Source organism: Condylostylus longicornis, unplaced genomic scaffold (genome assembly GCF_029603195.1).
Source record: "Condylostylus longicornis isolate FDR11 unplaced genomic scaffold, ASM2960319v2 ptg000019l, whole genome shotgun sequence".
Classification (NCBI taxonomy): domain Eukaryota; kingdom Metazoa; phylum Arthropoda; class Insecta; order Diptera; family Dolichopodidae; genus Condylostylus; species Condylostylus longicornis.
The window spans coordinates 1311100-1599457 of NW_026577988.1; the positions used below are offsets into that span (position 1 = coordinate 1311100).

The 288358-nt window shown below is 25.8% G+C and overlaps 15 protein-coding genes across 22 annotated transcripts; 8 read left to right on the forward strand and 7 right to left on the reverse strand.

Moving 5' to 3' along the window:
• Positions 1-17259: 17259 nt before the first annotated feature.
• LOC129606608 (uncharacterized) lies at positions 17260-28877 on the reverse strand. Its single transcript, XM_055517003.1, has 6 exons — positions 28706-28877; positions 28043-28601; positions 26933-27075; positions 26668-26862; positions 17845-18011; positions 17260-17633 (listed from the first exon to the last, which is right to left on the reverse strand). Exons 1-6 carry the CDS (start codon positions 28773-28775, stop codon positions 17403-17405), a joined length of 1365 nt encoding a protein of 454 aa, XP_055372978.1. The 5' UTR covers positions 28776-28877; the 3' UTR covers positions 17260-17402.
• Positions 28878-35445: 6568 nt separating this feature from the next.
• On the reverse strand, positions 35446-37337 carry LOC129606598 (calpain-A-like). Its single transcript, XM_055516991.1, has 2 exons — positions 37268-37337; positions 35446-36991 (listed from the first exon to the last, which is right to left on the reverse strand). Exons 1-2 carry the CDS (start codon positions 37335-37337, stop codon positions 35454-35456), a joined length of 1608 nt encoding a protein of 535 aa, XP_055372966.1. The 3' UTR covers positions 35446-35453.
• Positions 37338-44938: 7601 nt separating this feature from the next.
• On the forward strand, positions 44939-50290 carry LOC129606579 (protein SERAC1). The gene is made up of 5 exons (XM_055516961.1): positions 44939-45710; positions 47431-47599; positions 47698-48343; positions 48424-49093; positions 49170-50290. Exons 1-5 carry the CDS (start codon positions 45643-45645, stop codon positions 49987-49989), a joined length of 2373 nt encoding a protein of 790 aa, XP_055372936.1. The 5' UTR covers positions 44939-45642; the 3' UTR covers positions 49990-50290.
• A 30291-nt stretch (positions 50291-80581) lies between these two features.
• Positions 80582-84859, forward strand: LOC129606604 (uncharacterized). The gene is made up of 6 exons (XM_055516998.1): positions 80582-81238; positions 81473-81681; positions 82173-82716; positions 82776-83383; positions 83967-84113; positions 84182-84859. The coding sequence occupies exons 1-6, from the start codon at positions 80664-80666 to the stop codon at positions 84298-84300; spliced, it is 2202 nt and encodes a 733-aa protein (XP_055372973.1). The 5' UTR covers positions 80582-80663; the 3' UTR covers positions 84301-84859.
• Positions 84860-85245: 386 nt separating this feature from the next.
• On the reverse strand, positions 85246-87995 carry LOC129606607 (probable polyketide synthase 32). The gene is made up of 2 exons (XM_055517001.1): positions 87428-87995; positions 85246-86036 (listed from the first exon to the last, which is right to left on the reverse strand). Exons 1-2 carry the CDS (start codon positions 87660-87662, stop codon positions 85279-85281), a joined length of 993 nt encoding a protein of 330 aa, XP_055372976.1. The 5' UTR covers positions 87663-87995; the 3' UTR covers positions 85246-85278.
• A 3226-nt stretch (positions 87996-91221) lies between these two features.
• Positions 91222-120675, reverse strand: LOC129606599 (uncharacterized). Its single transcript, XM_055516992.1, has 9 exons — positions 120438-120675; positions 119209-120353; positions 119076-119100; positions 118382-118541; positions 113444-113610; positions 113263-113378; positions 112622-112996; positions 92452-92629; positions 91222-92389 (listed from the first exon to the last, which is right to left on the reverse strand). The coding sequence occupies exons 1-9, from the start codon at positions 120586-120588 to the stop codon at positions 91254-91256; spliced, it is 3453 nt and encodes a 1150-aa protein (XP_055372967.1). The 5' UTR covers positions 120589-120675; the 3' UTR covers positions 91222-91253.
• Positions 116589-119107, forward strand: LOC129606571 (uncharacterized). The gene is made up of 2 exons (XM_055516948.1): positions 116589-116802; positions 117960-119107. The coding sequence occupies exons 1-2, from the start codon at positions 116646-116648 to the stop codon at positions 118766-118768; spliced, it is 966 nt and encodes a 321-aa protein (XP_055372923.1). The 5' UTR covers positions 116589-116645; the 3' UTR covers positions 118769-119107.
• Positions 120676-142919: 22244 nt separating the features above from the next.
• LOC129606586 (uncharacterized protein DDB_G0283357) lies at positions 142920-187413 on the forward strand. Of its 3 annotated transcripts, XM_055516973.1 has the most exons (14): positions 142921-143727; positions 159319-164962; positions 178034-178185; positions 178256-178390; positions 178475-178732; positions 178804-179143; positions 179446-179532; positions 179626-179776; positions 179873-180038; positions 180118-180261; positions 180772-180871; positions 183703-183723; positions 185743-185886; positions 186582-187413. In XM_055516973.1, the coding sequence occupies exons 2-14, from the start codon at positions 159696-159698 to the stop codon at positions 187003-187005; spliced, it is 7389 nt and encodes a 2462-aa protein (XP_055372948.1). In that variant the 5' UTR covers positions 142921-143727; positions 159319-159695; the 3' UTR covers positions 187006-187413. The 3 variants fall into 3 exon arrangements, with proteins under 3 accessions (XP_055372950.1, XP_055372948.1, XP_055372949.1); XM_055516974.1 differs by lacking the exon at positions 183703-183723; XM_055516975.1 differs by lacking the exons at positions 179446-179532; positions 179626-179776; positions 179873-180038; ... (2 more) ...; positions 183703-183723; positions 185743-185886 and having other exon boundaries at positions 142920-143727.
• A 792-nt stretch (positions 187414-188205) lies between these two features.
• LOC129606587 (aldo-keto reductase family 1 member B1-like) lies at positions 188206-193516 on the reverse strand. Of its 3 annotated transcripts, XM_055516978.1 has the most exons (7): positions 193403-193516; positions 193234-193332; positions 190784-190926; positions 190009-190492; positions 189742-189950; positions 189093-189139; positions 188206-188473 (listed from the first exon to the last, which is right to left on the reverse strand). In XM_055516978.1, the coding sequence occupies exons 2-6, from the start codon at positions 193306-193308 to the stop codon at positions 189097-189099; spliced, it is 954 nt and encodes a 317-aa protein (XP_055372953.1). In that variant the 5' UTR covers positions 193309-193332; positions 193403-193516; the 3' UTR covers positions 188206-188473; positions 189093-189096. The 3 variants fall into 3 exon arrangements, with proteins under 3 accessions (XP_055372953.1, XP_055372951.1, XP_055372952.1); XM_055516976.1 differs by lacking the exon at positions 189093-189139 and having other exon boundaries at positions 188207-188473; XM_055516977.1 differs by lacking the exons at positions 188206-188473; positions 189093-189139 and adding an exon at positions 189528-189662.
• Positions 193517-194231: 715 nt separating this feature from the next.
• LOC129606590 (distal membrane-arm assembly complex protein 2) lies at positions 194232-195201 on the forward strand. Its single transcript, XM_055516980.1, has one exon. The coding sequence runs from the start codon at positions 194314-194316 to the stop codon at positions 195130-195132; it is 819 nt and encodes a 272-aa protein (XP_055372955.1). The 5' UTR covers positions 194232-194313; the 3' UTR covers positions 195133-195201.
• On the reverse strand, positions 195135-195592 carry LOC129606591 (coiled-coil-helix-coiled-coil-helix domain-containing protein 7). The gene is made up of 3 exons (XM_055516982.1): positions 195521-195592; positions 195367-195465; positions 195135-195309 (listed from the first exon to the last, which is right to left on the reverse strand). The coding sequence occupies exons 1-3, from the start codon at positions 195563-195565 to the stop codon at positions 195199-195201; spliced, it is 255 nt and encodes an 84-aa protein (XP_055372957.1). The 5' UTR covers positions 195566-195592; the 3' UTR covers positions 195135-195198.
• A 731-nt stretch (positions 195593-196323) lies between these two features.
• LOC129606589 (clavesin-1-like) lies at positions 196324-198144 on the forward strand. Its single transcript, XM_055516979.1, has 2 exons — positions 196324-197155; positions 197255-198144. The coding sequence occupies exons 1-2, from the start codon at positions 196544-196546 to the stop codon at positions 197579-197581; spliced, it is 939 nt and encodes a 312-aa protein (XP_055372954.1). The 5' UTR covers positions 196324-196543; the 3' UTR covers positions 197582-198144.
• An 835-nt stretch (positions 198145-198979) lies between these two features.
• Positions 198980-205525, reverse strand: LOC129606580 (serine/threonine-protein kinase PITSLRE). 4 transcript variants are annotated; one of them, XM_055516965.1, is made up of 4 exons: positions 205267-205525; positions 204645-204941; positions 200581-202427; positions 198981-200522 (listed from the first exon to the last, which is right to left on the reverse strand). In XM_055516965.1, exons 3-4 carry the CDS (start codon positions 202352-202354, stop codon positions 199252-199254), a joined length of 3045 nt encoding a protein of 1014 aa, XP_055372940.1. In that variant the 5' UTR covers positions 202355-202427; positions 204645-204941; positions 205267-205525; the 3' UTR covers positions 198981-199251. The 4 variants fall into 4 exon arrangements, with proteins under 4 accessions (XP_055372938.1, XP_055372937.1, XP_055372940.1 ...); XM_055516964.1 differs by having other exon boundaries at positions 200581-202430; XM_055516963.1 differs by lacking the exon at positions 204645-204941 and having other exon boundaries at positions 198980-200522.
• A 2973-nt stretch (positions 205526-208498) lies between these two features.
• Positions 208499-209895, forward strand: LOC129606603 (vacuolar protein sorting-associated protein 26C). Its single transcript, XM_055516997.1, has 4 exons — positions 208499-208646; positions 208726-209343; positions 209404-209626; positions 209694-209895. The coding sequence occupies exons 1-4, from the start codon at positions 208587-208589 to the stop codon at positions 209813-209815; spliced, it is 1023 nt and encodes a 340-aa protein (XP_055372972.1). The 5' UTR covers positions 208499-208586; the 3' UTR covers positions 209816-209895.
• A 39138-nt stretch (positions 209896-249033) lies between these two features.
• On the forward strand, positions 249034-250500 carry LOC129606600 (craniofacial development protein 2-like). Its single transcript, XM_055516993.1, has 2 exons — positions 249034-250094; positions 250233-250500. The coding sequence occupies exons 1-2, from the start codon at positions 249034-249036 to the stop codon at positions 250498-250500; spliced, it is 1329 nt and encodes a 442-aa protein (XP_055372968.1).
• The last annotated feature ends 37858 nt before the right edge of the window (positions 250501-288358 follow it).

Here is a 288358-nt window from a genome sequence, read left to right on the forward strand (position 1 = left end):
AAGAACAGACTTGTATTAATCAATCAAAAATGTGTTCACGGGTCACAGTTCACAGATTCTTTTTAATGATGTTGAAAAGGGACGGACTTTCAAATAATGAGCGTTGTATTTGCTAAACGGTATATAGAAGAACAACTGTACGACAAATTTTGGTCATAAACAGAAAAGAAGCAGTTCGGAGGCGACTTTAGCGGAAGAATTGCAAATACAATTGGATAGAAATATGAATATCCGAACATGATTTTGACCCGAATGTAAACATGGTGACATCAACTTTTACAATCACGCAAATTTAATCTGGTCATAGATATTTTCTTAGTCCTCTACATAAGATTAAAAAATTGAGGACCACTGGGGTGTGAAGTCCTGTCGGAGGCTGTTGCAGTAACTGCAGCATCAAAAAGAACGTCAAGGAAATATTGCTAGATTACGAGTGCAAAGTGATGGAGTGAATTGAGAGACTAGTACGCAGCAAATGAAGACTTTAATATAAAGACGATGTAAAAGAGAAGAAAGTAGAAGAAAGAAGAAGAAAGACAGGCAAAGGTCGATCTTAAGTAATGAATTAATGCTAACAACAGCTACCGTGTTGGGTTCGGCGTGCTATGGTGGATGCGTCAACGGATAAACATCTGAAGTTATTGAAGGGAATCTCGCAGTACTAAACTATAATGATCCATTTCAACTTCCATCAGAGATTTAACTCACTCATTCACCTCCGAATATGCTTGCAGCTACAAAGATTCAGTATAAAAAATATATAAATAATATTAAACAAAATATGAAAGAAGTGAGAGAAATGTAATGGCTGCCACTGTAATGAAAAATATGTGCAAACCGGGAAAATTTTATATAGTTATGGTTTTTGAATTTGTTGTGATTTTTTTTTTTTTTGTTACAAAAAGTTTTAGCGATAAAAATGTTTTGTAAGCGTGTGTTTTTTTTGTAGTTCGCCAAAAATTAAATCTGCTGTTTTTTGCTCTTTAATTTACTAGATGTAAAATCGAAAACAACTCACTCAACAATTTACTTGCTCGTTCATTGTGTGTGATTCACAAAAGTTGAAAATTAAAAAAATAAAGAGCCAAAATATTTTTGTGCTAAATTTATTTTTCAGTAATCAGCAAAAAAATGAAATGAAAATATCATTAAAAATTAATAAAAGAATATGTGAAAATTACTCTAAAATATTTTTGTGAACTCACCATTATAAGTAAGTAGAACTTTTATTAAGCACAACACGATCTCAATAGCTTGTTCTGTAGAATGAACAAAAACAAAGATTCAAGAATAATGAAAGGTGAAAAAAGAAAAAAATCTTTAAATTGACGATTTATTTCGCACCTTATTTTGAAGTTTACATAATAAATTTACGAATGAAGGTAATAATAATGTTTAAATGAAATTTTTGTTAATGTAAAATAAAATATATTTCATTATTTTTAATAGTTTTTTAATTTTAATTCAATATTTTACTTAGAATTCACTGTCAGTCAGTTTTGCAACTTATCAAAAAAAAACGTAAGTGCTCAAAATATTTGCACGTAAACGCAGTGTTTTCTTTATGTACACCATAATGTATTTATATAAGACACTACTATTGTTTACCAAGTCATTAAAAAAATATTATTGTGCATTAACAAATGATAATATAATGATGAGTAAAACTTGAAGAATTCCAGCCGGAATTGACATTTATATGAACATAAATATATTCATGCAAGAACTTTGACTATAGAAGAATGTCTATATCAATTCTTGTGCCTATGCACTTATGCATAATTGATGTCAATAATATTCCTTTAAATTCTATATATTTTATATTTTGTTTTTGTAAAATAATTTATATGTAAATAAAAATTTAATTGTAATAAATGTAAATAATTTTGTGATTGTGAATAAAGTATTTTAAGTGATTTATACGATTTTAATGCGTTAAAGAGCTACAGAGTGCTTAATAAACTACTGAGTACTGAAATTTGCTTGTGAATGGCATTTTACAATACCATGATGGGAAGCAGCTGAAATCAGAATATTCCTCTTCTTAAAAAATTAACTAATTTGTATCGATAAATATGGACAATGGCCCATAAAAGGCTTCTCCTTCCACAAAATTGAGTGAAAAGCTGCAAATCGTGGATCAAAATGTGGACTCAAAATGCGGCTAGTCTTTATACAGAAAAAATACTAACAATAGCAATTAATTCAATTTATCCGGAAGAAGCCTCTTTCGGTACTCCTTTATAATAATTTCCCGTTTTTCGTAAAGAAGTTTGGTAGGAAGGGATGTTTTTTCTACCCCTTTAATATAATATTATTAAGTTTCGAATTTACTACTTGTAAGTTTGTACAATTTGTAGACCCACAGGTTAATGAATTCTAGTTAGAACTACTAGTGAAATTCGAACTACTAGTGAAAGTATTGACTAGCTGAGATGAAATTGTCAAAATATCTTGTTGGAATTTCTTCTAGACGCTTTTGGTGGTATACGAAAAATCGAGTTTGAACGAAGCAACATTTCTGGAAAAATTATGAAGTGACACTAATGTTTAGTTAATCATTAAACATTTCTATACAAAAAAAAGAAATTCAAGATGTAAAAATTTGACAGATCAATTGTTATTATCTAATTTTAAATGTCAAAATGACATTTTAATCATTTATTTTCTTTTTAAAGAAGTAATTGAATTCTTTCTGATCTATTCAAGTATGTTATTAAAGGGAAATTATATTAGTTCATGTGCACGTGAGTCATTATTTTAATAAAAAGAAATTTTTAAAATCTAAGGTGAGAAAAATACACAAAAAATGTGAAAGTAAAATTTTTCCCCCTAATTTTCTTAAGTTTAAATTATATATTTCCCCTTTTATATATGTATGTACACAAAATAGAATCCGTGGATGTCCTTAATTTTTCCGAATTTGCTTAAATATTTTACTTCTTGTGTCTCTTTTTTTGGTGATACATTACATACCAGTTATAAATTCATTAATCATTTTTATTAGTTTTTATAATCCAGTATCCTGCTATAGAATCTTCAATCTCTTGATACGTGTAAGAAAGGGTGCTTCTATACACAGTATAGAAGCACCCTTTTTTCTTCTTAGAGGCCATTATAATGCTGTACAGCAAGAGATACTGTTGATGTACTATTAATTAACACGTTTTAATGATGCGAAGTTTAAATATAAAAAAAAAAAATTTCAATACTCGAAAATTCGAACAAATTTTATTCGGCACCATTACACATTGTATTTGGTGAAAGAGTGGTATTTACAAAGAAAAACATTTTTTTTTTGTTTGTGGTAAAAATAATTAATCATTTTAAATTATTTTAAACGAATTCTTTGCATAACATTCATATGCGTGTGTCATCATAGTTTCGCATAGGATTTTATGAAAGGGAAGGGTTCTAAAATACATTATTAAGTACCGCAGTATCTTGTTATATTAAAAAATTTGGACATTTTAAAGAAAATAGTTCTCGAGGTTAATAGTGGTGTGTTAGATTTATAGTTTGCTGATTGAAATTCAAAGTGCTTTGCCTGTGTTGTTGTTTGGATTTAGTAGTAAACTTTATTCAATTGCAATTTAATACTAAATAATCAATGCAGTTGAAATGAACCTCATTAATACCTCTTTAAGTACCCCAAGATATTTGAAAATAAAAAAATTAATTAAAATTTTTACCATATTGCTATGCAACTGAAGGCATTCCAAACAGTTTTCGAATAGTCCAAGGTATACCGATTAATTTTCTTCAGAAATTTTTGCAAAATCTTATTTTGTGCTAAAAATTCCAACCAATTTTCATTCGAATCTACCCTTGTACTAGTATATTGGGCGATTTGAACAAAAGGTACCAATTTTATACGAAAAAAAAAACCACTTCTATAAGAAAAATCAAACGTTCTTCATGGTAGATATGGTCCAACAAAATTGCAGACTTTTATTATCAAACAAAAATTTTAAATAAATTGAACGTAATATAGAATTAGAATTAATCCGGGGTCTTCATAAACACTTGACTAATTAGTTATTAAATTATTTTTTTTTTTTAAAAACCAAGTTTCAACCAGCGTCATTTGTTTTTATTTAATGAAAATATAAAAAATATCTTTTATAAATTAGAATATTATTATTCTCTTGTACAGGAATGAATACGTGTTATATGTGGACATGTGGGTAGTTAACAAGAACTTCCATAATTTTTTTTCTGTAAACAAATTAATCTTTTCTATAATTAGTTTCAAGTAAATCAACCTACCAAACGTGTCTTTTTAAAGTAATACCAGAATTATTTATTAAAATAATTATATGAACATAAGTACGTACGTAATTACTAGTAAATAAGGAAATTTTTTTATAACCTAAAGGTAAAATTAAGATAATTTAATTAACAATAACAATGTATTATTAAAATATTAATTTATTATTGTTGAAAACAAATTAGGAATTTTTATGATAATATTTATACATTTTATGTGATCGCATTGCATACAATAAGAGAGGTATTGCGAATAAACTAGATTGCTAAATGAGGAGATTTTCGACAGCAAGTTGCTTTTATATTATCTCTCGTGTCAGATAAGCGGCTAAGCTATGACTGAACCGATTTTTATTAAAATCTTTATATTTAACGTATAAGTTTGTTTTATGGATGTGTCACGGAAGCTCAATTTTACTTCTTGTTTTGAACTAATTGCTGCTAAATTTATTAACTAAATTAAGTTTACATCATAAAGGAATTCTCCTCAAGTTATGCTACTCTCTTTTAAACAAAACAGTACGTCATGTGCTCCTCAATCGCTTATGCAAAATTTTAATTTTATAATATCTCAGTAATTTAGTTTATAACTTAATTCTTAAATTTGTTAAGAAATATAAATAGAGTATCAACAATAATCAGCAATAATTAGGATTTTATGGTTCGATTAAATTCCAACGTTGCCATAAATTAAATTGATAACCTAAAATTTAAAGAGATTTTAAGATTAAAGAGAAAAATATTTATAAATACTAATTTAACAAGTTACTTATTCTCATAACTATTTGACACTTTGAATTAATCAATATGCATACATGTATGTGTTTGTGTCAATTATTATCAAAATTTTTATTCTCAAACTTGATATAGCCGAGTCAATGTCAAGAGCACCTTAATATATGAATCATAATTTTTTTTTTTGGATTTCAAATTACATTAAATTTTGCGTCTCAGAAAATACAAATAGCTGTTTTTATAAAATAAATCTTGTGATTGTAAACAAGTGTTCTAATGATATTTAGAAGCCGGCCTTTAATTATAAATTAGCATTTATTTAATATTCATATATTGAGTATACATTATGTATTACTGTTCTATACATCAGTTATACATATCTGGATGTTAAAAGTTTTCCAATACCTGTACATTAACTACCTACTTATATTATAGCACCTACTAGAATAATAATAGTACACGGCATGTAATATATTATAAAATATAATAGAAAATTTTGAAAACAACTTTAATTTTTATTAATATACATGCAACAAAAATTATGTAATGGGTGATTTTTTTTAACATTTACCCTTCGACCGGCGCAGCCAGCCACACCTTGTCATAGCCCTCCTATTTTCCAAGTAAATGCTGGGGATATTGCTCAAGAATTTGGACGTGAGCTCCCCAATATTTGAAAAACACCGCCGAAACCATTTAATTGCCACGCAATCTCACGGCCAGAGCAGAACAATCACAATATCATTTACTTTTTAAACATTTAAATCAAAGGGTTTAACGATAATCGATGCCAAATGGCCGCTATAAACTAAAAATTTCACGCACTCCCAAAGAAAATAATTTAAAGACAGTTCCTTTATGGGGAAAGGGATGTAAACTAATTTATAATTAACAATATTAGAATGAATTACGGCTCTTTTAGAGTTGCTATGAAGAAAAATGTGAAAAATTTTCCTGTAGTTTTTGAAATTTTTTTAATCTATAAAAAAAAATTCCGCTGTTGATAACCCAAAATTTCAAAAAATAAATTAAAACTTAATTAGCGTATTTATCGCTCAGCGTAATTAGATTTTGCCATATAAGTTGAAGAAATCAAGTATAACAATGCGAAAAGTGGGCAGCATTTATGTTGTTTGCGACAATTTTGAATACATACTTAATTGTGAATGATTAGAAAATATTGATTTCCAATAATATTATTACATACATTTCATTTATTATTATTTATACATTTCATACAACATTGAATAATATTATAATTTTATTATTGCATAATTTATTATAAATTTTGAATTCATTGCAATTGTAGCGATGAATTAAGTGTCATGATTAAATTTCTTTCTAAATAGCTTATTGTGACATGGTATAAGTAAATATATAAGTATATAAATTCATAAATATATACATACCGTATATATATTTACAATTAAATATTGAATAGAATTTGAATATAATGAAAATTTATTCGCCACTATATTTTTATTTATACACGGTGTTTTTCTTTATTTTTAATTTTATTTTATTTAAAAAAAAAATGGTGTGTTGAAAATGTTTTTGTTTTGATTGTAATTGCGTGCTATGTTTTCAGAAATTGACATTTTAAATAAATAAAATTCAAATACTAAATATTTTTCGTCAATGAACAGCAATAAATTATTTTCTTACTTTGATTCATTTTTTGTCAGTTCTACAGCAAATTAGAACATTGGATCTAAATTAATGTCAATGTTTTTTAAATAATATGCAAATGAATATTAAATTCTAGAAAAAAAATTATTTATTGTGCTAAAAGACAATAAATTATTATTACAGCATTCATTCCAATTTAGTTGATAATAAAGCCACCATTAATTCCAAATAGCTAATTTTAATAAATATTTAAAAATTGCTAGTGTCTTCCGAAGATATGTTGCATATTGAAAGGTTATACCAAAATTATATCATATATAGTTCTCACGCCTATAATAAACATAAGGACAGGTAATTTCAACGATTTTTATTTCAAATAGCAGTATAGCTTCAATAAATTTCAGAGATATAGCCTAATAATTTTTGAAGTTGTATTGCAGCTATGTAAATCACTGCTTCAGTTACATCCAATTTAAAGGAAATTCTGGCATTTATTAAAAGAAATGAGAAATATTTTTGAAAATTTAGTAAAAAGTACTCATTTAGTTAAGAACTGAGGGATAGGCAGACAAACATGGCTAAATCAACTAAGAATTCGACGCTACTTGCGTATATATCTGAGATTGTACCCTTCGACAATATGTTTGTACAAATATAAAAAGTCAAAATTAATTTCAAAATGTGAAAATTTCAAGAAAAAACAAAGAAATTCGAAATCCATACATTAATCTGGCGCTTGTTTATAAATTGTTAAGTTTTTGTTTCGAATCACAATTTCCGAACATTATTTATAATTCTATGGTATACATGTATGTTAATATATTCAATACAAGCTTTTTTAATATACTTATTATAATATTAAAATTCAGTTAATATTTAAATAAAAAATAATAAAAAAATCAGAAAAAAAAACCAAAATTTTCAATCACTTTTTAATTTTCAATAATTTTTTTTTATGCCGGTAAGTTTAATGACAAACTCTTAAAAGAAAACAATCAAACCGATTTAACAATTTTTACCCCACAGATTCTTTGTACCTATATATTCAAAATTATATGCATTATCACATTTCAAACCCAACCAATTAATTATGAAAACATAAGAATAACAAAAAAAAAATACTCTAAGAAAATCTCATTTTTATAATCCCAAACGTGAAAAACAAAAAAACAAAAACAATAATTGTAATTACAACAAGAATAAAAATAAGAAATCTTATAGATAAAAAGTAAAAAATAATAAAAAAAAAAGTTATCGCTATACAACGCTTTCAATAAATGGAAAAAAAAAATCTTTGAATAGCTATAATGTTATGTAGACGTCCATGAAAAGAACGCGAATCGACCTTCAGGTAATTTACTTCATTGAGCATATTAATTGCATTTTACATAATAAAATTTATATACACACATACACAGATATATGTGGGTATATATATGAATGGATTTTATCGATACCTACTTATAAATATTTTTATGTAATAATGTATAAAATAAGAAAATTATGTTATATTATATATGAAATATACAATTATGTGTATATGTACATAGCGCACATAAATTTAAAGCTACTTGGAATAACAACCACATATGGGCATTTTTTTTCTACCATAAAGTTATTAGAAAATAATTTTCAAAATTACAATAATTACATGTTAAAGTTTTACATATTCACGTTATACCCATAGTGTGTTTAGTATTACAATATGAATGTACAATATTATACAAAATTTAATTTATAAATAGATTTACATTACATACATACGAGTATACACGGAGAATGGAAATATAATATGTACATACAGTTATATATTAATATTTGTAGCTATATTTAGTGACCATTATATAAGTTTCATTTTAAAATTAAATCATAATTGAATTTCATTCATAAATTAAAACGAAAAAAAAAAAGTGAAACGGCATAACTCTAAAAAGTCTAAGTTTCGAGTAAATTGATTTTAAAATCCCAAACCGATGTGTGTAAGAAACTTTCCTGCTTTCTTATTAAATAATATGTACAGTCGCTTAATTAATTGGGGAAATATTGGGAACAGTTTTATTATTTTTATTTCTTTTTTATAGCAATTTGCGTAAATTACATGTTTATTTTATATTTGCACGAAATTCAGGGAAAAAAATTTGTTTATTGATTTCACCCTGTCTGTCTGTCCACTAAAACTCCTAAGATATACTAAACTACTACATAAAATTAATTTTAGAGATACATAAACCTATTTCTTTATTAGTCTTAGCCTCTTCAAGTTGCAGAACAGAAAAACGTTTTTTTTAGCCAAGATTATTAATTTCCATGAAATGAACATATTCGTTCTTATAATGAAAGTGAGATGCTTGCCAATTCAACTCAATTTTATTGATTAAAACCAGAATTCAGTTGAAGAAAATTAAAGAGGCTTCCAAAAAATCAACTAAACTGTTACAAGTTTCTTCATAATTCTGTAAGTAATTACTGATATATTGGGGTCCAAAACCGCACTGTCACCTCCTAGTGGTGGGCCCCGGTAATGGCGGAGGATAAAGGGGTGATTGAAACGATCAAAGTTACGTTCGTGTCGTGGCCATGTCTCGCGGCGAGCCTCTTACTTTGTGAGTTTCAGCCCTATATTTATACGTCAGCTGACGACAGGCGTCCCAAGTCAAGGTGAAACAGCATATGCCGATGACTGCGTGGCTAAAGGGGAGCTTAGATACCAGGTGCCCTGGAACTTAAACGAGCCTTCCCATGGTATGCCGGGCTCTGCCATGGGCGACTTTACTTTCCCGCGCTATTCGTGGGGCCAAAAATGGAAAACATAAACAAAAACAGCAAAAACAGCAACAGCAACTGCAACAAGAACAACAACAACAACAATAACAACAGTGACAATTACAACAACAACAACAATACTAAGGAAAACATAAACCCTGTTAGTGCTCAAGGGTCTTCGGAAACAGAGCTTCTCTCGGCATCCAGAGGAAAGGCTATCCGAAGTTCAGATGGGGAAAATCAAAGTAGCTATCATGGATGAAATGGATAAAGTTGTGGACTCTCATCCATAATTCATTGCAGCGTTGCAAAGGGACGGATGGATATCCGTAACATGCAACAATCAAAACACCAGGGAGTGGATAACCAGTGTCTGTAGGAAGATAAAGCCTTGGGACGGTTGCGACGTCGTGGTACTGGATGGCGACGACATGCCCAAACAGCATGTCTGCGTAACCTACGTACCAAAGGACAACCGTCAGTCTTTCCAGGGACAAATTTCTAAGTAGGATAGGGAAGCAAAATCCCGGCCTCAAGATAAGTTCCTGGAGGGTGCTGAGAATGGATAAGGAAAAGGACGGGGGCTGCTCCATCACCTTTTCCGTGGATGATTCCGGATTGGAAGATCTACGGAAAGCGGAGTTCCGACTTTTCCTGAATTTTTTCCGTGTTACCGTTCGGGTTAAAGGAAGAAAATCCTCTCAAGGTGCTGGCGGTAGGGCAGGACAAAATAAAAAACCAATGCCCACCGCGACAACGACGAGCACTTCAAGCCAACCAAAAGAGCCAAAACTCATTGGAAAGTCTGAAGTCGCTCCGAAAATGGCGGCAAGGGAAACGAAAGGACCATCGACCAGCACGCCAAATACAAGCGTCCCGGGTGTTCCAAAAGGGCTCAAGCCCATTGGGAAGCCCGGAACTGCTTCGGTATTTGCTGTTGGAGGGGCTAGCTTGGCACCTGGAACGGCAAAAGAGGCTGTGGCAGGGCAGGCGCCCACCAAGATGTGTAAAAAGGCGGCAATGGGAGGTAAGGCTCATGTAAAGCCTTTGTCTAAAGGGCCAAAGCCCATAGACAAGAGCCGGAGGAAATGATATGGCTGTGAGGTGCATCCAAATAAATCTACAGCTTGCTAGGGTATCTACTGATGTTCTAGCTCATAGATTTATGAAGGATCACCTCGATATTGCCCTTGTCCAAGAGCCTTACATAGTGAAGGATCAGGTTAAGGGCCTAACAGGTGAGCTATTGTATGATAATACAATTGGGGGCAGGCCTAGGGCTTGCATTTTGTTTAGTAAAAGGCTAACGTATTTTCCCATTAAAGATCACTGTTCTAAGGATCAAGTAGCTGCGTTGGTGAGGTCCTTGACATCACCCTTTGCACTGAATTTATCGGCAGTAGTGTTGGTGGATGGCATGTCTCAAATGAGACATCCATGTCCGATCGTAGGCAGATTAGGTTTGATATCATGGTCTCCGGGGGCCTGGCAGAAGAAATATATCGGGTACCCCAATCCACAGATTGGAGTCAATTCGAAACGCTCCTCATGGATGGGATTGAATCTGTTCCTGCTTCTGTCAGAACGGTGATGGATATCGAACTGGCCAGCGAGGCCCTGACGGCGGCTATTACTAATTCCTACCACGGGAGCTGCCGCGCTAAGCCGACCACAGGTACAGGGTTCTGTTTCCCGATCGATGGACGTGGGATCGAGGTGGTCCGGTACCTAGGTCGGGTTCGAGCGTGTGGTATGCGGACGGGTTCAAAACGGATTCGGGCGTGGGTTCGGGCGTATACGGTGCCCGGACACGCGTGTATATGAAACCCTTGACCCGTATTGCACAGTGTTCCAGGCCGAAATACATGCAATAGAGATCTGTCTGAGAATCAATTTGGAAAGGGGGTATAGAAACCGCACCATCTATGTGTTCTCAGACAGCAGGGCTGCACTGCTGGCGCTTCGTTCAGCTCAGGTTACATCCAAGCTGGTCTGGAGCTGCCTTGCTGCACTTATGGAATTGGCATCGGAGAACAGAGTGACGCTCATTTGGGTGCCGGGCCATAGTGGCCATGCGGGCAACGAAGTTGCCGATGAGCTGGCGCGGAGGGGATCTGGGCTGACTTTGTGCAGCCGCTGCCTTTCTGCGATCTGCCTTCTTCCGCCGTGGGGGCCAGGCTTGCCTGCCTGCTCGCGGCGGAATGCGGCCGTCACTGGCGGGACACGAAAAGGTGCCGTCATGCGAAAGTGTTTCTTTCGGCGTGCTCCAGCGGATTCACCGCAGAGTTGCTGGGGATGAGCAGGAGCCGGGTTCGCACTATTGCGCATTTCTTCATGGGGCACTGCCCAGTGAAGTACCACCTGCATAGGCTGGGGAAGTCGGATTCCCCCCTGTGCAGATTTTGTGGGGGTGGCGATGAGACCGCCGTGCACATTCTCTGCGACTGTCCGGTACTGGCTGTTCGGCGCCGCAATTGTCTTGGACATGGGTCCCTAAGTGTTCGGGAACTGTTGTCCAACTCCCTTAGGGATATCTCCGGCTTTGTGATTGGGACGGGGATATTATAGACGGGAGAGTGGGGGGGCTACAATAAGTCAAAAATGGCTGCTGTGGCTTGGGGGGTTACTCCTGTCCCACACGGTTCCCTTAGAATCTACGAATCTACTGATATATTGAAATGCTAGAATGAGAATATAGTAATGGTCACCAAAAAAGCGAACTGGTTTAATATTCTGAAATATTTTCTATTTATCATTCACTCCTTATACTAGTTTACGATATTTTTTAATTTCTCTTATATATCACATATTTTAGAAAGCTTTTCAGTAAATACAAAGTACTGAGATTTTCATTTTAGAATTTATGTTGGAAGTAAATATAATACATATATATATATATATATATATATATAAATATAGATGTATGTACAAATGGGAATATATGGATTTATGTACATTAATTTCTAAAAGTAGGTACCTACTATATGAATTTGTATTTAAAATCCCAACTCAGGTAAAAATTCAATTAAATATAACAGTATAAGAATTGACTTAGTTAAATAACTTTGAAAAAACTGATAAAAGGCATACATTTCATGTACATATGTATATGGAGTTGTACATTTTTATCATATCATTTGGTATTACCATTAATGCAAACAATTTATAAGAACATAAGTACGGTTAATATATAAAAATTTTTTTGTTAAAACAACGGTAACAAGAATGCATTTACTAACTGATATACATTTTGTATATATATTTATCATATAACATTATCCCATTATGATAATTATCCGGTTGCTTACCTGAACTTTTAATTTTATAATAATATTTTTATATTCTTACTTCTACATCCACACATGCTTATACATTCCTTTTCAATCGGCGCTGTTGATTTATAAAGTTTAAAAAATTTTTAAATGCATGAAAATAATAATTAGAGTAACCGCACATATAAATAGCTTGCTCTAGCTGATATATGTATTATAGAGAAATCAAAATTCTATACGAGTTTATAGAGCAACTTAAAAGTTACCTTTGTATACACACTTATCACATATTTATACATATTCACTTTTCATTATTTATTTTTAACATTACTGTAAATATTTTATTTGAATGCGGCATGGGTTTGGTTTTTGATTTAGTTTCTATGGGGATTTTAAATTCTTTATATAGGTACACTTACATTTTTATTGTTGTTTACTTGCTTACACATTTGATTTTAGGTTCGCAGGTAATAACTAGTATAATATAAGGCTGAAAAAAATAAGAGTATCAAAAAATTATAACAACAATTTATGTAAAATATCAAATATCAGTATGGAAATATCTTCATTGTATTGTTGTTGTTGCCTCTAGAAATCCATAATGCACATATACATATAGACATATAGAACGTACACGTTGATGAGAACATGAATTAGAATTTACTAGAATCTGATATACGAAGAGTTGTGATTAGTCTTTTTTACCTACAAGAGCTGTCCTGTACCTGCTTTTGGAAGGAAGAATCGGGCAGATTTAAAAAATCTTGTTTGTATATAAGAACATGGAAATATATATACATTATAGTTTCACTGAAGATTATTTCATTTAAATATAGGCCTAAATATAATGGCTCAAGGGTAGCTTATATTTAATCTGACCGATGTAGTTCGTATACAACTTAAACCTCTTAGCCTTCATGACATTCAACCTTAAGTTTATTATAGTTGGCTTTTAACGAAAACTTAAACAGTCATAATTCCTTAAGGCGAGATTGTTAAATAATGTTAAGTACATTAATATTATTAGTTTCGAAGATAATCACATCTGACACACAAAACAGAATTTGTACTTCTATTTCGTATTTTCGCCAGCCGAACTAATTAAGGTGAGTGGAATTTTCGATAAGAAGCAGATCCTTCTTGGCTGCTGTTGCAAAAGTTTTCCACATTCGAGGTATCTTAAAAGTCTTGGCCGAAAATACACTTATCTTTCTTTGGAAGGATTTCTTACTTTTGAAATAGTTTGCCTTAAATGAAAAATAAAATTTATAATGGAGTATACCAATTATAATCACATACATAATTGTATATGAGTTTCTAATATGAAATCATGTGAATATTGTTAAGAATATTATAATATAGACTACGAGTATACGGTATTTTTTTCTAAAAATCTAAAATTAGCCTATATGAAAGTACGTGTTTGTACATATGTATGTACGTACATAATTTATTTATAAATTAACTAGCTTTATCCTACAAGCTTAACTTTATCTTCATTGTGATCTGTACTTTTTTTTTCTCTCTCTCCTTTTCTTTTTATAGAATAAAATATTTTTTTTACTCTTATTTTTATCAAATGCATTTTACATACATATATACAAATAATTTACTTAAATTACAACACACATTGATGTAGAAATATTTTGGGTTTGGTATGCAATGTATAATATTTCAGTTCAAGCTACCCACTCATATGAATATGTACAATGTACAATGTACGTAATATTGTGCACATGAAAATATTGAATAAAAGCTAAAATGCAAGCTGATTAAAGTATAAAATAAGAACCAGTACTGCAGTACTGCACTCTTTTAACATTTTATTTTTACTCTCCAGCTCTACACACAGATTTTTTTTTCTTTTTCGTATAATTTAATCGTGAGCAAATGTGTGAAAGGAATGAATGAAAACTTGACTTGTCTCTGATTTTAATTCTGATTTTATTATTATTACTTTTTTTTTGTAAAGTTTAGTCGTGTCTTATGGCATATACTAGAATAGATTTAAATTGATTGGTATGGTATGGCATGGCAGGCATATTAAATGGTTGGTATATGGTTATTAAAAATGCATTTAGAAAAGAATGAGGTAACGATAACGGAACTTCAATTACTAACATTCTTTAGATGTTATTTTTATTGTCTTCGTTACTATTATTCTTGTTATTATTCTTATATTTTTTTTATTTTTAAATAATTTATTTATTGTCTTGTTTTATATTTATTTAATAAAAAAAAAATGAAAAACAAGAAAACATGATTATGAGAAAAGCTCTGAAGGTGGTTTAGTTTTGTACTAAAGCGGATTTATATATACACTTTATTGAAAATTATGTTCCGTACTTTATTGTTATTGTTATAATGTACTAATAAAAATTAAGATTTTTACATTCCGTCATTTAAAATGATATTAAGTGAGTTTTAAATTCATTTAATTTTGATGTTCATTAAACATTATTATTTGTGCATAATCATATATACATAAAATAATTAATTACATAATATTTATTTCCTTGGTTTATGAGAGGTTTATGAATAGTACATACTAGTAAAGTAGCTTCCGGGACATTAATTGTCACATGAGTTCACGAATATAGTATTATAGTAATATTAAAGTGTAAATAGCACTAAATATGAAATACGTTTATAATTTATGATATATTGCGTATCGTGCGTGATGTTACAAACTGACGTATACTCGTATATGAATATGAAATGTTTTTTGCAGTTCTATTTAGATTTTATAATAAAATAAAAGGGTAACAAAAAATTTTTTAATAATTTTTATGAAAAGTTTTAAAATTTATATTATGGTAAAAAAAATAAACATTTTTTGGCGTTTTTAGAACTGCAACCTACGTCTCAGTTTTTAACGCCTTTATTGCTGCCTGACTGTCTGTTTGAAAATGCTGATACACCTGAATGATATCACATTGCCCGATAGCCATTTCAAAATCTTGTTTATTACGATCCCACTAAGTTTGCCTCGATTATACCAAATTGGTAGAATCCTGCTTGATTGTGTGACAGAATCCTCTGTGACGTGCCCCGAAGGCCCACTGCAATTCAGGCCAATTGTTTACAATTAACAAAAATTTTCTTTCATTTCTTAGAAAATAATTTGAATATGGAACCACAGAACTTCCTTGCAGAGCACGATACACATAATATTGCATTTTTAAAATTGGTCTCATGCATATTCATTTTGCACATTAATTTTTACAAATCTGAAGGTTTTATGTTAAAAGGCACAAAATATGGTTTTCTTTAATTAGTTAATTTGACATGAACAAACAAATTTTAAAAAGAAATTTAGAATTTCAGTAACCTTTAACATTAGAATTTTAATACTTTAAAAGATTAGTAAGAAACTCACTTACCTTCTTCTAATTTCTATTAATTTTGTATTAAATTATTTTTTTACAGATAAAATTACAGATTATCAAAAATCTTTAATGAAGAACATTTTTCACTTTCTTTTTCAATTATTTACACTTAAATTACAGTGATATTAGAGATGTTTTAATTATTTTATTGTCTTAATAATTACTTAATAATATTTTTCAAATTTGTCATGTGAATTGAAAAAGTGTGGCATTAATATCGAAAGGTAGTAGATTTGTTATTAATTAAATAATTGTATAATAAGAGTCTTTAATTTTTCAATTAATTAAAATATACGAAATAACTAATAAAATAAATAAAATCTAATATTAATGTTAGAATTAAAGCTATTTTCTTGCATTTTTCTTACTAAGGTATGAAATTTTCTTACTGTTTCCTTAAATTCACAAGAGTTCAGGAGACTGTTTCAACGGAAATGAACTAAACTAAATTTTTTAATGTACTTACATTCGTTTATTTTAAATTTTGACATTTCTGTTTGTATGCAGAATTATTTGAGTAGATTCAACGCAACCAGTGAATTAAAATTGAAAAATTTAAGTGAGAACTCTGAAATATTCAATTACTTTCACCTTTATTTTTAAATCAAATATAGTCCAAGATTTTTTTATTTTTTTTTTTTAATAAATTATGCAATTTTAAATGAAACTTGTATAGGCTCAGCGAAAATTATTAATTCGCTATAATAGATATTTTTTATTTAACTGTTAATTAACTTTGATTTAGCTTAAATTTTTTTTTCTTAAAATAATTTTGTTATTTCGCGTTTATTACATAGCATAGATAGTCCCTCTAGTAGTGGTGTGCTCTATGTACTTGCATTATGTTATGACATCACGTTCATTTGGGTTCGCGTCCTTGATGTAAACAAAAAAAAAGATATAAGCAATAAAACAGAAACATAAAATTTGTTTTCAACTGTCTTATAAACTGGCATAATTGACTTTGATTTTGAATAATTTTTAATAAATTAATATTTTTCAACATTTAACTATCAAAATAAAACCATAAATATAGTATTTATGAATTATTTTGACTCTTGAAGAACAAAAAAAAAATAATGTCAACATTGTAAAAAATTTGTATACAATTTTATGGCTTTTGAATTTTGTTAAGTTTATCTTTGAAGCAAAGCAAATAAGTTGGTGTGCAACATAAATGTGTCACACTTTTTGAATAGATTAAATTTATATACACTTCAATTGTATGTACATACGCCTGTATACATTATGTAAAAAATAATATATAAAATTATTTTTAATACCTTTTTTTCTTTTGAATTTTATTAATATTTTGTTTCTCTTTTTTTTTCTTCAATAATTTTAATCAATAATAATTATTATTTTTTATATCAAATTTTGTTAAATTATTATTCGCATATGTGAAAGCTTTATGTGAATTTGCATAAATTGCGATATCAATTAGATTTGTGCTAGAAAAGAAATCAAGAGTAACCACATTTGCTGTTAAACTCCAAGGTCCACCAATGAAATTTAATATGTTTGAATTTAGTTCACTTGCACGATTACGAGCTGATTTGATAGTTTTTTGTGAATTCTATAATATAAAAATATAAAGAAAAAGAAAGAGTTAGATAAAAAGAGAGAGAGAGAAATAAATAACAAAAAACGATTAGCAATAATTATTGAAATTTTATCACGTATACATAAAATTTGTTATTCATATTAAAATAATGATTAATTATCATTTTATGTTTTTAATTTTTTTTTCATAATCTATTAGAAATTACAATAATATAAAAATTTACCAAAGTTTCTTCAATTGTAGTAATCGCTTCAAATATCCAACCTTTATTTTTTGTCAATTCCAACTCATCTTTTTGTGTAAACAAGACTCTCATAAAATCTAATGCTTTTGTTAAATTTTGATTTCTGATTGAGAATTTTTTCCACGAAGGCCATATTAAATCGCATTCTAAAATGAAATTAATTTTACATAATTTAAAATTTAGTTTTTGTTTAATTTTATTTCTTATTTCATTGTGGAAATTTTGACATCAAAATTAATTTTTCAAATTTTGTATGTACATATTAAAAATTTTGTTTTAAAATAAATTAGTGCAACTTTAATTTTCTGTACAATTTTAGTTTTAATGAAAGACTATAGATAATTTGCATGGACAATTTAAATTTTAAAGTTCATATCAAATGTTGAATTATTCACAATAAGTTTATTCAACCCCAAATTGTAATCATTTATGTTTAATTACAAAACCGATTTCGATTTACCGCTTGGTTGTCGAATTTGATTTTCACAATTCAAAAAAAATTGTTTATTTTAATGACATCTCTAAAATGTTACAAACATTGTCATTCATAATGTTCATTTACTTAATACATACTATTTATATGAGTTTTTTATATATATTCTTATTATTAAATTAAATGTATTATTTTACATTAATATAAATCTATAAAATAAATCAATTTACCTTCACGAATCATTGCATTTAACGATTTTAAACGACCTTTATTGACTTATACATATTATGTGATATTGAATTCTTTAATTAAAATATGATTTATTGAAAATTTATTATATTTATTTAAGTTGTCATATTTTATAAAATAAATTTTATTATAATAATATGTAAAATATAGAAATTTAAAAAAAAGCAAATCCATTTCTAAATATGCATACATTTTCGTCAACAGAGGGCACAATGTAAATAATATTGTGAATGACGTTTACTTACGTATTAAAATATTTGTAAAATGAAACGTAGTTGTATAAAATACTTTAAGAATTTTATTGTTATTTTAAATATTTTGTAATAAATAATAATATGATTAAGTTATTCAAAATATTAAATAATTTAAATTTACATTGATATTACAGATATTTGGAATTGAAAGAAATTTTATGGAAAATACTCGTATATGTATGTAAGTTGTTGTTATTGAATAATGTACATATGTACGTTTTAATTTACTGAAATTATAATATTCAAAATTTTAGGTACAGGCAAGGACTTATTTATGCATAAACATATTGAAAACAATTCCGTAACATTATATATATATACATTTCAAATTCAAATTATACAAAAAATCATCTTAATAAAATTTTATCAATGATGGAATCTTGCATGTTAATGCGATATCCCTTTCAAAATCTTTCGGATAATTATAATATTTAATTAAAGAATGTTAAATTTATTTAACATATAACATATAATATAATATATAATTTATGTATATTTATATAATATTTTATATAGTTTATTAAAATTTCAAATTTATTATTATGCAATTTCCGCATTTATAATTATACCACAAAATATTCATTGTACATATATATACATACATATATAATATTGTTGCATGCAAGGTAAAATTGGTTTTATATTAAAATAATTGTTCTTTTGTTAAAATTACTATATTACAAAATAATTAATTATAATTTATACTGAATATACATACATATAGAATCTTTAATATTATATAATATATTTCTCCATGCATAAGAATTAGTATATATATACATACATACTTAAATGTCTACAAAACAATGACTTTCTTTTAATTGTTTGAATATTGTACCCTTTTATTATACTTATGTATATTATATTATGTATATTATCTTTAATATAAATTATTTATTAGCTCCATATGTATGCACATTTGTACTAGGTAAAATATACCTTATGTAACGTATTATAATTTTCTTGTAATCTATAATGAAAAATCTCAATTTTTTATATATTTATATAGATTATCCTTACGCACGTATAATTTTAAAAATATTATATTTTGTATACATTTATGAATATATATGTATATATATATAAAATTTTATAATAGTATGTAATAAACGCATGTGACATATGGAAGTGACTTCTTTGTATAATGAATATATCGCTGAAATAATTTAAGGTTGCGTAAACTAACATATAGCGTCTATGAACTATAATCAGGACATGAAATATTCAATATATTTAAAATTGTATAGTAGTTTTCTATTATGTAATTTAAGAAAAAGAAAATGTCCTTTTCCTTCATTTATAATTTTAAAGAATAAGAAAATATGTTTAATTCTTTAAAAGCACGCATTTTAACCCCTTTTTCTTATGATATTTTGTAGATTGCGTTTAGTTTTTGATATGTCTTTTTTTTTATAAATAAAATATAATTTTATTCAGAAAACGCGTATAAAAGGGTTCTTTATATTATAGAAGAGGAGCCATAAATTATATGAAACATGCAAAATTTTTGTATTATATTTAAATATTGATTGCACATTTTCTATTTCATTTAAAAAAAATTTATAATAATTTTGCAATTTTACTCTGAATAAATACATAGTTTCTAGTTTCTAGCCTCTATTTATCTTTATACTTTTTAATGGAAAACAAAATAATCATTTTTTTTTATAAATAAAATAAATAATACTTCAATTGTTTTCTTTTATATTATACTTTCATTTTATAATAATTGTAGCCTTCTATAAATGCAATTTAACTACAAGTAAGAGCTATTAAAATAACAAAAAAAAACGAAAACCTATTAAGAATATTGTAAATAGCTTATATTTTCAATATCAATGATTGTATGTTTGTTTTAAAAAAAGAAATAAATGTATAACAAATAATAATTTAAATTGAATAATAGAAAAAAAAAATTTAAATTGAATGGAAATATTTCATGTCTATCTGTCATTTAGGAAATCTTTGAAATATTGAAGTTTTAGAAATGTTGTTGTTTTTAAAATTATTTACTTTAAAAATTAAATAGTTTACAAAAGCAAAAAAAAAAACACACATAATTGTTGTATATAATGGGGAAAGTAAGATAACAATAATTTGTTCACATACATGCATATACATAAAATATTTATGCTAAATTTTAATTGAAATAATTCATGTATGCATTCATAAATGTAATATATTGGATTGCGAATTGGAAGGTGAGCTCTTATATAGTATAATTTATAATTTTAATGCTTATTCATATAAAGAACTATAGAAAGTATTGAGATTATTATCAAATAATCTTAAAATTTTTTGAAATAGAACTTATATCTAAAACATCGGATTTGATTAGTTCTTCTTTAATTCATTCTTGATTAACTTATTCTTAAATTGAATTACATTGCAATTACAATTAATTTTAAATGAGCAATTTTATTATACATATTTACAAGAAAATATAAATAACAAAAGAATTTCATTAATTTCATAAAATATATTTTTAAATTGACGTAGGTGTTATTTTTCTCCAATATTACAATGGTGGATTAATTGAATTTAATATAAAATTTGGAAAACCCATTTAATAATCGCAATTCTATTTAATTAATTACTTTTTATATTATCATTTAACAATAATTTTATTTTGCAGAAATTCTTGAAAGCCAAATTGCATTTTTTCAATTTTGCAATTTCAAAAAAAATCCAAGCTTTTGAATTAATTTCACGACATTTTATATTCTAAGAAATTCAGGCTTAAAAACAATACATTTGAAAAAAAGTAAAGAATTGTTGTAATTATTGCCCTTGTAATAGATAATCAACTGTAAATCAAAGGTTGCTGTACTATTAATAATATTGCTATAATAACTGTGAATTCGATAAGGGTTGTAAATTTTAATGGGTGTTTATTTGTATAGTTAATATCCAAGTTATCTAAAATAATTAGTTAATTATCGTATTATAAATATCGGCAATTGTTATTTCAAGTATTTGTGTTGTAATTCAAGAATTAATTAATGTCACTCAAACACTTACATTTAAATAATATTTTTTCGTAAACAATTCATATAACTATGATATAACTAAAACTATTTTCTATTAATAAAAAATTGTAACAAAATAATACAATATATGTATATTTAGAATATCTACATGAATTTTTCTGTTATTAAATGATTCAAACAATTGATACTTAATAAATGATAAAAAAATAAATTTTATAATTTCAGAAATCAATAAAATTGACGACAAGATGTCACACGACTATATTTTAGAGAATTTTTCAGTTAATTGAATTTTCGGAAGAAATTTTTTCTAGTAATGTGAAGAAAGAGTTGTTAAACAGAGATATCGCTGAATTGAAAATGATTGGAAAAAAGGATAGATGATATGTTAAAGTCATCTATAAAAAAATTACGTTGGATTTTATTATTTTCTATATAATGCCGGGGACTTCAGAATACCGTTATATAGAAGGGAGAGAACGGAGTCCGGTATTCAACGGTGCGAAATTATTCAATGAATTACCAACTAATATTGAAAATGAAAACAAAAACAAACGCATTGCAAATCTATGCGCATTTGAGTATTTGTGCGATTTAGAGCGTTTCAGCAAGAAACAGACATGCACAAATAGCTGAATTCGCTTAGAATTCGATTCTGACCAAGAACATATTTTATACTTAACGGGCATTTCCAATCTCCTTTTTTCGGTGTTACATACTTCTAAAATTTAATAGAGGTAAGCAAATCAGTGTTACATAAAAATTTTCTATTATTTGGTATTACATAATTTACATAATATTTTTTTTAATTAGAATAACATTAAAAATTTAGTTTTGAGAACCTCAGTCCATATTTTATAATTTAATTTGTTAAGGTAATCTTATCTAAACAACTGACATTTTCAATTCTCAAATTGCTAGTATAGAAATTTTGTAAAAAAACAATAATGTATTAGTTCTTCAGTACATTCTTAAGAGTTACAATGCCTAAATATCTTACACAATATAAATCACTTCAACTAACTTATGAAATCTAATCAAAAAAAAATTTTAATTTTTTTTTCTTTTGTCTTCATATGTTTTTAATTTGCTATTTCTTAAAGTGATTTCATTATATCTATACATACATACATGTTTTGTTCTATTCATTCTATCTAAAACAGTTCATGTTATCAATAAGGATTTCGATAATAAATAATTAATGGCCAAACATATCATTTTGTTATAATGAGAAATACGAGGGCAAATCCAGCGAAATTATGCAACTTTGTTGTCTATCCTAAAAGTATGCAATTTTTTGTATAAAAAATGAAAAGTCTGTTAGCAAGATTTTTTATTACACTTACACAATAGCTATCAAGTTTCTTTTAATTTCATATTTTATAATAATTAAGGAAGTATTTAAATACCGAACTTATTATAATGAGAGGCAATTACTGAAGAGAATAATAGTAAATATCCGACGCGGGCCTATTAAAAGATGTTTTAATTTGTTAATTGATGAATTAATCAAGAATGTTATATGAAATGGAAGTGATTTGAGAAATGCCTTTAATAAGGAATGTTATAAAAGATATTTATATTTTCAGGGTGGAACTTTAAGGATTCCGTCCAATTGTCCAGAGTTTCAGAAACAGCAGCTTTCGTAGTCCCAACCGTAATTGCAATTACCTTTTTCAAAAATGTTTAATAGCATTTGTACTTGTTTACGAAAATCGTATTAGCAATGATTGAAAATCAAGTACATTGCATAACGTTTCACTTGTAGGCGCTTTGTCAGAGCCTTAAATTTTATTTTATATCATACAATTAGAACTTATATAACTTTGCGCAACATATATAAAATAATAAAATTTTTTTTTTTAATATTTTCGTAAAATCTGACAACTTTTTTACCGACCGCATTGCATACAATAAGGAAGGTTATGTTATGGAACCGAATTTCGGATGTCGAGTGTTTGGTAGCAAATTTTTATATGTAAGTTTATTTCGTGATAAATCAGGATTCGGGAATTGGTTTTTTTCGGGGCCGACTTAACATTTTTGTGCATATAAAGAGAAATAATCAATCAATTTTCTTAAAATTTAATATTTAAATTCGGGGTATTAAAACAATAAACCTATAAATTTTTTTGGAAAGATCAAGGCTCGGAAACCGAACTAGGGGCCGATTTTTGTCTTCTTTACCATATCTGCCATATCTTTATAACTATAATTGATGGATTTTTTTTGCAATTTTATATTTGAGTTCTGGTTATTAACGAAACTAACTGGTAAACCTTTCAATTAATTCGGGTAGCACAAAGCGAAATCCTACTAAAAACCAAATTGACATTTTTCGATGAATGTTAACTAAAAGCTTACCAGTATCTTTAAAATTGTAATCACTAAACTAGACAATACACATTGCGGCCGGTTATGTGCTGACCATATCGAATTCTTTTATTAAAATTTTAAAGCTTGAGCCATAAAATTGAGCTTATGATACTTTAAATTTATAATATACCTGTCCGATACAATAAATTGTGTTATAAAATCTAAAATAAACTTTAAATCTAATTTGAAAATAAATTTTTTTTTTCTTGATTAATTTAAGTGCACTTAAAAAGCAATATAAATGTTTTTTATCATATTATATTATGCGAATGTATGTATGTATATGTTTATGATCACATCTAAACACATAATTGTATTAAAATACAAATATAAGCATTAATGCGCAATTTGAACTGATAACATTAATTTCATATAGTCTGGAGTAAACTAGTTAGTAAACGCGGGTGAGGATGTTACCTTAAATGTATTGATAACAGAATTTGTTATCTTTTATAGTATTAATGTTACACACCCACCCACAATTATTTTTTTTATTAAAAAGATATCCTCTGGGCAAATATCGTTTAAATTTATAAAAAAATATATGAATGACGTTCAATCATCACACCGGTTTTGGTAGCATAATCGATTTACGTAACTTGTACGTCTAATATCTATAACCGTATCGACACGTGTTTTGGCTAAGACCACAAAAAAAAAAATTTTGAAAAATTTAATTTTAATTAAAAAATTAAAAAAATTAATTTGGATTGGACACATAAGATTATTATTATCATATCGGTATTATTTCTATTTTTGAAAAATTAGTCGCAATTAGGAGGCAATTATTTTCCATTGGTCTCTTAAATATTTTGAGTACTTAATAATGCATCAATCTGATATAGAACCATGGTTGATCAAGTTGTACTATAATATTTATAAAGGCAACCGTCGGGCACCTGCTTTGTTTTATGGAAGATGTCGGATTGGTTTTAAGGAGCGTAATGTGTTGCAGAGTTTTGCCTATGTGCCTTGGTAGTCTTTTGCTGGGCGTTTGCGTAAGGCAACGTCCCCTCTCGTACCACTACTACTACTACTACTACTGTACTATTAGCACTAAAGTTATGCTTATTTCTTGAAGAATAAAAAGTAAAAATTCTGAAAATTTCCTACTCCTGAGAATAGAATTTTACAGATCCTTTCCTATTTATTAAAATTTTTAACAATGCGTTCACATTGTGATTATTAATTTATTTTTTTTATAATAATTTCTTTAATTTCTTATATTAGGATTAAAATTCCACGTGATGATCTAAAAACAAATTTTTTTTCTTGAGTACAAAAGTATTTTGGGACAATTGAATTGCGTTTAAAAAACTAAAAATGGAATTTTAATGCTCTCTCGCATTTTTAAATTAAACTATTTTGAATAATTTATTTTGATATTCTTAATTTGTATGTATGTTTTTGTATATGATTATTTATTGTTGTTTACCGGCGTCTCTGTTTCTTTTTTGGAAATCTAATTTTAGGACAACGCTTATAAATACTTCAAATTGAATAAGCATCCACTTTACTTTTATGTGTACATATATTATATAAGTTTTATACATAATCAAAATATTATTATAATCAGCTACATGTGGCTGTAGTTTAAATTCTATTATTATTAAATTGTGAATTTAATATTATTGTTTACTTTTTAGTTTATAAAGTTTGATATATGTATAATTTTGTATAAATATCTACACTAAATATCTATATTATGTACTATTTTAGATAACAGTTCGGACATTTTCACATGTGGTATAATAATTATTTGGTAACGTTCCGAATATTAATTTGAAGCCAAACAGAATCTATAACAATGAATAACTGACGATAGTTTATTCTCGTTTAGAAAATTATATTGAGGTACACTGCAGGTCAATCAATGAAACACTGTCAAAATACGATGTGTAAACGAATGGAAGGAATATAAATGTCGTTAAAGTACGTAAAATTTAATGTTTTTCCAGCAAGAAGCGAGATTCAAATATTTCCATATGATATGAAAATTTCATTCGGGCAAGTACAGAATCGTTAAATTCAAGCACTGGTCGTGCTTTCTCTTTACATAGAGATGTAGTTTATATAGCAACTCTAGATAATTTAATATAATAGTAAGAAATATTTGTTCTGGCCAATTAATATCTTAAATTCTAATAATTGCACCGAAACTTGTACACTATGTTAAAAATTATTTGTTATTGTACTTCAAAAATATCCTATTGTTGAATTTATATTCAATTATAACAGTGCTCTTATCTTACGCGAAATAAATCACCTAAATTTTTAATGAACAATAATAAAATTCTAGGAAAAATGATTAGATAATATGATTTTTAGATATAGATACTCCAATGAAATAATAAATGCCGTATTGATAACAAATATCTAACATAAATTAATTTAATTTATAATTCTATATACATTGATATACACCTTATATATATATATAGGGAATACGTGCACAATTGTTAGTACTTTATCCTATATATGAAAGTATATATACACTTACCGCGTTCACCTGACGCCAATTTCTCTAATCTATAAGTAATTATAATATTTTTGTTTTCCTTTCTCATATCATTCATAGTTAAATCATATGAATTTATTGCATCAATACTATCGGAACGCCGAAATGCAACTTCTTTTAATTCTCTTAATAAATATTTTAAAAGCATTGAATGTCGTTCAGGTTGCTTATGAAAACCTTAAAATACCCATATTTGGAAAAAAAAAAATTTTTAAATTTTGAAAATTCGGAAAATTATTTTTCTTACCAATTGGAAATGATGTAAAATCTACGATAACAATTTCACCTGAAACTTTAACAAAATGTTTAACATCATCTAAAACTGGTTGAAGTGGTGTTATCATCATATTTTCATTAACAATCCAAAAATCATTTGTTTCTTCTCGATATCTATAAAATGTTTCAATGAAAAAAATTATTAATTTTGGATTTTAAGAAAATCCTTTAAATTTTCATTTCTATTTTTCGATTTTTATAGGTTATTATAAATAGTATGCGCCATTAAATATGCAATATAGCTATTTGTAAAATAAAGTTTTAGTGACAAAAGAGCTCCTCTTACTTAAACTTACATAATGTCGCATTTAATAGCATCACAATAGTGTAATTGCAGTGGCAGAATTATTACAATTGAAGAATGTGCTAAACGACAATTTACAATTTTTACAAAAAATGAAAATAAATTTTTGCTTATATTCTAAATTTTCTTGTAGATTTGAAAGAACAATAAAAATTTCAAGTATGTGAAGTGTTACTGCAAGTCGCTGAAATGTTGATGCAAGTTAGTTATGAATGAACCTGCTCATGATTGAAAATCAGCATGCTAACGCAGAATATTGCCCCCAGAAGCAGATCTAATATGAAACTCAAAACCCGAATATTTATAAAAATGATATTTTGTGAAAAGTTTAATTTTTCAACTTTATCCACATAAGGTTTCTGTTCAACTTGGTAATATTTTAAAGAGTTATTCACAATCTATTAATTTTTAGTTTATGTTGAAATATTTTATTGTTTCGAAATTCATAAGAAATCAAATTTATTGAGTTCTTTGCGGGTGGTTGTTTATTATTATTTAAAAAAAAATAGGACAATGGGGTTAAAATTTGTAAACAAACAATGTTATCTCCTTAATTTCTAAAGTATAAAATTCATAAAAGTGATAACACCGCGATAATTTATGAAAAAAAAAAATAAAATTGTTTTAGTAATAATTGAATTAAGGCAGCTATACAAGTTTCTCAATTATTGAAAGCTTTCTTTAAAAAAAGAAAAATTTTAAAATTATTAGAAAAAAAATTATAAAATTCCATTTAACTTCAACTTCATGCAATTCACTTTTAAATTTTAATCATACCCAATTTTTAAATCCAAATATCTTATTCCAAATACTAATTGTGACCAAATATCCAAATTTTGTGAGCAACCAAATGTTTGTACCAAAATTGAATGATTTTTATAATTATAATTATTATAAGCACCAGATGAATGTGTACCCGGTATAAAAAGATTTTTTAATGGTACTTTACCAATATTTTGATCAGATAAACGCATCCAATTTGGTTGTATTTTTAAACATTCAACACGTATTAAATCATCATTATAGGCAAAACTAGCAACATAAAATGGTAAACATTTACCTTTTGCATAACTAACTAATTGTAATTGATCATCATCACGTTCCCAACCACCAGGAAAATATAATTTTCCTAAATTAACTTTTGTTACATATTTACCATATAACGTTGTTATATTACGTATACAATCTTTAGCTGGTTTAGTTGATATTGCTGGATCTTCTTGAAATATACCAATCCATTCTGGTTTATCAATACAATTTGGTCCCCAATTTATTTCAATACGTGATTCTTCACTTAATATTGAATCCAATGATATTGTTAAATAAATTGGACAGCCTAGAATAAATTGTAATTATAGAAATATTGTCATTCTTTTAATTTTAAAATTTTCTTTTCATATTTAAAAAATTTTTAATTTTTGATAATTTTATTGTAATTACTTTGAATATTTGTAATTAAAAGAGCATTTACAAATAGAATATGCAAAATATTCTTTGAATTAGATTTCATTATTATTTTGTATTCTGCTCTTTTATTCTTAAATTTCCTCACTGGCTTAGTCACTAAATTTTTTATTCTCTTTATATTATTTTAATATTTAGACTGATGATCTTTATATAGATCTGTAACTGAAGAATTCAAAACATTTACTAACAAATAAATATTTTCATCTTATGGTTTATGTAATTCCATACAAATCTAAAGATGTGTTAATATTTCGGTAGCTGAAAATTCTCGCAAAAATTATTATTGTATTAAAAAAAAAGACAGGGTTCAGAAATATAATGATAGGTTCAAATCAAGAGTCACATTTTGGGGTTTATTAGGAAAATATGAACTGAAGAATATTATAAATGGTCGAAATCAATTTCATAAAGAATCCTTACAATTTTAAATTTTTAAATTAAACATGTACAAATTTTTGATGGGCTACATACCGCATTTAAAATCATTAAAATTTCTTGGTACAATGAACTTTGTGATATGAAAATGTCTAACAAAAAAAAAAACAATCATCAAAACTATTTATCTATTTTCCTATTTAATTATTTTTGTATTCTTAGGGCGCTCACCATCTCCTTTTCATTGAGTATTGCATTCTTGTGCCTGTTGAGCAATTGTTTTCGGTTGACGCCTCAAATCCAAGCCCATCTTCTTTTTCTTTATATGGACAATCTTTTTTTTCATAGCTGATAGCAACTCTGCATATACGTTTGGGGCCAGTACATTTTGTAGATGGCCCATGTTTACCTGTTTACAAAATCCTGTAGTTTCTTTTTTGTCTTTCTGTACAAACATTTTACACAGGTGTCGAATATTATAAACTTCGTCTTCATTGATATATGAGAAGACCTCCAGATCAGCCATATAGTTTAGAAAACGCCATTTTAATAAGTTTCAACTCATGTTTTTTAAATTTTCTTTGGCGCCTAATTCTTTGCTTATTATGATGCTGACAAGATAATTGAAACTTGAAGAAATGAAAATGGAGGAGATTTACCAATTTTGTTTTTGATTAATTTTTAATTTTACTCTCTAAGTTAAATTTTAATTTTAAGTTAAGGAAGTCGTGTTCCGAATGTCATTTATTTGTTCCATAAGATGGAATTCACAAATAACAGAGAGGTCTAGAATAAAAAAAGGTTCTGTAACTGAAAGCAAATACGAGTATTAATTTAAAAATTTTGTTATGTTTTGGTTTACGTATACTTGAATTAATTTCGAGTAACCTTACTCTACATTCAACCGTTCAATTCAACTCAAACTATATTCAATCGTATTTTTTGCTCCTTTAAGTGGGAATAACTCTTAACCTTATGTTAGACGCACCCTGTATTCTACTTTATATCTATGCAGATGATCTTAAAAATTTAATCCAGATTCTTTGTTTTTTTTTTGTTGTGGTTTTCTTTTTATTATCTTCGCAATTATTCAATTAGAATAGCCATTCATCAAAAACACACATTTGGTTGAATATTATAATGAACTTTTTTTTTTAATTCAATCCTCCTCATCCCCACATATTATGTGCATTAGAATAGAACATAATGTACATAAATATTTACCCTCATATACACATTAAGAATATAATTTATGTTATAATATGATGTAGGTATACTAAATAGTACATTGCTACATTTGATTCCGGCAAGATTGTACATAAATAATATTTAGAGGTAATTCTTTCTATATACTTGAACTTGGCTTGAACCAAATTCATCATTAATATCGTCATCATCATTATCATTATTGTCTTGTTTTTTTTTTGTATTCGCCGTTAATGTGGATTAAGTAATTTTCCAACGCATTTATATACTTAAATAAAAGAAAGTTTATTTGAAACAAGAATTACATGATAATGATTTTTTTTTATATACAAATAAAGTGCATAATTTTATTATAGATGACATTTTTTGCTTTATTGTTATTGTTATTATAATTTAAATTGGATGAAACGAGAATAATTTGAACACGAGTACAACTATAAAAATTATTTTATATTATTGTTAATCAGTGAGATTTTGTAGCGCCTTAATCAAAAATAATTTTCACACCGAAAATTATCAATAAAAAAAATAATAAGGAAAAAAACATTGTTGTTGGGATACAGTAGATCAATTTTTGTTCACAATGGACAAATATTTTGTATTATGTAAGTGGAAAAATTGCAAAAAAAAATAAAGCAATAAAATCAATATGAAGGAAAATTTCTGATTAAGGTGTGGAAGCAAGAATATATTTTATGAATTATTTGCATATATATGACAGTTGACTATGTTATGCTATGTGACAGTTTTTGGTTATATGACGTTTGGCATTTATAGAGTCGTCACATATCAATTTCAGCTCCATAAGTTGTATGACAATTCATTTTAGTAGGTTATGTGTTATGTGCTACGTCGAAAAATTTAAAATATCTATTTCTTACTTAAACAATTTCTAATCTCTCTCTTCTCTCTTTGATGGCACTCTCATTTTTTAAATATTTTTGATTTCTTTGAAGAGATTTATTGCAAATACTAAATACATATACTAAATACGAACTTTATCGTTTGTTTTTATCAAGTTATTATCACTCTTGCATTTCAAAAATAACGGGAACAAGTTTAAAAAACAAAGTAATTTAAATTTTCTTAAAATATTTTTCTTTACCTTTATTTCTTTTTTTTGGGTTTGAAGCCTTGTTCTGTGAAGTATTTTATCTTAGAACTTAAAGTACCTTAAATTTTATGGTAAAAAAAATAATATTGTGAATTTGATAAATTTTATAATGTGGTTTTTGCTTTTGTTGTGTAGCACGTATATCGTTTTTATGGTTTGTGTCTGAAATATAGAAATACGGATAAATTTAGGATAAAAGTTCTAACTTGACTGTCAAAACAAATTTTGATTAAAAGTATTTTTAAATTCACAATAATTTTTTTTACCGCAGTTTACAATAGTGTATGCGAAATAGTCAATGATAACCCTTGCACAGCAAAAAACGTAATGCAATGAAAAAAAGAGTTTTTCAATGTTGTATGATGAGATTAGATTTATTCTTACTTAATTTTTTGATATTTCATGCAAAAATGCTGAAAAATATATTGTGAATTGGTATAAGAATTCACAATATTGTGAATTGAGTTATAATTAACGAAATAAATAGATTATTTCAAAATATTTCCTTACATTATGGTACCTGCGCCATTTAAATTGGTTAGGTTTTCCTATTTTACCATTGATATTTTTTTTGCTCAATAACGGCTAACATGCTATAAAAAGTTTGTTGCAGATTTCATTTATTCAGGGTTATATTGAATAATTTATCGGTTCCAAATTCAAATTTCAACATTTTTTTTTCATCCAACCACAAGTACAATCACTTATGTTTGATTATGTTTTAAGGTAAACTTGTTCAACATCTTTTTCACCTCGTTTCATAATTCCGTTTGGCAATGGAATCAGATTTTTTAACCCAATTCGCTTGATTTGATTAATGGTTAGTATTAGTTTCACAAATTGTAACCTAATATTATAAAATAGAAGACGCAGTAGATTGAAACAAATTTATTTATATCGAAATGCGTAATATATTTATTATAAAATAATTTACTTATTTATTTTTATATATTATATTTAAATTGTATAATTAATTTTGTAAACATTGTTTTTTTGTATAAATTACATCAAAAGCATTTTTTTTAAAAATTGTTTTCAAATAGCAATTATATTATATATACGTAGTTGGTTTGAAGTTATTTTAATAATGGAACATTTTTTTTAAATTGGTAAAGTTATATTAAAATATATGTATACATATGTACATATCTCTATTACAATATAACTTTTTTTAATTTTATATTTTCTATAAAATTGGTTTTTTCTGTGAAAATTCAATAAAAACTTCATACATTCTAGGAATTTTCATCAAATTCCTTAAATTTTGATTTTTCAAACTTTTTAAATTCATATACGATAATAATATTTATATTTTCATTTGTTGAATCTCTGTATAGCGAATACTCTAAATACAAAGCTCATAATACAAAACCCTTATTCTATAGCGAGCGCACAATATTCAAAAAATAAATGATATTGCAAAATAAATTACTGTTCGCTTCGCAAGAACTTTTAATATAAAGAGAGTTCGACATTTAGAGATTCGATTGTACAAAAATATATCCAAATTCCGGTTGGTTATACTATACTTACATACATATCTTATGATTTACAACTAAAGTTGTCCAAGCAAAATGCATTTTCTTTGAACTTTTGTAATTTGTTTTTGCAGACACTCTTCAATACATAATATTTGTGATACAGACGAACACGGTTATTTTCAACACACATATGAATCAAAAATCCGTTATATGCTTTGTATTTTTTGCCCACATGTGATATAAGAAAACAAATTGGAATAACACATATAAGCGTCTTCGGCTATACCAGAAAAGTATTACATAAAATAATATTTGAAAACCCTAGAATATTTATAATATTTTTAATTACTAAATTTATTAAAATCGAAAAGCTATAATTTTAATATAAAAAATTTTTGGCAGATAAATTCACTTATAATAAATTGTCGAAGTTAATTTCTTATTATAAAAATATTGTTATACATATAATAAAAGTAATTTTTATACGAGTTTATGTAGGTATACTTAAAAAATATGCAATAAAAATTTAAATACAAAAATTTATATTAAACACCATCCTCTTCTTATTTATTGTAGGTTGAAAATGATATTTCCTAAGGAAGCGCTTTATAAAAACTTTTATTTGTTTATTGATTCAATACGATTCAAGTGAAAGAAACGGGGGTCTTCTTTTAAAATTAAAATGCCTTAATATAAAAAAAATACTCACTAAATATTGTAAAAAAATCATCATAAAGCTATCGACGACTTTGACAGGAGATGCTTCCAAAAATTATGTTATATATCTAGCTAGCTTTCTAAATTTATCACAGTTCCATTATACGTCAAATTCAATTACAATATATAAGAATGGATGGTGTAACGCAAATGTTCTATATTAAAATATAAATTTTACTTTTAGTTTAAATATTTACTAATATTTTTTTGTATGTATTAAAATTATTTAAAATTTATTATATATATAAATACTCGTATATATATATATATATATATATATATCATATATATAAATACTATATATATATATACATATATATTATATATATAAATACTCTTATATATGTATATATATATATATATATATATACGAGTTTTTATATATAATATATATATATATATATATATATATATATATACATATATTATATATAATATATACATATAATACATATATATATATATATTATATATATATATATATAAACATATATATATATATATATATATATTAATATATATATATATACATATAATATATATATATAAATACTCTTATATATGTATATATATATATATATATATATATATACGAGTATTTATATATAATATATATATATATATATATATATATATATATATATACATATATTATATATAATATATACATATAATATATATATATATATATATTATATATATATATATATATACATATATATATATATACATATATATAATATATATATATACATATAATATATATATATATATATATATATAATATATATATATATAATAATATATACATATATTATATATATATATATATATATATATATAATATATATATACATATATATATATATATATAATATATATATATATACATATAATATGTATATACATAATATATATATATATATATTAAATTTTGTAAATTATAAAATTAATAAAATACTATAGGAGAAAAATTAATTAAATTATTTCAACATTTTTTTATAATTTTAATTTTTGGTTCTTTTATAAATGCATGGAATTCTTAAACACCACGTAAATGGTTTTGTTAAAGCAATTTTATATTATTTTAGTATATTTAGATTAATAAATAATATAGATTCCAGTTGTACATATTTATAGTGTATATTTATTTTACATATTATAGTGTAGAAGTAGAATATTTAAAAATTTGTATGAGGAAGTAAAATAATTGTACTTATCCAAAAGTGTTTGACAATTTATGTACACAGTAGTTTATGATAGTTCAGTTTTATCTTGGTTGTATATAATATATAGTTGTACACATTTTATATAATTATATTACATACAGGCACATGGAAATTCAGTTTTGTATTGAATATACATGCATATACACACTTAATTCTATATACATATAAAATTTGTTATATATAAACATATATGAAAGAATATTTGTTTTTTAATGATAACCTATTGTTTATGAAAACTGGAAGAGTAAATTTCGTTTTGATGTACATTTAGGTAATTATTGTGAATTACTGTGCTAATGTATTAAATAACAATCACAATAGTATTTAAAAAATATGGTAATTAATTCACATTTAAAAATATTTTTCATTCGAATTCTAGCAATAATTTTTGTATTAATTTGTGTTTATAGTGTGGTCAATGAAATTATTCTTATTTATAATAATTTAATTATTCAATTACAATAATATGTAATGAAATTTAATTAAATATTCAAAATTTAAATAGGTTTAATTAGTTATTTTAAAATTTTGAAAATATTTTTATAAAATAATTGAAAAATAATTGTTTCGCCTTGCATTTTTAAAATTTTAATAAATTTTTAACATTTATTCATAATATTTTTCTTTTCAGTATAAACTCGTATTAAAAATTCAGCTTCTTCATTTGGATCATATGTTGATGGTACAATTAAATAATCGCCAGGTAATAACTTAAAACGACCTGTAACTTCTCTTAAATTAACAAAAGATGAACGGCATATTGAAGCTTTATATTTAAAAAATTCTAATGGTTGTTTTCTAAAAGCTAAATCAGCTTCATCCAATGAATATATTGAAAAACCAATTGTTAAAAATTGTACACCAAGATGTTTTTGTGCACGTCTATTCTTTTGCATTAAAGCTATTAAAACAGAACATGTATCATCATCATCTTCATCATCTGGATCGACTAATGTAACTTTAAATTGTGGATTTCTCCAAAATGTTTTCAAAAAATTTCTACAACCACCAGCTGTTACATTTTGTATCCATTTACCTTCAGCTAATGATGTCTCCCAAATAAATCTATCAACATCATCTTCATCATCATCACCATCATTTGGTTCTTCAATTAACCAATCTGGTGTTAAATGACATATATCAAGTAAATCAAAATTATGATAAAAATCTTGTAATGACATCCAAAATTCACCATCATGATCAAAATTTAAACCAATTTCTTTTTTAACATTTTCGGGTATAAATTGCCATTCTGGTGATTGATCACTCCATTGTCCATGCCATTCAACATCATTACCCCATGGATTACGTAAACGTATCATTGGTATTTTTCCAGTTTTATTTGGTGTTTGAATATCGATAAGAGCAACTTTTGTTATTGAATATGCATGACCACGTATTAAACCATCTTCAGTTTCACTTTCCAATTGTGAATCATCATCAACAATAATACTACAACACATCATTGATTTTTTTTCATAAGCTTTTAACATTATCTTAAAATGTGCCATCATATTTGCATTATCTCTTAAATCATACCATTCAGTTATACCACCAGTAAAATCTTGCATTGCTTCACATGCACTACCACCTCTTAAATTTTCATAGGAATCATGTAATTTTGCAAAAGCTTTCTCCAATAATGCACTCCAAAATTCATTTTTATTTGATGAATGCATATAAATTAAATGACCATTTTTTGTTGGTAAACGATCATCAACAACAATATCAACCCATTTACCAAATCTCCAAAATGAAAAACGAAATACACCAGCATAATTATTTTTAAAACTTTGATCAGATGGTACAACTTTTCTAAAAAGATCTTCATGTAAAGTTAAATTAGCAACAGCTGCCAATAACCAACAATCACCAAGTTCACCTTGTTTACAATCAAAACGATCATGTCCATCAACTATAAATTCAGGATCATCACATATTTCATGTGGTCTTAACCATTTTATTTTTGCATCAACATCACCAGAATGTTTTAATGATTTTTCTGTTGCCGGAAATTGTTTATCTTTGAAAAGTTTTCCTTTCTTAGTAACCTTTTCCAATATCTTATTATAATCATCGTGTTCATCCTCTTTATGTGATGATTTCTTTCCAAATAATCGAAAACATTTTGTTATTTCTGAAATATCAGTTTTAATAATAATTTCATTTTCAATTATTTCATCATCAATACAATCAATATCTTCATAATTATAATCTTGTATTTCAGCATCAATAAATTCTAGTTCTGAATAATTTTCTAATATTTGTGCCGAATTTATTAAACGAGTTTCTAATAAATTTTTTTCATTATTATTTGGTGTATCAATAAAATGAATTTCCGTATCATTAAGAGTAGTTGCTGTTGGTTGTGCTCTAATTATTTCATTCTCTTGTGTATTCACTGTTGGCTCACTGCATCTTAATTCATTTATCCTTTTCTCTACAGAACAAAAGAAATTTCGAATTCTTGTAAACCATTCCATATTTTTATAAAGTAACAAGATTATCCATTTAATGTTTGAAAATTAACTAGTATGTTTATACATATATGCCCCAATATGTATACATGTATGTATGTATATGAATATAAGTGATTCCCAGTGATAATATAAAAAAAAAAGAATTTTCACTATAACACACCCTGTTTTAAAATGTTTATATAGTATGCCCGCCCTCCTCCGAAGGGAATACTTAGAAACCGTGAATTTTCAAATGTAATTTTTTTAAAATAATTTTATTTTTGTTTAAAATCATTATGTTTTTATTAATTGATACAATTATGTTTTTTATTGTCATAATTAAAAATCAAATGCTTTAAAAATTTTAATCTAAATTTAATTCTTGTATAAAATGGCAAAATTCTAAACCGAGAAAAAAAAAATAAAACAATAAAAACTGAAAAAGCGAAAAAAAAAATTCAGGACGCACAGACTAACGGCGACAGTCTATAAACTGTTTAGAAAACTTATTCCGATGGGAAGATGACACAAACTGATTCTAACAATATTCTATACAAAACTGAATTGATGAAAGGATATTTTAATAAATTTTTACATTATAATTTCGCAAATATAATATACACATGCTTTTACGCATACTTATATACCTATATTTTTATAACAGTTTTTGTATATAAATAAATTTCCATAATATATACGAAAATAAATGAAATTTCCCATTATTTGGGACATAATTTTTGTGATTGTATTTTTTATTTTTGTTTGTTTACAAAAATATTTTATCAGGATTTTCTGATTATCCTTATCAGGAAAAGCACACATATGATTATACATCAAGTTCAATTACATTATACTTTTATTGTTGAAACAGTAAAATTATCAAATGTGCAACTTTAGTGGAAATTCAATGTAAAAGTTATAAATTAACGGTAACATAACCAAGTCTATGCGAGGTTAATTAAAGTCTATGCGAGGTTAATTATTCTTAAAATACTTTCAATTTCATTAAATTGGGAAAAAGATAAGTGAAATTAATTAACTAAATTAACTTTATTATAGAATTCCAAATTCCATTTGATAGTAATTGCATTTAATTGTAATTAATTCTAAATTATGCATTATGTTAGCATTGTTAATGAATATGCAAATAAATTCAAATATTTTTCAGTATTGGATCCAACATTGGTATAGGAATAATAACTACTTATGTATAAATTTTAAATTATAGAAAGAAATAAGTACAAACATATACAAAATTTATTTAATGGGAAAATTTTTTGGGACATTCAAAACAGCTGTTTTCTATAATAACAAATTGTGCGTTTGTATAAGCTCCACAAGAAAGAATATACGCTGTTAAAATGCGGATTGATTTCTATTGGGTAATTACAGAATATAAGATTAAATGTATAGGATTAATTTTAAAGAATTTTAAAAATTATCTTATCAGAAACTATATAGTGTTACGACTGCTGAAAATATCTTTTGCTACTGACAATTAGACAGTATACATATAAGATAGCATATCCATCAATATAAAATTTTAATAATATTTTAAAAAATGGTCCAGTTTTTTTTTTTTGTAAATTAAAGTATTTTTAATAGATTTAAGAAATTTTAGAGTCTCGCAGAACTATGTCGTTCCCATATTAAGATTCACAATTTAAATCACAGCACAAATACCAAAAAATCCCTAAATTAATAAGTCATATTTGAAATCAGTCATTTTTTATGTTTGACAAATAAAGCATTTGACATATTAATTAATAATAATATTTTTTAATAAAAATTTTATTAAATAACTCACAATAATCTTCACAATAATAGCACACATACGTATATGTACATATATTCGTCACGTAAAGGCTTCACGGTTATTTTCTTATCATAGATTTTTACTCATACAAGTGTGCTTTAGTCCGCAATATGTACTATATACAAAATATTAAAATATCAACTGATCCATTTACAAAAATAGCAAAAACGATGTTAAAACTTTCATATCAATGTAAATCAACAGGTGTTTGCATTATGTGTTCACATTTACATACATATGTATATTCATATTTTATATACATATATATACATATATATATATATATCATTCTCAAATATATGATATATATAAATATACCATATTAAAAATTTCCCATTTCTAAAAAAAAATACTCCGTTTATGCTACTTCACTTCACACCATTTTTAAGTGCGTGGTATATGCCAACAAAGCAATTTTCACATTGATAAGAAAGGATTTTTTTTTTACACTCCAATGAACAAATAATGGAATAATGCAAAATATTTATAGTATATTTCTTTTTTGTATATACTTTATAAACACGCCGGTGTCAAACATAAACTGTACATATGTATAGTATATTCATAATTATTTAAAAATACAATAGAAACTGGATCAGGGATTTATTTTTAAAAATGTTTTTTTTTTAAATTTCAGTAGTAATTATGTATTTATTTTACGATTCGAAAACTTTACGAGTGAATGAAGGTTTGACCCAAAAGATTTAACTTAAAACTCTTTTACTGACAAACTTGGAAATTATTTCCTAAGGTTATTAAAATATCCCTTCAGTAATATACTCGTAATGTTAATAACATTTGAAAATTATCCTTTTATGTATGGAGCATCGAGCACTATAATAACACAAAACTAATTTCCAAGAAATTTCTATTCATTCGGAAATTAGTTTCGATTAAAATATTTGAATATATTTTTAATTCTTATGTAGTGACCTTATTCTTTTTAGTTCTTATTCTTATTATTCTTTTTATTCTTATTCAAGCACAACTATTTAAATTTTTTTTGCAACCAATAAAAATTAAATGAAATTTAACTATTTTAAATAATTCGTTATAACTGTTATATAATTGTATTAGTATACTTACTTACTATAGCAATATATGTATAAATAAACAAATTGTTATACATATCTAGATATATTAAATTGAAAGAAGACTTGTAAAATTCATTCACATAAAAATGGAAATTTTTATCATAGACCACAAGAAAATAATTAAATAACTTGATTTTTATTTTTTACTTGTAAATAAAAAAAAATACGATATAGCTATTTAATTTGCATAATTATAATGACATAACCGTACAAAAATTTCAATAATTTATTCATGACTGCCCTAATTTTGCCACATAGTGGTAAATGGTCATAAAAACTTGTAGATATTGGTAAAGCATAATCATTGAGGTTTTGCAGTATCGTTTTTTAACCTATTTAATTTTTAAAAGTTAATATTTAGAATTGTATACAAAATTTTTGGAGAATTTCACAAAAAAAATTATATTCATAGTTATTTACTTTAATTTTTATTTAAATTATTCATTTCTATTAAATTTTTTGTTTTTGTTCTCCTGAAAATATGCAATAATAATTATTTTAATTATATATTAATTTCCAATGTTTATCGTAAACTAAATATCGTAACAATATTATTATGTTTTTAGATGGATGTAGGTTTGAGATGAAAAAATGTTATGCACCGTTTACAAATTGTTATTCATTATTTTGTAAGCCTTTAACGAAAATTCCGGTTTTATTCGAAATATCCTCAGAATACTACTTATCTACAAATGCACTAAAAAATTTTGAAAATTCCAAAAAATGAAAAGCAGAATTTGTCCTGTATATATTAACAATACGTATATATATGCACATGTATATATGATACTAATTCAGAAATAAAATAATGATCTTAAAAATAATAATGCGACTGGACAATATTATTGCCACTTTCCTTTAATAATATTAGAAAATGAAACATGTAGCAAAAATATCGTGATCTGTAATTAAATACCTAAATGAACACACATCCATACATATAGAATTATTATGTTATATATCATGTATAACAAATTCATAATATAAAAAAAAATCAAAAATTTCTGAAAAGACTAGAAATAATTTAAACTATTTTAATATTACGTACATACATATGTACATACATACATACATACATAGATATCTTTTTCTGTGACGAGTTTTTTTGCCTCCGAAATAATCTTACTTCGAAAATAGTTTTTAAATATAAAGCATATTTTTATTATTCAAAGGAGAATCCTCTATTGGCTTTGATCCAAATCGATCAAATTTTATTAAAATATCGTCACACTGACGCTTAAATGGCGGCGTTAAAATCGTATGATTTTTTTTTTAATTTTAAGTGATATTCATTTCTTATCACAAGATTATAATTTGCGTACATGTACCTACATACCTACATACCTAAAACTAAGTTGTATCTTTTTTACGTTATTAAAATTACTGTTACGTACAAAATAATTGAACATTAATCAAAACAAAATTATTTACTGCTTAATTAGTGTTTCTTAACTTGCCAAATGTTTATGTTAATCTACTAACTAAATAAATATTTCAGTTGAATCACCGCACTCTTCTCACTATAAAACCCATAAATATGTACTCATAATGTATGTATGCATGTACATATTTTCAATAGCAGGTACGAATAGTATTATTAGATATTCTCTTGTCGCCGAATGTTTACTAAAATTAAAAAAATTATTCAATATTGTTGCACAACAAAATATTTATGCGTGTTTAGAGAACCTAACGCCAATTTTTTTTTTTTTCCAAATATTTCAAGTATTAGAATTTTTTCTAAAATTTTGCATTGATTAAATTAACAAATTTAAAAATAATAGTATAAACATTTAGTTCATCAACACATAAAATCACATTGTATTCGATGTAAACAAAAATATCAAAATAAAATTTTACTAGAATAGAATCAAACACTAACAAACTGAATTAGATATGAACTACGTAGAATATTTTAGTATTCATTGTATGTATAGGTAAAGTGATAATCAGCGCTGATGTTTATTTCCTAGTTTATATGCACTCAAATAATTTATATTTTCAAATAAAATTTTCAAGCACAATTCATATGACGTTTATAATATCAGATTTTTGCAATAGTACACAGATGTTATTTGCAAAATCAGATTTAAAATTTGGCAATAGGTGTAGTTTACTATGTAATATTATATTTATAAGCAAATTAGGTATATACCGCCTTTGCAAATTATCAAAACCACCAAGTATCAAAACGACATCAGTTACAATTTTCTGCAAAAGTACGAACTGTCATTGGGCTACTTTTTTTTTGCTTTTGGAAACAACACCAGCAAAAATTTTAATCCATAATTGTCAAATGACATGTCAAAAACTTTTTAGAAATTATGTTTTGGATTAGCATCAAATTTTTGGAAAATAATATAATATCTTTCACTAGAATTCCTCAACTTTTCTAAGTACATTACCTTTGTGATGAAAAAACAAAAAATTTTTACTTAATTAAATTATGCGTGTTTACACGACGGGTTTTTCATCAATGGTTGACATACATATATAGGTATATATTTCATTCCCCTTGCATAAAAGTTTTGTTGACCATTGATGAAATTGGCGCAAAAATCATCTTATAAAAACATGTAATTATTATAAACTATAGTTCCCCATATTTGAAATATTTAAGAAGATAGAGAAAAAAAATAATCTAGACTCTATAGTAAAATAAATGTCATAATCCAGGTATTCGTTATATCGAATGGGTTTGCACACTAATTAAAGAACTTTTTATGTAGTTATTGCTCCACATTTTCAACAACATTACAACATTAATAATTATTTGAGTAAAATGCGATTATTTTTTTTTATTTTTGCAAAAATATGTTTACCTTGAAAGATAAATTGACGTAATATTTATTTGTTTTTAGTTAAATACGTTTTACACATCTTGTGTTAAAAGTTTAAGAAAACAACTTTTCTTTTAAGAGTACTTGTACATAATTTTTTATATAAACACACACACAAACATTCCTTTACTATTTATTAACGATATCAACAGGCGAGCCCACTTTTAGAAAGAGTAGATATTGTTTCTGTTATTTTCTATATACTTTATATTTATTCCTTAATTCCATTCATGCCAAAATTTTGTACCGTATATTGTGCTTTATGTAGATTAGATAACACATACTACTGATATATAGTCTTATTAACACGCGAGTATGTATTTATGTATGTAAGAATTTACTTTATCGACGAGTAGAGAATTTTCTTTGAAGTAATCAACCTAAAAATCGTACGATATTCATCGAAAATACGCAACTCTTTTATTTATCTCGTTTTATTTTAAGTATTCAGTATTTACAATTCAACGTGCTTTTTGTTTAGTTGAAAAAATATCGGTATCTCTTTTTAGCTCATAATATAACAGAATATGCATGTGTGTCGATTTTGTTTTTGATATTTTTGCGTTGTATCATTGTGTGTGACTTTATGAGAAAATTGAAAAATAAATGGTTAACGGTATTCCAGAAAAGTATACGACGATGTAAAGAATTAGGAAGGTTTTTAAATTTATGATCTACTTATTAAAACCAAAGCGGTGAATAGCAACGATGGACGCAGATAATGTGGCAAAGAACTTGTGGTAAAATAGGAATTTATGTTATTTTACCGTTGGCGGCCAAAATTCGCTATTGTAACTTCAGTTGATTTAATTGAGTACAGCCGCATTTGAATATGTGTATTTTATATGAATTCTGATATTTCGCCGTTAAAAATACCTTTTTTTTCTGTTTTTAACTTAAACGAAAATTCATTGCGTTTAAGCCCATCTAACTAACCGTCAAATGGGTTGTCAAACGTCCAAATTGTAATTTATTTAAATCCAATGTTATAATTTAAAAATGCATTTGCTAATAAATTTGTTGGTGAGGATTGACATTTGTCAACCGGTAACAACACTTTCTTGATTGTAAATCACATTATCACAGACCAACAATACACAGATCATATATACTAAATTTGTTGTGTTTACATAAAAGTGATCGCATTAATGGTTGAAATTCGTTACATTTTATTTACCTATAAACTAATTTTTTGATTGCTGATAACGTGGTTTAAAACCACAACAATTGATGTCAGGTTTAGGACATTTGTTCGAGTAAGTTGCGTTAGATTAGGCAAAATGCAATACCATTTTTTAAATAATTTTTAAGACTTGTGAAAATCGTAACGCTTCCAACACTGTGAACATTGTCCATGAAACATGTATATTCAACTGTCAAATTTTTATATGACAATGTCAAAATTAATAAAAAACACTTATTTTCAAAATTTCATTCGACAATTATATATTAAATCAAAGAATCTAAAATAATTTCATATTTTATTTTTCCCTCTACTTTATTTATTTTCTACAACACAAATGTAACTTTTTTGTATAACAATAATAGTATTGTAAACATAAATATTTTTCAATTTTTCAGTTTTTCACAAGAAATTTGCTGTTTACTTTTTTATATACGTATCAAGAGTTTAGTACGAATCATACTGTTAATAATGAGATCGTAAAAATATTGTTAGAACATTGGCATTGCAGTAAATAATAAAAATATTTAAATAAGTAAAAGTAAATAGATAAAATTAATTACATACCTACACTACATGCATATTTTTGTATTATCTAGAAAATTTTTTAAACTTAAAAAATAGTTTAAAATTATAATATGTATACACGTATGTACATATCTAATTATATGAGAGAATTTATTTTTAATACATAGTGGCTGCTATTGTGATTTTTAATTGATGAAACTTATTAAGTGTTTTTCAAATATAAAAATAGTTTACGTGTTGTTGTTTGTATCTTATTTTTTTTATTTTTGTTTTGCAAAACATCGCGCGATGTTTTCAATTTTGATTTTTTTTTGGGAAAAATAATAAATATCAAGAAAAGATAAATAGTAAAAAATTCAATTTCTTCAACAGTATTTGAACAAAACTAGAACTGAAAGCACATAATAAAGACACTAAAAAAACAATATTAAAAAAAAAAACTTTATAAAAATTTAAAAACTGAAAAAGAATTGAAAAATATACACACATACATACATAAATAAAGAAATACAAAAATTAAAGTGATAACAATTACAATATTGTGAATTGTGAAAAATTATTTTATAAATTGAAAAATTAGAGGAAGTGATTTCATTTAATTTAAAATAATCTTGAAAAATAAAAAAAAACTTGAAGTTTCATAATTCAATAACAAAGAAAAGAAGATTAAAATAAGTGCATTTTAAGCAGAAAATAAAAAAAAAAAAGAATATTGAAAGAATTGCAAATCATTTTTTATTGATTTTTTTTTTTTTACTAAATTTAAGAAGATAAGAAATTAAAAATATATTGAAAATTTTTTGAATTAGAAGAGAATTTAAAAACTTTTTTGTCATTTAATTTAAAACTTAAAGTTTTGGAAGACGAAATGTCTTCAGGTGTTTATAATTTACAACGTTATCGTAAAGTTGTTGGTGGAGCTGGAATTTTGACTGCGTAAGTTCTATTTTATATTAACCCTTTTTGAGTACATTCCAAGTTACAAAAGAGAGGTGTGTAGACCACCTACATGCCTAAATTGTGCGCATATTTTAAATTACGTGTACCTAATATAGAATATTATTAATATTGCACGGGAACAATATAAATAAAAAATATTGTAATAATTAATTTTGCGTTTCAAATTATTTATTGCTAATATTCACACGAAAAAAATTTTTTAATTTCTAATATTTAAGTATGCACATACATTATAGATATAAATTATAGATATAAATAAGTATTAAATATTCAAAAATTTAAAAAAAATCATTTTCTATTTTTTCTTTGCCGAGGTCACTCATTCCCTCATACTTAAATTTAGTTGCTTTATACACACACCTATGTATACATATCTATATTCTATTCATAAAATAGTGGTCTTTTCTTCAAATCAAGCAAGAAAAATTTTATACAATAAGGAACAACATATAAATCGAAGACAAATTTAAATGTGCCATGTTGTATACCATTAAATAAAATATGCTTTTTTGAAAGTACTTATATTTACTCTTATATACATATCTATTATATGATTAATAATTTATGTATACGTATATAGCAACAAAAAGTTGCAACGCATTAAAGATATACAAAAATCATACGATATTAATTTTAACAACATTCGATTCTTATGCTTGAGTCATAGCGGGGTTAAAGATATATACATATTTATAATGTTGAATTAAAGTAAAAACAAATACATACATATATAAAATATTATATACGCCTGTATTACAAATATAACATCAGATGTTTTTTGTTATTGTTTGACGTCATGCGCTATAAAAATAGACAACATGATGGTGTGATGTAGCATTATCCTTTAAAAAAAATTTGTAAATTTTACAATGATTCATTTGATCAAAGAAATTGAATGATAGATTTTATTAGAAATTATAATATTATTTTTTCTATAATTAAAAGAGAAATTCATAATACATACTTTAATTAAAAAATAATAATATGACAAATGGTATGTGTACATTTTTATTGTCAAAATTTTTTTATGGCATTTATGTAAAAGTAATTGTCATTATATTATCTAAAGTAGAGTTGCCGCTTAATAATGTGAATTAAAAATTTAGTATATTTTTATTTGTTGATGAGTACGATATGAAAAGTTTTTTATCGTAAATTATGGTAAATAAACAGAAGTCATCATAGCAAACAGCAATTATGTATTAATTATTCAATTATAAAGCATTCGATCATAAGTATTAAAATATTATACAATTGCTGTTATTATAAATACGATATTTTATATATGTATCTATAAAAATTTTCATGTTCTATCTAAAAAAACAAAATTTTAAAATTAGGTTAAAAAACGTAATTTTCATTTGATGTTTATCTAATTTATAAAAATAGAAATTTAATTCATAAGAATATTTGAGAATTTCAGATTTCTCATAGAATGTACCACTACATAAATAAATATTGAAAGATATTATTTTAAAAACATATTGCACTGCATTACCAGTTCAGTTAAGAGACAATTCGGTTTGTGTCTTAACTGAATCAATATTAATGGTTTTATAGGATCAACGCATTTACTATTATTTCTATACCAGAAATAATAGTAAATTCTAAAAATTATAAGAAAATTTAAAAAAACAAATATATAAAATTAAAATTAAAAATAAATTTAACACGATTTTAACATTTTTTCTTACAGTTGTGCTTTGTTATATCTCGAAAAACGACGAATTGAAAAATATTTTAATGGATTAGTTGATACTAGAGTTTTGGACATTGATAAGAAGAGACCTGATTACATTTATATTAAATATCATATATATCGTGAATCTATGCGTAAATTGAAAAGACAACAAGAACAAAATGCTGTACGTATACAGAAGAATTTAATTAATATGAATTTTATTTCTATATCCTTTACCTAAATTTGAGATCAATTTTTAATTATAGTTTAATCTATTTACAGAATTGGATTAACGTTATTATTCATCCTATTGGAAAATGGTGGAAGACATTTAAACATTCTGTTGCTTGGCGCCTCTTAAACATTGCTCAAAATGGAAATCAATTCGAGCGTATGAAAGCTGTTCATCAATTAGCAATGATTGATCATTTAAAAGATTGGGATTTTCGTCATTTAGCACAAATTTGTGATGCACGTACAGCAGTTTCATTAGCTAGATCAGGATGTGATAAACGTTGGTTTGTTCCAGTTCCAATGGCTGGTGTTATTAAAAATCCAAAAATTGTATTAAGTGATTTACACAAAATGTTGGAAGACATGAAATCAAATTCATGTGTACAACATTTTTTGAAAAAATATTTTCCTGTTCAAGATAATATTAAAGATGCTGATATGGATGAATTTATATCACAAGGAAGTTTTATATCAACACCGGATTGTGATTTATTGAAAGAATGTATTGCATTTTTGCATCATTTAACAAAAGATGAAAAAATGTGTGAAAGATTAATCAAAGATGGAGCACTTATACTGCTTTTAGAATTAAAAAAGATTTTTGAAAAAGATTATGAAACTTTAAATACTCTATGTAAAGTTATGGCAAATTTATCAATGGCTGATGATTGTGTTAATGATTTCTTTCAAAGTGGTGAGTTAATTTTCAAATTGTGAAACAGACCGAGTTCTTTTAAATTTGTACTTAAAAACAATTTTTTTTTAATTTTTTAGGTTGGGTTACAGTTCTAGCTGAATGGAGAGAACATCCAGACATGAGATTGCAAGTCATTGCAGCAAAAGCTCTTGCAAACTTGGACTACGATGATGTGAATCATGAAAAATATCCTCCAAATGTATATCCTTTATATCCGAGAACAAGACAACTTACCAAACCAAAAGCTGATATAATATTTACTCATGGACTTCTTGGTGGTGTTTTCATTACATGGCGTCAAAAAGATAAAAAACCGGCAGAATTGAACCTTTATGGCAAGAATGCTTTTTATACAAGTGAGTCGGATGATGTATTTTTAGTTGGTGAGAATAAACGTGTAAATGGATTAAAATCTAAAACTGAAGAAAAGGTCAAAGGAAATATTTTATTAAATGAGGCTCCAATCCTTACATCTAACTCAAATATCAAATCTCCAAAAAGACAAAAACGTCAACTGCCAGATATTAGTGATGCAGCTACAAAAGAGTTAGTTGAAGAATTGCAAACTGAAGCTGAATTAGAAAATGATTGGGAAGTTGTATATCCCGATGTTCCATTAAAATCAAATGAAAAATGTGCCGGAGAATTCAGTGTTACTGGTGCAAATTGGGTTAACGACGACGAATCAGAAGATTATACACATTGCTGGCCAATGGATTGGTTACCAGAGGATTTTCCAAATGTCAGGTAGATAATATTAAATATTATACCAAAATCTTATAATTGCAAATCTTAATATAAATATTTCATACTTTTATTTTAGAATCCTTGGAATTGATTATACATCAATTGTAACAGAATGGTCAGCACATTATTCCAAATACTGCCCATGTGAGAAAGGACAAGGTCGTATAGATGAACGTTCCACACTATTATTAAAAAGATTAGCACGTTCCAATATTGGTAAAGATAGACCAATAGTTTGGGTTGGACATTCCATGGGTGGTATTTTAACTAAAAATATTCTACTTAAGTCATTAGAACATTCAGAGGAAAGTTTTCGTCGTGTTGCTAAAAGCACAAAAGGAATCGTATTCTTAGGCACACCTCACCGTGGTAGCCCGTTGGCAAAATGGAAACAAACTATTCAACCGTTAATAGCACCTTCAATTGAAGTTAAAGAAATGGAAGAAAATAATCCGAAATTATTAGCTATGCATAATCGTTTTATGGGAGCATTAAATACTCAACTAAAAGATGTTAACGTTGTTAGCATTGTAGAAGGCACTCCAACTATGTTTTCATCATTTAAATTTCCACTAACAATTGTTACAGAAGAATCAGCTCATATGAGTGTTGGTGATTTTTATGTATTACAATATGATCATCTTAGTTTAAGTAAGCCAGTATTTAGGCAATCTTTTCTTTATCAAAGACTGTTGCAAGTTATTGATGAGACTGTCAATGAAAAGCCAAAAGGTAATAGTACTAATGTTCATAAACATTCAACACAGCTAGATGATCAAAAATCAAATTTTGCCATTAATTTCTTAAAGGAAAAGACTAATGAAATTTTAAATTTATTTCCAAATGTTTTTTATAAATTTATAACATTAGTTGAAATGCAAGAGTATGATGACTAAGTAATTGTACTTCACTGAAAATGAAAACAATTTTGTAATTTAATGTAGATATATTTATTTAATTCCACTAATTAGATATTTATTTGTAATTAAAGAAATGTATCATTTCTTTAAGATGTAGCACTTTAGCTTTTTTAAGAAGTTATTTAATATTTACTTATAGTTATTTATATTTTTTTTTAAAGTAAAACAATTTATGAAAAATTAAAAAAAAAAAAAGAAAAAAAAAAACAAAATATTTTTACAATTTTTATACATATGAATAAATTTAATAATTTAGATTAAAATAAAAAATGTGAAAAAGAAAGACAAAGTCTTTATTTTTGTGAATTTCGAATTTTCCAAATGTTTTATGTTTTGAATACCTTCAAATTATGTATCTCTATTATAAAATGTATTAATCCATTATGTATAATTTTTTTTTTTATAATGGAATTTAAATATGCTTTAAAAGAATGAAATAAAGATTTGTTTGTTATTTCAGTATTAAATTTTGTGTTTCTAATTAATAAGTTTCAATGTTCTTTGTTAATACTTATCTGCAATATTACAGATATTAAAAATATTTAATTAAATACATTCTGTATTAATGTGTTAACAGCAAATATCTGAAATCGACTGAAACTGAAAGTTCTAACTCAAATTTTGGAAAAATTTCTTTCATCATTATGACATACAGGAACTAACCAGCTTACATTTACAGATTTTCTTTTTTTCAAGATTAACATATTTTTGCAGCATTCAAAGAAAATCTTTTAAAAATGCTTAAGAACTTTATGCAAGGTACGATTTTCAAAATTCTTTTGTAATAAAAATTTATCGAACATGATTTATGTTAAGCTCTTAAATTAAAATTGAGTTCGCAATATAATATGAGATTTAAATGTACTTATGTTTTTATATAAACTCAACCATAAAGGTAAAATTTCATTTGGTCAAGTTTAAACATTATTCAAAGATCATCAAACAATACATATTTTATACACATACATGCATAATGAAAAACAGATAATTATAAATATTGTAAGAGAACGAGTGAGAATCCAATTAAATTCAATAATATTTCAAATATAATACAATGCTCTTAGTAATAATAATCGGCAGCACTTATTTCTACAAACACACTGCAAAAAAGCTTAATTTTTAAGCTTTTTGTTATTCAACACATATGTTTTTTGTTTTAGTTTTAAATAATAAAAACAAAAACAAAAAAAAAACAAAAGATAAAATTTAAAAAGCTAAAAGTTTTATTAAGTATTTCCCACCTAGATGGGAGAATACTCTATTTATATTGCAGCATTTTATCTTTGCAGACTGCGCAACATTACCTTAATTGTTTGCCTGCTTGAGTAATATTTACATTGGTTTTACTTTATAATTTTAAAATCAAAAGCAAAAAAAAAAAAAAAAAAACTGTACCGAAATTTTATTTTACGGCGCAAAATATTTTGTTTTAGTTTAAAAAGCGCTCGCGACCAAATCACACCGTTACAGAATGTATTTATTTACACGGTTATCATGTTATTTTATTTAAAGAAATACAATCACTCAAACATATTTTGTAATTATGTTGTATATTTTATAATTTATTAATTTGTTATTTTATATTTATGTTGGTGAGCATAATTTGTGTTATTTTTAGCCCAAAAATTGGAAAAAAAAAAATTTGTAGGCGGTTGAAAAATACTGGAAAGAAATCTTAGCTGAACATAATTTTATTTTTTTTTTTTTAAAACACTTTGAAAGAAATTTTGTCTTATCTTTAGAAAAAAAAACCAAAAAAAATTAATAAATACTGAATTAATTATGTGTGATGATGTAAAAATTTTCAATAATATTATAAAAACTTTATAGACCATACAAAAGCTATTTTTATTCAATTATATAGGGAGCTTCCAGTTTGGATTAAAGTGTTTGAAATAATTATTATTGGTAAAACTCTTCTTTTATAATTTTTACTATTTGTTGTTTTAAGCAAATTAATTTTAATATGAAGATGAATTTGGAATACATAATGTGTGTATGCCCGAATGAAACTAATTGTAATTGGACTTATTATAAACACGAATTGTAAGTAGGTATTTTGTTAGTAAATTTTAATGTCATGTTGATATGAAAATCATAATTTGCTTATAATAATGTCATTATAAGGTTAAAATTATTAAAAAGGGGCAAAAGAATATAATCAATTGTCATTTTCATTATCTTATAAATTCGCGTAACATTAATAAATAATATTTATGTACATATTATGTAGATCAAAATAGAAATATTTTAATGTCAAATATTGAACTTTTATACAAAGATCAGAGCTTATTTAAAAGTATAGAAGAAGCAATAAAAAGTAAAATTACTTATTTCTTTTAGTTTATGTTTAAAATTTAAGAGTGAGATTTTAATGCTTAATATTTTAATTTCTGATAAGATTTTATTAAAATTTTTTGATACTAGAGTATGGTCTATTTTTAATTTTTGATACTAGAGTATCTCTGAAAATTTTTAATTTTAAATATTTATTTTTTAATTTAACTTTATTTAATTTTTATTTAAATCTTACTAAAATCTAAATTTATTTATCAAAATAGGGGTATTAACATAAACAGTTTCTAAACATTGTAGTTAAACAATCTTAAAAGTAGGTCATATAAAGATATCAGAAAGAGAAGAAATAATTTCCCTTTCGCAATATTTTATGAAAATTTCAAAAATAATTTAAGATTTACAAAGCTTAAAAGATTTTATTTTTCTGCATATTTTAAGTGATGGAATTCTTAAATCATATTTAAGTTAAAAACTAACTGGTTTAGTGTCAGTCGGGCCCACATAATTTAGATAAAAATATTCGTATTCAAGTAGTAATCCTTTTGAAATAAAACAGCTTGAGATGGCAGATGATTAAATTAATCAATTGACTGCAATTCTAATTACGTTAAAGTCATAAAGCCTATGTCAACTTATATTATTTTCTTTGTCAATAAAAATTGTGCAGGAAACTACCTACTTTTTTAAGAAAGAGATACGGATTGAAAAGTATTACCGGCATTTTATATATTGCATATTCCTTAGAAATAGAATTTTTGCTTGATTTAAATAAATTAAAACAATTTTTTTTGCTTCGCATTGTCATAACACACATGTTGCAAGGATTGTCCCGACAAAATTATTCGAATTTGAAAAAATTAACAAATATATAACGTAATGAAACTGGGCCATGACTATGTATGATATCATGCACTAGCCTTACTAGGAGTGAAGAAGGAAAAACAAAAAAATATTTTAGCAAAATTTAAAAGCCTTATATCATTTAGGCAATAAATTTTAACTTTACATTTGTCAAAACGCACTCCTACGCAAGCTCTTCAGAATAATAAAGAAATTCCCGAGCTAATATTTTAAGTTCTATTAATTTTTTCTAATTGTTCATTTGAAATAAGCATGATTAGAAGTTTTTGTTGAGATTTTCTGTAATTAAATTCATTAATAATTTTAAAATTTTTATCAAATTACTTAAATAATAAGTTTAAAAATAAAATTTTGAGCTCTTAACATTTTTTTAATACCACATATTATAAATTTTGCCGGTAATTTATTTATTATAGATAAGAAAATAAAATTATTATAACTTTATTTATTTATTTATATTTAAATTCAAGAATATTATGTGCATTATATTCAGAAAATTAGAATAGACAAGAAAATGAAACAATGAACTGATAAGAAAATACTATCGTTCAGTTCTATATTAAAGCTATAAAATGAAAATTTTATTTATGGGGTGCGAAGGTCGATATCAGACAATTAGATTAGAAAATTAATTAGCTTGCAAAACAGTATGTTTTGAAATTATTTCAAAATATTTAAATCTGCTTATTATGGATAATTTAATCTTTGCTGTTTTATTAATAATAAGATTTTGAGATTTAAGTGGCGGTGAAATAATTTTAATTTACAATTTAAGCGGACAATTTAATTTTGTATAACAGTTTGATTTTCTAATGAGTTTCTCCGGCAATAAGTTATTTACATGAAATCTTTCTCTCTAAATTATAATTTTCGTAATTGCCCTGAGGGAAGGGAGATTTATATTATATACACATACAAAAATACAAATGCATCATGAAAACATGTTTAGTATTATTTTTTTTATATTAATAATAGATCTTGGCTTCCATATCAATCAAAAATTATCATTTTAAATAATCAGTTATCACTACATAATTCAATTATTGTGCTATAATTGTTTCATGTAATTCACCATTTTAAAAAGCTATGTATAAAAATTAGAGCGAAATCATCAAATTACAATTATCACAATTTATAATTTTGAATGTATAGAGTTTTCATTTTTTTTGCTAAGTATAAAATTTAATTGTTTGTAGTACCTGTAAGAATTTAAAAAATTCCGTACTCGTTCACACTTGTTATTTTAATTATAAAATTTTTGCTTTTTAAAAGTGTTAAAATTAAAGCAAGTGTTTTTTTTTTAATGAAATTGTTCATGTATTTTTTCATTGATTTCAATGTTGATTATAATAATTGATTGTTACCTATATTTAAAAAAAAAATCTCAGTTTAAATGCAATTATAAACAATTAACAACGATTGTTATACTTATAATTAAAAATAATTGTTTGAAATAGAAATTAAAATTAAATTTGAAAAAAAAAAATTATGAACAACATTTTTCTTTTTTCACAGTTCAATGGCCGATTGTAATGCAATTATCGTGACAATATTCTAATTTGATTTAAAAAATAAATAAAATTGTTGTTATTTTGAAAACGTTTTATTATAAGTATATACATGTGTGTATATGAAAATATATGTATACGATAAATTACGAAAAAAAAACCTAAAATAAAAATATAGATAAAAGTTATAAGATTTTCAATTAAAATATTATAAGTACACTAAAAAACCAAAATAAACCAAAATAGGTCATTGGCTTGGCTACACTAAAAATGAAATGAAAAGTAAATAAAAGAAAAAATTTATTTTTGTTTACAAATAAAGAGTAAAATATAAAATAAAAACGTGTTGAGAGAGAAGAAATTAAAATCATAGTAAGTAATATAACAGAAATATTATAAGAAGTGATATATGTGTATATATATATATTTATACAATATATATTAATACGTACAGGATAACGCAATCATATAATTGTATATGCGTGTGTACATCTCCAGAAATTTATGAAATACTATTTACGACTATACTTTTTACTAGTACTATATAAAACAAAATTAAATCGAAGCTGATATACTCGATATCGATTTTGATCTCTTCATTTTACTTGTTATACGTTATATTACGTTATCGTTGCGATTATGAAATTAACATATAAATGTTAACAAAATTTATAAAAAATATTAATTTTATTTTGGGTTTTGAAATTTATATAAAAATTTTATGTAAATTAATGAATTTGGTATCAAAATCATAAATACATAATTGGCGAACAAAGTGAGCGAATATAAAATAAATAATCATAAATTTTATAAAAAAACTTATTTACAATATTATTGTATAAATTAAAAAAATTATTGTGAATTGCTAGTGCAGCACATTAATGTACGAAATAATTGAAAGGTAAAATTATTTTTTAAATAAATAATGTTAAAATTATAATTAAAAAATATTTACTTATTTTTTAACTTAATTAATTTATTTAATTGCATGTAATAAAAGGAAAATATTAATTTGGAGCGGTGTAGAAAAATCGTGGGAAATTTCCCATTTTGAGGGAATTTCGAAGCGTTTAAGGGAAAAAGGCCAAGAATTTTCTTTTTACATTTTAGTTTCTTTTTGTATCTGAAATGAAATCACTTCATTCTGGCCACTTCCATATATTTATTATATATTTATTGTACACGAATTTTGACATTTCGCCGGAAAGCCGTTCTTGTTCTATTTTTATCTTCAGACTAAATTAAATTAGACTATTTCACAGAAAAGATAACTTAAATAATTATAGGAAGCAGAGTTGTGGTTAAAATAAATGAAATTATTATAAAATATGAAATTTGAATGATAATTGACACAGTGAAATCTGTCATTAATAGCATTAAAATCTGTCATTAATAAATATTTAAAAGTCGGAATTTATAATAATTTAAAGGTTAATTAAATTATTCCTTGCTCATTGAAAGTTAAATTAATTATTAGATCGACATAAGTTGGATGCAAATTTAATATTAAACCTAATTAAAATATTTAATAATACATACATATGTAAATATTTTTTATATTCCGGAAGTGAGATCACCTTGTCGGCAATTTGTTTTCGTTTTCTATATAAAATCACATTTGAGAATTAGAATTTTTCTATATTACTAGGTCATCTAAATCTAAATTGTTTTATTTTATAATTCAAGATTAACCAATTAGTGAAAATAATAATTTAATTAATTAAAAATTAACATTTTTTCAATATGTATATATATGTAATTTTATCACATATGTGTGTGTTTTCAGGCTTACGCTTTTTATAATATTAAGAGCTACAAAATAATTTTAATCATTTCAAACAGTTATTTCAAAATGTTTTAACTTTTTAAATTGAAACATACAAACTTTAAGATTGTGAGATAAGGCGAGAAGTATAAGATATACCCATGTTTTTTAGGGTGTATTATTACTGATAACAAGTTTTGTACAGTTTTTAAGTTATTTTTTTTTTTGAAATAGTTAAATTTTTTTTAAAAATTTCGTTCTTCTACGTAGCATTTGCAGCCTATGTTAATAGTTTTAATAATTTTATACTAAATTTCAATATGAATAACTTTTAACATACAGCGTTTATGGATATTACACTTATGTTATCTATATTCTCTGTTATCGGAACACTTTTGTTCTTAAATGTGTTTCGAAATATTTAAGTGAGTTCTTCCCTTCTTTTTCTTTCTTTGTTTTGTGTTCAATAATTTGAACTTTTATCACTTTTATCACAAATTGTCTTATCGAAATTTCGCTAACAATATTAAATTTAACAAATTATTGTCAATTATATCGTAGTCGTCTTTTCATTTTCGTAATTTGTGAATCAACAATTTATTCAATCTGTTCATACTTAGTTGTTGAAATACAACAAAGTGCTAACAAAAATGCTTGTTTACCTTTATTTTTTTTTTATTGTTGCTTTTATGTTTTACTAAAAGTGCATTATTTTTGTTTTGTTAATTTTAAGCGAAAAATGAGGTATTTTCCGCTTTATATTTGTATGAATAATTAAAAAATTTTCAATGAAAAAAAAAACAACAGTATAACAAAATATAATAAGCACATTTTAGTGTAAATTTAGATCATTTGATCTTTCATACGTATATTTGAATGTTTCGTTGTATATGGTGTGTGTATGTTGAAATACGCGGAAAAATATAATTTTAATTTTTTATGAGAATTTTTCCGGCGAAAATGAAAATGAAAATGAGGGTATTAACATTAAAATTTATGAGTAATTATTTTCGTTTTTTTTTCTTCATACTTATTTGATTATTTAATTTTAAATTTTTCTTTGCTTTGATTTATTAAAAATTTCTTTAATGAAATTATTTCGAAATTTCGAAATTTCGACTGACAAACACATTAGATTATTGTACAAACGTAAGAGGTTTTTTTTTTGAAGATAAGATGTAAATAAAATCACATTTTCGGAACGTGGCGTTGTGATTCAGAAAATTTTTCGCGTCATACAAGATATTTTTAAAAAAAATTTAGAAAAACAATACTTAGAAAATATTGTTATTTATTGAAAAAAATTTTGTTTTTATCGAAAGAATTTTAGATTAATTTGACAACCAGCTATTGTGATTGATTGTCAAACTTTATTTGATTAAAATCTCGAAAAATAATTTACAATTAAATTATGGGTTTTTATCTTTAATTACTTGACGTTGACAGTCTCTTTGATATAGTTTTTCTTATTAGGCCGGCAGTTTCATAATTTTATTTGGGAAATTGTTAATTAAAGCATTTATTATTATCATATGTGATTTTTTTTATTACCAAATATTTGTTTACTGTACTTTACTTATGAATGCTTAACATATTATGTTTTTCTCATTTAAAAAGACAAAATTTTTTCATTCATTTTTATTAAATACATATATATTTTTTTACCGACCGCATTACATACAATAAGTGAGGTTATGTGATGACACCAAATTTTGCATGTCGAGTTTTCGGTGGAAATGCTATTCTCTCTGTGCAGATTTGTGGTTATCAACTGAACCATGAAAATTTATATTTAAGACGAATTTATATCGAAGGCAAGTCTAGGAAGCTGAACCTTTTCTAATGGACGGATTTTAAATTTTTTATCATTTTTAAGAAAACAGTTTAATTTAAAATTTTATTATTAACAGATCTAGGCCAAATTATCATTTTTCTAGGTATGTTAACTACAAGCTTAATAGCGTTGTATTGTATAATATTTTCGCTATACGAGTACTAGACAACACATCTCGCTTATCAATACAGATTTTTTTTGTTTTGTTGCAAATCATTAACAACTTAAAGTTTTGCTAGTTCACTTTATTAAATTTAAAAAAAAAAATTAAAAAGATGTTATTTAACCATATAAGAAATAATTTTTCAATTGAATTTTATGAAATTTTTTGTGCCTATTCAATATGAAATGTAAATAAGCAAGTATTTATGACGGCGATTCTTTGCTCAATTGGCCAACATACTTTTGTTTTGTTACTAAAATGAAAAATTTCAATATTTTTTACTTAGAATAAATTTAGTTCTCGTAATATAAGTACATATATATACAAAAATATAAAAAAGCTTTGGATTAATTAAAGCAATATTTTAGAAAAAGATAGTAATTCAAGGTTTCATGTAATTCTGATGCTTACAATCTATTAAAATTACTGATTTTATGCTTACCTTCCTGTTCATTTACAAGTATATAGAAAGAAAACTATAGAATCACATGTTCAATAACCATGAAATTTTATGAGAAGTGATTTAGAACAGGTTAGTGATGGTTTTCAAAGGTTTGAAAATTCCGTTGGTTCATAAAATTACAGCATTTTTTTTTGAGCTCTTTTAAGTCTTCCTGAAATTTAAAGTCGACAAATGTGCATAAGTATATATATGGATAATTATAGAACAGATATTGATGAGTTATATACATCTTTTGTTTGGTGAGATTTTTTGGAAATCAACCCTGTGACACCCCAAGTCTCAATAAAATTGTTCCAGAATAAAACAAGTTGAATATAGTTCTTTGCAAAGTATACAGATTCTGAAATTCTTGACCAACAAAAAAAACCAAATTTTTAAAATTTTTCTGAGCTTTATTCAAAAACCTAATTTTTTTTTAACCTCAAAATAGATAACTCAAGGTTGCCTACCTTTTGCAGCCGTGTTTCTCTTAATAAAATATTTTTGATAAAAATTAATTCATTTTTAAAACGTTCTGTTTTACGATCTTTTCACACGACTTGAGTATGGGTATAAGTCAAAGAGTAGACATATGACCTAGTTCCTGTTCTTAATTGAAAAATACAAGAAGAAAAATTTGGATATAATATAAAAAATCACAATTAATTTATTTGTTTTGATATAAAGATGAAAATGTAAGAATCGTAGACATACCATTAATTATTAAAGTGAAATTTTTTAAAATTAAAAGAAATTTTTGCGCGGTTAATAAAAATATATTTTCATTTGACAACAAGTAAATAAATTAATTGAAAAAATTGCGAATGTTTACATAATCACTCATTAGCAAAGATGAATTGAGTTTATTAAAAAAATTAAAAAATAAGAAATATTTAAATAAATCTTCATGATTTTCTTGATATATGAAAATAAATCAAGATTTCATAGCCAGACTATTTCATAATAAATTCATAATTCAAATAAGCGCTTCATAGTTTTATTTTAAAAAATATTTTATATTTACATAATTATGTTGTTTAAATTTATAATTTTTTTTTATGTTGCAAAAATTTAAATAAATTTTTATAATTTTCTTAAAATAAAAATGTTTATTACTAAACTTAAGTACGTTACAGAAAAAAATTTTTCAAAACAGGAAATGTAAGATTTTGAACAAAATTTTAATTTGACAAACAAAATTTTGCTATGAATAATTTTTTAATTTTAAAATATTTGATTCTACTTTAATAAATACGAGTATAGATAAAATACAATAAAAATTTATGACATAATAATAAATTTATTTAGTAAATTTAAATGACAGGCTTTTATAGCTCAAAAACTTCTATTTTTATTACCCCTTATTTTTGACATCTTCAGTTTTTTGTCAGGGTTCGCAATATCAAATAGTGTTCACAGGCTTGATTTAATTAAAATTTTGATGAAAATTTGTTCTTGTATTTTGTTTAATAGAAGAAATCAAACATTGTCTAATTTTGATCAAACAAAATTGATTATAAACATTGAATTGTTCAAACAAATTTGAATATCATGAAAAATGTTTGAATTCTTTATTTTAGATTACAAATGAATAAGATTATTAAATAATTTGAATTACAATATTATTTTCTTACTGCTCTCATTTACTTAAACAAATAAATAAAATAATTTTTTACAATAATTATTGTAAGAAATTTAAAATTACATTTTGCACGTGTCATTACATTAAAAATGTATGATTGATTCCACATACATATAAGTAGCTGACAGCTTGACTCATTTTACTTTCACATTTTACATATATTTTAAATTTAAAATTTTTTTTTATTGCAAATTGGTTGCAAATGTTACAGTATTTTTTTTATTTATATTATTGTTTTTACAATTCTATATTAAAATTAATTTTTTTTTATTATCAGTTTGTTTTTTATAAAATTCACGTTCATTTTATCTTATTTGTATTATTTAAAACATTCATAATATTATTTTGTTATCATACTGATCCATAAATAAATATTTAAATTAAGTGAATATTTTGTGATTTATGTAGGTACTTTCATTATTTTGAGCAGGCTAAGTGTACAAAAAATAAAACAGATTTTATGAAACGTGACTAATGCGAGCAATTTTTTTTTTGTTTTGTTTATGAAAGATGCTTTAAAATGAGTCTAAACATGTGCAAAATTTTGATATTTTGAATATAATTTTTATTTTTATATTAATTTAATTTTCATATAAGTTATACTCGTATATATATATAAGTTTTTAAACAATGTTTTAAAATCAATGCCAAGGGGTGCACAATATGGATGTATATACGTATATTTTGGGTAAACTTGAATTTGGGTTAATAGTTTTGTTATTGATAATATTTTATATGTTGTAGACTGAATATGATTTATTAACAATTGTTTATAGCTTCTTTCTGGAATTAAAATATTTCTGGAATATTCTAATTACAGCTTGTTGGAAAAATACCGTTTCATATATTAAAAATATTAGTTTTATGAAAAAAAAAATCAAGTTGATAAGTTAGCATTTGCAACTAAAAATAAAAATAAATTTACATTAATAAAAATAATTGACATATTTTTATCATTTTTAATAAAAATAAGTTGTTTAATAGCAAAAAATAGATTTTAAATGATTTAAGGGTTGATTTATGTCCTCTGAATTTCAATTTAGTTTATAATAATCAATTGAATTTAAGTAAAACATTGTTGTATAATTACTTAGTATGTATTCTCTTATACACAGGCGCGGCTTTAGGATATGTGGCACATGACAGAAAGACTTGCGCGTTTCTATTTAAAAAAGTTATTGAGTGATTTTATATGAGTGATTGAATAATATAGTATTAATTTCATAGATTAAATAAGCGTTAAAACACAAAACAACTTGAAAGTTAAAAGCATAGTTTCCTTTATACGTAATTGCATAATAAATTAATGACATAACAAGTTAAAAATGAAATGTCATTCATAGTTATGAAGGAAAATATTACTTGCCGCTTTAAATACGAAAATAATTTTTTATGTAATTCAAAAATTTCATAAACATTTTTTGCAAAGAAATTATACAATCAAATTCGTGCAAAATGACAATTAAATTTCTACTTAAGTGTAATGAAAAATTAATTATGCCTACATAAGTACTAAAAATTTATAAAAGGTACAACGGAAAGATTGAAAAATAATATTGTAAAAAAGTAAAATTGTATAAATGTTAAAAAAAAATATTAAAGAAAATGACAATATTGCTTTAATAATTACTTATGTGAAAACAGAAAAAATATTTTGACATATTTTACGGTAGAGTATTACGTATTTTACAAAAAATTCGCTTTAATCAACCTCATTAACTATTTAATTTTTAATATACATAATATAAGTACTTATTTTTTATTTCTTTTTCTATATTTTTATGTTGCAAAATAATTTAAAAAGTTTGGGTACATTATTTTTAATATTAATTTCAATTTAAGTAACAAATTGTAAAAGTAGCATTAATTATTACCGAAATGATAATTCGTAACAATTTTTTAAATTTTTGAAAGGATGTAAGACTAATAAGGCAAAAAATTTGACGCATATTCAATACCTTTGAGGCGTATATAACACTCTTAACGACACTACACCAACCTGTATATGATAGCTATTGAGAGGAGTACTTATGAGAATTCATTCCGTTACATTACTGTATGAAGAATAAACGTCAAATCTTCGATATTTAAACTACGTATTACTTTTTATTTCTATATAAGTAATTGGATTTATACAGAAAACAGTGATACGATATTATGAACTACCGATAACTATTTCGAAGTAGTTTGATGTGATATAATATTTATTTTCATGTAAGAGAAACTCACTAGAAGACAATTCTAATTCAAGCCATTACAGAGCTACAATAATGAATATGCTTGTAAATTAAATAAAAATTCAGTGTTTTAGAACACATACGACTTTCTCCGCAGAGAAAAATTCTTAGTAATTTAAGTGTAAGCGAGTGTAAACAGACAGAACAACTTTGGCCTACAATATCTACATACATATGTTTTGATTACATTTTTTTTCTCTTTTGTTTTTAATGTTATTCAACTCCATGCGAATGAAAATATTATGGAACAAAATTTACTTAATTATTTTTTTTTTAAATTTAAATATCAATAACATGTGGTAATTAGAAAACTATATTTGCTTTAAAAAGCTTTACTTCGTTTAAATATTTGTACAGACAAAAGAAAATGAAAAAAAAAATTTTTTTAATTTTTTTAATTGTACTGAGGTCGTGTTTCCTATTTCAATATTTTATTATGCTTTAAATAAATTTTTCAGTTTTAAATTTATTATATACTTGGTAAATATTTGACAAAATTTTTAATTACAATTTTTGTTTTCTTTTTTTTGGAGATAACAATTTTACTGATAAAACAAGAATTTTTTTATAATTATTTTAAAATTTATTTAATTTCTCACAATGCAGTCTTAATGTCTAATATTTTATTTAAGTATATATTTTTTTTAATTAATCAATTAGTTTTTATATTTAATTTCTCACAAAAAATCGATAATCATTTCGAAAATAAAGAAAACGTGATGTTGAACGCATCATTGAATTATAATCGATTATAGTATATTTATTATGTATCGATTGTTGTTGACATTTTATTAATTGGCATTTAAAATTTTCGTTTGAACTTAGAAATGCATAAAGGGGCTGAACATATTCACGAGTTGGTGCAAAAGTGCAAATTATTTTCATATATTCTAATTATAATTTTAAAACTTTTGATTGAATTTTAGAAAATAAACAGATGATTGCGGTTGAACGGCTCTAATAACTCTAGAATTATTATGTGTAAAATCTTAGTTTGAAAAATTAATTTTTTTTTAAACATTAACGTATGTATGTGCCTATTTTTCATCTGTTTATTTTTGTATTTTTGTAACAAATTCAGTAGGTACATAAATATTTTGAAATTTCGAAATTATTACTTATTCTGTAGTTGTTCTACTATTTCATTGTTCACACACATCACTTAGAAACTATTGTAGCAATTTCGTATATGTGGCGTTACTGGCGACATAAATATCAAATAAATTGGTAATAATTGAAATTGTAATATTCTTAAATTTTCTATTTAAAAAATTTTATTTACAGATTCTTTAAATTTTTATAAAAGCTTTTTTTTTCATTTCAAAGCAAAAAGTTTGGAACTTTTTACTATATTGTTTACGTTTAAATTTTTGGCAAACATTGTTGATCGTTTCTTTAATTGAATTAAATAAAGTATGTATACTAAGAATTGTACATACATACACATACATATGTATGTATATACAATAGAGAAATTATTCAATTTATTTTCGTATATAATAACAATACGTTTGATTTCATTTGAATATTATGGATAAATTGATGTCAATGTACATTGTGCACAATACATATGCGGAAATTTATTGTGATTTAAAATTTTGTTTGACATAATTTAAGATGGTTTGCAAAAAAAAAATTAAACTATTGTATATAACATATTTATGAAATTTATAATATTCTATACAAGTAAAGCAGTTCTGAACGTCATTATTCTTGTTACTTATATTGTAGGTCGTTGAACACATTCCACTGAGGAATGTGTTCAACGATAGAGATGGAGATAGGAATATCTTCGAGGGTCGTGTACGTTTTACGTTTTTAAATTCAATACAGAAATTCGTCTTTAGGCTGAATTAATAAAATTTACATCTATGCCGAATCAAATTTCAAAAACTATGAAACTGAAGGGTAACCTTGTAAATACCGCTCATTACTACATGAGTATATCAGTCATGTAGTTATTTCTAAAAAAATATCAGTATAGGTAAATTAATAACTAGCCACCATAAAATATTAAACATAATGGGGCTCTTTAATAATACTTAGAACTGATTAAGTTCATTTTTTACTTGTAATTTTGCCTAATTGAAGCAAAATCAATTTCATGTTCTTACGAAATTTCAAGCATAAAATTACTATTTAAATTACTACGGATATATACATATGTATGTACTATTTACCTATACATAATGTCTATGGTATCTAATTAGTAATCACCTAATTTTAGTAATATTGTTATTATATGTATAACGTATGTATTTTCGTTTTAAAATTATACTTTGAATGTGTATATGTATACATAATTTGTTATAAATCTTTTATTGCAATTGATTTGTGCTATAGTAGTTGCCATATTATCTTAAAAATTTATTCTATTCTATTAATTGTACGTTTCTTTATACACTATATACTTACATGTGTATTTGTTTGTTGTAAAATATATGTGTTACATTATTGTTTGATTAAAATTTTCTATATATAATTATAGACGCTTTGTGACTAATTCCATTTTTTAATTGATAATTTAATATTGTAGCTCTTTATTAAGAATATTATAAAAACACAGTTTTTTAAAGTACTTAAAAACAATAGTAATTATTCATTCATCGATAGGGTGTACTAATTTAGAGTAATAAAATAAAATAATAAAATCATAAAGAAAAAATTTATTTTCACTTAGCAACAATATAATTTAATTTTAATAAATGATATTGAATGCAAATGATAATGCCATTTAGAAAATCAAAATATAATGTGCAATAATATTAATTATGATTGATGAAAATTATAATTTAATTTAATAATTTGAAAATATGTCTTTGAAAATGTACTTGATAACATTTTTTATTTTTTCCCCAATATTCTCATTATTATTCTCACGCATATAAGTAAATGTATGTATAAATTTACGTTTAGGACTTACATTTACTTATAGTTGGATTAATAGACTTACTTCTGTAAGCAGAACCTTAAGGACTCCAAAATTACCTTACGTTAGTCGTATAAAACATTTTGCCCCTTAGAAATATGAAAAAATGTTAGCTAAAAATTTATTTGTGTGTGAAAATTAATACTCAATAATTAATTAATACTTTTAATTGGCCACCTTTCATTTTGATTGTAGATCCTTAAATTCCATAATTAAGAAATTAAGAAATGTAGTAATTAAAGTCAATATAAATTTATATTTAAAGAGAATTCAAGAATTCATGCTCAATTTGAATCATACGAAGGGGTTATCATTTGTAATACGAAGGGGTTAAATAGTACCCACAAGAGATAAACCGGAATTAATAAAATTTTCGGCAAGTCTTAACAAATTTTTTTTTTGTCAGTTTCACCTTGAGTAACTCAAAGAGTTCAGTATTGTAGTAATGTTTTCATAGATCTATACTTAGCTTTATAAGAGTATTGTAAGTACATATATAATTTAATTTTTTATGTATAGTAATAAGAATTTTATAAATAACAAAGCACATAATCAATTACATGCTTTATCAAATTACATTTTTTGTAATACAATCACCCAACATCAATCACGTGGTCACACATATTCATTATGCTTCTGCAAACACTGATTTTGGTTTAAAAATATTAAACTACGTTTTATTTAGAATAAGCAACATGCTAAATTCAATATTTTATTTAATAAATTTTTACAAAAGTAAACGCTATATAATGCCTATAGTATATTTGTTTATTGTTAAGACATTTTAAAAAATTTAAAATGATATTTACTTCTTGTGAAAAATCAGACCGGCATCCCATTTGATTGCGATTAAAAGCTAAACTATATAGTCACTTTAAATTAAAATGATTGTCATATGTCGTTCTTGTTATTCACGAGTTTCATTTTACTTTTTTTCATTTTTGTTATCTAATTAAAAATTATGTTCTATTTCATATAGCTATTATACATAAATTTTATTTATTTTTACTCAATATGCCTATTGAATTGCTTTTATATTTGTTTGTATATATGAATGTGTAGTAATGTAAGAAAATTGAATCGTCTTGATTATTGTATACTTAAAGTTTAACAAAAGCAAAATGTTACACTATTATATTGGGTCTGGTTTTTTCACTCGATTAGTTTACAATAAGTAAGTCGTGTAGTGAAATATGAAGGAAAAATTCATTTGAAATAAATTTTATGTTTAAATTGAAGGTTGGCTTTCTTTTCCTTCATTTATTCACTTGTTCTTCACTTGTGTTTTGCTTTTATTTTTTTATATTATAAAAAATTAAAAAATGGAAATTAAATTTATATTCATTAAAAAAATATGAAAATTTTATTATTCTATAACAGTTTTGCAAATTTTATATATGTTATACGTTTTTTTTTTAAATTGAAATTAAGAAAAAATTATAATACTTTAGTATAATAATTGAATTACATACATTAAATTGAATTTTATAAAGGAAATTATATAAATTAAATTATAATAAGAGAAAGACACACCACAAATAAAAGTTTTATTTGTGTATTACAGTTATTGGTTTATAAATGTGTTTATGGAATCGGAAAGTATATCGTAAATTTTTCGGGATTAAGTTGAATGAATTGAAATTCGCGGTTATCGAAGTTTTGATTAAAAATTTTCAAAATATATTCAATAATTAGTTTTTAAAATTTTTTTAAAAAAATTTCAAGTGGCAAATTTTCTTTGTTAAAATATAATTTGGTCTGCAAATTTTTGAGGTAGGTTCTTATTTAGAAATTTTTAAACTTTATGTGATAATGTGTCAGAAAATTTTTAAATTAGGTGTAAAATTTAAAATTTGAAAATAGTCCATGAAATTTTTATTTTTGCTTTCTCGTTTTATCCCCTTTGGAAGTATAGGACTTCCACAAATTCTCACTATCGGACTCTATTTTGCGTCAATATTTTTTTTTCCTCGCATGTTTTTGTAGTTGTTACTAAATTTTTTGCGACTGATCTCGTATACATTAATCGCGGTCTTTACATAAATTTTTTTCCAGGCGAGTTTTTTTCCATCGCCTGCCGCTCTGTTATGGTATGTTCCATTCATTTCCATATTCTTCTTTTGATTGTAGATTTCACTAGTTGTTGGCTCGTAATTTTCCAGAATACTGTTTTTATTATTCGTCTGATTTAATATACGTTGCAAATAACTCGGAATCATTTATTTAGGATTGTCATTCAAAATATTTGACCGAGTAATTTAATTAGAAAAGCATTCTATATGATTCTTAATATCTGCAAACATTAAGAAACACTTTAGTATTATAGTACTGTATAATATATTACATATGTGTTATACTATACAAAAAAAGCATAAATAAATATATAAAAATGTTTGAAAATTTTAATGTTCATTTCTGCATATTAAAAATTTTGCTGTATAAAAATATACTTAATTATTTCTCAAAATTCCCTTAATTAAAAAAAACATAATATTCGATATATTATACACGTATACATACACATTTATAAGGATACATCGCACGTGTTGCATACATGATCGTAAAGAAAAATACGATTCGGAAATTAAATTTTCATTGAATTACGATCGTATTATAATTACGATCGTATTACAAAATCACTAAAATAATTACGTTAAGAATTTTAAATTTTGTTTTATTTTTTTAATTAAAAAAATTTGTAAACAATAAACAAAATTCTATAGAAAGTAATTTTAATTTACATATTATATTTTAATTTACAGACACAATGAGTAAATTTAATTGGCGAGATGTTGTACATAATTATATTTTTAACATTCTCTTTGTATATAGTAATTTTATTTAACAAATACGAGTATAAGCGATTAAGTTCAATCCGAAAAAAAAAATTATTGTTATATTACTGTTATATAATAAAGCTTTTTTTTGTTATACAGATGTCGTAACAAATAAGTACTTAATTCATTCAGTTTATTCTTTCATTCTCTTTATAAAATATTTATAAATTTATTAAATTTTTTTTTTTAGTTTAAATAAATACTTGAGGTATAAGTAGGTATTGTAGGTGCAAAGAATATAAAAAAAAAATAAATATTTTTAAAATTCTTTTAATTTTATTATGTTAAAAAATTATTTAACTGGGATTTATTTAAGAATTGTTTTTGTTGCATCTACTTGTTTGCATAATGTTATTATTGTGAATATTTGACTATTATTTTGTAATTAATTACGTTATAATTGTTATTTGGTTTATAGAAAATAGTATTGTTGTATAAAGAAAGAAGGTATACCGGTAAATGAGGTATACCGTTTAACAACTGTCAGATTTGACCGTGATTCTACCCGTAGGTTTTATATTCTATGGAGCGTACATAATATAGGTGTGCATTGCCTTGAAACCACTTGTTTTCTTTAATTATTACAATACTTAGTAATTAATATAATTTAGTAAAAATAAAGTACCATTTTAATAGTAACTAAAAAATGTTTAAATTTAAATTGTTTAATTTGAGTTGGTTATAAAATAATCTTATTCGCATAAACTAATACATAAAATGATATTTGAAGCTCAATGTTGTCTCGTTCAACGGTATATAGTACTCCACAGTTCCATATAAGTTGAGAAAATAATATTAATGTACAATTATTCCGATAGATGACTTCATATTTAAATGTCAAATTTTTCAAAATCAAATTTATTTGATCGTTTCTTTTTCTTGTCATGTAATACGATTCCTAGTTAACGTTCAATTGACGAACAATTCTCAAATACTTTGGATATTTCTCAAATATTTTAGATTCAGAGTATCTCACACACTTAAATGAAACATAAGCTTTTATTATGGAATTTTAATTGCTTATGTTTTACGTTTTATTTGTTTTTTTTTTTTCTGTGTCTGCTAAAGCAAAGATGATAATTTTTGTTTTCAAGTTTAGGCAAATTTACAATTAAAATTGTTGCAGCATAGAAAAAAGTAATAGAATTAATTTCAATAAATTATCAATTTATGTTTTTACATAATATTCAAAAATAATACAACATCTACATACATATGTATGTTGAAAGACATCTTTTGAATAACTGTACACAAATAAGAAATGAGCTTAAAACTCTTTTGAATATTCTAATATAAAATATACATATGTAATACGTTTTCAATTTGACCTTGTACTTTGATCTTACAACATTATGCTCAATGTATATGTATGTAACACATGTGTGAAAACATTGTATTATACATAAACCTCTTTGTGTATGTAAGTTTTGAATATATGTTTGCATGTAAATTGTGTTTTATATTTTACAATGAATAAATGAATTCATATAAAAAGCTTTTTTTCAAAGGAATCTTTAAAAACACAAAAATAAAAAACAAAAACTTAATAAATTTGACGCAAACAAACTAAAACTATTGAAAAGTAAACTAAACAGCAGACTAAACTAGAAAAATTGCAAATTGTGGGTGTATTTTAATTTACGCGATAAGAATTTCATATTATTAGATTTATTAAAAAAAATGATCACATAATAATCGTTTGTCAAGTTTTTTCTTGTTTTTTTTTTTTTTATAATTAATGATTTTTCCTTTATTTTCTCTTTTGTTGAGATAAAAAATTTTTAGAAACTTTTAAGACTCGTTGAGTAGTTGCGTTTAATGCTAATCACAGCTAAAATTCACAATAATACAATTAATATTGTGAATAGTTTTTTGAATTTATTTAAAATTAATTTACGATCAAACAAATTTATAGCCACAGAAATGTCATTAATACTTTTTGCTTTTATAGCTTTCAAAACAAATTAGAATTTAAAATTTAACCAACGTAATGGAATCAAGCATATCAAATAAAGAACAAAATTTCATTATAATTATTTAATTTTTGATTCAAACAAAAAAAAAAGGAAAAGGTAAAAAAAAAATTAAAACCAGTTTAACAATTGTCTCGTCAACCTCCAGAGAATATTTTTTATTATTTTTTTTTTTTGTCTTTTTATAATTAATAATTCATGTTCTTACTGAAATCATCCAAAATTAAAATTCATTATGTCATTAATTTCAATTTTAATTTAAAAAAATTATAATATCATCACTTTACTCTAACTACTTTTAATTTATTCTCTCGGAATTGTATGAAATGAAAGTTAAATGTATAAATTACCGCAATTAATATAGAATTTTCGGTTAAGTAATTAAGAAGAATATAATGTGAATTATGTAACTTTATTATGGAATTCAATTGTCACAATTTACCGAAAGTAGTTAGAAGAATTAAGTAGAGAATGAATATATAAATGGCATTCAGTTTGCCGTCAATTTGTCAATGAAAAGCACAAATTGAGAGTTTGTGCTACCACAAGAATAGGTAGAATCGCGACAGATTCCTCGTCACCGTTTGACGGTCAATAACTTTGTAAACTTTTTTTGAGAGTGCAAATATTTCGCGTTTCGCATTCGCCTTATATTTTGGAAAGGCGGAAGTGCATCGTGATTCATCACTTGAAGGGTCGTCATTATCTGCTACTTAGTTTTCTTTTCAATAGTTTTAGTCCGCTTGCGTCGTAAACTTACGTTTTTACATTTGTTGTATTCTGAGTTTTCTAGATTTTGCAAATGGGGTAACAATGCACCGCCACCAGCATATAAGAATCTATTCTACGTAAAATAAAGGAATAAATATTGTAAAAAAAATAAATGTCGTGTTATATTTACACTTCTTACACCACCGGTAAAATGTTATATGGACCGAAATGGTGTGCGTTATTATTAATATTTTTTTTGCAATACTTTCATATGAACTTACGAATTTCTTATGTCTTATTAATAGAAAGCTTTTTCTATGTTACTTTTTATTTTTTTAAATTTCACAAGTATTTCATTCAAGAAATTAAATATAATATTGCGAGAAATTATCATTTATTCAGTTTAATTTTTTAATATAGCTTTTTTTTTCACTCATCGTACAAAACTTTTAAACAAACATGGAATTGCGTAACTATTTTTATTAATTTTTTTGTTATAATGTTTGATAACCCGCGTATCAAATGATAAGACGGTAAAAAACCTAATACTTATAAAATTTAAGTTAGAATCATAAAATTGATTTTGAACGGAACTGCGTAAGCATAAAAAAAAAATAAATTTAATAAACCCTTCTTATTTAACGAGCTTTAGAAAATCAATTCGAATAGCTAGCTCTGTTGGGGAGGCAATACCATACTCAAGTGTAACAGAAATTGTAAATTATTTTCTGTATTTGATTTTGTTTTTTTTTCTGTTATATGTGTGAGAGAATAAAGAGAATGTAAATTGTTCATACTGCAAGTAAAATAATTCAAGTAGAAATTTTCTTAGAAGATCTTTGTAAAGCTCCATGTATAAAATTAAGAGAAATTTTTTTTTAAATTAAATTGACCTTGACGGGTAAAGTAATAAATAAAAAATAAATGTAATAACTATGATTATACCCGTACGAACGTATTTCCGAAGGGTATACTAAATTTGCCTTAGCGTTTGTAACGCTAAGAAATAATGCTCTGCGATAATATAGATTCAAGCGTATGTTTCTGATCAGCGTCGAATTCTGAGTTTATTTAGCTTTGTCTGTCCGTCATTCTGCCAAAAAGTAATTGAGCTAAGTTCACCAAATCTTCACAAATGATTTATTGTAGTAAGTTCCAGAACCCTATTTAAATTAGATATGATCGGGGTACTGATTCGGGTAGCTGCCATACAACTTCAAAATTTATTTGGCTATATCTCAGAAACTATAAAAGCCATGATACTTATTGATATTTCACACAAGGAAATATATTAGTAGGGTCGATGTGTTTGATAAAATTCGTTAAAATTGCTTGGCTCTTTCTGGTAGCTGTCATGCAACTTTAATAGTAGTTTGGCACACACAATATTTTGAAAAAAAGTACTAAAATACTTCTAGTACTTGACAGTACTAAAATTTTGCATAAATTAACATGGTAATACGTACATAGGATAACAAATTCGCACGGATATCACAGAGTTGACAAGGTTATTTCTCTCATTTTCTTATATTTTCATTTCCATTAAAATTGTATATTTGATTTGCAGATGAAAATACACTGTTTAGAATTCCAAATTAATTGAACGATTCGATTAATTGGTTGATTGATTTTTAAATAGAAAAAATTGAAAAAAAAAAAACTCATAAATTTAAAATTGTATATAATAATAGTGCTGTAAATGAAAAATCGAAGATGTTTCGAAGAAAATTGTGGTCTGTAAAATTTAATATGCGATATGTGCAGCAGATATATTCGCTTATAATATATAAAAATTGTTATTTGCCGTATGCATTTTTAATAAATCCAAAAAAAAAATCTAGGTCAAGCGCAATTAGTGTCAAAAAAGTGTTCAAGTGTTTTGTTTTTAAATTGTTTATGAAAATAGGAACAGTCATAAGAGGCGATATTATTTACAAAGAGATATTGCTCTTCATTTGCTGGTAGGGGTCTTACTTTTTCCACTAAGGTTTTCTCATTCTCTCCATAAAATCTGCAAATGTCATAATTTTTTGGGCTCAGTCTCCCGAGTTGACCCCTAGGCCTAAAAATATCACCTGCTTCTTGCACAATCCTACTATCTACCGAAGGCTGTAAAATTCTGCCAGCGTTTCGAACGCATTCTTAATTATTTACGAACGATACTTGGTGGATGAGTTCTTCTAATTGAGGTATAGCTTTAGCTTAGCTAATAAAAATAACACAAAAAATATAAATTAAATTTTAATTAAAAAATTCTTTATAACTTTATGTTTGTTTTTTGAAATTTACCAAAATTTCATTTCTCCAAGAATTCGCAAATTATTATTTCTAATATGCGCTATGATTTTTTCAATTAATTTTATCTTAACAAAAAACTCCAAATTTACATTTTTATCGCCATACTTTTAGAAAAAAAATAAAAGCTTCAATTAAAATAAAGTGTGTCGCAAATATAATGTAGGCACAATACAGTTCGGCATTAACAGTAGCTTCATTATATAATTTTATTGCGGGCCTATGTAATAAAATAACAAAAAAAAAATTTATTTTACAATACTTCATTATAGGCTGAGATTAAAAGCTTTAAATTTTAAATTAGTTTTAGCATATCTTATCGCGACATGACAGAATAAAGAGTAAAAAAAAAATATTTTTGTTTTTTTTTTTTTTAAATTAATTTCAATCATAAATTTAAACGGGGCTGATAAGAAGACTAACAATGAAATTAATTTTTTTTTTTTTTATTTTGCTTATAAAAAATATATTTTGAGATTTAAAAAATTAAATTTATGAAAAATTCAATAGAAAACTTTAAACTTTCAAAAAATATTAGCTTTGGAATGCTCTTATCAAAAGTCAATTATCACCCGCTACCTAAATTTTATTTAAAAAAAAATATTTTAAAAACATAAGACCTGCTGGACCTACAGAGCGGTCATAAAAACATAAATTTGTTGCAGAGCCGCCAAAATCAAATACGTCCAAAGCCTAAATAACATAAACTGGTATATGTATAAGTCGCTCTTGGCCAACAATAGACATCCGTAAAGAAAGTGCAAGGCGATTTGTTCAATTTCGGAGATGACCTATCTAAAAACTGTAATAACAAAGAATTTATAGACTGCTGCCATCCAATACAGACATGTATATGCTCTTCAGAATTATCGTTTTTCTTAAAAAACAAGACCACGAGAAGAAATAGGACCAAACAAAAACCCCTTCCACAGCTTGTTAACTTACTCAGGGCCGACTCTTAATTGCCGTGCATTGACATATTAGCCAACAGGTGAATTACTTGAAATGCGGTAATTTTAAATAAACCATAAAAAGCTTGTCACATCTTCTCTATTTAAGTTCAAATTTAATTAAAAAATTTGGGAGTTTAAATAAAAAATTTTTGCATATTTTTAGGTCCAGTTGGATAAATGAATTTTTCTCATGAAATTTCTTTTTTATCATAAAAAATTATTTTGTTTCTTAACAATGACGTAATTTTAATTTAATAACAAAAAAAGTATTTAACTCGAACAACAACCTAATAATTAAGTAATTATTATATTTTTTTGCATTTAAACAATAATTCACAATTTCGCAGTTACTAATTGTTTAAAATAGTACTCGTATAAGTAAGGACCTACTTACGAGTATTATACAAAGTTTAGAAAAATTTTCGGATTTACAAATTGTAGTTCAAAGTTTAAATTTTAAAGAATTCTTTTCATATTCTTTAATAACAAACAATGAGATACGTGATATAACAATACTGTTATACACATGAAATATTATTAATTTATATTTAAATAATAACTTTGAACTCACTTAACCTTATCTTAAGTGTTAAATACATCTATTATTTGCGTACATTCGTTAAAGTACCTTTATATCTTATCGATAATTTCAAATATCCCCCAAAAAAAAAAGTATTGAAAATTTATAATTAGCCACGTGAATTGTATATGAAAATGAGGTTAGAATTAATTTTTTTTTTATTAAAAATAAATGTAGGTTGTTAAAATACAAAAAATACTTAAGCTTTAATTTAAGTATACCACTTAATATAATCGGTATATTTTGAACAAAACATAAGAAAAAAATAATTAACTATACACTTGGGTAAATTTTTCATTGTTTCTAATACTTATGTAGTAACAAATAAGTTAATTACTATGTGTGGATAGGGTAGGTTTAAAATATTTTTGATATTTGTAAATAAAGAGAAGCTCCTGAGAGATTATGACCAGAAGTGGTTTAAGAAAATTATAGGAATGGGCAAGCATTAGGTGAGAATTCTCACCGGAATGTTTTCAGATCACTGGAAACTTAGTAGGCATCTTTGTAGGCTGGAAAGTGAAGATACTTGCAGATTTCGTGGCGAAGATAAGGAGATCTCTAAACACTTTCTGGTAGAATCCGGCAGCGGAGTTGCGTTCTTCAGAACCTCGCACACTGGTCAGGTTAATCAGTGCGGTGGATTTTGAGTGGGTGCTGTAGGAGCATGCCCCCACTCAGGGGGGGGGACACAATAGATTCTTATACGTAGTCGCGATTTACTGTTACCCTGGTTGAAGAAATGTACAAATCTACAATCCACCTAACTATTGCATTTCTATATATTTCGAATCTTACATACATATATATTCTTCATACTGGAATAATAATAGTAAATTGGATGATTAATAAATTAAGGAGTTTAAGCTAAGGTACATGTGATATTTTTGTTATTTCATGTGAAAGTTTTGAACCCTAAACTGATTTGTTTTATATCACGTGTATATGTGCAATGTTCCGTGCATTTTAATTATATTGTAGGTACAAATATAGAATCACTTAACCTACTTGTATATTTTTTTAAAACATAGAACAGTGAATGATGAATGAGTATAAAAATAATTTTTAAATAGAAGATGATTTTCAATTTTTCTATTAAGAGAACAAATAAACAGAAGAAAAAAAAAAACAATATTGATGAATTAAAAATAAATTGATAAAACAAATAAATTACCTTAATTTAACTTAATTCCAAAAATACCAAGTTGGCAACAATATATTGCTATATATATACAAAATATATACTTAATTAAACATTGTATATAATATCAGAAATTAAGTAAAACATTTAAAAATAATAAAAGTACACTCGCCTAAACTGAAACCAAAATTAACAATATTTGTTTGTCAGAATAATTCACACTTCAATTTTGATCTCAATGCTTAATTGATCCTCGTTTCATCATCAATCAATCGTTAATTCAAGGTACTCTTACCTGTTGTGTTGGCTCTATTTTTAGTAATCAATTGAATTTTAAGGTCAGTTTGGTAATTCAAAATTCAAATACTTAATTTAAATAAATTGGTATTAAAATACTGTCTGCCATTCTAAAAAAAATTACGAGATTTATTACATTTTATTGAAAATAATTCAATATTATAATATTTTATAATATTATGCATGTTTTTAATTCTGTTCTATTTGCAACAAGTACTATTTTCATTAATACTGTTACGGAGTATACGTACAGATATTCTAATATTTTTTATTATATGATAATTTATATTACATTTAAAGCTCACTTATGGCTATATAATATAATCGGAATATATATAATATATATGTAGATACATATGTAAATAAAATATTACATACGTAACTAAAAAAAAAAAATACGAAAAGAAAATTGCACTTCTTGGCTATTGTTTATTTTGAATTTTTTGCGATAAAAATAAGAATTGAATTAAACAATGAAAAAATTTTGCATAATGGAAGAAAATGCAAAATTACACAGTAGTAAAACATTTATTTGCCGTGCCATAGATTTCAATTTCTGTTTTAATAGTTGGGAAAGAAAGCATGAGAATGGGCGGAGTCGGCAAAATGATTTATCCTATAAATAGTCAAAGAGTTTGCTAAAACATAGTTAAATTTGCTTTCAAGTTGTAAAGCAACTGGGCGAACTCTAGTGTTGCAAATGTTACGATTGCACTAAACTTGAATAAAAATTGGACATTTACTGTTATAAAAATTTTATTACAATTTGTTGTACTTAACTCTTTTAATTTTCGAACTAGTTAATTGGACAAACAAACGAGCGGATGATCTAATATAGGACCTCGACGCTGAATAAAATTGTATGCATATATGTATAATTATAACGTTTCATTCTAAATAAATAAAACTCTCATCCACTCCATCCAACATAAAGGACTAATTTAGAGAAGTAATTACGTATATTTATTAAGTAAGGTATAGCCTCATATTAATTTGGAAATCATTGAATACTAGATCTTGAATATTTAAATTTAAAATCTTGAATATTTAAGTTTATAGGTTAATTTTTATTTCCATTTAATCGAATTTCTCCCGTTAGGAACTAATACTCCTATATAATTGAATATTAATCCTATATATAAGTGTACCAAACAGCACTCCATTTATAAATTGCTTTTTTAATTGAGTGTTTTATTAACTGTTATATTAATTGTTTAAAGTGTTATATTTCATATTTGCGGAGTGAAACATTATTACGTACGGTAAAAAACCGGTACGCTCTATTTAAAAAATTTTCAAATCCATCAAACTCCATTACAAAAAAAAAAAACAACAACTTTTATTTCTATTTATCTAAAATAAATAAAAATAGCAAATAATAAAAACAAAAAAAAAGAAAAAGGAAAAATTAAAAGCTTTTAAGCCTCAAGAAAGAAAGCTTCGAACAGAATAGAAACTAAAATAGTATTTAAACATGTGTGTGTATGTGTAGTATAGAATTGTTCTTATACTAAAATTTTTTTTACGTTCAAACAAAATTTTATTTTTCTTCTTCTCGTTACTAATTGTTTATAACTATTTAGTTAAATAAAATGCATTCTATTATGTTAGTTTAGTACGGGATTTTGAAGTGTATACAAGAAGACCAAAAAATTCAAATAGTAAATAAGAAAGAAAAAACAAGAAAAAAAATTAGAAAAACGATAACGAATTTGATGTTAAATTATTTCGTTAAATATTCGTTAAAGTTTCGTTAAGTTTTCGTTAAATATTCGTTAAACTTTCGCTTAAAATTAATTTTAATTTATATTCAAATATTAATTTGTGATAAATAAAAATTTATAATTTTGTTTCTTATTTAGTTTTATTGAATCTTTAATTGAAATTATTTGAATCACGTATTTAGTTATTCATTTAAATAAAAATTTACTATAAAAAGCAATTTAGAAGTAAAAATAAGTTAATTTATATTTTTTTAACGAAAGAAGTTGAAATCAACAAGAAGGGTGTTGAATTGTTAAAAAAAAGTAACAAATTAATTGTGATTTCATATAATAATTATTATCGTATATCTATACATATACAATATTTATTACCGGTACAATTGAAATTTGCTTTAGATAGAATACGTGATAAAGTTATCGTATAATATCGATATTTTTGTTTCTTTTGTTATTTTTTAAATTTAAAATTAAAGGTAAGAAGAAAATTCTAAATTTTAAAAGAAAATTTTTTATTTTTATTCTTATGTGAAACACTAATTTGGAAATCTTAAATTTAAAGAATGACTCATTAATTTCTTGATAATTCTTTTGAAATACAAAATATAGCAATTATTTTTGTATATATGTACATAAAAACGTATGTATATATGTATATATGCAATTCATTTATCGGGCAAAATTATTTGTATTCGAAATATTTTGGGTTGTATTTAAATGGGATTTTACGGCTCAAAAAACAAAAGTTGTTTTAAATAAATTTAAAATAAAAGAAATTTTGGGAATTTTGATGCAAAAAATATTTGAAGGAACGTCTTATTTTACTCAAGAGGCAATTTTTTAATCAAGAGAATTCCCGATATGTTTTATTCTCTATACTCTACTACGTAAAATAATTTAGTGAAAACAGAAAAATTGAAAAGAGCGGAAAGAGAGGAAAAAAATTAAGATATAAGAATTTGCAAGTTGCAACCTGTTTGAGAATGAATAATTTCACATATGAATATGTTTTATAAAATTTGTGTTTTTCATCACATAATTGCATTGCGCTATGTGCAGTATATTGCGTATATTTTTTTTATTGGTATAGAATTGTATAGAAAGTTTATTAGTGCTGCCAAAAATCTTCATAAATTTTGAAAATTTTGCATTTTTATTACAGAAAATTTTTATGTATTTATTTTTTCTCTGGTAAAATTTTTTTTTTCAAAAATTCTTTAATACATTGCCGACCGATCGGGGAGATCACCCCGCCATAAAAAATGTCAGTGTACGACCGATCGGGGAAATCTCCCCGTTTGACAATGTACTGCATACATGGTTTTAAGTATATTAAATCTATATATATTATATTACATATTTTGATGCTCTCTTCTCTTCGTTAATCGCAGTATATAACGGTATATCAGCAATATTTCTTCAGTAGAAAAGAAATATTGCTGATATTGAATTATAGCTTATAATATCATCGTATATCTTTATATTTTATCATCGAACAACTATATATTTTTTTTTGTAATATATTTTTGTAATATAATAAAAGACCTCAATAAAATGTCTCAGGAAATTGAAGATGCTTTTGATGAATTTTACGTTGATACTGAATTAGAATTTTCAGAAGACGATGTTGATAGAATGAAAAATGCGCGGTGGATAACTTATATTTAGTTGAAATTCGAGCGGTCGGCAATGTGTTAATAATAAATACATAAATAATATAATTCGAGGGCTTATAGTGAAAACCCTCCATTCTACATTTTAAAAATCTTTAATCAAAAATATTTTGAAAAAAATTTAAAAGTCTTAATTACTACTTGTTAATTAAAATAAATGTATTTTATTTTCCAAAATATTGCCCTCAAAATTACTAGTATAATATGAATTTGGTAGGTTTTTTCCATTAATTTCGAAATATTTTAAAATTTTTCCAATGTTGGATAGTGGGTATTCCCCATAGGTTCTTGACATTTCTAAATATTCAAAATAATATGTGAGGAAGATTGTTATTAATAAACATTGCGTCGAAATAAAATATTTGTTATTAGTTTATTAAAATTTATTAATTTTTGATTTTGATAGAATTTGAATATTTAAATTTCTGACACGTTTTCTGAAAATTAGAACAAAATTCTATACTTATGGTTTGTAATCCAGGACAGATGCGAGTCATATGGTTGAAAAATAAATCAATTTTGAGATTGCATTAATATTTTTTATCTACTCTTTGTACCGTGTTTATAATCACACTTCACATTAAAGAGAAAGCCTTAAGATTTTCTCATTTAATTTTAGAAATTTTTTTGAAACAAGTATAAATAATTTATCACTAAGTTGTTTAATATTAAAATTTGTTTTTTCTTTTTCAGGTACTAAAAGTTACTACCAGAATAAATCATCCAATTAATTAATATTACAAAGAATATTTAAAAAATATAACAATATCAAATCAATTAATAAGCAATAATGTTTGTTAAAGATATTCAAAATCTAAATTTAAATGCAGACATACAAATTAAATATGAATCAGAAGATGATAAACCGGACACTACAGATATATCATCAAATGATATTTTAAAAAATGATAGTAACATCGATAATATTAATAATTTAGATAATAGAATTAATAATAATTGTAATAATATTGAAAATCAAAAAGATTTTAAAATAGATAATGTAAAAAACTGTGATAATAAACAAAGTGAATTAGATATAAACGAAAAAATTAATATTAAGAGAAAAAATTCAATTAATTCAATAGAAAATATAAAAATTCTAAAAGATTTTAATGAAAATCTTAAAATGGAAACCAAAGAAATCATAAATAATAATAAAAATCAATTATATGAAAATAATTTAATTTATAAGGAAAATATGTACCTGAATTATGATATTAATGAAAGAAATAGAATTGAAAGTGATCAAATTAATAATTTAATTATTAATAATAATGTTAATGTACATGGAAATAATATGACAGATGATGAAAAACGAAAACAATTAGTTAAATCAGAAGAATTTAATTTAAGGCTATCAGAAAGGTAATTATATATACATAAACACGCACATATATAAAATATAATTGAAAATTATTCAATTTATTCAATAATACTGTAAAATAATGCAATAAAATTCCTTGTATTACATATTCAATTATATTTTATAATAATTGCATATTTACAGGAGAAAATAATTCTCTTATTTAATTTAACATTTTTTATTTCATTCAATAATATTTTGTTTTCTTATTTTTCTTTCTTCATTTTATTTTTTAGTTCACAACAGAATCGTATGCGATTAGCTATTGGATTATTATTACGTATTGTATTACCATTTGCAAATGGTGTTGCCAGCAGATTAAAAAATTTTCGCACTGATAAAATATGGAAGATGTTAAGAAATTTAGGTACAAATAAACAAACAATAACAAATATGTTAGCATATGCTGCAAATACAATATCATTAGGATTGTCATCAGTACAAGGTAAACGAAAATTTTATAAATTTTGTAAAATAATGTAAAAGGTGAGGGCCAAAGAAATGTAAAATTTATTTTAATTTTATAGCAATCCTGTTCATTAATAGGCTAGTTACATTACAAATTAGTTTTGTAATGGAAATTTTTTTTTTTATGCTTAACGAATAAATGAACTTTGAAGGTTTCTTTTTGTTTGACTGACGTAAAAATCTAGTTTTCCTTTGTTATACACGTGCCATTAAATCAATAATTTTCTTGAAAAAAGTAAAAGCAAGTGACAAAAATTTAATACAAAAAGTATTTTTAATAAGATTGTGTAATTTTAATCTTAATAAAACTTTGATAATTAAATTTTTCCTCTTTTAAATATTTTGTTCTAAAATTATTTAAGTACGTCTTGAATTTTGAAATAAATCTTAAATTGTATAATGTATGTATGAAAGTATGTAAATTTAAAATTAATTTTTTTTATCATTTCATTTCATTCTATTTTTCAGTATCACATAGAATTGATCCTCTTATTAAAATAATTAAATTGAAAAAAGCCCAAATTTTTGAACGTCACTATGATAAAAGTCGAACAATAACATCATTAACAGAATCATCATCTCAAATTAGTTGGGAGACAAAACGAATTATTTATAGTCCTATACGTCATTTAAGTTTACCAAAGATTCAACCTCCCGAACTGATAGAAACAGCTGAACAATGTGTTAGTATAAAAGTATTAGCTGAGCCACCAGAAGGTCAACCAATACGAGCTGATATAATTTTTATACATGGATTACATGGTTCATTACCAAATACTTGGAAACAAGGTTTATGGAGTAATGAAAGAATGCCAGTAGATTTTGAAAGACCACCAAAGCCACCATTAAGACCACCAAAAAGACCAAGATATTCACGTTCAAATATTTTTGTTCCACCGCATTCAAATAAGAAACCAAGATGGGCAGAAAATTTCAATGAAAATGACATATCATTAATAAATGATAATTTTGATTATATTTTAAATCGAGAAGATGAAAAAGAAAATATTAGGTAATTTAAATAAATTATGTGTTATATTTAATGCTAATATAACATTAATTATTTTTTAGATATTTCGATTCTCCATTTAAAGAATCGATTTCATCTCAAGATGAATCAAATGATTATTTAAATGATACTGATTATGCAACATATCCAACATTCCGATTACGATTAGAAGATTATCATTGTCAGTCACCACGTCCAAGATCAGCTAAAAACCGTCCGAAACATGCTGAACCAACTGAAGAAGATATTTTTCCATTTGAACAACCATATTCAAGATGTTGGCCCGGCGATTGGTTACCATTAGATTGTCCTGGTGTAAGAGTAATAGCAGTTAATTATACAACAGATCCACATTTATGGCGTCCAATATGGATTAAAAAACATCATCGATCATCGATGTCAGAACGTGTTCGTGTAATGACTGAACGTTTAATAAAATTAAAAGTTGGTCAAAATCATCCAATCGTTTGGGTTGGTCATTCAAAAGGTGGCCTATATTTAAAACAAATATTAGTTGATGCTTGGGAAAGTGGAAAACAAGCATCTGCACCACTATGGCAAAATTCTAGAGGTGTATTTTTTTATTCTGTACCACATCGTGGCTCTGCCTTAGCTGATATTAATTTACCGCTTGTTCGAAGATCTATTGAGTTGGTTGAAATTGAGAAAAGTAAGTAAAAAAAATTTACGACAATTTGTTGTTAGATTCAGTCTGTTTTATTTATTTTTTATTTTAAATGTTGAAAGGAAAAAGAATTAATTTTATTGATTTTTTTTTTTTGCTTTTTTACCTTGGTAATGACATTTCATTTCAGTCTTTCAATTGGCTTTTTGTATTTTGTCTTACGTAATAATAGGTGAAAATTCTTTTGTTTACTTACTTATGCAGTAAAATTAAATATAAAAGTTCAAAAATAATCTGGGAGAAGCAGATTTCAAATAAATTTTAAATAATACCGTAATTTGTGATATTTTGTAATAAAGTTCAATGTTTATTAAAAGAATGCATAAATGCTATAAATGCGCAATAACTTGGAATATTTAAAATTTGAGCTTAGCTCTATAATTTTGTTTTATTAGCTAGTTAATTACCCATTTTAAAATAAATATTTTAATATTGGTTTCTTTAACATTTATGAGAAATTTTTAATTATGAAATTAAATTGCATATATTTAGGGGTTTAAAAATTCTCATTTTGCTATCAAATTTAAGAATTAAATTAATTTAATTATTTTGTTTTTGTATTTTGCAGATTCAAAAGTTTTAGCAGATCTACATCGTCGTTTTGTTAATCTTTACTATAGTCGACATTTAAAAATCGAAGTATTTAGTTTTGTTGAAACGGCGATGACATTTATGCAAGTTGTTTATTTACGAATTGTTGGAGTTGATTCTGCAGGTAAATTTTGAAATTACATAGAAATTAAATATATTGTTACTAATATTTTAATTACTTTTTATTTTTAGATCCAGGAATTGGTGATGTTTGTGGCTTACAATTAGATCATAGAGAAATTTGTAAACCAAGAAGTCGTAAATGTATCCTATATACAGAATTAGTTAAAATGATTAATAAAGTTTGTTAAATAAAAATATAATTTTTAATATTATAATTTAGACAGGCTTATATACTGATATATATATATATATATAGAATATATATTTTTGTATATATATTTATCTGATATTATAGAATTTAAAAATAGAAAGAAACTTTTGAAATTGTTATATAATTATGATTCACATTATTTTTATTTGTAATATTAAAATTATCTTTTATGTATAAGAGAATAAATTCATATATAGATTTATATATACATATTTTTTTTTTTTGTTATAAGTTTCATCCTAAATTAAAAATTGTTATAATTTTATTGTTTTCAAATTGTAGTTGTATATAAATTAATGGTAAATATTGAATATTTGATGAATATAACAGTTTTGTTGGCTAAAAAAAAAAATTTATGTATAATGAAAAATCCAAAAATTTTATTAGCAATTTATGAAAATTTAAAAAAAAAATTTGGAATCATATACAAAGTTTTTGTTTAAACTCTTATATTTAATAGAATTTATAAAGAAAAACAAAAAATATAAATAAATGATGTTATACATTGTTTAAAAATAAATGAAGAATGTAAAATATTTATTAATGTTTTAATCTAAATATTGTAAAATTGTGCATAAAGACTATGAGAATTTTTTGTAATTTTTAAATTTTGATTGTCAATGAAAATTATTCAAAGTAGATTTTTTTGGCAAAAAAATCATTATTTTACCTAAAATATTTAATGAAATTAAATTGGACTCTTTTGTAGGGATCGTCAAATTTTTTAAGACATATTTATATATTTCAGTTCTTAGATTTTGTGTATTTTAGAAAAATAATAGATTTTTTGTTCAGACTTCTAGAAATTTCTGTTTTGATGGCAAGCTCTGAATTAAATTCAATCAAAAATTTTATTCTCCTCCATTATACTGTTGAATTAAAACAAATCCATTACTACAAATTTTTTTTTTCTAATTACAAATTTATTTTTACTAAATATCCCACTGAATCAAATTCAATTCCATAATAAAAATTTTATAATTAATATCAAAATTCCATAATTATTTAATTTTAAATTATTACTACTATTTTGTTTCTCTTTACATATAATTTCTTCAATATTCATAATTTTTTTTCCAATATTTCTTAAACAAAAATTTTCCATAAATTCTTTTGCATATTTTTCATTCACCATTTCTTTTGTATCACTTTGATTTTCTAATATTAATTCTTCAGTATTATTTTTTAATTCTCTACATATTGGCATACATTTAGGCTGACAAATAATTTTTTCATTTTGAATTGTTCTTGAAAATTTTCCCAATTTCCACATTAATGTTTGTGCATCATATGTTATATTTGATGCTAATTCTAAATGATGACATGATTCTAATAATTTATAAAATTTATTTTGAATTTTTATACCAATTTTATACATTTGTGCTTTACGACAAGAATCAACATGTGATTTTTTTGCTGTAAAAATGCATAATGTTTTACATTCAAAATTTAATGTATCATATGATATTCCATTTAATGTAATTTTACTATTTGGACAATCATCGCATTCAAAATCTAAATCAAGTATTTGACCTGTTGGAATATGAACAAATTTCGTTGGATATGGATCATTAATTTTTTCACGATTTTCTGTTTCTGATATCATAAAGAATGGTGTTGATGATGATGATGATGTCATTGATAAATTATTAATAATGTCCTGGGTTGTATTTAATATAGATGATTGGTTTTTAATGAAATGAGGACTACAACCTAAAATATATAGATAAAATGTTTGAATTAGATTTACTTTATAGATTTTAAATATTTCCTAGAATTTATTGTGGTAAATGTAAAATTTCTTAAATTATTTTTTAAAAAATTTTCATTAATTAAAATTACAACGTTTCATTAATTCAAATTCAATTTTACAATAAATGTCTTTCATTCGTAAGCTAATATGTATGGTGTATTCATCTTGAAATCGAAAATTATAATTGGAAAAACTGAACTGATATTGTGCTCTGTAAAATTTAGTTTAGTAAATCTTAAGTAGAGAATGAAAATTGTAAACGAAATTAAATGTACTGCTGTAAAACACTCTGATATAACAGCAAAATTTACATAACTTCTAATAAAAATTAAATTATTCCCAGTTCATATTTGCATATAGTGCAAAAATTATAAAAAATATCTCAGAATTAAAACTCACTGGAATAACTTTTTTTTGTTTTTGAATGATTACATATAATTTTTAAACTATCTATGAAAGCTTTATTTTCATAAGTAATTACCACTCTATAGTAAACATTTTCTTCAAAAATACTACAAAAAAAATGCTAGATTTTGTACTAGCACGAAATTATATTACAATAACAAAAAAAAAAAAACAATATGTTTGTTTGTATACAGTACAAATATTTGTAGGTAGACAGAGTACTAACACAAAGTATAGGAAAATAAAAAATGTCAACAATTGTTCTCGTTACTTTCGTGCCACTTAGTTTATTATGACGCATTTTTTTTTAGCACTCATTATTACAAGTTTTTGACAAATGACATTCATTTGTAAATATTATTTATACTTAATTGAATGTAAGTATTTGTTTTGTTAGGTAATCAAATTTATGTGATTGCAAGTACCTATATGAATATTATAATTTGTAGATTTGCGCCTGCATGATATGCAATTATTGTTATTAAGATTATCTGAAATCTCAGATTTTTCTTTTATTAATCTTTGTTATCTGTTAAGATTGTACGCGAATTATTGAATTAAAAGAGATTTCAGGGTACATAACTAGATACTATGAAAAATTATGAAAAATTCTATTAAAATTTGTAACATAAAAATTAATTCAATGCTTTCGAATTATTCAATTGAATTCTAATTGTTTTAAAATTTCAGAACCATGAAAAACATGAACTTTAAATAAACCTTTATGTTGGACAATATTTAAATAATTAATTCTGGCAGAATGTATATGATTGTATCTCATAACTGTTTGTGATCTTGTAATTTTAATGCCAAAAATTGAATAAATAATTTCATTCATCGGCACATTTATTTGTTCCACATTTAAGCAAATCTATCATATTTAACTATATAAAATTAAATTATATACCATCTGTTTTCATTAATTAATTATAAAATTAAAACTTACCACGTTCTAATTGTTTCAATAAAATATTTTCCAATTCAATTGTTTCCGAATTATAAATTGGAGGCCAATAATAATTCTTGTTGTTGTTGTTGTTGTTATTGTTGTTTTTATTATCATTATTAGTTTCACTTGCATTCTTAATTAAATCATATTCTTGCATTTCTTGTGTATTCACTATTAAATTAAATTTAATTAAAGTAATAAATAACGTCATAAAACCGGTAATAAAATTCATTTTCTTCTTTTTTTTTATTTTTTTGGATTTTCACCTTTAATTCACTTTTAATCTTCAAAGTTTTTCAAATAAAATGCACAAAATATTGTAAAAGTGAAAATTGAAAAAAAATTAAAAATGAAAAATTAAAAATTTTTTTTTTTTTTTAAATTTTCCAAAATGCTTCATCTGTATGTATAACTAAATCAAGCTATTAAATGCAACTATTATTAAAATTCAATAATTTTTTAAGCAGAAACTTGTTTTAAGCTTAGCAAGTAAATGTTAAATGTCTACATAATCTCGCCTATATAAAAGAGCAATTCAAGCGATCTGTTAAACAAATTATAAAAAAAAAACTGATTTTATGGTAAATATTTGATATTCGTGTTATTATTTAAGTCCACTTTCTGTTTTATTTTTTAGTTTTGCTCGCTAAAGTGAATAAAATGGAAAATTTAAAATGAAAAAAGCATATAAGAAAAATGAAGAAAAAAAATTTTTTTTTTTTTTTTTTAAGTATTTAAGTGGGAGTTCTTTATGTTTGTCCTAATATGACTTAAGTAATAGAATACAAGGCATACATACATTCAAACATATCTTCTTATATATGAAAATCATATGATGCTTTCATATTATACGCAGTGTTCCGACATTTACGGTTACCAATAAAAATTTTTTAAAATTTTTCTCTTTATTTTCATTAATAAAATTGAATATGAAAGAAATGCAAATACCGAATGGCCGAAAATGGCTAGACTAAATTAATATATTAGAGCAGAGATAAGGTCATTTATTTACAGCCACTCATAATAATAATAATCTTTGTAATAATATTGAGCCCTTTCGCTATTATTGAGCAAAAGAGCTCAATATTATTACAAAGGTTATTATTACTATTGTAGTAAAATTATGTTGCACCAAAGAGTGAAAGCACAAATGAATTCAAAGAGTCAAAACACAAATCCATAAAAAGAGCACTTTTTTTTAAAAAATGAAAAGTAAATGCGAAAGTAAAAGTAAATAAGGTTGGTGCAATAAGGATGGTGTAATTAGGATTTTTGCACCAAATCCAAACCAGCAAATTTTTTTGCACCAATCTCTAGTAATACTGATTTTTTTAATTTGAAAAGTGCTCTTTGGTCTCGCTATTGGATGTGATCTGATCACGTAAAATGTTTAAATGCACATCTGAAATATGCTAGTAAAATATTTTATGAATGAACTCAAATATCATAAAAAAAATTTAATTCTACATTTATTCGTCATGTTTTCAAAAGTGAGAGAGAGAGAGAGAGAGAGAGAGAGAGAGAGTGAGAGTATTCTACAAGTGACATACCGCGCTATACATTGATTTATGTTGTGTATAACAGATATGAGACACCCTATATACAATCTAATATCTAATAAGGTGTTTCTATATGTCATATATATACATGTTATATATAAAAATATAAATTAAGAGATTATAACTAGAATTTTATTAAAATCAACTTTTTCAAAATTTTTCATTTTTGAATATAATAAAAAAAGGTGCATTATTTTGTTATCCAAAACGAGCTTAATTCTGGTTTTGTTATATGGAAAACCATTTGTTTTAATTTACATACACACATTCATATATATGTATATATGAAAAGTAACTGTTCTACATTCTAATTAAAGAATAATAAATAGGCGAATTGTCTGTAAATATCAAGTACTTTTGTTTCACTGGTCAAGAATAAATCATGAAAAATTTCAAGTTTTATAAAATAACATTGAAACTTTGGAAAATTTTGCAATTAATTCCAAACGATTCTAGGATGATATAAATTAAATTATTAGGAAAAAAATGCTAGAAAGCTTATACTATATTTGAATAATTTATGGCGATGATGCAAATAAGTGGGAAAACCCTCTGAAAATCCAAAAGATTATTAAAAATAAATTGTGATTCCCATAAATTAAACATTAGAATACTTATTATTCAAATTATTTTAAAAATATTAGAGTTATTATAATGGTATTTAGGATATACACTTGTATATTCCAAACTGTAATTGTATTTTTTGTTATACTATATGTTAGCTCTTATAACTGATATAAAATTTCATTAATTTTTGTCTTACTTTAAAGGTAAATATAATTAAAAGTTGAAAAATGAAATTTTATTCGTTCACCTGACCAATTCACTATAAATACAATAAATCAAATGTAACTGTGTGTGTATGTATATTGATTTAGTTAAGTGAATTGTAGTGGGTAATGCAAATTTTAAATGAGCATTAGTATTGTTGTTATTATTTTTTATGTTTCTTGTTCGTTTTGGTATTTTCTCATATTAAGAATAAAAATGTGTGAAAATTAGGTATTTGATATAGTTATAATGTAGAGGTGATTTTGAATAATTTCAACTGTTTATTATAAATGTAGATATTTTTTAAGCATATATAACACTTTTTATGAGGGTATTCATTTATTATTCTTCACGGAAATGATCTGTGATATTTTTGTGCTTCTTATATAAAAAATTTAATATTTTAACATTTAGATTTTAGATTTATAATGATTTATAATGAATGAGCCCCGTCAAAGAGGAAAAACAAAAAAAATTTTTTTTGTTGACTAAAAATTTAAGATGGGTAAATTAATTCCGTTCCTCTCAATTTAGTCCAAACATTACATTTCGTATTTGTTTACGAGAACTTCGATCTTTCTTGACTCATTTAAATTATTTTGAATTATAAAATTAATATTCCGTGTTCCCTTTTCAGCAGTTGGGATCATTATAATAATTTAGAGAAATTACCGTTTTAGAAATTATTGAAGATGACCATTTTGGAAAAATATTAATATATTTTGGAAAATTTGATATCAACGAAATATGTACACATTATTTGCAAAATTCTTCAAAATGTTAAACAATTGCGGAGTGTAGGAAAATTCTCCACAATAAATAATAAATTCTATAGTTACTGCACAAAATTAATATATTTTAACAAGTTGTTGTACACTCTCAAAAAGAAAACTCTCTTATTTAATTTTTCCTCATTAAAAACAATGAAAATATTGCTATTAAATATTAAAATACGAAAAAATAATTCAGATAACGCAATTTTTAATTTACGCATCATCCTAAATATATGCAAAATTAAATAATAATATAAAAATTTAGAGAGAAGAAAGAAAATTTTCAAGTAGAATGTTTTATAGTATCTAAAATAATACGATGTGGATAAGATTTTCAAATCGAACTAATGGATCATATGAAAAAGGAAGAGATAAAGAAAGGACTCACAAGTAAATGAATCAGAGTATGTTAATTGAACCTTTCAAATATTTATGTTAAAAGTTTTTTATAGGACAATCTCTGCAGATTTCATTACAATTATTAAATAATATTGATTTTTTTAAACTATACTGTTATCAAGATCGTTGAGTAATCCGATAGTATAGAAACGAAGAGATAAATGAACTCATAATTCACTTAATTACTTACGAACTCATAATTAACTTTTATCATTAAATTTAAAAATTATTTATAATTTAATTTTATTATACTAATATTTACATACACATAAATAAAATTTAATCTAAGTCCAATATTAAAAATAAAATTTATTATTTAAATTAAAGTAAAATTCCTTTAACATTTAATTTTGGTAAATGTTTTACAACCTTCACAAAATCTGGTATACTACAAGCATACGAATAACCATTTGTTATATTATCTTTTTTCCATTTAAGCCAATTAATTTGATTACTAATATCATTACAAATTATATAATCATTTTCAATTTCTTCTAATGTTAAATGTGGATTATTAACACCAATTAAAACAATACCTTTTCTTGATTTACGATCAATTACAATTTTATAAAATAATTTTGGTACTGGTACTTGATTTTTACTATTATCATTAGTATTATACAAATATAATTCTCTAAATACACCTTTTGAATCTTTCAAAGAACTAACACCCCATGTACCAGTATATAAATCAACATATAATTTTTTTTTTGCAATAAAATTACGAACACCATCTTCAACAGCAAGCCAATTACCAGAATTAAATGTTTGCCATTGTGGTGCAACATTAATATAAAAGAATGTTCCCAATTGTTGTACACCATAAACATAATCTGTTTTAGCTGCTAAATGTCCTCTTGCCAAATATACATATTTATCAATATCAAAATATTTTTCATGATTACCACCTAAAATACGTCCAACTGTTTTGATTTGTTCATTTTGTGTATATAATTTATTGATATTAAGTTTTTTAAAGAATTTTCCCTGTTGAAAATATGGTCGCGTAACATTACGTTGATATTTATTATTAAATGGTCCCATATTATGTTGAACATAGTATGTTGAAGCAGATATTTCATCATGACAAATTTCCATAAGTTTAACAAATTTTTTATTTATAATTTCAAATCCTATTTCAGCTATCATTGAATTATTATAACATTTTTTTGTTGTTGGACGTGCAATATAATCATTTGTTTTAGTACAAATAAATTCTGTGAAATTATAAATTTTCCCTGAAACCTCATAACTGGTGCCACCTTTACATTTTGATGTTATATTTTTTAAATTTAAAAATGGCGATGCAAATCCTTTAGTACAATGAAATTCAATTTGTTTTCCATTCGGTATATGTACATTTCCGGATGTATCGGGTTCATAAAAATCAATTGAATTTGGTACTAAATATAATGGTTGTGGATCTTTAATATCTTTATTAACATTAAATGTGCATTCTGAAAAAAATAATCAAAATAAAAATTATTATTTAATTTAATTTTTCAATAAAATTTCTCACCTTTTGATACAAATTGTTCATCTATATTATAATTATTGAGATTCCATTGTATTTCTGGTAAATCATCCTCAATTATTGAAGGAATTGTTTGATATTCTCTTGCCTCCAACCACGGAGTAAAAGCAATACCAAGGCATAGTACGAAAAGTGTTTGAAAAGACATTTTCTCTGTAAACAGCTTATTTTAAAACTGGTTATTCTTATACACTGATTACACGTATTTAAATAAAAAAAAATTTCCTCGGTTTCCTCCCCTTGTGTGTCCTCTTCTCTTCATTTCATCCCTCATTCAAATACATGTATATAATGTGGATAATCTTATCGAAAAGATATGAGCATTTCAAAAGTATATATAGGTACTTGTCGCTTAACTTTTAATCAAATTGTTGACGCTTATTTTAAATTGTAACTAAAAATATAAAAAAGAGAAAAACCATTTTTAATTTTCGATTATAGAAAAACTTATAATAAATGCCGTTTTTTTATTGTTATCACAGTTTTGAGTTTTTTTTTTTTGTTTAAATATATTTTAAAATTATGTAAAATTAATTTGATTACAAACCTGATAAAATTGTGAACAACACTAGAGTAAATGAATATTTTTGAGTTGCATGTAAATGCAAAATTTTCAAGAGATTTTAATGAAAAATGTGAGATTTTTTATCTCTTAACTCTTGAGTACAAAATTTGTAAACAACACAATTAAAGCTTTGAATAATTTTATTAAAGATTTTTATAGTTTTGCTTACTGCGCTCTCAATGCGCATGTCTAAGAAATCTTATATTCAATTGTGTAGTCAGTGTATATAAGATAAACTCTGTACTCTTTAGATATATGTGTAGTTAGGAACATATCCTATACCTATGTGTATAGTGAAATTACTTAATGATATAAGATGATTCATTAAATGTTTTTGAGCGCATCTTAATTACGAAAAAAATTTTAAAAGCAGTGAAATTAAAGAAAACTTACTATAGAACTTGCAATAATAAAAATAGTAACAAAATTTTGTTTTGTTATAAGAATTCTTCTGCATTGCATAATATTTGAGAAACGAATATCAGATATAAACAGGTAATACTGATTTAGCATTCTTATGGGAGAATCGTAAAATTCAAATAAATTAACAGATGTTCTAGTTAAAGCTGCCAATACTCGAACGGCCTTGGAAACAACAAATAAATAGCAATATGCAATTGAATAGAACTAAATATTAATTTAAATCTCAAATTCTTATAATTGTCATATAACAATTTCGACACTATAATTCGAAGTATAAAAATAAATCTCTTATAATTAAACTCAAATATTTTGAAATGGCATTATATTAATATTCCTGTAATACCTGATGGGTACAACACATAATCGATCACATTTTTGAAGTGCTGCATAAGATTATGATAGAAATTTGCTTTAAATAATTATTTCAAATTCTACGAAAGATAGAAATTAGACTTTAGGTAATGTGCCTAGAAAAATGTAAACTTGGTTTTCAGTAGAGGTTTATTTCTTTGCTAATTTTCCCAGGTAATTTTGCTAACAACCAATATTGTAATATTAAATTTGAAGAGGTGCCGTCAATAAGTTTCTGAGATATGGTCAAATATGTAAAGTCGATTTTTAGTAAAAGTTTACGCTTATCTAGTATCGAGAAACGTATTTTTACACGCCGAAAAATTCGACATGTAAAATTTGATGCCATCAAATAACCCCCCACTATTTGTGTGGAGTGCGTTCAGTAAATATAATTTTGAATAGTTTATATAGATAAAATCTAAGAGCTTAAACAACTCTTGACACTCTTGAAACCCACTTTAGTTTTTTTACCTGTATAAAAATCAAATTTTCACTTTGTATTTTCAACCTATATGTAGAATTATATTCAGAATTTGATATGATTGAACAGTCACTTTAAAAAAAGCAAGTGGATGAACTTTTGAAAATCGCATAGATATTTATAAAAATTACTTACTTAATTATATCAGTGGAAATCTTTTTTAATTTGACATTAATTGTATTAAATCGTAAATATTTTTAATTTTAAATGCGTAAAATAATTGAGGTAATTAAGTTTTTAAATATAACAAAATATTAAAAAGTTTCCATTATTGGGAACTTTAACCCAAGTTCAAATAACTTTATTGTGTTTTTGTGTCTACATTTCATTGCATGGGAATGATGTTTCAGCACTTTAAGCTAAATCGAGAGCTCTCCTTCGTTTCAGTTTTTCTATTCGAATCCTCTATACTATACAGGTTGAGAATCCTCAACAATTACATGCTACTCTAAACGTGAGTCACTTTGTTTCGTGGTACAATTACTTATTTCATTACTTATTAAAAGTCAATTAATTTATTTAGCTCAATTGAGTTTGGTATGAGAAGGAAAGTTGTTTTGAAAAATTTTTAGAGCTCCCAATTTTTTTTTTAAATTATAAAATTAGCAAAGACTCCTTATTTCAATTAAAATTTAAGTTAATCAGTTTATAAGAGTCAGAATTAATCAGTTTATCTTGTAAACAATTTATTATACACTCATTTAATTTAATAATCTCAATTACAATTAACAGAACATTTTTTTTGTTTTATTAAACATTTGTTTTTAAACCAATTAATTATTATTAATTATTAATGATTTTTTTTTTCGAAATGATTTTGAAAATTTATTAATTATACGAGTAATAAAATCGTTTAAATGAAATTTAAATAAAAACTAAATTACCCATTTTTTTTTCTTTCCCGTATAATTAGAATTATGACGATTTGCTGACTTCCCTTTAAGGTTAGAAAATATTTAAAGAGTTAGATTAATGATTGTAAATTTCACTGTAGTATAACAATTCCGTTGTTAAGTGTACAATTTTAGTTTTGTTGATCGAATTCAATGAAAGTCTATAAATACTTAATTTTTTTAATAAGAATTCAGAATTTTTGACTTTTAATACCAAGCGATTAATTTATTCGCATTGTTTTTTAACACTAATTGATTATTTTAAATTTAAGTGAATAAAATTAAATATAAAGTTGTTGAAATTGCTGTTATACAAATAAAAATCAGGTAATTTAAAATTGTAAAATAGTAATTAGTAACATGTGTGTGTGTTTTTTTTAAATACTTAAAATTTATAACAAGAACTTCATTAACTACAAAATAAAATGGTTTAATATGTTATTAATGGCACTGACCTATACCAAAGTAAATTAAGAAGTGACATTAATAGTATTTTACGTGTTTCAATGAGAGGAACGGTAAATAATTTGATATTTGTATTAGTATCGTCTCATTCGAAGTGAATATTGTTATGTATTTGATTTGAAATTGTAATTATTTTTTGTTGAGTTTCATAGTGTATTAGTATTTTACTTATAATTGTAAAAATTATTTATGTTGTTGGGAGCATTGTTGAATGAGATCTGATTAAAATCAGGCTCTGCATAGAAATATTTTTAATATGTAAAAATGGTAAGCTACAGCTATAAATAAACGTAATTGAAAAAAGCTAAAAGTTCATTTAATTATTCGAGTATGGTTATAAGAATATAAACTAGTTGAACTATGGCCAATTAATTTATCATAATCTTTACGAAAAATAACAAATTTTTTTATCCGAAAATTATGCAATTGTTTGATAATTTATTGATTGATGATTTTATGATTGATTCATAAATAAATAAAGCCAATTTTTTTCTAATTCTAATTAGATACTAGTTTCCTAGAAAAATGGTAAGTATATATGTATATACACAAAAACATTTCTAAATATGAAAATATTAAAATTTCTATTTTTCTATTTTTGTGTAAGGTCTTTTGTAGGGTACAATAGTAATTTGTTGTTATAATAGTGTTATTATAAGTAGATGGTTAAAAGTGCGCGAAAACGCTAAAAAGAGCGCGAAAATATTTTTTAAAAGTTTTGGTCAAAATATATAATTAATAATTGATTTAATTGTGAAAATATTTAATAAAATTATTCGAATACGTGTTAGTGCTTTTATTTAAACATAATTTCAATAAAATTTTTTATAATACTTGGATGACCTTTATATAGGGTCTTAAAACATATTCAATGAAATTAAATTTTAAAAATTTAAAATTTTGATCTAAATTATGTTACTTGTTTCATCCTTAATCCCTTCCACCTTTCCAATAATTTTAAACTTCCTATCGTAATACAATGTGCAATGTAATACAATTAGTTTATGTGTGCTTATAACTCTGGGTTTTTCTAAAAAATGTATTGTAGCTACTAAATACAATATTTATTTATTTACTTTACGTGCTTTTCGAAGAAAAGTATCGGCTGAGTATGAGATAACAATTGATTATAATTTGTTGTTGTTATGTATGAACGTGACTTCTAAGATAATTTATAATGTAAATAAATGTAGGTTAGAAGTATTCATACAATATTTCATAGAATATTGAATTAAATTTTACCATGTGAAATTATGTTTTACGTGTTTATTTTATATGCATAGAATAAAAATAAAAAATAAATTAGGTATATGAGTAATCTGTGATTCGGATTTACTTCTAACATCTAAAATTATAGATTAGCAGCAGATTTTGTTAACTGGTACTAGGGCCGTGCTACTTAGGCTTAGACTACTAAGGTCCCCACAGTCTGTAGTGTTCCGACATGACTCTGGTGAGAATTCTCACCTGATTCTTATCCCTAACTCTATAATCTTTTGAAATCGTTTCTGGTCATAATCTTCCAGAATCTCCTTGTCGGCGGTCCTCCAGTGCGGCTATCCAACATAATCGTTAGATCCAATCCGAATACCCCATTTCATGGCTGAACCGTACGTACCGTTCCCATGGGTTCCTGGGACCCGTCCCTGTACAGATTTTTGACTCATCAGTGCACCACCTGATGGTGTGTGGTCCCACCATCAGGAGCCTGAAAATGCGTGCTCCCAATTCATTCTGGTGCTTAGGAATACGGTAAAATTTTTCTCAATACCGTTCCGTGCTTAGACAACGCCAAGAGCTGATTCTTCTTGACAAGATGATTCTGATCCCCTTCCTCGACTAATTCCAGTACATTTATCCCCAATCTCAAAATGACATGCTTCGAAAACCCCCCAACAAAAAAGTAGAAAGACCTTAGTCCCAAAATCAACTGCACTATAGCAATCGGGCAAATTCTCATAGTTCCCGTGATGGTGAAACATTCGAGTCTCTTTAATCGTTCCAGATTCTTCCTAGCAGCTATAAGTCCGGGAAATTTTAGACTATTTTTTATTTTTTCGAATTTCGTTATTATATTTTTATAAAATTCGTTACGGTTTTTTGGCGAAGGAGTCAAAAACTCAAAAAATATATTGATACCTTTGTTTTATTGAATATCCATCGCCTATAAATAACGATACTAATCCGTCGTGTATAGTTGTATAGGTAATTTCAAAATCAATATATGTATAATCGAATCATGATAAATGAACTTGTTATTTCCTTGCTTAATTCCTTACTTCTTCAACTACTAAATTTTGCCACTAAACGACAGATTTTATTATTGAAACTTCCACAAAACCTAATTTTTTTTTCTTTTTCGACAAGGACTTTTTTTTTTGAGTTTGAAATAAAAATTTTATTATTCATTTCATAAATTCTCATTAATTTTATTTACGAAAATATTAAAATATAAAAACAAACACAAAAACAAACAAATTTGACTTATTTTTGTCTCTCATTAGAGCTCAGCATAAATAATTAGTCAATATTGTTTAAAAAAGTACCAAAAAAAAAAATATTATTATCATATGAAGTGAGGATGTAGGTGTACATAGAAAAAAAATATAATGAGATGAGAGTAAATTCTAAACCTGAGTTGGTCTCAGCACTTTTCGTCTTATTATCAATGCTATATAAGGGGTAGTGTTTGAAATTTAAAATTCAGTCAAACAGAAATTTTTCGGCAATAATTATTTATTTAGCACAATTTAAATTTTTAAAATAAAATTTTAATATTTAAAAGATCAGTGTATGTAACAGAAGAATATAATAACTACCTATCTATAATTACAAAATAATAATTAAAATTTTATAATTAAAAAATATAAATATGAAAATATTAAGAAATTATTATATAACAATTATTTTAATTTTTATACAATTAATAATATCAAATAATTGTAAGAAATCTGATTTTGATTACAATGATAATAATTATGATGATATAATTAAAACACATAAAAGAAATAAAAGATGGGCAAAATCAACAAATTTCTTTCCAAAATGGCCAAATGCAATTGTGAATTATAAAATAAGTTGTACAGAATTTAGTAAGTTTTATTTGTTTTTAGAAAAAAATTATTATATTAAAATTATAATTTTAATTAATTTGTAGCTGACGATGAATTAATTTTAATAAGAAGTGCTTTAAATGAAATTGAAAATCGTACTTGTGTCCGATTTGTACAATATGATATTAATGATAATTCAGTTCGGGATTACATTGATGTAGAAGTAAGTATAACATAATTATTTTATATAAGATTTTTAATTCTCGTAATAAGTATAACAATTTTTTTTAATTATTTTCGTTACTCATTATTTATTATACACGTAATTATAGATGATACTTTGTTTATTTACTTTCCTGTATTATTTTGAATGTTATGCTTAAAAAATTTATAATTGTGAACTATTAAATGAAAATATGTAAATATTTATACAGATTTGACTTTAATATGACAATACGTAATTTTAGGAAAAATTTAGAAAAAAAAAATTAAATTATTTTAATTATTATCTATTAAAGTTCATCAACGTTATGTATAATGATAAAATAAATATAAAATAACACGTTTTTTTTAAATATTACTCAACTATAGTTTTAATAGATTGTTATTATTATATTTAGTAGAACAATAATGGAATAAATGTATTTAATTTGGTGTTGCCGGGTTTTCGTGGTATAGAAAAATATTACATACGTAAGCGTGGGTAATTTCTGAAAAGTTAAACAAATTATGATTTATCGGAGAGAAATTTTAAATTTCAATAGTTACGGATTATTACATATATATAGATTTTTAATAGTTATTAAAATTGTGATGAGCATATGTTATTTTTAAATCTTATTAATATTATTTCAAACTGTGGCCTATAAGTAGCAATTTTTTTTCGTAATAATTAGTTGCCATACAAAGATAATTGGAAGATATTTCAATGCAGCATTCAAAGGCCTTTAAATTTTTCAATTGCTGAAATTTAATTTTGTTAATGAAATTTTTATAATCTTCAATTTTAGAAGTCAGTTCTTGAATATACTCCTAAAGAATATTTTAAATTAAATATAAAATTAATCTTTAAGAAATTTAATCAGAAATTTAATGTGAGACGAAATTCTTCTGATAAATGAATGCAAAATGAATATTAAATGATTTTTCTTAGTGTAGAAGCAATAATTCTTTTCTTAATAATTATATGTTAAGGTGCCTCATATTTAATGATTAAAATAATTTATAGTTAAAGTGATTATTTTGTTGTTAAGATTTTTAGAATCTTTTCCATATATGTAGCTGTTTAAATTTTCTTTCGGATTTATTTCCTATTTTACTTAGAATGAGCTATAAATTTATTTAATTGATAAGGAAACATAATGATCTTTATTTATATATATACATATGTGTGTGTGTTCATATTAATTTATTATATAATTTTTTGAAAATAAGCTTATAATTCTCTTGAATTTAAATATTCGCACTAAAGATAAAAATTAAATTAAATTTTAGATTGCTTTTGTAAAGTTGCATGCTTCCAATAGCAATTCTGTTTGAGTTGTGTGTCAATTGCATCCATAGGCTAAGGATACCAGTTCGAGATTAAAACAATTTGAAATTAGAAATTATAGTTTAAGATTTTATTTTTAATTTAGAATTTAATTAGGATCTTTGATTTTTAATTTGAGATTTAGGATCAACTTTATTTTCAATAAAATTTATATAATAATATTATTTTAATCATTAAATTTTAGTGTATTCCACATGGACGTTGTAAAGCTCAATTGGGTTATATTGGTGGCAGACAAATATTAAATTTAGATCGTGCTGTTCCAATTCCAAAAGAATATTGTGTTAATTATCGTAAAATTCAACATGAATTTTTACATGCTTTAGGTTTTAAACATGAACATTCATCACCGAATCGTGATAATTATATTGATATTATGTGGGAAAATGTTAGAAGAGGTGGAGAATCATATTTTGCAAAAGATAGACATGGAAAAACATATCATTATGGATGTGCATTTGATTATAATAGTGTTATGTCAGTACCATCATATCGTCAATCAAAAAATGGTAAACCAACAATAGTACCAAAAGATCCAAATTATACATCAGATACAATTGGTATTGCATTAAGTATATCAGAATGTGATGTAATACGTATTAATAATTTATATTGTAATGATTTACCAAATCAAAATCAAAAACCAAGACAACCGGGATTTGTTAGGCAACCAATAGCATCATTACAACCAGTTAATCAAAATAGTGGACCATTTGGATTAAATACAAATAATGATGATATTTATTTACCAGCTGGAATTCAATCACCATTCGGTCAAAGAAATCCAAATAGAAGACGACCAAATCGTTTTAATCGTGAAACACAAAAAAATTTACAAAATGATGAAAAAAATTTAGAAAAAGAATATTTGCGTGTATCTTTATAAAATTTTTGTTTTTCGTTCATTTTTAACTCATTTTTGTAAAAGAAATTTTATTATACTTATTTATTGAATATTTTTAAAATTAAAATACTCTAATTACTTTTAATTGAAAAATTGTAATCAAATTAAGTAGAAACAGAGAAAATAAATGGTTTCAGAAAATTTTAGATAAAACTATTAAAAATCTTTGTCTATTTGTTGTTAAAAACGGTCATTCACCGCTCATTTCTAGTAATACTACTCACGCTTTTTAAATACAACACGTAATAAAAGACGAGCCCATTAAGATAGAATTACTCATAACCCTTAACTGAATTGCAGCACTTATTTGTATTTGTATAGGTGGTGTGCAAGATGAGTTTCTTAATAAAATGAAACAATCCTTTTGAAGTGACAACAGTCACAAAACTGGCAAACTATTTCAAAATACAATGGAATGTTAACAAATATGTGTACACAGTGCATCAGTGGATCTGAATGTTTAAAATTATGATTAATTGAATGGCAATTTATTAATGAAGTTCTTTTTAAATAAATTTTTTGTAAACATTTTGTAAACTTTTAATTCAAATGTTCATTCATTTATTTTTAAAGATGCTGCATTATTTAAAAAGAAATATTTTGCTCTCTGGAACGTTTTAATATGTCTTGCGTGAAAGTGAATTTGGTTTTAATTTCTATTGCATTTGTTAAAATTTTGGAATTTTTTTTTCTAAATCAATATGAAGTTGCAGCGCAAAGTGATTCACATACAAACACGAAACCTAATTTATGGCCTAATGCGATTGTCTATTATAACATGTTTTGCAAAGAATATAGTAAGTATATGTATAATAAAAATAAAACCATAGAATAAATATAACCATAATCAAAAATATCAAATTCACTAGAATTCAAAACAGTTTGAATTTTCAATTTAAAATATATTAGGTAGTTAAGAAAGCTGAATAAGAGCGCTCTCTTCAAATTTAAGACGAAGTTTATTTGACTCTTTGATTAATAGCCTGAGTATTATTATAACTGACACGAGCATATTTCATAGCAGTCATTTGGAATGGGAATGAGTAGAAGGTTAATATATAGAAATGACAAATTGTTCGAAGTTAAACTCTCAGTTGACTTAGTCCTGTTTGTCAATTTGTTCATCTGTTTTCGGCACCAAAATAACATGCGATTTTTTTTTAAATTCTAATGATTATCTTAATTTTTGTTGTTATTGCAGCACCCTCAGAAGTTAATAATATAACAAAAGCTATGTTGCAAATACAGAATAAAACTTGCGTGAAATTTTTAAAATTGCCATCAGTAGTTAGTGCGAAAAATTACATAAATATTACGGTAAGTGAATTTTGATTTATACACACGCATGTTAATCTTTTGGACTTAAGTAACACTAAGGCTTACCTTGTTAAACTCATTTAATTTTATTAGTATTTATACAAAATAAATTTTTTATTATTATTTCACTATTCTTAAAAATTTTTTTAGTGCTTTCCAGATAATAAATGTACATCAAGTGTTGGTATGGTGGGTGGTCAACAAAGATTAAATTTACCAACAATGGAAAGTGCAAAAAATAAGCAGAGAGCTTGTACGATAATCCGTAGCATCCAACATGAAATTCTTCATGCACTTGGTTTTAGACATGAAATCAGTTTAAATTACCGTGACCAGTATGTTAAAATTCAAACGGAAAATATTAAAAATGGATCAGATTCTTATTTTGTCAAAAATTCTAAATATGATTTAACAAATTCTGGTTGTAAATTCAGTTACAATAGTATTATGATGCCAGTAAACACATTTTTTTCTAAAAATCATCAACCAACTATTATATCGAATAATCCAAACTATCCAACTAATTCAATTGGGAAAAGTGATAACGTAAATGATTGTGATATTATTAGAATAAAAAAAATGTATTGTCAATAATGAAGGCTAAGTTTGAACAATTTTAAATTTGTAATTTCCAGAACATTATAAGGAATACATTGAATTATACATTGGTAAATTAATATATTAATTTAACTAGAGCCAAACTAGGAGTATATTTTCTAATATTTAATGTTTCACCTTTTTTGGACGAAACAAATTGAAAAAACTTTTCAGGAAAAGTAAGTAGACGATCAATCTGAAGGCGAGTAGACAAATCTAAAGGCGAGTCCGTCGGGGTATTCTGAGAAGGTTTTATTCACCGATGGTTCCAAGGAGGAGAATGGGTTGCTGCTGGAAATTTCTTCGGAACACATGGGTTTTCTGAATCGTATCGGGCTCCTAATCGATTGCCTTTATAAGGCAAAAGTTTGAGCCATATAGAGGATGTGCTAGATCTCGGGAAACCTCCCTGTTGTAGCTAGTAATATCGCAATAGTGGCGGATAAACGGGCCTGAAATCAGGTGAATTCCGGAGATATCTCGAAGAAGTATTGCCTGTCTGACGAGACATCGACGGTTAGGGTAGTATGCGCCTATTCCGCGATTGCTTCAAAACGACGGGTCGTAATTTAGTCGGATTCTTTAAAAGGACCGGCTTGCTTAAATATGCAATTAAGTGCTAAATAGTTTGGATTTCAAAATGTCTCAAGAATTCGTTAAAAAACACAACTAAAGTTTGTACAGTTATAATTTTAGGTATGGCAAATATATAATGTTAGGCTTCAATTCAAATCACAACGATTACACTGAGAAAAGGAAGTAAAATACCAAAATACGAGGTTTATCGTCTTATCTGCATAAATGTATTTACAGCCGCATTATGCTTAAATCCGCAAATTCTCACATAAAAATTTGATATAGATAAGAAAATTTCAGTTGATATAGGCTAACGCTTTCTTTCTAAAATTTATGTGAATCCCTCTCAACAGTTTATTAAAATCAAAAACATAATTATCTGTTTGTACAGTTATTTACTCGCAGTTTAGTAATAAACAAACAAAATCACATTTAAAGGTTATAGATTTTGGCATTGGAGTGATTACATTCAACTTAGATTATCAAGAAAACAAATTTCTAGTTACATTTATTTTTTAGTTTTTTAATTTTTAAATTTGGCAGTTTGAAGTTTTTCTTTCAACAATAAACACGTTCTTCTATGCTTTGGTACTAAAACTATTAACCTAGAATGGGATTAAAACATTTTATTTGTAGCATAGTTGTATTGCAACTGATATTGTTGGAAACAACATTTTCTTTCAAATTAGATAACCAAAAATTAATTCGTAATAAGCGTTGGGGCACGATAGCAAAAAGTAATCATTGGCCTGAAACAACTATTTCCTATAAATTTGGTTGTACAGAATTCAGTAAGTTTGATTCATTTAAGCACGCGAATGCAAATATTCAAAAAAAAATTTTATATTTAAAATGTTTAGCTAAAGAAGAAAAGCAAGATATAAAGAGAGCTTTACGAGAGATAATGGACAGGACATGTTTAAATTTTATAGAAATTGATGATAGGTCAAATCAAGTAGACTATATTAACGTCACTGTAAGTATATTTTTCGATAATCTATTAAAACATAAGAGCAATTTGAGCAATAAGTAGAGCATAAGGTCCTAATAGTAACGCTAAAACTATTGAATTCAGAATTTTAGTCTGACAGCAATTTTTTTCTCATTATCTTATAAAGTCCAAAAATTTATGTATTTATTGCAATAATTTTTATAAAAATTTATTTCTAGTGTGAAGAAGGAGGAAGTTGTAGATCGAAACTTGGTTATAAAGGTGGTGCACAATTTTTAAATTTAGCACGTAAAAGATTTCCAAGTGAACCACTTCGTGAATGTTTATCAAAACGTAAAATTCAACATGAATTCTTACATGCATTGGGTTTTAATCATGAGCTAAATTCATTTAATCGTGATGAATACCTTGAAATAAAATATGAAAATATGGAACCAGGTTGGGGTCGTTTTTTTGCTAAAGATGATGAAGACAAATACAGTTCATATGGTTGTGAATTTGATTATAATAGTGTTATGATGCCACCAACAAGAAAACATTCGAAAAATGGTCTACCAACATTTGTACCAAAAGATAAAACATATACTGCACAAACTATAGGTGTTGCTGAAAGTGTATCAGAATGTGATATAACTAGAATAAATAATATGTATTGTCCAAAGAAAACTAGGAATAATCAGAGTAGATTATCTGAATATTAAAGCTCAAATTAATTAATTAAACTGAATAAAAAGAAATTGTTGTTTTTCATTGTATTGATTGTGATTAAATAAAAATTGAGACAAATTAAACCTGAATTTTTGGAGCTCTGCCCAGTGATGTTCGAAGGAATCAATAAAAAAAGAATAAGCCGCATTATAAAATATAAACCGCATTTATAAAATTACATTATTTTGCTTCTCAGAAGAAATTGCTAGATCTTAGTTAAATGATATGTAGCTGTTGCTTTCTGATTTTTGTTTAGTTTTCCTTGAATTTTTCACATTTTGTTCTAGATCTAATGAAAAATAATTATTCATTCTTTTTACTTCAGCGTGATTTATTGCTACGATTTTACATTTAGAATTAGAATGTGCTATTTTACTACATATGCTGTCATATTTTTGTCGATTTACTTATAAAAAGAGGAGTTTTTGGATTGTTAGAGAATGTGGAAACTAGTTTTATCGGACTGGATTGTTAAATGATGTAGTTGGTCGGTTTGTGCACTTTTATTTGATCAATCTACTTTGATGGAATTTGTTTTCTTAATTTTCAATGTGGATGCAATGAAAAAAACCTATAACGGAATCACAAGTGACGGATTGATCATGCTGACAATACCCTTAAATATAAGCTAAACTAATAGAAAAAATTTAATTTTCACTCCTGAGGGTGAACTATTTCGACAAAATATTGATTGAGGTAGATTGTCTAGTATGTATATTTAAAATAATCATTTGCGAAATTTAGATTTATACGCAATTATTGTAGTTGACATTAATTGTTTGGGAACTCAAAAACCAAAAACAACTCTATTCCATAGAAATGCTTTCTGCTTATAGTTATCAGGGAACTAGTTAAAAGCAACTAATTAACTTTCAAAATACATACTTGAATGAAAGAATGAAAGTAATAATGATTTTACGTTTTAAAATTTCTTCAAAACTAAAATTTTTTGCATGTAGAAAATTTATAACTCTATATATAAATCAAGTTTTAGCTGCGGATTTCGTTAACCCTATAGTTCACACAAAATTACAATGAAATGTTAATAAAATTCTATGAACAATTAACCCAACCGGTTGAAATTAGCAAAATAAATTAATATTGTTAGTCAGAATAAAATTTTGCTTTACATTATGACTGAATGTTTCGCAACCCGTTCAAATTAATAATTTTGTAATACACAATAATTTCCCATATTAATAGGAGACAAATTTACAAGTTTACAATTCCGGAATTCCAATTCAAATCGGATTTCTTTAAAAATTTTTACTTAACATTACAAATTTCAAGCTCGTCCAGTTTTTAAAACATTGCTGCTTTGTGGGTTAATTTAAAGTAGATAATAAACAAATTAAGACTTTAAAGTATCTGCAATCAATTCACAATAAAACAATAATTCTAAAAACAAGTGAACAAAAAAATATTAATCTAAAATATAAATCTGTTTGAAAGACATCAAATTAAAAGCAAAAAAAAGGAAGATTGATTGCGTTGGTTAGGGAGAGCAAAGGGTACCAATTGTGTTAAATTACAAATATTCCGTAAGTTTCGAGAAGCTGTTTTAATTATTATTAAGGCGTTTCTGTTTTAATCGTTTATTGTGCAGCCAAATCTAGGCTTTCTTTAAAATGACACTCTTGCGGTGAATTTTTAATTTTGCCACAATTAATTCAATTTAAAATGAATGGAGCCGATTAGCTATATTGCTCATTAAAATATTTGTAATGAATAAAGCCGTCATTTACGTCAAGGGCTGAAATTTTTTGTGTTAAATTTGTTCACCATGGTTCAGAACCATTTTGTTGAACTATTTGCCGAATTTTGGTTTTTTTAAAAGTAATTCTTGCCATTATAAAAGGAAAGCCAATATAAAAACATTCTTGAAATATTTGATTTGTTGATATGACAAAAAATAATTCTGGTTATTTTGTAATCACTTAAAAAGTAATAAGTAAAAAACAAAATTACAATGAAGGCCATGGTTTGCCATTAAAATTAATAAAAATTCTGCTTATCATAACATATAATTATTTTATTTTTGTTTTTATTCTACTCAAATTGTTCCAAAAGATGAATTTAATTAAATAGTTCCAATATTTTAATCGTAGTGAAAGCAAGTATTTAAAATTAAACAGTACGGAAATTTTGTTTGTCATTGAGATTTTGCTTTAGAATATCATCTCTGTGTTAAGATACGAGTATTTACGAAAATGACCTTGACAAGAATAAATTTCTTAATTTCATGCATTTTTATTTTACAATTTGTACTATTAATTGTATCGAATCCTCTAGAAACAGAAGAAACTAAATTAATTCGTAATAAACGATGGGGTAGAACTGCAAGACGTACTCATTGGCCACATGCAACTGTTTATTATAAAATTGGATGCAAAGAATATAGTAAGAAATTTTTATAAATTAAAATGGGAATTCATTTAACCTCATATTTCTTAATTGATTTAAAATATAGCTGAAGATGAAATCGATTCAATTAAAACAGCCTTGAATGATATTATGAACAAAACATGTGTACAATTTATTGAGATTTATGATGATTCACATCAAAAAAATTACATTAATCTATCGGTGAGTAAAATATTTTAAACTATTTTATATTATTTTTTGAAAAAGTCAACAATTCTAACCGATTAGCAAAATATTTTTGTGATGCTTTATTCAAAATTTAAATTTTGCGTTTTACAACATAACAATTTTGCAGCGGCAAGAGGCGAATTATATTTATAAATGATGATTAACTTCATTGGGATTTAAATTAGAAAAAAATTAACCATAATGGTTATGTATTACAAAAACTTCTCATATTAATTTACACAAAACATCTAATCTTTTATATTGTAAAATTGCATACTACTAGGAAACATTTTACCTACATATTTTAAACGTTTTCCAATTGTTAAATTGTATAATTTTTTAGTGCAATCCAACTGGAAGTTGTGTATCAAAACTTGGTTATGAAGGTGGTGTACAACATATGAATTTAGCACGTAAAAAATTCCCAAAAGAACCACTACGGGCTTGTTTATCAAATCGTAAAATTCAACATGAATTCTTACATGCATTGGGTTTTAAACATGAACATACATCATTTAATCGTGATGATTATCTTGAAATTAAATATGAAAATATTGAAGAAGGTTGGGATAAATATTTCGCTAAGGATCCTGAAGATAGATATAATTCGTATGGTTGTGAATTTGATTATAATAGTGTTATGATGCCACCAACAAAAAAACATTCTAAAAATGGACTGCCAACTTTTGTTCCAAGAGATCCAGCATATACTCCATTAACAATGGGAATAGCTCCAGGTATATCAGAATGCGATGTAACCAGAATAAATAATATGTATTGTGTTAAAAAAAATAAAAATAAAAAGGTTAGATTTGAGGAATGAGTAAAAAGTGTTGTTTTCAAATAATTTCTATTGTGAATTTTAATGTTTGAAATTCGTAATTGTCATTAAAATAAAGTTGGGTCAAACCAATGGTTTGTATTGTAGGACTTTTCCCTTCAACAAGTGAAAATTCTGCTTTTAAATACAGTCTATGTACCTATCACACTATAAAAATTATTTTCATTCATATACAAAACTATTACTAGGATTGCATATATTTAGGATGACGCATATATGCAGTCTTTGAAATAAAGCAAAAATTAACATAAAAAGGGGTTAACATAATGCTCGATTTTAAGGGTTAATTGTGTGAGTTAAGAAAAATAATTATATTTTTTAGTGTCACGAAATTTACCGTTAGCTTTTTGCGTTTATAAAAATTTGGAAAAGCTTGCGGTTTCGGAAATATAGGGTGTCAAAAATTCAAATTTTACAAATTTCAAGAGGCGATAACTTGAGAGGGGGTGGAGATGGAAAAAAATTTTCTTCTAGCGAAATGAACTATTTGATAATGTCTAAAAGTTCCTAAAATTTCAAGCTTCTACAGGCTGTAGTTTGGAAAAAAAACGACATCAAAAATTTGCAAAAAAAGGACTTTAGATAACGGTAAATTTGAACGGCCATTTTGTTTTTCTAAAGTTTAACTATAGTATACCGCGCTAGGGGAAGCAAGCCGCTGCCTTTCTGCGTTTGCAAAATTTCAAAAATACTTATGGTTTCATTGCAACAAATATTTAAAAAAGGCCATTTTTAGGGTTTTGGGGGGGTATAACTTCTAGAGGGGGGGAGATAGGTAAAAATTTTGTTCTACGAAAATAAGTTTCTAGTAAAGATCTATGTATATATAAAATTTCAGCTTTCTATCTTCAAGGGTGTAGAAGTTTTGTAAACAGACACATGGACAGACGGACGGACGGACGGACGGACGGAGACGGACGCACGGACGGACGGACAGAGTGAAACTAATAAGCACTTTTTTCAAAAAATTTTTTGGAAAAGTGCTAAAAATGATATTAATGATTAAATTTTATAAAGTTCACAATATTATTGAAATCTGATTTGAATTAAATGAACTGTCAGAGTAAACAAATAGTTAATTGGTGGAAAATCTTTTTTTTTTAAATTACAGGAATGGAGGGCACGTTGTTGAAAAATATTAGTTTATTTTCGAATTTTTTGAAAACATTTTTGTAATAATAAAACGTGAATAGCTATAATGATTCAAGAAACACGACACTTTCTAATTAAATTAAAAAATTGCAGAAATTCAGGCGTAACAAAAATTTTTAAAATATATTATTAAATTTTTTATAATGAATATTTTGAGCTTTTGAAATCTATACAATGCAGCTTTAAATCATTGCAATGCAATATTTCAGTATGACATCTAGTGGAATTATGTTCAAATGTTATCAAAGTAATGTTATAATATTACCACGTTGCTCATGTTTATTGATGTAATAATAGTAATAAATAACAATGCAGAAAATTAAATGCTTATTATTACGAAAAAATATTGAAACAGTATTAAAAATTTAGCGCAATTATTCTGTGGCACTAAAGCGAGACAGTCTAAATCAATTTAACGTAAATCGACATATTCCAATATTTGCTTTCGTTATTTTTTCCAAGTTATCAAAATTGATCAACAAACTTGATTTTGTGGTTATATTAAATAACGTCTGTCCAAAGATTTTATTAAATTTTTTTTTTTTTTTTTGGAGCATGTTCTATGTTAATCCACAGACATGCATGTGTGTAAAAAATAAATATGACATATTCCAAAATACATTCATTACCAAAGTAAAATTTAAATATAGAGCGCATTCATAGCTATTTTTAGAATTAATAATAAAAATTGTTTTATTATTTAATATTTGCTTTTAATTTTATTGAAATTTTTGTAAAAAATGTAAATAAAATTTTAATTATAATTATTGATAATATTCATACTGCATACATACGTACGTATATATTGAAAATATTATCTTTATTAACTATGGTGTTAATAAAAATAAAACATTCAACACAGTCGCTATCAGACGGGTTTTAAACTTCTCATGAGTCTGTTTACATATTTTTATTCTTAAGTTAAAATTCTGTAAAAATTTTTAAAAATTTTTAAATGTTTTCCGTTTTGTTAGCTTTGTTTTACGATATTACGATATAACACACTATTTTGAATAATTATTGTAAAAAATATTTTGAATAATTATTATGAGTACCATTTTTTAAAAACCTTTGGAAAAATAAAAGAAATTAATTTTGAATAACATATTTGAAATACCTACATTTGGATTAAAAGTAGAAGGCGGAAATATTTTAAATCTACAACTATTAGGGATTAAATATGAGACAACTGTTACAACAAGCAATGTTCATATTAGTTTTCAACATTCATTTACAGTGGACCTTACCTCTTGATAATGATAACCAGGAGTTAGAATGTAGTGCTCAAGATGAAATTCCTGTAGTGACCCGTACGAAACGAGCTGCCAAATCTATAACAAAATATCCTCCATGGCCAAATTCTACAGTATATTACAAAATCAAATGTAAAATTTTTAGTAAGTAAAATTAAAATTTATTTTATTTAAGAGACAATCCGAAATCAAATTTTACCGTTCGCACACCTTCTTAGTTAATCATTTTAATCATAAAAACAATTATTTTCTAGCTAAAAAAGAATTGAAATTAATAGAGGAATCACTACAAGAAATTGAGGATGAAACTTGCATAAAATTTATTCGTTTAGAAAAGCATGATAAAGCTGAAGCCTATATAAACCTTCAGGTAAATTCACAATTATGTCAAATTTAGAAATATTTTAAATAAAATTCTTTATTGATAAAAAAAAATTAAAATTATTTTTAAGTGTAATTTAACTGGTGGTTGTAAATCAGAACTTGGTTATCAAGGAAAACCTCAATTACTTAATCTTCAAGTAGCTCGTGGCATTACTTCATCTGGTACATGTATGATAAAACGGAAAATTCAACATGAATTTATGCATGCACTTGGATTTCGGCACGAACATAATTCACCAGTACGAAATCAATATGTTAAGATTTTAAAACAAAATATTGAAAATGGTTGGGATCATTATTTTGATATTGATAATTCAAAAGATTATGATGATTATGGATGCCCATATGATTATAAAAGTATTATGCAAGTTGATAGTTTTAGACATTCAAAATCTAATAAATTACCAACAATAATACCATTACATAGAGCAATACCTCTAAATAAATTGGGAAGCTCAAAAAGTCTTTCTGAATGTGATATTATTAGAATGAACAGAATGTATTGTAAAAGTAAACCAATTAAAACTCAGTTAAACTTAGAAAAATTGCTTAATAAAATTATTTAAGTTTAGAATATTTAGTACATTATTTTATTTTTATTATTCAGTTTTAATTTTAGCTGCAAAGTGATGTTCCTATTGAAAATATGAGTTATTTAAAGAAAATGTGAACAAAAAATGAGCAAATTTTATTTTTCAGTTATTTTGGATAATTTAACAGATTTTTGCGTTTTTATTTTTGACATATCACACGTTATTCATTAGGTCTTGTCAGTTTAAATTATACTAAGTTAAGTTTCCAATTTCACAATAGATAGATTAACCTCCTCAAAAATTGTGTGTTGCTCATTGTAGTTGTTATTTGGTTTCTCATCTCGCAATGAAGAGTCCAAACCAAGCAATTATAAAAATTATTTTAATCAATGTTTTATACTTGATATATTCGAAAATTCCAACATGAACTAATTAACTTTTACAAAACTTTAAAAATTTTTATTCACCAATTAAATAATATTTGTTATTCCTCATTGATCAGTGCAATACATATTGTTAATTCTTAAAATATCGCAATCTGATATATGATTAGCAGTTACAAGAGTTGGAAAACTATCGTTTCGAGATACAATTGTTGGTTTATTATTACGAGAATGCCGATATTCGTCAACTTGCATAATGCTTTGATAATCATAAAGGCAACCATAATTTTCGTAATTAACAGCATTATTAACTTTAAAATAATATTCTCGTCCTGGTGCAATATTTTGTGACAGAATCTTAACAAATTGATTACGTATTGGTGAATTGTGTTCATGTGCAAAACCAAGAGCATGCATAAATTCATGTTGAATTATATGAAATTTCATACAGCCTCCTCTAGTAGTTTGATTACTACTTTGTTTTTCTAAATTTAAAATTTGTGGTACTCCCTTGTAACCCTGTTTAGCATTACAACCTCCACCGTATTTACACTAAAAAGAAAAAAGACAATCGAAATAATAAAATGAAAATGTTGATGACGGCATAAGAAAATTGATCTTTGTTTGATTTGTTCATTTCGAAAGAAAAATATTACTTTAGTCTACATTTGAAAGTTGATTAATGCTCTTTACTCATTTCAAGCTAATTATAATTCTTCATAACTAAATGTTTTTAAATTGAAATTTCATCTAATTTTACTAGATACAGTCATTTCTTCATTATGACATGATTTTGACATAAATTTTATGCGACTTACATCGACAATAATAAAGCCATTGAACTGAGTTCTGTCAAATATTTGAACAAACTTTAGACAAGTTTTATTTTGTATCTCATTTAAAGCTTCCTTTATTAAATCAAGATCTTTATTTTCTGAAATTTATTTTGTAAGGAAATTTAATAAATATTAAAACAATTATAAATTTGATAAAACTTACTAAAATCTGTACACTGTATTAAATACGGTACAATAGCATTTGGCCATTTTGGAAATTTTGATGATAAAGCTGCACGTTTCTCCAAATTTTTAAAAATTTTAACATCTTGCGTATTACATTCAAATCCCGCGTATTCAGGTACAGGAATACTTTCTAATATTTTGATGCTGAAAAAAAGCGATATAAGCAAAAACATTAAGATTTTAGTCATAATAGACTCGCGCGCAGGCTATTGACTAAATCAAAAAATTTAATCATTAAATTTTATCCTCTTGTATCTTATCTCTTAATACAATATATTTGTATAATAAAGGCTATATTATTAGCAAAGTGTACAAGTTTATTTACATGTGTTCATAGTGAAAAATTTAATGTTTTGAAATTTATTACAATTATATTCCGCAAATTAGTTATTAAATATTTTCAGAATAATAATCACATATAAAATATTCTGTGGCAATAACGCGCAGCTGAATATAGATATCACAAACAATTTTTTGGGAAAAAATACAACAATTTTAAATGTCTGACAAAACTTCATAAGCCGAGAAATTTATTGGTTAATTATAAAATGTAAATTGAGCGAGCTTGGTTTTATTTGAATCTGAATCTGGTTTTATTTGAATTTGAATCTAGTAATTCTAACATAGGCAATATTGCCTAATTACCACAGAATGTTTATAACTTTATACATATAAGCTAAATCCGATAATTTTCTAACATGTTTTTAAATTTACATTTAATTCTAAAATGGTTTTTAACTACATGTGTTCATTTAGAAAATACATGATTCTATTTTGTATTACACATGTTTTTGTAGTTGTATAAGTGATGCTGAAATTATATACATATGTATATTTGTACATATTTTAAATCGATTATACATAATTAATTGAATTGACAATTTGATCTAGTTCTATAAAAAAAGCAAAAACTTATTCGTGGAAGCATTATTCAAAATTTGTTTCGGCATTGCTACTTTCCAATTTTATTTTGATTGGACATAATTTTTTTTTATAGCCTTACAAACTCCAGTTATAACAAGCGAAATGATTTGCTGAAAAAGAGCAATAAATCTTAAACTACGTCATGCTGGTATCGATCAATCGATCTAGTTCTAAGTCATTCAAAGGTCAAAACAAAGAACTTTAGAAAACGTTGCCAGCTTAATTTCTTTGGATTGCGATTTCGTTACATAGTACGAAACAACTTGCGAAAATCAACCAATGCAAATTTGAAATAAAGCGCTTTCGCATTTCTACATAGTAGACCAGCAGATATACGTCACTGTTGTACAATTAATATATCTGTGATCTTCTTGTCAGCTACATTTATGTAAACCATATTTTCAAATTTAAACGTTAACATGAACTCATAAATTATTATTGTATTTACATACCCACAAAATATCACAAAAAAAAAACCTATAGCAGTCAAAAAACATCAACATTATTTATTTAAGATGACTCATTCAATACAAAAAAAAACTTTTATTTGTAAATATTTTCAGTCTTCTCAAAAAAAAAAAAATTCATTCAACTTGACTGAAACGAAAATATAAAATATTTGTGAAAATTCAAAACTTAAACTATATACGCAGTTACGTGACAGCTTTAGTGCTGTTAACCAAAATACTAGCAATCAATTTGAGTCATAAATTTCTTTTTTGTTATTATTATTTCATTTTAATAATCTCATTTTTTAAATTTTTCTCTTCAAATTTTTTCTCTCAACAGTCTCTCAATACATTTTTTAATAATTGTTTTTATTTTAACTCAAAATCTTATATAATTTTCTCATTCAAGTAAAACTAGCTTCTATAATATTTTATTCTTGAATTTTTTTTCGTTGTCAATGCAGTGTCTATCATTGTTAATTTAAATCTATTAAAAATTTAAGTTTTATTTTAAAAATTTTGAAGTAACATTGATTTATATTATAAGTATTTTAAATTCAAAATAATTGTATTAGCTTTTACATGAATAAAAACCGGTTTTTTAACCATGTGGCATTTATGAACTTGTAACATGCACAACTTTTCTATTTGATTTGATATTTGATTTGAATCCGGGAAAACTTGCAATTTTATACGTCACAATTATAACAGCATTTTTTAAAAGGAATATTTTACACATACACATACTTATACATTATTATAATAGTTAAAAGTTTTCGAAGTTCAAGAGTAACAAAGGAAAATATTTTTTATTTATTTCCCTTCTTTCGTCTGTAACAGGCCTTTGACACCTCTCAATTTTGAGTAAAGTGGCATGTTACGCTTAAGTCACGTATTTAGATTTACTTAATGATGTTCGATATAAATGCAAATAAGAAATGTTAATTGTACTACTTCTAGAACGGTCCGGGATTTCAGATAATTTTTCAATGTGATGGCGCGATCGTTTGAAATTGACTTGATTTGGGTTCCGGGTCGTACCAAAATCCAAGAAAATGTCGCATGCCGTGATGGGAGTTATAATTGTGCATTGTCTGATTGGCGGGTGACAAGAAGGTGGGATACCCTGCATACCATATCTGCAGTACCTACTGTAAAAAGGGGGAAAAGGAAACAGTGGTTCACTTTCTGTACTCATGTCTATTTTTATCACGGGGAAGACAGGGAAAAATTGAAATTGAATAGCTGAAAAAGCTTTGTGTGTCGAACATATTTACATCATAAATCAGCGTTTTCTATAAAGCGGTTGTGAATTTTGTTATATTATTTAATTGTGGTGCTGCAGTCCCCAGTGTATTCTGTTACATATGTTTATGGAAACCGGGCGTTATCAAATAAATAGAACTACATTTAAATATAAAAAATAATGTATGACGTCTCTCACAGATTTTAGGTGTTATATCATATTATAAATGTTGCAAAGCTCTGCTTTTATAACATTCTAATAAAGCTTATAATAGAAAAGTTGTTTAATAATTTTTTTGTTCTAATATTTTTGTTATTGTCATTATGAATAATAATATTGGTAGTATTTATTATAATAATTATTTATTAATTTTTAATTGTGTAATTGAAAATTGCAATAAGATTTGCGGTTTTATGCTTTTTTATTTAATTTTTTTTTTATTAAGATTTTTTTTCCACGCTTGATTGAATTAAGATCTCTTAACATCATTAGTAATATCCAGATGCTCAGTAAGATTAGATCAAAAATATTTAAAAAAAATAAATAAATAAATAAATAAAATGATTAAATTAAATAAATTTGTATTAAGTATAACAGTATTATTGGCAATTAATTTAATTCAAATGATTGAAAGTAAAAGAATTTTTTGGCCACCAATAACAAGTTCAGAACATACAAATCCTTTGGAAATCGCATTAAAGGAGAATTTAGAGAAAGGTTAGCTTGTATACATAATTGTTACAGTTATATAATGAATTTAATAGTCCATATAACAGATGTATGTATAACAGATTTTGATTCAATTTACAATTAAAATATTAACAAAATTCCAGAAGTGTGATTATTGTTTAAAGTGTAAAATATTTTTTGGTATAATTTATTGGCGTGCTTTGATAACCATTCTATTGCGTTCTATAGTTTTAATTTATTAGTATAAAAAATTTTTATACTCATTTAATAATATTAATCTAATTAAATTCTTAAATTAAATTTAATAAATTTTTATTTATGTTTAATTTCTGGAATTTTATATACTTATATATGAATTTTTGCGATTTAAGACGCCATTTTGTGTTTCTAATTGTTAATCACTTAGAAGTGAAAAAGAAAATGAAGAGTGTTATACAGAGTGTTAAAATCTTATCAGAAATTTAAACTGGTGCACGTGTAACCATGTATATAAGTTACTTTTACTAAAAAATATTTATGTAATTTAACAATTAAAATTTCGAAATGTAATTGAGTCTTTTAAGGAATTTCCGGTTTTAAAATAAAAAATAATTCGAATTTAACTTATTTAAAATAAAGTAACATATTGTAACAATTTAATATTTAATAGAAAGAGCGAGAAATTAAAAAAAACCAATTCAAAAAATAAATGAATTTCCAGCTTTAGCTAAACTGCAATTTGTGTTAAAAAGTTAATGCTTATTCATTCTACTGCAAATTCTACTAGATTATGAAAATCAGTCACTATTTTTAACTTTAAAACTTAATTCGCATTTTTCTATACCTTGACAATAAATAATTAAATTTTAATTAAAACAAGCTTTGAATTTATAGGAAAATAACCTTTGTTTGTTCTCAAGTCTCTACTGAAATAAGGAATCAAATTATTTTACATGAACTTTAAACTATGCATTTATTATTGAAAGCTTTATAGAAAATTTAAAATGTCTATTGCAATTTATACATGGTTAAATTTTTTTTAAAGTAATTATAAAATATTTTCATTAAAAATTTATAAATCAAAAATCAAGTGAAAATTTCAAAATTCATTTGAAGGTAGAATAGTTTTAAAAATCTAAAGCACAAAAATTTTCAATTTTAAAAATGCAAATTATTAATTAAATTTTTCTTAATTTTCTTTTAAGGATGTCCAAATAAAGATAATAAATTGAAACCGGGTACACAACCAGAACATTTTTTTGCCATAACATTTACACAAAATTTTGGTTTAAGTAATCCAATACCAATGCAATTTACACATATTGCAAGTGGTTATCAAATTAATTTTAATACTTCATGTGAAGATTGTAAAGCAAATGAATTCTTTTTTGATGGAATCGCCTATAAAACAACAAATTTCGAATGCCGTAATTTATGTATATTTGTTGCCCAAGAGATTAATGGTAAATGTAAAAATAATAGAAGAAATTATAGAGTTTTAATACCATTTGGACATAGACATTTAGAAATATCTGAAGCATGTCATCGTCTAGGCAATATTGAAGATTTAAAAAGATCAAAAGATGAAAAAGTTATAAATTTGGATATATTAAGAAAATTTGAATACGAATATATTGGTGAATATTCGAAAAAAGTATTTTTCGAAGGTCCAGAAGAAAAAAAATGTACTAGAAAATGTTTACCAGTTTGTCGGCAACCAGTTATAGGTGGTGATGATTTTGATTCTGATGATGATTTTGTATCATATGATAAAACAGAAGTTGTAACTGAAAATATTAAAAATATGAATAAAATGGATGATGAAAGAGTTAATGTTAATGAATATGTAGCGAATTTTGTCAGAAATTTATGTAATTATAATAAATCGAAAAGTTCATTATATGAATCATATAGATTAATGGATCTTAATTGTAATTCATCTAATACAATTAGTATTAGTATATTGAATATTTTAATTGTTCTAATTAATTTAATTATATTTAAGGTATTATAGAAATCTATTGATTGTATAGTTAAAGTAAAAATAATTAAGTTTAAATGGTTTTATGGAAAGAGAAAATAAATTTAGGGATTAAAATATTAAATTAAATTTCAGTTTATGTCATTTGAAATAATTATAAATTAAGATTACTTAAAATTGATTTGGCTGGACGAGATATTGAAGATTGACATCGGGGATTTAGATAGATTTCTCGACCTGTATTAAAATATTCTTTAATTAATTTTAACAAAAACTCTCCGTTTAAAAAATTTATAAAATAAAAAAATTTATATTTAAAATTCTTAACAATTAGGTCAACATAGTTGATATAAAAATTTTATCGGCTTATAAAAATAAATTATAAATTTGAAATAATAAGTTCTAAATTAAAAACTAGTCGAACAACAAATAGTCTAATTAAATTTGATCTAAATTTTTTTTTATAAAAGTAATCCTTTTACATTTAAATTTTCTAAATGTCCAACAACTTTCATAAATTCTTTAACTTCACATGCATACGAATAACCTAATCTTATATTATCTCTTTTCCAATCAATATAATTAATTTTATCACTAATATCATTACAAATAATATAATCTCGTTGAATTTCTTCCATTGTTAAATGGGGATTATTAACACCAATAAGTACAATTCCTTTTCTAGATCTAATATCAATTACTACTCTATAATAAATTTTTGGTACTGGTATTAAACCACCATTTTCATTTTCATCAAAATATAAATATAATTCTCTGTGATCACCATTACCATCAGCTAATGTTCCAATACCCCATGTACCAGTAAAACATTCCAAATATAATCGTTTCTTTTGAGCATATCTACGAATATCATCTTCAATTGTTTGCCAATTACCAGCATTAAATGATTGCCATTGTGGTGCAGCATTAACATAATAAAATGTTCCTCTCTGTTCATTTGCATAAACATGATCAGCTTTTGCTGATAAATGACCTCTAGCTAAAAATAATGAAGATTTTTCATCAAAATATTTTTCATGATTACCACCAAGTATTCGTCCAATAGTATCTTTTTGTTTCACTTGTTTATAATGACCATCAACATTTAATTTTCCATAAAAATTTCCTTTTCTAAATGAAACTCTTTTAACACCACTTTGAAATGAATTACTTCCGGGTGTCAAATAATGATGAACATATAAAGTTGAACCGATTTCTTCATCATGACATAAATCAAAAATACGAATAAATCTTTTATCTGATTTTAATTGAAAACCAACTTCTATTTCTGTTGCATTACCATAATGGCAAGTTTTATGTGTTCTTTGTGCAACTGATGGAAACCATGAATTACAAACAAAATCTGTTATATCATATATTTTACCATCAACTTTTAAACGATTCAAGCCAATACATTGTGCAACAACTTTATTTTTATCATGAAATGGTTCTAGTAAATTTTGTTGACAATTAAATTCTATTTTACCATTGTATGGTATAACAAGTTCACCATTCGGTTGTGGATTATAAATTTTTGTAGTTCCCGGATATAGTAATAATGGTGGTGGCTCTAATAAATGATTTTGAATATCAATTCTACAATCTGATGCATATGACCCTGTTGAAAATAACAATTAGTTAAATTAAAAAATTTATTTTTTCTACCAAATTATTAATATTGTGAACTGTGAAAAATACTCACCAATTTTGAATGGTCCAAATGAAAAATTTAATAATTCTTCAAGAATACGATTTAAATTAAATTGTGGTGAGCGTGCTTCAAATGTTTCACCATGACTATACCATAAAGAATTTATGATAAAAAAATAAAAAAACTTTCTAAAAGATCTCATCTCATATAAATCAAAAAAAAAAATAAAATGTTGTGAGAAAGAAAGAATAAAATAACAATTCAACAGTAACACCTGTTCAATACACCTGTTAATTTCAACTCACTCTCTTTAATTTTAAACGAGCTTTAAATACACGAAAAATGTGGAAAATAAAAAAATAAAAATAAAATAATTTATAAATATTTTTTATCATTTCTTTTTTGTTTGAACGCAATGAAGAAGAAGATAACAAAAATTTCGTTGAATTAACGTTAATTCTCCGAATAAATAACGAAACGAGAAAGTTGGTCGTATTTTTCCAAGTTATTTCAACATTTTGTTTGTTAGTTGTTGTTGTAAACCCTATTCTCTCTAACCGTTATATGAAGGGAGTTAAACTTTGGATTAACAGCTAATTTGAACTCTTATTATGCTTTTTTTGTAATAATCGCAAAAATTTTCGGTACTTACTTTTCATAGAGAATTAAATTTTTATTTTTAATTACGGATACTATTTTCCAGTTCTATATACTCGCGTATTGTACGTGTAGTATGTTATTTCGTACTACCGAAATTAAGCTAAAAATAATTGCAAAATACAAGTATGTACTTTAGGGTGGGTTAGCAGTAATACTTTTTTGTCAGACCAATTTGTAATGATACAGTCAAATTGTTCCGTAAAATGTTCTTCATTGATTTGCAGTGAGTTCTCACATAATCGTCGAAACTTTGTATACTGACGAATGTTCAAGGCATAACAGTTAAGTACGGGTCTACAATCATTAAAATATTATGTTTCTAAATTATTACTAATGTTCCTAAATTAAAAGTGTCTTACTCTGTATAATCTGTAATTAATTAAAGCAGAGGTTTGCTTCTGTATGACTTTTAGGCGGAAGTTAAATACTCATATTCGGTTATAATTACAGGAGTTACGTACGGGAGTACGCTTCCGAAAAATTTTGAATAAAAACTTTCGCATTAGTTTCGTTATTTCTGTTCATCTGTCGTATAGACACACAAACTTTATACACAGATCAATCTTGGTAAGAAACATATTTTTTTTAGAATTAAATATTTGTGTATACCTTAACACTAAGCTAAACTTCAAGTTGTTTCCAGTGTAACTTGTTTGCAATTTCTTATATCGAAAAAAAATAAACTATTTTAGATTCCGTAGTTGTAAAAAGAGAGTTTTCCGCATTTTTTAGCATCCCACCCTAATGTATTATACATAAATATTTGCGATAAGGTCAGCACGTGAGTTTTAAAGCAAAAATAACAGTTAATATGTAAAACATTTTACCATTTTTTACTGTTGTTGTTTTTGTTTAGTTTTTTAAGCGGTGGAAAACCTATTAAACTTAACTGATTTATTTGGTTTCGATGGCTTTATCAGTAAGATTTATTATTGCCATTGTTATTAGTAATTTTATAATATTAAAATGTTATACAAAGTTATAAAAGATTTTTATCTTTCAATTATTATTGATTGATTGCGATTAAAAGAAAAAAATCATATAAAATTTCCTGGATTTTTCAAGTCAAAAAGAGATTTTTTTTTTAATTATTTTATTTGCAAAAAACCACTTGAGCTCAATTGAATTTCTTTATGATTTCAAAAATAATATGTATAAGAGTATTAAAATAGATTTACAACATTTTATTTTTAAATTTAAGTGGGAATTTTATTTTGCAAAATTTCATAAAAACGAAACGTAGTAATAGTAAGTATAAGCACGTTGTACCTTCAATTACACTTAAAAAATGAGTAGCTAGATATCAAAGATAATCTTTTGTTTAATTTTTAGAATTGCAAGTTAAAAATACAACTGGGGGGCAGGAATTCTAGTCTAATTTTAGAGTTTAACTTTCATATATAGTTTGTTAATTGATTTCAACTTAATATTTCAAAGATATTAGCAATAACAATAGTTTTTCTTTGGAAAATCGCTAGAGTTCATCATAAACCAAAAATAAATTTAAGGAAAATCGATTAGAACGCACAAAATCGTTTTTTGATAACCTCATTATTAGAATAAGTTTATCAGTTATACGTCCAAACTCACTTATGTCTTTTGTAACAAATTTTGCGGAACACCATTAACATTTTAATTAAATTTATCTATTCTGATTCCATCCAATGAACGTACTTATAGTAATACATCATATTGGGCAAACATTTGTGACACTATTAAAAATTGTCAACTTCATGTGCTGCATAAGAGCTGCCATTCGAATTTATCTACTCATACAAGGTGTCTCGGACTAAATGGAGCTCCTGAAGCAGGGTGATAGAATAACTTCAGACAAACACTTAGTGACATTTTATTTTTTGGACCAGGCTCTCGATTTACAAGGCCCCAAAGTTGGAATATCTGAACACTGTCTAATTTTTACATTTTTATTGATAACTTTGCATCTAACAGTACCCTGCTTCGGGAACTCCATTGAGTCTTGGACATCCTTCTTTGTCATTTATAAAACAGTTTATATTAAATTTGATTATGTTATTAACAATATTGTCGAAGTTACGTGATAGCTACCAAAACAAATTTGGTCTAAAATCTGCCAGGGTCACATTACTATAACGTAAATAAGATTTGCTACATTTGATTATTCTTGTTAAATGGTCTTGGGGATAATATGATAAATTTTTTTTTAAAATATTGTGAAAGTAATTACAATAGCAATTCCAATGCGGGTATGAAATATCAATTGGATATAAACTTTGATACCCTCTGATACTATTGATATATGTCAATAATAGTGAATGCCAGTTCCATCCCATTTGATTTAAATAAGATTCTGGCATTGACTGTAATTATTGCCAACTGAGAATAATAAAAATAAATTTACTATACAAGAGGGCTTAAAACATGCGCCACTAGATTAAAAATATTCATAAGAAATCAAAAGAGCAACTATAAAAAAATTAGCTATAAAATTTGTTAAATTGTTAAAGATTAATTAAAGAAAACAAAAATTATTTTAATTATTTTATTCACATTGAGTACGATTTTGGGCAAGTTTATAGAATAATAAAAATGTCTAAAGTATACAATAAATTTTCCTAATTCCTTCTATTTAAATAAAAATTTCAATTGCTTCAGGCTTTTATAGTACTAGCACTTAAGTTTTTTTCTTTCCAATAATTTGTTAAATTATGATTTGTTTATAATTAAATTTAAATAATCATAAAAACAAAATTTAATAATCTAAAAGTACACATGTCCCAAATTTTAGAAAATCTAATTTTGTTTTATAAACCACGCAAAGTTGGATGTATTTTGGGTTTTTTACTTATTTTATGTATGTGCAATGTTTTAACCAACAAAATGAAATTTAATAAAATTTTCAAAAATCATAAAATCTTAATTAAGAACCGTGGTATAGTTTATATTTTAGGCTGGCGATTATATAACTTACAAAAGCAAATATTTGCAACTCAATTTGTGCTACGCTAGCGCAGCTAAAATTTTTGATTCAAATTGCTTTTAATAATTAGTTCAAATTTCAACCAATTTGTTTAAATAAGTAATTTGAAGCAGTTCGTTTCATTAAGAATTGCCTTAAACAAGGTTTATTGCCACTCTTGACTCCAAATCCTTTTTATTCATTGTCATGGCGAAAGCAGTGCAGTTTGTTACAATCTTTAAACGGTGTCCAGCGTATATTATTAGTAATATCTCTAGCTTACAGCTTGTATACGTTTGTTCAGACTCAGTCTTTTTATTATTGGCGAATAGATTACAACAGAAACTTCTAATTTTTCATAAAATATAAGAAATTCTTAAATTTTATGCTTAAATTTCGGTCTATGGCAATGTTTTCTCTTACTATGACACAAAATACCTAAATGCTGTGTATATTTTTGCTTCTTTAAATCTTATTTCATATTTTCCTTTAACACTATATGGATGCGTTATTTATAGAAACTAAATTTAAAATTTTCTGATCATTTTGAACAACTGCAAAAACACTAAAATTTAAATGTGATAAAAATGAAAATAATTAGAAAAATAAAAAAAAAAAACTCGGGGAAAATTAAAATATCTGAAATTTTTTTATAAACTTTTATCTGAATGGTCAGATAAGTTAAAATAAAAAACAGAAAACTAATCTTTTGCAACGATACCCTAGGATTATTGAAAAATATTTTAGTTTTTTTTTGGTTTCAAAATGGAAATTCGTCCTAATCCACCGAAAATTTAGGAATAAAATTTTCTTTATTAACAATATTTATTAATTAATACCAAGTATGTATAAGCTATCAATCTATGGCAAATTTTTTAATTTTATTTAAGTAATGTAAGATCAGTGTTAGTGAAGCTCTTCTTCAACAATAAATTATAATTGAAAATTCAAATTAATAATACCAATGGTTTTCTCAGAATAGAAAAAAATATCTAAAGAGAAAAAAGAAATAGGTAGAAAATGTTACAATTGTTGAATTTTTTTTATTCATTTACTACAATTATTGTTGAGTTTTCATGAATTTGTGCAGCAATTTGCATTTACATAAGGGCACGCGCACTTGCATATGTAAGAAAATGAGCAGCTAAAAATATGAACGGATTTAAATACTACAGTGATAACTGTATCAGATATAAATATTAATTTTTCGGTTCAAATTATTTTCTAGTTAAGCTATTTAATTTAAGCTACCAATATTTAACAACACTATTATAATTTAAAAAAACCACACTTTATACCAAATACACAACAATAAAATTAAGAAACTCTCTTTCTCTTCTGCATATTTTGAAAAAAATTTTTGATTTTTTTTCTGCATTTATGTCTGTTTCAAGTCCAACACATCTTTGTCGAATTATTCAACAACTTTATAAAAAATTCGCTATAATATAAAAAAAACCCGCTTATTTGGCAAATTCACTTGATTGAATGTACACTAAAATTATAATGGCTATAAAAATTAACTACCTAAAAAAAAGAGAGCGTAAAATAATTGTCATGCATGACATTACATAACATAAGCTATAATTTTGATGTTTGCCTAATTTTGAAAATAGTTAAAAATTGATAACTTGTTTGAACGAATTAGGCGTTCGTCTATCTGAAATTATCACAATTATTTTATTCTCGCTATTATTTATGAAATATAAATGAAGTTTTCCATGTAATAACATCAACAAATCAATTTTCAGCGTAACAAAATGAATTTCGAGGCAGAATGGAATTGATTTATTGTTGAGGTAAGTTGTTGAAAATTTCATAAATTTCTGTTGACGATTTATTGCGCTGGGAAAAACTGAAATCTACAAGAGTGTAAGATTAAATTTACTTTCAAATATTTGAGTGATAAACGATAGTAGAGAATATTTGGAAAAAATAAATTTTAAATGTGGAAGCCTAAAATACTTGCCTTTCTTATTTTTCACATACATATAAAGTGGAAGTACAACATTTAATGGTGCGTTTATTTTATGCACTATATGCGTTTTGCTTTTGGCTTTTGCTTATCTTTTATACACATACAAATGAAATAAATATAGTATGCAGCACTAATATTTGCAATTTGTATGAAAAAAATGAAAAAACTTATTAGTTTTGAATCTGAAAGAAAATTATTTCCCCATAGCTATATATACAAGTATTTTTGGGTACATATCCAACTTCACAAATAACAATTTGTCACTATGGAAGAACTTCAGTTCATATTTATGTAAAGTATTTAAATGGTGTCCAACCATATGCCATTGCTGCAAAATTTAATTTTTGCATCACATTTTATACACATTCTGGAATTCAATTTTCGTGAAAAGTTTGTTAGTGGGTTTAAAAAATATTATAATTTGAAAAAAATCTGATATACATTATACAGATGTTCCAGATACATATCTATAGTGAGGAACTCAAATAGTAGCAGGTGATGTATTATGTTGCGGATAATTGCCCATGACGTGAATTGTGGCTTAATTCTAGGCATTCATGGAAGGCATCGTCCCGTTTCTTGTAACTACTTTTGGAAATGATAGAATATTTGCTTTGAGTCTCAAATTATTATTCAAATGGCCGGCTATCCATTTAACCTCACAACTTACAGCATCAATTTATTTTTGAACAAAAAAATTTTTGATATTTTTTTACTAAAAAAATTAAATAAATTCAATCAAAAACCCAAAAACAAGAAAATGCAACATAAGAGAACCAAGAAGATTGCGTACAGAATCTGCAAATTCATGAAACCAAAAGAAATTTCGCATGCATTTTCACAAATTTGGCTGATTTGAGAAAAAAAAAATTAAATTGTAAAACAACATACATGCATACATAAATAAAATCAAAAAATGCGTTTAATAATAATTAGCACCACTTCTCATTTAATGAGATCACGCGCGAAAACACACAAAAAAAAAAAGAAAAACCACAAAACACCAAAACAAAAATCACCACCATTGTCACAATTTTTTTCGCCGGTCGCATAACATTTTGCATTGGTCCGGTGGTCCGTCGCTTTATACTCAAATTCTATATGAGAGCGGTCAATGCAAAATTATGTTTGATTTAAAACAAAAAAAAATTAATAATTTTAATTGATTTTTAAATTAAAAGTGTTTGCGTTTTCTCACTAAATTTCGGTAATTTTTTGTTTAATAAAAATTTTTTTAATATTTTTTGAATTTAGATGCAAAGTACCTACATAATTAGAAATTACTTAATTTTGTTTATATTGCGTTTTTATAGTTTTAATTTTAAATTTAATTTTTTTTTTATTTACTTTCGCATATATGTACATACTTATGTATACATAATGTAAAGTAGAGTGTTTGGTATATAAGTAGGTATAAGAAAAAAATTACTTGATTTTTGTTTTTTTTTTTGCATTTTACTTAAAATAAAATTTGTAAATTAAGAAAATGTGAGAGAGTGAAATAAAAAAAGGCAAAAGAAAAAAAAATATCTAATTCTGTCACCTGCGAAAATCTTTTAAAAATTTTCATTTTATAATTAAGCAAATTTTTAGATTAGAAAATTAAATTAAAAAAAAAAAAAATTAAAAAAAGTTTTATGTGCGCTATCAAAAATTTTCGTCTCTTCTCCGGTTTTGTTGAATTTGTTTTTTTTTTTTTTCTATTCTAATTTAAATTAAATTAATAAGGTTGCTTTATTTTTTAATACGTTTTATAAATTTAAAATATCGCATTTATTTTATTAAATTTTGTCGCTTCGCTAGTAATTGCAGAAAAAATTCGTTTGCGCGTTCTTATTACAAACAATAAAAAATTATAAAAAGTGGTTTTTGTTGCTTATATATTGTTAGTTGTCGCGTTGTTGTTGCTCAATTTTTTTTTTGTATCGAACCCCCCTGATGTAAATATATTTTAATTCATTTCAACGAAAAGACAATAATTAAAATCCGCATTCCGTCGAGCGTAAGAAATTTTGTTTTTTTTTTTGACATTTTATTTTCAAAATAAAATTTTTAAAAATTTGAAAAATATTGTAAGTGAATATTATAAAATAAATTTGTATGTATATTCTAATAAAATATATTGTAAATATTATAAAGCAACCAAATAATTATAATTAATTTGAATTTTATTTAAAAATTTAATTCTAACAAAGGAAAATTAAAAAATAATAACAAGAGATTGCAAAAAAGAAAATTGTTTGAAATTTTTCAAAAAAAAAAAAAAAAAAAAACTTAAAAAGAACACCTGAACACACTGTCGAAAAGAAAGAACAGAGAAAGAAAAAGGTCTTTGTTTTACGGGAGAAACCGTCATTTTCCTTTTATTAATTATTTTTATTTAAACGCAAAAAAAAAATTGTAAATTCAATAGATTTTGAACATTTTGTGCTTCAAATGATGTTAATTTATGTGATGAACTTAATAATAATTAAAAAATAATTAATAATAAAAATTAATAATAATAATTAATTAAATTATTAAAAAAGTGGTTCTTATGTTCCATTTATAATTATAAACACATACATTGTATACATACATAATACATTTATGTGCAATTAAAGTGCCAAAAATTATGCAATTAAAAATTCTTTCTAAATTGTAAAAAGCAAAAGCAAAAAAAAAGAGCAAGCAAATAGCATTCATTTTTTATTCTTTATTTAGAACAAAAGTTTTTTACAAAAGTTATAACTGTGCTCATTATTACAAAAGAACAAAAACAAAAGCAAAACAAACCAGAAAAAAAATTTTCTCATTATCCAAAAATGGATTATTTATTTAATCGTATACGATCAAATGAAGATCATAATTTTGATTTTAATAATAATCAAACAGATGACAGCACTGATAATAATGATATAAATAATGATAATGATGATTATGATACAGAAAATGATAGTGGAATTGCTGAATCTGAAACAGAAAGTAATCGTAATTCAATGCGTCATATATCTGATTTAAAAGTTGATCCAGCTTTAATTGATGCAACAGAGACATCTTTAAGTGAATTTTTCAATTATTGGTAAGTATTTATAACTACAATATTTTATGTATTAATAATTTTGCGTTCAATTTACGCGTTCAAATTACTCATGAGCCATAGTTAATAATGAGCACAACTACCTCAAGTAAATTGTGTAGATAATCTGTGTGCAGTTACGTTATTTTGCCTGTTGATGGAAATAGTATTTTTGTTTTTACAACATTGTGTTCGTGTGTTTTCGGAGATATTTTGGTATTTAATTATAATATTTGAAATACTCATGTATCGAAAAAGAATCATATATCGAAAATACAAGCTCATGAGTAGTTTGAATACGTTAAATGGAACACAAATATTTTTATTAAAATTCCCATTTATCAATCATAAATTTCGTATGACTAATATTTGACAAATTTTTGATATTTATTCAAAGTTTCAAATTCGTCCTTAAAATTTTGAAATATTTCGATACTTTTTGCTTGTTTCTGATTTGCAATGACATAAATACCATTTTGCTTTTTTTTGTTTTTGTTTTGTTCTCAATTCTTCTATATTATTCACAATATTCACTTTTTGTTTCAATATCATAAAAGTCAAAATATATATGTATGTACGGGTATGCTTGTCTATGATAATTTAGATTAATGAACATAAAGGTATTGGATCTTGACATTTTATTCTCAGGGTTTTCGGTCAGTATTGTTGCAAAATTTTCAAAAAAAAATTTTTTGTTATTATTTAAAAAAACAATAGAATAAGTTCAACAAGTGTTTGTTCAACAATTGGGATATGCGTGATGTTTATGACAGACAATTCAAATAAATTTATTTTTTGTTCTCATAGAATTTCTTTCTCTTAAAATATATTGAACATAATTATGTAGTTATTTCGAAATTGTATTTGATCTTGAATATAAAGAATTTTTTAAGAATTAATGGTCTATATTTATATGAAAAATTTATTCAAATATTTATTTAAAATTAGTGGGTTTTGATTACTTAAAGTGATTTTAAATTTTCAAGCAATTTTTTGATTTTTTTGAAATTTGATAATTATTGAATTCTTCAAAGATTGCAGAAACAATAAAATTTTGTAAGACAAAGAATAAGAAGGGATTATAGAAGGAGCAAGGAACTTCAACCATCAAAATAAATTTTTTCGGCATCTTAAATTTTACTTCCGTAATAGTGTCGTTTAACTTTGTGTTTGAGTGTTAGAGTGTAAAAGAAATTGTCAGTTGATAAATACTTCAAATTTCCTTTAAATATTCTTTTAAGCTGCTAGAAATAATTGTATGTTATGACAATTACATGTACTATGTACATAGGCGGCGTTCGAAATTTTCATTTACAAAATTTATAAATAATTAATGAACCTAAAATTTTATCATGAAAATAATGAGCTGCAACATTAAATATACCACAATTTCATAAGATGGGCATTTTTATTACTGTAATTACTGTAATTATTCATAATATCTTGCATTTCTGTGCATAATTTTCAAAAAAACTTCGCCATATGATCTCATATGCTTCATATTAAAGCAAATCAATCTCCATAAAATTTTGATAAATCTTAATTTTATTATTAAAATTTTAATTTTTTTTTAGCTTTTCAGAAAATTACATGTAAGTTCAATTTTTTGTTTTTGAATTTCTTTTCAACGTGTTATAAAAGAAGACGCTCTAAAAAGTAGGTGTTTTTTTGAGCTTGCAATAAAATTTCATTCATTTTGTTGTTGTCATACCACATTTAAAATTTTTATTTTATCGATAGCATTTCAATATATAGTTATCCGATTTTTAAAAAAATTACAAAATTTTCTTTCATTTTTAGCACATTTTCAAAAACCATTTGAAAAGTAATTTGATTATTATAGTTTCACTTTGACTATCCGTTCGTTTACAGAATTTTTATATAGACAAATTCAACTCTAGTGGAAAAGTTACGACTTATTAATGGTTTCTCAAAAATATATAAACAAGTGTCAGATTTTTGAATCAATCTTACAAAACGATAAATTGAATCGATTCTTCCTAAATTTTCCGAAAAATTTTTTTCTTATACGACAAATCGGAGATATCTCAAATTCCTGCACTTTACAGGTATCAATAAATGTTTAGTTTCATTAGAAAATTTAGTAGAAACTTAAAAATTTTTTAATTTTCTATCACCAATTGCCTGACTTGCAGGCATGCGCCATCAAATTTCTTTAAATGTGAGAATAATGATAATCATCTTTTGACTCAAATATGTATAAAATATTAGATTTTTTTTTTTCAAAATATGTACATATTGGGACTTATCCTAAAAGTATGCAATATTTTATGATACTAAATGAAATTAGGTATTTAACACAATATTGTTTTCATTATTAAGTCATACAGTTACCCAAAAGTATGTAAAATTTAGGCTTGAATTTCTATACCGAAATGTGCTTTTTTACATTCCATTACTTTGATCAACTTTATTTTTCATTTTTCACTTAACATGTTTTTCGTCTAATTCTTATGTCTAATTTGCAGAAACACTTAGGTATGTAAAATTTTACATAAATAAATGTATTTTTTTTTACTATAAATAAATTTATGCAATCTTATGTACTTGTAATTCTTTTTTTTTTATTCTAAAATATAAAAAAAAACTTATGTTTCTAGTTATTTTGTGCTTACAAAAAAAATATACAAATGAAGAAATGAGACCGCGAGATTTTCAATCACTTGTTTATTTGTTTTGGCAAACATTCAACAAAACAAAAAAAAAAATAAAAAAATTGTACGTTTTTATTTTTTATGTTGATTTTCATAAAAAAAAGGAAAATTTGTGTCCCAACCTGTGTTTTTTTTAACCTTATACTTTTTATTTTAATAGCTAATTTTATTATTAGGAAACGATATTTGTTGATAAAAATTATTTGAAAAAAAAAATGAGGGTACGCAAATAAAGGTGGCATGGCTAACTATGAGATATTTGCATAAAACTGTCCGAAATGTGAAAAATCTTGAATTTTCTGGCATAAAGAAGTGGTTCAAAACCCGAAACTGCTTAAGAATGTTGATTTTAAGCAATATTATATAATCATATAACTCCTAATTATGTTTACGTGTTGCTTTGAATATAGAAATGACTGTTGCAGACCAAGTGCTGCCGACATTGCGTTAAACACCGTTGTGCAAGGTTAATATTTGATTACTCTTACTTAGAGTTTTTTTTTTTTTAATTCAAAATCTACAAACTTCAACAAATCATCGAATCATCAATCTCAGAAGGTGATCTGAGCTGACCATTAGTGCAATGGTTATGACACCGGTCCTTTAACCGAAGGGTCTCGGGCTATAATATTCGACATTAAACACTAAGAAAAATAAACAGTCAATATTAATAAACTTAAATACTTAATATAAAGAAAAAACTACGGCAGGTTACCTACCCACTTAAAACTATATGACGCTATGAAACTATTGCATGATTTTATACACTAGCCCTATGCTCCTCCTAGAAGTGAACAAAAGAAAAAGAAAATTTCAGCAGTTGGTAATGATCAGTTATCTTTTTATATGTAAACTTAAATAGAAATTTATAACAACCTTTTGAAAATATTTCAATCAAACTATCAGGTACATAACGAGCGAGAAAAATTTATTAGTTTTATAGATTCGATTTTTTTTTTTGCTTTTTACAAAATGGCGCTATACAGTAATGTTTTACTAATATAAAGTATTAAGGTTAATATTGTTTGTAATAGCAAAAAATATATAAACATTGAAACATAAAGTCATTAACTTTACATATTTTTTATGTAGATTTGGGTTAATGGTAAAATGGGTAGACCGGGGATGAAACCATGTCAAAAAATTCGTTCTCATTATAAAATAGAAACCAGAGTCATTAATGTCTCTTTTTTTTATTGCATCATCACACAAATATGTCATGCTATACACTCTTTAAATAATTTGTAAGAGAAAAAATTCAAATTGTAAAATTATTTAAAATTTTCTATGTAATTTTTAGACAGTTTTAGAATTTTTCGATTTTCTTTATTAATTTTTTGCAGTTTTATGTTCTTTTATGATATGTACCGACAGCTTCCGATATGCAATCGACTGAAGCCGATTTTATTGAAAGATTGATGAGGATATATTGACAAAAATTTTTGAATATCGGGAATGGTTGAAAAGTATTCTTGTTCGACCACAGCACATTACACTGAAAAAAAATTAAACAATATTTTCATACTATTAAATGTTACCCTATAAAATGTACAAAAAAATTTTCAAAAACAATTGAGTAAATCTTTATGCAGTATTCAAGGATATTTTATATTTTATTGAAGTGCAATGGCGATAGTCTGTTGACGTTTTCAATATATACTATCAGAAGTACTATATAAATACTATAAGAGTACATTTCAATGTCAAAAGAATTATTTCGAATCCATACACAATTTTAATATCATGATAATGCGCAAATTACTGAAACAATTCATCATTCACATAGTTTACATTAAGATCTTGTTAATTTATTTACTTTTCGTAAAAAGAATAACATTTATATAGAAGTAAATAATGTTTACATGTATGTATATAAAAATACACAAAAATGGCCCTGAAAATCCCACACAGAAAATAAACACAAAATTAAAGAAAAATTCGTTACCTACACATTTAAAAATAATTTTTTTTTTTGCGGTAACAACGGGAGGGTTTTCCCAATTTATTTTACTTTTCAGTTTCTGTCAGTTATTTTGTTTTTGTTCAATTATTTTTTTTATATACTTATGTATGAATATACAATTATGTTAAGTACTTCGTTTTATTCACTTGAAAATTTGAGGAAAGCATAAATAATAAAGTACCACATTTGTTGAATATTTTGTATTTTACTGAAAATGCTCATATGTCCTTTCTTCTGCGTTCAAAGCAATTATGATACTGGAAGCAATGGTTTGACGACACTGGTTTGATTTGAATCAATTGATTTTTTGAAATTATAGTAGCAACTCAACCGATTAAAAATCAATGATTTTGTTTAGTGTATTTTTTAATCATAAAATTGATTCAGGTTTTCCTTTCATGCACATTGTATTCCTCAGATTTTTGCCTAATATTTGGAATCCAAATGAAGTTCACAACATCCTGCTTTCACAACAGCTTTAAAAAGACAAAACTAATAAAGTGTTTTTATAATAAAATATCAAAAAAATATTTGTTCAGAAATTTTGATATTAATGACAGAAGAAATTTGATTGCAAAATACATTTTATCTAAAACTCTTCCAGAATTGTAAGAAAAAATGTAAAAGCTCGACGCTTTTCAAAAACAAATTTGGAACCTCATAGCGCACAGCAAAGAGGGCGAACAAAATTATTTCTATTATTTTTTGTTTCACTTCACCATCCAATTTATCAGGCTGCTTTAGGAGCAAGAGCAAGCCTCGAACACGCTGCATACTGTGTAAGGCCCCTATATATACCTCAGAAAGGTTTGTTTCCTAACGTTTCTCGCTCAAAGAGCGATTTTGATTTTGTACTTCACAAAATATTGCATCGAATTGTAAATTACCTAAAATATTTTCAAATCGCTAGAAACTTACTATTATTAAAACTTACCATACCCATTGTTATTATTCCAATATACTGCTTTCTATACTAGATGTTATAAAACACAATATAAAATTTTGTGTACTGAAATATTTCTACTTCAAATATGAAATATATTAAAAATTTTAATAAAAAATAAATTTCATTTAAAATAGCATAAATGATATATACAGGTTGTAGACAATTTATTATGAGAAATTAAGGAAAAATTCTCTAATGCCAACTGTCATCTATACATCAAATAAAGCAATAAAGAGAGATAGACAAAATGCTGTTTGCCAAATAAATAAAAACCAACTTGATTGTAATTCAAAATTTAAAAACAAAACAAAAAAAATTCATTTTGATTAAGAGAAAAACAAAATCAAAATTTAACGAAACACCAGAAATTTAGAGCGTATAGAAAAAAAAAAACAAAAATAACGTTGAGGAAATTTCGATAAAAATTTTGTTTGTTGTTGTCTTACATAAATTTTCAAGAGCTGTCATTTTAGATGATTATTATCAATTTAATTTGTGATAGCCACCTTTTAGTAATATTGTTGTGAGTTTTTGAAAAATTTTTGGAATTATTAATATAAAAATTCATAGAATTATTTGTTGTTATGAAAGTTTTTTTTGTAATTCCGCAATGTTATAGTTATACATTCAAGATTTATAATTCGGAATAGCTCGCCTGGCTCTTTTTTATTGGTACTGCGGACGTCCTTTTTACACCGCTTTGCGGGATTCATTCAAATGAAAGAAGTTTTCCAGAAAATTTTAACCACATATTTGTATAGCAAGTTTTCAATCCGAACTGCGGTGGTAGACAAGATCTGAGATATTCAGTCCTGCGCTAGGTGGTATGTATTATAAAAATTATAAGAGAGAAAATCAGTTGACGACCAATTTTTAAATTAATTAAATTTTTTTGTAAAAATTTTTATATGTATAACTATTTAAGAAATTTCTGTATGTCCACTTGTATTAAATATTTTGAATTTTTCAAAAATTGTATATATAAACAATATACTCGCAGTACTAAGGTATGCCGGGTAAATACTAATTTAAAAAAGTTTGATGTTTACAGACTTTAAAATTTCTGAACAATTTAAAATTTTATAAAAATTTAATTATTTCTTTTTGTGTTGCGAGAGCCCGGGTCTCTGTGGCTCTTCTAAGCTTCAACCTATATGAACGTTATTTCTAGAGGAATCTCAGTATTACGTCCGCTGGAAGTCGTATAATACTGAGACAAAGCGTAGTCTGTAACACCTTATTCCCAAGCAGGCCATAGCCTCTTGCACGGCAGGTTGTCTCTCGTGTCGTCTCAACCTCCTACAAACAAAGATGACACAGTTTTGCCCATCCTTTCCATGAACCATGGAGAGACAATGCTCAGAAAGTACTCCAAAAATCAGTCTCAAATTTGGAGGTCTTCATAAATTTCTTGGAATTTTCCATTACTGGGCACCAACTCCACCACTCACTCTCAATAAATGTAATTAAATTTTTTTGAAAATAATTTTTAAGAGAGAAAAAAAAAGTTTATTAGCACCTATGAGAACTTTCGAAAATACAACATTGTTTTAATAATTAACAATTTTAATTATTTAATGGCAATGTCCGTTTTATTGTCATTATTTGCGCCTTTACCAACATATTTGAGTGAAGAAATTATTTTTTAAAATTACATACAACATATACAGAAAATACATACAAGGTGCCTATACATACAATATATTATGTGTGTACCATATGTAATAAAAATTTAGAATTTATTTTTAAAAATTTTTTTGCCAAAAGCACAAAATTTATTAGGTCAGCGGAATTTATTTTGATTTTTGCTTTGCTCTTTCTTTTTCTTTATTAATATTTTCAAAAAAAAAATCAGTCTTATAATTCAAGGATCATTGAAACATATGTTCACTAATTCATCAGTAGACTAGCAATAGTCAAAGATTTAAGCTAATTAAATATAATATTGAAAATAATATAATTTGTCCAGAGTGTGTACGTAAAGTTTAATTAGTGAAAATTCAATAACAATAGGAGAAAATTTTTAAAATTTAAAATATTTTTAGAAATATTGGTTTTTTTCTCTCTTCCGAAAATTAATAATTTTTTTATAAAATTTTTAAAATAGCGTTTCAAGTATTAATAATAATCAAACAAATAAGAGCAATATACAAAATGTTAAATATTGTTAAAGATGTTAAAGTTAATAAAAAATATTCTTCTGAAGTTGTTAATTTTGCGGATATACGAAAAAATTTAATTAATATACGAGAACGTAAACTTAAAGATGTATTAAAATTGTGAGTAAAATATGAGAAAAGTGAGAAAATTTTTAACTATATCACTGAGACAGATATAACTAAAATTAAACTCCAAAATTAGAAAAATTAAATATGATAATTTTATTAATTTTGGGGTTAAATACTTTGTTTTTTCTTTTTGAAATTGTGTGTGTAATGTAGAATAAATTATATTTTAAATTAAAAGGAGTGAATTGTAGACAACAAAAATTAAATTGAATTTAATATAAAATCTGATGCTTAATGAGTCGTAGAATTTACAATAAAATTACAAGTTTGCGTAATAACGTGTCATCAATTTGAATATAATTTTTTTAATTCCACTCAAATGTCAAAAATAAATTGTCAAAAATAATTTTTAGGTAAAATTTTCTTTCTATTTAGAGATAGGGCGTCATTGTTTAAGTCAGTATTTTATTCGCCAAGTGAGAAAAAATTCAGTGACTAATAAATGTTTGTATAATATAATTTAATTCTTTACTCGTATGTCTAAACAAAATACGGAACTCTTTAAAATGTTATCTCAAAAATTTAATTCAATTTGTTTTTGAAGGTGATAGGTTCAATTTGATATTTTGAGAAAGAGTGCGAAACTTCAATTTGAAAATTGAGTTAAGATTACTCAATTGGAAAAATGACATATTCAATTAAGTGACATAAATTATATTTCAAAAATGAGAAATCTGATTTGAATGTCAATAAAATGTGAGACGGAAAAGCAAAATATACGATTACTTAATGGCAAAAATCAAATAGGGTATTATGTAAATAGATACCTGTTATCTATATACATACATACATTAAAGAACATTTACTTTATATTAAACATGAGACTTCAAAAATATTAAAAATTCAATTGTTTAATTCAAAAATAACAAAAATTCAAGATGCCTTTCTACTTAAAAATGATAAATGAAATTTTCAATTTTTTTGATTTATATAAACATAATTTTAATTTAAATCTCCACTTTATACTTGCTGACGTCTTGGAGGTCATAAAGAAAATTTTCAAGTGGTTTAAATATTAAAATGATTTTGCATCTTATCTGATTTATTCCAACCAAAAACAAATTCACAAAAGAAGAGTATCAATAATACACTTGAAAATTTTATTTCACTTGAACCAAGGCCAAATCACATAATAATTTACAATTCTAGATTCCTCTTGAAACAATTATTACTTTTGAATTCTAATTAAATTTTGACTGACTACAAGTGCTACGGATAATATGTATATATATGTATGTAGATATTTGGTTTTAATTGCGTTTACCAATTTCAAATAATGAAAATATTTAATAAAAATTTTAAAGTTTCATTGGTCTCATTGCACATCTCACATTGTCGTACAGCGTACAGCTATAAATTTATGAATTAAGGAAATTTTACAATTTTTCAGGAAATCATGTTCCTGTTTAACACTTATTTAATATATAAACTATGTGTTTTTATTATTGAATTGACGTAAAAAGTGTTTTGCGGTAAATGAAAGGAAATTATAAATTTTAAAATTTCCATAAAATCTCTAATTTTTTATTTGAAACAATTGTTTACGTAAATTGGACCACATCATTATTATTGAATTTTCCAATAAGAAGAAAAAAATTTTCGCTTTATAATTAAAAAAAAAAATTAATATCTTTGTATTGCTTTCATTTGTTTTAAATGAAAATTAAAACAAAAATTTTTTTTTTGAATATTTACAATTCTTTTGCGCATTTTTAAATTAATAAATTGTATTTAATTACTTAAAAATTGCTAATTATTCCAAAATACGTGATCGGAACCTCATTTCATTAATTGAGAATTTCAAAAGAAAATTTATTTTTAGTCACCTATATATATATTAAAAATGGGTACATATAGCGGGTATATAAAGTCTACATTGATTTTCTTCTCTAACAAATTATTTTTGTACGTTTTTCTTTAATTTATAACGCGTACATAAAATATACATAAATATAATTAATTTTATTTGGATTACGCTTGTAATAAAAATTGATTAAGAATGGATTCGGATATGTAAACTCAGATAACCTAGGAGAGAAATTGTATATTTTAGACCCGGAACGTACACATGAATTTTTTCTAAATATTTCAAAGTAATCATTCCTTCTAGAAGCGTATAATTGAAAAATGTATTCGTTCATTTTAAGGCAACATTCCGAACAATTTACGAGTAACTGGATTGTAAATGGAGCGAAGTCATACAATCACTCCACTACTACTAACACGGCCCAACTATGTTATATCAAATTAAAACACAATATTTAGAACCAACTCCAAACGACATTTCATCACAATTTCGTGGTTTGTTCGCTATATTATCAATTCTGATAGCGGTATATTACCTAATATATTGAATTCTTGAAATAAATCTCGAATTTCAAAAATATGGATAAGATTTTTTAAATAATTTTTTCTGTACGTCATCACTGGCTGGAAAACCCTGATAGGGTTTTCGCCCGTTGTAAGTTATGCCACAACGGGGATCAGTCTCTGGCTGATGTTCATCCAATTTGTTATTCCTATTGAGCAAGTATCTCTTTTTATGTTGTCTATCCATCTTAATTGTGGATGGCCTCTTTTTCGTTTCAAATTACTCCTAGCATAAAGTATTTCTTTTAATGAATAATTACTTACAGCCCTTTCTGTATACGTGCTGCCGATTGTAGCCTACTGAATTTAATTACTTTTATGATATTTGTTTGATTGTATAGCTGTTAGAGCACTTGATGAAATCGTTTATGCCATACACTGCAAGTCTATTTTCCTTTGCTTTAGTCAGCGTCCAAGTTTCACTTGCATATATTAGTATAGGAACTGTCAGAGTGCGATATATTTGTATTTTTGTTCCTCTGTTTATCAATTTGCTTTTTAGTTGTTTGTTTTACCCTTAGTAACATTTATTTGCTACTAATATTCACTGTTTATGTTTAGGCCTAGGTATTTGAAGTTTTGTGCGATTTCAAAGTTGTACTCTCCTATTGTTAAGTTTTGACTATCATTTATCTCTAGCTCTCTATCTTAGCTCTATCTTTTGTTTTTGACTCACTTGATGTTGATACGAGAATTTCGTTTTATTTTCGTTTATAACAAAACCCATAAATACTTCGCAGCTTTTTCAATATAAACAAAATTTGCTTTAAGATCTAAAATTGATTTTGTTACGATATCAATGTCATCCGCATAAGTAAGTATTTACGTTGTTTTATAATCGTTCGAAAAGAATTACTGAAAAGAATCGTTCCTTTTTTGTTGATTTGCGTTCTGTGAATTTAATTTTTTAAATATAATGTAAATTAAATAGAATTTGTTTTTTATTTTAAAGATTTACAAGTCTCTAATTATAAAATGAAATATAAAATCTAATATTTTGTGAATTTCTTAGTGCAATTTAGTGAATAATTTTTAAATTATTTCCATAATTTTATTATAATATTTTTTCAAATTTACATCATCAGAAATTATTTAATTTTATACTATGTTTAATATCAGCCGAAATTATTATTTATAAAATATTATTAAGAATGAGACACATTTGTATGCATGTTTATGTTTGGAATAAACCTTGGGGTGTCTTTTTTTCTCTATACGTTTTTCTTATTGTTTCCGAGTATATTTTTAAATTTCATATTAACATTTTCTCTTTTCTTTTATTTAAAAAAAAAATCATATAAATCGATTTAAATAAAAATTTGTAAAAATTTCTGAATTTCATTCTTTTATTTTATTAAAAAAAAAATTATTTACTGAGGAAAATTTCGGAAAAATTAATTTTATATTTTGTTATTTTTTTTCTTTTATATTTTCCATTATATTAGTTTTTTGATTTTTTTCCTTCGCTTGAATACTGTTCAGTTTGGAAATTGACGTCGTTTTGACGACATTAAAGAGAAATTTTTTGAACTCTTGTATACTAAAAAGATTCTGTTGGAAAAAATATTTTTAATTAAAAATTTCAAAAAAAATATTATAAATTTCAATTTTTTTAACATATTTAAAGTTAATTTCATGTGCCGTATCAAAAAAAATAAAAAAATATGTTGAATAAAATTTGGAAAAAAAAAATTATTTTCTTCCAAAATTATAATAATTTAGAAATTTGAATTGTTTATTTAATTTTCTTTAAAAATAACAAAAAAATTTTTTGATATTAAAAATCAAAAAACAAAAAAATAATAATAAGAAAACGTGATTAAATCAGTGCTCCTACACACAAATGTTCAATACTATCACAAAAAATTCACATTAAAAACAAAAAAGTACAAAAGTAATATAAAAAACAAATAATGAAAAAGTAAAAGAAAATACCGTTACAATGAAACATACTAAGTTTGACATAAACCATCACCACTCAAATATTATATTCAAACAATTATGTTTTGCGTTACTACCGAATGTCAAAATGTCGCTGCTGTAAATCCGCCAATACATTTTTATATACAATTACATATAGTAAGTGTATTATAGAAAAAGAGATTTTCAAATATTTAGAGTGTGAAAGTTCAATTGTGTTAGTATGACATTTATATTTTTGTGATATTAAATATAACAAAATTAAAAGAAACAAAGTAAAAAAAAGAAAAATAAAATGTGAGAGCATTTTTATTAGATTATAGGATATTTTTAAAATTTATGAGTTATAAAATGTAAAAAATAAAAACAAAACCCAAAAAAAAAAAAAACACAAAATACAAAAAAAAATAGTAAAATACAAAATTTTAAAAAGGAAATGTTGAGAGAATTTTATAAATTTAATATTTTATTTAAAATAGTTAAATATAAAATGTAAACAAGAGGCACAGAGAGAGAGAGAGAGAGACAGAGAGTAAAATATGAAATTTTTTTCAATAATCTGGATGATGAGATTATTTTAAATATTTTGTTCCCGTTTTTGTTTTCAATTTCTCTCTAATTTTATATAACATCATATTATATTAATTGTGCGACATGTGAGAGAAAAACAGATCATTCTTGCCGTTTGTTTTTTTTTTTTTTGTCTCATTTCAATACTTACTAAATTGTATATTGTACACAAAAGATAATATTTGTATGTCAAAAATATAATATAAATAAATGTTAAAATTATTATATAAAAGAGAAAATGTTCCATATACAATTATTTATTTAAAAAGAAATATAATAAAAAATTGAGAGTAATCCTAAACTAAATAATATTAAAGAGGAAATTTTCTGCAAAATCGGAAAACACACACAATAAAACACAAAATCATTTTATATGTATTCAAAATATATGATTATATTTTAATTTTCCAAAATTAATTATAATAAAAACTGAAAATTAAGAATAATATTTAAAAATATATACAAATACATAATACATATACATACGTATATACATAAGTAATAATAAACATAAAATAAAATTTTTATGAAAAATAAAATGAAAATGAAACAAAAATGAATGAAAAAAAATTTGAGAACAGCTGAATAAATTTTTGCGCCACTGTTATGATATCTATTCAGTGTTAAAATCATTCAAATTGATCGCGGCAGGTGAACTAAGAAAAACAGTTGAAAACCGCGTGCGGTAATCCTCAGTTCGAGGACAAAAAAAAAACAAAATTTTCATAATTTTTTTTTTAATTTTATAATTTATTTTTTTTTTTTTCGTTCGTCCGCTTTTTTTCTAATAGTTTTTTTCCGTTTCGTTTATAATAACAAATTAATTTGTTTTTCTCTTAATTAATTAATCATTAATAATTGAAAATTGATAATTAAAATTTTTTCATTTGAATATTATAAAAAATTAAAAATTTTATATTATGCTTTATTTAATAAATCTATGATTTTTGATTGCATAATGAATTAAAAATATAAAAGTATAAAACAATTATAAAAGAAAATTAAAAAAAAAAATAAAAATAATAAATTTGTTCAAAAAAAAAGAAGATTTCATTAAAATCAAAACAAATTTATAAAAATTGCATTTATAATCAAGATTTAATTTAATTAATTTTTCTGTTTTTTTTTCTAAAATAAATTTTAATTTTTTAAAAAAATAAATGAAAATTAAATAAAATTTTGCCGCGTAACGAAATATTGAAATTTATTATATACACACATTACGTGTATGAAAAATGAAATTTAATATATTTATTTTATTAAATTTATAAAAAATAATTGAAAATAATAAATTTCGACAAAAAAAAAACGTAAAATAACTTTGAAAAACAACAAAATTGAAATATTTGAAAAAAAAAAAAAAGAAAATCATTGACACCCGAGCGATCAAAATATGAAGAATTTGTGTGTTTTAATTTAGTTTATTAAGAAATTGAAATTATTAATAGTATTATATATAAAAAAAAATTATAAAATAAAATTTATAATTAAAAAAAAGAGAAAGAAGAATTTCATATATTAATAATAATAATTAATATATATATATACATATGTATATTTTCTACTAAAAAATTTATTATATAAATGTTTAGTACTAAGTTATAAATAAAATAATTGAGAATTTAACAAAAAAATAAATAAATAAATAAAAAAATTCAAAGTGGTAGAGTAACGAAAATTATAAAAATTTAAATATTTTTAATTTCTCGAAAAAAAAGAAAGTTTATATTATTATAATATAAAATAATACACGCACACACACACAAAAACACGTATATATGCAATATATTTTTATATACGCCGTAAACATCCATGTAAAATACGATCATAACAGTAAAATATAAAATAATAATAAAACAAAGTAAATTTTAATTAAAAATTAATTACAAAACTGTTATATTTTTTTTTTTAAATTTTAAAAGAGCCGCAGAAAATTTTTTTTATAAAAATTTTTAATTCTTGTAAACATTTTACAGTGAGTATTTTTTTACATACTTTTCTTATGCTCAGTAAGAGAATTATTAAACTTTTAACATTTTTATAAAATTATTTTAAATTTGCATAAATTTTTTATTATGTACAAAAGAATATTAAAATATTTTTATGAATGAACACAGAAAAAAAATTTTTTTTTTTTTTAAACAACGACTTTATATATTTTTTTTTCGTATATAATTTTCTAATAAAGTCTTAAATGAACAAGTGATGAAATAAAATTTATTTTTAGATATTTTAAAAATAAAATTATTTAAAAAATAGGAAAAAAATAACAGAAAATAATGAAGATTATATATACGGCTTCTTTTCTCTTATATTTTCTTATTCTTTTGTTTAATATATTTTATATATATATATATATATATATATATATATTATTTAAATATATATATATACAGGATTATGCTTATGTGGAATATTATTCTATATTTAATATAATAAATGTTAAGAAAAAAAAAATAGATATTTTACGTATATAAAATTTAATAATTAAAAATAAAAATTTTTTGTTTACAAAATTGAATTTATAAAATACACAAAAAAAAAATAAAATTTAAAAATCGCGCAAAATGAAATTCTATTTTAATAGGCAAACTGTAATGGTCGAATAAACAAACACAAAATTTTCATGTAAACATGATTTTTTTTTTCTTATTGTACATTTTATAAGAATCGCAATTTCAACCAATCTTTATGAATAATTATTAAAATGTTATATTAAAATAGAATAAATATAAGTAAAATAACTTAATTTTCCAAACAAAAAAAAAAAAACATATTAATCAGGAGATATATTAATAGACTTATGATCACTATAAATACAGATCGACAGCATTCTAATAGTATTGTCGTACACTATTTTAATGAATATACAACCATTCAAGATAAAAGAGCGGCGGCTCCTTTAATTTGACCAAAGCCATGTTTGACTTTGGAGGGCCAAGTACAACAGTCCAGCTTACCCTGAATGATTGGAAGTGATGGGCCACGGTCGGAGATTTTGACGCTTTGCAAGGGATTTTGTGACGTCAATGGAAGTGTCGCGTCTCTAGGAGGCTGCTATATTGCAATTTTTCTATGACCTAGATATAGTGTTAATGTAGATGGTGATGGGAATCACTATCAGCGTCTTGATCCCGCTATGGGAAGAAAAAATTAAAAACCCATTCAAGTTTGTTCATGGTTATATTAGAAATATTTAATTTAACTTCTTATGAGCCCTTGTTAAGTTTAACAACCCTATTTCTGACTAATTTTAAATACTCTTTGGAAAGTTAATAATGGCTGTCATATGCATCCATTTTTCATTTCCGTTCTCCATTTTAACTCATACTAGCTGTCGGATTAATGACAATAAAACGGGAAACTTGATTTATGTTAGATTCATAAACAAAAATAAATAAATTGAAACCATTTTTAGAATCTTTAATATTTACTTACAAGATCAAAATAATCAACTTTTCACAAATATTTTTTTTGGGTCGAATATTTTTTACTCAAAAATTCACAATTTATTATATTTTTCAAGTCCAGTATTTTATATATTCTAATCATTGGCAAATTCATTTTCAAGAAAACAAAAAGAAAATTTAACAATTTCATTTTCCAAAATTATTTTAATCGGTCATATGATTTAGTTATTTTTTTTTTTCGAAATCTGCCAAATATTTGTGTTAACCTATGTTTATTAAAATTAATCACATTTTAGAGTCTATTTAAATTAATTATTTAATTAATCTACTTTTTATATGTTAATTGTAATTTACACGGGACTGCTGAATACAAAATATTTCATATTTCAATTATAGAATGTTAATCAGCAGCAATGCTAACGATCTATCTTTTGAATTTAGAAAATTATATATATATTAAAAAAATGTATTAAACCGGAAGAAATTTTTGAGAGGGAGGCTGTTACAAATTTGCAATTAGCTTGTTCAATATTATGATCAGAATTTACATGATCAGATATTCTAGAATTTATGTATGTGTGCCATCTATTAAAATAACAGAATATAAATATTGAAATTCCAAGTTCTTTTTATTGTAAATAAATTTGTTTTCTATCATACGAATACGAAAAATATATGCATGAATGCATTAAACAAATAAATAAAGTTCAATTTTTTCATATTCATTCAAATTCTATTTCATTTATAATTTAATTTTGTTCGATTTTTCTTCTCTAATTTTACATTTTACGAAATCTTACACGAATATTTTGCCCATTAGTATTCAAATGTATTAAATAGGTTCAATGAAATATTTCAAATAATTTCAGAGGTTTTCTTTTAAATTTTTTTTTTTTTTTAAAAACTATTTAAGTTATGATATTTATGTTTTCATTAAATAGAAAACTATATATTGAAAAATCTTAAAAATTGTTTCTATAACAATATTTTAAAATATTATTTTACAAATTCCGCTTTTTTTTATTGTAGGCGGACAGATGATCATTAAATTGTACATATTGCATATAACAAATATTTCCTTTTCAAAAAAGAATTATTATGTATAATTTGATTTACATATGTGTTCATTTTAGAACATAATTATTACACAATCCCCTTAAAAGTTTTACAAAAAAAAAATAGAAATAATTTGAAAATATTTAGGGCTTAAGGCAATTTTAATGTAGAGTTTACACAATATGTTTACACTAAATATTAAATAAAAATTTGTGAGTTACACACCCAATAAAAACTCACAATTAGTTGTAACATAAAAGATATTATATAGATCCTGACGGATAATCTTAGTGGAACATGAAATTGCAAATATAATAAAAGAAATTAGTTATCTAATCGCATTAGCAATTGAAAGATATTTGGCGATAGAGATTCTCACTGTTCGCGAGAAGTATTTATTCAAAACTCCCATTTTCAGGTCACATTTCCGAGCGCTGCCACCCATATTTTACAAGTATGTAAATTGAAAAATATACTGCGAGGTAACAAGAATTACTGATTAACAAAAGGAAAGCACTGCCTATTTGTAAACCTAAAAGAAATAATCGAGAGTTATTAAAGCACATAAACTTGAACATCAATTCAAATGTTCTTTTGTCTAAATTTTATTAACACCAAAATTTTGATTTTCATGTGCTGATATGATAGTTGTGATTGCCGTGCGATACCATAGCATCACATTGTTTAAGCCACCTCTTGTTCGGATTAATTTCATGCATGTTTTCAATCATAAATAATTGATAATAATGAGGTAAAGATTTCCATGGGCTCTTATATGAACTCCTACCTCACCCTTAAACAAATAAAGCCCAATAATTTTAATAGCGTAATGTAGAACGGACGGGTGTGATGGTGGTTGAATGAAGAATGACTATATAGCATCTTCTGTGGATAATTATGTAGAATTGCACCATGAACCAGTTCAAAATTTACAAGATTCTAGTAAGGTATTTTGTGCTATTTTATTGACAAATTTCATCGTTAATAAATGAACCGCAAGAATCGCTTTCTTCTAATTTTATCATTCAAGAATCTGCAATATTAAAATTAAATAAACCATTTTTTTTCGTTAATCTCTATATTCGGCATAATTTTAACGATAAGTGATTCCTCGGATGCTTTCGACATTATAAAGAGTGATAAATTTTCAGTATTTTAATGAATGAGTTAGTTAATCTTTTGACATTAACAATAAAAGCAGCCCACTATATCAAGTTTATTATCGGAAATAAAGATTTTGTTCAATTAAAAAGGCTTTTTACATAATATTCAAAATTCATAAAGTAAGAAACAACTTACCTAACTTAATTTTATTATATCAAATTTGATACTTTGAATCATAGGCTTTTTTGTTCTATTTTAATTGACTGTAAAAACGACAAACAGAAAATTATTTATTTCATTCGTTTATTCATTCGTCTTGTTTTTTTTTCGCACTTAATTGTCTTTTTTCGTTGTTTTCACAATATGACACATAATTCTTTGATAAAACATAAGTCTTTTTAGTGCCAAAAAAAAAACAACAATAACAATCTAGAAATAAAAGTAATAAAACATAAATATAGTGTGACTTTATAGACTCTGAGGTCTATATTACGAGTTGTACATAATATTGAGTATATGTAGGTACATACAACATATTGTACGTATAGTATGTCGGGAACGCTTTATAGTTCATATGACTCATAATAGCACATGTTAGATTCAATTTTGATCTAAGACTATTTTTGGATATTTGTAGTTCATCTGTTCCTGTTTCTTCCCTTCATATAGCCAATATATTATTTTAATTTTCATATTATGAATCATCATATCATTAAAATTATATTATGAATAAAAATAAAATGCTATTATATACGGAAATTTATATGTGTACATAAAAAAAAGATTAATACATTCTTTACTAACAAGCACAAAATTAGTTCAGCAATTAAATTCAAAATAATTGGAAAATAATTTTTTATTATTTTGTAGAAATTTTTTTCTATCTCATTGTTTGCGTACTTTTTAGCACTTTTCCAAAAAATTTTTTGAAAAAAGTGCTTGTTAGTTTCACTCTGTCCGTCCGTCCGTCCGTCCGTCCGTCCGTGGACACTTTTTTTGTTTACAAAACTTCTACACCTTTGAAGATAGAAAGCTGAAATTTAATACGTACAAAGATCTTCACTAGAAACTTATTTTAATGGTGTCAACAAAAATATCATACGCTTTTAACATTCAACTGTGTCCTACGCAATTTTCCCACGTCAAATTTACCGTTATCTAAAGTCCTTTTTTTCCAAATTTTTGACGTCGTTTTTCTTCTAGACCCCAGACTGTAGAAGCTTGAAATTTTAGGAGCTTTTAGATATTAACAAATAGTTCATTTTGTTAGAAGAAAATTTTTTTCCATCTCCACCCCCTCTCAAGTTATCACCTCTTGAAATTCGTAAAATTTGAATTTTGACACCTTATATTTCCGAAACCGCAAGCTTTTTCAAATTTTTATAAACCCAAAAAGCTATGGGTAAATTCCATGAAATTAAAAAATATAATTATTTTTCTTAACTCACACAATTGACCCTTAAAATCGAGCATTGTGTTAACCCCTTTTTATATTAATTTTTGCTTTATTTCAAAGACTGCATATATGCGTCATCCTAAATATATGCAATCCTAGAAATAGTTTTGTATATGAATGAAAATAATTTTAATAGTGTGATAGGTATACATAGACTGTATTTAAAAGCAGAATTTTCACTTGTTGAAGGGAAAAGTGCTACAATACAAACCATTGGTTTGACCCAACTTTATTTTTTCTAACAGCGTATTTGTATCCATGTAAATCATAACATTTTGCAAAAAAATGTGGGGAATGAACTTTTGGAATTAATTATCATAGTAAGATTAAAAAATAAAGTTTTGACTACTTCCAATCAGAAATTAAATTTGTTATTGAAAAATTCGCATATAATTTGGATTTTTCATAATTAACTGTTCACTTCATCGATTAGTTAAATTTCTTGATGCGGCAGCTACATTAGTAAGCTCTTGAAGGTTCTATAGGGAGGCAAAGGAATCTTAATATACCTCCGAAGAAAATATAAAGTTAAGTTCGATCCAGAGTACAATTAGATCTCCCGATTGCTACAATCTCGGGGAAGAAAAACTTCGGGCTGCTGATCATCCTTAAATACACAAATTTATGGGGAACATAAAGTTCGTGAAGCGTTTATTTGTTTTCTAGATTGATGTCACATAACAGTTATAATTATTAATCTTTGCCCAACAAATGATATAAAGTAAAACAGGTACAAAATAATAAATGCTGTGTTTGTGTAAAATATGTAGACACTTCGTATAATTTGTTTTCAATAACAAGAAAGTTCTGTGCTAATGCAAAGGCGTGTTTGCGGCACCTTGAAATACAATTCGAATTATGAATTAATATTAGAATATATATGGAAACATTATGAGTAATATAATTCTTATTATTAATTGTCAATGTTATACATAAAAAATATTATAAGGATTTCCAGTTTTTTTTTTCATAATAAATTATTTTAACATTATTTAATTGATTCTATATCAAATTTTCGCCCAGTTGTTGTAAAAAATTATTTATTTTTAAATATAATTAAAACAAATTAGAATTTATTTTCGAATTTTCCAAAAGTTTCAGTCAACAAAGTTAAGAAAACAAGCGACCATCAAATGCCAAAAAATAAAGCCACCCATATTTTTTTGTATACCTGTGTTGTTGTTAATGAAAAATTTAAAAAAGGATAAAAAACAGCATTTGTTGACGTGGGAAAATTGCGTAGGACACAGTTGAATGTTAAAAGCGTATGATATTTTTGTTGACACCATTAAAATCAAATATGAAAAAAAATATATTTTTCATATAGCCGACCACATTTTGTATTTTTTATATACGAATTGTATTTTACGTGTTTCACTGAACACTACTGGCAACCTTCGTTAAATAAAAGTTATTTAGCGAAGGTTGCGAGTATTATAGTTAATTTCTTAGGCAACTTCTTTCGTTTGACTGGGGCAACAATCCTACGCGCTCTTTATGATTAAGGGGAACTAGCCAGGGTTGTCATAGGAACAATTTCCCGAGCCTTTCTCACTCTAAAAAATTTACATCGTCCTTGAAATCCGGGGACGGGAACTGATTTCACTGATCGTCTAGTTCTATTTGAGGCTATTGTTGGATGTACTCACTGGATACTGTCTCTCGTTAGTTCATTTAAAGAGGATGGGCAAAGCGGACAACGAAATCTGTCGTATATACCTGGAAGAAGACGAAACGGTAAGGCACTTATTGTGCGAATGCGAGGCTGTACTCCATTTACAACTGTAATGCTTCGTCAGGGGCTTCATCAACCTGGTAGATGTTTCTTTTTTGGGTAGCTGGAACACTGTATTTTTTCAGTGGCCTAAATATAGCGGTAATATAAGTGGGGATGAGCATCGCAAACGAATCTATGGGTCGACGTGATGGTGGTCAATATGTATTCGATATGTTACAACAATCCATCTATTCAATTTTGCAGAGTCTTACGTTGACTCCTATAATTTATCGAATCAGTTCAGTAATCTCATGACATCACTTTCTAAATCTACACCATTATATATTCAACCGTATTACTGTTTTAATCGTACGTCAACCAAATTTAATTATATAAAATAAAATATTGCAATTATAACGAAAATAATTTTTAATTAAAAATTTACATTTTTATGCCAAAAACATTTTTAATACATATATGAGTAATATTAAGCGTGTTCGTTTTTAGTGGGATGATTCTGATTTCTGTTTTTTGCATTTTGCAATGTTACACGCTTTAATTAGAGATGTACGCTATTTTGAAATTTGCATATTAACGTACATAAATGAAAATAATTATAATAAACTAAATTTATTCCATTTGAAAATGTAAAGTGCCTGTGTTTTTTCTTTCATTTAGATTTAATTAATTTATTTTGTCAAATTTGAAGAAATTAAATAATTTATTTGTATATAAAGTGTGGGCGCCAAAATAATATGGGGAATAAAAAAAATATTCCTGTAAAAAAAAAATTTAAATAAATATTAAAAGACGCGCGGTGTCAGTCAAACTAAAGTCAACCGAAAAAAAAACTTCAAAATTATTATGCGATGATTACGAGTTCTTAAAATAAATACGATATGCAACTTTGTTGCAATTTTCCATTTGTAATGCTATTAAATCAAAAGGATTAAAATTTGGATTTTGGAAATTTATGCGACACTATATTGTACGGTACGCAATGGAAATCGAACTTATGAGTTTTGATTCTATAATTAAAAAAATTCATATATCTCTATATGAATTGTTTTGAATTATTATTTCGGTGTGCGAGCCAGGGATCAAAATTGGTTCTTTTGACGTCGACCCATAGGATCTTTTGCGATTGACGACATTAATCTAAAAGCAACAAATTTCAACTGTACCAACTTTGGAATCGGTATGAAACGAGATAGGTATTGAAATATAGCGATTCCACTCTCAAAAGCCCTGAATTTCAATTATTAATTGCTGTGTCGTGTGATCGATTAAACGATACGTTCAAAACCGAAACGCTATGTCTGACCTTATATAAGTTAAGTTTTTTATAACACAACGGCGAGTCAAAATTTTGGTAACATACGCTCTAACAGAACTATCTATAGGGAGTGCTGGACAGCCGTTGAAGTATTAGTCATCGCACTCGCTCTGATTGATTGTTCTGGGTCGATATACAGCGGATAAATCGGATGTTAGCACACTGACGTTTAAATTTGTTAAAATCCAAAAGTTGGGAAGCGTCTTAGCCATACCATGAAATCTAAAACTCTACCCATACTATATACTAGTTTTCTTTTAAATTCAATGAATTCAATAGTATTTGAATTCGTGGTGGCTCTTCACAGTGCTTCGTGTAATCCGTTGTCCAACATTTATTAGAACAAATAACAAAACAAATATTATCTTTTTGTAGTCAATTTGATTCCAATTAAATTATTAATCTTACTTAAAATTCTTTTACTTTAAACATATTTAAGAAATACAAAAAAAAACCATCTAAAAAAATAGACTCTGGTGAGATTCGCATAAACGTGCCTTTCTCTTTATAATTTCTAAGAACACATTCTTTTATCTCAAAATTTTTCATCAAATTTTAGGCTTTGAATAAAACATGAAAGAAATGTATTTATTATCAAAATGGTCATTAACCAAACTTAAAAATTTTTGTCTAAAAAAAATTTCTAAAATTTCACATTCTAAATTTACCAACGACGTAAGTTTTTTATAGTGATGGCCATATTTAAAATTTTAATGGATTTTGAAACAAGAAAAAAAAAGTTTTGAACTTCCGTAAAAAAAAAACTTATTGGTAAACAAAATATTTGTTGACATTAAAATACTCAACACCAGAGTACCCGTTATTAAATCAATTGAATTCATTCACCTTTTCCGTTGACGAGAAAAAATCAGAAGTCTCGATTTGAGGACCTCGAAAATTTCAAATTAATTATATTCTCGTCTTAAGGTCAGTCATATTAGTCTTACTGTTGTATCTTATTTGCATGTATATACAAAAAACAGCCAAACATTATCTTAGTTTGTTGTTATCGTAAATGGTAAATAATTAATTATTAATTGTTTTTATTATAAAATTTACAATAAAACAAAAATATTTTCACATGAATAGGCTTTGTTTTTTACCAACACCAAATTTTCTCATAATGAGAATTTTTCTAATTTTTGTTGAAATTTTTTTTGTGGAACAAAAGATTTTCATTATTTTTCAAAGACGCAAACCTATTTTTGCTTCACATTTTTCTTTTTCGCCTTTATTCCCACTTTTCCTTTCTGGAAACACGAAAAAATAATAACAAAAAAATTTGTCCATAAGTTTTTCTTTTTCGAAAATCACTTTATAGGAAAATAAAGCTTTTTTATTCTATATACACATAATATGTTGATGGACACGCACACCCATAAATTTATTCAAAGCGAAATTTAGTGGAATTTTTAAAAAATAACTTCAAGTACATGGAAACACAATCATATAGCTCAATATATTTTAATAGTTACGACTCTAAATGCTCTTAACCTTGTAATTAATTATAAATTCGACACCAATATTTCTTTATTTTAAATATAAAATTTACATTATTAGTAGGCGTAATATGGGACTAGACAGTCATATAACTAATTGAATAAGCTCTAGTTCCTTTATTTCAAAAAAATTGAGATAAAAAATTCATTTCGCAATGTGATTGATTTTGATTATCAATATTAAAACTTGATCTACCAGAACATGCAATTAAAATTTAAAAATATTCCAAAAATTTCGTTTCTTTTTTCAGATAACCAAAAAAAAGATTAAAATTTTAAATAGAAACTATTTAAAATTTTAATCTTTTATTTATTCGCACCTTTAATTTTTTATTTTTTTTTAGAAGTTCTAAAATTATCACTCTATATGTACGAATTTAAATTTATATGGAAAATTTATTCTGATTTCTTGTGAAAATTGCTCTAAAGTGCTGTTGATGAAATAGAGACTTATAAAATGTATGTATAAATATAAACAAGTTTATGTTATGTAACCAGCACACGATGTGTTTGTAATTTTTTCGGAAAAAGTTTAAATTGTAAATTTATATTAGGGAAATCAATCCGGATCAATAAGACTATCGTAAATTTTTAGATTATGGATTGGGACGATAATGTACAGCGATATAAAAGATCTACTGTGCCCCCCCCCCCATTTGTCATGCATGAATGGTCCACACTCATTGAGAAGAAATATCGAGGTCTCCTTCCCTTTTCCACCTAATGCTTCCCGAAACCTAATGCTTCGCTTAAACAAACCAATAAAAAGGCTATTTACAATTACACTCGACATCAAGGGTGACAGTGTACTTCTTCCTATGGACATCCGCTGGATGGAAGAAAGCCCATGGTCTTATGTTCTACGTAAGTCTCGGCTCTCTTTGAAACCAGCCCGAGTATGTCAAATTTTTCTTAAAAAGATTTCTGAAACAAATTATCTGACATTTTAATTTTGATTTTATTTGTAAATTTTCGTTACCAGATCGAAAAAGTTTTATAAATATTGCTAAAAAATAATGATTGCTGGTAACACATGCAAGCATACATATTTTTAATTGTGTGTATGTATGTATCAAAAAGTAATATAAAGAAAAATTTAAATTTGAGGAAAATGTGGAATTGACCGATCAAATTTTCATGGTCAATCAACTGGAAATTTTTAAATTTTAGTTTTTGATTCTTTAGTGTTGTATGCAAAAAAATATTTTTTGCAATTTTAGACGAATGCAATTAAAATTAGAAAATTTGAAATTTTTTTACTTTTTATTTTATTTAAGTTTTAATTTTTCTAAAAATAAATTAAAATATTTTTAAATTTTATGGGAAATTTAAATTTAATAAAATTTTTTGTATTTTAGTTTTGTATTTTTGATTAAATTCAAGCAGTTCGTTTATTAAGAAGGAAATGATGTTTTCGAGGCTGGGGAAAAATAAAATTTTGGCATTAAAATAATTATTATAAAATTATTAATATCGGAATCCTTTTGAATTTCAAATTACAGCAACAAAAATTATAAACAAAATAATAACAGTAATTATAAGGAAACATTTTGTTAGACATCTTTTCAAAACTACTTCGGAATTGGCAGTGAAAAATTATGATCATACATACTAAATTTATTGGTATAATTAAATTAATTAGAATGTTTTAAAGGAATGTTGCTCTTTTGATCTTTCGCAGATCTTCGTATTTCGAATGAGTTTTGTTTGGATCAAAACATACTCACCATAATATATATTCAACACTTTATTAATTAAGGTTAAGAAACCAGTCCAAATAAATTGTGAATACGAGAATATAATTTTAAAATACCTTGCAAATTTATTCAGCTCTCAAAATTTTAATCAAGCTATTTTAATAACTAGAATGTCGTGCAATTATTCCCAATATTAGTTTAATTAACCTGTTCTCATTTTAATATACATAATTAAAATCTTGCCGATAAATCAAAAATAGAACACAAATAATATTTTTTGTTGTTATGCAGTTATTCAGAATTGTTGGGTTTATTCTATGATCTAAAAAATTTAATTAAAAAAAAATTTCTATATAGAATTAGAAGAAATTCATTTTTTAATGTCTTTCCTTTGTGTTTTTATTATATCTGTTATATATAGAGTGTGCAAGATTGTACTAAATAAATACGAGTATATTATTGAAACAGCAAGCTATATATTATTAACATATTGTGTAAACAAAATTTTACCAGTTTCCATGTTTTGTTTTTAATTCATGATCCGCCTAGCTACCTCATACTTAAGTAAAAAATTGTTTAGTGTGTAATTACTTCAATTCTGTAAAACAAAAAAAAAAAACAAGGGTCAAATGTAAGTGTCTCAACTTGTGGTTTTTTCATCTGGGGGTGAAACTTATTATGATGCTTCCGACACAATCAGTTAATTTTTTTTTTTAATAACAACAGTAATCGAAAATCGTATAAACATTTTCAAAGAATTAAAGAGAATGGAAAAAATTATTTTTTTTTTTATTCATTCTAACCTTCCCACGCATGATTTTCCAAATTGGCATGCAGTCAAATAAATTTAAATGAAAATGATAGAAAAAAGAAAAGGTCTTGATGAAATTAAAAATAAATATAAATTTTAGTTTCTTAATTTTATTAAAAAAAATGTAAAGAAAATGTAAATTTTCCTTTTTGTTTATATAAATAAATAATGTTACACATAATTTATTAGAAATTTTCAGAAACTCTTTTATATGTGTACATACATTATATTTTAATTAATTGTTATGTAGCTTATATAGGTATGTGTAGAGTGAATTAATATATAAAGAAAATTTTGAAAAATTCGCTAAGATTATAATTCATAATTTGGCGCCGTGACCATTCGAATAATCAATTTATATAGTGATTATTTACCTCTATATACTTTTACCTCTAATATTGTGGTTAAACGTTTATAACTTTTAAATTTTTTTTTTAATTTTATCGTAAAAATTTATGTTAGACCACCCATGATTTAAATTTAGTAAACACATTGAAAGAATAAAAAACATTTTTATTAAAATTATAAATTTTCCCAACTTGCTAAAATATGAGATATTTGTGTTTTGCAACGAAAGCTTTGAAATTTTTCATAATTCCTTGTATAATTTTATCTTTATTTCCACTATCAAAAAATCATTTATTCTGATAATTATCATAAAAATGTTTAGCCAATTAACGTTGTCAACAAAAACATTTCTAATTTACTTATTCTCATAAATTTTCGTGTGCTATTTAAAAATTATTCAAATTTATTATAAAAAATTAAGGAGTAAAAAGTTTGAAAAAATTATGAAAATTTTATTTGAATTTTGAACTATTTTGGACAACAAATGCTGCATGTAGCAAGACAGACAATATTTTATGAATCGTAATTCTGACTTTCCTTCTTAAGGCTTAATGGACTTGCCAGCCTCTTCTATGCTGCTTATACCTGAACGATCTAAGGTCCATGACAGTACAGTTTTATTTTTTCTTCCCAATTCAACTTGTGTAAACAAGAAACCTAATGTCTCCAGACTAACTATCCGAGAATATGATTACAGTTTTATTCTTTCAACCAACCTTTTAAAGTATTGTCTTCTTCCAATACCATCATGGTGGACTCTTGTACCGCCCACTTTTAGTTCGTTTTAGCCTTTACATTTTACCTGGAAAAAATGACTACTTTTTTAAATCATTTAAAAATAATAAAGTATTTTTAAGTATATATAAAAAAACATTTATTTACCCTTTAAAACAAACATGAATAAGCTGTGAAATTCAAACACGCCAGACACCATTTTGTTTGGCAGTTATATACAGTTATATACAGTTATCAAAGCTTAACTTTTAGTTTCCGTTTTCTTATTTCCGATATCTCCCGAATGTAACGCATCTCATATTAGTTTTGCCATTTTTTTAAGTCATTCTATTACTCTGCATCGGAATGTCATCTACTCCTGAACACTCTGCATTCATAACATTTTACAGATATTTTTATAAGAAAACAGAATTTTCAACAAAAATTTGTTTTTACTTAATTTTATACAAAAAATATTGTCACGCATAATGTAATGAAGTTCAAGTTGTATAAGTTTAAGTGCGAGCATAATTAACATCGGATATAGAAATCTATATTTAAAAATACAATTGTTATTTGGCATGTTTTCAATAATTTTTATATTTTATAGTCATAAAAGAACTATAAAGAACTATACGATATGAAATAATCGTAAAAATTGTACATAACAAATTTTAATCCGATCATTAGAGAAATTCCTTTTTAAATGTAGCATATTGTTTTTTTCCACCTCTTCTTATAAAATAAAAATCTTTATGTAAAAAAAATTCAAATAATTGCTATAATTGAGCAGGTCTGTTCATTGATTTTTCACTTTTATTTTGTAGTGCGCTCTCATCTTCTGCAAATTTTCTTCTTGTAGCTTTCAAATTAAAAATCTCAATTTTGTAGCTTCCAAAATAAAAATATATTGCAGCCTCAACAAATTAAAAACAATTTTTTTAATTGAAATATTTTTTTTTATTATGAATAATTTAAAAATAAGTTTTTTTTGCAGAAAAACTAAATTATTTTTTTTGATTAGATTAAATTTTTTGATTTTGGTCGATGAGAGAAAATTAAATAATCTGTTATATAAGTTATACTCGTAACTGAGTACAAAAATTTCACATTATTGCTAAATTTTTACAATAGTCGAAATCTGTTACAATTGCTTATTTAAGAGCAAGAAAAAAAAATGAACAATCCAAAAACAATTATGTGTCTCATTTTTTTTTGACCTTGAGAGAACCATGATTTTTTATTAGTAAATAAAATTTTGAATGTATTGCGTTGCGATTTTAATAATAACATATTTATATTTTTACTTGTAGAATAAAGAAGAAAACAAGTGAAAACGTTTTTTGTCGATCTAAACCGATCGAATTATACCCTGCACCTCTCATTGTTGTATAAGAATTACTCGAACCTGTGAAACCGTTCTATAGAAACTTAACGGATATATCTGACCTAAAATTGGACACACGACTGCCAACTTTCATGAATCTGACTTTATTATTTTTTCGAATATAAAAAATTTGCTTTTGGAGTTGTATGACAACCATCTGAACCAGTGCCCCTATCCCATTAAATTTTTTAGAGCATATGTAGAATGTAATTGGACACACGTATACAAAATTTCATATTTATACCTTTATTACTGTTTGAAATATTTAAAATAAACTCTTTGAATTGTATGGCAGCTACCCGAACCCGTTGTCCGAATTGGTCCAATTACAATAGAGTTCGTCCTTGGCACAAAAGAATCAACTTGTGAAAATTTGGTGTCGATTGCATTATTCGTTTTTGAGTTATCGTGCGATCGAACGGACGGACATGTTTAAATCAACGTTTAATTTTGCGCTGAGCAAGAATATATACATATTCATACTGAAGAAAACTCGTTCTCCCAAAGAAAAAGAGGAAGGTGCAAAGTATAAAAACAACAACACTTGCTAATTATTTCTGAAAAATTCTTATGTGCGAAAAAAATTAAAGAAAAAATTTTGTCAATTTGTTGACAACATCATAATGTTACATACCAGAATAAGTGGCAAATTATCTAAAGTTACAGAACTGCAAAGCATATAAATCCTTGAATGATAAGGATTATGACAAAATTGTAAAACGTGTTTTAACCATTCGTTAATTTTTAATGCATAAGAAGTGTAGGTTTTGTGTAAATTGCAAAACATGAATAAGAAACCTTCTATAAAACGAAACTAACTTAAATTTATATATTTTGTGATTTAAATGAATATTTTTTAAAATTTATAATTACTTTTTAATTACACAAAAGAAAAAAACTATTCTAAATCTAAAAGTAAATTCAATTTCATCGTATAGCAATAAAAATTTATGCAAATTTAAATTTACACATAATTATCAAATAATTATTTTTTATTTCCATTATAAATCATAAATTTCCTTTTTATATAGGAAGATTTTCACAAGATTCCCACAAATACACTCAAAATAAAAAAAAAAACCAATACAAATGGAAAAATCGATTTATTTAGCAATAAACAAATTACAATGAATATTAATTTCAAATTGAAATTTAATAAAATAAAAAATCGAAATAAAAATAATAAAAGTTCACCTTAACCTAAAATGTATTATGAAAAATCCTATAATAACAAAATTTAAATTTTAAAATATTTATACATTTAAGAAATTCGAAATAGAAACGCAAAAACAAAATAATTGTATTAAAATAAAACAAAGGTGAATAAAAAAATCGAATTAGAAAAAAATTAAGAAATTAAAGAATAAATTACAAAAATCGAGAATATTTTATATCTTTATAGTGGAAAATGTTTAATAAAATTTTCCGTCGCGGTAAAACAACAAAAGATGATGTTCCTCCATTACCAAGTTACAAAAATTCACTTAAATCAACACCAGATTATGAATATGGATCAAAAAATTACAATCTAAACAACAGACCATCTTATTCAACACAATCAAATACCTCGCTTCCAAACAAATACACTCCAATTAATGATGTGCCTCCTCCATGGTCAAATTATGATACAACAAAATATGATAGTACACCTATAAATAGAACACAAAATGTTTATACAGCGCCACCACAACGTAATTTACCATATAATCAACCACCAAATAATAATAATAATATACCAGCTGGTAGGGAACATGATAAGCCATTTCAGCAATTTTCTGTTGGAAGTCCAAATCAAACTCAATATATTCCACCACCATATAAAACAAATAATCTAACATATTCCAATCGAAACGATAAACCTGACTCAAGGTATGATACAACGTCTGGAGATCGAAGTCCATATATAACATTAGGTTCTACATATTCTCAAGGGCGTCCTCCTCCATATGAACCTTTTAAACGAGATGGATCAACTAGTCGTGCTCCTAATTCGCAACCAGGAACACCTACAGCAGGAAGAAGAGAATTATATGATGCGTATCGATCAACACCAAGCAGAACATTTGAATCACCGCAAAGAGATCCAATTGGAAATAGATCCGCCTTTCCACCATCAAATAGTAACCGATTTGGGGCAAGAGTATATGAATCACCCGCTAGAGAACATACTATTAACAAAAATAGCATTGGACCTTATAGCTACAATGCACCAAGTTATGCTTCTGATATGCCTCATCGAAATGTCACATCACCATACAATGAATATTCAAATCCACATAATCAAGAATCTTCACGTCTTAAGAACAATAGAAATGCATTTGGCCCAAATTATAATAATTCAGTGACGACTAACTATAATGATAACAATACACCAACCTATAAACCGACTTTCAATGCAAATAACATCAGTAATCCATCCCAAGCACCACCTTCTCCAGAACCTGGAAAATATGTTCCTTATGCCGTAAGAAAAGCACTAAAAGAGCAACAACAGCAACTAAAGGAACAACAAGCAAAAGAAGATTCAAAAGTTGGATATTACAACTCCAATTCAAATAACTCCAGTAATCCGGTGAAATCTAAGTCTCCTACATCAAAATATACATTTAATCCATATAAAACTTCATATGAATCATCCGATCCCTCAAACAAAATTAATTCACCATACAGTAGTTCAGAGAAACCACCATATAATGAACAAATCGGTCCAAAAATTGTACCAAGAAATTTTGAGACACCTGGCTCTCGATTAGTATCCCCACCAACACCAAATTACGGTAACAGATTTTTTGAACAAAAATCTTATAATGAACCACCCGAACTACCTCCAAAAAATATTATTCTAAAAAATAAAACAACAGATTTCAATAGAAATTTGCCTTTGAATACTCAAACATCGCAAATTTATCCTACTTCACCAAATTACGGATATTATAATGCTGATCAAAACGAAAACAAATCCCCATACATAAACTTAACAAATCAAACACCTTATTCTCCCTCCTTTCAAACACCAACCCCTTCCCAACATGAATATATAAATTTATCTGCAACCCCAAAACCATTTTCCAATTCCCAACAAAATTCAAATGTACCAATCAAAAATTCAAATTACGAATTCAACAACAACATAAATTCTAATGCGGATCGTTTTAACAACAAACAATTAAATAGTCCAACACAAAATATAAATACTACTAATTTGTTCAATACTATAAATAACACAGCTCCTGATGCATACAGCAACACTACATCACCTCATTATAACGATACATTTACAAACTATAAAACAACATTTACACCACTTTCTAATGAAAATAAACATGCTGACAATACAATATCAAACAGAAATGTTTATGAGCCACAAAAAAATCTGTATGATACACATAAAAGTTATGTGCAGATGCCACAATATAATTATGGGTCAGGAGAGCATGCTACAACTACAATACCAACTAATACAAATGCATTTGATGATTGGCTGCCAAAAAATGCTTCTAATTCAAATGAAAATTCATCGCATAGTAGTACTCGAAACGAAAGTGAACTGTGGAAACGTCGTGAAAAAGATAATGCTGGTGCTGATGAATTTTCATCAACAGCATTTGGAACGGTGCCATCTAATTTAAATGCAAACGATTATTTTAATGATAAAAAGAATTTAGAACACCGTGGTCTAAATAATGATCTCTCATTAAAAGCGGACAGTAATTTCGATCGATACTCAACACCGAAGCAATCACAAACACAAGAACAACAGGAAAAACCAATTTTTAATTATAAATTAAAACAACAAATACCTTCATCGCAACAAATATCTTCAACACCTTACTCAATTGCATCACCTTTACTTGATGCCGCAACAATATCAGTTGCTACAGTGAAATCTCCAGTTCAACCTGTAAATGATAAAGGAGACGATGAAAGTGAAAATGAGCATGTATCATCATCAGAAAAGATTAATGAAGCTACCTCTGAGGACAGATCTTCAAAGTCTCCTAAAAAATCTGTAAGGTTTTTTAATAATCCAATTGATAAAAGTCGCGATTTTATAAGTGATATAATGGCTAAAGGGCGAAATCGTGGTCATCACAACAAACATCGTAATAACAACAATAATAACAATAATAAAAAATCAAAGGATACCAAAAGCGATGTAACAAAATCGCCGTTAATTGTATCAAGTAATGCAACTACTGATTTACAAGATCTAGAAAGTTTAAATTCAAAAAATGAAAGTGAAATTTTAAATAATTTAAAAAATATAAGTGATTTAAGTGGTAACAAAAACGTTAAAAATGAAAATAGTGTAGAATCTAACACAAATAATAACACTGAAGATGATAAAATCGGTTATCAAATAACAAAATCTAAAAATAGCCGGGACATTGTACAAAAATTACAAAATTCCCGTGCAAAATTAGCATCTCCTGAAGACGATGAAAGTGATAATATTTTTGGCAAAAATGAAAGAAATTCCGCTGACAACCACAAAAATAAATGCGATGATACAGACAATACAGATACAGAAACATTAGATGAAGCTTTCGAAGATGATGACGACACAATAAAAATTTCGAATATTGCAAAGAAAATCGAAAGCACAGAAAGCTTACAAAATAAAACGTCACAAAATGACATTAAAAATTCAAAAAGCGCGTGCGAAAATAATATCAACAACACTGAAAGCTCATCGGAGAAAAAAATTTCATCTCAAAATATTCAACAACAACCACTACAAACAAACCCTGAACGAAATTCAAATTTATCGTCAGTAAATGAAAATAATTCAAATTATACTAACAGATCATCCGCGCGCGTCGGTAATTCACAACCATCAGTGTCAACAACAAGAAACACATCAAAAACAGATTCTTACGAAAACCTTAAGAAAAATTCAAATAAAAATAATAATAAGAAAAATAAAAATGATGAACAAATTGAGAAGATAGAAAAACTTTCAGAATTAGCTGAATGTGATCGTGATAATTTTATAAAGACTCAAACTACAAGTATGGGTCAAACACAAGCTAAGGCATCTACATCAACGGCGAAACCAGAATCGCCACGCCTTGGAAGATCAAGATCATCATCACCACCAAATAGAACAAGCAATAAGCCAATACAATTAAATAGTAGCGATTATGCAGAAATTTATAAATGTTCGTCACAACGTGAACGTGAACCAGTCATTGAAGAGCCATTATCACCAACAACTCCATTATCACCAACAGAATCTTGTGATCAATTTTATGATTTAACAAATGATACATCAAATATAACTAATCCAACAACACCTTTACCCAAAGTTACTGTTGCAGATTATAGTGAAGAATCACATAACTCTAATATTGAACCAGATGTATTTTATGATTTTGAAACAATCAATACAAATTATAATGGCGATAAAAATTTATCAAAATCTCCACCAAAATATCCTCCACCACCACTATCACCATCCGCCCAATTTAAATCGCGATCAACTTCTCCCATTGATATTGTTACATTAGAAGATATTGAAGAGGAAGAAGATGAAGATGATTGGCATTTTGTAAGTGATAATAAAAATGATAGCAATAATAATGAAAATACCAGCAGCAATGATAAGTCAATAGATTCTAAGCAACAACAAAATCAACAGCAGCAAAATTCCACTTCACCTAAAACACAAAATAATTATCTTAACTCACCAACATTTGGTCGTAAAATGGATACTTTAACAATATCAGCACAACAGAAACCACCATCACCAATTTTATCAAGAAAATCACCATTACGTCATAAATCACCATTTGATTATGATGATCATACAGATGGTTTAAATACACCTGATTCAGGTATAGGTGGTGCAACAACACCAATTTCGGTAACAATTACAGCAAATTCTTCAATTAATTCATCTAATAAAGTTCTTGTAATAAATAGCTGTGATTTAGTAAATGATACCGATGATATTGAATTATTACAATCACATCAAAAACAATCTACTAGCAGTAGTAATTATTTTAATATTCATAATGAAATTAATAGTAATAATATTCATAATAACGGTAACATAATTAATTTCTGTGAAACTAATAATTACATTGAACATAATACAACATCTATAGTTATCGATAGTATAAGTTTACCAGATGTTGTTATTGAATCAAAACCAAAAGAAACAGATACTCAAAATCAATTAACTGTTAATAATAATAATCAAAATGGTGATTATATTTTAAATGTTAGTAAAAGTAAAAGTGAAGGTAATGTTCATTTTATACCAATTCATGTTGAAGGACGTGAAAAACCAAAAATTGAAATTGTTGAAGAAACAACTGAATTTTCGAGTTCAATCGATAATAATAATAATAATATAAATAATATTAATGATAGTAATAATATAATAAATAACGGTTTTATTGAAGATATTAGTAATCAGAATAATAGTATTAATAATAGTGATAATTTTAATAATAATAATAATGTTGACATAATATCAGATATAAATGTAATTAAAGCTGAAGAAACTGCATCTGAAATTGAAGAAGAAACCAATGAAAATCTTAATGGAATTGGAAAATCAATTCATTCTAAGGATAATGAAGAAGATTATAAGAAATTAGAAAAGGATTTACAACGACAATTAAAGAAAGTAAATGAGGAAAAACAAAAGAAAGAGGAAGAATTAAAGTAAATACACAAAAAAAAATAAATAATATTATTTGTATGAGTGTGTTTAAAAAATAATATTCTAAAAAGTGTGTTTAATAATATTTTATAAAAATAATTTCTGTACTAACAGATAGACACTATAATAAGGCTTTAGAAAAAAAAAACACGCAATATAAAAATTCAATAAAAATTTTTATACGATTTTAATTAACAGCGGAAGCACTAAACTTACTCTCTCTCTCTCTCTATCTCTTTTTGTTAATTTAATAATTTATTTATTTAATTTTATTAAAATTCAAAATTTTTATTTTAAAATCTCGATAATAATATTATTTTCTAAATATCTTTTACAACTTATGTGAATCATAAATAATTTTTTATTTAAAACTAAAAAATTTCATAATTTTTTCTTAAAAAATTTCTTTTTTACTCATTTGTAGTTTTTTTTCATGTTTTATATTTTTTAAGATTAAAGAATAAAAATATTTGCAACCCACTTAATGTTTGCTAAAAAAATATTTTTGATTTTCTTTTTTTTTTTTTCTTTTGGTTTTTATCGAAGACACTCGCCTACGAATATGTCAAAGATTTTTGTTTTTCTCGAATTGCAGAAATTATAATGTATAAGGCAGAATTTAGACAACAAAGATTGCTTAAAGATTTTATTTGATAAGAATTATATGGGGTTGCATTTCTTTTATCAAACAAAATCAATGGGACTTTTACACCAAGCATTGAAAAAATATTAGCAATAATGTCATGTTATTTATATTCCTAAATACTTGGAATATTAAAAAGTCACACTGTTAAAGCTGTTCTCACGTATAGCAACAATTATTCGGTTGTCTCTTTTCAAAAAAAAAAAAAAACCCACGAGCTCTAGTATGTGTAAATTGAATTATAAGAAAATTTAATTTCAGTAGATTCGGCAAACCCAATTTTAATTTTGCTTTAACTTCACAAACTTTTAAACCTAAGCGGATATAAATATAATTTCGAAATAGTTTTTGAACGATATGAAGACGTTGGATTTTGCTACGAAAATAATTCACACAATTTTTTTAGCCGTACCTTTATTTATTGGGTATTTTTAATTTTCCAGAATTTCAAATTGTAAGCTTAAATTAAGACAAAGTTTGCTCTACACTGTTTAATAAAATTTATCTTAATTTTTTCTATTTGAGATCAAATAACAAATCTGATATCTGACAATAGCTATAATAAAACTCTTTGAAAACATAAAAAAAAACTAAAATTATTCTAGAATACCTTTTTGACATAACTATGACAGCTTTAACTTCCGTGATCTTTATTCAATAAATTGGCCATACTGTATTCGTTTTAATAAATTATTGTTATTTTAAATATTGTTCTACTTAAATGATTAGTAATATTTTTTAATTATTATTAAGCAATATCACAACTCCCAATACAATATTGCCCACATTTTTCATTGAAGAGGAATTAATAAGACAAAAAAAAATTCATTTGACACAAAATTCGACTTTCTATATTTAAAAAAAAAACCATTTAATTTAATTTTTGTCAATAATATAACTAATGATTTTTATTTTTGTATTATTTTTATAAATTGTTATATTAAAAATTTTATATAGTTTTTAAATTTCACAAAAATAACAAAAACAAAAAAAATTAAATGAAATATGGGTCAAATTCTTTCAAAAATGTCATTACTCTTTCAATGTTGCCTATCGAAACTATAAATATCCACCGGTATAGCGGTAATAATTGAATTTGTCTAGAGAATACAAGAAATTTTATATTGTTTTCAGAAAAACAATAATTCTTATACATACATACTTATGTGTGTTATTTAGTACTTAAATAATAAATAAAATGTTAAGTCATTGTATAACAGTTTTGTTACAATTAAATTTAATTTTGAATTGAAAACAAAAAAAAAAATTTAATTTCATTTGAAAAATTAAAATAAAAAATAAATTCACGAATATATTAAGAATATTTTTACGCTTGAATCATTGAACTAACAAGTAATATGCTTTTTTCGTGTTGCCAGCAAGTAAGATGACTTGTACGAATAATAAGAGAATGTGTGAAGCAGTTTCAAATCATTAACTTTTTAGGTTAAATTAGTTTTTATGCAAATATTGTTTTTGGCTTTATTCACGTGGCGCTACTTACTCTCTACATGCTAAAAGCCGGATAGTTATGCAAAAACTTAAAAATTACAAGTAATAATTGAAAAACAAATGCTCAACAGATTACATACACATGTTCAGATGATTATACACACTTATGAAAACACAATGAAACTCAAATTATTTATTCCTCAATAAGCTCATTGCTTAGTGAAACATGATATTCCAAAAACAGACTTATGTCAGACAAAACCAGGTGTCTATTTTGAAGACCTTTAATTGTATTAAATTATTTTGAGCTTGCTTTCTCAAATTTTTGTAGAACAACATGAAAAATCACATATTTCGCTATTTTTTATACGCACGTACATTAATATTTTAATAATGTACACAATCTCCTAAATATAGGCAATTTTTTTTAATATATATTTTTATATTGCACAGTAGTTCATTTTTAACCGACTGCATTGCATACAATAAGGGAGATTATTTGATGGGACCAAATTTTTGATGTCGAGTTTTTGATGGGAACGCACTTTTCCATAAAATGTAATTAAGGCCGGTCTGTCTATCTGTCCGTCTGTCTATCGGTCCGTGTGTCCCACGCGTGTATCTTAAGTTCAGCTGAATCGATTTTAATATTATTTTATATGTGAGTTTATTATAGCCATTGCGCGGATTGATCAATTTTTGGGATATTTAAGACCCCTGGAACTGTTCCTAAAATAGGAAGGAAATAGACAATTTACATTGCGGTCGGTTATATGCTGAACTCATCAGATGTTTTATTGCATGCTATAAATGGATATTTATCGTATGGAAACTGTGTGTGTGGAGCACAAAATTGTTTTTGAAATTGCGAAAAAGATCATTTTTCCTCTGTGTTCCAGTTAGGAAAAATTTAAGAAAATTTTTCAACATTTTGATATTTTTTGATTTTTTTAGCTACAACTTCCGTGTCAAGATTAGAATTTTCTTTAATTAAAATTTAAATTATAAATGTAAATGAAGTTTTCCAGGACTGTTTTCCAGAATATCGATGCTTTACGGCTTCGAAGTCTGAATTATGTGTAGTAAAACATATTTTAAGCGGGTGCAAACTAAACAAAAAAAACAAAATTTTGAGGTTAATTTTGGTAAACCGTTATTTTCTTGTTGTTGTTTGTTTGTATGCAAGTTAGGTTAATTTAGCTATAAGTCAGGAAACAAGTCGAAAGAGGTTTTCTGTTTCCATCCTCTTTTTAATACACATGACATTTACTTTAATATTTGTCGAAACAAACAACATTTTATATTTTATTGTGGATGTAAGGTAAAAATCGGACTCAATGTAAATAATTGTAAATTTTCTATTGTGGAACCATAAAATGACAAATCTAATTGAATTTCTAGAAATTATTCTATATCCGATCTCCAAAATTTTTTTGTGCTATGCATAAAATTACATAATCAGATTTAATGATAGCATTTTCCGATTTGTTCTGTCAAAAATTTAATATGCCTAGACATTTCATATGTCAAAAGTTGATTTCAATTTCCCCATGCACTTTTCTTGTAAATTTTAATTTTCTTATGGTGCACTTACACACATTTACATGCCCCCCTATTTCCTATATAGAATCAAAAATTTATTTAGAAAAATATTAGAAAAAAAAAAATTTTTCTTTTTCTTTCAATTTTATTAAATTTAGAGAAAAATGAAAATAAATTCTAGAAAATATTACAAATTTTTATAAAATTGAAAATTATAATAAATTGCGCAAAAATCAAATTTAAAATTTTCTATACGCAAATTAATTTTAGCATCCGTAATTTTTTTTTTTTCTGTCGCAAAATCAAATATAGCATAACAACATACTTTTATGACGTTAAAATTTGGCATCTAAATTCAGACATTGGGGGAAATTTGTAAAGAAAATTTTTTTAGTGGAATTTTTATGATTTGAAAATAAAAAAAAAATAAAATTTATAAAAATCATAAAATCTTACGAAAATAATTTCAATTGTATTCATTTTTATAAAAAAAAAAAAAATTTTGTTTTTTTTATTAAATTTTGCACTTAAAATTTTTTAATAATCTCTGCTTTTTTTTTTGGTTATTGTTTTTTTGTGATTAATTTAAATGGAATTATTTTTTGAAACAAAGGATCGGAATTTTAAAAGTGCATAATATTTGTTCAAGTTCAAGAATTGAAATTTATTATTTTGAGAGCGATCTATTTTATTTCAATTTCAGTTTTTCCAAATATTTGGAATAGTTTGGAATTTACAAAATTTTAATTAGATTTGAGAACAATAGAACAAAAGTGGTTTTTAAATTAATTACAATTAAAGATCTGAAATTTTCTTGTTTTTGAACCGTATAGTAGTAGTAGTAAGAGAGGGGGGCTCGAACCGTACACCCGCGCAAAGCCCATGCACTAAGCCAACAGAAAAAGGCCCATCGGCAACCCCCAGAAAATACCCAACAACCCCCATGCAGTTCAACACACAAGACCCCCTATCCAAACCAGCCAACCTCCCTGGCGAAGCCCAAAAGCCGCGCAAGAGACATCTCGGAGAGGTCCCGGAGGTGTGATCTCGGTAGGTCATCGCAAAAATAAGCCCCCAAGACACGCCTTCTCTTCCAAATCAGAAACGGACAGGCACAGAGGACATGCTCTACATTCTCCACCTCCGCCACATCCCCACACCCACGATTTGAACCGTATAACAATGACATATTCTCCCGAATTCTGCATATTTCAGTTGAAAAATTATCATTAAGTATTTATAATTTTCATGACTAACTTTTATACTTACTATTTTATTATTTACTAACTATTTTACTTACATGCAATGGTCAATTTTCTATTAAATTGTGTTGTCATTTTCAGCTATAAGATACCGGAGGCGTATTTGAAAAAGTCTTACATTATATTATGTTGTAGTTCCTGTTATAAATCTCTATAAGTATTATTTAATATTTTATACCAAATTTCATGTATTCCAGATGAAAATATTTTAGAATTTATGACAAATTTTTCGATTGAAGATTCAACTAGGATCTTACAACTAAGAACAGAGCTGAACCTAATATAAAAATTCTTAATAACTGTTTTAACAGTACAAAAACCTAAAGGAAATTTTTGGGAATTTCTCTAGAGTATAACATTTTGGAATGATGGCGCTATTTTTACAAAAATAAAATTCTTTAAATAAAAAATTGTCATCATTTTAGTGGCTAAAAAAATTTCATTTCTCTATACAAAATTTATTTTGTAATTTTAGTTATAAGCTTGTTTGTACCCGAATTTTTCATTTATTTACCTCATAATTAAATGTAATATAAATTTGTGTACAAAAACCAAACAAAAAAAAAAAATCTTGTATAATAGTTTTTCTTTCTTGCTTCATAAAATTACACGTATAAAATGGCAAGTTGGCGATTGTCATTCACACCCAAGGTTATTGGCTCGTTAAATTTACATTTTTCGTTTTTTTTTTTTATTTTTTCTTTATTATTTTTTTAATTTTCCTTCGGTGAATTTTCTTTTCAACAAATTATTTTGGAATTTTAATTTAGTTATGGGGTTTTTTTTTCATTTAAATTTCTTTATAGTGTTTTTTTTCCCTTTTTACGAATTAATATGAATGAACTATATGGGATAAGACGGATGGAATGTAAAGAGATAGTCATCTCACCTAGCTTACATATAAATGACTTTTCTTTACGTATACCATTGTGTACGTTAATGTACGGATAACGTAATATTTTTGCGGTGTGATTTGTATAAAAAATTTAGAATTTTAATTTTTTTTTAAATTGCGAGTCGCACAAGGCTGATCATTTTTAAAAAAAATTTTTTTTTTACTTCAATACCTTTTTTGTTTTTTTAAATATTCTATATTAAGAATTTGAGTGTATGTGGCTGCGTAAAGTTAATTAAAATTAAAAATAAAATGCAATAGAAGGAAAATGGATTTTTTTTTTTTGGCAAAATATTGGATGCCATTCAATTTGCTTTATTTTAGCAAAAAGATAAATTTTTTTTACAAAAAAAAAAAAAAAATAAAATTTCTTTTAATTTTCCCAGTGCAGTTCTTAAATAAACATCGGGCAAAAAACTCATTTATATTTATATTACATAGGTACATAGTGTTTCGAAAATATATAGGTAGAAAATTCAATATAAGGGAAATCCTATATAAATCCAAAATCTTAAAAAATGCGTTCGAATTTCGCTTCGGTAGACTTCCGTTTCTTTAATCATTGAGCTAATTAGATGGGTGACTAGCCTCATAAAATATATTAAATTATGTCAAATAGCTACACCCTGTCGCATATACACGCTGTAAATGTGAATATCTTCAACAATTATTAGTTAAAATTATCACGAATTCAGAAATTCGTTTGAAATGTGTGTGTTTCCACTCTTTAGTATACGCAACTGTTATACACCAGATTACAAATTTTATACTCAAAACTGTTTTTAACAATTTATTGTCCTAAACTTCATAATGGTTTGGTAGTTTTTATGGGATTTATAGTTGATATCTATTTCATATTTCAAATTTTCCATTTTTCCATATTTCAATCTTTACTATACTTCATATTGTTATACTAATAAGCTTTTCAAAACATGACCCCAAAAAAAAAAATCGTGTTTCTCAGAAATTTCAAAACATTAAAATGAGAAAAACAAAAAATAAAAAATTCTTTAGTAAATTCTCTTATTAACTGGATAAAATATCAAAAATTTTTTTTTTTTTTAGAAAATGGTAATTTTCCAAAATATAGAGAGAGCTACACTAGTATTATATTACAAATTATAAAAATTTTCAAGAAAAAAAAAACAAAAACAATTTGTCAAAATATTTTTAATTCTCTTCCTCATTCTTTACGAGTATATTTTTGAATGTGCTGATATTTAATACAAAATGTAGAGTAATTACAAAATATATATTTTTTCTCAAAAATTCCCACCTACAAGGTGAAATTAAAAAGCAAAAATATACAAATATATTTAATTGCAATTTTATGAAATAAAATATACATTTAACCTTAAAAATGAACTCAAATGAAAGAGACACAAAAAATATAAATTATTGCAATCTTAAATTATCAGATGCTTTTATATTTTATGAATATGATGTGACCACCGTATAATATGTAACTGACCGCATTGCTCATTTTTAAAATGCGTAAACGTATATATAATTTAAACATTGGGAATGAAATTCCAATTATCAATTTAATTTTATTAATCTAGTGAAATACGCTCGTACGAATAGATGTAAGTGTTATACTCAAATTCAAAGAGTATTCAAAGAATGGGATGCGATTATTTCAAATGTTAACAAAATTTACAAGCTATGAGATACAAAAAATTTTAAATTTTTTAATAAATTATTCTTGTTAATCTACAGTACTCTTCTTGAGTGCACATATTTTGTATATATTTCTTGTATATCTGTTCTAATATTGAATAGAATATATTATATGATCTCAAAATAAACTCCGAGAAATATAAAAATTACATAAATGTAAGAGTTAATAATCACAAAAATCTGATGTGGTAGGCACATAACCGATCGTAATGTGTATTGTCTAGTTCAGTGAAAGTGTTACAAAATATTATAAAAATGTTTTTTAAATACTTCTTTCCAATTTTTAGGACATTAGTAGTCTTATAGTTAATATACCAAGAAAAATGTAAATTTGGCACATAGTAGAGTTTCGCTTTGTGCTACCCGATTTCCTTGAAATGCTCACCAGTTAGTTTCGGTAACAACCAGAACTCAAATATCAAATTTCAAGAAATTTCATCAATTCGTTCCGTAGATATGGTGAAAAATGTAAAATCGTTAAATGTAGTTCCCGGGGACTGATATATCCCAAAAGTTGATCAATCCGTGGCATGGTCGAAATAAACTTACATATAAAATTTCATCAAAATCGGTGCAGCCGAACTTGAGATACACGCCTGCACACACAGACTGACAGACCGACAGGTTGCTAAAAATAGTTTATTTACAGTTCCTTACCATGGAGAAGTGCATTCCCACCGAAAACTCGATATGCAAAATTTGTTGCCATCACATAACCTACCTATTGTATACACAATAGTAAAAATAATTTGAGTTCAAATGAGTGAGTACAACAACCTGATATAAGTAAAAAATATCATCTGTGATTCTGGACATTGATAGAAATTTTTGACATATTCTTATAAACATCCGCTTTTTGTATTTTATTTGCAACATTGTACAGAATAACTGTATTGATTTAATAACATTTTTAGTATAAATGTAAATATTTTTTTTTTTTCATTTCTGATACTGAAATTTTTTAATGTTTCCTGTTAAATACAAATTTATTCTTGTGTTTATTCAATTTATAATAAATGTATGTTTCGAATTCGTTACAATATTCTATTGCGTTAAAAACAGTTTGCTGTTATATATATGTAAATAAATAAAATAAAAATCAATAGGAATTTAGTTTATTAATACAATAAAATTTTGCTTTAAATAAACTCAAATATGCCCAACACTTGCTATTACATAACATTCATGTATAACATTAAAATTTAAATTAATGTTATTTATATTTCAAAACAAAATGATTACATACATAACTTCTAATCTATGGTGTGTATTTAAACTTCAATTCACCACATTCATAATTATATTTATTTAATATGCTAGGTCTTTTCAAAAACGCAATATGTCACGGTATACTCGTATTGTGAAAGCAGTGTTATTTTTATCTTCATAATCTGGTTTGTTGATAAAGATTGCTAAATTTTCTAAGTATAGCGAAATTAGTACTAGTAGCGCAGTTTAATCACAGAAACTGCTTTGTTTTTATAGAATAGTTAAAAATACGTATTACATATTCATTACGTTATTGTTTTGCAGTATTGCGTTTACGAAAATCTCTAATATTTTCGCATATCATTTTCAATGTTATACAATAATCTGCTTTTCAAAAATTATGGTAACTCTTTTCTTGATTTTCAGATATTAATCAGAAATAATTGTCATTCAATTTTTTTAAATCCTGACTAATTGTCCATTAAATTATCTACATGCATTTAAAATGAAACCGTTAAAATTCTGTGACACATAATTTTTCTAAAATTATTTTTTTAGATCAAATAGACGAAAATTCTTTTAAATAAATTATATTACTAAAAATTCTATTTCTATTATTGTATGGAATTCCACTCAAATTTTCAATAAAAACAATTAATTTTTAATTTGAAATATTAATTAAATTTCATTCATTTAAAAATTTTAAAATAGTAAATTTCTCAATAATCAATTAAATAAATTTTGTGAATTGGTTATTAAAAATTCTAGCATTTAGAAAATACTTTGTTGCTTAAAAAATAATTAAAATTTTAATAAAAATTCGTTTTATTTGCTGCGACAGTAGCATAACTCAAAAAATACGATTTCTGAGTTATTTATACAGAAATAAGCAATTAAAATATTTCTTTGTTGTAGAAAAACACCATTTCTCTAGCTTGAAAATTGTCCCTTGTAATGCATTATAATATATATATATAGCGATGCATTATAATATATATATACTATATATATATATATTGTATATATATATATATATATATATATATATATATATATATATATATATACTATATATATATAGTAGTATATACATATACTAGTATATAATGTATATATATACTAGTATATAGCGAGAAAAATATATTAATTGCAAAAATTTGAAATTCGTCTTTCATATGCAAATTTTGAGTTATGCCAGTGTTGCAACAAGCAAACAATGTGTTAAAAATAAAGTTTATTTTAGTTAGACTAATGAATGAAATTTCAAATAAAATTTGTGGTGAAATTTGCAATGTACATATGTAGTAATGCCGTAAATTGATTGACCAAATACCAATTTTTTAATTAGACACAAACCATTTCTTTTCTAATCAAAGCCGTTATTTAAATTTCTTATAAATTAAGAATTTTTGGGAAAATGCACACTCAAATGTAGAACAGTTTGCATATTATTGAATATAAACTATTATAACGGTGTTAATTTTATACACTAAACACAATATTTTGACCTGTATTTGACCTGCTTTGGAGCTGGAGAATTAAGTGCGTCCCCAAGTATGTAGCAGTTTAATTCATTTACACAGTTACAGGAGAATTTGAAAGAAACGGAATTTATTCGAAATTTTTATTTTTATACCTACATATGTTCTGTGAACTTACCAACTGAGTTCTAAATCTGTTATAACTTAAAATTTACTAAATTGTTATATTGAATTTCATTAAATAACCTCCCTTAATGAATTCTTTTTAAAGAATTTCAAAATTATACTTAAGATATTTAATTTAACAGTTAGTATAACAACATTCCACCATCTCTATAAGTATTTTAAGAAATTTTGAATTAAAAAAAGATAAAAAATTTGTACTTCATTTATTTTTATACTTAAATATTCTAAACAAAGAATTCTTAAAATATTTTAAATAGAATTTTTTATTTTTATTGTTTCTATTTTATAAAATATTATTATTTACTTTTAAATATACAAGTACAAGTAATATCATCACAATATCACATAATATTTTCAGTTTAATATGACTATTTTCTGACTAAAGTATTCAAACAAAATTTTAAAATAGGAAAAATGCTTTTAAACAACAAAACACATAAAGATGATGACGACAATGCGATGATGAGAATATTGTTGTTGATATTGATGATGATGATGATGATGATGATGATGATGATGATGATGATGATGATGTTTTATTTTCTACATAAGTACATATATTATTTACTGTTTATCATTTCTGTATTAAGTTCTTAATGGAAGCCAATATTTTGACTCAAATTTTTCCTAAATTTTGGCTATACAATGATATTTTTTTTTTATAAAACACTTCCTTATTCATACGAAAAAAAAAAATAATTGAGGTTAAGGTTAATTTCCATGAAATCGAATGTTAATTAGAAATTAAATATGTGTTGAGTAAACTGAAGAGAAATGAAATGTGAAAGGATCATTTTTTTCAATTTTTATGAATAACTTTTGAGTGTAATGAGCTTTCTTTTTTGTTATTTTAAGTTTTTGTAAAGTGCATTGTTGAATGTTATTGATTTTGAGTTATACACAAGGGCACAAGTCAAATGATGAATCAAATGATTAAACGATATTTCAAGAATTTTATTTTAATGCTTATGTAGCCGCAAAATATCTGACATAGCACAATGACTACGAAAATTCCACTTTACAAAAGAATTTTAAAGTGTATATGTATCATACTTACATATATATATGTAGTGTTTTAAGTTGTAATAGAATGCAGAACAGGATTACAATTTAAAGACAACCAGGTATTAGAAAAAAAAAATTTAATAAAGTGTCACCTAAGCAAAATTTAAATTTTTTGACAACAAAACAAAAAAACACACAAAAATTTTGAAAATATAAAATAGAAATTCAATTTGTGAAGAATTGGAGTTTAGCCTGTTTAGAGTTTGTACCAGCCATTCTTCATGCTTTTTAAGATTTACAAACTGTTTCCACGCAATTTAAACTCGTTTCATTGTTTACAAGCAACTACGAAAATTAATTATACTAACAGGTATCTGCCCTTTCAAAAATTTTGAATATTTCAGTAGAGAACCAGTCGTATAACAATTTATAACAAAATGTGTTTTGTGTTCCTTTATATTATTTAATAGTTTCATATATGTAAATATTTTTAATTTGATTTTTTATTTATTTTAATTTCAATAAAATCAAGAAATATAAAATGGCAGCGTTCAGTTTCAATTATGTATTTACATATGTACCTAGACACATTTCTAATTATTTTATATAATTTATACTATATTAATCAAAGTAATAATAAGTAATTTGTATACATACATACATACGTTCATATAGGATCGAACTGTTTAATTATTTTCCGAAATGAAGAAATAAAAACGAAAATAAACAAATGTCTACTTCAATTTTGAAAAAAAAAAATTGAATTCAATTTTTATTTGGCAATGAAATGAAGAAAGTTATTAATGAGTACATTTCATATAGTCTTATTAAATACATAGTTTCTTCAAGGTCATCAATTTATTTTCAGAAATACACAAACAAAAAATATATATGTATCAAAAAACTTAAATAAATTGTTATAAATAAATTTTCCCAAAAAAAAAAATGTTCCTATACATTAAATTATTTTTTATTTTATTAGTCAGAGATTGATTATAAACACACTTCCTCTCAAATAAAATAATAATTGTACCTATATATTTATATACAAAATTGTGTATAACAATATATTGAAATATCGAATTACCTAAGCAATATTCATACAGTTTTTTCGAAAACATTTAAGAGTAAATTTGAATTTTAATGTTTGTTCTAACAAAAACTATGCCAAACAGGTTGTATAACAGATTGTTAGTTCTTAACAAAATCTCTTCTACGAGTAATATATGTTATTTATTTATGTATCATATGAGACTCAGATGACCGAAAAGTAAAATACCTCAAGTATAACAATAATAATTATTATATTTATACTGAGATTATTAATAGTTATACAAAAGTTCTCTTCAAATTTCTACATTAGATTTGCTCATTTCAATATATCAAATCATTCTGTTATATTATATACAAGTTATTTGTTCTAATACTTAGTAATATGTTATAAAAGTTTTTTTAATTTTGGAATTATGTGGTCAATTGGTAAGTTCACAAGCCATAAATATGAATTTATTTCTAATGCTGTTTAACATTGCAAACTTTCGCTTTTGCTTTGTTTTACAACTTACTAATTGTTCTAGTTTTATATGTGCTTATTACCTCATGTGACACCAACATTTATTTTCTTAAGTTTAAGTTTATTTTCTTTGTTTCTAACAAGCATACATATACAAACACAAAGATTTCGAAACTTAATAATATTATTTTTATTTATATTATAGGCGTGAATTGGTTAGCCAAGAAGCACGTTTCAATGCTCAATTACAGGAAGCACAAAAAAATGCCTCTAGCGCACAAGAACGAGCACATGAGCTACAAATGAAAATCGATCAATTAGAACAAGATATTTCATTAAAGTCGTGGCATATTGAACGTAAAATATTAAATAATTTAATTAAAATTCTATTTAAATATTAATTTTAATGTATATATATTAATTTTAGGACTGAACGGGGAAATTCAGGCTATTCAACAAGAACATTCTTCTGTAAGAAAACGTCTACAAACAATTGAAGATGAAAAAGAACGCTTACGACAGAAGCATCTTGATGAAGAAGATGAATTTAATATTAAATATGGTAAATTAAATTACAATATTGTAAAATATAGAAAAATACCAATTAAATAATTAAATTAATTAAAATTTTTTAAAATAATTTTAGAAAATCTTGAGGACAAGTACAAAGAACTCGAAGAAAAATATAATAAACTTCGTCAATTGGCTTCAACATTACAAACACAATTGGCAACAGCAAAAGGTGAAGTTGATGATTTACGAACCGAAAAAGATCAATTATGTGAAGAAAAAGATGCTCAATTGAAAAATTTACAAGAACTTTTAGATAAAGCAATTGAAGAACGTAAAGAATTGGAAATTAAATGGCAAAAAGAATTTGAATTATTAAGAAATCATAATCAAGGTAATTTTCATTTGAAATCAAAACATTTTAAAATTTTTTATCATAAATAAATTGTCAATTTGATATTTTAGAACATGAAGAACAATTACTAACGGATTGTGAATATCAATTAAGATCAATGCAAAAGAAATGTAAAGAAAAAATTGAAGCTGCCGAAAAAGCAAAACAAGAAGCATTAGAGCGTAATGCAGAATTAGAAGAAAAAGTTGCTGAAGGTGAAGGTTATAATGAAAGACTGAAAAATTTACAAGCTGAAGTAAGACAATTACGTGGTCTTACAAATGAACAACGTGAATCAATAACATATATGCATGCACAAATTGAAGAATTAAAGAATGACTTAGAAGCTGCCAATATTGACTTAGAAAGTAAAATTGAAGAAGTTAGAAAAATTAAATTATTCTGCGATAAGTAAGTATTTATAGTTGATTTTGTTGATCCTTATGTAATTCTGAAACAAAAAATTGTTCATTAATTTGTTATTGTAATTTTTGACTTCAAATGTTTTTTTTTTTTTTCATTTTTTTATTCCTTGTAATATTAAAAAGCTTTTGTCATTAGTTATACATAAGTATGTAAACAAAATGTAATTATTATCCCTATCAATATTTTTTTTAATAATTTCTAATAAAATCCAAAATATCATTATAAAATCATACATATGTACATTCATGCCATGTAAATACCCATTCATATACAATATTATATTTTAGTACACTCCTGTTCAAAGATAGAGAAATGATCCAAAAAATAGATGAAGCTACAAGAGAAGTAGCAACAATTTGGGAGGACAAATTATTGTAAGTTTAATAAAAATAAAAAATGCATATTAGAATTATTTCAAAAAAAATATACTAAAAAAAAATGTATGCATGAAAATAATGAAATTATAGAACAGAGATGACAAGACTGACTAATGAATTAGAAGCAGTTCATTCAGAAGAACGGCTTTCTGATATGAATAAATTACAAGCTGAACATATAGAAGAATTAAAAGTTTTAACAAATAGATATACAAGTAATGAAGAAGAGCTTAGAAAACAGGTAACAAACAATTGCTCCATTCGGGAAAAAATATCTTTATTTCAAAAATCAAAAATTTTTTAACTAAAATATATTTTTTCTAAAAAAATTTTAAAGCTTGAAGAAGTCTCAGAAAAATTACAAGAAAAAACTGAGAAATATTTAGAACTTCGTGATAAAACAGATGAAGAAATTCTAAAAACTCGAATACATTTAGATAAGGCTGATAGAGAATATCAACAAGCTATGAATAGAGAATTAGATAAAAAATTGGAATTAGAAGGTAAATAGAATGAAAATAAAAATTTTCAAATAATATTGTAAAAATATTATTTATTATTTTAACTAAATTGTATTTTTAGAAAACTTACGAAAAGAATTCGAAGAGGAAAAAGCTGAAATGGAAGCAGATTTTCAAAGGCGTATTAATGAAATCAAACAAAATTTTAAAAAAGAAATGGCTAATCAAACACAAGAGATAGCAGAAAGGCATCGTTTACAACTTGGTAAAAATTTTATAAAAGCTATTTATGTTACAAAGTTAACCGGTATCTCATATTCACAATCAATTCTATTTTAAAGTTTATAGAACAAAAATGTAATTAAAAATTATAAAGAGATTAAGAATCGAGTTTTAACTGCAATTGGCTTTCTATTACAAAATTCTTCGTTATGTAAGGAAATGTGTATTAATAATGCAACCTCAAGTACTTTTGTTGCCAATATCATCCAAAATCAAAATAATTTCATATAAAAAGTCTTTTTAAATCCATTAAATTAAGTTGTCATCCACTAAGAATCTGTAACGATTGTAAAAACAGTTTAAAGACTCCTCATATATTATTTTAAAATTTAAAAATTTAAATTGAAATTACTATATTTGCAAAAAGATTCTATTAGAAGTAATATTTTTTAATTTATCATATACACAGTGAAGACTTTTAAGTGAATTTCAATTTTTTTAATTCTATATTTTTAATCTTTATCATATATTAAAATAAAATATATTGCTTTAGAACAACAATGGGATCAATTGGCTGCTGAAAAAGAAGATGCATTACAAACATTAGAAAAACGACATAAAATCAAATTAGAAGATCAAGAAAATCGATTACGGTAAGAAAATTTCTGATTAATTCTAAATTATATAACAAATTCATTTACGATATATTAACACATACAATAACAAATTTTCAATTTTCAAAAATCATACTCCATATACAGTTTTTTTATTTTTCATTTTCAAATTTTTTAAGAAAAAATAAACTATTAAATAAAGAAACTCCTACAAAATTTACAATAAAATTTATTTGTATTATTTCATCTTATAAAAAATTGTAAATTTATCTTCAAGTATTTACATAAAATCATTTTTAATTATTCTTAAATTCAAACGTTCAAGCTTTTATAGAATTGTCTCATAATAAGACTAATTTGTTAGGAACTTCTAAATTTTATATAAACAATCGACAGAAACATTTAAATTAACACTTATATTAAATATATCTTTTATTTTCACTTGGAATAATACCATCGAAACTAATTAGGAGTGACGTTTTCGAATTAGTAAAACAACTCACTTTTGCCTATAATAATTGTCTACTAGGTACACTATTTTTCGAATTTTAGAATACAAATATCGTATTTAAAAAAAATTACTAAGAAATGTTTTGGCAATAGAAAAATTTCAATATTTCGTACATTTTTCAAATAACTTCTAAAAAGTAGACTCTACTTAATTTCAGTTTATTTTTATTTAACAATTGTAGTCGAACTACATATTTAAAAATTATTAAACTATTTTTTTGTAAATGAGTTCGGAACTATTGTTATAACAACAGCGAATGCCGAAAATTTGTACATCATTCAAAAGAAAAAAAATTTGTACAAATTTAAAATGAATGAAATTACAGGGATTGTTTGTAAGCACATCAGAACCAAAAACGTCTAATACCAAAAATTTTCAAAAAACCATACTTTAATCTACTTTATATTCGAAAGACAGACATTTGATTTTTTAAAAAACACATGTTTTTTTTCTTAATTTTTTTGGTTTAATTTTTTATTATAATTTTTCATAGTGTCATTTTGTTTTTTTTTTTCTGTTGTGGTATTCTTTTTTTTTTTTATTTTCATTTTAAAACAGAACCGATTTTTCATCAACTGGTAACGGTGAAAGTTATGATGGTTCTTCTTCTTCTTCTTCTTCAACAAAATTTGAATCTGCTTTTTTCGTTTATTCGAAAGGAGCCAGCCCAATTTTAATCCCTTCCATTATTTTATTCTATATTACTTTATCTATACCAGTAGCTCTATCAATAATATTGTTGACGTGTGCACTCTGCCTAATCTTTTATGTTTATTAAATTGAATTTTATTTATTTATTTTGTTTTCAATTTCTTTACTTTTCTTAACAGTTTATCTATCTACTATTTTTTAATTTTTTAATATTTAATCTACGATATTTATTCCTTTAATTACACGTATATTCTTACTCCTTATAATTTATATATATTTATATTTTATAAATAATTAATTTTTTAATTCGTTTTGTTTGACTAATATTAAGGTTTTTTTTTTTTTTTTTGATAAAATTAAATTTTTTCTGAATTTTTATTTAAGAATTAAGTTTTGAGTTTATGCAAATAATTTTCTATACATACATAAGAATCGTACAGTACGTACACATATATATAGATACAGATAAAAAACAAATTTCATTAATTATAAAAAAATAATTTAATATTCACAAAAACTATATAAATTTGTAGAACCATAATTTATTTTGAGATGCAATTAATATCTAATGTCACTAGATAAAAGAATATTGTAGCTGTACACACTCACGAAAACCATTGGAATTAAAAATCTCATAGAATATGCAATAATTTCATCTGAAGATCAAATTATAGAATAAAACATAATTCACGTAAAGTCAAAGTATACTTAATATTAGACCTTATTCTTACATTTTCATATAATATGCACTTTTTCAATTCATATAAAAACCAAATTTCCGATCATATGCGCATTTGATTCTCAATTGAACTTTAAATTTTGCAATACCTTAAAGTATTTAAAAATTATATAAAAATTTTTCCTAAATAATTCAACGAGAACCCTTCGTTTAGAATGACTATTTATCACCAGGAATGCTAGAACCAAACTCTGTTCCTCACATTGTTTATATTTTTTATATCATGTTTATACCTATACAACAATGTCTTAAGGCTTGCTCTTCTTAATATATGTACATAACACAATTAATTTAAAAAAAAAAAATTACAAATATTTTATATTTACATAAAAAAATTATTGATTTCTCTATTTAATTTAAATTTTGCTGGTAATTCGCATATAAAATTTCATTTTAAGAATTCGTCAGATTCCAATTATGCGAATACAAAAATATTTTCATAAAAAAAATTAAATAATTTTATAGCATTTCCTTTTTTTATTTAAACAAATAAAAAAAGTCATAATGCTTATAACAAAATAATTAATATCACATATTACAATTTTAAATTAATTATGTAAAGCTAAGTTTTAATTAATAAATTAAAAATAAATTATTTTGAAATTCTTTTTAAATAATTCTCAATATAAAAATTGACGAATATTGTAGGCACATTTAATTTTATTTAATTTTTATGTTCATTTAAAAACACCAAAAAAAGCATTCATAATAAATTTTGAACTTTATTCTTATGTGTAATATTCTCATTACACAGGCACAATATCAAATCCAACCATTCATACATAAATACTTAATACAATATTACAAATTAAATTATATTTGAAAATATTAAAGAAAAATTTAAACATTAAATTAAAAAACATAACAATATTCTTTTTTTTTTTTTTTGTTTTTGTAAATTCACATATACATTTATCTAATATGTTAAAAATGAAACAATGAATAAAAATTTTTTTCTGTTCTTTAAAGAGAACTGCTAGATGATCATAGGTAAGTTTTAATAATGAGTAAACACCTTGTACAGCGCAATAATATAAACACAATAAACTAAACAAAAATATTGTTGTTTATATAAAAATATTTTTAAAAAAAAAAAATCAACAAATAAAAATAATTAAAAATATGTGCACGATATACATTATATAAATGTTATGTTTTTCAGTCCCATTTAATTTCAAATACATATTTTGCATTCTTCTATTTATATAAAATTTATATTAATTTATATTTATATATTCACATATACATAATTTTAAAATACATTAAATGCGAATGTATGAAATTAAAATAATTATTTTTTGGTTTGTGTAATAAAAAAACATTTTCATATTACAATTTCATATACGTGAATGTATACATACATAATTATGTGCCGTATATTTTTTACAACAAAAACAAACTTATGTTATAAATTTATTAAATAACATTATTTATTTTAATTTAAAATTATTTAATGATCATCTCCTATATATAGCTTCTTAAAAGTGATAGTATTATTTATATTTCGCAAAAAAAAAAAAATATATTATTTACATAAATAAATTCATAAGAAAAACTCTTGATATTCTTGATTCAATATTATTAATGCGAAATAAAAATTTTACTTGTTAATAAAATAATAATGATAATTTAAGTTGATTAACTTCCATAAGCTTGCGTTTTATATTAATACTAACTTTCTAAATTTAGATAATTTTCCTTTTTTCAAATATATTATATTTTCTGTGTTATTGTTGATTAATTAATTTTCCAATCTATATTTTCCATAATTAATAATATTAAATCTATTTACTAAATTAGAAATGAAGTATTCTAAATGGAGAGATAAAATATTCAAAATTTAATTGTTTTAATTCAGAATATTACAACTAAAATTAAAATATTTTTGTAAATGAAAAATTAAATTGAGGCAATAAACTTTGATTTATTAATTTATAAAATACTACAATAAAAAAAAAGAAAATAATTACATATGTTTAGGAAAATTTTTGAAATTTTTTTAATTAATTGCTAATTTTACAATATTACAATTTATTCGTAAAAATAATATATAGTATTATATTATACACTAAATATAATATATAATGCTTAAAAATAAAATTTAAATCCAATGTAACTGTTCACCTTACCAGCCATTAAAAGAGAAGTAAATTTTTATATTTATTTTGAAATTATAATTTAATTTTTTTTTTTATTTTTTTAAATTACATTTAGTTTAAACATAATAATTATATTTATTGTACTAGCATTGTTTACAAAAAAATTTACGTACACCTTACGTAAAATTCGTTCAACAAGCGTTTGTCAATTTTTTAATCTTTAAGTGCTATTTATAAATAAACACAAAAGGAAATTAATTGACAAACAAAAGGGCAGAAAGAGTCCTATAAATATATTTTATTTTTTTTCTTTAATTAATTTTATTTAAAATCTTTATTCTCTATAACAATTTTATTTATTTTTAAATCTACGCCCGACAATGAAAACGTGTTTAAATCACTTGGTTTGTGATTTAGTATATAAAATAATACTATTGTATACGTAAAACTAAATGTAATTTTAAAAACATAATATTAAAAAAAAATTAAATATATTAAAATATCTAATACGAAAATAAATAATTTTGCTTTGTAATTTAAAATTTATGTTTAAAAATATAAAAATCGTTCCATTAACATTTATTTGTTATTTTACATGTTATCATGCATTTTACCCTATTCGTAAATCATACCCATTTTTTTTTCAATGTTTTTTACATTTTAAATGTTTAAAAAAATAAATAATTTATAATATTTTCATATTGTTTTTCCAAATTTAATTCTTTTGTTTTTTTTTTTTTCTTACAACCTAAAACAATCCTACTGTTATTTTATATGTTATTAAAAAATTTACAATAATTGGCAAAAAACAAAAAAAACAACTATAAAAATACAAAAAAAAAATCAACCATCATTAAAATTACGTTAAATTTCTTATCTTAATACACGAAATAAAAACAAAAAAATAAAGAAATTTGGAGACTCAGCATAGAAGGGATCTCAAAGATTTAAAAGAAGCCTATGATTTAGATCGTTCAGCATTACAAAATCGTGATATTCATAATTCACAAGAAATCGAGCAATTACATAGAAAATGCAGATGTTTAACAAATTTGTAAGTAAAACCTAAAATGAAAATATGAAATTAATTAAATTATAAAATTATAATAGAATTTTTAATTATAAAAAAATATTCAATAACAATATTTTTAACAGATAAAATAAAGGTATATGATTCTATTATAACATTTGATTTTTTTTTTAACTAGATTCTATTTTATTTATTATGAAATAATTTTTAACAATTATTTAATTTCATATCACAAATTATCACAATTTATATAATTAAAATTCCAAATATAGTATATAAAGTATACAAAGTCATTATTTTAATATAATATTATAAATTTGTAATAAATTATGCATTTAAGAAAATATTTAATAATAATAGCTTGTAGTTTTCAAATAATAGAATCCATAAACTCAACCTTTTATATGCGAAAATTAAAATCATACGTTTTTCTTTTCCAAAAATCACAATTGTTTTACATATATTCATATTAAATGGTGTACTTTTTAAATAATTCTGTTTATAATTGTAAATTTTATTGTTTTCTTTGAAATCTTAAAACCTTAAACCAAGTGTATCATCTTCATAGAAACATTTAATACATGGTTATCTTGTTGGTTTAAATTTTACAATTTTATTGTTATGTAAATATTAAATTCATGCAATTATATTTTCAATATAAATTTTGTTTAAAATTTTAATTTCATTTTTTTTGTCTCTTCTTCTTTTTTTAAATTAAGATTCGAGGAAATGCGTTTACGATATGAACGTCGTGAACCACGTCCCGAAGATTTACGTGAAATTGATGAATTAAGAGCTCGTTGCGATTCACAGGAACGTGATTTATGTGAATTAACTGAACGTTTACGTGAAATGCAAATGCAAATGGAAGAAATGCAAGCAATTAATGATGAACAACAACATCGTCATAGCAGTGGAAATCGTAAAAAACAACCAATACGTAAACCACCACCAAAACAGATTCCCATTAGTTGTGATGTTATTTATGAAGAAGAAAATGAAGAAACGGAATCTTTAGGAGATGAAAATAAAAATGGTGAATATAATAATGATACTTTAAAAATAATCAATAAAGAAAATAAAAATGATAATATTGAAGAAGAAGAGGAAGAGGACGATGAAGATGAAGAAGAGGAGGATTAAAATTGAATAAATAATTTTAAATAATTTATTTTAATTAATATTTATATAAAAAGAATAAATAATTTTAGATGGAATTAATAAAAAATTATAATTGAAAATCGACTGATTAACCAAAAACGACAGAATTTATGATCGAAATACATATACAGAATTAATAATTTAATATTATGAATGAAAAATAATATAAACAATAATTTCTGAAATAATTTTTAGAAAAAAAAAAATATTTAAAGATAATGTTTAGCTTTTTGTTTATTCTGTTTTTGGCTAAAAAAAAAAAAAACTTTTTTTTTTATTTATTGTTTTTTTTTTTTTTTTATAATATTAATTTGTTTATTAAATATTATAATGTTGTAAATATTTATTTTGTGAAAAATTAAATAACGTAATAAAATAATTAAACTAAAACTATTTGAATTTTTGAATTTTGCTCTTAATAATGCTTTTTACATGATCAAAAATTCTGTAAATAAAATCAATTTAACTTAAAAAAAAATGTTTGGAAATAGGAATTCATAAATTAAAATTACTATGCATTAAATATACATATATACTCAGAAACTATTTATATAATATATACTTACATATCTATCGATTAGCAAACATCTAATTAAGTATCATTATTTCATCCTTAAACGCATTATATACCTCTTACAATCTTCTTTCACATGAGAAATATTTGTGGTACAATAATATTATATAAATTATAACACAATTTAATTGCTATTTAAATTAAATATTTAATTAATATTTGTATTTAATAACCAATATCTAGAATTTTAAAGTGAATTTCGAAATATTATTGTTTTGATCAAATTAAATTTTTTAAAAAGTTACCACTTAAAATCATCATAGCTTTTAAAGTTATTTGAAAAACACTTCTTGCAATATTTATATTATAAATAAAAGTTCTATTAAAATTAAATACGTACATAATTCGCTTGATATAAACTTAATAAATAATATTCTTATTTAAAATTTCTTTAAATTTTGAGTTGATATTGAATTGATCCATTTGTCTACTGAAAAACTAAAACATAACAATATTAAAAAGGTTGATTTAAAAAAATATGCTGTAAATTTTCAATTTTATATTTTGCTATTTTTATCTCATTGCTAAGATTTATATAATATTATAATTTTGTAAAACTACTTATTATTCTATATATTATTAATACGTTTTATAAAAAAAAAAAAATACCATCAAAACAATTTTTTTTTCTAATAATAAAACTTTATTTGAAAACAATTAATTATGATATTATATTACATATAACAACACCCAAAATAATTCGTTTGAACTTGTGATTTTTATTGACATTTTTTTAATTGAAGCGGTTGTATAATTCGCCTTTAATAAGAAACCACACTACATTTAAAGTTTTGTTCCATTCGCTTTATAAAAACTCACTATTAGTTAAACTAAAATTCATCGTGTTCAAATGGGTGATGCGGATGTCCCAAAACACTAAAATATTAAAAAAAAATGATCAAATAAATTAATATTGTTATTTTAAAATTGTTCTAATAAAGCTGTTGTTATGAAAATGTTAATAACAAGAGAGCAACTCAATAATTTTGCTTTCTACTGCTTGCCAAACAACTACATGTACATTTGTTAAGCTAAGAAACTAGAAACATTTTGCTAAATTAATGTTAGTATAAAATTATACATTAATTTTGCAATGAACCAGATACATATTAGTCTACAGAAACAAAAATTGCAAAAAATTTATCAAAGAAAAGAAAGCTAAAGTGCAAAATAAATTTTAAATTAAAGAAGTTTTTAATTAGTTTAATTGAAATTATGAGTACCGGTAATGCAAGTGGTAGCAGACCTTTTAAATTACCGCATTGTTACTTTTACTAAAGTCTCATGAATTTTTAAAAACTTTTTCTTTGTAACTCATTGTCTCGTTAATTTATTATTTTATGATTATATTTATATCTAGTAAAATAATTTCGCTCACTTTAATTAAACTTTAGTTTAATTTAATAAAAAATTATCATGCAAGAATTAAAAACAAAAAAATAAAAAGAATCTTTCAAAATAAACTACAAAATATTCATATGATTTCGTAATTTACCATTTTAATATTCATCGTTGAATGGAAAATGTTCGTGATGGCTGACACTATAAAAAGTTTGAGAAATTAATAATGTACTCTATTATATAAATTTCTAAATAGATCTTGGAAACTGGGTATATGTTACAATTTATTATCTATAACTTAAATTATATTAATGCTATTCATTTGACAGGATTTCGTATAACATACAAAATGTTTAAAATGTCAAACACAAAATATATTTTTCATGTAATAATAAATATTGCTCAAAAGGAATTTTTCTTAACCATTTTCTTTCATTAATCATAATATGAGGGTTAAAAACAAATTCTTCATTTATACTGATAAAACAAATAATGATAAGATTATTTTAATGAGAATCAACAAAAAAAAACAAATTCGAAAAGCATTACAACATTTATATTAGTTGTAAAATAAATTGTGGAATTTTATATTAATAATAACTTTTTTTAACTCATTGTGCTATTAAAAAGAATGGTAAGAAAATTTACCAAATATGGGAAAAATTATTCGAAAAGATTTTAATATTCATCATTAAAAGGATAATGTGGATGATCACCAGCTTCACTATAAATTTAATAATAAAAAATTTAATTTTGAAGTACAAAGTATAGAAATGCTCGAATGTTTGAGCAAGAAAACTTACTTTGTCAAAGGCACAAATCTTCCGTTACAATCGAAACTATCAATTGTTGCAATTTCATCTGCACTCAATTCAAAGCCAAATACATCAAAATTTGATGACATTCGTCCCTTATTGACAGATTTTGGTATAACAATATTACCACGTTGAATTTGATAACGAATCAAAACTTGAGCTGTTGATTTTTTATGTTTTTCAGCTATAGCCATAAGCTAGAATTTTAAAAGTAAGTAAGTTTATAATAAATCTAGTTTGGAAAAATGAAATTACCTTTGGATCTTCCATTAATACTGGTTCACCTTTTTGAGCCCATGGACGATCAGGACTTCCTAAAGGACTATAAGCTGTTATAGCAATATTTTTTGTTTTGCAATATTCCATTAATTTTGTTTGAGTCAAATATGGATGACATTCAACTTGATTATTAGCCGGTGGAATTTTTGCAATTTGTAAAACTCTTTCAATTTGCCTCTTATTAAAATTTGAAACACCAATTGATTTACATAAACCATCATCAACCAATTTTTCCATTTCCTTCCATGTATCAACATAATCAACATCAGAGAATAAAACGGCACCTTTATCATCAGTTGGAAACAATTCTCCATCCTCTTTATAACCCATTGGCCAATGTATTAAATACATATCCAAATAGGGTGTATTTAAGTTTTTAAGGGTTGTCTCACAAGCACCACGAACTAAATCAGGACGGTGGAAAGTATTCCATAATTTGCTGGTGATAAAAATATCCTCTCTAAAATTTGATTAATTAAAAAATTTTAATATTATTAAATTATGTTATCAAATAAAAAATTAACGTTATGCTATTGACATGAGTCTACAGATAAGAATATAAATTCAAATATTTGCTCAAATATACGAGTATTACATAATACGCTGCTAAATTCAATACATAATCAGTATACAAACAATGATGTAAATATTCTTATCATTTAGTGAAATACGGTATGAATAGATTATTTCATAAAAAATTTTATACATTGAAATATTTCTAAAAATATATATTTAAAAATTTATCTTTTACCTTTTAACAACACCTTCAGTTATTTTGGCATTGATTCCTTCACCAACTTCATGTTCATTACCATAGACATGAGCACAATCAAAATGACGATATCCTATATCAATAGCATCTTTTACGGCCTGAGCAACTTCTCCTGGTGCACTCTTTAAAATAAATAAGTTTAATAATAAGCGCTCAATAAAAATATACACAGCCACTATTATATTTTATACAAACATTAGAAATTCGAAATATTTAAAAATAAAGTGCAATTAAAGTTAAAATTTACAAAAAGTAAAATTGATGCTTTTTTTGCAATATTTAAGAGAAAAACAAGTTCAGAAGTTGTGAATCATTTACTAATTAAATACTAATAGGTGTGATATTGCACGATTATGTAAATTAATTAACAAATCAAAGAAAATTGATTCAAATTCTTGAAATTAGATTACTTGTTTTGGAATAAATTTTTTACGTTTTCCAAACAGATTATTTGGTATAAAGATTTTTCAATTCAAAACGTTATTTCTTATTAATAACATGCAGTAATGTCTAGTAAAACACAATTATGTTGAAAAATATTCTATGTTTCTGATGTAACTCTTCTATATATACATTATTATCGATATTGAGATAATTCTAAAAATGATACATAATTGGATAATTAATTAGCAGCTGTTAAAAAAATGATTCTTAAAATCGTTGTAATATAATGAAATAATATAAAAAATGTTTTAAGTGAAAAAGCACTTGCACATTTTAATTTAATTTTTGTACAACTAAGATACATTTATGTACATATATATATTTATAAAATTTACATTAAATTATAAATTATCTAGAATTTTCATTACAATCTTTATTTACTAGTATTATCCGTAATACATTATAATATTCTTTTCATATTTTCTACTATGTTAGGCATTCAAAATATATAAGGAAAGCAATACTTTGGAAAATAAAATGAACTTATATAATGAATAAATAGATTCTAAGTCTACAACTAGACCACAATATTGAAATATAAAACCTTCATATCAAGCTTTTTCACATTGTACTATACTTAGCTAAATATACAATTATTTATATAAATTTATAGCTAAATCTCTGCAACAAGAAATAATAATAATAATAAAAAAAATATTTTCACAATTTACTATCATAAAATTTATACTTATTAATTGACGTAACAAATGAATGAATAATTAATTTGAATAGTTGCATTATTATAATATATTTACTAATATAATTAAATTGCAACTTTCAGATTTAGGTGGGATAAAAACTAATTCTTATGTGTAGGTACGGAATCTAAAAAAAACAAGACAACTTTAATTGTTTTTTACGCCATGGTGTTAATTTTGGTATTGTTTTGTAAACTGTCATATTTATAACATAAATTTAAATTATATTATTTTTATAAAATAATTAATATTACCTTATATAAATATAATTTATTTGCTTTATGCATACAATTTTAAAAACCGATACAAAATTAAAAATTATTCAATTAAATAGAAATTATTTCCAAGTTTAATACTAAACCTGATTGCTTACAGTATGGTTTTCTATTTATTTCTAGCAGACAAAATCACTAACTAGATGATTACAGAAATCAACTTTTTGGTAGGAATATTTTCTAGTGACAAATGTTGTTTAATTCTAAATGCTCGTAATAAAAATTTACGAAAACTGATAGAAATCCAAAAATTTGATTTCTGATTCTGTTAAAATCTGCTTTTGGCCATTTTTCAAAAGGGATGTTGAAGCAATTTATGAATAAAATTAACATATGTATATAATTTAATATTTTTTTGTTTCTTATTCAGCTCTTGATAAACTTTTCGATCTTAAAAACTAACACTATCACCAGCATAATAAAATATCAAAAATCACTATCACTAATTAAAATTTTAGTTTGAGTTTAATTTATTATTTTATGTTAAAAGCTTTCCTGACTTGTAATATTTTACAAGTTTGAAGATGGGTTGAAAATTATAATTTCTATTCCAAATAAAGTTAAAAATTTTTAATGCACTTTCTGTAAGACATCAACGCTCGAGGTAGGTAATGGATAACGATTATTAATGGCACATGCACGTCGTACTAATCATAAAGTTTGGTATTGTTAAAATTTATAAATCAAATGTTTTAAAAGACCGGTATGATTTACACACTGAGAAGATTAGAAACAATCTGAAAACATAAAACCGGCAGTAATAAATAATAATGTACATGTATTAAAGCCTTGTATTGTACTATATATACATACAAATGTATATTATGATGCCTCTCCGGATTTGCTTCATTTCATTTAACCATTTAAAACAATAAGTAATATTGTCGTACTTTATTATGAATGGCATGATTTCAATTGTAACTTATTATGATTTAAGTTTAATTGCAATATATAAATTTCTTTATCAAAATTCTAGACGGATTTGTTTCAGGAAAATTAGGTAGTTTCTTACCTTCCAAGTTCCAAGACCAAGAATAGGCATTTGTTTGCCATTGTTAAGAATAACATTTGGTACTTTATTTGCCATATTTTATTATACTTTTAAATTTGTCTGCAAAAAAAAACGAATATAAATTCATTTTTAATTTTATATTTTTTGCCAATAAAATATCTACACTAACCTAAATCAATGGTATGAAGTTGAAATCCGAACTGAACCGATAACCAAAAAGCACTAAAAAATCTAACTAGAATTTTTTTTGAAGTGCTTGCCGCTTATTACTGCTTTCGAAAATCATTTGATTTGTCAAAATAATTATTGTCATTAAATTGTCAATTAAAAAATTGTCATATGCATGATGGTTTTTGGATCAACAAAAAGCGCAACAAGTGTTTTTACAGGGATGACACACTTTAATGAGCTATGATTAACAAATTAAGTGAATTTATATTTTATTCATCGCTTTTCAAACGCCGTTCCTGTAATTTATTTATCAATTTATTTTCTTGTCGAGTATAATTACGCCGAGTGAAACACAATCAAGACAGAAAAAATGAAATTTTTTAATTTATTGGTGAAAAGTTGAAAATGAAAGAAATTGAGAAAAATAAGACAATTACAACTTTTGCTTCACACGAAATTTTTGGTGAACAGTTCTAGAAAAACATTTTGAACTCGCTTCTTGTTGTTATGAGGTAAATTTGTGAGTAAAATCGCGCTCTCTAAAAATTTATTTTCCCTTTCTTTACCTGAAGATTTTTGCGCATAACAACCAGAAAACTGAATTTTTCTCTTTACCAGATAACTTCGTAAAATAGGAATAATTAATTTGAAAAAAAAGTCAATTATTCTCCATTAAAAATTGTTTGACAGAAAATCATTATAATACAGCACAACATTCTCAAACAAAATCAAATGAACACAGCTAAAGCTTAAAAAAGTGAAAAATACGTCAAATTATTTTGACTTGTTTTGATTTTCATTATATAAATGACATTTAACATATTTAATTAGTTTTATATTTTCTGAATGTTAAAAAAAACGGGAGATGAAATTAAAAATTTAATTAGATTTTTGACATAAAATTTTGGAATGTTAAGGAAATTGATATTGCAAAAAAAATTTACACCGATTTATCAGCAACGCATATTTTTTTCAAATCATAACAAAAAAAATTTGGAAGATGTAAAAAATGAAATTGAAGTATCCAAAAGAGAGCTAAATTGGCGTCCAAAGCCTAGTGAAAATCCTGGTGCTTGGAATAGTAAATTTAAATTGTTTGGTAATGAAGATCAAACATCAGACTTTATCACATTAATGCAACAACCAATTGATTTAAGTCCAAAATCAATTAAAAACTGGTGGGATAAAAGAAATGAAAATATAGAAAGGCATATGCAAAGCTTTATTCCAGAAAGGCATCAAATATTAGGAAGTGATTTGGCGACAGCACATTTCGTTGTTTTCCGAGGAGGAGCTGTAAAATTCTTAAACAACCCCCAATGGGTTCGGAAAGATGATGAAGGAAATTTTAATTTACCTAATAAATATATTCCCGCATTCAAATTAGAAGCAATAAAATGTGATAATATGGTTTTATATTATGAAGGTTTAGAAAATATTCGCCGGTTACAAAATTTAAAATTTCTATCGTTTATAAATGTGAAAACATTCGATGACTGGTGCTTAGATCGTGTTTCTGGATCAGAGAACCCGATATTAGAAGTTTTGGATTTGACTGGCACTAATATCACCTATAGGGGATTGAGTTGCATCTACAGGCTTACAAACCTAAAAGTGCTTGTCATAGATGATCCAAAATCTTCAAAAGAGATGGAACTAACTTGTGCATTATTAGAAGTTGACAACCATAAATTAAAAGTGTATGCGTCTAGTGAAATACATAATTAATAAAAAAAAACATGTTATTTATCAAGAAAGTACTAATTATCTAGGTACAATAAATTTACACAATTTTCATACTGGTGGTTTTGTTTTCATATACTCCTCTTTAATTTTTTCTCTTTCCTCTATATTAGGTAGATATGGTTCAATTCCTTTTCTTCTGCGATCTAATCGAATTTTATTCTTAAGAAAATGTTATGTTAGATAAAAAATAAAACAAATCTTATGTAAGTATCTTACCCAAAACTCTTTGCAGTTATTATAATTGGCAAAATATACTTCACATGCTTCTCGGTTAAAATTATTTTTACTCAAACATTTAAAAGATAATTCTTGTTCCTAAAAGTTTTACATAAATTATATAACCAATTGTATTAGAATATAATTTTCTAACCTTTAAACATGGATTGTTTTTCTCTGCCTCATAATTTTTCGGCATTCTGAAACCTTTTATAAATTCTTTTAACCTTACGAAAGAAACAACAATAATAAAAAACAGCTGTGGCCTATGTAAACACAAATAAAGTATTAGACTTTCCGTTTTAAAATTATAAACGAAAAATTGTGTAGAGAAATCATAAACACTAGTATATAAGATGAGAATGTAAAAACCTAGTTTTCTAAGGGTTGAGATGGACATTTAATTTTTAGTTTCGCAACTGTTTAATTGTATTCCATTGGTTTATATTCAGGCAAACACGCTCACATGCAACTGTATAATCGCATGCAATCAAGCAATCAAACAGTTTGTAACTTTTTGCAAACTGATTGCAATTTTTAGTTAGCACTAAACTTGCACTGTAATTGCAAAGCTAAAAATTGCTGTCTGCTTTACAGCCGAAATACAATGAAGGCACATTAAGAAGGCTCAAATCAAGCATTATTTACAAACTTATTGCAGTTTTCATTCATGCACTTATTTTACATTACGATACCTATTTTGAAATAACTCGTTCAGTTTAAAGTTCGAGTTGAAGAAACTTCTTTTATTTCATGCATGTAAATGGAAATCGCTGTGACATTTGTTAGCTCAATTGAAAGCACGTCAAAATGGAGGAGATCAAATTGTCCAAAAACAATGACGTAATTTTCGTATTAATTCAAATGACAATTCTCTTATTTTGTGTTTGATTTTTGTTTACGCGTTTTTTTTTTTTTAAATAAAAACTCCTTTTAATATTCAATTTGAAAAGATGTGCTAATTAAATAAGAATTTCGAAATCAAATTAAGTTTGTTTTCGTAATAAAAATATAAAATAATCACATAACAATAATGCACATGAGCTTCCAAGATAAAGAAAAAAATTTGATTTAGATTTTTTTTTCAGTTAAATTATAATTTCCGTCCATGAATATACATACATACAATATAAAATAAACGAATAGAATATTACAATATTTTTCGGTAATTAAAATCATGTCTGAATATTTTGAATTTGATTCACTTAGAAAAAGTCACCAACAGTGCTTTGAATTTATCACATTAAATAAATCCTGTTTAACAAAGACTAATTTTGATGATGAACAACAAAGAAAATCAGCTTTAAATAAACTACGTGAAAAAATTGGTTCCAGTATTGATTACGCTTTAAAAGATAAATCTTGCTTATATGATGAAGACTTTTTAAATCGTTTTCTATTTGCTAGAAAATTTGATTCAGATTTAGCATATAATTTGCTCATTAATTATTTTCAGTATAAGGAACGTTATAAAGACACTTTATTAAAAAAATTAAATATATATGATCCTAAAATACAATTGGCAATCCGGGAAGGATGCCCGTACATATTAAAAGAACGAGATCGTAAAGGCAGAAAAATATTGGCATTTTTTGCATCTAATTGGAGTACATCATTTTTATTGGAGGATATTTATAGAGCTTTATTATTATCATTGGAAAAACTATTAGAAGATAGACAAAATCAATCATGTGGGTTTGTTGCAATAGTAGATTGGACAAATGTTACATTTAAACAGTCTTCTCAGCTTAATCCACTAATATTAAAAATAATTGCAAATGGTTTACAAGTAAGTAAAAAGTAATAAATAACTGAATTTTATAAATATAAACATATATATTTATTTTTTACACATATTGCTAATTCTATATCATTTATGGCATTGCAGGATAGTTTTCCAGTACGTTTCAAAGCTGTTCATTTTGTCGGTCAACCATGGTATATAGAAATAGCTTTTACTGCTATGAAACCTTTTTTAACTGAAAAAAACTGGGATAGAATAAAATTTCACAGCAGAAATTTTTTCTCTTTACATAATTATTTCCCAAAAGATGTTCTTCCAGCTGAATTAGGTGGTGAAGCAATACATTTAAATTCGACTGATTGGCTCAATCAACTTATTGAATCAAATAAGGATGACATTAAATCTCATAAAAGCTACAAACTGGTAGATAATATAGGATTATTACCAAATTTTGACAATAATACTGTTTAGGGTATTTTTTTTTCTAGTATTTTTTCATTGTAAAAAAAAAATTTTTTTATTATATTGACTTGTACTATGTAATTTATATCACATACGAATTGTAAACTACCTACTAGGTACCCCAATAAATATTTTAGCTGTCCGCTACTACTTTTAAGAAAAAAACACCTCTCATTACAATCCTTTTTTAGAATATGTATTGTATGTAATATCATAACTTGATTGTTTCATCCAAAATCAATGTAACATTATCTCGACCAATATTTTTATAATACAGTGATACGAAAAAGTGAATTTCGGTAGCTTATATTGTTAAATTTTAACTAACTAGAACTACAAAAGTAAACAATAGAATTGTGTTGCATGGCAAGTTAAGATTTAACAATCATAAATTTACTCAGTATCATTAATTGAAAAAATAAGTTTTCATATTTGGACAGCGTATTTATTGAGGTCTCTAGTATTATATGTATTCAATTTCTATAATTTTATTTTAGCACGAGTGAGTATTATTACTATTTAATTGTATTTTTGGAGACAATGTTTTAAAGACTTTTCTAAATAAAAAAAGAACTATACACTTATGCATTTTTGTATTATTTAGAAAGTGTTTTAAAAAATTATACGTGAATAATTTTTCAATATGCGTCATCATTAATTGTATTTCATACCTCTTCTACAGTATGCAAAAAAGCAGGTGTGAATCAGACCTTTTACATTTTAAGTTAATTTCCGTTTGGTTTTTTTCTATGTCATTGCCCGATAAAATGATAAATTTTCAGTTTACCTTTTTTGGAAAAGTTGAATGTTTTTGTTGTTTGTCTCGGGGATTAGTAGTATTTACTTTTTTTCTTTTTATTAATGTTTCGGAAGTTGTATTTTTCCATACGTTACAGGAATATTTAATTAAATATATGTATGTATGTACAACATAAGAACTTTATTTTTAATATTTATTAGGCTCAGACTTCTAAATCACATATTTTACAAAAAATTTTTTGAAAATAATTTTATACATAATATGTTCATGGATAATAATTTTATATAATCATAAAATATACGTATATTATGTGCAAAATTGTAAAAGTTTTCAATTGAGGTTCACACATTTTGAGTCTTTTCTTTTCGAATGAATTGGATAAAGGGCAATTGGGGATCTATTATCATATTATCAACTTCATACCGGTTTTGAGAGGGTGTATGCATACCAACATCTATGTTTTTGTTTACATAGTCGATTTCTCTAATTAATTACAGATTGTGTTTTTCAAAGATATAAAAAAACAAATGATTTCTTGTGTTTTTACTTATATCATGTTTCTTATTAACAAGTTTTTTTTTACAATTTAGTTATTTTTTTATTCAAAATAAAATTATACATATATATGTATATTAAAAATACCTTTATTGTACATAGTAACACGAAAAAATGATTTTATAATGAATGTTTAAAATGATATATTTTTTTTTACACTGAAATATTATTATAATTACACACATATTCGGTACAATTTATTTTTTGCCTTAATGTTTTTAAAAATTAAATATTAATTCAGGTTTTTTTTTTTGTTTTTCACTGAGTCACAATTTATGTACTTATAATAATGTCCTTCCTAACTATTTTAATTAAAGTATTTCAATTTTAATTGTAATAAAAATGTACAAAAGAAAAACAAAATTTAAAATTTTAAACTAAAGCCTGGACCCATCGCTAAACTTCTCTGATCGATTCCAGCATTAAGAACAAATCCAGCTGATTTGGTAACAGCTGCACTAGCAGCAGCTGCTGCGGCTTTTGCTGCTGCTTTTGCTGATTTTAGTTCTCCAGGTGGCACCATAATATCATCACGACCCAGTTGTTTGAATTGTGAGCCTCCAGATGGTGGTTTAGGTGATGATGCTAAAGCTTTTGCTTTACCTAATTCACTTTTAGCTGGCCAAGTTGGAAACATTGAAGGATCAATGGCTAATGGGATTTCTTTAAAATAAGCGTGTCTTAAAGCTTGTTCTGCTGTAAGTCGTTGTTTAGGATCATATGTTAGTAAACCTTGCAGCAGAGATACGCCCACTTCTGTTGTTTTATTGTAAAATTTACGACGTAAATTTGAGACTGGATACTCAGAAAAACTAGAATTTTGACTTAAAAGATTTTGTACTGCAGGTAAATCCTTGTAACCGGGCCATATTTTCTCGTTAGGTGTTCCGAGATCCTTAAATATTCTATTTAGTTGATCGATCTCAGATTTTCCAGGAAACATGGCACTCATTTGCATAAACTCTGCAAATATACAACCTACAGACCACATGTCTATAGGAGTTGAATACTCTTTAGAGCACAATAATAGCTCCGGTGCACGATACCAAAGTGTTACCACTAATGAAGTATATGCTTTTAAGGGACTCCCATATTCACGTGCAAGCCCAAAATCACCTACTTTCAGTATACCCTTATGACTTAGCAATAAATTTGAAGTTTTTAGATCACGATGCAATATCCAATTATCATGCAAGTGACCAACAGCCCTCAATAGTTGTTGTAATAAACATTTCACTTCACCAGGTAGAAATGACTGTTCTTTATGCTTCATAGTTTCCATCAAACTTTTCAGATCATGTTCTACGTAATCCATTACTATAAAAATTTTATCCATATTACTTCCAACAACAATTTCTCTTACTGTTACTATATTTGGATGCTGCCCTTTCAAAAGAGTATTAATTTCACGTAGAGATGTTATTGGGAATCCTTCCTTTTCTTTTTCCATTTTTAATCGCTTAAGGGCAACGATTTCATCAGTACGTCTATCTTTAGCCCGATATACGACTCCATATGTTCCTTCTTCAATTCTATTAAGGCATTGGAATTCTTCAACAGAGCGACATCCTTGAATTCCAGGGAAATAATTAGGAAGTTTTTCACCCTTGTCATTTCTTGGAGATGTATCTCGTTCTGTAATTATAGGATTAAGGTTTGGAATGAGTTATATAAATGAATTCATTTTACTTACCATCTTTAGAATCCAGTTTGGTCTCAGTTTCAGAAGAATTTTGCATGTTCTTCTTTACTTTCTTTTTATCTCTTTCTTCGTCTGTTGATGCCGAGCCAGAACGCGATCTTGATCTAGATTTTGATCTAGAACGAGATCTTGATGTTGACTGTCGTGAACGATCAGAATCCTCAGACCTGGAGCGACTTGTGCGTGTTCTTGATCTTGATCTTGACGATCTAGATTTCGAAACTGATCTAGATCGAGAACGTGAGTGTGAATTCGTTCTCGACCTTGTATGGGATCTAGATATTGAAGAAGTTCTATATCTAGAAACTGATCGGGATCTGCTTTGCGATTTGCTGTGAAATCGACTGTTTTTGCTATGTTCTGAGTGTGCGGGACTGCTTGACCTAGAATTTGATCTTGAGCTTATCTTTATCGAATGATCAGTTTTTGGTTGACTTTTTTCTAATTCTTCTACTGATAGCATGCCTTCATCATCTCTTTCTGTAGAATGCCTATGGTGCTTTCTTCTCTTTTTTCTCACATTTTTTTCACGACGTTCGGCAATTATTTCCATAGCTTTTTCTTCATGATTGTCATTATCTTCTTCAGAAGACATTTCAAAATCATCATCATCATCGTCCTCAGCTGTTAGACCAGCATTGACATCTTCTTCACCTGTTGAATAAGCTGACTGTTGTTCATATTCATCATCTAATCGATCTTCATATTCGCCTTCTTCTGCTGGAGATTTTTGAACATTTAAATCATTTTCCTTAAGTCTTTCCTTAGTTTTTTTAAGTTTCTTTTTGTGATGTCTGTGTCGACGTCTTTCTTCTTGTTCTTCTTCACTATCATGTCTACGTTTCTTCTTCCTTTGGTAACTAATAATTTGATTAAGCGCCTCGCTCTTTTCAATTTCTTTCTCTCGTTTTTCTCTTCGAGCCTCAAGCTCCCCACGAGCTATTTCCTTTCGCCAAGCCATTTCTCGTTCTGCTTCTAACAATTTTGAACGTCGAGCCACATGTTCTTCATTCTCAGGCGTAGGTAATTTGTTTGACTTACGTCTTTGATCTTGAATTTCTTCTGGGGAATCTATTACTTCAATGACTGGACCATCGTTGCGGAAATGCTTATTTTTCTTATGTTCTTTAACTGGTCTATTACTATGATGAGATGAATGTTGACGTTCATCACTGGATATGTCGTCATATCGGCTTTGAGCTATCTTTTTTTCAAATTTGCTTCGCTTACTAAGCAGCCTGCTTCGTAAGTCTTCTAACTCTTTTTCTGGATCAGCCGATGGCTGTACTTCTAAATATTTACGCTTTTCTCGACTTTCCGCACGATTAACCGCTATTGTCTGCGAAGATATAGGGTATTCTATTCGACGAGATTTATCTTCTCTACTGTTGCCACGAGATTGTTTTGAAGTTCGACCATGATTTTGTATGCTATGTTCATATTCTTGGTACCGAACATCATTTCCACTATTCGCGAGACGATCATTGTACTGCTGCTGGTGTATTTCATTTCGTCCACGATAACTGCCTTCATTATGTTTTTCTCTGATTTCATGTCGTTGTTCCCGATGTTTTTGAATTTCCAAATGTCGATGTCTTCCACGATCATCACTGTTATGTCGAGCTTTTTCCAATTTTTGTTTATAATATTCTTCTCTTTGTCTCTCACGATCCCTCATTCGCTCACGTTCACGATCTTTATGCTTATGTTCTTTGGAATGTTTTTTTTCTTTGGATGGTTTTGTACGGCGACTACTAGTACTCATATCACGATGTGTTGCTTGCGGTGGTTTGATATCTAGTGAATCTGTATCTCCATCTTCTATATCAAGATCGTTGCTACTGAAAAAAAAATTAAACCGATTCTATTTAAAATTCGTTTATATATTATATAGCTAAACAAATTAAATAATATCCAATTATATGACCGTAGTGTTCGATGCACATTTCGCTGAGTCGAAGGTAGCTGATTAGCTGTTAATTTGAAAATAAAATATGATGGTACTAAAGCTGGTTCATTTACTTTTGCCTTTGTTATTGTACGGTTGTGAGAGAGTTGACCTGAGGATGAAATTTATAATTAATAAAGTAATATTTTCAAAATTTAAGAAATAAATTTAATTATATACATATATTTTAATAAACTTTTAAAAATTTATCTAAATATTTTTTATAGTTGGATTTATTTGTCGCTTTTTTGCAACTTTGTATAGGGAAAACTTCAACCATAATTTCAGTTTTATGATTTAAAGGAACATGAATTTCTATTTTAAATAAAAAACTTATTTAATAATGACTTATCAAATCAGGCAGTATTTTATTAAATACTTGTGTAATATTCTCAAATTATATCAACACTTGTATATTGTGTTTTTGAATATTTATAAATGATGATGTGATCGATATTAATTATCTTTAATTATCCTTTAATTAGTAAGAAAATTTTGAAGTATCAAATACCAATACATATATTCGTTTTGATTGGAATATTATGTATCATTGTATTTTAAACATCAATATGGACCTCCTTATTTTGAAAGAGATATAATTGAAGCACAATTGTGTAACGATGGTCTTTTTCATTTTTAAAAAAAGTAATTTTTGTATTTCATGCAAAAATGATGCACATTTAAACGAAATTTTTTTAATTAAATTATTTTTTTAAATGAAGCAGGTTTATTGGCTCTTTAAATTATTAAATTTGAGAAATTTTCGATAAAAAATCTAGAGCCACTTTTTTATTTAGCTATTTCATTGCTTGATTATTTTATTTGAATTCTTCCATCTAAGCAATAACATGTGCTTTGAACAAATATAAAACTTAATCTAATTTTTTAATGAATGCTTTTTCTTAATTTAAATTGAATTGTTTAGAATCTTTAGAATCATTGAATCATCGATTGTCAATTTTGTTTTATTAGATTGATTAAAATTATTTCAAATATATTCTGCTAATCACATTAGATGACGTGATTGGGGATTATTGAAAAATTTTAGAATTTTCTGAATTTCAATTTCGAAATTTTAAATTCCACTTTCAAAATCAAAATACTTTTCAATAATAATCTATCACCTCAAATGATTCAACTATACACGTGATCCAATATGTTGGATCAGGTGTCTTGATCTAAAGTTGAAATATGATTTTCATATGAAAAATTTAGAAAATTTTAATATCTGTTTCAATAGACATTAGTTTAAATACTTGTTATTAACAATACAGTTGAAATCAACACAATATAGAAGTATTTAGTCTTATTAGCAAGCTAATTAAGTGGATTATTACCAAAATATTTATTGAAATTATTTTGTTTTTTGATAAAAGGTAATGTACTGTAAATTATAAAATTTAAAGCTGATGTATTAAATTTAGTGCTAAAAAAATATTTAAAAGTTATATAGGTAGATTGTAATATACAACTCTTGATGAACGGAAATTGCTGATTTACATCGAAGAACAAGATCTTTATTCAATATAATCCACTTTTTCCCTTGGTCAATCAGTTATTGCAGGCTAAAAAATACAATCTAAAATTTCATCTTACCATTGAATTAAAAATCAAATTTTTTGAATTAAAATTAGTCCAAATAATAAAAATGATTTGCAACTTACCGTAAGCTATAATTACCCAGATTATTTTTAATCAATCCCATGTTTACTTATTCCATTTCATCTCTTAGATTTTCAAGAGCGAAAATTATAAAGGACGAAATTCAATATTTGGATTTGAAAATAAAACGAATCCATCAAGCCAATCTTTCTCACCACAAAAGTAAATGAACTAATATATATCAGCCAAATTGTACCAAAAAACAAACTAAGAATATTTTTGATATTTCTTTATATAAAATATAATTTTATGTTGCTCTTCCTTTATGATATTTCTTATTTTTTACCACAAAAAAGCAACATAAAATTAATTTATATGGAAGAAAATTTTTTTTCAAAATTTAAAAATGTTATTTTTCAAAAATAAAAATATGAAACGAGTTACAATGCAATTTTATAAAATTGAAATCTTTGTCATTATTCTTTTTTTTAAATAATTTTCAAACCTTGGTTGAACGACCTTGAAGCTGATTTTGGTTAAACATATTGGTGGTGCAGGGTTGATACAAAAATTTCTATTTTGTCTGCCCCATCGTCAAGAGTTTACAAAAAAACTCACGAGCTCCATTATCCTTCGTTATATTACTTTAACAACACCTTTTTAATTTACTACATTAAAGCAGTATTTTCTTTTAACAAAATAAAATATTTTTTTTTTTTTTTATAAAACTTTTAATTTTAATTTTTGATGTGGCCATCGCGCGCATCGGTCATATTTATTGGACATGTACACACTTTTTGGCCTAGTTGCAACGAAAAAGTGGAAATAAATATCAAAATTGTTTATATATTGCTTAAATATTAAAAAAACTTAAAAAATCTTAAAACTTTGTAAGATATTGATTTATAATACATTTTTTTTATACTAACATAGTATATTTTTTTGGAGGTTATGTTTTCTTTGTTAAAACGTTTTAATACATTTGCAAATATAGTGAAAAACTATTTTATTTTTATATATAATTTTTCAAAATATTTAATTCTTTTCTTGTTTTCTTTCTTATTTTTTGAAGCAAGAACAAAAATGAATAATATTGGGTTGTATTATTTAATAAAAAGTATATTTACCTGTAGAGAATTTCGTCTGTTGGGCTTCTTAATTGGCCATCTTCACTTCCAGAATTATCCAAATGCGACATTCTTTTCTGTACCTATTTTCCGTACAAAACCCACAAAATAATTTACAAATAAATTTTACAACTTATATTCTATGTTTTCCAAATTCTATTTATCATAAAGAATAATGATGAAATTAATTTTTTTTTCTATATTCCAACTTTTGTTATATCAGACAAATGGCGACGGATTTGAAAAAAGTGCTTTTTGCTTTTTCTATAAACGCATTTTGACAATTGACACTCAATATTTGTTGAAAAGAGACAGCCCGCACCACTCTTAAATTAAGAAAAGTAAAAGCTGTCACATAAAAATTTGGTGTCAAATTGTAGCATTATGTCAATTTCTTCTCTATTGTGAATACAATAAAATTTTACACGGAGAAATTGCTTTGATTTAAAACTATATACGGTTTACATACTCACATAGTAGTGGTGGGAAGTATCGCTCATTTTAATGATGCGTTCTGAACGAACTATTCATTTTCACAGACCGATTATAAAATCGTTGTATAATATATAATTATATCTATTATATATACGTATATACATTATACATATACAACTAGGTATGATTTTAATATATTATTATTACTATGCATATTTTTTATCTAATATGTGTGACTAACTTTACAGAAATGAACACGTAAAGGGTTTTAATTTAAGTAAACTTTATTTTACTTCACAAAAATTAGTTAAAAATATTAATAAAATGTTGTTGCAATTTTGTCTGGGTAAAGATATATACTTACAGCATATATTCTCTTTTATCTTAAAACTAATTTATAATTTTAGCCAAAGTGGATTAAAAAAGTCTATTCCAAAATGAATGGAAAAGTTTAGGTTAAAGTTCCTATTTTTTAAATAGTAAAGAGCCAAAAAGTTTAAGTTTTGTATTGCATTTAGGTATAGTTTCTCGTTTAAAACAGCTCAATAGTTCGATTTTTTTCCTTTTCTTCTACATCAAACACTTTCATTTGTTTGCATTTCTTTTATTTCAGTTCTTGACATATCATGTCAACTGTCACCTGTCTAGTCACCCGTTAACTCTAAATTGTCACCTGTCAACTCTCAACTGTCACCTGTCAACTTCCAGCTGTCACCTGTCAACTATCACCTGTCAACTATCACCTGTCACTTGTCACTTGTTACCTGCAAACTGTCATCTATCATCTGTCAAATGTCACCTGTCAACAGTCATCTGTCAAAAGTCACCTGTCAACTGTCGCCTGTCAGGTGTCAACTGTCACCTGCCACCTGCAAACTGTCACCTGACAACTGTTAGTTGTCAACTATCACCTGTCAACTGTAAGCTAAAAACTGTCAACTGCGAACTTTTGCAAAATTTTAAAAAATTTTCAAGTTTTTGACAAAGTACGGGGTCGTGCAAAATTTTAAAAAATTTTCAATTTTTTTACAAGGTAGGGGGTCGAGCAAAATTTTAAAAAATTTTCAATTTTTTGCCAAGATAGGGGGTCGCGCAAAATTTTAAAAAATTTTCAATTTTTTGCCAAGATAGGGGGTCGTGCAAAATTTTAAAAAATTTTCAATTTTTTGACAAGGTACGGGGTCGTGCAAAATTTTAAAAAATTTTCAATTTTTTGCCGAGGTAGGGTGTCGTGCAAAATTTTAAAAAATTTTCAATTTTTTTACAAGGTAGGGGGTCGAGCAAAATTTTAAAAAATTTTCAATTTTTTGAAAAGATAGGGGGTCGTGCAATATTTTAAAAAATTTTCAATTTTTTGACAAGGTAGGGGGTCGTGCAAAATTTTAAAAAATTTTCAATTTTTTGCCAAGGTAGGGGGTCGTGCAAAATTTTAAAAAATTTTCAATTTTTTGCCAAGACAGGGGGTCGTGCAAAATTTTAAAAAATTTTCAATTTTTTGCCAAGGTAGGGGGTCGTGCAAAATTTTAAAAAATTTTCAATTTTTTGCCAAGATAGGGGGTCGTGCAAAATTTTAAAAAATTTTCAATTTTTTGACAAGGTACGGGGTCGTGCAAAATTTTAAAAAATTTTCAATTTTTTGCCGAGGTAGGGTGTCGTGCAAAATTTTAAAAAATTTTCAATTTTTTGCCAAGACAGGGTGTCGTGCAAAATTTTAAAAAATTTTCAATTTTTTGCCAAGACAGGGGGTCGTGCAAAATTTTAAAAAATTTTCAATTTTTTGACAAGGTAGAGGGTCGTACAAAATTTTAAAAAAAGTTAAAATTTTTTGCCAAGGTAGGGGATCGTGCAAAATTTTAAAAAATTTTCAATATTTTGACAAGGTCGTGCAGTTGACAGTTGAAAAATAACATAAATCTTATATCGACAAATAAAATTAATCATTCCATTTTTGTGAAAATAAAAGTTGTTGTTCACTTATTTTTCCAGCATACTCCTATGCTCATACAACTATGTGCCCACGTATATTTTCTATTCGGGAATGTAGGCATGACTGAATTTGTCTGATCTGAACAATTAGCAGTCAACTCTAACAGGTAAAATAATGTTAACTGCAGACGTAATGATAACTAATTCAAATGATCAATTATATGTTATCTATAGATATTTGATTGTGAAAAGAATTAGTATCGTTATACAAATTGTGACAGTAATTAATAAAAATGCAACATTAACATTCAAGACTTTTAGGGATCATTATTCGAAGAATACGTATCTATATTTATAAGCATATCTTATAATAATTCTAAACGTTTTTTTTTGAGTGGTGAGTGGTAAACAAAACTTGATATTAAGTTAAGAATTCATTTTAATGGTTGTTTTTCATTTGATGAAAAATTTGCATTCTATTTTTTACTTGTCGTACGTGAAACAAAACTATCTGATAAACTCAGAATCTACTTTTGTCAAGTATTTTGGTAAACAATTAAAAACGTATCCCTACAAATGTTACTACAGGCACTTACAAATAATTTTAAATAACATGTATTTCATGTTCTTATTGTATGAATTTTTTTGAGTAATTTTATTTTGTTTCCTCTATGTCGAGGAAAAAATATTGGTCAATTTCAAATGTAAATTAACAAAACTATCTGTTAAAAATTCTTCTAAATGCACCGGTGGACTGTTACATGAAAACTTTATTCGAGAATGCAAAATACGATTTTTTAAAAAACTATAGTCCTAACATTGTAAGAATATGACATTTTATTGCTTTCACTAAAATGTCAAAATATTAAAAACAAAAATAAATAAAAAAAAAGAAACAAAATGTAAGTAGCAAAAGTTTGGTATTCGTAATTAAATTTTATAGAAGATATTAAGGCAACATGAGTGGAATTAATTTGGAAATTAAGCTTAAACGAGCGAATAAAATTTATTATGAAGGCGTGAGTAAAAAATTAACAAATTTTTAACCCTAAAGGTACCCATAGTTTGACAACTTAAAAATATGTTTTTGTTTTATAGGAACTTTTGGTAGGTGTAGTTCAAATAACATGCCCTGTTGAAAGTCGTCATGAGGGCTGTACTTTAATATTAGAAGGAGTTGTGAATTTACAGCTTAGTAGTAAAAATGTTGGAATTTTTGAAACTTTTTACAACTCTGTAAAGCCCATCCAGCTGCTCAATTCTACATTCGAATTAGCACCACCTGGAAAATTGTCACAAGGATTGTCAGAATTTCATTTTGAATTTCCTTTAACATGTCATAAGGAACCAAAAATTTTATATGAAACTTATCATGGTGTTTTTGTTAATATTAATTATCAGTTGAAGTGTGATTTAAAACGAAGTTTTTTGGCTAAAAGTATTTCAAAAACTCAACAATTCTGCATTCAGTATAAGGCTTCATGTGATGAGACTGAAAAAACACAACACTCATCAGTTAATACACCAAAAACCATTACAAGAACTGATAGCAAAATTGAATCCAATGTAGATCCACATCCATCGGAAGTTAATTTCAGTATTAGTCCAGAAAGTTTACAAAAATCAGCTAAAGAACGAATTTCTATCCCAAGATTTCTCATAACTGGGAAACTTGATCAAACTGAATGTTGCGTCACCAGACCTTTCACCGGTCATGTAAGTAAAACTTTTTAAATTAATTAATTTTTTTATCAATTTAATTTTTTAATAAAAAAGCTTACAATTCAACATACGGAAGTTGCCATAAAAAGTATAGAACTTCAATTAGTTCGTGTTGAAACTTGCGGATGTGAGGAAGGCTACTCAAAAGACGCGACCGAAATTCAAAATATACAAATTGCTGACGGCAATGTGTGTCCCAAGTTAAAAATTCCAATATTTATGATATTTCCGAGACTTTTCACATGTCCAACTTTAATAACAAAAAATTTTAAAATTGGTAATTAAAAATTTCAAATAAAACTATTTTCTGTACTTATAAATTAAATCTAATTGAATTATTTCAGAATTTGAAATTAATTTGGTCATAGTTTTCAAAGACGAATATTTGGTGACTGAGAATTTTCCAATTATTTTGAAAAGAATGTCTGCTGCTCAAGATTTAAAAAGAGTTCTGCGTGATTATTAGATTCTAAACTTTTTAAAGATAATTAGTGCTCTACAAAATATAATACTTTTGTTCAGATATAAAATAAATTGTTAAATGAATTAATTATTCACTATTTGTTAAATACAATATTAAGAACCCAAGAAAAAACAAAAGAAAAAACCAAGGGAAACTATGTGCAAACAGTTTCCCGGAAATAAAATGTACCAGTATTATTGTTGAAATTATTTTTCAATGAAAAATTCTTTTTGTTAGTATAAATGTCTTTTATTGGAGATTAAGAGAAAACATGAAGTATTAAGTATTCAGAGAGCTTTAAAAAACCATATGAAATGTATCAAATTCTATGTGTCCTTGGTAGGAAATTTTTGGAAGATAAAGCCAGATACGCACAGATTTTTTAATATTTAAATGTCTTTTAAAAAATAGCAAATGTTGTAGATATTACTTCATTATTCAATCCTTACTTCCAAATGAATTAAAACGTTTTAGTAACGTGAGTATATCATTGTACTGACTATGGTAAACTCAGCAGCCAATAATTGTTTTATTTTAATGTTGTAAATGTACATATGCTGGTAATTATTTCGAATATGTTAATCGAAAATATATAATGCGAATAAACGATATACAAAGTATGTTTGTGAATCAAATATTCTTGTGAACTATTTAAAGTTTTACTTTTAAAGTAATACTTTGTTAATAGGTGGGTAAAAGTAATACTTTATTAATAGGGTGTGTTAATCTTTTCTTGATGGAAAACTCTTCTGCTTATGAAATTTTATAACTTAGAGAATATTTTTTTATAAAATGTATAAAGTTTATCTACATAAATAATGTAATTAAGCTGCCTTGATTATAATTATGCTTTTTATTTAATTTTCCCATACAATGCAAACTGTGTTGAATAATATTTAAGTTGTTTTAAAATTTAAAGTAATTGTGCTTTTACGAATTCGTAAAATTACGTAACATAAAACGTGATTATAAGTATAAGTATTATGCATGTATGTCTAAAATTTGCATTGTATTTCGAATAGGGTAATTATTTAAAAAATTATTTTACATGTAAAGGATATTAAATGCATTCTACGTTCTTTATTTCCTATTTAAATTTAATCCTATTATAAGTTTTAAATGAAAATAATAACAAAGTTCTAATTAAATTTTTTTCTATATTGTAATTATTATATTATAATTTCATACAGAATGTAAGAAACTTATATAATATATAATAAATATACCTAAGAACCTACAGGGGATTATATTATTTAATACACTTATTATATATGTGATATTATTTATCTATGTGTCTTTATATCGCTATGTATGAATCACTTTGTTTTTTAAATAATTGTACTTCTACCTAAGCTTTTAATTAGAAACTTTAATAAATAATATTAATTGAAACTCATGAAAAATATGACCAAACTAAAATTATTTTTTTATTTTTCAGAAATATTAAAAAAAAAATAATTTAATAAGGACATGTTTATTTTTTAATTGCAATCTAGAAAGTACTAAACCAAAAATTAAAAAAAAAAAAACTGTTTTTCTTTCCTTACACTTCTTTCGGATACATTATACAGTTTAATAACGTTGAATTTTGCGTTTATACCCAAAATAGTTTATATTGGAATTTTCATTCGGAATTTCTTTTATATTGTTGCTATTTGCTTTAAATTTTATCACTTTCTTGTTATATCTAATTTATATTAGAAATAACAAGAAATCAATTTCCGAATTTAATTTTAGTATAAAGTTTTCATTTAATGAAAACTAATTTTCCATAATTAAAATTAATATTTTCATAAAACAAATTAAAAATTAATATTTCGAACAAATTAAATTTCCATTCAAATTCAATATTTTCGCAATAAATGGTTAGAAATTAGAAATATGAAATAACAATAGTGGACACTTCTTGAAATTTTATTGTCGTGGTATTGGAATTTTATATACCAAACGGTTATACGTATAACAGTATTACAATATAATAGTATAACAGTATAACAGTATAATAGTATAACAGTATAACAGTATAACAGTATAATAGGTATAACAGTATTGGCAATAAATTGGTAAATCTATGGTATAGAAAGTAAACTAAATTGAAATTTTTTCTTAATTTTCTATGTTACTACTTCCAGTCTTTTTAGTCTTAATCTTAAACTCTTATTATAACAACTTTTTAGAATAATATTTTCTGTACGGCCTATATGTACACACATATGTATCACATATTTACTATTTTTATTCTTCAAAATATGAATTTCAATTTTAAAAATTTGGTAAAAGCATAAAACTTTTTGTTTCAATTTATGATTAGAGAAGAAGATATAGCTATAAGTATATGAATTCGTAAATTATAAACAACTTTGAGCTACATATATAAAATGGCAAGAAATTTTCTTCTTTCTATTATAATAATTTCTTTGTTTTAAAATGCTATTTTCTTTTTGTCCAAAGTTTCATAATGAAATTTTTCATATTTTATGATTTTTTTTACAACTCTTATAGTGAATGTTAATAAAAGCTATAGGAGGTACTAGTCATATTTAAATATAAATATATGTATATAAATATATTGTAAGAATAAATATAAATGATTTTAAAATGAAATTATTATAAAGCATTAAATATAACATTAAAATATATAATTATGTAGTAAATACTACGTAAAATTTTGAATTAAATTGCAAAAAGGAAAGAAAATTTTTCAGAAGAATTTTAACAAAATTTTATAATTACTATTCTTTTTCCTTTTGTGATAAAAAACTTTTTGTGATAAAAAACATAATAGTAATTAGTAGTGCAAATTTTTTTAAATTAAATGAAAAGAAAAATTAAATATTTTTAAGAAAATCCTGTGTTTTTTTTTATAAATTATTTATATTATGTGCAACGTATTCTTATGTGTATTCTTATGTGATATTGGAGATTTTCTTACCTTATTCATAATTAAATAAGACATTTAAAGAAATTAATAAGAACTAAAATTCAATTGTTATATGCAAAAATAAGTAAAATAAAAAAGCGATATATTATACTACACCATACTCTAAGTATAGCTTCTATATATACATATGTAAATTAGTTTAGGTCCGTAAGCACATATAAGAATATTTTCATATTAATATAAGAGTATGTGTGCATATGTAAAAATTTAAACAAGAGGAAAGTTTGGTAAGCATATTGAAAAGTAATTTTTTTCTTATTTGAATTGTAGGTGAAATTATTTTTCTTTCACATATTTGAATTTCTTAACTAATAACCAAAATTTTGTAATAGGGAGAAATACACACATGTACATGTATAAATATTTGACTATACAATGAAATCAAACCTTACTATGCATAATAGGTTGAAGCACAGAACATTGTACATAACTTTGTATGTATGATTTTGTATTTGATTTTGGTACTATATAGAACCTTCCATAATATTTAATGAGCTTTGCGTAATCAAAATTTACCAAACTATAAATGAAGTTGAAATGTAAACTACAAATCTTCTCATACAATAATGTGTAAAATTTTAACATTTATAAGAATATAGTATAACCATTATATAGATATACATATATGTATGTATGTATGTAACAAAAGTTATAAAATGTAAATAAACTTGAGATTTTCAAGAATAAAATTGAATTTTTAATTTTTGTGCAATTATATTCGCACATTGAACATTGAACACTAAATCATACTTCAATATTGTCAAAATTTTACGATTTGGTATTATATGTTCGTATATATGTATACGCTTACCATCACATATATATATATATTCACATGTAATTATAAAATATAGTAAAAATTCAATATAATTAATTAATATTTCTACATACACATGTACACATATATAATAATACTCGTATATACTTGACGTATTGTGAATGAAAGCAAATATTTTAGATTTTCGGTATATAGGCAGGTAAGTGATAGTTTATAGGTGATATATTTCATTGATTTTAAAAATTAAATTTCAAAATGTCAATAAATTTGACATATTTCAAATTACATTAACATACATGTACATATGTATATAAAATCATAAAAATAATTGTTATGTATTTTTATCAAATTGTCAAAATGAGTGATAATGACATGAAAAAAATTTACGTATTAATTAATTTTATGTTGTATATTAAAATTATAAATTTAATAATTAAATTTATATAGAAATTTAAAGAAAAAGAAAATATTCAATAAATTCATTAATAAATTAGAATAATTTACAAAAATTTTAAATATTCGACAAAATTCCTTTAATATTAATTCCGCATCCAAATAAAAAAACAAAAATAATTACCAACTCTAGATTAATTGTATTTAATTAATTGATCATCAAAAATCATCTAAAAATCTAATTTATCAATGAAATCAAACTATAAAAGGTGTCAGTTTTATAAGAGTTACACATTTCATCTACGAAGAATAAATCCAATATATTTTTTTAATGAAGATACTATGGTATATAACTCTGGGGTCTAAATTATTTAAAATTCTTATATTTGAACTTTGTATTTTCGTAAAATTTTGCATCAACTGCTTTATGTAGATAAATAATCTTTGAATTACAAGAATATTTAAGTAGATTTCCTCATATTGGTATATAAAGTTTTGTTTTAATATTTGTAATTCCTAAAAATTTTTAATTGTATTTCACAATAAATAAAAACTATTCAATTTAGTTTTTAAGAAATGCTTTTACGAGTATGGTATTTTTAAAGCCTTTTTAAGTAGAAGCTGAAAAGAGTTCTTCTATAAAGAATATTATCGAATTTTCTTATTTTACCTATATAAGCATCTTTACAAAAAATTTACTAAAATACTAATATTGGACTTTTGAAATTCAATATAAAAATAAAACAAAAATAAAAACAAACAAATTTAAAATTATTATAAAAAAATTTTTGTGACTATAAAAAAAAAACCAAACAAAAGAAAAATTCAAGAGTCTTTCAATATTTTCCACAAGAGTTTTTTGATATTTATAAAAAAAAAAGATTTTCTGTTTTTTGCATACTTTAAGGCTATAAAAATTACTACAGATGATAAAAAAGAAATGAGCTTAAAAAATCTGTTTACTTTCAACAACCTGAAGTACCACTTTTGAAGAAATTGAAAAGGATTCTTTAAAATTTTAAGGGAAAAAACAAAAAAAAAAAATCTTCTTAGTATGTACACTTAGACTATATTCCTTAATATTTACATTTATAATATTTATATATGTATTAATGTGTATTGTGATGAAATAAAATAAAGAATCTCTCTATCATACGTATATACAAACAGGAATGTATATTATATGCATATGTATATATATATGTACATTTAATATAATATTTTTGTACAATTGATTTTATTTTATTATTTATTACCATTTCGATCACTTCAACTGGAAATATTCGGAAATTGAAGATGGTACTTTATTAATATTTCAAAATGTACATTAAAAAAAAAATTATTACAAAATTTTTATAAAATTAAAAAAAAAAAAAAAATAAATATTTTGTGATTTTAAAAGTGTAAAGAAATTTTTGAATTTTAATTTTTATTAAATAAATATTTCCTTTAAATTTTTAACAATATTTGTATAGAGTATGTTTTATGAATAAATTTAATTATAAAATGACATGAAATTTTATTAAAATAATGTCAGACCATTTGATTAATGCAAGATTCAACCCAAATATATACTCTTTGATAGACTTTAAGAACTAATTGTGTGAGGCGCCATTTTACACTAAAATTTTGTATCTTTATAATACGATGCCCGATTATTATGTTATTCGGAGCAAATGTCTTAAATTATATCGGAGATTTTCGGGGATTTTCATTAATTCAGGTATGCATCATTAAAGATCTTCTGAAATTAACTAGTTTACTTTCTTAAATTTTTAATATCTTACATTTTTTTGTATAATTTTTTGCAGTATTTAAAAAAATTTTTCAAAAATGTTTTTGGATAGCCGTTAGCAAACTTTTGTGGATTATGGGCAAGTATTTACTATATGTTAGTATGTTCCAGTCGATATTTTCATGAAATAACTTTATTGATTGTTTTGACAAATAATAAATTTGTATGGAATTTTATATATTTATACCTATTGTCTATATTATGATGCTATTGTCTGATGGCTACTTTAGAACGTTAAGTATGCTAGAATTTTCGAACTTGTTTCCTTTTTCATTAAGATTTATCGATACATTTTATATTTGAAGATTTTGTAGTTTTATTGAGATGTAAGTTAAAACTAAATTTTCCAAAATTCCCATACTTTAATAATTTTCAAAACACTTTAATTTTGTTTTGTGTATTGCGTGAACACAAATTATGAACTCTGATTTCTGAGCATATCTCTATATCGGTTCCTTTTTTTATACAATTCTAAAAAAACAAACAAAGAATGAATAAAAACAGAATAAAAATGTGCGTTAGAAATTTTTTAATTACAAAAATTTTTAAGATGAATGATGGTCTGAGATATTTCAACTACATACGTGTACTTATTGTAATTGCAAACTGTACCATTCATATAAACTTGTATTTTTACATACATACATATACATGTAAATATAAAAACTTAATTGTACATTTAAAATTTCTTTTAAAATTTGAATTAGTTTCAATGCAAAAAGCAAATTTTGAGAAACTCTAAAATTTGAAATTTTTTTTTGATATAAAAAGGAAAATTTCCATTTATAAAAGAATTTTTTTTTAATTTACTTGTCGTTGAAGTGATTTTTATCAAATAACGTACTAAATTAAGAAAAAGGAAATTATAAAAAATGAAAATATCAAAAGAATTCGGAAAAAAAAAAATTTTTGAATTCTTTACCAAAATGCAATTTTAATTATTTTAAAAGTATTTAAATAATTTCTCGTTGATTTAAATTTTTTATTTAATTATTAAAATTATTGAAAATAATAAAAAATATTTTTAAATATGCATTTGAATTTTAAAATAAATAAATTGGATTCATTTTATTTTTATTTTACTTTTCTTTTCGAAAATATTTGAAGATTTCCAATTAATATTTAAAATTATGAATTTAAAAAGAAAATGCAAAGCAAAAATCAATTAAATTAAAAATTCAATTTGTTTTTTCTTCAATTTCTTCATAATGCAAAAACACACACACACATTTATTATAGTTTTGTTTAATTATACCTTTTAAATTGGATTGATTAGAAAAATTGTGATGAATGACTCTTCATATATTTTGAATTGGCTATTGGGTGCTGAGTAATTTATACGTTTAAAATTTTAAATAGAATATTTATAAATACCTTTATACAATTGCAGAATTGGTGGATGACGTAGCTTGCAAAGAAACGAGTCAAAGCAAAAGAATTAAAAAATTTTTTTCTCGCACTGGACTCAAATCAGTGACCTACAGCTTTCTAGTTCAACGCTTAACTGAATTATAGTTATTAAGTTTATTACAGCACATTAACACATGAGCTTAATTCGGCATGATATGGTTTATAAACAAGAATTTGCAACAAGTTTAATCCAGTATGATATCGCTCAGGACCTCCGTGGATGGAAGAAAATGTTGAGTCAGGTTCAGGAACTTTATGGTCTGTAAGGTTTAATAAATAAATAATAAATTAATACAGTTTAAAGTTTAAGAAGCCTCCCTTTTTCTTCTCCATTTGTAATTAATATGACACTAAAATATACAAAATATTAATTAATTTTTAATTGATAATTAATAGAGTTTATATAAACATACAAACATTCCCGTATATAGGCTTACAAAAAACAAAAAAGGCTTTAATATTCTAGATCTAAAAAAGAAAGAAGAACAGAAAAAAATTTGTTGTAAATTACCTTTCAGTTTTTACCTTAACATAAAAAAACAAAAATTATATTTAATTTATTTTCACTAACAAAAAACGATTCTTATATTAATCTTTGGCTCTCCTTTTTCTTTTTTACTATTTTAATATAGTCACTAGATGTCTCTTATCCACTTCTATGTTTACAAATTAATTTAATTTTTTCTAAACTCAAAGTTGAAAGCAAAAAAGGCTTTGTGCAAGAGTTTTCTTTATTCTGTTTTAAAGGTTATGTTTATGCTTAAATACTTGTATATATAGAACTTTAAACTTTGATATATAAGATGTACCTTTTCTTAAATGAAACTTAAACTCATATATATATATGTACAAAAGTATTATATTTATAATAATAAAAATAAGAGCAAAGTAGAACTAAATTATTCGAAAAGGATGTTTATAGGAGTGTACTTTGTTTGTATTCGAAATAGAAAAAAAAAATAAAATTCATAGTAAACAAGCTACATCTGGCTAGGAGAAAAGCAGATATGGAAATTTAAAGAGTTATACCTATGCTTTAAATTTTCATTTATTTGAGAAGAAAATTTTGTAAAAGCAAGAGTATATAAAGAAATCCTTTAATAAAAAATCAAATATTAAAAAAAAAATTAAAGTAGTTTCATGAAAAATATATTATGGGGCTATAGAGGGGCTTTTTTAGCCACTAGTTAACCATCAGTTTAAATAGCCTGGTTTACATTTCAATTTTATTGACGATATTTCAACATTTTTTTTTTTGGAAACAGTAGCCAATTTCCTGATTTCTGCAAAATTTTAAATTTCTCAATATTTGCATGATTATTACTGTTGATTTGGTGTTGACTAAGTATATAGTGAAGAAGTGAATTTATTATTGTAAAATTCCTAAAAAATATGTAAAATTATTATGATATTTAAGAATATGTATAAGATATTATAGGATATACATATAGTACAAAATTAATTATAGTACAAATTAATTATTTTAATTAATTTTAATATACATACTGGTCATATTCATGTATTCAGCAATCCAGCTACTTTTATAGTGATTTTAGTTTCTGCCTAATCACATACCTATAATTTGTTTAATTAAATAACTGTGCATTTACTGTTGGGGCCAAATTTTCTTATAGGTGATGATTTATATTTTAATTTTAAGTTTTTAATTTTTGGCCAAAAGAGTTTTTGCTAATGTTGATCAGTCAATTAGTTTTCGAGAATTTCTGCTATAATATGCTACCTTAAAGGTAAGTTAAAATTTATTTTCTTACATTCAAAACTGAACAGTTAAAATCTCAGACCAGATAAAATTTTGGAATAAAATATTTTGGTTAATTTTTTAAACTCAAATAAAATTGACCCTTTTATTATGAAAAATAATTTTTCAAATAATTTAAAATTTCTTAAACTTTAATTTTTCCCATTTTTTATATTGAGGCTTATAGAGTTCAAATGAGTGAATTTTGTTTGCATTTAATTGAAAATTAAATTATATTCATAAAGTAAACTTTATAATTTTTATATAAAATTCATATTTTTCTTTTTCATTCTCATATTATTTCCCATATTATTTTCATTCGGTATAGGAAAATATTTAGGTACGTAACATTTATACGACCATTAATTCAACCGAATAAAATGTTCTTACTATAAAATTATAATCAATTTTTGCCTTTGTTTAAAAAAAAAAAACAAATGTCTCATATAAATTTTTACTACTCAATATTACCATTATTTTACAATAAAGAACAAAAAAGAGAAACATAAGAACAATTTAACAATTACCCAATTTTCTTATTCGAGCTACTCTCGCCAAAATATCTACACAAAAAAAAAATAATATAATTATTTTAAAAATTGATTTTAATATTGAATGGAAAATCAATAGTAATATAATAAAATTGAATTACCTTAATATTTTGGGTTCATTTGGGTGCTCAATATATACATATACATATTTAAATACATACACACACATACACATAGACGAATAATTTAGTAATTTCAATAAAGAACAACTAGCTACTTATTCAAAATGTAGCCAGAATTTTTTTTTGTACTCTATTGTAACCAAACCATCCAATATTACCAATACAATTACAAAAATGAAACTGCCAGAGAGAAAATCTATTACAATATGCGAATAAAAGAGTAAAACTGAATTTAATTTTGCCTATGTAATTTTTAAAATACTACTAAATCACTTCTCAATGTCAGATTTTTTCTCTGTTTTTTCGTTCTATATATACAATATACTTAAAGTTTAATTAACTGGAAATCATTAGTTTATAAAATGTGGGGTTGAAAATTTTATATTGCCTATACTACCTAAGTACAATATTGTTGCGTACATAATGATGACACCTAACCTTACTTAACCGAATTTTAAATTTACTATTGTAGTATAGCCAGATCCTTTCATTCTAATGTGATACACAAGAAAGAAATTAACAAATAAATAAAATAAAAAACAAAAACACCAAACAACCGTAACTATTGTTGAATAAAAGGCTAAGGAGAATAAGAATAATAAAAAAAAGCACGAAAAAAAGTCAAGGTACTACTGCGACTTATAGTAAAAAAATAATTTTGCTTATATACATTTTCCGAACCATTAAAAATTTACTACTATATATATAAAAAGTGTGTATAAAATAAAAACACAGAGATCCTTTAACATTTTTTTTCAAAGGCTGTTTTTTTTTTTATAACGCATAGGAAGAAAAAAAGGATCAAATTATAAAGGAAAAACACATAATTTTCAGTTTGTAGTGTATAAGAAACAAATTACTTTGTATAATTTGCATGAGTGCACAACCCTTTTTTTTTTACATTTTGACGTTTGTATTGGCTTTTAGTAATGATTATAAATCAAATTTGACGTTCATAATGCTTTAATATTATGTAATGAACCTTAAATATTTCTTCTAAGACTGCTTCTTTTTGTCACAACAAAGAAGATACCGACTGAATACGATCGGAATAAAGCAAATCGGAAAAAATCCCCTGGGACCTCTAGAAGAGGGCACAGCCAATATAATTTTCGAAACATTGGTTGAACTTCCTTTTAACGCGTTATATCGATCTTGTCGGGCGATTGATGGAGAAGAGATGCCTCTGCGAATACCGGCCTTTGCAGGGGGATCAGACTATTCTCTGTTTTGAGGATTGATGAAAAGAGATTTCTTAAAAGAACAATGTGACCTACACGGGTAGTCATGTATTTATTCCATTTGTTATTTATATAAAATTTTGCAGGTTTCACCGCTAAGCATATTGCCTCAAATTTCATAAATTAAAGAAAATTAATTTTTTTATTCTAGGTTTCCAAAATTTTAGCCTTCTGTACCCTTTCGGGTGGTCAAAGTTTAATTTTGTTTTAAACAAAATTTATTTCAATTGTAATTGTATCGGAAGTTTTATAGAATTTCTGGTTACTATAGCTTCTAGCTTTTATTTCTCTTTAAAATAATTCATGAATGGCACTTTCTATTGATCCAATAAAACATTGGAAATCTTTACGCGAAATCGACCCTTTTAGTTGGCATTTCAATTTTATGATAATAAAAGGTTTTTAACTTAATATAATGCTACCTTTATAACACAATATACAATAAAAAAAAATAGACAATGGGTTAAGGGTGACAGGGTAATAAGTTTAGATTTTTTTTCATATACAATTTTTATTTTTATTACACTGTCTCTGCATATTTATATACGACAATTTGAGGCAAAACATTAGAAAATAATTTGAAAATAAACTAGGACTACTGAAAATAAAAGTGATCAAGTCAATTTGGTTTTTTGTGTGTCTCTCGTTAATTTAAAATGTTTAAAAAGAAAATAAGAATAAACAGAAAAGTCATAAAATTTATTTATAAAACGATTTCTTCCGGATAATTTTAAAAAAGGAAAACAAAGGTAATGCGGGAGACCTTCCATTAAAAAGGATTTTTACAATTTAAATAAAATAAAGAAAATGTAGTTATGTTGTTCAATTACATGCATTTATTGTAGATGGGCAAATTTATTATTATATTTTATTGTAAGCGGTTGAAGTGCTGTCGCTTCAGTTAAACTCGAATTTTTTTAAAAATAATGAAAAAAATTCAGCCTTATAGAGTCCCAATGAGTGCAGTTTGTTTTTAATTTTAAAAGACTTTCAAGATATTAGTCCTGTAAAGACTTTGTTTCCATTCCTGTAGGCAATTTTGACTTCGTTCCGTATACATGTCCGTTATCCTTCTGTGTTTTCACTTCACACCGTACATAGCTTTTTTGATTTGTACCATGATTTTGTTCTAATCTGTTGTTTTGTTTTCCTGTAATAGTGAATTTGTAGTAAGTTGTGATTCATTATGATCAAAAACAGAGTTATTTTGGCTATGTATAACAAATCTACAATTTATTGAATTCCTCAGCCCTCAAAGTCCACAATTTTTATATCACTCAAATTTCATATATCTTTAAAATAATTAAGTGAGTTATGGGAAATGTTCAATTACTCGTACCTACAATAATTTTTGATAATTTGGGCACTCACTTTTAATTAATTTAATTATTTTTTATTTCAATTACATTTGTATATTTTGTGATTTTTAACTTTTGTACATAAAAAACTGTTTAGTTAAATGGATTAGAAAAAAATATTAAAAAATAAAATTAAATAAATCCTTTAAGGATTATATACTGGAAAAGGGGAAAAAATTTTATGACGTTAAGGAATTGTACGGGTTCAAAATAATCATAAATTTTATTTTACTGTTAATTATTATGGTTTAAATTTATTGCAATTATTTTTATGGGGCATTAAAAATAAAAATCTGGCATAAATTTGAATTTGTTGATTGAGGATACTTGCGGGTCATTGAATTACATAAGTTTTGTTAAATTTTGTTTTTCGTTGTTCTTGGCTTCTTGAACATGAAAATCTCAATGTAATAAAAATGTGTGATTTTAAAAGTTCAGTTGAATTAAACGTTTTATGATAATGTTATTGAAAAGGGAATTTTATTACATTATTTTGGTTTAAGATATACTAGTTTGAGTTGATTTAAAATTAGACAAGAAATGTTATTAAAATAAGTAAAATATACAACCAAATAACCATGATAGGTTTCAATCCCCACCGCCAACAAACCATTTTCTTGCAGGTGTAGAGGTGCAGGTTTTCGTAACCCTTTGACATCACCTGGAAAGTGCGTATCAACCAATAAGCTTAGGCTCGTCGCGGCCCACATCCCATCTGGACTGCTTTGAAAAGAAAGATTAGAGTCCTCCTCTAATAGATAGTAGTCTGCTTAGTCTGGCAGAGTTCCTGATACAATCCGTAATTCCACAAAAATCCCTCTAACCCTTACTTTTTGCGACTTGGGTCTCAATCTCCTTAACATCATGAATGTTATTTTCCATATTAAGCATGACGGCGAGATTTTCTCGAACGATAATCCTAAATTTAACCCAATTCGTTCTTCTTGGATTCCTATAGTATGGTAAATTGTTTGTTTAAAGTGTTATATCTAGGGTACATTTTCCCAGCTAAAAAATCTGTTTGTGCTGGAAGAAGTTAAACTTCTTAACTTAACTTAAACACTGTTTAAGATAAAATCATATAAGGACTCATCTCATTTGTCTTCCAATTTGGCCAGAGGGTGTTTCTATAATTTGCATCACCTCCGACACCAGATTAGCGCTTTCCGGCGATGGAGCAGGTCTATCAAGGCGGGCTGACCTCATGAACAGAGTCCCGCCACTTTCTTTTTTTCAGATTTATCACTATCAAATCGTCGGTGCTGAATTTAGAGTAAAGAAATGATTTAAAGTGTCTTTTATCTAAAATGCAATTTGTAGGCTTACCTGTCTTTCGTTCTATTAGCTTGTAGATGAGCTTATATTTCTGTTACATCTTCCTCATCTAGTAACACCACCAGATTATCTGAGGCGAAAATTGTGCTTTACTGTGCTTTACTGCATATTTTAAAAATATGCCAAACACAAATACCTTTAGATTCCATTTTGAATTGCTTTTTCTAAATTATCTCAATGACACCTCATTTTATTTTCAATTATCATAATGGCATAATAATTTTTAGGGCATGGCCTATATTAATTATACAATACGTAAATAAAACCCCTACTTATAACAGGTAACTAGATATTATTGTACGCCCAATAATATGCAATAATTTTAATAATTCTTTTGAATTTATACTAATACTTTGTTTTTCAAAATAACAATTCTTTTTTTTTTTTTTAAATAAAACGCAATACTCTCTATTCACATTGTTATTTTCAACATTGTTCCAACATTTTTTTTATGTTTTTTAATATACTTGTAGTTATTTGTGGAAAATTTCTCTATTAAAACTCTATATAATATTATCTATACACTCTTTTAATTAACACAGTAAAAAAAAGAACCCATTATTTTTTTTTCTATATAACAATTTCATTGTAATTTCTTCTGTTTTAATCATTTTCTCTTTTGAAACAATTGAACATCTGTGCATTTAGGAGAATATCGTATATAATGAACAAGAAACTCATAAAATGAATACAAATATCTGCAAGCTATATATAGGATGTATTCAACTATGTAAATTATACACTATGAATGCATTTACAAGAATTTTTATATAGACACAAAGTATAGATACTAGTATAGTTCTATTGTGTGTTAAATTTTATGTGCAAAAATAACAAAAAAAAGTTTTAGTTTTCCCTCTAACAGAGAAAATATTTTGTGTAAAATGTACTGCATATAATATTATTTTAGAAATTCCCTTTATCAATAAAACTACAAGTATATAAAAAATAAATGTATGTATATGTGTGTGTTACAATAGGAAAATGAAAATATCCGTTTTTCCCTCTCTATATATTACACATACAAAATATATTTCAATTAATGTTTTTGGAGAAACAATTACACCAATGATTATTTTATATTTGTATATTTTTTTTCGCGGCAAACTACTTTAGTATCGTTCAAATTTTATATCGTGGGAATTTTGCCTTAGTCTATGAGATTAATGATATATTTTGGCTATTTAATACCTATATATTTTCTTATTTATTTTAAGTTGAATTTTCATTATGTAAATTATGTGTTCAAAATTGAAATTTGTTAAGCAATTAGCTAAATATTCCGTAAAATACGTAGAAATATAAAAGAAATAATTTTGAATATTTTAATTGAAAACAAATATGGTCAAATACACTTAATTAAAATTAATGTCGTGTGATAAATGCATTCCTCTTAAATAATAAGTGGAATGAATTTGATTGCACTCTTAAAGAAAACTCATGTAAAACTCGAATTTTCAAATTTATTTGATTTTTTCTGCACAGAACGAAATGATTATAGTTGATGAATTTTATTGCAAAGCAATAAGGCACAATTTCACTGTTCGCAGGTTTATGACTTCACTGTTCGCAGTTTTATGACTGTGATAGAAGAGAGGATGTTGGATATAACTTTTGGTGTTTAATTAGAATGTGGTTCTTTTTACATTGTGATTAATAATCTATAAAGATTTATTGCACGTTCAGAGTCAACTATTTTGTTAGGATAGATTCTACTTCTACACATATGTGTAACTTTATTATACCTTAGTATAACTTTAAACTCTTGAACTATTTATAATATTAAATAAAATTTTCAAGATGAAATAAAATTTAAACAATGAAACTATGGTGAAAAATAAATATTAAATAACTACATATTCAGATAGATCTAAAATAGAAAAATATGGAAACTAAAACGGAGTATTTGTTATTCAATGAAAATCAATGTTCGTTACGACGACATACTTTTATTTTTCAGTTTTATTTCGATTAACAAAACTATAAACGTACATATTTAGTGCGGTTTATACCGATAGCTATAATGCAAATCTAACACAATAACATGAAATGAAATGAAATGAAAAAATACTTACTCATATAGAAAAAGAGTAAAACAAAAAATTAAATAGAAAAATCAAATACAATATTGTGAAAAAAAAAAGGATAATACAAGTCTTTTATTTTGATCTCTATAGAATTGTTTTAATTAAAAATGATTTTGAAAAAAAAAACAAATAAGAAAGAATACAAATTGATATTGTAGATCTTTTATGTTGATTCTATGGATTTTTCAATGCATTCTATATGGTGTAGCTTTTGATAGACTTGTAAGAAATAACACATATTTTAACACAAATCTAAACATAAAATTAACATACAAATTAGTGTTGTGTGCTTTCTTGTCAGTTTATATGGGTTAATAATATAGGTTGATTAATAAACATAATCATTCTGTAAAAAAAAAAATCTTCTTAAATTTGAAAATTAAGTTGAATTTATAATAAAGGGCTATTCATTCTTCCATTCAATGGGTTTACTCGACAATGAAAGTTATGAGTGATGTTTAATGGTTTAATTGACTAAATTTAGAGAATTTCAAGTGGATGCCCTGGAAAAGATGTACCCTGATTCAACTTCGTTCTATTCGCTTCGTGACTATCTTCTTGATAATTTGTAAATGAAAAAAATTTAGAGTATTGCTGATTTTTCATTGATTATTTTTATTTAACTATATACTATACACAAGATATATATGTAGATAGATTCGTAGATTCTAAGGGAACCGAGTGGAACAGGAGTAGCCCCCCAAGCCACCGCAGCTATTGTTGATTTATTGTAGCCCCCCCCCCCCCACTCCCCCGTCTATAATATCCCCGTCCCAATCACAAAGCCGGAGATATCCCTAAGGGAGTTGGACAACAGTTCCCGAACACTTAGGGAGCCATGTCCAAGACACCGAACAGCCACTGCCGGACAGTCGCAGAGAATGTGCACGGCGGTCTCATCGCCACCGCCACAAAATCTGCACAGGGGGGAGCCCGACTTCCCCAGCCTATGCAGGTGGTACTTCACTGGGCAGTGCCCCGTGAAGAAATTCGCAATAGTGCGAACCCGGCTCCTGCTCATCCCCAGCAACTCTGCGGTGAATCCGCTGGAGCACGCCGAAAGAAACACTTTCGCATGACGGCACCCTTTCGTGCCCCGCCTGTGACGGCCACATTCCGCCGCGAGCAGGCAGGCAAGCCTGGCCCCCACGGCGGAAGAAGGCAGACCGCAGAAAGGCAGCGGCTGCACAAAGTCAGCTCCAGATCCCCTCCGCGCCAGCTCATCGGCAACTTCGTTGCCCGCATGGTCACTATTGCCCGGCACCCAAATGAGCGTCACTCTGTTTTCCGATGCCAATTCCATAAGTGCAGCAAGGCAGCTCCAGACCAGCTTGGATGTACCCTGAGCTGAACGAAGCGCCAGCAGTGCAGCCCTGCTGTCTGAGAACACATAGATGGTGCGGTTTCTATACCCCCTTTCCAAATTGATTCTCAGACAGGTTTCTATTGCATGTATTTCGGCCTGGAACACTGTGCAATACGGGTCAAGGGTTGCATATACACGCGTGTCCGGGCGGACACCGTATACGCCCGAACCCACACCCGACTCCGTTTTGGACCCGTCCGCATATCACACGCTAGAACCCGACCTAAGTACCGGACCACCCCGATCCCACGTCCATCGGATCAGGATATTCTTAGAATCGGATCGCTCTCAATGAAGTCTCTGTGAGTTCTGTGGGCCAACTTTAGCTCTGCCCCGTCCTCGCCAGAGATAAGTCGGTAAGTCACTAGCCGAGCTTCCTTCAATATATGGAGGTGCAGTGGCGGCAACCCGATCATCACCTCCAATGCAGCGGTGGGAGCCGTTCGCATTGCCCCGGTCACTCCCAGGCAGGCCAGCCTCTGTAGCTTTTTCAGCTTGGCCCACACACCCGCCTGCTGAGCCTTACGGCACCATACAATCGACGCATAGGTGACGATGGGCCTAGCAAGGGCCGTATATAGCCACAGTGCTATTCTGGGACTAAATCCCCAGGTCCCCCCGACGAAGCTCCTACACGTCCACAAGGCCGCCGTAGCTCTCCCGATAACTCTATCTATATGGGTATTCCAAGAGAGACGATCATCCAGGGTTACCCCCAGATACTTCACCTCCCTAGAGTAACTAATACGTTCACCAAGCAGAAATGGGCTCGTTAATCTATCCCTGCTTCTGCGTCTGGTGAAGGCGACTAAAGTGCTCTTGCTTGGATTTATATTTAACTCAACGCCTTTGCACCACCTTTCCACAACACGTAAATTTTGCTGTAGAAGATCGGAAATAGTGTTCTCAAATTTTCCCCGCACGACGAAGGCCACCTCCCGCATCACCAGTGAGTTTTCGAGGACCCCCACCAGAATCTGCAGAGCGAGTACAGTAGACCTTCCCGACTGATAGGCGTACTGAGATTCATGCAAGGGATTGCTTCCCAGTGCATCGTCCCGTATAAATCTATCAATCACTTTTTCCATTGCTTTCAATAGAAAAGAAGTAAGGCTGATTGGACGGAAAGACTTTGGGTGGTTGCTTGGTCGCTTACCCACCTTCGGAATATACGTCACTTTAGCCACCCTCGATGCCTGAGGGATGTAACCCCACGCATAGCTGCCACGAAAAATTTCCAACAGTGCTCTGGCGATATGTTGGAAACCCCTCTGCAAAAATGCAGGATATATCCCGTCATCACCTGGAGATTTGAAGGGCCTGAAAAAGAAATCAGCCCATCTAATCCTGGCCATCGTGAAGACTGGACGGGGTCGTTGCCAGTTATCCCTCCTGGGCCAGGATGCCCTCGGTTCAATGACCGCATTTGAGTGATTCCGGAGAATCTCCGACTCAGGAAAGTGCGTTGACGCCATAAGCTCCAACGTCTGCTTTCCGTTCTCAGTCATGGAGCCATCAGGACGTTCCATTAGGCCCAACCCGCTAGCATACTTTTTGGAAAGCACCCTGTGAAGACGTACACTGCTGGAGAGTTCATCAATGCCCTTGCAGAACGCCCTCCACGAGATTCCCTTCGCTTTTCTAATTTCTTGGCCAGTTCGATATCCATCACCGTTCTGACAGAAGCAGGAACGGATCCAATCGCATCCATGAGGAGCGTTTCGAATTGACACCAATCTGTAGATTGGGGTACCCGATATATTTCTTCTGCCAGGCCCCCGGAGACCATGATATCAAACCTAATCTGCTTATGATCGGACATGGATGTCTCATTTGAGACATGCCATCCACCAACCCTACTGCCGATAAATTCAGTGCAAAGGGTGATGTCAAGGACCTCTTCCCTAATTGCATTTATGAATGTCGGCCTATTGCCCTCATTCATAACCATTAATTTATTGCTATATATAAATTCAAGTAGGCACTCACCTCTTTTGTTTACATTGCTGCTTCCCCAGACGGTGTGGTGGGCATTGGCATCACTTCCTATTATAAGTTGGAAGTTCCTCCTTCCACAAAAGTCCACTAGATCCTTCAGTTGCTCGTCCGGGTGGGCACAGTCCCCCGGGAGGTAAGATGAGCACACAATGAACTCTGTCCAGCCCCCGGAGGACTTCACCTTCACCAACGCAGCTACTTGATCCTTAGAACAGTAATCTGGAATGGGAAAATACGTTAGCCTTTTACAAAACAAAATGCAAGCCCTAGGTCTGCCCCCAATTGTATTATCATACAATAGCTCACCTGTTAGGCCCTTAACCTGATCCTTCACTATGTAAGGCTCTTGGATAAGGGCAATATCGAGGTGATCCTTCATAAATCTATGAGCTAGAACATCAGTAGATGCCCTAGCATGCTGTAGATTTATTTGGATGCACCTCACAGCCATATCATTTCCTCCGGCTCTTGTATATGGGCTTTGGCTCTTTAGACAAAGGCTTTACATGAGCCTTACCTCCCATTGCCGCCTTTGTACACATCTTGGTGCGCGCCTGCCCTGCAACAGCCTCTTTTGCCGTCCCAGGTGCCACGCTAGCCTCTACAACAGCAAATACCGAAGCAGTTCCGGGCTTCCCAATGGGCTTGAACCCTTTTGGTTCACCCGGGACGCTTGTATTTGGCGTGCTGGTCGATGGTCCTTCCGTTTCCCTTGCCGCCATTTTCGGAGCGACTTCAGACTTTCCAATGAGTTTTGGCTCTTTTGGTTGGCCTGAAGTGCTCGTCGTTGTCGCGGTGGGCATTAGTTTTTTATTTTGTCCTGCCCTGCCGCCAGCACCTTGAAAGGATTTTCTTTCTTTAACCCGAACGGTAACACGGAAGAAATTCAGAAAAAGTCGGAATTCCGCTTTCCGTAGATCTTCCAATCCGGAATCATCCACGGAAAAGGTGATGGAGCAGCCCCCGTCCTTTTCCTTATCCATCCTCAGCACCCTCCAGGAACTTATCTTGAGGCCGGGATTTTGCTTCCCTATCCTACTTAGAAATTTGTCCCTGAAGAGACTGACGGTTGTCTCGTCCTTTGGTACGTGGGTGACGCAGACATGCTGTTTGGGCATGTCGTCGCCATCCAGTACCACGACGTTGCAACCGTCCCAAGGCTTTATCTTCCTGCAGACACTGGTTATCCATTCCCTGGTGTTTTGATTGTTGCATGTTACGGATATCCATCCGTCCCTTTGCAACGCTGCAGTGAATTGTGGATGAGAGTCCACAACTTTATCCATTTCATCCATGATGGCTACTTTGATTTTCCCCATGTGAACTTCGGATAGCCTTTCCTCTGGATGCAGTCTATGAGTGATGGCTACCTTGACCTGTGCAACTGTATCCCGATAAGAAGTCATTTTCGGGTTTTGTTGAGGAATGTTCCAGGGACCTTTTCCTCAACATTGCCCTTCATCGACCTCTTTTTTGAGGGCCCTGCATCAGGGGTGTTGCTTTCCGACCTGTTGTTGCTGTTGTTGTTGTTGTTGTTGCAGTTGTTGTGTTTGTCACAGTTGTTGTTCTTGTTGTTGCTGTTTTTGCTGTTATTGTTTCTGCTTTCGATTTTTGGTTCCACGAATAGCGCGGGAAAGTAAAGTCACCCATGTTAGAGCCCGGCATACCATGACAAGGCTCGTTTAAACTGGAGGGCGCCTGGCATCCAGAGTCCGCATACTAACGACTAAGCTCCCCCTTAGCCACGCAGTCATCGGCATATGCTGTTTCACCTTGACTTGGGACGCCTGTCGTCAGCTGACGTATAGATATAGGACTGAAACTCACAAAGTAAGAGGCTCGCCGCGAGACATGACCACGACACGAACGTTACTTTGATCGTTTCAATCACCCCCTTATCTTCCGCCATTACCGGGGCCCACCACTAGGAGGTGACAGTGCGGTTTTGGGCCCATATATGTGTGAAGTTTCAAATTAAAATATTTTAGGAATTTTTGATACAAGACACATTTCCAAAAAATTCTTTGAAAATTCACAAGGAAAATTATTGGATATGTGGAAATTAGTTTGGTGTAACTTGTATTTTAGACATAAGACATCCATTGCTTAGATCAAGCATTAAGTATATCGCCAACAGGCGCAAATAAAAACATTATTTAGTAGCAACTAGGCAACTATCAGTTATCAAGCAACAGCATCATCATTTATAGGAAAGGAAGGGAAAAAAAGGGGATTATGTAGGAAAAAAGAGTGAAAAGCAAAAGGGCAAGTAAAATAAAATGACGAGCACAACTGGAAAATAATAATAACAACAAAAAACTATAACGATTAACAAAAAAAAAACCGACTACCCCGAAAATTTAAATTAGACCAAAGTTTAGATCTAAGAGCACCCTTACTAATAGCAGGATCAAATACCAAAGAATTAGAATTAACAGAATGCAACATTCTAGTGACCGGCTCATAACTACCATAATCAGTAGAGTGATAGTGAACATTGTACAACTCTACAGATCTAAGATTCCTCACGTCATCCCTAATAGAAATCTGCCCTAACAAAGAAGGAGCCCCAATGGCCCCCGATACGAGCTGACGATAAGCACTATGTCAGCGACAACCCTACGTGCCCTCAAGGGCTGCAAATCGATCAACATCAACTTAGCCCCATATGACGGCAACCTAAAAGAATCAGACCATCCCAAACTCCTCAAAGCAAAAATTTCTTCTGAACAGATTCAATACGAGAAACATCCACAACACGAAAGGGCGCCCAAACTCACAAGCATACTCAAGAATTGGGCTAACAAACGACACATACAAATGCTTCGCAACATACGGATCCATAAACTGTCAAGTCCACCTCATTACAAAACCCAGCTTCGAATTATCTTTCCCAAGGATCATATTCAATGAGTACTAAAATACAGCCTGTGATAAAACATAACCCCAAGATCACAAAAAGTGCTCACCCTCCCCAATATCACCTCGCCAAGGCAATAATCATGGCGGATAACAGAAGGCTCCCTCCTTCCCGAAAAACTCATGACTCGACACTTAAAAATGTTTAGTACCAAGCCATTGACCCGACAAGATTGTTAATTAAATTAAATATACACAATCATTTCACTTTTCTGACATATTATGCATAAACCTATGCATAAAAATGTGAGCACTCATAATTTAAAATTTTTCAAAATTTGATTTGGAAATCATACTCGTAGTATACTCATTGTTGTGTACATAATTCAAATTTGCCAACTATAAAATGTTAAAAGTTTATACCGTATTGGCATACTCTCTCTAAAAAAAAAACACTTTAAATCATTGCACTATAAAATTAATGCCATTTTTACGGTAAAAGCACTTTACTTCAATAACAATAATAAGAAAATAACAAAAATAAAAATGGTGTTAAATAACATCTAGGTATGTTTATGGCCTTCATTCAATTCAACATGTTTTTTGCACAACAAACTTAATGGAAATCCTCCAAGGTTCTTCAATATTATAGATTTAAAAAAAAAAAAATTTAAATTTAATTTATCAAACAAGTTTTTCTTTTCATTTTATGAGCTCAGCTCCTATTATCCTTTTAGTCATATTCAAAGTTTATCGAAATCAATTTACTCCGAATTTTTATTTCTCTTTGTTTTTTTCTTTTGAATACCAAAAATCTTTGTGATTGGATGCAATTTTTGCAACTTGATCAAATTAGTTTCATACTAAATTTATAATGATTTTATATTGATGACGATGATGATGTTGATGATGATTATAATGATGATATTAACAGTATAATAATAAGAGTCTTGTGCATTAAGTTACCTCAAAATTTGAAGAAAAAATTATTTGAAGTATCAGTGCAAGAGTGCATGGAAAAGTAATGGTTAACCTTAACCACTTCTATTATTAAGTGCGTGAATATATGTGTACAAACACTACTTCAAATATTCTCTCATTTGAGAATATGAAAAATTTAAATCTACAATTTTATTGGCTTATATAAGATGTCTTAGTGATTAATTAAACTTGGTATGAGAATATTGCAAATGACATGGAGTTTGTTGAGAATTCGAATTGTAGATTATAATTTGATTATTGGCGTGACAATTCACCGTTATTAAAGATTCATCGTACCGTCCTCCGAAGGTCCTCAAAGAGAACAAATCCTCAAATGCTTCTTACTTTTCGGGGATAATATTCGAGAACTGTGCTGGGACTAGAGATTATCAATTAAAATTTTTCCCTGGCTCATAAATTAATTTTCCATAGCAAATTGAAAAGTTGTGTTACTCACCCTGTGTAAAAGAAGTTGTAAACATTTTCAAATTCTGATGATGATTGCCTAATGTTCATCAATTCCTGATTATTCTGATGAAGGTTCCCGTGAGTGCTTTTTATATAGCTCCAGCCATTTTTTCAAGTTCGTTTATCGACTTACAGACCCTGCTTGCTCACCTGCCATGTTCTCAATTGTGGAATAAAATTCAAAAAACTAAACGAAATTTATGAAAATACACTTACAAACAAATTATAAATCAGTTTATGCAATAGACAAAATTTCGAAATCATAATTATTTTTCCCTATCGTACAGAATGCTTGTATGTATGCATAAATATGGTCTTCATATGCTAGAATGAAAAGGCTTCCTATAGAAATTTGTATAAGTATTTATAGTTTTACATAATGTGGTGCAATATCCTATATCAACTCAATAGAAAATTTGCTTTTATTGGTTTTTCTTGTTATACCTAAAAAAGAAAGGTAGAGGATTAATTTAATAAGCTTTAAAAAGATATATAGGATATCTAGATATGCAGTATAGGCGCACCAAATGCACTTTATGCCAAGTATATTTTATGCATTTTTGCATATTTTGCAAGTTACATTCCACACACAAATAATGAAAGTTCAATAGTTGATAACGATCATCTTTAGTTACTTATTGATAGCTGGATTGTGTTTTATACATGTGTATGTATAGTAAATATACTGAAGTATGTCTAAGTATACAAATTTGAAAATAATAAAATTTTTCCTTAAATAGAAAATATTGCACATCAGTTTCAGTTTCTGTGGCAATCAGGCGAATTTGCTTAAAATCAGAATAAGTACAGTTTTGGAAAAAAACTCAAATTTTATAGTAAAATTAGTTTTATAGGATAAGAGAGAGATAACATTTAACAGTTTAAGGTTTTTATTTCAAGTAAAATTAATTAGAAGTCTTTTGAAAAATTGTGAAAGAAAATGCAAGCATGAAAGAAATTTGTAAAATTTGTAAGTAGTGCTGTCGAATCAAATTTAATCATTAAATGACTCGAAACATAAAATTTATTTACGGCCCCGTACGCAACCTACATAACATAATTTTAGGCTTCCAAAGTATAAAATGTTATGTTGAAAATTTGGAATTCGGCACACAGTTTTGCAATTATATGACATTTTAATTAATGCGTTAAAATTACGGTATAACTATCATATTATAAATAATATACTATTTCCTTTTCATTATACAGCTATATATAAAAAAAACTTATATAAAAATATTTATTTCTGGGATTTCTATATCTACTTTATTCATGTCTATACACGTATTATTTTGGTACGTTTAACAACAAAAAAAAATTCTTTTATTTGGCTGTTCTGTTCTAAATTTTTGCATAAATGAAATGAAAACAAAAAATTATTCATAATTAAATATTCACAAAGAGAAATTTTGAATGTACCATTCACTTTATATGCAAACATACATACATATACAATATTCTTATTACAAATAAATAAAGTATCCTAGAATTTTGAATGTGTCGCTTAACGCAGTCCAGTTAATAAATTTTCAAAAATTTGTTTTTTATTACAGAAAATAGGCGGACTCAAGTTATTGTTAGACCTATCGATAAGGGGGGACTGTAGATTTTTGTAGCAAAATTCTGTCAAAGAAGGCACAGAAGTTCTGTTTTAGTTCGTTTTCAGTCTTACCGTGTTAAACTTTTCCTTTGTAAGTCGAGAGGCTTCAAATTTTTCAATTGATTGAAACAATTGAAACAGAAAACTTTTGAAATTTAAAACTACATAGCGGTATCTGCTAATTATAATTAACAGTTTTGTAAACCAATGATTATAATATATCCTTCACTTAAATCTTTCTATCAGTATAAAAAGATAAAATACATAGAGCACCTTCATGTAAGTAAATGAAAATGTGTTTTTCAAATCAAAATGTTACCTAAACTGCGTAATTTTCTTAACTTCTTAACTTTGTAATTTTTATAATTTATTTGATTATCTGGGAAATTGATAATCAAATTATTTACTTGATTATATTGAGAAATGAATTTTTAAAAATTCAATCTAAAATTTTATTTAATTCCACATACAAATGCCCATTTTACGTTTATGGTTTATTTTCCAGTTGAACGTGTGAGGTATCAGCAATAGTGTGACACGAATCACTCTTTTATAATAAACAAAAACCAATTTGAAATGTCAAATTCTTAAAATTAAATAATCAGAAATTAAATTTACTATAAAATTGGCGTTATAAAAGTTATAATTTAAGTTATAAAATTTATTTCCTATTAAAATTTTAAGAAAAATTATAAAATTAAATGAAAGGTACAGCCTTAAATGTAATATAAAGTTATACGAGGAATTTATAAAGTTTAGCTGGAATATTATTATACTATAAATTGTTATACTACAAAAAACAAATTGTTATACTATTAGATAAAAAATTTAAACAAAATGTGAGAAAATATTTTTCAAGAAAAAGGTTTTAAGTTTTCAAATACTTTTGGATTTTTTTATTAAGTTATCTTAACTGAGAATTCTCAGAAGAGAGTTTATTCATTCTGAGAATTTATTAGATCTACTTTGTACACTTGTTATTTACATGAGTACTCTACTGTATATACCCATATATAAAGGCGCTCTTTCATATTTCGTATATACATATATAATAGAATATAATTGAAAATTTTCTTTTTAATTAAATCAGATAAATAATAATATAGTGAAATATTTAATTTAGGTAGATTTTTCAGTGAAATAAAATTAAGGTAAATAAAAATAAAATTTAACTATTTATAATGACATACAAAAACACATGCTCACATACAAATGTACGTACATACAAAAATAGTTTTTTCAACCTTTATTGCAAATAATATAAATGCTCAAGGTCACGAAAAATAATACACACATGGCATATATGACAATATTACAAAAAGAGAATTTCTCTTGTTTTGTTTTTTTTTTTTTTTGTTTCTGATTTTAATGAGATTTTTATGCCATAATAACGCAATGTCAGTGAGAGTTTTTTTTTCACAAAAATATTATTGAAATTAAAACAGAGGGTCGTTGTGATAAATTTCACGGAATTAGTGCAATATATGAAAATAATAATAAAGATTTCATAAGAATATTTAAACATACATACATGTACATATACTTTAATTACATACATATACTCTTATTTAAGTACACGTTAACAAAATATGAAAAAAAAGGAAAAATTTCAAAAGAACAATGAAACATACCGGATTTTATGATTTTAATTTTAATTCGTGCACATACATATTATGTATTTTGTATGTGTGACAGTTTATATACGAGGTTAAGGGAATAGGATGCAGGCAGATTAGCAAGAAATCTTTAAAAATTACGGACTGCTCTAGAATGGAGTGTGAGATGTTCAATGATTTGTTACAACTTCCGTTTGTGGGAAAGAAATTTTGACGAAATGCAAAGGATGAGTAAGATTTAACGAACGGTAGCATTTGAGTGACTTATTATTTGAACATATATAATGTATATATGTACATATGTATATGTAAGTATGCATTTAAATTTAATATGCATTTATAATTATTATTTAAATGTTTAATGTTTCTTCATACTCTTGTAGCTCCTGCTTAGAAAGTGGTGGTGAAATGGAAAGAGAGCCAAAATTTCAATAAGGTGTTATTACAGTTTGACTGCGAATAAGATTTCAGTTACATTTTTGTTTTGAGAGAAGTTCAATGGGCTCTTTACCGCTAATAAATAAATGACTTTTAAAATTCAGGAAGAAATTCAATAATTGAGGTAACGGAAGTCAAAATAGACATGTGTCATTAATTTATATTAATTTATTTTATACATATAAATTTTAAATTTAGTTCATTCTTATAAAATATCTTTAAATTCCATTAGAATTACAAATAGCACAATTACACAGACAATTGATCTGAATGAGAATTGATCTGATTTTTGCAATATAACGCCAACGCCAAATTTTTAAGCTTTTGCATATCATGTCAAACTCTTTTTAATAAAAAAATAATTCATAAAAAAATTATTTCTTATAAGTTTATGCGTGAGACGGTTTGATTTGTACATGATTATATGAATTCGAGAGCCTCAAGTAAAAAATTGTGAAAAATACAATGCTAAAATTGCGTGATTTTCTAGTGCGATAACAAAACTTGCATGCACTTTTTAAATTTCCATATAATTTAAAATTCTTCTTTTACTTCTAAGCTCTTACATATATAAACTGGAACTAATAGGCTAAATATAAAAGTTTGTTTAAAAATCTTGTTGCATTAAAAATTATTTTAAGCACTTTTCCCATTCTTGAGAAATTTAAATCAAAATATTGAAGAAAAACGAGCATAAAAACCAAGGAAAATTTAATGAAACAAAATGTTTTCTTGTCTTCTTGTACACATACAGTTTAATAGTTGTGCGCACACACATTATTGCCTTCAAAAATTGCAACCCTTATAGTAAATGTGTTTGGTTCAGGGTTAACCGGCTAATTAATTATTCTTTTGAATGGAAACTTTTATGTGTTTATTTTTCTTTTCTGTTGCGTTCTCATATTTAGTTTTTTCTTTCAATGTTTTTTTGTGTTTTTGAGTTGTTCTTTAGTTTTTTGATTTTGACTTTTGAATTATTTTTAATCTATGGTTATTTTTATATGCTGTGGTAGCTTTCATTTTACTTACCCCGTTTCTTTTATACCAAAATAGTAAAAGAATCAACATTTTTGGTATCGCTTTTGTATCAAATCGCATAAACGTGTAAGCATAGTTTGTTTGTGTAAATGGGATTAAAGTGAAACACAAAATAATAAAGGATAACTTATCTACGCGAATATACGAGAAAGAAGAGGGGAAAAAAAAGGATTCTGGCTTAAATTAATTAATTTATATTTTGTTTTTAGTTTTCCACCTTTTTTTTTTCTTTCCAATTTTTTTCCCATATTTTTGTGTGTGTTGTTCTTTTTGACCCAAGTTAAGTGCTGGAGTTTTTTTTTTATGAATTTCTTTATAAATATTATGCTTGTGCATTTGTCCTTGTACATAGTTTGTTGCTCATATTCTTATTTTTTTACTTTTTGTTTTTTTTTTTTGCTTTAACATTCATTTTCATCATTTAGGTTAGGAAAAGCACATTACAGTCGGAGTGTAATGAATATATAGATACAAGTGTTGTATACAAGTATACATACATACATAATGTAAATGTTTTTATGCAAGGTTTACATAAGCATAATAAATTCTATTAAAAGGATAACGGAAAATAATAATAATAAAGTAACAAGATAAAGGAAAAATAAAATAAAAAAAAACAATAGCAAGAAAAAAAACCAAGATAATTTATCTTAAAGGTGAAAAGGCGTGATAATAAATTAATTTTTTGAACATTTTGCTATTCTATGTCTTTTTAAAGGGGGTTTGATATAGAACAAAAAACACAAATTAAAAAATTTGTTGAATTAACTCATGGTTTGTAAAATAGCACATATTCGATAATATATGGAAATAATAATCATATTACTAAAAAAAATTGCATACGTTTAGGAGGAATTTAGAAGTAATTTTAAAACCTCCTCTAGTATTATAAAGATTGAATAGCTAATTAATTTATTTAAACCATAAGAGTTTGAATAAGAAGAAGATGGCTGTTAGATTTTTGTTTTTTGAATTTGCGGTCTACCGGGCCATCCCTGAGAAGCGGCGTGCTCCGAATTTCGAGAAGAGCCGCAATAGATTCATATACACGGTACAAATCTACTAATCTATAATCTACCATTGAACTGTTAGAGGTGACCTAAAATTGACAATTTGCAAAATGTTTGACAAGATATAATTCGGGAAGATAAGGAGGTAGAGAGAATTATTTGCGAATTAAATAAAGTGTGTATTTATATACAGAGGAAAGCATTCAATCACATGACATTTTTTTATAGTTTTGAAAAAGAAATTGTCATCCTTTTGGTTATCATAAACTTGATTTTTTTATGGATTTATTCGGACAGTTATAACTTGACGGGTAAGAAGAAAAGAAATAATTTTTTTGACTAATGTGCAGGTCGACAGACGAACAGAAAAATTCTTTTTGAAAAGTGGTAAAAATTGGGCCTTTAAAATATTAGATATATAGATAAACCGGTTTTGTAAGAGACTGCAAAATAAATGGAACATTGTATATATAGTAAAGAGTTTGAAATAAAATTAAATATTATTTTAAATAGACGCAAAGAGTTTTTACCCTGACAAACGCAGTCCACATGTGATATTAGAAAATATTTTACTAAAAAGCTATTTTAATTTTGTTCGTGTTATGTGTTAAAAAATAGCAAGCAACATTGTGTTTCATAAATTTTCAAATAAATAAGGGATTGTTTTAGAAAAAAAAACCACATATGTTCTACGGCATATTAAATATAAGTGTGAAGTGGTTTTTTAAGGTTTTAATTATTGAAAATTTAATTTCTTCTATATATTAGAAGAAAATCTGGTTTCTCCTTCTGATTTTGTGTATATATGTTCATATGTATAGTTAAAATGGTGCTTAATGAGTAAATAAATTATATTTTGTTTTACCATATGGTTCTAAATAAGGTAAAATTGTATGAAAAATTAATTAAAATCAAATTAAATAATTAATTGTATATATAGGAAAAATTGAAATATTAAAAAATTTTGAAAATTTCCAAAGGTGTTTTAGGGTTTTAATGGTATTAGTATGTGTTAAGTGCTATTTTATTTTAATTTAAATTAATTAAGAGGATTGTATTTGGTTTTATGTATACCAGTTGAAATACCAACTGAATTTTATTTAATTATTTTGAATATCAAATTAAAATTATTTTGAATAATTTGCTTTGAACTTTAATTTGAACATAGTTTTCATAGAATTTTCAATGTCTTTTATTGTATTTGTGACCATTAAATAATTTCGTAGTTCTACTGCCATCGAATAATTCTACTCAATAAGACGAACTTATAAAGTAAATAAAGAGAGTGAATTATTTTAGTTTGGCAACATTGTATCGAAATTACAGAGCTGAATAATTTGATATTGTACTTAAATTATTAGATGTACGTTATTATTGAAATTTGCATATCAATGTAAATAGAATTTCGTACATTGCCTTTTACTAAGATAAAATTTAAAGGGTTTAAATAATTATAATCAAGAACTAAAATCTGTAACAGGTAAGTGTGGCCATTTGTAGGTTCTAATTAATTAATCTTGTTTTGCAGCTATCCATGAAATTTTTTGACCCTAATTTCCGAAAGAAGGTTATGTTTGGCAAAAATTTTTTAATCGTTTTGTCATCTTAATTTGTTTGGATTGAGTCAAGTTGCGTACTGGATTGTACAGTTGTGAGTTCGCAGAATTCAATTATGTACAAAATATCGAATTCATGTTTAGTCAAATTAGTGAGTTTTTGCACTGAAACAATCTATCGTATCTATTTTTGAAAATCCTATTCCAACTGGAACCGAAATTTAAATTAAACAACTCTAATATTCAAATAACGAAAGTTTTTGTAATGACGTGTGTAAATGCGTTCTATACTGATTAATATCGGTTTTACTACTATAATAAAATAAAATTAAAAATCCTTTTTTTTTTCTTGAAATTTTTAATGAGATTTCCGCCATGCATGACCTTTAATTTTTACTTATTATTACATCACTAATTCTAAGCTTTTATATGATTATTATTTGCCTCTCGTAAAAAAAAAAGGAATAAAATAAAAAACAAAAAGCAAAAAGAAGAAAAAAAAAATAATCCTGAAAAAAAGCTATGGGTTTCATTTTTATTTAATTATTTTTATGTTTGTAAAATTTTAATTTAGGGTTCTTGTTCTATTTTATATTTTTTATTTTACACTTTTGCTTTTTTTTTGTGCGAATTAAAATTTTTCATAATGAAATCTTATGAAAGTCAAAGGATACTTTTGCGGCGAAAATTTTAATTTTTTTCTTTTTTTTTTTTGTTTACTTGTGTGAAATTTATTCTATTTAATTAAATATGATTTTTTTGTTCTTCTAATTAAAATTCTGTGGAAAACTAAAACCAAACAGAATAATAAAAAAAAAATTATTTGGGGAAAAAATTTTATGTTCTAATTATTTTAAAAAGCAGTTTAAATTTTTGATTTGAATTCACACGGGAGACTTTAACGGGCGCAAAATTTTCTATATTTTAATAAATTTGAATAACGCATTATAAGCCATTGATTTCTAGGGAACTATCAATTGCCTACTTTATTTGTATTATGTACTTACTTTGAATTAACCATGACAGGCTCAAATATTTTAGGAAGGCTGATGTTGTTTAATGTTTACCAGCACTTAGAGACAATCAAATTTAATGGTAGAATCTTTCAATGAGCATTATTTAGTCTCTTCAGAGGTACTGCTGTTTTCAATTTCTTCTGTTCAAGAATGGAATCGGAAGACAACACCTCAGAGTATAAGAATATTTATTATGAAAACAAGTTTTAAAAATTTATTGTAATTTCGTAAGGTATTTAAAATCAAAAATTTATTGTACAAAAAAACTCACATTGATTTTTATTGCTGAAAAAATTAACAAAGTCATATAATTTTAGTTTTCACAGTACAGGATCTCAGAGGGATTTCGTTTACGACTATCGACATATCAGACGATTAACAAATATTCTATATTGGCATCTGATCTCAGATAACCATTGAAACCGGGATTGTGAACTACTGCTAGCAGTTAAATCAGTTTCCTTCACGTCCTGTCAAATTTTCTTGGGTACTAAACTCACTTTTGACTTCTACTCTATTGAAAATTATAGAAGTTTCTTTGTTCGTCGGTTTTTCTCTCGATTATTCTTAAGCAACTTCACCATTGTAAGTTGGTAATGCGTCGAAATGGAAGATGGTGTATTAATCGCTGCAAGTAATTTTCATAATTTTTAATTATTAGCAATTACTGTTCTTAGAAAAATTTTAAGCTGAGTAGAAACTAATACGGTAACGATGTATTAATTCCTCTTGTCTAAAATTTTACACTTCATATTAAAATTCATGTAAAATTTGTATTTTTGTTCACATGTCCGTATTTTTATTCATAATCCTTTTACATGTGTTTGAGGTGAAAATTTTTTGGCAAAAATTTATTTTTTTTTTCTTTGGTATTCGCATTTTGGTTAGATTTAGTTATTTTAAATATTGAACAAATCCTTGATTTTTATGTTATGATAATTTTTAAAAAATTATTGCAAATGTAAACATAAGGTAAAAAAAGAAATATTTTTGCTAATGGAGAAAAGTTGACTTTGCTATACACACACCTATGCAAAGAAAGGAATTTCCGGCATCAAAAAAAAAATAGGTGTTGTTTTTTTGTTTTTGTTCTTTCTTCAGGTTTTTATTAGCTTTTACTAAAATATTTTATTTCATTGGGTATACTTACGTAAATGCACGTTAGTAAAAACGCAAACAAAGATTTTGCTTTTGCGGAAATATTTAGAATAACAGAGAGGGAAAGAGTGAAAATCTTGAAAGAAACCCTTTTGTAAAATTTCGAGTGTAAACTTTTATCTTTTAAATTAAAACATATACATCGCATTTGCTTGTTTTTTCTACAATTTAGATTATAATTTTAGAAATTTGAAAAAACATCAATAGTTTCCGTAGTGCCATACAAAATTTTCATTAAGTAGACACTCTGGAGACCTAAAGTAATAAGATATTCCCAATAATTTATGTCTGTTAATTCAGAGATTCTATATGTAATTCGAATAGATCCCTATTCCCTTAAATATTTTACAAAGTCATTTTTATTAGTATTTCTTGTACGGAAACATCAAAATCTCGAATATGATGAAATATAATAGAAAATTTTAAGTACAGAAAGTCACAGTAATTTTGTTCTTACGAGTATACCGTCTTTTAAATTTTGAACCATTCTGTTTTTTATCCTCAAATCCTCATTTTATTTCCTCTTAAATTTTAAGATTTTTCGTTTTATTTGGCAGAATTAACTTACATACAAAAATTTAAATACATGCAATATAACATGTGTATATGTTTATACCAGGATTTTATTATATTTGAATTGCAATAGAAAGAAAGAGAACAAAATATTAAAATTTTTCTTTTTTTTTAATAGCATACGAAGTATTATATAAGAATTATGAACTGTGAAAAGCTATACGAAATTTTGAATGTCCTTTTTTCCTCCTCCTTTATTTTAATAATAATTATGAAGTACGGAGAAGAGAAAGAATAGGAGGTAAGAACAGACCAACATAAAAAAAAATTGGATTTCTTTTTAATAAAATATGTAAATTTTTTTTTTTGAATAAATGGGAAGATTTTAGTTTCTTTTTTGTTCCTTTTGGTCTAAATTATTGCAATTGAAAAGGCTAAGTGCTATGTATTTTTGGCAATGTAAAAAGGCTATGTTGAGGATTTTTTTTTTGATGGTATTAAAGGATATTATTTTATTGGTATTTTCTGGAATAAAGAAAATTCATTTTCATATTAAATAATTAAAGTTTGAGTATGAAAAAATGAAAAATGTAAAAAAAAAATTGTATATACCAAAATGGAATGTAATCCTTGGCTTTTAAGCAGTATTTTCTTAGATTATGTTATAGAAAGTTCCATAAAATTAAAAATTGGTCTTTCTCTTCTCTGTCTGTACCCAGTGGTATATGTACTGAAAATATTTCAATAAAAAATTTATTTTAATATTTTCCAGAATTTCTTTTTTGGGCGAGACATTTTTAGTATTCATCGACTGCTTTATACTCGCTTCTTCATAGTGATTTGCATAAAAAATTAATATGTATAGATTTTAGTGATATTTATGAATATTATCTTTGCTACTTTTACTGTACTCACTTTTTAAGTAATTAAATATAATTTTGAAAAAAAAATTGAAACGAATTTAATTTAAAAAATCAAAAAATCAAGAATAATTTACATAAATTCGTTTAGTACTTTTACATCCTAAATGTATGCAAATGTTAAAATAATGGAAAGTGAAAAAAATTGAAGTACTTATGTGAATTAATTAAGAAGTGCTTTTATTAGACACTCAAGTCTAATATTACAAAAAAATACAGCAAAATGACCTGTAATTTATTTATTAAAAAAAAAATAAATTTAAATTTCTGAATTTGAAAAATTGTAATCGCGTCCATTATAGTTGAAAAATATTTAAAATGCAGCATTTGACTGCCTATACGTATATTTTAAGGGCTTCTTTTATGCTTCCCACACCATCTCTTATATTAAAATAAAACTAATTGATAGCAGGAAGAGCGGGGAGGGTATGAGAAGTACAAAGTGCATGCTATAAATACGCGCAATTCATACAAGTTCAAATAGGCCCATTATTTAGGCTTTCATTTTTGAATGAAACAAAAATTTATTGGGAATTGATTTTTTTAGCTTCTTTAGATTTCGAATATTTTCAGTTAAAAGTGAATTTAATTGCATATTGTTTTTCAATAAAATTTTAAATTAAAAAAAAAAATTGTTTGATGGGTTGAATTTTACGGTAATTTAGTTTCAATTAACCGATAATTTTTTGACATTTGAATATAAATGTCACTCACATGTCAATAATCATTAATTTTATCATCAATTGCAGCTGTCATCAATTCGGAAAAAAATTCACGTTTTCGAAAATTCCTGATCAATTGCAAATTTAATTCTCTTAAATTTAAGTACAGTTATCTGATTTTTCAACATTGTTTCACAATTTTCAACTTTAAATAAAAAAAAAACGAATTTTTAATTCACAATTTTTTGTTTTTTTTTTTGCTTTTCGGAGCATTAACAGGCGGATTAAAGAAAAATGACATGAAAAAAACTTTTTTTTCAAATAAAACTAATCAACTATGATGAAAGTTTTTCGGATTTTTTTTTCTATTTATAATTTCTAGCGTAAAGAATAAAATATTTTTTTTTTCAAAATATTTTTTTTTGATCCTGAAAAATTTTATATGAGAAATTCAATAAAATTCAAAAATCGGATTATTTTAATAAAAAGGACATTGAAAATTTTTTGAACTGATTTTTAGAGGTTATATTTTTAGAGTTTTATGAAGATTATCATAATTTTATTCACATCAGTTATTTTAGAAACATTTACGAAAATAATAATAATGGTAATTATAAAAACATTCATAGCTCAAGGTTGTTACTGTCAGTAAAATGTCACATAAAAATTGATTAAATAATTTTAGTCCGAGAATAGTTTAAAAATTTATTCCGTGATTGATTGTGCTACTTTAAGAAGAAACTTGTTATAAGTCGCGAAAATGTGTACGGGTTAAATTGAACTCAAATTTTAAATTCAGCTTATGGTGAATTTTTTTTGCCAAGTATTACGAAACCGTACGTTTACATTCATTATGTATGTGTGCAAATCATGAAGTGTGCCAGGTAAAAATAAAATTTATTGATATTCATTAAAAATTTATGAATCCTAGATTTACCCTAGATTGTAGATTGCACAGATGGGATAACAATGCCCCTCCCACCCTCCTGCCTCGATCGGTATAAAACACTTTCCTACAACATTCCCACGATATCAATACCTTATGAATTCGGCAGGCTACAGCTCTACCGGAGTAAGCACGTATTTCCCCAGTTATGTTATTGTTATACGAAATAAAGTTGTTCTAAAACCTGATGCAATTCTATGATACAATTCTGAAAATTATTTATTATAACCCAACCCGACACTATCCTGTATCATTAGAATTAATTTTGTCCTGAAAATCATTTCATTTAAATAACAAAATATGGTTTGTGTTTATAACATTTTGTGCATGCAAACTCAATATGAATGATATTGCGTTTATTTTATATGTTGTGGTATTTAACCATAGAAGTATTTTTGCATTTAGCTATTTTGGAAAAAAACAATATGAACTCATTTTTGTTATTAGCAAAATATACCAATATGTATATAGCAATATGTAGCTATATGTATATGTGTTTTTTGTTCTTTTATCTTTGTTAAAAATTATTTTTCCATATAATAACAATATTATCTAGAATTTTTCATTTTCACAAAATTGCACTATTCTTTATAAATGCATAATAGCATCCAAAATTCGTCCTTTTTTAGTAAAATGGCCTTAATGTTTTTATATACCATTTACTATACATATATTTAGGCTTACTATTTTGTCTGAATATGTTTGATAATAAAATCAATGATAAAAATAGTTAACATTCTGGTCGATCCTGAGATATTATACTTCTTATAGGAAATATGGAGCCGATTATAATGCTTCAATTTAGGAAAATTGGAAACATTTAAAATTTAAGTATAACAATCATGTAAATTTAGTTCACTTTAGGGAATTCAACTAAAATTTTAGCAATTGTACATTCAATATTATTTTTTGCTACTGAAATAGATTTCAGAACATGATATTTCACATACCTTCGAGAAAATAATTGAAAGGCATCTTGGCGGCCAATTTACAAGTTCGAAATATCAAGTTAATTACTCACCGAACGCGTTCTTTATATACATATATTTGTTTAATATTATGAATTAAGAAATGTTGTTCAGGCGCCAGTCTTTAAGTGACGAAGTGGTAAGCCCGACTGATTCAATTTTAAGACTACACAATAATAATAAAAATTAAAAAAACTCAACGATACTATTTAATTTCCTCTTCCAAACTCTATGATTAATTTTCTGGGTATGAAGAATATCTGATGCGTATGCATTATAAATGAAGTAAAATTTTCAAGTCATCTTCTTAAATAAAATCTCTCTTAATGTCTGGCCACACAATTTAAAATTTGTGTAAACATAAAAAGCTTCATTGCGTTCGATAATGTTACACACTGTTTAATATGCAAAATTATACGAAATATAAAATGAATCTGGTCTTAATTAATATTTTGACTGTATATATAATATTGTGGTTCGTTTTTATATAACGTGAACGTGCAGATTTCTAAGTTAACATCGAATTTCTATAAAAAGTTTGGATGTATAATATAACGATTAAAAATAATATGCAAAAACTTGTAATATTATTAAAAATTCGGACGAAAAACACTCTTTGGTACAGTTGATTCACTCGCAATTTCAACAAAATCTCAATATTCAATCGGAAAATTTCAATATATGATACTCGTATAGTATGCCACAATAATATATATGAATTGTTTTTGTAATTATATCAGAATGTACTTTACAAAATTTAAAAAATATAACTGTTATATAACTGCTAATCCATATAGCAATGTGTTACAACACTCATTCGAATACATTTTATATTCATGCAAAATATAACAGAATTGCATTCACATATACACATATTATAACTATGATTTAAAGTACATATTTTACAATGAAGTTATGTTTTTAATACTAACATTCAATTAAAATTGCTATAAAAATATTACATAAGTTTAATTGAAATAACGAAAATTAAAATTTGGCATAATCAAGTTAAAACATTGGTAATATTTTGTATTTAATTTAAGGGTTGCTATTACAATATATTTGGACCTTAAATCATAATAATGAAATGATTTATTATTGAAATGCCAGAAACCAAAATTCACATACATATACAATATGTGGTGGTTATGCTCTTCAATTATTTAAGAGACTGTTGAATATAAAATTTAATTGATTTAATTATAAAGTATAAAATGGTGTTTTTGGAAAAATATTTTGTTTTTCTACATTTTGTCTATGTATTTCAGTAATTTCAATAATAAAGGAAATTTAGGGAGAGAAATTCATAAATTTTAGGGTTAAAATATTTTGTAACCAGGAACAAATGAATTTTATGCATAAATATTGAAATTTTTGGAAATCAAAATATAAAAAAAATGTCCACGCTTGATAAATTTATATGAGAAATGAGGATTGTAAAATGAAATGAGATTGTGTTCGTGTTAAAGAACTGATTAAGCTTTTAAAAATTTTTTTAAAACTCCTAAAAATATTACGTCAAAATTAATCAAAATTAAGAAAGCATTACCTTTCTACATTTTATTTCTAATAACTTCTATTAATTTTTGAAAATTTGTTTTTGTTATATGCCATATTATTAAGTTTTTGTCAGATCGCGGTTTCTTAATCTGTGTTAAATCCTCTCAATTAACTTTTGTCTCAAAAAACGAATTTCGGTAATGTCTCAATTAATTTTCCCTTACACAGTAACTTGGATTGGTCAGCAGTTTATAAATTCATATAAATATTCCATTAAAAAACAAAATTTCTGTACATCTTCTTCCCCTTTTAATTCGAAATTCGAATTTTCGGTCCCCTATCCCTTCGATCTTATAAGTTTTATTAAAAAATATACCATAGCAATTGTCTTATAAAATATACTGGAATCTTTGATTACTATTATAGATAAAAAATACTGTTATAAAAATTCATCCTAAATATATGCAATGTTATATATTAAGAAAATAATTTAATTTGCATAAAGCTAGCTATAAGGGGGGGTAAACCGCATTCTACCAACCTCCTCGTGGTCCCTCCTGGTAACCAATATACTGGGCTAATAGGTAGAGCGTGCAGGGAGTAGGATTTTGACCTGTAGGGAAGGCCTGGTAGCATAGCTATCTAGACTCCTTCATGCAGGAAAAAATCACGAAGCAACTGCCGGTGGTGCTGCCTTGCACGTCAGGAGATTGGTTTCTCAAAGGCTAGGAGACGAAAACTCCGAAATCAAATGACCCGGTCCTCCAGGTTGGGGGTTAGTCGTACGGTTAACACCCGGACACTACAAAAAACTAACTGTGTTATGCAATCTTTACAAATGCCTCGGATATTGGATGGAAATAATGGTATAAGAACTAGGAAACGTTTAAAGGACAATGATTTAAATTTAGGTACTTGGAATATAAGAACAATGTTACAATCTGGAAAAATGCAAGAAGTAGCATATGAAATGTTGCGATATAAAATAGATATATTAGCTATACAAGAAACCAGATGGAAAGGATATGGAAAAATTAATAAACAGGAATATATAGTATACTATAGTGGTGACGAGAATAGAAGAGGAATGTACGGTACAGGGTTTATCATAAACAAAAAATTAAGAAATAACATATTAGGATTTACACCCGTTGATAGCAGGCTGTGCACGTTGAGACTTAAAGGGAAATTCTGCAATATTACAGTTATATGTGCGTATGCACCAACAGAAGATTCCGAAGAACAAGAAAAAGATATTTTTTATGATAACCTAAGTACATTGTGTGAAAAGGCAGGATCGTATGACACTCTTATACTCTTGGGCGATTTTAATGCGAAAGTTGGAAAGGAAAAATTTGTGCTGGAAGTTGCTGGGAAACATTCTTTACATGACAACACGAGCGCGAATGGTTTGCGCCTGTGTCAATTAGCCAGTGAAGCTGCATTAAAAGTCAAAAGTACTTGTTTCGAGAGAAAGGATATATATGAGGGAACATGGAGGGTTCCGGGTTCACAGGTAGTTAATCAAATTGATCACGTATTGATCTCCTCGAGAAGAGCTTCCTCCATATTGAACGTTAGATCATGTAGAGGAGCAAACTGTGACAGCGATCACTTTCTTGTGAAACTGGTTCTTAGACAAAGAATTGCTAATGTTGCCAAAGAAAGAGGCATTAAGAGAATCAAATGGGACACCGAAAAATTAAAAACCCCCGAAATTCGAGAACGGTTTCAATCCCGGGTGAACGAGATACTTAATGCCAATAACAACGCTCAAGAAAATGAATCAGTAAATGAAGAGTGGAAACGAATTGAAAATACCCTTAACACAGCTGCTAACGAAGTAGTAGGAAGGAAGCCGATCGAACGAAACATAGATTGGTTTGATAACGAATGCAAGTTAGCCATTAAAATTAAAAATGATGCGAGACAAAAAATGTTAAATAGAAACTCAAGATCAAACCACGAAAACTATAATCAAAAGAGGAAATATGCTACTAAACTATGTCGAAAGAAAAAGAAATTAATGATGAAAAGACAAGTAGAAAAAATTCAAGAAGCGCACTTAGAAGGCAACACTAGGGAAGTTTATAGAAGAACCAAGTACCAGACTAAAGGTTACCAAGCGAAACTTAATGTCTGCAAAGACTCAGAAGGTAATCTTATAGTTGAAGAAAGCAAAGTTATGGATAGATGGGTTGAGTATTTCCAGAAAACACTTAAGGAAGGTTACAGTGCAGATGAAGAAAACGTATACGATAATGTACCTCTGGACCCAGTTATAGACATGCCAACGATTGACTAGTTAAGGGAAGCTGTAGATAAGCTGAAAAATAATAAGGCTCCGGGAAAGAGCGGCATAACGATTGAGCTGGTCAGATGTGGTGGGGAGATATTGTTAAATAATATACACACTCTGATTTGCAATATATGGTGCAATGAAAGGATGCCTGACGACTGGACACTGGGGCTTTTTGTTCCCATACATAAAAAGGGGGATAGAACCTTGTGTAGCAATTACAGGGGTGTCATGTTGCTGGATTCTTTATACAAGATATTGTCTAACATCATATACAATAGATTAAAGCCATTCAGTGAGGTAACCATTGGTGAATACCAATGTGGATTTAGGAAAAACCGCTCTACTGTAGATCAAATATTCCTTTTGAAGCAAACAATGGAGAAATGTTACGAATATAACATGGATCTACATATTCTATGTATAGATTTTCAACGGGCTTTTGATTCAGTAAAACGAAGCAAGATACGTGAGGCATTAATTGGACGCGGTATACCCCACAAACTAATACAAATGACGTTACTGACAATGCAGGACTCCAAAACTTCTGTATTGATACAAGGCCAGACGTCTAAAGAATTTGCAGTCAAGGCTGGAGTTAGGCAGGGTGATGCTTTATCAACCTTAATATTTAATATGGTTTTGCAACACGCTATTGGAACGCTAGAAAATGGGGGCCACATATTCACGAGGCCGTACCAAATAATGGCATACGCAGATGACGTATGCATTGTCTCAAAGAGTTATCGAACGATGGCTGAAACGTTCGTCGTTTTGGCTGAGATGGCACTTGAGGTAGGTCTTTTGGTTAACGAAGAAAAAACGAAGTATTTGAGAATGAGTCGAGATGAAAGAAGAAGAGCACCACAAAACATTACCATAGGAGAATATAACTTCGAAGGAGTTACGCATTTTAGGTATTTGGGTGCAACGATATTTAATGATAATAGTATGCACGCCTGCATAAATGAAAATATTCAAAATGGCAATAGAAGTTATTACGCAAATAAGAAACTATTTCAGTCTCGACTATTATCAAGAAACTTAAAAACCATTTTATACAAAACGACCATCAGGCCTATAGTGACTTATGGGTGCGAGGCATGGTCTCTGACTCAGGGTGATGAAAATAACTTAAAAATCTTCGAACGAAAAATATTAAGAAAGATTTTTGGTCCCAAACGACTTGAAGATGGAACATACCTTCTGCGTACGAACGAAGAGTTGAATCAATCAATACATGGCGAAAATATTGTAAAACACATCAAGTCCCAAAGATTAAGATGGGCTGGCCACTTAGCACGGATGCCTGAAGACCGCAAACAAAAACGAACCTTCGAATATAAGCCACTGTTAAGTAGAGGAAGGGGCAGGCCACGAGCTAGGTGGATAGACGGCATAGAAAGTGATTTGCGAACACTAGGGGTTCGCGATTGGAAGAGAGAGGCAGAAAATAGAGCAGAATGGAGGCAAATTGTAAAGAAGGCCAAATCTCACCACGAGATGTAGCGCCAGAAGAAGAAGAGAAGAAGAAAGCTAGCTATAAAGCAAACACAAGCATTTAACCATATTCTAATTTAAATGAAATGTTCTATTTTACAAACCAAGGACGTTTAATCGATTATGTACATACATACATTTTTAAATATAAATCAATATTTAAATTTCTATAAAAATATTTTATTTTCCATTAAATTTCAATCAAAAATTATAGAAAATTTTTAAAATTTAAAAATTTTATTTCAATATTCAGTGCTACAACTTTCATTTCATTAACACCCAATGCTTAAAAAACTTATTTGTTATATGAATTAATTATAAACTTTCAATTTCAAAATGCAATAATATTATTCTATATGTACATACATACACAAAACCTAATATTAAATCCAAGTTAAATACATTTAAAAAAAAAATTGAATGAACACCCAATTTAAAATAGAAAAAAAAAGAAAAATACACAAACAAAATATGCATATACCGTAAAAAATAATATTGTATAACACTAATTTTCGTCCTTGTTTATACTTAATTAAAATTTTCAATACATTTTATATACATACAATTACTATAATAATTAACAAAACTTAATTGCATATGGCTCTATACCATTATAAATGTATGTACCTATGTATGCCTAGTTTAATTTTTGATTAGAGCAATAAGGGTAAAAATATTGTATAGAGCTAGAAAAATTAAACGAGAATAAAAAAAAAGTTTCTTTTGTGTTATCAAAACTCGTTATCTAAAAACGTGACAAAAGAATACCCCATTCGACAAAGAAAAGAAAAAAATTAAATAGAAATGAGATACCAAAAAAAAAAATAATAAAAAAAAAATAAAAAATTACAAATGAACGAAACAAATTGAAAAAAAAAATTAGAACAGTACAAAATGCTTTTAATACACTCACATCATTTAATCAAAATGTCATGTCATTCTAACACACACGAGTTAATGAAATTCCATTGTTGATGGGAACTAAAAAAAAAACAGGACTTTGAAAGGAATTTTTACCTCCCTTTTTAACTTAAAGATAAATAAATTTTTTTTTGTGGTTTACAAAGGTAAAAACTATGTACACATGCACATAAAAAGTAAGGTATAACAATAATGTATGTGTATACGATTAGGAAATGAAAATGAAAAGGAAATTATAAAGAAATCAATGAAAATTTTTTACAGACCAAATAAATTTTCTGTCATTTTCTATCACATTTCTATAGTTTTTTCTTTCATTTTCAAAAATAATCACTCGATTGCAGTTAACAAAAGCCAGTTAAATGTATAAAAGTGTTTAATTTAATAAAATGTTATATAAGTAATGGAGTAGTTAATATTGTGGCTTGTAGAAAGGTATTCAAATAAATAATTGATTATTTAGTTTATGAGGGTTTATCAAGGACAATTCAATGAGTCTAATAAATTTTCAATGTTGCACAAATTACTTATTACGTAAGAATTATAAAGGTTTAAAAATTTGATTGAAAATATGAAAAATTGAAATTTTTTGAAATATTTATGCGAATATATCCTAATTATAATTTTACACAGTACACTAACAAATTTAAAAATTGGCAAAAATCTGGGTTACTTAATATGAATGGGGCTACTCCAACGGTATATTTACGTTAGGTTGTAATACAGTCAATTCCTCCTACTACAGCCTTGATGTTACATAATAGAGTTTTTCAAGAATCTGTTACTGTATTGGGCGTACTTGTTGTATTGTATTGTAATCAGAAAAATATTTAATTCTTACGAAGAGTAGGCGATCTGCTGCTACCTCTATCGGCTGTTATAAATTAGAAAGGTGAGTTGCAGTCTTTTCCGCTTCCTTGTCATGGCAATCCTAGCTGAAATAGTTGTCTTAATAGCCTTACACGTTGTTCGTTGCTTGTGTGTAATTGAATTGCATTACTATTGCATAATTGTGTACCAATATTTTATGGAAGCTCTCGGATATGTTCAGATCTTCTATACTGGCCCTGTAAGATTTCGAAATTTGCTTTCGAAATATTACAGGATTTCGAAAGCAAATTTCGAAAAATATTTATGAATCATTAAATTATTTTTTACTGATAAAAAATATTTTGTACCTTTGCTTTTATTCGTTTAATTGATTTTCTATGATTATTTTCCTTTCTATTATCTGAAATTATTATTATTGTTTTCCTTATATTTAATTATATTTCAAATATTATAAATGTAAACTTGTACTTATCTTCTATATTTTTCCAAATAAAAAGTAACAATTGTAAGAAAACATAAAAGTGATAGAAAAACTCGATAACAATTTGTTTTTGTTCTTTAATAACAGAAATTGTCGTTATAAGATAGTGGTTAAATTGTTTAGAAAATTACAACCTATTAGTAACACTTTTGAAAAATTTTTTTATATAAAATACATGATAAAAGTGTCAAAAACTATTGTTGCCATATCAAATTCAATATAGTTTAAATACAATGTAAAATGTTCCACCTTCAAAATCGTTATAGAAAAGTATTTATTTCATTGTGTGTTTGGAACTTTGTTACAGTTTGATCGAGGACAATTGAGCAATTGAAAATAGAAAGAGTTTTTATAATTATTTTTTCTATATGGGTAAGTGAATGGTATTGAAATGTAATTTAATTGGTTTTTCTTATACTAGTATAAAAATTAATTAAAACTGAAGAAAAAAATTCTTGTGAAAATTAAATAAATGAAATTTTCAAAATTGCTGTGGTTTTTTTAAAGAGGTGACGATCCATCTTAAGCTTAATAGGATATGGAATTTCGATCCCCGTGGCGTTTATCTATCATAACATAATCATAACATTATCTATCGAATCCCTTAGATTTCAAATAGTTGAAACTCGCAATGATTCACAGATTGCTGATTTTTACAATTCTTCTACACTGTATTCTCAAATCATTTCCTTGAAGGGTTGATTCTAAGTTTATTTATAAACACCGAAATATGGCACCACGTATTCTAGACCTTACTGTGATTATATCTCCCAGACTTTACTGTGCTTGTATTTTCTGTTAATTAGAACCCTCCCCCCCGCGTGAACCCTTAATGGGCTATTAGCAGTCAACTCCCTTATCAATCGTCTGACCTTGTTCAGAGTGGCCATAGATTTCAGTTCCCGAGTTGGGGTCGTGCACATCGTAAAAGTTATTTCGATTAATAATCCTCGAAATAGTTGGTCACAAACCGCCTCGTAGGTCGGAATGGTCTCGCTCATATGTGCAACACAGCATTATATTAGCCTAGGTTAAACATCCATAGCTAACAAACGACTCTCTTGCAAGCGAACAAGACTTTTTTATGTTGTCAGGCTATGGTAAGTTCCAATCTTTACCAAACGACTTAACGTCCACAACACCCGCTCAATAATTTCCTTTTATAATTTCTGAACGGTAAGAAGCAATAATCTTTTTTTTTAAGTTGATAACATTTCTTCATGGACGGTTGATTTTTCTCATAGTTTCAACACAAATTGAGCAGTATCCCTGAAAAGAATTAACCAAGTGTTATTTTGTATGCATGTATATATATAAATGTGAGTGACTCAATTTAATTCTATTCTAGGTTTGAACTCACTTAATCAAATTGCAATAAAATATATATGGGTTCATATTGAAACTCAATTGTTCGATTAAAACCTGGTTTTGATTTAGGTATACCGGGAGTTTTATACATAAAAAATCGTTTATAATATTAATTTAAAAGTTATTTGTGGCAAGGAAATTCCATAGCAGCACATACTAATTAATACAATTTAACAGATTTGATTAATTGTGAATATTTCCAATATTAATTAACAATTATTATTCGTTTTTTTTTAAACACATTTCGATTATAAACTTTTTAAATTGCTATATAAGGAAAAAAATTATGAATATTGAACCCCTTTTTTTTCATATAAATTGTCATTTTTGGGGGGATGCATAAAAATTAATATTCATGTAATTATTTTTCAAATAAATTTTATTTTAATCGTATAATTTAAATAAAAAGCACGTCTTTTAAATATTATTGCTTATAGTCCTCCAAAAAGATAACGTATTAAATGTATATATAGTTCGTATTTTAACTATCAAATTAAGTTAAAAAGTTTTAAAATGTATATTAAAAGTGTAAAACAAGTTAGTTGCCAATTCAAGGCATATATAAAAGTTCGGAAAAGAAGACGCGAATTACCATGAAGTAAGGTTGCATGAAAATTGTAAAAATGTTTTTAAAATTTTGGTAGAAGATTTTACAAAACAAAGCTTACTACTCCAACTAAGCTCTTGTAGTTCCAATTTTTTTTAAATTTAAAATTCTACTCAGGCACCATACAGTTTCATTTATAGTTAATTTGAAATTCTATTGCGATGCCTTTTCCTATTATAACAGTTGAGAAAATATTTTAGGTTCGTCTAATCAACGCCATATTTGCAGATCTCCAGAATCTATTACAAAAGTTTATTGTAAGGAAATTTTTTTATAAGAACTATGTAATTAATAATTAATAGGGCGAATTATTTGCTTAATAAGTTTGAGTACTCTTCATATAGTACTGGGTAAATCCGAAAACATTGTCTACAAGAGTTGATTTAATTTTCTTTAAAAATTCGATTATTCTCAAATTTTAATTAATTTTCAAACAATTTTGTGTAAAAGTTTTGATTTTATTTTGATTTTTTAATTTGTTAAAGAGTTTTGAACTCTAAATGAAACAAAATAAAAAATTGTTAATTCAACAATAACAATATTGTTGAATTAACAACTTTTTCTTTAAATTAACAATTCATCTTCAATATTCTACTGTTGAAACAAAATTAAACCGGACGGAAAATAAAGCAAAATATTAACAATTTTGAAAGTTATTAGCCTATTCTTATATAGCACGAAAGATTTACTTGTGATTATAAAGAGAAAAGTAGAAATAGTAAGACAAAACTAGTTTTCTTAAAGCAGAAATTCTTTTTGTTAAAAAAGACTGAAAGAAAAACTAATAAGCATAATTTGATTTTTATACAATTTAATTTTTTTTTTGTATAAAAGACTATAAAATTATAAAAAATTTTTAATTAGAAAAATGAGATTTCAGAAATCTCCTATAAAAAACTATTATGTATAAAACAAAAAAGTTTTTCCTAAATCTAAATCCTTTTCAAATTTTGTTGTGTTCTTTTTATTCTGTATAGAGGGAGTCATCTGTTGAATTTTTACAATAATTCTCTAAATGTCTAGCTATATATGAAAGTAATATTTACTTTAGAAAGTTATAGATAACACGTTTTAGAAATTAAAGTAGAAATTTTAAACCATTATATCAAAATGTTGTCATATAGGGTCATAAGAATTTTTTTTTTAGTTACTTTTATAAGGACTAATAGCAAAAAAACAGAAAGGACTAATAAAATTTAATTATTTAATAAATGAAACTTTTTGGTTTTATTTTTTTTTTTTCAAAAAATCTTTAAAATATCGGTTTGTGTGCATGTAATTTAAAATTTGTGATAGTATGAGAGAACATTGTTAAATTTTAATAGGTTATGGTAAAAAAAAAAATTCTGAGAATTTTTTCATTTCTTTACCCATAAACCTATGGGTATCAGAAAAATTTTTGCCATAATAAAATTTTAAAATAAAAATTTAAAAAAATGTGTTCACAATGAAAAAAACAAAACAGCTTCACTTTCCATCACTAAATTCACAATAAACATCAATAAAAACCACATTATGTCATACAATTACGTGTAGAGGAAGGTTGTTTAACCAAAAACAAAAAAAAAAATTTAACCTTCAAAAATAAAACAATGTTTTAGGGATTTTTTCCCTCTCTTTTCCCAAAATATATTTTGGAATTTCAGGCATTTTCGTTGAAAAATAAAATATTTAGAAAAAAAAAAATTTTTTTTTTTTTTTTATAAAAATTATTTTTTAAAAACTTTGGATATTATTTTTTAAGAGCCATGCCATGCCATAAGTATAAAAATGCTACAAAAAAGCAAAAAGCAAAAAAAAAACAATTTTTTTCCAGATGTTGCAAGTATTTGAATACGCGAGCTATTTTCATCGTTATTTGCAAAATATTAAATTGTAAAGTAAAAAAAAAAATTTTTAATATTAAAAAAAAAACAAAAAATGGATAATTTTCTTATAGAAAAAAAACAAAATTCAACAACGAATGTGGGAAAGAAATTATTGGGCAGAGATTTTTGTTTATGATCATCGAGTACAATAGGGTTTGGTTCCCGGTTATACTGCGTTATAGCAATATGACTCCAATTTCGTAAAATGTTACAGTAGATTCCTAGTGCGCTTAACACTTCGTTCTTATACCTCAATTGTACATTACTTATAAAATAATGAATTAGTCAATAAGCACTAGCCGAATTAATTATTTAAAAATTAATTTTATTAGATATTATTTGGTAGAGAAGTTGATATATGATTGTGAATAATGATTTTGTTTATATGATTGTGAATAATTTTAATTATGGAAAATTATGCTTTTTTTGTGCATTTTAAATTGAAAATTTTATTAAAATAATCCTAGTGAATATTAAAAATTTTCTACGAATTCAAAACAAATTTGGTGTAGCTTAGCTTTCTAAACACGTCAGTTGCATAATTAACTGCTCAAAAACAAAATAAAGATCTCAATATTCCATAATTATATTAAAACAAAATGTTTCAGTAAAACTGAGCCTAAAATTTTTTTAAAAAAATATTTTTTTTTTTTTTCTAAATCAATATTTTAGTTAGAGTTCTTTATCATATTATACAATCACTTAAATAGCTATGGGTCCATTACATTTAATGGTCATGTTTTTCTATATAGATTTTTCTTCTTTCCTATATAATTTTATTCTATTTGATATAGTGTATACTTTAATAATGTAAGGATACTCTTATGTGTATATGTGCAAGTATAAGGATGTAAAATTTTTTTGTTTATTATTTCTATAATTTTTGTTTTTCTTATAATTTTTTGGTTATTCAATAGCTATTTCAGTAATAGTCATAATCATTAGATTGTGATTTTCTCTACAACATAACGTATAAAGAGGAATATTGGGGGCGGGGGGTTTCTTAAAAGAAAAAACCAATATTAAGATTTAAAAAAAAAAATCTTCAAAAATGATTTTTGGATGTGTTTAGAATTTTTTTTCTTTTCGTTTTAAAAGAATAAAAGAAATGCTCTTTTTAAAGTTAATATTTTCTTATAATAATAATGGACATAATGGATAAAAAACCTATTAAAAAATTATTTGTGAGAGAGTGTGGTGAATATGAAGGCTCTTGAATGAATATAAAACGGTAGAGCAATTAAGGAAATTTGGTTTTTAAGAAATAAGTATAATTTTTTTTTATATTTCTACAAGAAAAAAAAAACACATTTTGTTACATAGAAGATTTCTCGAAAATTGTTGCGGTTTTGTCTATTTGACCATCAATTAGATTTAAATGTGATTTTAAAAGGTTTTTGTTTTTTATTTTTTTGTACGAGATAATCTCTTAGATAATGTAGAAAAATTTGTGGTTATTTGTAATCATTTTTACATTTATTTTGTATAATAAGTGATTAAATTTTTTTTTTTTGAATATCCTTTAAGGATGTTTAAATAAAGGCTTTTTTTAAGCAGTGAAATTTGCTACTGCAATATAAGATTATTTTAATTAAAGTGCATGAATAACAGTTGCAAGTTGTTTAGTTGTAAATATTGCTTTGTCCCTTTAAATTGATATGATAGAATAAAGAAATGAGTTGTTGAGCTGGATGGAAGGCAAACTAAAACATCTAAAAAATTCTGTATTTTTTACTTGCGTTGTGTACGTATGGGCTGCAGCCATTTCTATAATATTAAAATGGTTTAGATATAACAAGAAAATATCTGGCTTTAGTTTTATAAATTTTGAGAATTCATGCCAGAGCTCTATTTATTTAAAACTTTACATAAGTTACAACCGAAATACTTACAATTCTTTGAAAGTGCTACCTTATAGTAATCATCGCAATGCCTCGAGTCTGATCTTTCGACTGCAATTTTTTGATATCGATTCTTTGACTTTAACTCCTCGTCCCCGACTTTAAGACTATGACTGATTCTTATTTCGATTTTTGATTCAGACTTTTTGACTCTGGTATATCGACTCCGGCTGTTCGGTATCGATTTTGATTCCTTCAACCTGACTCTTTGACTCCGACTTTTCAACTCCGACTGTTCCATATTGACTCTTCGATTTTGACCCTTAGTCTCCCACACTTTGATTCCGACTATATGACTCCGAATTTTTGACTCAAGACTCTTCAGTTATGAAAATTTTGGAACATAAATTTCCATAATGAATAAATAAAAAATTTAACACAAGACACAATTTAAAGAAGAGGTTAGCAAATAATATGATAGCTTTGCCGCGACGATTATTAACCTTATAATGAAATGATATAGTACCAAGCAGTATCGCAGTTAAACCAATGTATATATAAACGCCAAATGTTAGTCTTCCAAATTCATTCCAAACTGCTCAAAATATTTAGACCGGTATAATTTCAATATTAAATCACGTGTAAGCTTATTTTGCAAATAAGACTAAATAGAATTAAAGTAAAAAATTGGCATTTATTTTTTTATTACAATTTTTCCTATTATTCTAAATCACATAAATTTCAGCATTACAATTTTAAAGTGTTACAACAAAAGAACGTAATTTTTTTTTTCGTTTGCAATTTTGTTGATCGTATTATTTGTCTCAAGCTCTTTTTATACTACCGTATTTCTAAAATCTAATAAAATATTCTCATTTAAATGAAGAATTAAATGAAAAATCCCTTTATTATATACGCAGTAAATTTCATCTTTATTATGAATTTTAAAATGTCAAAAGAAATTCCATTTACATAAAAAACGAAAGAATTCCCAGACAGCTTTCAAAATTTTTGTTTTCATTTTATTTCATTTCTTTTGTCTTAATTTATGTGGTAGTTCGTGTAAGTATGCGTATAGTATACAACTGCTTATTTTTGATTTTGTTTCCTTTTTTCTAATGTAAATCATAACATCTTAATGATAAGACAGCTTAAATATAAAATGAGAAAAACTAAAATAACCTTAGTAAAAATAAAAGTTAATAAAGAGTTGTAATAATTTTGATATGAAAAGAATGAAAAATGGTTAACAACAAGTAAAACAACAACAACAACTGCCATTGTAGTAAATACGAGTAAAAAGGATGTTTAATTACAAAAATTTTTACATTAATGTTAAGCAAATAAAGATAAACGTTATAATATGAAGAGGTTCGTTGTCGTAGTCGTCGCCGTCTAATAATATTTAAGAGATTTTTTACTTCTTATTTTGTTTTATACAATATTCGTTTATACAATGTGCATACTTTTAGGCTAAATGTGCATACTTTTAAAACTATATAATTTATTGCACCGTCTTCTTACCTTTAAATTTAAGAAAATGAGAGACAAGTTGAGTTAATTGGGAAATTTGAGCAGTTACGGTGAGTATTTAAATATTCATAGTCGCAGCACATATGCTCTGACGTGTAAGTATTAGCGCTACTATTGATTTTAAGTTAGAAATAGAAAGCCTCTTTTATTTACTAATCCCGTAATTTACTTTTCAAGAACTTAAACAAGATTTTCATGTTGACTATTAGTTTATGGGTACCACCTCATTAACAATATCCTTTCGTATTTCCAAGTCTCCTCTTTATTATACCATTTTATTCCTGAATGATGAAGATGTTTGCTTAATTTTATTTGATAGTCGTTCGTTATATAAGATACTCCCAAGAATTTAATTGGGAGGCACACAGTATTCAAGTTTAAGCTAATATAAACTTCAATGTTTAAAAAAATATTTACAAAAAAAAAAAAAAAAATTTATTTTTTTATTTTAAAAGATTTAAGGATAACATACAATTTTATTTTACGTATTTAAATCTTATTGCAACCTACTCAATTATATTCAACTATAACATTTTCTCCGAATACTCGTACAATTATAAAAATTTTTATAATACAATGTGTGCATTTACGTGTTTTTATTCAAAATTTATTTATTAAAAAATTTCAAAATGAAGGAGCAGACGAAGGCATTCATATTGTACAACAATAATAAAAAATAAAATGAAAATTATAATTGAGGCCTTAGACAAGTATAAAAGGATAATTTCATCGTAAAAGCAAGAAATTTTTATGTTAAATTTTTTATTACAAAATTTATATTTAAATATTTTTTGTTCTAAAAAAATTTTAACTACATAATAAATTGAACAGTATTACGAATTCAGAAATGAGTAAGCTTAAAAATAATTAACAGTGTATTTTTAAGCTGTAGCAGTACGTTTCGGAGTCATGAAGTGAGTCCCTCTTTATGTAAGAATATTTAAGTTCGAACTAGAAACTTTATAAAAAGGTTTTGAAATTTAATATTTTGAAGTATTAAGGTCTCGTATTTTGCTTCCTTAAATTTCTTATCGCACATAAATAAAATGCCCATATCCTATAAATTCATTGACCAACTATACCAGATTTATTTACACTTTATATACACAATAAAAATTTAAATTTTATTTACATTAAATGTTTCAAATGCCTTGAAGGCAATACAAATTTAAATGATATATGCATTCACATATGTAAGTACGCACATATGGGGAACAAAAAAAAAATATCAAAATAATAACATTCAAAAATATAAAAGAATAAATAAAATAACAGGAATTTTTTTTTTAGATTTATATGTAAATAAATTGTAAAATATTATAAGAATATTGTAAAAATAAAGTTCAGAAGCTAAAAGAATGAATGAATTTCGCATAATAATGTTGTAAACTTTATTGCATAGCTTTAGGCACCACTCATATGAATACCGTATGTTCACGTATATTTTAATATGATCAAAGTGTACATATGTACGTAAAATGAGAGAAAATTTGTTTTTTATTAAATGAATAAATTTTTCGAATATTTTTTGAAGTAAAGAAAAAAAAATAATTTTTTTTTTATAACAAGCGTTATTTATTTTTCTCGTTCAAATTAATTGTTTTTATATACAAATCATAGTAATTTTTGTTAAATTTAAAATTTTACTATTTGTTTAAGTATAAATGCAATGTGCATACATATATGTACATGGGAAGTGTATGTTTCAATATATTCACAGTTTAAATTTCAGAATAAATTTTATTTTTGATCATTATTAACATTTTGTAATATCTGAAACCAAGAGTACCTTAAAGAGTAGAATCAAAACAAAAATTGAAACTAAATGAAAGTTTAATTCATATAGAAATTGAAAATAATTTGAAATTGTGAAGAATATATGGTTTCACCATGATTGTGGAGGGTATTAATAGATTATGCGGCTCCGACTCTTCAGTCCGACTTTAATTACGAAAATCGACTGATCTTAATTTACCACAAAAAATTGCAACAGTTTGAAGCTCTTACTTCTATCTCGACTGGAATTTTAATTTTTTAAAATCGAACACTCATTTTTACCTTCGGTAGTCCGATTTTTCTTTTCTTAATCTTCAACTTTGACTCTTCAGCTCTGCCTACGATTTCAACTCCAACTCCTCGACTCTTTGCAACCCCCACTTCACGATTTCGATATCACTGCTCCAGCTCTTCGACTTAGACTCCGACTCTTTAACTCCAACTCTTCGACTCAGACTGCAACGGTTCAACTCCGACTCTTTAACTACGCTTTCTTAATCACAGATTTTCAATTCTGATTTCTCGGCTATAACTCCACGAATCTGACTCCCTGACATCGACTCTTCTACTCCAATATCAAGGCTTCCATTTCTCAACTTTGACTCCGATTTTTCGAAATTAACACTTTGCTTTTTTGATTTTTCCGTAAAATTTTAATTTATACATCCTGCCTTAAAAATTTTTTGCTTTCCGGCCGGAAGGTCTTAATAATTGCTTTACGTAAGACAATTTACGGTTTACATAGCTTAAAATTCGGGTGTTAATTCCCTGTAACTGATATGGTCGTATATGTACACATTTTAAATCCTGCTAAGGTCTTCATTTTAATATAACAGTGCTGGCTGCACTTAAATTTTACATTATTTTTGTCTAAAACTAAAAATCATATAAAGTTTAAACTATTTTTTATATATAAAGTAAAAATTACTCACACAATAAGTATGAAATATGAAAGTATCCATAAATACTTGCAATTTTTTTGTAAAATTTTAATGTTCTCAAATAACTGGATATTGCTTTGGTTTTTTTTTTCTGATTGCATACGCTTAAATTTTATTCGACTCGAATACAATAATGATCATTTGTTTTTACTGTTCTTCTGCTTTTTTTTTTTTTCTTGTTGTCGGATATCCTTTATCCTTTTATTACATGCTATATATGACACATAATCTTTTATCGCGGTCAAAATATAATAAAATTCGACATTTTTATACGTTTGGGTCACTCAATATATGAACGTATATATGTAAAATATATAAAGTATATTATGTTATACAAATATACGTACATATATAATATTATTGTATGATAGGTTTAAAAAAAATATATGGGAAAAATAAATTTCCAAATGAATTTTTAAATTTTATTTTTATGAATATTATTGGAACAACAATATGTCATATTAAATAAAATTTTGTTAATATTAAAGAATCTTTACAAAACACACAAAAAAAAACAAAAAATAAATAATCCTTTTCATATACAAAAAAAGTAAAAAGAACAAAAAACTATAATGTGTTGAATTTATATTTTGTTATATTATTGTGTATATTGAGATTTTTCATGTTTTATTGAGATAATGGGAATCGATTATTACTGTATAAAATAATGCAATAATTTACATTTAACAGAAGGATTTTGTATTCAAAACAGTTGGGGTCATAATTTTTTTTTATGTCAAGTTAAGTATCTTGCCATGTTTATTATTCAACTCGAATTTTATTAAACATATTGTAAAATAAAGCGAGGAAAAGGAACTTGTTAACATTTTCTTGGTTTTCTTTGATTATTTTTCTTAAAATTTAGAAGTCTCACATAATCTCGATGAAGTTAAGTTCATTGTTGTTTAAAGCTGGTTTGTGTCTATGAATAGAAAAATTCTCTTTCCTGAGTTCTTCAAAGCTGACGAATTAAATAAGTATAGTAAGAAACTAACTTATATTTTCTTAAATTTAACAAAATGGTCGAAATTTGGTTTTAATTTTTTTTTAAATAATTCACATAAAATGGATAAAAATGAGATAATGAATAAAAATATTTTTTATTATACAAAAAAAAATATTCATAAAAATAATCAGTTTCTTCTATACAGATTAAAGTTATATTAAAAGTTTCTTGACCAATTTTTATGGAAATATGAGAGCATTTAAAAGATAAATTCCGTCCAATCCCTTTTCTCCTATTTTTATTTTAAAAACAACACACAGTTTTTCATATTCATAAAGATAATGGATAATAAAAATAATAATATTTTTGATATTTTGTATAATCATCTTGGTATCCTTAATAAGGGACGATTCAAGTGAAGAGAAAAAGTGACTTAAAATGTGCTCTTCTCATCGTAGCGTAAAGAAATTTTGTTTTTGATAAGAAATAATAAATTTGTAAAATGGGTTTTTGATCGATTCTCTTCTAATATACTTTCATGACAATGAAGAGAAGTGTAAAGGAAAATAATGTTAAAGAGGAATTGCTTACCAAGGATATTAGACATTCTTTTTTATGTTGTTTAATTTTTGTTTTTTATCTTGTGTACAATACTTTGGTTTTTTTTCACATCATTGCTGGTTTTATCTAGTTTTAAAGTATGTTAAGTCCGTTTGTATTTTTTTACTAACTATACACAGTTCTGTTAATGTTTTTCTGCTTCATCTTGTTGTTTTTGTATGATAAGTTGATAACATGGGTGGACAACTCACTTCTTTTAACACAGTGTTTTTTCTTTATATACATATATAGTGAGATAGTAGAAGTATAAGAAGATTAAAAAAAATAGAAGAAAAACGTTTAAATGACATTTTTTTTTGTTTAATGTTTATTTTTAATATGGTATAGTCAATGGAACTTTATTAGGAGTATATGAAAAGCACAAACATAAACCGAGATTAATCAAAATGTCTCATCACATTTTCCGCCGTCGAGGGTAGCGGGTTGAAACGGGTTTGATTGTCTCAACATTGATGACTTGAATATGTTTCTGGAACACAGCGGAACTCAAAAGAAAATGCAAGAAGATGAGTTGGTGAAGCATCTGAAAATTCTTAATGATCGTCTTGAAAGAAATGCGTCTGAGTACGTATTAGTTGTTGCTACGTAATGCGGTATTAAGACAAACTAATTGAAAATGGGAAAATAGAACAACGTGAATCGCCAAAGTTTTATATGGGTCAAGTGAGAGATCAGATGTCTGTCATAGTGATGTTTTTCGATTTGTGCTGGCTTGTGGTAGGAGTTATAGAGAAGCATTGTCTAATTAGCGATAGACTATTAAATTTTAAGAGACAATATTGGAAAATAGATTAAATAACCTAATGAAATGCTTTCCAGTCAGTATGGAGCTGTTCCCTCCCGACACGTTCAATACACCTGAATTTTTATATTAACCGGAATATTTATTATTCTATATTTGAATACTTTTAATGTGACTGTTTTTAAAGGCACTCGTACTATTTATTAAAGAGAAAATTTTTTGTCTTTGAAAATAATAACATTATAGAGGTGCAGGACATTCAAAGCAAAGTATTCAAAATGAATACTCAAAGGAGGAATTCATAAGATGTACATTTTTTTCAAACATACATACTTTTCTATATAGCATTCTAAAATAAATTGAGTTGAATCCTTAATGTGTATTTGATTTTAAATATTTGATGTTAACAAAAAGAACTTCATGGTCCGATAAGGATTGAGAAAGTTTTTTGAATTGTATACGAATATGAAGGTACTGTTCAGTATTAATGATGCTTGTTATTTTATAAATGTGTATGAATACAGTGACTTTATATATAATGTTCGAAAAAAACTAATTTGGTTGTCTTTCTTAATTTGGTTCTTTCTTAATGCTATGAAGGTATTATTGATTTAGAGAACTACTTTGTTTCATACAAATGGGTTAAGCCATTAAACTGAGAACTATACTGCTGAGAGAAATATTATTTTCAAAGAACCGCATTTTCACTCATAAAGAAAGGTATAGTTCCTCCCGAAATAAATTTTATCAGTTCAATCTGAACCGAAGAGAACTTGTATTGGAATAATTCTAGGCTGATTAGTGTGAATGAGTTTTCACAATATAACAGACCACGATTCTTTGCGGAGAAACCAGGAGCTAGTTATCCGACTATAAAAGTCAGTGTCGCTATCTTGTGTAATCCTATTGCCAAGCTAATAAGAAGAGATTTATTGGATCTTTTGGATATTACTCAAAAGTTAGCTAAGAACGTCGTTTGTATACTGACCACATCAGATTTGTTTTTTAAAACTCATTTCTAAATTTAAATATAAGAGTATATGTGCCTAAACATTTGTAAAAGATTAAATACTTTATAAGATGACATTTATATTTTATGAGAAGGTCAAATATTAAGAACATAAAAATTCATAAATAAGATGAATGTATATGAATAAATAAATAGTTAATTATATTTATTATATTTTTTTTCTTTTGTTAAAGTTTAATAACAATTCCAAATCAAAATTTATTTGAGATTAAAACGATTCAATTTATTTAGGTCTACATTTTATAAGACGACATACTCGTTTAATGCTCGTTATTATAGGAATAAATTTAAATAATAATTATCATTTATAATTTTATACTACACATTATTGTGATTTCTAAGGATTTTTCAAATATAAAAATTTATCCTTTGCCCTCAAAAGAACAAAAATAAAAGAGAAACAAAGAGTTTTTGTTTTTCGTAATCTTCCTTTATATTTGACAATAATAATAAATTATTAATTTATTATAATGTTTAAGAAGAACCTTTCATATAATATAAAAATACGCACTTTTGAGTAAAACTGAATTGCGTTCCTTCTGCAGGTAGTATAATACTCCAAAATTTAAAACTAAGACGAACCCATGATTCCAGGCTTTCGAGACTGTCAGACTCAGAAAGGTTGGTTGGTGGTAGGGGAAGCCTTAAGGCCTTAGTTATATTATGGAGTTAATACCCGCAGGGCTGGCCACAGAGGGGAGTTGCTGATCATTGCATTCCCTAATAGGAGCTCGATAAGAAATTTCGTGTTGAGTTTCATCCTGGGAACAATGGATAAATAATTTGTCATTGGAGAATTTTGTTATGGCATTATTCACCGATTGTTCTAAGGGTCGGTCGATTGCTCTAATGATGCCGATGTTGAGGTTTATTTCGATGTTTTAAATAGATCTGCGCCTAACAGATCGACTGTATTCCAGTCGGAAGCTTTCGGAAGACCGTGATATTGGCTTTTAATTCATCCAAAGTGACTATGAAGCTGTTAGAGCAACATCATGATAAGTTTACGAGAATGTGCGATCGTCACATAGCATTGCTGTGCAGTGTTCAGTTACCGGGGAGTGAGTGAGCGGATTCATACCAAGGAGTGAATGAGCGGATAAGCTGTTTCCAGGAGGTTGATGCAAAAGAAACGTTTTTTCATTACTTCTGCCTCACTTTACACAGAAACAGATTTTTTTCGTTGGGTGGAGTGAGCATAACTCAAATTGGGAGTATTTTAGACAATAGGATGTAGATAGGTTCCTTGAAAGAACGTAGTGGTTCTGTTAGGCTATCTATAATTGAAGGCACAATGGCCGCCGGGTTTCGACTGGCCTTCACAAAAAAAAAATTTAGTTAAAGCGTTAAGCTATTAGAGTGTTATACACGCTTAATAGGAACATTACAAGTAAGTAACGTATACAAAATAATCTTATTTATTCTAATTATTCTCGTTAAAATATGTTTTTAAAAATATATTTATAGGAATTATTTAAGAATTTTATGTGAAAACCATATAAAGGATATCAAAAATAAAGCATAGCAGATTGTTACAATTACACTTGATATAGGTAGAGTAATTCTTTTTTGTTTTTTACGTTTATTAATATGGGCGTCTTTAGAAATAAGATATTTTCTTGGTATTTTAATGAAGGGATAGTATAAGCACTTAGAAACAAAGTCGATTATTGTTTCATAAAGTTTTTAGGTGTTCCCACGTCAAAAACTCAAAGATAAAAACAAAATTATAATTTTGAAATTTTAATTTTAGGAATAAAATTGAATTAAAAATATTAAAAATTATGAAACGAGCATCTAAACAATATGATTTTTATTACAAAAATGGCAAAACAAGAAAATAAAGTTTAGAATTCCCAGAATATTTTATAAATTTTTGAGTTTGCCATCTTTATAAGTGACATATTTCAAATAATCTCTTAAACCGTACATTTTTTGTAAATTTTGATTTTTCATAATTGAATTATGATTAAATAAAGTTCATAATCCCATTTTACTCTAAAAGAGGAGCATTTTCTCAATAAAACACTTTTTAGTTTTTAGCACTTTTCCAAAAAATTTTTTGAAAAAAGTGCTTATTAGTTTCACTCTGTCCGTCCGTCCGTCCGTCCGTCCGTCCGTCCGTCCGTCCGTGGACACTTTTTTTGTTTACAAAACTTCTACACCCTTTAAGATAGAAAGCTGAAACTTCATACGTACATAGATCTTTACTAGAAACTTATTTCCGTAGAACAAAATTTTTACCTATCTCCCCCCCTCTAGAAGTTATACCCCCCCAAAACTCTAAAAATGGCCTTTTTTAAATATTTGTTGCAATGAAACCATAAGCATTTTTGAAATTTTGCAAACGCAGAAAGGCAGTGGCTTGCTTCCCCTAGCGTGATATACTATAGTTAAACTTTAGAAAAACAAAATGGCCGTTCAAATTTACCGTTATCTAAAGTCCTTTTTTTCCAAATTTTTGATGTCATTTTTCTTCTAGACCCCAGCCTATAGAAGCTTGAAATTTTAGGAGCTTTTAGACATTAACAAATAGTTCATTTCGTTAGAAGAAAATTTTTTTCCATCTCCACCCCCTCTCAAGTTATCACCTCTTGAAATTTGTAAAATTTGAATTTTTGACACCTTATATTTCCAAAACCGCAAGCTTTTCCAAATTTTTATAAACGCAAAAAGCTAACGGTAAATTCCATGAAATTAAAAAATATAATTATTTCTCTTAACTCACACAATTAACCCTTAAAATCGAGCATTATGTTAACCCCTTTTTATATTAATTTTTGCTTTATTTCAAACACTGCATATATGCGTCATCCTAAATATATGCAATTCTAGAAATAGTTTTGTATATGAATGAAAATAATTTTAATAGTTTGATAGGTATACATAGACTGTATTTAAAAGCAGAATTTTCACTTGTTGAAGGGAAAAGTGCTACAATACAAACCGTTGGTTTGACGCAACTTTATTTAATTAGACCTTACATATAAAATATGTAGAATTTTCCTTTATTCTTTCTCTTATTAAGTTACAAGTTTGCACCTAGACGTCAAAAAGGATTACAATATCAAATGAGAAATAAGAGAATTTTGAAATTTTTAAAAAAATATAAGAACTTAGAAAAATTATAAGAAGATGTTGGTACCTATTATATATGTATACAAAAATATTCTACAACTTACCAGATTTATATTGTAATTAAACGGCAGGAGGAACAGAAATAATTGTCATGTAAAATATGCAATTATATTGGATTATTGAGCATGGTGGATCTCTTCATGAAAACTCGTAAAAAATCGGGAGTTCCTGTTTTTTTACAAGCAGTTCTAGAATTTTTTTAGATGAAACCAAAACTTCTGTTCTCTACGTCCCAAAACTGAACGTGATTTGTAAGAAAACATGTGAGAGATTTTGGACTACTGTAAAAATATTAAATGGGAAAGTGGCTTTTTTTTTCTCCCTATAGCAACAGCAAACTCAATAATAGAATATTTTACCTTAAGTTCGAACTATTGCACACTTTAAAGAATAAAGCCTCTTGAATCAGAACTTATTTTAATATTTTATCATTATAGTTATTCAACTAAAGAAATTATTTAATAGTTATTGTATTAAATTAATAAATTTAAAAAAAAATATTAAAGTAATTTTTATATATGTTATATTTGTATAACAATACCATACATATATGCAGTAAATATTAAAATATATAAAATAAATTCCCATTCGTATATATTTTTAAGGATTCGGGGAAATGAAATCCTTTGTATGACCCAAATTTTATGTACATAATTATATTTTATATTCTTTATTTTTTTTTTTTTGGTTTTTTAAATCCTTGTAATTATTTCCTTATTTAAAACAAATTGAAAAAAACAAAAAAAAAAATTAATTCATAATATTATAAAAAAAAAAAAAAATTTCCCAAGGATTTGTAATAAATTCCAATATTTATGAAATAAATTTTCTTTTATCATCGCATTTTAATAATACAACAATAATAAATTACAGGACAGGAAACAGGACGATTTTCATGAATATTACTGGCATTGTGATTTTTTCTGATGAGATATTATTGTTCGCTTTTAATATAAATGTTAAAGCATACTATACAGTAATGTACGTATATTGGATATTAAAATGTGTATGTATTATGTGATATGTAAAAATGTATATGAATATCGTAATAATTATATTAAATTGAGTATTGTGATTAATTTACGATATTCTTTTACATTACATTATTATGTATGACAAAAAAAAATTTTATTTTATTTTTTGTATATTATAATTAGTGACAGGATAACCTTCGGTTCTTTTATTTAATAAGTACTGGATAATTACTGAAATAAGTAAGTAACATGAGACTAATTCATCTGACTAAGTAATTGCTTTAACCATTTTTTTGCCGAACGATTTCAGGTCCGAAATGCGGAAGGATCATAGTCTATCGTGTGACTTGTAAGATCCAATACCAAAATAAATATAGCTCAAATCTATTAGTTCAAAATTAATATTAGAATAATTAATAAATAGGGGTTACAATACAATTGAGCCCTTATTTTTTCATTATTTTTGCTCAAAACTATTATTCGTTTCTCGTGAAAAATTTAGTAGTATATTGATATCGTATTTATTTATTTCTTTGGTATGAGAAAAATGATTCTGAACTTGGGATTTTTAAAATTTTTGTGTTACGTCATTTAAGAGTAGGCGGGATGATTCACTTGGTTCTCCGCCTACTGTTAAGAGTTGTTTTGGCTCCGGCCTGGGTTAGATACGTTTCACTACTTTTCGAATCTGGGTACTACATTCGCTGAGAGACTTTATTTTATATTTAGCTTCGTAACAAGATGAGTCAGGGAATTCTGTAAGATCTGCTCTTGAATATTGCGGTCGGGTTTATAGTCCCCTCTGATGGCAGATTGATATGAGCCATATAAAATTAATTTTCCTTGGCAATTCTGTTCGTAAAGCGGTTTGGTATCGCTTGATTATTTAGGCCAACGGCGTCTTATCGTTATATTAATATTTTTCTACATAACGTGTTGAGGTAAAGTTCTTTAACATCTGCCATCAACAAATTACTTAATTATCTGACCTTCCCTTCCTACTCCTTCCGTTTTTTCGATGATATTCATAGAATTTTCGATTTACTTTTCATGTACCCTTCATTCTGTACATAATATTATTAATTTTTTTTCTTTCCCATATTTTATTTTTACTTTATTATTCTATTATTGTGCATTTTTAATATATGTATATGATATTGCATTGCATATTATTTTGGTTTTTTTTTTCCCAAGAGTTACATATCGTTCCAGTAAATTAAGAATTTAATAAAAGTATATTGATATGGCAACCATATTACCACCAATTATATTATGGTGAAAATTGATATTTAAATTCTTTAAAATTCTCAACTATAATCCTATTTTAATTAATTGACAAATTTAACGTATGTATGTATGTATGTACTCGTATATATGCACAAATTACACAATACAATTTTATTTAATAGAAAATTATTTGGTAAATATGGCCTACCTATAGAGCTGAATATATCGACCTAAATAATTTTATGTCAAGAAAAATTAAAGTTTTTTAAAAATCTGCGTTTATTTTTTTTTTAGGCCCGCATCCCAAATTTTAAAAAAATTTTTCTAGTTTCTATTATGGGAATGTATTTTCAATAAACTTTTAATAAATTTTAGAAAAATAATGAGCATTTTTGACAAATCGATTCCAAATTCTTTGCATCGCTTAGATTGCGCCGCGATAGCTAAATCCTCTCGTAAATTTATCTGAATTTCATCTTGCATAATGAACTTGATATTTAAATTTTAAAGTGATTAAATTTGATGAATTTTTAAAGAACTTAACCAGTCAACTGAATGAAATCTATAACATTTTTAAATGAAATTTCTTTGTATTTGTTAAGTCTTTATAATTAAAATTTCAAACTATACAATTCCTTTTTCTTAACAAACAGGGATTAAACAAATAATAACAGAATTTCCTTATTTCAATTATCCTTGCTTTTCTGTTTCATTTTCCTTTTATGCGCTTTCTAATTTATTTTGAAATCAAAAATGGAGTTTATTTTATTCAAACACCTTTGTATATCGTCTAAGTATTGTATGAGTATATAGAAATGCAAGTACATGAATGAGATTCGAATATAAAAATTAATTTAGAGTATAATTTATATTCATATTTTCTTTCTTCAAAATCCTCTGTGTTACGAAAAAAACACATAGCAAGACGTAGAGAATGCAGAATAACAAGACATCTTTTGTTTTCAATGTGTAGTTTTTTATTTTTCCTTTTTTTATTTTATTCAAATCCTTGTCTTTTTTTGTTGTGTTTTTATAACATTTTGATTTGTTCTTTTCATGTACTTTTCATCGTTTTTTTTCTTCTTCTTTTTCTTCTTCGACTTTTACCTTTCGTTAAGGTTTCATTTTCTTCCTTTATTTTTTGTATAAGATCCTTATTGTCATTTCACTGTTGTTTTTTACTTGTTCTTAGAAAGAAATATGATGATGGAAGCAGAATTGTAATGTAAATCTTTTCCTAAAGGCCTGCATTATATGTAAGTGTATGGGTGTGTATATTGAAATTGAAAAGCAATTTGTAATAAGAAAAATCAAATGTGAATCTAAGAAAACTATAAGATAAGAATTCCGAATAATGGAGAAAAATTTTTTTATTAAAATATTCCTGTTAATAAATCATATGGTTTGTTGCAATCATATGGATAAAGCGATCTTATAAATGCTTAGAAGTCAAATAAAAATGGAAAAATAGACAATGAATTCTATAATAAAAACTTTAAACTGATGTTAAACCTGGAAGTTTCTCAAAAATCGATTATTTTCTAAATTTAAACAATAACCAGAAATTAATTGTCTAAAACTAGCTAATTTCAACTGAAAAATGGAAAAATTATTTGAAATTTGCATAATTGAAAAAATTGCATAAATTTAGGGATAGCCTAAATTTATGCAATTTTTGAAGAGCAATATTTACGTGTACGAAATTTTAATTATGTGACGGAATCATGAATATTGTAATACATTCGAATAAAAATTTATATTCACAATAGTATGTGAACATCCAAGTATATAATTATTACACACATAATAAATAATATTTCATATTCCTGCCGCTCACTCTCTTCCGATGACACTTTTCCGCTCTCTCCTTCTCTTTTATTATATTTGTTATTATTTCAAGAAATTTTCATTGTTCTCTGCGTATACTTATCTTGTATGCAAACAATATACCCCATATATATGTGCATATATTATTACATATACATAAATAATTTCACTTTAATAACAATTTTGTTGACTTTGTTGTAAAACCCATCATCAGAATATCGTATTCGTATAATATTCTGTGTGTATATTCACTTAATATTTTTCTAACAAAAAAAAAAAACAAAACAGAAATGTAAAACATAACCTCAGCGATATGACTTTAAAGATAGTTGAGCTTAAGTATAACAAACAATATGCAATTTGTTTACTCTTGAATATTACAGCTTGTTGTAGTACTTGTATTTTATAATAGAGTGTTTAGAGTATGTATATGTATAGAGTGTGTAGAGTTATAGAGTTGAATTGGCTTGTATACATTTCATATGATGCAATTTATTTAATATTAAATTTTATGCAGTTATACTTGTATTTTTTGTATACCCTAGTACATTTAAGATATTTTTAGAAATCATAAGGATATGCGTCGTTCTGTGTATGTGTCAGTATAATACATGAATTCTATATACGAGTATTTATATATTTTCTACATAATCGGGAGGGTGTTCTCAATTTTCCAATAATAAATTTTATTGAGTAAAGAAAAAAAAAGTATGTGAACTTAAAAAAGGAAAAATCATTTTGTTTTTCTTTTTATTTTATTTTTATAAAGTGAACATAATATTGAAATTTATTAAGTGAAACAGGATAATATTATTTTAATGTGCTCAGTTTAGTTTTGTTATAAGGAAAAAATTCATGTATATATATATATATTTAATATTGTTATACACTCCCAATACGGATTTATTTTCAAAATGTTTATGAAATGAACAACAAAAAAAAAAGGATAATTCTTTTTTGTAATGAACAATATCCTTATTTTTAAAATTTTAAATTTCAAGATGATTTTTAATATTATGTATGCGTTCTAACTCATATATGCATGCAATGTTCGAAATGTATGTAAGTTTTAAAGTAATACTTCAATATGAAGTTTAATTCATGGGTCACAAGCTGTATATTACGCTTGGTAATAGAAGTAAACGTAAAATTTTTATGAAGTTCTTAAAATTTAAATTACAAAATTTTAAAGTGGATCAAAACCTTAAGTTAAAATATTAATTATAAAAATATTGCCGATTTTTTAAGGCATTTTTTTGGCTTTTCATTATAAAGTGCAATTATATTTGTTATAAGTGTTATTTACTAACTAGATCAATATGAAGCATGTTAAATTAGTTATTCGTACCTCTGCGTAGCAGATAATAGAGCCTGATCTGCAATTCAAGAATGTGCTTGCTACAATGCAGGAATGGGAATGGTCTGTAATGTTCCTACCAGTTTGGAGCGAAATTTTTTTTTTCAAAATTTTCCGTCTTTAGGGTAGTGACTTTGGGTACACCATCAGTTCTGCAGTTGTAAGATTAAATAGAATATTAGAAATATAAATTAGTTCCTTAAATTTGCTACTGCGGTAATAAAACTACTTTCTCAACTCTATTTAATTAATCGTGTTAAATATTAATTTTCACATTAAATAACTTTTCATATTAAATAATTTGCAGACAAGCTCTACAATCATAGAGCGACACTACTACTACTGTTCGAGTACTACTACTGTTTTTTTTTTAAATACTTGTACTTTGAAGAAAGAAACTTTTAAACTTTAACCTTTAAAATTATTTTGGTGGAAAATTTTTAAATCGCAATCAACTATCAAGTATATATGTTTACATTGACATACTTTTAATATATCGATATCAAGAAAGAATCAATTCACAATATTTGTTTTGTTCACATACATACATTTATATATGTACATACATACAAAGTTCATATGTATGTTAAAAATAGGTTAATGATATTTATGAAAAATTTTTCGCATTAAAATATTCCTTATAAATTTATTTTGACGATCTTTTTTTCCACAATGATTACAGTATACAAAAGTACGTTGGTAATGGAATACTAAGTGTGTGTACGTATATGTGTATATAGTTCAAGATAAACTCTTTTTTCAATGGAAATTTATTTTTTTTTATAATTTCCTGAAATAATAAAGAATGGAGAAGTTTTACTAAATGAATGCATTATTATAGCAAAATGCAATATAAAGAATTTTCACGGATCATAGAGACTTCTTTTGAATTTCCATTTAGTTTTCATTCGGAAACCTGATGATTTCTAATGATTTATCTAGAATTATGTGTATTCCTTACAATAAACTACATCATAAGCAGTCATCGTTGTTTTGCATTACTTTTCCAATTTCATTATTTAAAATTTGCTTGTTTTTGATCCTAATAATGTCAAGGATATTATTTCATATTTACTTTTTATTCTTGCCATCTTAATTTCTCTTCTCATTTAGGTTGAGTACTATAGTTACAATTTTTTTGCAAAATTTTCATTATACACAAGATGTGTGCTTATTAATTTATAAAATGAGATTATAAAATACTTTTAACCTCATTATATTGCTAATTTTATTAATCGTGTAAAACTAGAAAAAAATAAAATTGTTTTAATAGAAAAAACATAAAACAAAAAAATTATTTAATTTGATTTTTTAATTTCTTTGCTTTTTTAATTTCTCTGCGTTGATGAAAGAAGATTTATTTAGTGTAGGTGTATATAAAATTTATCAAAATAAATTTAAAAAGGATTATTTTAGCGTCTCTTATTTTGAATCCAGAGTTTGTTATTGAATTTCATTGCGGTTTTGTTTGTGAAACAGAAGTGTTGAGTAGATTCCAGATTTGATTTTGTTAAAATTTTGTAGTTCAACTGTAAAAATCTAGGACTTAACATGCTTTCGATTGTTTACCTTTTCTCTACAATACCATTTAGAGTTTCGAGAAATTTTTAAAACATATTCGCCGATTTGCCATTTAATTCGAAAAAAATTACTCTTACTATTGAGTGAATTTTCAAAATAAGACCTTATGGTTTTAAGCTAATGAATCACAAGGACTCAGCTGTTTTTCCCATCCGATTTCAATGTTTAGCGGTTTTTTGTGTTCACATTAAATATTAATTTTTGTATTCACATTAACATTAATAAAATTGCTCTAAATTTTAAAATCATTTCCGAAAATTCATAAACTTCTGCAACATTAATAGCCTATAATTGTAAGGCAATAAAATTATTCATCTAAGTAATTTATATTAGATTATTTAATTATGTTATTTAATGAACCTTTAACTTTCATTTCCCTATATACTAAATTAATTTCAAAATATTCTAAAATTTTTTTTAATATTGAAAATTTTTAAAAATATTATAAAGTAATTATGGGTAAAATGGCAAAATATAGGCCAAAATAATTTCATGTAATAATTATAAATATAAATACATATGTGGATATACTCATATATATACATATATAAAATATATAATTTTATATTAATAGCACACGAAGCGCAAATTATTATGAACACACGCGGTTTTATATATAAAATAAATTTAATAACCAAAACATTAAAAATATGTCCTTTGGGTGAAATATTTTAAACGTTTTCAAAAATAAATTTTACTTCTAAATTACATTAATAATGTTAGAATTCAATTATTAAAAAAATAATATTTTTTTAATATAACATTTTATAATATTGTACACATGTTAACCATTATTTTAGTTATTATAAAATATACAAAAAAACTGTATTAAAAGCTTATACCTCTGAGAATTTTCTACCTTTAATAACATTTACTATAAAATTAATATTAAATTGAATTCAAATTTTCTACTTGTATAACAAAAAAAAAAAAAAAAAATTTAATAATTGAACTGAAAACAAAATTCAATTTAATTTTATTTATTAACTTTTAATTTGACATATGAGTAAAGTAATAAAAATATTTTGAGTTCTCCTTAAAGTATGCAACAAGCGTAAAAATTAATTAATACGTATATACAATATTTTAATTAACTGTAACATAACGGTATAAAGTAAATTTTTTGATGGATGTTGTTATTAACATTAAAATGTAGATGTATGTAATTTTTTTCCTGATATATACATACATAAATTACATAAATATTAATTAACTTCTGAATTATTTTTTTTTAATAAAATATATTGAAAATAAAGTAAGAAGAAACGAATGAAATTTTTCAATTATGCACATTTCAATTCAATATACGAAATGATAGTGATTATTTTAGAGAATGGAGAGTAAGGATGCAAGCTCTTATGACATACTCTAAAATCTCGGCTACGATAGTATATAATGAGCTGAATGTTCACAAAAAAGTAAAATTTTTGAATCAAAAGTTATAGAAATATGCTATTTTAAAAGTCTTGGTTATTGTAGCGAATCATAGTTAACAGGCAGAAAAGGCTCAGGAATATTCAATAAATAAGGTTGTATAAGCAGACAATTATGATTGTTTCTGCTATAATCGGCTATATGTTAACAAATATCGAAAAGACTGAATAATTTCAAATAGAGTATTCGATCAACAACCACTTCCTTCCATGTAACAGTAATAAAGACCGAATAGGCCTATTCACTACGCAAAAAGAAGCATAAAAAAATTTTTTTTGAATCACTTGACAAAATATGAAGAGCACGATTCTTAATTAAGAATCATATTCCTAAATATATAGGGATAAAATGAAATAGAAATTCCTGTTCTATTTTGTATGAAAATAAAATTTATATAAAAGTTTAGTTAGTTCAATCAATTTGTTCTTAGCCAGGTGACCAGCTGTCAGGCGGAATAAAATCTATAAGAATATTTCGTTTTTATATATTTTATTTTAAAAAATTACTGTCGCAATGGGCGATCTTATGTCAATATAACGGTATATTATTTTGAATTTTTTTATAAACTATAGAACAGTCAAGTAGATGTTGACGTAATAATAATAAAAGCGGGACACAAGGACCCTTATTATAATATAAGAAATCATTAGCGTTATATAAAAAATTTTATAAATCTTTAACTGAATTTTCTATATAAATTACATACAGGATTTTAATATTTTTATAACAAAATCACTTTGAAATAACCTGGTAGTCACAGACTTTACAAAAACATTTTCTCTAATAGCATTAATCTTGAAAGAGAACTAAATTTCTTCAATGCTGAGTAAAATTCTCTTCAACAAAATTTTCAATAATATCAAATAAGAAAAATTAATACAAAGGTTACCATTGTGTTAGAAAAGTGAAAAGTTCAATATAAAATAAAAACAAAAAAAAAATTAATGAATTTATTTGTGACAAAGAATTTTGTGTTCGATTAAATAACCGAATAATGCGACAATGATCGAATTTAATCATTATTAATTAGCCTTTATTTGTCATTTAATCATTCGAAAGTCAAAAGGACTTCTTTTTTTGTTTTGTAAATGTTTTTGTTATTTTCTACCTGCGTGTGTGTGTGTGTATATATTTTATTTTCATACATTTGTTAATGAAGTATTAAATTTCGAACGTATAATTATAAAATGTTTATGTCATTTTTTTTATGTATTTTTTCTGTCTCTCTTCCTCTCTCTTGTTTCTTGTTGTTCTTAATGTTTTTCATTAAAATTAACATGATATTTTTCAACTCAACACATTAAAGATTAAATAAAATACACCCACAGAGTTAAAAAGTTTTCAATATAATGATGAAAAGGTGAAAATAATCAGGTAAATATTTTTGTTTTTTTTTTTGTTATAATAACAAAGTTTGAATTTCTTTATCAAAGGTTTAATATTCGTCAGTCTGTGTTTGTAATATAGAGAAATTTTTAATATTAAAAATTTTCAAAATATTTTAGTGAGCGTCTGGATAAAAAATGAACATTTATGGGCTTATAAACGTTTTTGAATAATATAGGCACTTGAAAAATTCTAAAAATTATTAACCTTATACATAAAAAGTTCGCGTCATCTTTGATATTCAAAAATTTTGTAAGTTATACAAGTATGTTTTCGTGAGAAGGTTGTTTTTAAGAATAACTGATTGATTTTTGAAGTGGTGAAAATCATGCAAATGACTAAAATAAGCAAGAACACATATACAATTAAAAATTCTTGTAGGCAATATTCGATTACCTATGTTGAAGTGAAAATAAAGTTAAATTTAATTAATTTTGCTAAAACTTTAATTTACATCAAGGGCTCTGAAAAGGAATTGCAAAACCGAATAATATAGTGAGTGATTAGTGAGTACCTGAATAAAATTCGAGTATATTGAATTTTATCAACTGCAAATAAGCAGTTCATAATATTAATTAACTAACTTCTATAGAAATTTATTAAACACTTATACGGAAAACGTAAACAACTAATATATTTAAAAATAAATCAATTCATTGGAAAATAATATTATTTCAAAAGTTGCTAGCAACTAACAGATTGGCACGCTCATATAATATGTATGTAAGTTTAGTATTTCAAAGTTTTTAAACTTTTTTAAAGGGATTATTAGAATTTAATTAAAATTAAATTAGTTTCAAAAATTTTAAATTTTATATTTTATACATCATAAAATATTATACGTTAGCTACTAATGTGCTCAGTACTCACAGTTTTTTTTTTCTCATCAGTGAAACACTGTCTTTGGGAATATAGGGCATTCATTCAGGAGATTAATTATGGTTGCAAATCACCATGAATTTGGAGTAGCAGGTAACATTATATATACATTCAAGGCCTTCCGGCTTCTTGCATTATTATTCATCTATGACAATATTGAACAGTAGCGGTGGAAGGACGCATTCTTGTCTTATACTAGAAATAGCTTCTTTGTATAACGCGTCAAAGGCTGTTTCGAAGTTGACAAATATAAATATGTTGCTTAGTGCTTGTATCGTGAGTAATTTATCTATGAAATCTTATACTTTTAACGTATTTGTATTAAATTAAAATATTAAAGTCATTGCGGTCCACAATACAATGCTGTATTGTTAAAACACAAAAGAATAAGTGGACTTTTAATAAAATTAAAATATTAAAAGTTAATATTGTAAATTCTCTGATGTTTTAGGGAATTTCCCTAGTGTAAACTGAAATAGATAAAACATTTTGTATTTAAATGTAATTTAAATTAAATATATTATTTGTACAACCAATATAAATAAACATAAAATGCTGAAATGGTAACCAAATGGAACAAACGCAATTTATAAATGTTTACACTTGAAATATTTGCAATTTTTTGGCTACATGACGACACCTCTAGTGTAACTAATCTGATTTAATAATAAATAAAAGGCAAAAAAAAGCTTAATATTTACGATATTTGATATTTTCTGGAAATGTTTTGAGGTGACTGGATTTGAGGTTTTCTTTAATGTAAATTGAGTTGTTGTTTGTTTTATTCGTTTTAATTATGATAAAAAAGACAATATACAATTATGATACAATGACAAATAGACTTTAATTTTTTCTAAAAAAAAATTTGGGAGATCCCCCACTTATTGTCTTGTTAATAAGTTCAAATTTTAAATGAAATGATATTATCTATTTCTTTGTATATTTTAGAATTGGGAATTAGAAAATTACTTTTGAAATATTAAAGCTCATACTACGCTAACGCCAGTAATGTGTTTATAAATTGTATGAAATATATTGTCGCGTATAAAAATTGAAAAATAAACACGCAGTGTTTTAATTTGAAAAAGATGGTATGGTTATACAGAAAAACGCCATGGAATAACAATTAATTCAAGTAGATTTCTGAAACAAATGTAAAATAATTAAAATTTAATTTACATTCTGGACGACGTTATATAAATAAGGTCGAATTTAAAAATATCAATTAAAATATCTTGAACGATGGTTTAATATCTTGAAGTATAGTTATTCTTATAAGAACTCACATTAAGTATAAACAACTGAACGTTTTGCTTGTAATTAGTTATGATTTTAATTAAATATTTTCTTAATTAATTGTATTAATAAAAAGTTCTAAAATGTTATTTAATTATCCGCTTCTTTTCACAAAATTAATTAAATTTTTAACCATTACTCCCGATCATATTTTTTGGGTATACCATGTACTATAATAGTCCTTTGTTCTTAAATTATGTAATTCATATTAATTGTATATGATATAAAATTCAAATTAGTATTATGCAAAGCAATAAATCATATTTAATTAAAAAAAATTATACATAACCCATGTGTAAAATGCCTCATTTAATATTACAAAAATATTTTGTCCAATTAGTTAAAGAATTACCTCAATAGAGCTTGTCAGAAGTCAGCGTGTTGTAATAAAAGAGATAATAAAAATTTATAAGTTTGTACACATACATATCTTTATTATGGTATTACATAAGCTTTACATATAAGCACATAAAATTCTTATGTATGTGCATATGCATGTGGATATGTTGTTAAGTCCCTAAAAACTTTTCAATAATTTCTCAATTTTTATTAATATTTTTATGTAAATCTCTTATAGTAACAACTATACACTACAAGTATAGTGAAAAATTTTCATGTATGTTTTGTATATTTGTCAGGGGTGACAAAGACTTCTTTCAATGAGAACCATTAATTTCTCAGTCTAATTTGTTTCGTTTAAATCGATTGTGACAGATCGCTAATTTTACGAAAATTAATTTGAAAATTTTCTAAAAAAATATATTGAATTTTTTTAAAAATTTTCGTAAAGGAGAAGTATTGATTGCCAAAAGAAAGGTGTTCATAATTCAAACACAAAATTATTTTAAAAAATTTTTATAAATTCAAATAATTTTCAAATGTACTTGCAATACTATAAAATTTAGTTTTATTAAAACTATGAATTGCTTTAAAAATATAAACTCACTTTATGCGGTTCGCGATATTTTGTCTGAAAATGAATACGCCTCTTTATATGTAAACGAATGAATATGTAAATACACTATCAGTAATAAACTGTATATTCGGTATCGGAACATAAGAACATTTTGTGTATATTGGAAAAAAAAAATTAAAATTCTATACAAATACCCAACCAGAAAACCCAAAAATTAAAACCCAAAAAAAGAGAATAAAAAAAGGCCAAACCACCATAAAAACACACGATTCCGCCAAATTTAAACCATCATAAATTTTTGATGTTATCTCGCTTGTTTTTTTATCAGTTTTCTATATGGTACTTTTTTAATATTTTAATCGATAAAAATCAATAAATTACAAATTAGCATAATTTTAAACGAATAAAGATTAAATCGATGTAAATCAAAACTTTTTTTTTTATGCTCGAAAAAAAACCCAACAGTCAATTGAATGTTTTTTCTAGGGTATGGTGTTCCTAAATTGATTTTCCAATTCAAATATGCTTTTCAGCTGCCGGGCTACAAATATAGTTAAATTTAAAGTTAAATATTGATTTGGAAGAAAGAGAGATTCGGGGCCGGATCGGTCATTCTGGTTCGAAGAAGTGAAATACGTTTTATAAATATCAAAACAAGATACACGCATTAGTTGTAAAAATATAGCGCAGTATAGCAGTTCAAGTGCAATGCATTTAGCAATCAGCATTTACTACTTCCTTAAAAACTAATCGAAAATAGCTTCATGCCCTACATATAACTAAAGAGTTTTTTCCATTTGGACATAGTGAAATAAATAGGCCAAAAAACTCATATTAACTAGGTATAAGGTTAATACTTACCACTGTTAAACTTAAATATTGTACCTGTTTCGAGGCCAGGAATTTCCAAATACGTCACAAGGTCACTTCTCTTACAACTATCAACCTCAAATCAGGAAAATTGCTTAAAGTATTATTCTTAGGAACTGAATTCATGTAGGAACTGGAAAATTTTAATTTAAGTTAAAACATAATTTAAGAGGTACACATAAAAGAATTTATTTTAATCGATAATAGATGGCGCGTTGATCTACATTTACAGCTTGATATTACTACACATAGGTGATTAGTCTATTTTCCTGGTTATTTGTAATTTATTCTAAGTGACTTAGATTAGATAACAATGCACTGCGATCCAAGAAGTAGATCTATTTTTCCACTCTCTTCTACTAATTACGCCTAAGGTAATAAGGCCTATTCTTTTGACAAATTCGACTATCATGTTGTGATCGATTTCTCGCAGATCTATTGTTGCCTAAACGGAACCACCCAGAAACTCTCTTCTTCTGTAGATCAACACTCCGCACTCATCACACCTTATTATTTCAATAAGTTTTTGTATAAATTTCTAAATACCTTAGAGTTGCTTTCCACTACTTTTTTTTTTTACTAAAACATAATGATATTTTTTCTTCTTGTTATTTTCATTTCAATTTCATTATTAATAAGTTTGAAAATTTACGAAAAAAAAAAGACAAAACAAGAATAGAACTCGAAAAATTAAAAAAATAAAAAAAAATTTATGAGTTAACGACTTTTATTTTTTTTATTACTTAACTGGTTTAACAATTTAAGCGTGAAGTTTAACTTTACTCTCTAATAAATTCGACCCACCTGGATTAAGTTGGGATTATTGTTTAGTTGTTTTGTTGTTCTGATTTTACTTTAGTATAAAATTATTATCTACTAATAATAGGTTGTCTTGTTTGAATACTATACTAGCTAGCTATACTAGTATGTAGAATAGATAATGAGTCAACATTATAGAATTATTTTATGAATGAATGGACTTTGGACTGATTTTCTAATGATTAATAATGATGTTTTTAGTCAAGTATTTTAATGTACTGTGAACAGAATTAGGAAAAAAATGTTCCATGTATAATAAATGGTGTAATGAAAAGAATTTTTTTAAAATAATCTCTGTGTATGTTTTTTGTTTCATTTGCGAATTCTTTACAAAACATTCACTTAATAAATTCATAATGAGTAAATGAAATGATTACAATAAAGTAATTGAAAATTTGCTAGTACTAAAGTAATTGTTAGCTATAGTATTGATTTTAATTTAATGGTCAAGTAATAAAGTGATCATTTCTATAAAAAATTTTATTATTTGAAATTAATTAAAACCCAAGAGGTTTTATTGAATTAAACATAACCTAGTTTTTGTTGTAATTATTGTGTTCTTTGGGATTTTGTTCAATAAGTTTGAGTTCAATTTAAGTACATGTTATGTTAATTCGAAAATTAAGTTTAGTTTGTCAAGCAATCTAAATTTTATATTCACTATTATGAAAGAGTAAACTGCTATGGAATGTGATGTTGTGTGATTTTTGATTAGATTTTTAAATTAAATTTAAATACATAGTATTTTAATCTTAAATTATTAAAATATTAAAATTATTGAAAATCAAATATAAATTCAGTTTAAAATTCATTATTTTAACTAAAAATATCAACACAACTTTTATTAATTAGGTACTTAATATTGTGTCAATTTCTATAAATGCACTTTCAAGAAGAAAGGTAAAGAGCTGGAGATACAATGGCATTACAAATGGTATTCGACAGGGCTCCGTGAGAAAATTATCGAAAAATCTAAATATTGGCACGTTTTAGGTTTGTAAATTAGTTCTTCTAATTAATTGCTTTTAGATAATTTTTCCAATTAATTGGGCATCTTAAATAATAGCGTTCCTCCCACGAAGGCTCAATACCATTTAATCACGTATTCGTCAATTTTTCCATTGAAATTTTCGTTAATATTCAGAAAAGAGCCTATACGCAACTATAGATAAATGATATCATTCAATCAATATTGTTTATCTTGTTCTGGGCATGTGACATATTCTATGTAAGTAATTTATTTTTGTAAAAATCACTTAAAAAATCACCCAAATCAAACATTTTATTTGTCAATTGCTGAAAGAAATTCTCAATATCTAATTTTATTATTAAAACAGTGAGGTTCGCATAAATAATTTACTTTTTGCTTCGCAGTGAAAAAAGTTAAAAAAAATTAGGAGAGAATTTGGAGCAAAAATTGGTCAAAAACTTTCACACAATATTTTAGTTTAGTGTAAAATCGGGATTAATGAGAAATACAAAAGTAAAATGAAACTAACGGGTACATTTTTTTCATAGAAATTAGTGTGAATAAACGCTTTAAAAATATTTTAATTAAATTTATGTTTCAACCTCAAATTGAGGTCATTTCTCTATTATTTGTCCATCATTTTGTGTTTTTACAAATATATACATAAATATACCTACATAAATAACAATAAAACTCCTCCAAATTTCAATATCAACTAATGTTCATTCTTACATATCTAGATGCCCTATAACTTTTTCGAAAAAAATCTATTAAAAAAAGAAAAATTGCTAAGAAAAATGCGCTTCCATTCTTTTATAAATAAACCGGCTTATTGTATTTTAAACAGTGTGTAAGTTTATTAAAACAATGTAACGCAACTATGTCAACACTATAACTATATTTTTTAAATATCAGAATCGTATACGCAAAGAAACTTAAATGAATTTATAAAATTAGTCAGAGTAGAAGAAGCTTTTCTAACTTTAAATTCTTTTAAATTTTTTTTTTATCAAAATGTTTTTTTAAATTTATGGAGATCTTGTTTAATAGTTCTAAGGTGTTTTTATGGTAATTTATGCTTGTTTCATACTGTTTTTATAACATAATCTTTAATACTAATTTTATATAATCAAAGAATGAGGTTAAAGCAAATATAACAGATTTGTTTTGAAGGAGGGAAAATATGTGGGAGTTTGTTCTCAATAATGTGACGAATAAATTGATCTGAGGTACCTTGTTGATGGAAAAGAAATTTCTATGTCAATGTAAATGTTTTAGCTTCGGAATTTCCTGAAAAATTAACACACACTTGCAAATTATAATATAGGAATAATGGTTGATTGGAATTTACAATAACGATGTATTGTGCCTGCCTCAGTACTCCTTACATTGGATTTATAGGGACATTCCCAGGGCGCTTTCTAACAAAAGAGAACTACTATTTAATTATATTGCTTAATATAAAAGTTCTAGATGCATTAAGTGCTTCTCAACTTTAGCTATAATCTCTACAAGTATCAGATCCAGCTTCCAACTTATAATTTCTCTACTACGTCATAAGACACAACGTTTTTCTGGTCAAATTTCCCAGAAATATCTTATAGACCTCAATATTTGCACATTATTCGGGACATTCAAAATTTCTGCACTGTAAACCTCTGAAAAAAATGTGAAAAATCGCATTACGTTGCTTTATTTTCCACAGAACAAACTGAACATTTTTTTGCTTATAATACCAAAGCAAAATTAATTAAAAAAGAATAAGAACAAAATAATAATTTGTTCTTGCGGTTGAAATCTTTCATACTCGTACGTCACATCTATGATGAAGTTATAAAAATTCCAAATTCAAATGTACAAACAAACATTCACATGTTTACATTAAATTGCATTTTGCTTATTTTCGCCCCTCTTTTAGCTTTTTATGCTATAAAGAACTATAAATGTGTGTCATATTTTATTTGAAAACAAAAAAAAAAAAAACGCGCGCGCATATTATTAAAACATTAAAATTCTTAAGTGTATTGCATTCAAAAATTTTCAAAACTCTAATAAATTTTTTTTTCAAAACGTTATTATAGATAAAATATTTTATAAATGCATCAAAATCACACCAACTTAAATGCTATTAAGCGATTTTTCTTTTTTTGGGACAAGTGAATAATAAAAAAAAAAAAATAGAAA

What these genes read in the sequence shown, in the direction of transcription:
- LOC129606608 (XM_055517003.1), bottom strand. Translation starts at nt 28,775, where the DNA reads ATGAAATCTAATTCAAAGAATATTTTGCATATTCTATTTGTAAATGCT. An exon ending in TTTAATTACAAATATTCAAA is followed by an intron (nt 28,602 to 28,705) that starts GTAATTACAATA and finishes AATTTATTCTAG; the next exon opens with GCTGTCCAATTTATTTAACA. An exon ending in CTACAATTGAAGAAACTTTG is followed by an intron (nt 17,634 to 17,844) that starts GTAAATTTTTAT and finishes TTTATATTATAG; the next exon opens with AATTCACAAAAAACTATCAA.
- LOC129606598 (XM_055516991.1), bottom strand. Translation starts at nt 37,337, where the DNA reads ATGGAATGGTTTACAAGAATTCGAAATTTCTTTTGTTCTGTAGAGAAA. An exon ending in GATAAATGAATTAAGATGCA is followed by an intron (nt 36,992 to 37,267) that starts GTGAGCCAACAG and finishes CTGATATTTCAG; the next exon opens with AAATAACAAAATGTTTTCGA.
- LOC129606579 (XM_055516961.1), top strand. Translation starts at nt 45,643, where the DNA reads ATGTCTTCAGGTGTTTATAATTTACAACGTTATCGTAAAGTTGTTGGT. An exon ending in GGAGCTGGAATTTTGACTGC is followed by an intron (nt 45,711 to 47,430) that starts GTAAGTTCTATT and finishes TTTTTCTTACAG; the next exon opens with TTGTGCTTTGTTATATCTCG. An exon ending in GACAACAAGAACAAAATGCT is followed by an intron (nt 47,600 to 47,697) that starts GTACGTATACAG and finishes ATCTATTTACAG; the next exon opens with AATTGGATTAACGTTATTAT.
- LOC129606604 (XM_055516998.1), top strand. Translation starts at nt 80,664, where the DNA reads ATGTTTGTTAAAGATATTCAAAATCTAAATTTAAATGCAGACATACAA. An exon ending in AATTTAAGGCTATCAGAAAG is followed by an intron (nt 81,239 to 81,472) that starts GTAATTATATAT and finishes TTTATTTTTTAG; the next exon opens with TTCACAACAGAATCGTATGC. An exon ending in GTTGGTTGAAATTGAGAAAA is followed by an intron (nt 83,384 to 83,966) that starts GTAAGTAAAAAA and finishes TGTATTTTGCAG; the next exon opens with ATTCAAAAGTTTTAGCAGAT.
- LOC129606607 (XM_055517001.1), bottom strand. Translation starts at nt 87,662, where the DNA reads ATGAATTTTATTACCGGTTTTATGACGTTATTTATTACTTTAATTAAA. An exon ending in ATTGAAACAATTAGAACGTG is followed by an intron (nt 86,037 to 87,427) that starts GTAAGTTTTAAT and finishes TATATATTTTAG; the next exon opens with GTTGTAGTCCTCATTTCATT.
- LOC129606571 (XM_055516948.1), top strand. Translation starts at nt 116,646, where the DNA reads ATGATTAAATTAAATAAATTTGTATTAAGTATAACAGTATTATTGGCA. An exon ending in AAAGGAGAATTTAGAGAAAG is followed by an intron (nt 116,803 to 117,959) that starts GTTAGCTTGTAT and finishes TTTTCTTTTAAG; the next exon opens with GATGTCCAAATAAAGATAAT.
- LOC129606599 (XM_055516992.1), bottom strand. Translation starts at nt 120,588, where the DNA reads ATGAGATCTTTTAGAAAGTTTTTTTATTTTTTTATCATAAATTCTTTA. An exon ending in GAATATTCACCAATATATTC is followed by an intron (nt 113,611 to 118,381) that starts GTATTCAAATTT and finishes GCTTTTTTTCAG; the next exon opens with CATCAAAATATTAGAAAGTA. An exon ending in ACGATAGTTTTCCAACTCTT is followed by an intron (nt 92,630 to 112,621) that starts GTAACTGCTAAT and finishes TTTTAAAATAAG; the next exon opens with CTGTTTACAGAGAAAATGTC.
- LOC129606586 (XM_055516973.1), top strand. Translation starts at nt 159,696, where the DNA reads ATGTTTAATAAAATTTTCCGTCGCGGTAAAACAACAAAAGATGATGTT. An exon ending in AAAGTCGTGGCATATTGAAC is followed by an intron (nt 178,186 to 178,255) that starts GTAAAATATTAA and finishes TATTAATTTTAG; the next exon opens with GACTGAACGGGGAAATTCAG. An exon ending in ATTAAGAAATCATAATCAAG is followed by an intron (nt 178,733 to 178,803) that starts GTAATTTTCATT and finishes TTGATATTTTAG; the next exon opens with AACATGAAGAACAATTACTA.
- LOC129606587 (XM_055516976.1), bottom strand. Translation starts at nt 193,308, where the DNA reads ATGGCAAATAAAGTACCAAATGTTATTCTTAACAATGGCAAACAAATG. An exon ending in TTGGTCTTGGAACTTGGAAG is followed by an intron (nt 190,927 to 193,233) that starts GTAAGAAACTAC and finishes TTTATTTTAAAG; the next exon opens with AGTGCACCAGGAGAAGTTGC. An exon ending in TATTAATGGAAGATCCAAAG is followed by an intron (nt 189,951 to 190,008) that starts GTAATTTCATTT and finishes TTAAAATTCTAG; the next exon opens with CTTATGGCTATAGCTGAAAA.
- LOC129606590 (XM_055516980.1), top strand. Translation starts at nt 194,314, where the DNA reads ATGTTAAGGAAATTGATATTGCAAAAAAAATTTACACCGATTTATCAG.
- LOC129606591 (XM_055516982.1), bottom strand. Translation starts at nt 195,565, where the DNA reads ATGCCGAAAAATTATGAGGCAGAGAAAAACAATCCATGTTTAAAG. An exon ending in AAAACAATCCATGTTTAAAG is followed by an intron (nt 195,466 to 195,520) that starts GTTAGAAAATTA and finishes TAAAACTTTTAG; the next exon opens with GAACAAGAATTATCTTTTAA. An exon ending in ATAACTGCAAAGAGTTTTGG is followed by an intron (nt 195,310 to 195,366) that starts GTAAGATACTTA and finishes CATTTTCTTAAG; the next exon opens with AATAAAATTCGATTAGATCG.
- LOC129606589 (XM_055516979.1), top strand. Translation starts at nt 196,544, where the DNA reads ATGTCTGAATATTTTGAATTTGATTCACTTAGAAAAAGTCACCAACAG. An exon ending in TAATTGCAAATGGTTTACAA is followed by an intron (nt 197,156 to 197,254) that starts GTAAGTAAAAAG and finishes ATGGCATTGCAG; the next exon opens with GATAGTTTTCCAGTACGTTT.
- LOC129606580 (XM_055516962.1), bottom strand. Translation starts at nt 205,337, where the DNA reads ATGTCGCATTTGGATAATTCTGGAAGTGAAGATGGCCAATTAAGAAGC. An exon ending in ACAGACGAAATTCTCTACAG is followed by an intron (nt 202,431 to 205,266) that starts GTAAATATACTT and finishes TTTTTTTTTCAG; the next exon opens with TAGCAACGATCTTGATATAG. An exon ending in CAAACTGGATTCTAAAGATG is followed by an intron (nt 200,523 to 200,580) that starts GTAAGTAAAATG and finishes CTATAATTACAG; the next exon opens with AACGAGATACATCTCCAAGA.
- LOC129606603 (XM_055516997.1), top strand. Translation starts at nt 208,587, where the DNA reads ATGAGTGGAATTAATTTGGAAATTAAGCTTAAACGAGCGAATAAAATT. An exon ending in ATAAAATTTATTATGAAGGC is followed by an intron (nt 208,647 to 208,725) that starts GTGAGTAAAAAA and finishes TTTGTTTTATAG; the next exon opens with GAACTTTTGGTAGGTGTAGT. An exon ending in CCAGACCTTTCACCGGTCAT is followed by an intron (nt 209,344 to 209,403) that starts GTAAGTAAAACT and finishes TTAATAAAAAAG; the next exon opens with CTTACAATTCAACATACGGA.
- LOC129606600 (XM_055516993.1), top strand. Translation starts at nt 249,034, where the DNA reads ATGCCTCGGATATTGGATGGAAATAATGGTATAAGAACTAGGAAACGT. An exon ending in TGGTTTGATAACGAATGCAA is followed by an intron (nt 250,095 to 250,232) that starts GTTAGCCATTAA and finishes AATGATGAAAAG; the next exon opens with ACAAGTAGAAAAAATTCAAG.